This window comes from Leptodactylus fuscus, chromosome 6 (assembly GCF_031893055.1).
Source record: "Leptodactylus fuscus isolate aLepFus1 chromosome 6, aLepFus1.hap2, whole genome shotgun sequence".
In the NCBI taxonomy this organism is placed as follows: domain Eukaryota; kingdom Metazoa; phylum Chordata; class Amphibia; order Anura; family Leptodactylidae; genus Leptodactylus; species Leptodactylus fuscus.
Window position 1 is genome coordinate 130510576 of NC_134270.1, and position 257933 is coordinate 130768508.

The 257933-nt window shown below is 42.5% G+C and overlaps 5 protein-coding genes and 1 pseudogene across 7 annotated transcripts; 4 read left to right on the forward strand and 2 right to left on the reverse strand.

Annotated features, from left to right (window-relative positions):
- Positions 1-34039: 34039 nt before the first annotated feature.
- On the forward strand, positions 34040-158386 carry ZNF385C (zinc finger protein 385C). Of its 2 annotated transcripts, XM_075278304.1 has the most exons (9): positions 34040-34087; positions 42607-42858; positions 122267-122409; positions 127605-127715; positions 148218-148371; positions 153405-153728; positions 155175-155362; positions 156286-156384; positions 157223-158386. In XM_075278304.1, the coding sequence occupies exons 2-9, from the start codon at positions 42609-42611 to the stop codon at positions 157445-157447; spliced, it is 1494 nt and encodes a 497-aa protein (XP_075134405.1). In that variant the 5' UTR covers positions 34040-34087; positions 42607-42608; the 3' UTR covers positions 157448-158386. The 2 variants fall into 2 exon arrangements, with proteins under 2 accessions (XP_075134405.1, XP_075134406.1); XM_075278305.1 differs by lacking the exons at positions 34040-34087; positions 42607-42858 and adding an exon at positions 71927-72243.
- C6H17orf113 (chromosome 6 C17orf113 homolog) lies at positions 93439-103383 on the forward strand. Its single transcript, XM_075278280.1, has 3 exons — positions 93439-93620; positions 97389-97988; positions 101654-103383. Exons 2-3 carry the CDS (start codon positions 97419-97421, stop codon positions 103196-103198), a joined length of 2115 nt encoding a protein of 704 aa, XP_075134381.1. The 5' UTR covers positions 93439-93620; positions 97389-97418; the 3' UTR covers positions 103199-103383.
- Positions 158387-169969: 11583 nt separating the features above from the next.
- NKIRAS2 (NFKB inhibitor interacting Ras like 2) lies at positions 169970-179959 on the reverse strand. Its single transcript, XM_075278393.1, has 4 exons — positions 179898-179959; positions 174201-174298; positions 173794-174035; positions 169970-172623 (listed from the first exon to the last, which is right to left on the reverse strand). Exons 2-4 carry the CDS (start codon positions 174292-174294, stop codon positions 172384-172386), a joined length of 576 nt encoding a protein of 191 aa, XP_075134494.1. The 5' UTR covers positions 174295-174298; positions 179898-179959; the 3' UTR covers positions 169970-172383.
- Positions 179960-199200: 19241 nt separating this feature from the next.
- On the forward strand, positions 199201-231214 carry DNAJC7 (DnaJ heat shock protein family (Hsp40) member C7). The gene is made up of 14 exons (XM_075278308.1): positions 199201-199319; positions 207749-207837; positions 214065-214189; positions 214334-214447; positions 214597-214671; positions 217800-217918; positions 221945-222098; positions 223225-223389; positions 225378-225469; positions 226012-226085; positions 227291-227437; positions 227682-227834; positions 228359-228421; positions 230052-231214. Exons 1-14 carry the CDS (start codon positions 199246-199248, stop codon positions 230087-230089), a joined length of 1482 nt encoding a protein of 493 aa, XP_075134409.1. The 5' UTR covers positions 199201-199245; the 3' UTR covers positions 230090-231214.
- A 3741-nt stretch (positions 231215-234955) lies between these two features.
- Positions 234956-235076, forward strand: LOC142210927 (U2 spliceosomal RNA; annotated as a pseudogene).
- A 6474-nt stretch (positions 235077-241550) lies between these two features.
- Positions 241551-250741, reverse strand: CNP (2'',3''-cyclic nucleotide 3'' phosphodiesterase). Of its 2 annotated transcripts, none has more exons than XM_075278321.1 (4): positions 250515-250519; positions 248041-248716; positions 246590-246720; positions 241551-243989 (listed from the first exon to the last, which is right to left on the reverse strand). In XM_075278321.1, the coding sequence occupies exons 2-4, from the start codon at positions 248657-248659 to the stop codon at positions 243531-243533; spliced, it is 1209 nt and encodes a 402-aa protein (XP_075134422.1). In that variant the 5' UTR covers positions 248660-248716; positions 250515-250519; the 3' UTR covers positions 241551-243530. The 2 variants fall into 2 exon arrangements, with proteins under 2 accessions (XP_075134422.1, XP_075134421.1); XM_075278320.1 differs by lacking the exon at positions 250515-250519 and adding an exon at positions 250626-250741 and having other exon boundaries at positions 241552-243989.
- Positions 250742-257933: the final 7192 nt, after the last annotated feature.

The following is a 257933-nucleotide window of genomic DNA, read 5'->3' on the forward strand; positions in this document are numbered from 1 at the left end:
TAAAGTCTTGTACAAGTGAATAGAGAGTCCCATGCATTTGTGCCCTTTCCCATTACTGCGCCTTTCAATGGGACTCAGGAACCACTGTTCCTAAATTAATTGCAAGTAACTGGCATTTATAGCCTATCCTGTAGATATAGCCATAAATGCCTCTAATATTTATAAATAGATATTTTTCTTTGGATTATTATGGCTTACTTCATGGTTGGTCGCATTAAGATATTTTTCCCTTGAAGCAGTTTTGAACCACCTGCACTTGCACCTTTTTTCAGCAGTTCTTAGTTTTTGTGCATTCGGACTATATTGTAATTATAATGTTGGATAGTTTTGCTCCATGATATACCTTCTTTGAATTCTATGGCTTTATGTATCAAGATATCATACAAACATCTGGTCCATGCACGGACTTAAACTTAGGTTAATATAACCTCAGATGAACAACGCATCATAAATTACATTGTGTTAGTATTTAGGTAATGAAAACTAAGCCAAAACAAAGAAGCAGTGTGTGAAAAATATATTCCTTCCATAGTAATTAAAAGGGTGCAGCTAATCAAATCCCTCTGATTTACTGATCTTCAGCAAGTGTGACAACCTTGAGGTTTTGGCAGTTTGCTGGTTTGGAGCATTCATGCAAATATTAACACAATGCCATGGATGAAAGATATCAGCAACGATTTTAGAGAAGTTTTCCATCAATCTGGGAGAGGTTATAAGGCCATTTCCATACAATTTCAAACATGATTCTACAGCAACTAAGTTTACATTTTTACCAGCAGTGGATGTGACAGCAAATTCATCTCTAGTCATTGTGCGAAATTACAAAAACCCAAGAGCTACATCTAAGACTATACGGGCCTCAGTTAGCATGCTAAATGTTTAAAAACATGACAAAACAATTAGAAGGCTGAACAAGTATGGGTTTTTTTTGGAACAGTTGCCAGGAGAACTTGGCTATATGGCTTCAGTTTGTAAAATTGCATCAGAACTAATGAGAACAAAGTGGAGATGTTTGGCCACATGTGGCAACAACCAAGCACAGCCTATCAGCACAAACACCAAATACCAGCCATCAATCACTAAGGCGGAGGGGTGATGATCTGAGTGATCTTGTTTTGCGGCCACAGAACCCGGGCACCTTGTTGACCGTGAACTGCTCTGTAAACTAAAGTCAAGTCTGAGGCCATCTATCGTACATGAACAAATATCCACAAACCGCAATGAGTTGAAGCAACGTTATAATGTTCAAATTTTTGCTGCTAAACTTGGCTCTACAATCTACTGATTCATGGGTTTCACAAATTGCTCCATTTTGGCATATATATATATATATATATATATATATATATATATATATATATATATATATATATATATATCCCTTTCATTCATTTTCTCTTTCCTGAGAGGTTCAGGTTGCACTCAGTTTTTGCTATGAGTTTTAACTGCAGAATGTGGATGAGATTTTATAATCTCACCCTCCACACTGCTACTATAGACTGCAGCAGATCAGCTAGCTGCAAGTTCACAGGGGCTAACCCATTACAATTACTGCCTGTGTGGCCCCATCTTTAAGGGGTTTTCTGGAACGTCAAGTCACAATTGCAAAATAGCTCTTGCTTCGATTATCCACTGACAGTTTTATGTGTCACCCACTGTTGTCTATGTATGTTTTGCTCATGTGAAAGTGACCACGATGGCTAGTGCCTACATCACTATGGGATGTGACTATATTGCATATTTTTCGGCCTCTACAGTCGCATTGGAAGCGGGAGACGCGGTGGCCAGGGACTGGAGTAAAACTGGTAAAATTGAATTCTTTGTAAAGTTTCATACCTCCCAACCATCCCGATTTCCATGGGACATTCACGATTCTGGTGTCCTGTCCCACGGTCCTGGTCGGTGGGAGGTATGTCCTGATTTCAACTCAGATCTGCGTCTGGAAGACGCAGATCTGAGTTGAATACATACACGACTAAAGCAAGGAGCTGTCACAGCTCAGCTCCTTGCTTTGCCGTGGGGCTCTGGCTAGTGGATATGTAAGTGCGATGTGATGATGTCACAACACGCCTAAAACTCTGTTAGTGAAATTGCGAAGAGAGCGGCGGGGGAGCGTTGGAAGGTGAGTATAAGTGGTTTTTTTTTGTTAAACATTGAGGTGGAACATAATGAAGGGGGCCCATGAAGGTAGGGGAGGAGAATGGCAGGAAACTGTGCGGAGATGGGGGACTTGAAACTGGGGCAGAGATGGGGGGACATGAATTTGGGGGTAGAGATGGGGGGCCATGAATCTGGGGGTAGAGATGGGGGACATGAAACGGGGGACAGAGATGGAGGGGGAACATATAATTTACGGGTGACTGTAGGAGGATTGTACTGTGTGGGGGCGCATGAAAAATAAATGAGAATGGGTGGAGTCAACATAAAAGTGGGTGGAGCTAAATTTGACGACTTGTCCCTCTTTCAGTTCTTCAAAAGTTGGGAGGTATGAAGTTTGTTATTTAGCATTTTTCAGCCCATGTTCATAGATATATTTTTTTTTAAACTATTTCAAATCATATGGGGTATAATAGTGACTCTATATACCAAAAAGTGTTTCTATTTTCTACTGTTCATGCTACAAAGCCAAGCAGCAGGTAGATTTACAGCTCAGAATCACATGCAGGAAGCGGTTAAATGTTCTTTCTGACATTGTGACTTTGCAGTGTTTAAGCGGAACATCTCTAGGGTATCAGTTTCTTGAGTTTTAATTACAGTGAAATCGAGTATGCCCCCTGCCGTTCATAGGCAGGCAGGGATTTTCCGGTGAGAAGCTGTTTTGAAACCATATCAACATCTTTCCCTAGGCACACCTGCTTTATTTTTATTGCTACTTGCTGCTGAGTTTATACAATAGAAAAAATATTAAGATCAAACTTCATGTGAACAGTGGGAATTCTACGCAGCCAGTCAGCTACTTCTACCAGTTTTTGTTGTGAATGGTGATAATATCTGCAAATCTATCGTTTGATCTGAACTCATTCTAGGCCTGCATTGTCAAGTCTAATTCTAAGGCTATATATCTTAACTTAGCTTCTCACCGCTGATCTTAAGGCAGCAGAAATCAACTAATAGGTTCACTTTAATGACTTATTCCACTTAGAGGACTTGGAAAAACATAAACTTTCCATACGCCAGTTATGGACTGCTTGATTCCAATGGCGTTAGGTAAATGCCCCCAAATCAAATTTTCTTACTCATGACCTATCCACAGGAAAGACATCACTGTGTGATCTGTCAGGGACCAACACCTGGACCCCACACAGATCATCCGTTCTATCAGCCTCCAGGTACTGGATGCTATTCAAGTAATAGGAGCGGTGCTTCAGCTTACTAGAACTATTGAGGGCAAGTTCACACGGAGTATTTTGGTCAGGATTTTGAGGCCGTCTTGCTCCGGCTCCCAGAAAAAGAAGTGAGGTGCTCATTGTTCAGGCCGTATCGCCTCGTGATTCCACCTGAAGACACTCCCTCCTCCCGACTAGGCCAATTCCTTGGGCCTAATCCGGAGCGGATTGCGCGACTGGATGCTGAACTTACCCTTACTATACAATGGGCAGGGCTGCTGTGCCACTCTTATTACTTGAATAGGAACCGTGTTGAACTTGTCCCCGACTTCTGTGGGGTTTGGGTGTCAGACCCCTATAGATCACATAAGTATCCTGTGGATAGGCCATCATCATGAAAATTTGATTTGGAGCTATACAACTCCTTTAAGTACAAGAAGCTTTTCCCAATGTACTGTACGTATTGACTGGTATGTTTACCAACAGCTAGGTGTCTTCTTCCTTAACCTGACCTCACATGGACAGATTCCTCTGTACTTTTGATAAGGAAGGTCACCTCGGGTTTGCCTTCTACCTGAACAAACATGTTATAAAATGGCCTGCACACAGAATATGAACACATTTCTAACCAAAAGTTGAGTAAAAAGGCAACATCATTCCTGTTTATTTTTGCTGGTACTTCTATCAGTAAAATTTTCGTTGTTTCATTTTTTCCATTAGAGATAGTTCTGGCCAAGGTTTTCTTAGCTTTTATCGTGGCTCCTTGCCCAAATTTTCTAATTTTCACTAATAACTAATGTTTGAGGAACGCACATGCCTGGGGCCATTGTAACAGATGATACCACCAGTACCACCATTTGTATGTTTCAGAATTTTTTTTTTTTTATGGGATCAGTTCTCGGATTTTGGTACATCAATTGTATCAGATGATACTAGGATGGCTTCAGGAGGTAGGTCAAGTAATATTACCTGCAGTGTTTTTGTGTTTGGTTCCTTGCAGGGTCGGGCCTGTGCTTGGAGCAACAGATATACATCAGGTGCCTTCTTTCAGTCAACTTTTCCCTCTGGTTTTTCTGTATGTCAACAAAACCAGCATAAGTGTGGAGGTAGAGAATATGTGAACACACCCTTAAAGGAGTTGTCCCGTTATCAACACTTATCCCTATCCACAGGACAAGGACTGTAATGCACCCGCAGCTCCATAAAAGGGAATTAAAGGGGTTGTCCCATCACAAGGATCCTATCTATACTGCTGGTTAATGTGGATGTAAGACTTTTCCTAAATACATTGCTTCAGCAAACTGCTTTGTTTGTCCACTATATCACTTTATTCTTTTTTTTTTTTGACACATCCCTTGACTTATCTGGTCATAAGTCAAGTGATGTATCTGCTGCTCTGAGGGGAGAGGGAGGAGGGGCTAAGTGCACGGGAGCGAGCCTGGAGGGGGGAGGGTGGTTTACCCTTTGGGGGGAAGGGGCCGCCAATACAGACCCGGCATCCGCTGTAATAGAGAGGCGGATGCCGGGGAGTGTAGATGCCGGCACAGATGCCAGCAACATCGCTATGCTCCTGCCCTGCATGAAGCCAGCAGCGGCAGGAGCGATGCTGCTATTCCGGTGGTGGGGGGGGGGGGGGGGGGGGGTGTGGAGGAGCAGAATAACAACATTGCTTCTGCTGCTGCTGGCTTCATGCAGGGCAGGAGCATAGCGATGTTGCAGGCACCTGTGCCGGCATCTACACTCCCCGGCATCCGCCTCTCTATTACAGCGGATGCCGGGTCTGTATTCGCATTCTGAAGGCTAGACTGGTTTCACTATCTATGAGCGTGCATGCAGAGCCAGCGGCATCTCGCCGCTGGCTTTGCATATGTAACCCCGCCCACCAATGACGCAACAAAGCAGGAAGACAGAAGATTTTACAGCAACGAAGACTGGTGAGTATGCAACGTGGGAATACCCCTTTAAGCACTGGTCATGCAAGCGCACTGGACCCAGCTATCAGACATCTATCCACTGTCTTGTGGATAGGGAATAAGTGTCCATAATGGCAAGACCCCCTTAAACGTTCTTTGGAGTGTCACTTGCCAGACTTTCCATATGACCGGTCACCATTTAATAGAAGCTATTCAGATATCTTCCAAGAAAGGGCTGACTGCTGAAATCTTGAGAGCTGTGAAGTTTCAGGTTATTCCTGTTTGCTTTGCTGTAATCTGATTTTCCACTCTTAAAATGACTTTCCGCAGGCTCTTATATTTGTTATATTTATTTTCTTACCTTGGAATCTGCATCAAACAGACCAACAAACACAAACATAACCTCGCCTTCACATCTCTGCCTTCTGCAAAAATGCTGCTTAAAAAAAAAAGCGTTCTCGTTCCACCTTAGCGATGATGAATGTCCCATATGGGTGTCTGAGGTGAAGTCCTTGTTGGTATTTTGCTAGTCTTCCCTAATTTACTAGGACAAGTAATTACGGGAGGCCTGACTCTAGGCCTGTTCAGAACAGGGCGGAAAAGGTAAACTCCCCTGGGAAGCCAATGGTCTAATTGAAGGAAAATAAACACGGAATAGAGGTAAATGCTGGCAAGGAAGAAATAAAAGGGCTTTATTATGAGGAAACCTATAAGGAGCTGGGTTTACCATCCCTGAAATGAGTTTGCTGTATAAATACATCTTTATGGCTCTCTCCCAGTATAAGACAAGCTCTCTTATACACCTCTTGGCTCTGGCCTTGACAGCGTGAAAGGAAAGGTTTTTATGAAGTAGATCAGAGCGAAGGGTACAGTGGACATCTTGTTACAAATACTGACTTTTGGGTTAGCTTTTGGCTGATATTTGTCCATGTCATGATATTTCACACTGGTTTGTAACGAAACATATGTGTTTTTCCCTATCGTATTTGTCTAGTGCTTGGAGGACCAGAGCTCTAATGTGAATATTAATATCACTCTATCCATATATATTTATTAAAAATAATAGTTTCAGTTTTTAGAATTTCCTGAATATACTTGGACAGAGTAACCAGAGAGGTAAAGGATCTAAGAAATGTATATAGAAACAGTATGTGCTGAAAACATAGATCCCACAATAAACCGGCAGTCAATACATCCTTGAGTCATCCCTTTTGCAGGTTGCTCATTTTTATAATTCCAACCAAGGGAAACATTTGCATGTATTTTGTATGTTTTCTTCAACTTGGATTAAGATTGAGACTCATGTAATCTCAGTACAGTACATGAATAAATATGGATATGTAGCATAGTAGGCCAGATAGAGATGAGCGAACACTGTTCGGATCAGCCGATCCAAACAGCACGCACCCATAGAAATGAATGGAAACACCTGTGATGCCGGCCGCCAGCAAAGTCAGCATCACAGGTGTTTCCATTCATTTCTATGGGTGCGTGCTGTTCGGATCGGCTGATCCGAACAGTGTTCGCTCATCTCTATAGGCCAATCAATAGTTGACCCTTCTGCTCCCAGAACACCAGTTATACCCTACATTATCTGTTCTGATGTGTTCAAGACACCCAAATGTAATATTACTAGTTATGCAGTGAAACGTTCCCCAACTCTTTTTATGGCTGAGACTCCACATTGCGGAAAAGAAGCTTCTTTTGTTGCAGATTTTGCTGCATTTTTTTAGCCAAACCTAGGTGCGGCCTAAGCCTAAGGCTAAGGCCCCACTGGGCGGAAAAGCAGCACTAAAGCGCTGTGGGAACAACAGCGGCGTGAACACATTGTGGTTCTCCTGCAGTACTTTGAACAGAAAGTTCACAGAGTTTTCCTCTTATGGGAAAGCCGCCGGCGTTCCCGTAAATATAATTGACATTCTGCGATTTTCAAAACCGCAATGGTTTTGGAGATCGCAGCATGTCTGCGCTGCAATTTTTTCCACAAAATGGGCATGGGATTCGCATGAATCTCTTCCACTTTGCAAGTACTGTAAAATGCTGCGATTTTTCCCGCAGTATTTCCGCCACGGCCAAATCGCGGCTTTTCCGGCCTAAAGGAATTATATGTATCTGTGATTCTGAAAATTGTCTATAAGGCATGCATTTTCATTTAGCTCCTTACTGCTGGTTAGCAAAATATCATAAGTTAAAAATTATATAGATTTATTTCATGGAAAATGTGCTAAAACATTTTCCTAAAAATATGAGGGCCTGGCAGACACAGGTAGGTAAAAGCATGATGTATTTGGAATCCACCTGTTAATATAGACCAGTGTTTCTCAACGTTTTCAAATGAAGTACCCCCTAATAAAAAAAAGTCCCACCCAAGTACCCCCAAACAGTTGTTACGGCCAACACAGTGCCCCCACGTAATATAGTGTACCCCACAATGCCCCCATGTCAAATGATATCTATATTACATGCAGGTCCCCCCTACCCATGCATGCCTGTAGGCACCATCCTTACTGATACTCTAGGCACCCCCAGCCAATACTGATGGGAGTGCTCATGGCAGGTATTGGCGCCCTAGCTCTGCTCCAGGCTTCCTCTCTGCTCAAGGGCCTACTGTAACATCAGCAGAATGGTGACTGATGAATGCCGCTCACCACTTGCTCCCTGGGTGCCGCTATCTGCATTGAGCTTCTTCGTCGGTAATGATAGAAGTGCTCATTATGTTTATAAAATAAGCATGGAACCTGCAGCCGTGAGTGAGGGTTCTTCACCTGCATGGAGTATAGCATGTAATATAGACCAGTGGTTCTTAGCCACATGATCACTGCGGTGGTGCAATATTTTTAAACCAGTGGTTCTGGAGTCATATGTGGCTTCCAGGTTGTTGGCAGCTCCAGGTACTGTAATGCACCATTGGTACCAGGGAGAACAAAACTTTCTAGCATTTCTAGACATTGATACCAGGGTCACAATGATGTCACGCTATAGACATCCCTGTTAATAATTAGTTTGGGTAAACACCGCCTGTTGTGTGTGAAAGTGGCCTGCAAAACATTGGTCTTCTAGTGTAGCGAGGTCCATGGATTTAGGTGCTTTTCCTAATAGTGATAGCATTTAGAATGTACCAACTAAGCTCTAGTGTAAGATGGTACGTAAAGTAAGAGGATCCTTTATGTTAGAGTATATTGTAGGGCAGAACAATTAAGAATGATACGGGGCTTAAAAGTTGCCCCTTATATATACACCTGTTTTCTTTATGTATGAAATCCTCTATGGGGTTTTACTCGTGCTCATGTGATTCATGTGTCATGGGTTTCATAATTCATCTTGTAGGTATGTGTCTCTATACATTGTGGAACAGGCAGCACTTATTGGACAGTATTAACCATACACTCTGGTCTTTGGACAGTTGTAATGGTGGAATTGTTTGTATGAACTTCATCAACAACTAAACTGCCCAATTGGAAGGTAGATAAGTTAAAAACAAAATTTAGTGAATCTGTGTAATGTGAGCGATGATTGGCCAAAAGCAGGTGATCACGCCAAACACTCTTATTTTTGGCTGACCATTGGCCGAACATTTTCTACAAGTATTTACTGCAATGGACATGTCAGTGGAGACTGTTGCAGAAAAGTCTAATTTTTATTGCAGATTTTGCTGTAGTCAAAACTAAGTGTCCCGGTGTTCCAGTGTCCACCCCCATGTCTGGTCCTGTGGTTCCCAAGGGATTTTCCTTGCAGAAGACCTCACTGCATGTGACCGCTGAGGCCAATCAGCAGCCTAAGGAAAGGACATGTGATGTATGTGAGTGACATCCCGGATGCTTTCCACAGGTCTCTGAGACCACTGTTTGGCCTCAGCGGTCACATATATAGAGAACATCTGCAGGAACAAGGTCTGGTGCAGCACAGGAGCGGATGCTGGCCTGGGACACTGGATCTCTGGGGACTTGTGAGTATGCATTTTGTTTTGTTTTTTAAATTTTTTACTTTCTCCAAACTTCTGGAAAAACAATAGTATCTCCTGTACAACCCCTTTAAGTAAAATTGCTTTCTATTGGCTCAAACAGCTTTTCTGCATATGGCCTCAACCTAAAGCAAACCAAGTACCTGCACTGAACTCAGTGCCACAATAAATACATGTGTAAAAATCTAGGCACCCAATAGCAGAGGAACTTTGGGGTCAGTTTGTTGAGGGCCAGCCAAACCTATATTTTGCAATGATATACCATTGTGGGAAAAGATTTATAAATATGTGATCTTCATGGTATAGGCATAACAATTTCCTGCACAAGCAGAGCAAGGTTGTGTTTTGCAAATGAGGAAAGCGAGACCATCCTGTTAGTACTACCTTTTATCTGTGAATCAGGAATGGCGCTGCCGCACAGTTTACCCCTTTCCAATCTATAACAGCAGTATATGTCACTCTGCATAACAAACATTTACTCTCTTTGCTAGTTCACCAAAGAAAGGATAGATCAATTTCCAGAACACATATCACTTGCTGTCTTAAACTAATCCCACTCCAGGGAGCCTGTAGTACATAACCATACATTAGCAGCATGGATGTATACAATCAGCATGATAGTGTCCAGCACCTGCTCACATAAGTGCCCATCTCCCCCCCTCCCCATTCTAAATGACTGAACACTTCCACACTGTGGTTGATAAAAGCTCCCGGGTTAAGCCTTACTCTGAAATATTGACAGTATTGTAGTCCTATTAACAGGCTGTGCCGGATGTAAGGACAATTAACTTGGCATTTTCTTTTCGTGCTGGGTCACTGTGTGGTTTGCTCGCAGGTCTATATATATATAGCATGCTTGCAAACGCCACAAGGCAGAAGAAAGTAATAAAAAGTACATTACTGAAGTTTGTTATGTTATATCTCAATATACTTCTGATGATGTGTTATATTGTCCTTATTACAAATTGTACTATTTAGTCTACGATTCTTATGGCATATACAAGGCTGGTTCAAATCATCAGTGGGCCCGGTTTAGAGATTTTATTTAGAGTTTGTCCCCCCCCCCCATATAATTTAATGTCCCCTCAAGTGGGCCATTTAATATAGTATCCACTGAAGTAGCCCCCACATAATACCCCCTACCGCCTCAGTGATTATTCAGTAATAGAGACTGCTCAAAAAACTAAAGGGGACACTCAAATAACACATCCTAGATCTGAATGAATGAAATATTGTCATTGAATATTTTGTTCTGTACAAAGTTGAATGTGGTGACAACAAAAATCACACAAAAATCATCAATGGAAATCAAATTTATTAACCAATGGAGGGATTTGGAGTCCCCCCAAAATTAAAGTGGAAAAACTCACTACAGGCTGATCCAACTTTGATGTAATTTCCTTAAAACATGTCAAAATGAGGCTCAGTAGTGTGTGTGGCCTCCATGTGCCTGTATGACCTCCCTACAACGCCTGGGCATGCTCCTGATGAGGTTGTGGATGGTCTCCTGAGGGATCTCCTCCCAGACTTGGACTAAAGCATCTGCCAACTCCTGGACAGTCTGTGGGACAGTCTGTGGTGCAACGTGACGTTGGTGGATGGAGTGAGATATGATGTCCCAGATGTGCTCAATCGGATTCAGGTCTGTAGAACGGATGGGCCAGTCCATAGCTTCGATGCCTTCATCTTGCAGGAACTGCTGACACACTCCAGCCACATGAGGTCTGGCATTGTCCTGCATTAGGAGGAGCCCAGGGCCAACCGCACCAGCATATGGTCTCACAAGGGGTCTGAGGATCTCATTTTGGTACCTAATGGCAGTTAGGCTACCTCTGGCGAGCACATGGAGGGCTGTGCGGCCCTGCAAAGAAATGCCACCCCACACCATTACTGACCCACTGCCAAATCGGTCATGCTGAAGGATGTTGCAGGCAGCAGATCGCTCTCCATGGCGTCTCCAGACTCTGTCACGTCTGTAATGTGCTCAGTGTGAAAATGCTTTCACCTGTGAAGATCACAGGACGCCAATGACGAAGTTGCCAATCCTGGTGTTCTGTTGCAAATGTCAAGCGTCCTGCACAGTGTTGGGTTGGGAGCAGAACCCCCATCTGTGGACACCGGGCCCTCATACCATCCTCATGGAGTCGGTTTCTAACCATTTGTGCAGACACATGCACATTTGTGGCCTGCTGGAGGGCTCTGGCAGTGCTCCTCCTGTTCCAGACGTAGCAGTCCTGCTGCTGGGTTGTTGCCCTCCTACGGCCCCCTCCACATCTCCTGGTGTACTGGCCTGTCTTCTGGTAGCGCCTGGTAGTGCCTCTGACACTACGCTGACAGACACAGCAAACCTTGGCACAGCTCGCATTCATGTGCCATCCTGCATGAGCTGCACTACCTGAGCCACTTGTGTGGTTTGTAGAGTCCGTCTCATCAGGTGATTTGCCTACTCCACCATTGTATTCAACTTTATCTGCATCCTAAGGACACAAATAGAGTTCAAATCACTATCTGATACCCAGAACAGCGGGATAGCACATGTAATCCTGAATTGTTCTTATCATTTCGGGTCAGCTGAGGGTCCTCCCACTACCATAGGGCTCAGGGAATTGTTTCCCCTATGGTTAAAGCAGCCATGGGTATATCTAGTTATAAAAAAATATATTTCTAGGTATTACTATGCTTTTGTTTAAGTTGTACTTCTGTAAGAATACTAATACTTCTTAAGATTAATACTTTACTATATAGTTAATACTAATTATTAAGAATTCTAAGCGTATAAGAATATATACTCTACATACCGCAGGTACCAGCCGTATACAGGTGGCATTGTGTTGGTGCACCACTAGATGACGTGTGAATATGTTTATACATTGCCTTCTGGTGGCAGCACTAGGAAGAGCAATTCATTCCTCTGTGACATGTTGCATTCCCATTGATTTCACCGTGCTATATTAAATTGCATTGCCAGTGATAGTCAATTAACATCAGGCACCGGCTCACATGCTGATATCTTTATCGACGTAATTAAAAGATATCTTCGGGGTTGTTGTTGCTCAGGTCATCAGAAATAAGCACTGGTTCTGTTTCTTCATTCATTATACATCTATAGACTTTCTGTTCTAAAGAGCAGACACAGACCTAATTGAGAATATAGGAAAATACTGTCTTGACAGTGCTATAGACCAGTGTTCTCAAACTTCCCAGGCCAAGTACCCCCTACTCAAATAAATTACATCAGAATGTCCACAAGGCTTTGATTCTACATTATTCAGTACCCCGGGGACATAAGATACATACACACATGATGCAGGCTAAAATATAAGCTATAAATGACATAAGAATGAAGTGTATACAATTTATCTCTTGTGCCTCTTTGTATATTCACCATAGGAGACTGCTTACACATCATACTACATCATACTGTAATAATAGTGTCATATTTTGCCAGGATTAGCAACTGTCCCTGACTCTCCTTCTTTTAGGCCGGGGCCCCATGTAGCAGAAACACTGCAGCAAAAACCATGGCGTTTTACAGTACCTGCAAAGTGAATGAAATTCTGCCTAATCCCATCCACACATTGCAGAAAAATATCCATAAAGGAATTGCTGCAATTTCAAAAACCTTCATGTTTTTGTAAACCGCAGCGTGTCAATTAACCTATCGCGGTTTCCATATAGGTTTAATAGGGACAGAAAGTCCGCAGAGGAAAACTCTTTCCTTTAGCGTGTCTTGGCTGCGGCTTGCTACACGGGGCCTTAGCCTCAGACTGTTTCAAAAATGTTCCCCACTAAGTCTATTGACATATCCGTTTTTTCGATGGACAAAAGACAATCTTTGTCCGTTTTGACAGTCACACAGCCCCAATAAAGTCAATGGGTCAGTTTTTAATGGCCATTAAAACAGACTTGCATCTGAGTGATGGAAATTAAAAATGGATCAGAGGGTTGAGGAAAAAAAGACAAATGAAATCCAAGTTCGTTTAAATCGCCCAAAAAATTAAAAATGGATGACAATGAGCCATTTAAAACAGACTAACGACATGGAATGAATGTAAAATGGATATGGATGCCCAGCCTTTTAAAAACAGATTGATTCGGCCACAAAAAACGTCAGTTGTCATGTGACTATAGCCTAAGTTGTCTAGAAAAAAAAATCGTACGTATCTCTATATTGAAGATCACATTGGTAAAATAGTCTGCAGTACTTATAGTGTTGAGGTAAGGATCATAATATAGGGTGTAAAAGCCACATAGACAATCCATATGCAGGGTAGGGGCAGCACAGCAATAATAATCAATAAGATAGGAGGAAGAGGCTAGAAGACCATACCCTCTCCTACAAGTGACATGGTGAGGATGGGGAAGGGCAATAAGCAGGCTGTCCTATCCCGGCACACTGGGGTGGAATGGCATGAACCAGCAGAGTACCTTAGTTTGGTTTTTGCTGTCAGGCTCTTCCACTGATCGTTATTAGAGATGAGCGAACACTGTTTGGATCAGCCGAAGCGAACACTGTTTGGATCAGCCGATCCGAACAGCACGCTCCATAGAAATGAATGGATGCACCTGGTACTTCCGCTTTGACAGCGGCCAGCCGCTTAACCCCCCGCGTGCCGGCTACGTCCATTCATTTCTATGCGAGCGTGCTGTTCGGATCGGCTGATCCCAACAGTACTCGCTCATCTCTAATCGTTATATTTGGGGATAGAACTTCGAGATGACATCAGATATATAGTCTTGGCTTATCCATCTAATAAGCTTGTGACGATGGGAAAGACGCCATTGCCCAGGAAAGTTTTCGGACTGCCTTCTTTGATGTTTTGGACAACCAAAAACTGTCCACAATCTTCAAGGACATTTTATTTTTCGAACAAATTAACAAAGATTGCAAATATAGGTTACAGACACATGTAGCAGCACCTTCATTTAGCCAAAACCCTGCACATCCATGGTCGTCAATGACCTCACAACATTGCTAAAATGAAGGCATTACCTTAATCTTTAGGCCAGGAGAGCTACGGCCTTGTGAAGTTACTGGAACATGTGCCCATTCCCTGTGCGGGTTCCATAACAATATATTGAATGAGTTGTGAAGTACATTTTTGCAGAGTATCAGTGCTTGTCAGCATTTTCCAACGAGAGCTAATGTCTTAATGTTTTCTGTGGTTTACGGCATCTAAATGTAATTTCAGTTAATAAACCCTAATGTGTTTTCTCGTTGTGTATGTAAAACATGACTGGTAATTAGAACATCCCAGTATTGAGCATTTCCCGGCTAGCTGTTAATGTTACTGAATTATTAAGAATCCGCAGACATTTCTTCGTTTGCTTCAATGTATACAGCAGGTCCATTGTTGGTGGTGGTATAATATTGCAAGATGTTGTTCCATAAATCAATCATGTAAGGACTTGGAGATGTCTCAGAGATGGGGTCTGTTGTGTGGGCACTTACAATGTTTTCCTCAAATTTACAAAAACAAGGATTTCTGTGGGATACGTATTTTTATGCCTTCTACACCAGTGTGGCTTGACTCCATCTTCAAGTGACCCTGGAACATAAGCCATAGAGAGAGAACCTTGGTGAAAATTCCTACTGAGAAAATCTTGTAAACATGACCTGTTACAAGGGCTGGAGTTGGGAAACGCTGGTCTAGACCAGTCTCCAAGGAGTCATTTGTATATTTGGAAGAAAAATGTTTTTTGACCTGTCAAGCCATGAATTCCAGAAGACCTCTAAGGAAGATTTGTGGTTTCTAGCAGCAAGTTGTGAGGTAGGGCCTCCATGGTTCAACATTTCATTGATGTCCAGTGGGCCAAGTCACCACTTTGAACTTCTTGTCATGTTTCTCCTACCATCCCTGAACAATTTTCCAGTGTGATTGGGGACATTATTCTGGGAAACAAAGTCATTGCCATTAAGGAATATTATGAAGGGTTATACAACAATATTTAGGTGGGTGATATACAGTATGTTAAAGTGGCATCTAAAGTTTTTCAGCAGAACATTTTCCAGGTACCTGGTTATCCACATGGCATAATAGAAAATGTTATTCATCAGACTACTCAGTCTTCTTCCATTGCTCTATGGTTCAGCTCTGATGCTTACATGGCCATTGAGGTCAGCATGGGCACAACCATGGAATGGCCATACACAACAAGCTGTAATGAATTATGTATTCAGACTCCTTTCTATCATAGAAAGATTTCTGCTGTAAATGATAAATCTGTCGGGGATGACAGGCTGCAAACATATAAGGATGCTACTACATGTTGCTCTTTCTACACATGTTAACACTGATCAGAAATGCAAAACACATATTTAGCTTCATTTGATACACGTGCTAACACAAGTAAAGACGCAGAAGTGCACCCTTAGCTAAGTTGCAGATGACCGTGGACTTGTTCAGTATTTTATCTGTGTATTTCACGGATAGCACTCTGACCCATTCATTTCAATGGGCCCACACACACACTTGAATTTCACAGTCCTGTGTTGGCCGACAGTCCGGGCCGCAAAATATAGAACAGGTCCTATTCCTGTCCTATTTTGCGGCCCATGCTTCCGTGGCTCCTATTCATTTAATGAATGGCATACTTGGGACGTCCCTGTGTGCCACCCATGTCTTTAATTCACGGCAGCACGGTCGTCTACTACCGGCCTTTGACTCTAACTACACACTGGTGTGCGCTCACGTCTTGCTCCTCTGTTTCAGATTTGTGACTTTGCACTAGATTTATAAAATTGGCTATGAAATCTTCTTTTAGATCCCCACGTTGCGAGAAGGCTTATTTATTGTAGAGTTTGATACAGTTTTTTGAGCCTATAAGGGGGCAGAGCAGGAAGCAGACATTTCATATTGATGATCCAACCTTAGTTACCAGGTGTCAGACCCCATCGAACATAAGACCTTGGGAGTCACCTGTGCCAGAACTATACAGTGGGCAGAGCAGAAAGCAGACAGCTCCATCCACTGTGTAGTGTCAGTGCCAAGTTACTACAGTTCCCATTGATTTGAGGGGCAGTAATTGAGAACCATGACTATGTAGTGGACAGAGCCATCTACTTCTGATTCTGCCGACTCCCAGTTTTGGTATTGGTGGCTCCCTAGATTAACTCATCATTTTGGATGTTGGGTATCTCGGTAGAAAACCCATTTAATTTTGTGATGTTAGATTTAGTTCTGTAGCTCTCACAATAACTTACGGGATGAACACAGTGCACAACTAGTAGCTACACATCTTGTCTGGGCTATGGCCCTAAAACAAGCAAGCAAAATATCAACTTAGATCTTTTTCAGACTTGCCAGTAAATCCTGAGATCTAATCAGTGCTTTAATCCTGATCCTCTGACAATGTCAACAGATGGGCTTCTAGTTTTTCCATTCAGTCAGGTATTTTCTATGTTGCCAGCCACGTGGATATTTGGATTGGAAATATGTTGTGTTGCTTTGCAAGTGGTGGAACAAGAAGAAGCTATAGATGGACTCGGGTTGTCTTTCCAAGCAAAAAAAACCTTGTATTTCCCTTTTTTTCCAATCAAGACATGGACTGAAAACATTTCAGTCTGTATTATAAGAGTCCTTTATGTGATGGCCACGTCATTATGTGACTATCTGGCAGTTTTGTGAACCTCACAACTCAGCAGGAATTCAGTTGTTAGCTCATCTCTTTTCATAGTGATCTAATGATAGCCTAAACTGTTTATTAAAAGTCAATATGGTGCTAAGATTGTTCTGCAACTAGTTAATGATCCAGATGGCAGAATTGCTCGTCCCTATGTACATTGGGCTAGACTGGCACATGGCAATTACTGCTGATTGAGTTACAAAAGACAGAGAGGCAGCTGCTCGGGACTTGGCAAGGCGATGACTCTTGGCTCATAAACACAACTTGTCACACTCTCCGTTATGCTTACTTTATGAGAGCATCTCACAGGTGGCAGAAACTCAGTAGCAGTGCGAACGAGATGCTCAGTGTGATGTTTCTCCTCATATCAGAGCAAGTGAGGTGGGAATCCGCCTGTTTTAATAATAAGCTGCAAGCAAAGTGACACCGAGTATCAGAGTCTGCTTGCAGCCCCTTCCAGGACGGTGTCACTTTTTCCAAGCAAGCACATCTAATTGGCAGAGCTTTGCATTTTCTAATCAGCGTCTTTATTAGATCTGTATGCAGGAGGAGTCTCAAGTTTCATTGTAGGATGTTGAAAGGAACACGGATATAGCAGCTAATTTATTTGTTCAATACCTTATTGGAGGTTTGACAGCTAAACTGAACACGTACTCCCAGCTATAATATTATAAACCGCACATTGGGAGCAAATTTGTGTCATTTAGGCAGACCAGAAACTATGCTGATCAGTCTCACTGTTAGGTGAATATAATAGAAATTCATGGAGAAGAATTCCCTTGTCACTGAATCTTAGAATACTGAATATTAGGCCAGGGCTCCACGTGGTATAAACGCCATGGTTTGGCCACAGCGTTTTACAGTCCCTGTCCATATTTTAGTAAATCCCATCCACACTTTGCGGAAAAATACATGCATCAGACATGCTGTGATTTATAAAACTATTGCCGTTTTTGAAATCGTAGCATGTGAAGCATACCTACATTGTTGCTATGTTTTTTCCTGCCGCGCTTTTTTGCTGCCGCTTGCTAGATGGGGCCTTAGCCTAAAAGGTGTTTTCTAGGGCTTACATATAAATAGTTAATTGTTGGAGGTGGAACAGTGCTTGGTATTGCAAATCAGCTGCATTTACTTGAATGGAACTATGTTACTTCTCTACCATGTGGCCGATGAATGTGACATCATCAGCAAAGGGTAGAGGCTGTGGTGCTTGGGAAAGTGGCCATCTCTTCATACAGCTGATCATTGGGAGTCTTGGGTATGTCAAACCTCACTGATCACTTGTTGAGAACCTATCCTAAGGATAGGTCATCAGTATGGAAATCCAAGAAAACCCCTTTAAGGTTGACATGCACATTAGACTGAAGTGGTGTTTTTACATGGAAAGATGATCATCCATCGACTGGCAACTATAAGAAAATTCTAAACATGGTTGACTTTTTTTTCGACATGATGCCAATCAGGGGCATAACTAAAGGCTCATGGGCCCAGCATATCTTCCCCTCACACCCATCAACTGTGTCTCATCCAGCGCCGCACCTCCCATGAGGCGACCTCAAGCGAACGCTTCAGGAGGCGCTATGCCAGGGCCTCAAGGAGGGCGGCATTTTTGGTTACCTAAGCCAGTCCAGGACAAGCTGTCCTGGACTGGCTTAGCACCGAGCGGTGGTTTGGGGGAGGCCACTGGAGCAGCGCTGCTCCAGCAGCCTCCCCTCAGGCAGAGAGCAGGTCGTCTCCGTGCCTGCTCTCTGCCGGCGAACGGTGCTAAGCCCCGCCCCTATACTTCATCACACCCCCACGCTCCCTTCACTCCACCCCTCCGCTCCGCCCCCTTTCTGTAGTTCGCCTCGGGCGGCGAAAGGGGCAGGTTCTCCCCTGGTCTCATCTGTATATTTTAGCAGCATTTACATTTACTTGTCGTCCTCTCTCTGGACCCAAACTGCTATCAAGACTTCCCACCATTCCCATCATTATGGGTGGCCCCCACATAGTAAGCATGACCACAACCAGTTTTTTGCTACATCTTCCTCTACAGCAGGGGTGGGCAATTAATTTTCCCATGGGGTCGCATAAGAAATTGAAACTATGCTAGAGGGCCGTGCCACGGCAAATTTAGCTCCACCCACTTCTACGTTGACCCCGCCCATTCCCAATCATCTTTCCATGTGCCCCCACAAAGTATAATCCTCCTACAGTCACCCGTACACTATATGCCCCCACATGTTCCCTTCCAACTGCCCCACAGTATTAGCTCCCTCTCCTGGTGCCCCAGTATAAACTGGGGGAAACTAGAGGGGACACAAAACTGGAGCAGCTGGAGGGGGACATTAAACAGTGGGGGTAGTTGGAGGGGGACAATAAATTGACAGCTGGAGCGGGACATGAAACTGGGGGCAACTAGAGGGGGATATTAAAATCGGGAAGCAGACATTAAACCGTAGGGGTAGCTGGAGGGTGACATTAAACTGGGGGTAACTAGAGGCAGACAGGTCCACCTACAGCTTCCTCCACGGTTTAATGTCCCCCCCAGTCTAAGTGCCCTCTTCATCTACCCCCAGTTTCATGTCCCCCCCCCCTCCATTTCTCCCTCAGTTTCATATCCCCCTTTATTTTCCCCATTTCATGTCCCCCCCCTCCATCTCTCCCCCAGTTTCATGTCCCCCCTCCATCTGCCATCACTGCCCTAGTATAACATTCCCCTTCCATTTTTTCCCCCTAGGTTGCTGAGACACACACATACAGATAGACAGACACATATAGACAGACACACACACATATATATAGACAGACACATAGACAGACAGACAGACACACATATAGACAGACAGACACACATATAGACACACACACATACAGACATATATATAGACACACATATAGATACACACACATATACACACACTCTCTCTCTCTCTCCCCCTGCAGCTCACCTTACATCTCTCAGTACTTTATGACACGCTCCACATCTCCATCTTCGGCCGGCACTAAGACACGCCCCTAGACACGCCCCCTAGACACGCCTCCCTAGTCAAAGCTGTGCGGGCCGGACTGAATCAGTCAGAGGGCCGGATGTGGCCCAGGGGCCGGACTTTGCCCAGGTCTGCTCTACAGAATCCTTCCTTGACTATATGCTGATATTTTTTTCCATAAAATCTTCAAAATAATATATAAACTATGTTCATGTATACTGCACTCATATTCCTGCAATCCACCTTCTCCTCAGCTTTTGGCCATAGTTCATCTTGGTTTTTGTATTTCTCTTTCTTTACACTCTGCTATCAGTCCCATAATGGACCAACAAAGCAAAACACAGGTAGCACGACACTGTACTATATCTATCTGCTGGAGGAGTAAGTATCCTTCTTTGTATATTATAACTAATGCTAGGTTCCAACCCTGATTCCACTTAAAGAGGACCTTTCACCATATCTGGGCACAGGCAGTGTTATATACTGCCAGAAAGCTGACAGTGCGCTGAATTCAGCGCACTGTCGGCTTTCCCGATCCGTGCCCGGTGTAAAGCGCTATCGGTCCCGGTACCGTAGCGCTTTACAGTCAGAAGGGCGTTTCTGACCATTAGCCAGAGACGTCCTTCTGCCTCGCGGCGCCAATCGCGCTGTGCTGTGGAGCCGGGAGGAACTCCCCCCTCCTGCTCCTGATAATGCTAGTCTACGGACAAGCTGTGTGAGCAGAGGGAGGGGGCGTTCCTCCCGGCTCCACAGCACAGCGCGATTGGCGCCGCGAGGCAGAAGGACGTTCCTGGCTAATGGTCAGAAACGCCCTTCTGACCATAGAAGAGCTACGGTACCGGGCCGTAAGCTCTTCACACCGGGCACAGATCGGGAAAGCCGACAGTGCGCTGAATTCAGCGCACTGTCAGCTTTCTGGCAGTATATAGAACTGCCTGTGCCCGGATATGGTGAAAGGTCCTCTTTAACATCGGTGGAGAGAAAAGTCCTGCAAGGAGATTTCAGTATAACAAAAAGCAGAAACCTGGCAGGCCCCATAATAGTCTATGGATTTTGCTTTTTAAGCGGACAAGATGGAAACACAAATGCTAGTGTGAACCTAGCGTAATTTCCGAGAGTGTAAGTATATAGTTAGGGAGGGTGAGCTTTGAGCTCCTCCATTATAACTGTGTGACGGGAATTGTATGCTCTTCAGTAGTTAGTGACAGAAGTTTCCTTGTCACCCTGTAGACCAGGGGTGCTCACACTTTTTCAGCATGTGAGCTACTTTATAAACTGACCAAGGCAAAAGATCTACTACCCACTTCTTGTGGGCGGGGCGGGGGCAGGCCTGTGGGTGGGGCTGGGCATGTCTGTAGGCGGGGCCGGTCATGTGGGCGGGGCCGGGCGGAGTGTGAGAGCAGGAGACAGCAGCGTTCTGTGGCCGCCCAGGGATCCCCGGTGTCTGCTTGTTCACAGCGTAGGGTGAGAGTTATCTCTGGACACTGGCAGGCTGGGGCTGCCGCAGCCCCGCCTGCCAGTGTCCGGAGATGACTCTCAGCCTGCACTGTGAACAAGCAGCACCCCGGCTCCCTCCATCCCTAAGAGCGGGGAGCGTGTCATCCCCCGGAGCTGCTGCTGCCCGGCCTGCAAGTGTCCGGAGTGCTCGTTCACAGCGCAGGCTGAGAGTCGACTCTCAGCCTGTACTGTGAACAAGCACACACGGGGGATCCCTGGCTGCATCCTGCGATTGACCCGTATGTCCTTTGCGATCGACCAGTAGATCGCGATCGACGTATTGGGCACCCCTGCTGTAGAGGAACTGTGCGAAATAGTCCATCATACCGGAAGTCAGGGACTTGTAATGACCACTCAACCAGATGACCAATAGTTCAACCAACACCTCCAGCAACAAATCCGATATTGCATTGCGTCCTATATAAAGGGGTTTGCTTAAAATATGCAAACTCCTTTATCTTTATAAAAACCAGAAAACAACTAACAGCCCCCAAAAGATTCTTGTATATATCACAAACTAAACCAGGATATCAGATTTTGGGGATGACTCCCATGATATAGTAGATATAGCCATCAACAGCGAATCTTTCAGATAGCACGGAATAATAGCAGCGTCTTATGATGGAGTTAGGATAAGCCAGCTGATAAGAGAAGGTCATTTGCAGAGGACATCTTGTGATATGTCATGAAATAGAAATCAACCTTCAGTCCTCTCAGTATTCATGAATGTGTGTGATAAATTGAAATAGAAAATGGTTCAACAGTGGTGTCCAACATTTAGTCAGTGACCAATTAATTTCAGCATGAAAGAGTTAATTATGTAAAAGTCAGATTGAAGGACACATATAAATATCACATGAGCAGAGGAGGAGGCTCAAAGTAGCTTTATGACCCATGTATAACTCTTAATAGCAGGGTTTTGTTTCAAGGGGGTTCCATAATATCATATGAGTCGTAATGGGTAGCAGATAAGCTGTCTGCATCTTAAGACTTAGTTATCTTGTTACAGCAAGACTTTCTCCCCCACCCCCTTCCCCATGCAACCGTAGTCTTTGGTATTTTATAAAATGGGCCATCATTATCACATGTTTAGCTGAGTACAATTTGCCACAGTGTGCGCCAAGATATTTGGATAACAACTCTGCAACGTTAATATCATAAAATGTGTTTTATGTCTGATACGTTGCTTTTATTCTGTCAAACCTATTAGGTGACAAGGACTTGCTGGCGTCCATAAAGCAGGAGGGGTGGATGGCAGGACAGTGGCCACCACATAGACCCTGCTAAATGTTTCAAAGTTGGACTTCTACCTAGAAACAGTATGGATAAAAGTTTCCTTAACCCAAAAAGTTTCCTTAACCAAAAGTATTTCATAACAATTACTAATCTGTAAAGGAAGCCATATCTTAAAAGTGCTGATATTTTATTAATAGTACACTATAAATTATACGCATGCAAATGGAACATGTTAAAGAGGATGGCATCGAACTTTCCTATGTTCTATGAAAATATAGTAGAACGTTCTTTGTAACCTTTGTTGTTATTTTTGTACCAATTGTTTGTTATATCAGAAGGGTCTACTAGGTGTCTTGTAACTCAACCAATAACAAGGACACCCTAGAGGTCAGTGATTAGCTCCAAAAGTCAATGGGATCTTTTCCAGCTTTGTCGTATTAGGGGCCCATTATTGTGCCAAAGTCGGTCCCAGTGGAGAATCCTATTCTACTTAGAAGGACAAGTTTGACCCAGAAATACTCATTATTTCCTTCTTTCTTAGTTATAACCACTCTAGAGGGATTAGATGAAGTTTCTATTAGTGAGAGTCTGACCACTGGGACATCCATTGACCACAGAAATAGAGGGCCCATTTTTTTTGTCCCCATTTAAAAAGAGTGACAAGTCATACAGGCACTTTGCTGCTCTATTCATTTCCCATAGGACTGGCACAAATAACTCTCATGAGATGTTGTGCCGTTTTAAAAAAAAAAGGTTACAAAATTTTCTGTTGCTATATACAAAAATTACAGGATAAATGTCATAGACCGCTAGCAACATTGACAATTCTCATAGACTTGGATAAATACATAGGGGGCACAGAAAATGTGGTGCTCAGGCTGGTTTTACAGTCATTCACAATAACACTAATTGGATAAAATACGCTATAATCATGATTATAATTAACAAAATTTTGGGTTGAGCGGATATGTCAAGAAACATGCAGCCCCTATTTTGCTGCACAGAAAGGGCCACAGCAGGCTCTACCTGCTCAGGAGGTTGAGGGCTTTTGGAGTCCAGGGGTCACTTCTTGAGGTTGAGGGCCTTTTTGAACTCTGTTGTAGAATCAGCCATCTTCTTTGGCATGGCCTGCTGGGGGAGTAGCATACCAGCCAGGGACAGAACTAGACTTGACAGGCTGGTTAGAAAGGCCAGCTCTATCCTGGGGCAACCCCTGGATCCAGTACAGGTGGTGGGTGACAGAAGGATACAGTCCGTGGTGAGCTCCATGCTGGAGAACATCTCCCATCCCATATATGAGACTGTGATAGCACGGGGCAGTACTGTCAGTGACCGACCGCTTCACCCCAAGTGTGAGAAGGAGAGTTATCAGAGATCCTTCCTCTCAACAGTGGTCAGGTTGTATAATCAACACCGAGCTAAGCGGAAATCACTCCACACAGAGAACTAAATGATCCTGAAGTCTTCTTTTCTTTTTTAGTTGCTATGACTTCCAGTATCTTTTCTATCTGCTATGAGCTTGTATGTGTCTTTCTTGTAATATATTACTGTATTCTCCATGCTACTGTGACATACTGAATTTCCCCACTGACAGTGCAACATAGCTAGCACAAGTTCTCTCCCTTTTGTCTATTCCACTTGTTTTTGATATAGACCATTTATAGACCATTGAGGCACATGTATAGAAATGTTTTCTAGGAGAATTACAATGAAAAACGTAAAACATTTTAAAAACTGAATGGCGTCAAATTGTGTTAGTGTGAGCACAGAAAAGTTGTAGGTGTATTTTGGTACAATGTGAAACAATATAGGCCATGCCACTCGCCCTGTTTACACTAAGTCATGGCCCCCATGGTCCTCATTTGAGGTGGTGGGCCGCCATAATTGTTTGTTCTGCTGAGATTAGCCCATGCCAGTCCTATACTGTGTCCAATAATCTTGGTTTATATTGGTCAGCCCAGCCTAGATTGCAGAATGTTTGGTCTCTGGATGACCTTATAATGGATAGAAAATAAGCCCAATAATGTTCTTCTGAAAAATTCAGATGGTCATTAGCACAGGTGGAAAATGCTATTAGACAGAGGATGCCAACAGCTTTGCTGACAGCAATCATTTTCCTAATGCACTGACAGGCTCCACGGAAGCCAGATCTGTAGATTTTGTCTCATTTGGCTACCTATGCAGATGGGTAGGCTGAACAATAATGCCTTTGTTGGAAACTAAGCACAAGCCGTAACGTTCAAGATTTCATTGACTGGTCAAGACAAAATTGCAACATAGACAAGTGTCTTTAACAGGAATTTTTTTTAGAATTTTTCATACTAGATATATATATTTTTTATTTATTTTTGGACATATCTATATTTTTTAGGACAAGACAGACATTACAATAGAAATTAACACCTTCACAGCTTCCCATATCACCCATCTTTACATCTACTACTGATATTAGATGATGCCACAGCTTATCTACTACCCCCTTCCGTCCCCAGCCATGACTATATCACTAAAGGCAGAGGAGAAACTCAGGCAAAATGGCAGCCCAGAAGATAGCATAATAAAAATGTATAATCTGAAAATTTAAAACAACTGATATATTTTACTAAATGTCTGTTATATTTTAATAATAATTTGCAATTAAATTGTCCATTGGGGAAAGTAATAGACACAGAATTCAATCAGGCCATATTCTCATTAATGTAACAGCGGTCAAGTTGGTATTAATCAAACATTTCATTTTTTATTCAAAAAAAAAAAAATATCATACACTATAAAGTGTTTTATTAATTTAATTGGTTTCTGAGCTTTGGGCTTTAGTTCAGCTATTTGCATATATCAAGAGGCGAGTTCATTGTGTTTTGGAGTGGAAAAGGGAAAAGTCAAATATTCAACTGTGTTACAGAACAAGGTAAAACGCTGTTAGAGGAGTCTGTTATAGTAATATTACTCTATGGTCACAGCCGCTGTAATGTGGAAAGACTGGTAAGAAGGCTCACCTGTTAAATACATTTCCACTGTGATGTCTACAGGGGTGAAATCCCCCCAAAACGTGCCAGGGCTATAGGGTCTGAGACACTGGAGCTAATAGGATAGGTGCAGCTAGCAAAAGAGATTTAGCTAGAAACTGAGGCTAGCATCATATTTTGGTTTTGAAAATAGGGATTTTTTTTTATACAATACATTAACAATATAGTAAAGGATACCAGTGTTATACAGTATATCCAAATCCAGGTGACATCTCAGATTGTAGAAATTTGCTTTCCTTTTCTTCTCCAGCCGACCCAGACCGCAATGACTTCTCCAGAAAACTGCAGTTTTTACTGCTGAGACATATTCATTCCGTTGATTCTACAGTCATACCCAGGCTCTTAAAGTAAGACAAATACATTCTGAAAGTAGACCACAAATAGACCTGCTTTTGGGTGATGTACGGACCAGCCATTTCTGATCATCCCTTATACCATTGGCATCTCAGCCAATGTTTAGGGTCTTTGTGTTTCTTTTTTTATTCCTGTCCTCCAAGAACTACCGTATATACTGGAGTATAAGCCGACCCTAATATAAGCCGACCCCCCTAATTTTACCAGAAAATAACTCGGAAAACTTATTGACTCGAGTATAGGCCTAGGGGGGAAATGCAGCAGCTACTGGAAAATTTCAAAAATTTAAATGGTCAGAGTTTTTGGGTGCAGTAGATGCTGGGAGCTGGGGAAGGGGAGGGGGTATTTTGGTTGTCTGTCTGCCCCTTCCCTGAGCTTGAGGACTGGTTTTTTTTTCCCCAACTTGGAATTCAGCCTGGCTGAATTGGAATTCATCTGCAGTGCTCCTGTTCCGTCAGGAAGGGGTTAATAGGAGCACTGCAGATCCCCTATATTCAGTAGACCGGGCACTGTCAGACACAGGGATACCTAATGTGTATGTGTTTCACAGTCATTTTCTACTTTTATATGTATTCTAGGGAAAGGAGGGATTTAAAACTTCTATTTACTTTATTTTTTTTATTATATATTTTTTTAAAGCTTCTTTTTTTCACTATTGTATGGGAGATTCTATACATTACTATTGCAGCTAGTCATAGTCCTCCCCTCCCAAAAGATAAATACATTTTTTTTTTTTTTTGCTTGACTCGAGTATAAGCCGAGGGGGGCTTTTTCAGCACAAAAAATGTGCTGAAAAATTCGGCTTATACTTGAGTATATACGGTATTTGATTTTTTTGTGGTATCATTTAGTGGCGTTATATAACTAATTGAAAAACTTTAAAACACGTTCTTATGGGGTGACATAAAAAAACACAATTCCATAATTCTTTATGACTTTACTTAATTATTTTAACAATTAAAAACCTATGTATACAGCCCTAACCGTTTTACACACTATTGTATTATACACTGCAATCATTGTGCCTATGGCAGAGTGTAAAAGGAATACTAGGATGGAAGACCTGAAGACCTACACTGACACCAAAAAATCTAAACCTCATCCTGTAAAATAGTTCTCAGATCCTTTCATACCTACAATGCTTGTGAACATATTATATATAATCATATGTGCAGTCTAACAAATGGAACAGACACGGTAATTCAGGCAGTGTATATTGTAAGATCAATGGCCGACTTATACAGTCATGTCAGGTCAATAGTCTTTATCCACCCCACTGTCAAAATTGGCATAAAATGTTAGATTAGCTGTGGATACGCTAAAAATAAAAGGGACAGATGATTAAATGAGAAGCCGCATGTGCACAAAGTATGTAGGTTCCATTTTATTTTTACTTGTGACTGATGGTGAGGACTGGGTGGGATTACTTGAGGTGTTTTCGGCATTCCATGTTAATTTACTATAAGGTCAGATGTTACTATAGTTGGAGCACTGTCATGTCTCACTTCAAAGCTAATTGTTGGATTAGATATACCGTCTACATGGCCTTAGCACAGCAGTGTACAGTATACACACTTCTCCGAACGCAGTAATATGTAATGTGATGAGGCCTTCCATGGTACTAGAGGATGACCGTTCTTAGGATAGTCCAGAGGTAAGGGTAACTAAGACAACATTCTATGGGTATGGCCAATATTCCAGATTTGAAGTGCCATTTTAATGTTTGATATTGTTGGTCACAGTCCTTGTATGGATTCATGACTTGTGCACCAAACTCAGAAGCTATTTCCTCTTAAAATAGTCGGAAACAATAAAGTTGGTCAAAATGTTTACTTTGGTGGGGAAAACAAACTTGAATCACTTGAAAGAAGGATCCAGCATGTTGGATTCATGAATAAGTGTAATCTTCTCTTCCCATTCAAAAGCATGTATGCTCGGCTAAGTGTATGTGGTTTAGGTGGAATCAGGAGCAATAGACCGTGTTTAGCCAACAGTTCATCTCCAGTGTATGGCCAGCCTTAGTTCTCAAATAATAAAGCCAGTGGGGAATATTTGTCCGTCTTGTACATCAAAGGGGTTGTCAAAAGATACATGTCTGGTGGGGGATGAACTGCTGGGTCCCCAATGATTGCAAGAATGGGATTTCCATGTCCCTCCATCTGAATGGAATGGCTTCATTTGACTCTATGGGACTGACGAAAAGAAACCAAGTACAGCATTCGGCTTTCTCAGACGGTCCCATAGAGTTGTATGGAGCAGCAGCACTCATGCTTGAGTGTAGATCCATTTAAAATGTGTGACATAGTTCCCCTAATCTCATGGTCAGCAGTTGCACCCCACCAGTCACTTGCCCTGTGGAGAGGTGATGTTGTGATCTTGGGACAAACTTCACATGCAGTCTAGACCGATAAATCAAAGCAGATGTTGAACAGCCCTTTTAGACTGGTCTTACACGACCGTAGTGGTTTATGCGGTCCGCAATTTGCGGATCTGCAACACAAATTTCACTCTAAAATCTCATTCTGCAATTGTCCGTGCCCAACCGCAAAGTGCATCAGCAACATTCCATGTGTATCAGTATTATGCGGATCCGCAAAAAACAAAACACACATGTTGACATCCGCAATTGCGGATATACACTGATGTATGTTCAGTGTATATCCGCATAACTGCACGCGCCCATAGACTTGTATGGGACAGTCCGTGCCGCAAAAACACGGCCATTACGGACATGTGGTATACTGTCCGGACAACGGTTACGGCATGGCACACCACGGACAAAATGTACGGTGGTGTAAGAGGCCGCATAGAAAACAGTGGGTCCGCAAACGGTCCGCAATTTAAAACCCGCAATTGTGGACCATTTGCGGTCTTAAACTACGGTCGTGTAAGACCAGCATTACTCCAAGAACTTGCAGCTCCTCTAGTCCACTGTCTCTATGCTACCCCTCCCTGTTTTTTGGTATTTTAGTTCAGCTCTGGCATAGGTACAATATGTAGATACAAAATACTATCTGCGTGAACTTTCAGAAAACATAGCACATGGCAGAGAATGTTTTTTGGGGAAAATGCGGGAGGGGCGAAGCAGGCGTTGGATATGTTATTAAGGGAATGTGTGTAGTCATGTAAACACATTGCCCCAAATTCCCTACGATGTAGTTTTTGCCTGTGTGCTGTATGATGCACATGGGCAGTCGGGCAGATTCCTTTAACAAGTTCAGATATACGTTAGTATAGGAGCAGCGTAAAGCAGTAATGTGGTCTCTCAAATGTGCTCCAAGTTTTTCAGTGGTCACTTAGCATTACTCACAAACACATGGAACACAATTGTCCAAATCTCCTGCGACAAGTGATTCTGCAAAAACTGTAGTAATCCCTTGTGAGGGTTCAGCTCATTTTCTTCTTTTGATTCCAAACAGGACAAAGCAGTTCGGCAGGCAGTGACCCATCTATGGTGCACTCACTGAGGTAGATCAGTACAACATAGGGAGTATCAGTTTGTTGATAATGCATTGAGGCTGTACTCTGGAGGGTGGCATGGTGGTGTTGATACATAACGCTGTCAGACCCAAACTACTACTACTGGAAGTGGCTTGCAGGCATCCTTTATAGTGTCCACACCACTGCATAGACCCAGTGTAAGGTGACAACCAACACAAGATCGCACTGCTGAGGGCACTTCCATCTAACACCCAGCATTTCAAAGATTCAGTTTGGCACTCTGTATGTGGGCACCCATCTGTGGAAAAGATTATACTGTGAGGGGGCCATTTTACTGCAGGTTGTACTGTGTAGGGACCACTGTGGAATAGATTGTACTGTATGGGATCACTGTGGAGCAGATTGTACTATGTGGAGCCGCTGTGGTGCAGATTGTACTGTGTGAGAGTCACTGTGGGGCAGATGGTACTGCACAGGGGTCACTGTGGGGCAGATGGTACTGCACGGGGGTCACTGTGGAGCAGATGGTACTGTGTGGGGTCCCCTTCACTATTTATATCACACAGTATCTGTTCTATAGCAGACATGGTATTAATATAGGCTGTAATAACACTGCACGGTCACTATAAAACTGATCCTGTGCGATGTAAATACTGAACGGTAATTGTTCAAAATTATGCCAACTGCAGAGACTATTCGCTTTTAGTACAAAGTTGTTTGTATTATCGGAAGCTCTGTAAAGTCACATTTACATAACCAAATTTTGGGGATCTGTAACTGTCCCCATTTGTAGATCTGCACAGTATTAAGGTTAAGTTGCCATGTTGGCATTTTGCGATCATTTAGTGAGTTTTGGTTTGCAGTTTGGGTACTCGGTCTCTAAAAGTTTTTCCATCACTAGAACATAGCACAAACCCTTATCTATATTGTCAGAGTTTTCTATATATCCATGTTGAGGAATATTTATCAGTATTACATAAAAAATGAAGGCTTCAAGTTCTGTATGTATTTTCTTCATAGAAATGGATTGTGTTTTGGTGCCATATTTCGCCAGTCCTGGCTTTACTTTAGACACGTGGGGCTATTTATGACTGGGTGAACCTGCATTTGCAGAGACTCTGAGCCTAATCTCATTCATTAAGTAGTAGCTCATTCATTATTTACAGCTTATTAGGTAAGCTTAAAGAGAAATAAATGCTTTATAAATATGATCACAGCTATAAATACTCAGGCAAGCTTGTAAATAGTCCTGCAGCACGACATTAAGCTCTACGGAGGCAGATCGCAAGCTTTAACACATGCACGGCTGGAGATCTTCATTCATACTTTTTTGCTGTTTGGCACATGGGGAAATATGTTTTGTATAAATACGTTTTATTAGGACAGTCATTGTATCCTATGGGCTTAAGGTACTTTCCAAAAGATTATTCTGATATCAGTTTGCAACTCATCTGATAGCCATGTCTGCCCACTACCATGCCCCAAAAGTTGTCCTGAGGTCTCTGTTGATATTTTGTTACTGTAGAACAAAGAGATTTTCCAGCATAGTATAATAATCATAGTAGTAGTAGTAATAATACCTTATGATGATAATGATCTGGCAAGACAATAGATCTGTAGCTCATATGAGCTTATTACTATTACTTGTAATAAGGAGATTATTACAAATCACAAGACATAGACATGAGACATAGCGAGCTAAACTCTTCTGCACATCTTGTGTTGCATATTGAATGAAAGCTGAGCTTGTGGTTTGGAGTAGATTGCTAGTGTAAGACTGTGTATTACAGGAATTGTATTTGTCTTGTACATTACATTTCTAGGCATTATTATTATAGATAGTAAAGTCAATGGAAATTTTTTTTTATGCCCATATAAATATAATTTATCCCAAACATTGTTACATTCAAATTAAAAATGAAAAGCATAGAAAACCTTCAGAACCCAAAAAAACATGAAATTGAAAACATTTGCATATAAATATTTTAGTGGGATTTGTTTTTTTTGTTTTTTTTTAGGGGGGGGGTCATATAGTCAAAGTGCATGTTGTGTTTTATCCATGCCTATGGCTATAGCTCATGGCTCCCATGGTGAGTTACAAAGCTCGAAGTCGCAGGCCATATAGGACTCCCAAGCGACTGGTTGGGACAACTGTTGTAGAATGTTCTGTTTGGATCTTCATTGTACTCAATGTTGATGGGACCTGTGATACCATTCATTCATCCATCCATCTATGCATCCATGTGTCCATCCATCCATCCATCCATCCATCCTTCCATCCTTCCATCCATCATTCATCCATCCATCCATCTGTACATCCATCCATCATCCATCCATCCTTCCATCAATCTCTCATTCATCAATCCATCCATGCATCCACCCATCATCCATCCATCCATCATTCATCCATCCATCCATCTGTGCATCCATCCATCATCCATCCATCCTTCCATCAATCTCTCATTCATCCATCCATGCATCCACCCATCATCCATCCATCCATCCCTCATTCATTCATATATCCATCCATGCATCCACCCATCATCCATCCACCCATCATCCATCCATCCATGCTGATTGTACTGTTTCTCTTCCATTCTTACAAGTGTATATGTCATTTTCAATTCCAATGCCTTATTCTGGCCATATTATGAGAACAAATGTCATTCCCATGATGTCGGAAATAGAACAGAACCATTACACTTGAAATGAAAGGTCAGTCTTGATTTGGTTTAAGATCTGTTTTCTTTGGTTTCAATTGTTTTCTCATAAACAGCAATGCAGTATATACAGTATACAGTCAGTATTTTAGCAATTTTATTTTACTCATTTTAGAACTATGGAGTACTGAAAATCAATTAATATTATTAAATATGTTATATTCAGCAATGTAACCACCCAGTGACCTGATAACATCCTCATACACTCCTGGTATTCTGTCTAAAAATATCAAATTTGGACTCATCAGCCCAATGTCCTATCTCTATGGCCTTTGTTCCCTGACCCTTAGCCCAAGTATCTTTTTTCCTATTTCTCTTCTTTAGTGTTTATTCATGGCAGCAATTCTACTAGGAAGACCTGGGTTGTGTAGTGTCCTCCAAACAATTAAATGCCCATCTAGCTTACCATAACACAATTGCTTGGAATGTTAAATGAATGACAAATTCCACTAATTAACCAATATGTAATAATTTGTTACTTTTAGGCATATACATTTTATTCTGGGGGTTTTAATAAGGACGGACAATCCCTTTATCAGAAAGTTTCCTTGCTCCCCTTTCTTCTAATATGACTTTCACTGTCAAGATCATTGCTCTATCTGTATCAAGACAGACTGCAGGTCATATGGCTCAGATAACTCATATCTATAGATGTCTATGGAGAGGGGAGGGAGGAGGAGTAAGCAGAAAGTGCAGGAAATTTTAGAGAGGAAAAGACAGGTTAAGGCTCCATTCATATCATTTTTATTTTTTACATCTATTTAGCAGACCCTTTCAACAGGTGCAATTTACATAGAAATCAATGTAAAAACATAATATATTTGTTTCTATCAGTATATGGCAGGTAATCTTTACCTACTAGGTCAGTGAGGACTGCAGCTTATCTAAAAAGTCACCGAGACATCAGGTACTCTTTAAGGCTAAGGACATATTCCATTTTTCTTCAAGGGCAAGCCAGGCGTGGATTATAATGGGTGAGAATCTATAAAGGCCAGATGGTATTTCTTCCGTTTTTTTTTTTATACGCTCTTGGTTTTGGCTTGTGTGTCCTCACACTAACACATTCTGTACAGTATTATTCTATGATCCCACAAGGAGGAGGCCAGTAAGATGAGATACAACCATGATGTGGCCATACACCTTGCGGGCATGCGGGTCAGTGTGGTTACCCCTCTGGTAACTCATGGTGAGGATAGACATTGAGGGCAATGCTGCATCCACAACACTGCCCACCTACAGATACCAATGGCTGTACATTATTGCAGGCTTAAGGTTTTCCCTGTCCCAGGTAGACAGGGCCTCAGATGCAACAGTGAACTCATTGTTGGCCACATTGTGTGTCCTCAATCGTAACAATCAACAGCCAATTAACAGTAAGTTTTTTAACAATTGGTATGAAAACCTGCCAGTTTGCATGTTGGTGTAGTTTTCATCTCCTCAGCTTCAAGTCCATGGCATGGGATTATATCCTTACAATAAACTCCTTGCAAAGCAAACTACTGAATGTTGTCTCCGCACAGCGGTGGTAGAAGGAAATAGATTAGGCTGCAGATCAGGTTTAGATCAGGTGTATCAAATGTAGACGTGTACTCTCTCCATCAGCCCAGAAGGAGTTAAGCGCGATGTCTGTGCCTGAATACTTTAGAAACTCTAAACCCCTTTGCTGCCTGATGTCCCTTACTCAGTGGCATGACTTGGCAGGCACGTACATTATAAACAGTGCCAATTGGCACTTGTCACCCTTCTGCTATAGCAGTGGCACCTACAGCCGTCCTCGCACACACTACTTTGACATCGAAGAAAAAAAGCAGGCAAGAAAATGATAATAAAATATTGGTCCAGCATCAGAACAGCTGAATTAAATCCTCCTTCTAGCAGACCCTATATGATAGCTGAGCCCTGTGCGGCATAGCTCAGATTCCCCAGTCATTGCTTTTTATCTATCGGAGAGTAGCTGAGAACAAGGGGGAGCTCAGGAGCAAGAGACGGATGGGACCGGACCTTCTGAAGCTCAAAAGGTAGGAGCCATCATCTTAGGAACGTTATAGACATATATTATCTCCTGTATATGTGTGTATGATGAATTATGAATGGGTGATGACAAGAGATAGTTATGTCATGTTGCCAGGTTCATGATTCAGAGCAAATCATTTTTTGTTTTTTTTTCTCATGTTTTTTTAACTTATTTATCTTTATTATATTGTATTTATATCTTATTAACATATTTCCTAGTCTTAGCCTTTATTACTTGGGATAGACGAGGTCTGTACTTGCTACTTTTAGAACCATGTGACAGCGGTCCCTTAGAAACTAATTACGTCTGATTATTTGGGTGACTTAATGCAACGCTGAGCCAGGCTAAAGTTACATTCAACAACAAGTTCAGTGGGAATCACAGTGCTCCAGGTCAGAGGTAGTCACTAAAGTGCTGCGGGACTTTTACATCCACGTCAAATAAAGTTCACTATTTTCAGATAAGAAAAGTCATGTAACTGAAATTGAAAACCCATTACTATGTGACTATACACCATGCGACGGTGTTGGCCAAACACTTATTTGACAGCTATTCCATCGCACCACCCTTACACATGCATGATAGGCCAACAGTACGTGTGAATGGAAGGAGATGTTGCCAGATACCTTTGGAGACAGCTTATCTCTTGTGAGAACAAAGGATCGGGTGTGTTGAGCAACGACACCCCTATAGGAGTATTGTAATATACTGGGTCTGACACTGATCCGCATATAAATGTGTCACATTCTGGCCAGTTGTCACCTGTTCATCAGATGAGATAAATGTTAGCTGCACCTGGCTTTTATTTAGTGGGATTTGCTGCAACGTGCATTGTTGCGGTTAGTGCATTGTCATCCTGTCACGGCATCCCGCTCCTCATTAGGCCCTAATCAAGAGTGTGTCTCCATGGGAAGATAGAGCATGTCACTTCTTTTTCCCCGCTAGCTGAAAAAAATATCGCTAGCAGGAAAAAAAGCAAGGGACTCCTATTGAAATTAATGGAAGGCATCAAAATCCACCTGCAAAAAACTCTGTGTGAACATACCACCACAAACATACTGTTGCATTGCTTTCTATTTTGCAAAAGCTGGATCCCTCTGCATCCTATTTGAAAATAAGACTGTGAGGAGCCTTCATACTATTTGCGTCTATTTGCATCCTGCTTACTGGAGCTCCCAGTCTTGGAGGAATATGACACTGACATCGCGCCACCTCTGCCATGAGGCCGTTCATTACCACCTTCTAGAATAAAATGTTATTAAGTCTCTTCTGCTCCTAATGTGACAGTCGTCGTCTGGTAGGAGACAAAATCACTAAAATTCTGCCTATCAAAGAGTTGGCTGTGCTGGAAAGTGAAAGGTCTTATCTTAGTTTGGCTGTGACTCAGGTTCCTAACTAGCATTTGGAAGAGTACTTTGTGTCCAGCGCATCTTGTTGAAGGATGAAGCTGTCACCAACTAAGCAATACAGTATGGTCTCGGTGATCCATTTGTCTGGCTATAGTTCAATTGGAGGATAAGTAAAAATGTGTAACCCATGAATGACCCATACTTCCTAACATATAACCACATACCACTTATCTTGGGTCCATTCCCTATCCGCCATGTTACTTGCCAGCCTGTGATCCTGGATACAGTTCTTGTAATTTACTAGAATGGCATGTAAAATCAATTCCAACTAAAGCACACAAGTTACTTGTTGCTTTGTAGTTTTATCCCAGGGATAAAGTAGACATAGAAAAAAATTAGATGAACAGATGTATTTAGTTATAGTATATGCCTGGGTGGTATATTGTTGTAATTACAAATAAAGTACATAGAGAATACACACAAGCTAGCTAGCTAGCTAGCTAGATAGATAGATAGATAGATAGATAGATAGATAGATAGATAGATAATTTATTTTTTTAATTTATACAGCCCCTCCCTGATTGTGGATTGTAGGTCCCAGTGAATGTAACTTATATTTGGAGAAAGAGGGTGCTCCTATCCGAGAAGTACTACTGCCTGGAAACATAAGCAGGATTCCCCTTTTATTCTAGTAATGAAAGTGGGTCCTTAGTGGGGAGGGGGGATTCACTTTGTCAACTTAGAATCAATTAATAGGAAAAGAAGAATGATTGTCCAGAGAAGAAAAGTTGAGCGCCACCATAAGTCCTGAGACCATTCATCTGCCGGGTGGTTTTTCATCCAAGGGAGTGAGCTCACTCATAAAACACTGCCATGAACAAAGAATGGTATCTAAATACACCGCAAGAGCAACTTCTCCCCATGGTGATGCTTTTTTTCACATGATGGAGCACCTTGTCACAAGGCAAAAGTGATAACTAAGTAGCATGGAGAACAACACATTGAAATTTTCAATCCATGGCCAGGAAAACCCCAACATTTCATTTCCATTGAGAACCAGTGGCAATAAACTCCAAGTACTGGTTAGCTAAGAATGATCTGTCATCAACCTGGATGCAGGTCCTACTCATTTCCATTTTGTTGTCCGAACTCTTTCATTGGAAAGGAAGGGTCTGTGGAGAGTATAGTGGGCACATGGATGTCATATATGTACTGGCCATGACATTTTCTTATAGACACGTATATGCACATTCGTATACCTGTAGCCTAAAAGTTCTGAAAATACTAAAGCAGCAAACTTTGAGAATACCAACATTTGTGTCCATCTTAAAACTTTTGGCTACGACTATCCATAGCAGAACATTTAAAGGTATCCACTGTGAGGCTAAGATCCCATGTTGCGGAAAAACTGCTTTTTCTCTTGCACATTTTGCTGTGTTTTTTAGAGCCACAGCCAAGATTAAATTGAGCAGAACAGAGAAGTTTAAGTAATTTCTAGATATTTCCTATTTCAGTTGTAGCCACTTGGCTTCGGCTCAAAATTCCACAAAATCTGCAACAAAAAAAGCTGGTATTTTGCAACGTAAAGGTAGAGCCAGCAGCTGAAACGCCCTGAAAGCAGCTGATATTGCCAGGTCAACTTGAGGGTGGTCACACATCTATATCAATGTGTTACGTCCATTCAGATGTAATAGAGGCTGTCCTCATTGGCTAATAGACGTACCTACCTTGATAGCCCTATCCCCACAACACCCATATATCCTAACATGGCAAGGAACTCTCTTAATAAACACTATAGCAGTATTATGCCAGTGTACTCCACATTGCACTGCGTGTTTATTCACTTCTTTTTCTGCCCCAGTGGAACTTTTAATCTAATTTCCTTACCGCAGACACTCAGAGACTTATAAACACTGGGGCCAATGTAGTGGAAGCTAATAAACCAGGCAATGATTCGAGTAATACTGAAGGAAGTAGAGGAAAGCCATGCTGAAACCAAGAAGGTACACATGCCTTCACACATTATATCCTGGTTAGATATTAACCTGGGTCCTCATAGCTATGGTATTGCAGCTCTAATCATATGTTATTTAATCTTTTAAGGATATACTTATTATGGGTGTTAAAGAGGACCTTTCATCTCCTCCACCAGTTCATGTTCTTAGCATCTTGCAATAAGTGCCACTCCACTGATTCCAGCCCGGTTGAAATTTTCTTTTCCGGCCCCACCGTTCTTGAGCAACAGGTGCGCTAGTTTTGGTGCCAGATATGCTATTTAAGCTTTCATTCAGAGGCAGCCGGTGTCAGAGTTCACAATCACACCCCTTGTCTGCTCCTGCCTGACACTGCCCTCGTGACAGTACAGAGCCCAAATAGCATATCAGACACCAAAACTAACAACATTAATTGCTCAGGAATGGTGAGGCTAGAGAAAATCTGTGTCAGAATCAGTATCAATTAAATGATGTAGAGAGCTGGACTTGTAGTGAACGGTCTTCTTTAAGGGCAGGCACTTTTTCGTTTGTTTCATCCTCAAATCCAGGAGCAATAAAGTTTTTATTTTTTGTCAATGTAGCCACAAGAGGGATTTATTTTTGCAACACAATTGAAAAAAAATTCACCATTTTGGGGTATACAGTATATATTTTTGGGGCTATATATAATTTCCAAGGTTTTTTTACTTTATTTTTGTGTGACTGTATCCTGATTTTGGGGTACAGGAAAGCAGGTGATTGCCCCGGTAGGACCGTGAACCAGGGGGAGTAGTGGGCCCCTAGACCCCCTAACCCCTGCAAAAGTGGCAACACAGTACACTCACTGCACTGCATACAGGTAGGCAGTGTACGGCATTTCATGGAGCCTATGAGCCCATATAAAAAACTGGGTAGATTATTTAATGAACTACTCATTTTATTATTTATATATATATATATATATATATATATATATATATATATATATATATATATAGATGCATTGTGTGGCTGAGATGACAAAGAGGAAGCTCGATCATTATCCTCCTACCTTCATCCCCTTACTGTCACTGCAAGGCCCGCATCACCAATTCATAGCCCTAAGGGGGCCCTAATCTACAACAGTCTTCTATATTGCAGGGTAACTGCCTAGCAGCATGTCGGACCCTGGGCCTAACTAGCTTTCATAGCTGATGGACCTTTAGGCACCATTAGGCAATTGCAGAGAAGACAAGGGGGCTGACAGAGGGAATCCCTTATCTGTAGCTTATCTCTTAAGTGTTGCTGTATCCCTTGGCCATGACAAATTTCTGATCTGGACAGTTGTAGGAGGAGCAGAACTTTTTAATACATCCCCATTTCTGCCATTGATCTTGCTGTACCTGTAAGATAATCATTAAGAAAATGCACACCATGGAGCTATAACAAGCAGCTGCTCATCATGGTTTTTTTTTTCTCTTCTGAAATGCCTGGTTTAGTAAATAGAGTCTATCAATCACTGTTCCTGAGAAATCAGTACAGTTAGTTTTGGTGCCTGGTATGCTATTTAGACTTTGTGTTGATCAGTGTCAACTGGAGCAGGCAAGGGATATAATTCTCAGCTCTGACACTGGCTGCTTCTGATTGGAGCTCTGACTCACACCCCTTTGCGGCTGCTGCCTGACACCTCTCACCTGACAGTACAAAGACTAAATAGCATGTCAAGCACCAAAAGTAACAGCACTGATTGCTCAGTAACGGTCGGGGCAAGTGAGGAAAATATCCAACTGTACCAGAATCAGCTGAGCGGCACCTATTAACAGATGCTAAGAACTGGAGAGGGTGAAGGTGATGAAAGGTCCTCTTTAAATTGCACTTTTCTTTCATGTTAATGCAAAAATACAGTTCGGCTTCATGAGTTTTTAGGATAGCTGAGATATCCAATACGGCAGCTATTAGAGGCCTCACAGGCTTCAAAGACGATGACAAATCTCCCTAGTTATGTATCAGTACAGGAGCTGATGATATGTCACATTTACTTATCAGGACCATGGGAAAGCAGTGTGACATCTGCTGTAATATATGCACTGGAGGTTGTATTGATTTTTCATCCAGCTTACCCAGAGACAGATAACACAAGTCAGTAAGCCATGTCAAATCAAAGAGGACAACAGAAGGACTGATGCAGTATCTGCTTAGCGAAATGTAGAAATAGTGATCATTAACAACTCTTCTATATGGTGTCTAACTCAAATATTACCTAGAACCTGATCAAATGTTGGAGTTTTGCCCTTGTACTTATTGTTATCTATATATTTTTGGAATATCATGGTTTTTGTGCTTTTACTGGCCAGTACTGTGTAACCCTGAGTACACTTCTGTGTGCACAGCGCTGAGGACACTTGTAGGTTCTTTGGCACAGGACATTGTTTTTTTTAAACTATCCCTAATAAAATTAGCAATGGTGTCTCATTACCATTTTGGGTATAGCAGGCTAACCATGAAAGGTGTGGTACAGTACTGAGTTATAAGGTAGTTATGCCATCTTGTGACATATTGAAGGTATTACATGATTTGTAAGTGTTCTGCGACTAAAAAGACCAAATCTCGTATTCTGTATCTATTTAATACTAGTGAATGTAAATCAGTAATGTTAATGCCAAACATCTTACAAGTATTACATCTTACACCGAAAGTAAACATGGATGTACCCGATACTCAGGGTGCCACATACACCTCTTGTGTGTAGTCCTAGATATAGTGTCCACACTGGCATATAGTACACGCTCTGGTGGGGCCATGGCAGGGCTAAGTCCCCAAGTGACCCTGTTGGCAGATTTATATTTCGTGGGGACCTATTATTGCAGAGGGATGCTGACTGTTAAGATAACTGTTACATAGATAAGGAGCCAATAATTTGCCTGATATAGTTGATCCCAAGCTCACTGTCCCCTGTAGGCAGCTTTAGAACAAAAGATGTTTCTTAAAGAGGTTGTCTAGGCTAAAATATTATGTTTTAATTAGGCTGGGGAAGGTGAAAAAAAAATACTCACCTGTCCCTGTTGCTCCGGTGTCATCCCAGTGCGGTCCGGTGCTGCTTATTGTCTTTCTCGCCAACTGTGACCTCCCAGGTCACTTCTGCTGAGGCGAATTACCAGCTTCTATAGCCTAAGAAAGGGACCAGGGGATGGGTAGTGACATCCCATGTCCTTCGCTGAGGCTGATTTTTTAAAAAATTATTTTTCACCTCCCATGGCCTAGTTAAAAAAAAATTAGGGGTAACATGGTGGCTCAGTGGTTAGCACTGCAGCCTTGCAGCACTGGAGTCCTGAGTTCAAATCCTGCCAGGAACAACATCTGAACGGAGTTTGTATGTTCTCCCCGTGTTTGTGTGGATTTCTTCCATACTACAAAGACATACTGATAGGAAAAAAATGTACATTGTGATCCCTATATGGGGCTCACAATCTACATTAAAAAAAATTGTCTTGGCAACCTCTTTAAGTATATATAAAGGTTGTCCACTTTAAAAAAAAATAAATCCTACTTTCTAGTGGTAGTTTAGAGAATAAAAGGGTTGAACACAAATTTTACTACCTTGTTTCCCCGAAAATAAGACAGTATCTTATATTAAATTTTGGTCCTAAAGATATACTATGTCTTATTTTCAGGGGATGTCTTATTTTATTTTTGTGTGCTGCTGCCACCACTGCACTACATTTAGATGTGTCGGCTGAATGCTGTGTGCACAGGAAAGCCGACTGCTGCCGCTGCTGTACATTGTATCCACTGTTCCTGCTGCTGTACGATGAGGTGAGAGAGTGGACCCCCCCCCCCCCCCCCCCAGCTGCATACAATGTTTGGTGTATGCACAGCGGACATCTCCCAGCTCATCCTACAGCAGCACGAACAGTGGACACAACGTATCGAGCGGCATCAGCAGCCGGCATCTCTGTGCACATGGAACATTATGCACAGTGTTCAGCTGGCTGCAATGATTTTCTTTATACACTCTTTGTGCAGAAGGATTATTATTATTAGGGGGTATCTTACTTTCAGGGGGTGCCTTATATTAGGCAATTCAAAAAAACCTCTGCTATGTCTTACTTTCGGGGGATGACTTATTTTTGGGGAAACAGGGTATGTAGATCTTTGGTTAATTTTACATAGTTCTATCTGTTGCAGTCACCCATTGATAGCTATAGTGTTTTGTGTACATCAGGGCTACTCCTGTAAAGTTAATACTACATGGTTAATGTATGCATGCCTGATATAGTACAATTCTGATTGGATATAATGTCACCTAGTTTGACACTAAATAAATGGATTAATGTGTGGTTGCTCTAGAGACTTCACGCAAATGCCTTGCATAATGCGTCTGTTTTTCATTTCACTAAACTGTACCTACCCCAAGGCTAATTCTACCATAACACTAAAACGGCTCAAACAAATTGATCACCAAGTTTCCCCCCTGTATACCTCAGGTATACAGCCACATGTATCTGGCAGTAACTTATTCCCTTATTATAAGATATTTCACACATTGTTCAATTTGCCTGCAGCTCCTCCAGAGGAGAAATAAAGTATTACACTGTGCGCTTTTAAATCAATGAGATGTCTGTCTAATACAGGACCAGTCTTCTGTTATGTGCAGTAACAAGTAACATAAAACTAACAAATATGATAAATATTAGGATATTTGAGCATCTTATTTTTTGGGGACCGATTCTAACTTTATACAGTCATACAATGATGGTTCATTGCAAAGGGAAGGCTTATAAATAAGGAGGGATAAACACACATTGGTATTACTTAATGTAGATTTATAATGCTTTAGGTTTTGTTTTTTTCACTATATTCTCTGCACCTCCAGTACCTTCACAACCCTTTGTACGACCAATAATAAATGACAATTAACAGCATAATGATGGGATTAATAAGTGTATATATAGTATCTTTTGTGGTACGTGGATATTGGTGCTCCACATTGTGGTCTTAGTCTCTTTTACCTCCTTGATAAAGACTACAATAAAAGCTTCAGACATTTATATCCCTCTGTCTTAAGAAATGAATTGTAAATACCCAGCAGTTATTGTGGACAGACCCACAGACGCCTCATTTCAGGAGCCATGTTCTAGCACTATTGCTCAACAGATTGATGTTGTCATTGGAGAGTATATTTTATTAAAATTGGGTTTTTTCTTTGTATTTTTTATGTGCAGTCATGAAGCGCCCGGTGAGTCCTGCTTACTCTACAGACTCCTTGCTAACTCTTCCTATATGTGATGATGGGCATTCGGACAACCTAACAATGGACCTACAGTCCAAGCAGAAGAGATTGCCATCCTATACGCTATGTGACGTCTGCAACATTCAGCTCAACTCCGCTGCTCAAGCCCAAATACATTACAATGGCAAATCTCACCAAAAAAGACTAAAACAGATCAACAAGAGCAAGAACCCAAACATCCATGGTAAGAATGACCAAGTTTACATTTTAATTCAAGGCTAGTTGTATATTTTGTATCTTACATTGTATAGTATAATGTATTATATGTGATAAAAATCTCTGCAGACCCTTTATTAATGAAAAAGGCAGAAGCCAGCCATAGAAGGGAAATAGGATATTACATGCTGGCCATTCAGATCAATGGAAGTTAATGATTGGGTGTTGCATATACTTTCCAATAGAGGTGTATCCTGATTGGAATATTGGGGTGTTTCATGCATTGCCAAAGCACTTTCAATGGGTTATACTGAGAAAACTGATTTGGTGAAATTAGTGAGAAAATTGTTTTTTTTTTCATAAGAGTTTTACAATAGCCTATAAGTGATTCTGTTTGAAAGGACCAACTTCAACCACTATTTTTGTTGGGTAAACCAGTGTGGCCTATAAGTAAGCTATGATAATGTACCAACATATTATTACAATTTTTTCAGTGCTTCTATAGGGTTAGAATCCATAGTCTATGATCCATTGTAATTCTTCTCCTTTGCTCCATGTTAACGTTTGATCTTCTTTCCCTCCATCACTCCAAAGCACAGACCATGTAATTTTCTCAGCCACCTCACCACAGTATCTGCACAGTGGAGGTCCGGTAGGGCCCCATAAAGGCCCCATAATGAGGACTTAATAGTCCAGGCTCGGGGCCTACTGGGGGATTCCCCAGTCCCCCGGCGGGCCAGTCCAACCCTGACAGCAGTGCAAACATGGCCGTAGTTCTCCTCATCCAAAGTCCGACTTAATCCCATTGTGTGGTGCCTCCTACTTGTACCATCTGCACAGGCAAAGAGGCCTGTTTTTGGTTCTCTTCTGGTTGGGTATTATTAATTGATCGATTGATTTTGATTATATGGTTCCAACATATTCTGCAGCACTTGTTAGTCACTGTCCCATATACGGCTCACAACCTACATTCCCTATCAGTATGTCTTTGGAGTGTGGGAGGAAACCGAGTACTTGGAGCCCCTCCAGTAGGTTCTCTGCCACGTTCTCCCCTTCTTGGAAGAAAGACTCCATCGTCGGAGGAGAACTAGTGTACAGGGGAGGCTTGTCTTGTTACTTCTACTACCACTTGGTAGACAACACATTATAGTCCAAGTCCGCATAGACTGCTCGCTATAGTAGCACTGTTTTTCCTTTATGCCATTGTGTGTATTTTTATGAATGTTTTGTAGTCATTATAAAGTCCCGGAGGTGTGAACTTTAGAACCTGCTGAGTTCAGTTTTATGGCTGTACCTTAATTAACCCCTTGACATGTATCCATAGTGGAAAAAAAAAATCGCTTCCACTGTGGTTGTATAAGATGAAGTCAGCCCTTTCCGAAATCCACAGAGACGCACTCTGTTGTGAACGAGGCACTTGGGAAAAAGCCCTCTCTAGGCTGCGAGTTCCCATATGGCAGCTTACATAGACAGTTACCCCACTTCTTCAGTGCAACCAAGCATGAGAGCAGTTCATTTCTCTGGATGAGGTATTATGTAAATGTAATTATGCTAATTTGTCCTCTGTTCTGCCTGTGGTTGTACAGAAACCAAATGAGCTTTTATACTCAGTGTTTATTAATATCATTATTTGTTAGCACAAGCAATGAATAGCCAAAGTGGGATTTTACAGTTGAAAAATATTTTGGCAAATTTTTTTTTATTATTATTTTTTTTAATCTATTATTACCGTACTTTTTCAGCTGTAGTTTGTTTGTTTTTTGTTTTTTTTGTTTTTTTGGGAGGGGGTGAGATTTTTGTAAATTTTGTTACCTTTACAATATATTTAATAGTGTCAGACTGTAAAGATATTGGTATATTTTCAGATTGTAGGAGGAAATCAAAAGAGACACGAATAGAGAAATCCACTGCAGACATTGAACTGAGCCCATAACCCTGTGTGGCAATAGCCCTGTATAATACAACCTTCCACCCAATCCCCCTACTGATACAATGAGATGGGTTACACTTACTACAGAACCTGGATCTGTTTACATCTCACTTTTTGTGTTCTATAAGCTGCAGGCTGCCACACAGCCATCTGTGTACAATAGAGGAGGACTTCATGCTCCAAGACCTGGCGCCTGGAAGAGATAGGCACAGGATAGCATCCTTCCATAATCTGTATAGACATTTATGATTTTAGCAGATTTATGCAAAGACTGTTACATCATATCACTAAAATATATCATCATGGTAAACTTAATGCCAGCTTCTCTAGTGTTCTAAGTACAGAAAAGATCCTCAACAACCAGTGGTGTAACTAGGAATGGCTAGACCCAACGGCAAACATTTGACATGTGCACCCCCCTTCCCTGCAAAAACCACATTCCTGCACACACTATTATTTGCCATAGTGGTCCCTGCACACACTATTATGCCCCATAGTGGCCCCTTCACACAGTATTATGCCCCACTGTGGACCACCCATGAACAATTATTATACTCTGGGGTCTTTTCAGAACCCAGAGTATAATGATCGGAGAATCCATTAGAGGATACAAGCATAAAAAATACTCTTACTTTCCTCTCCTGGCTCCTGGCGCACTCCCTGCTACTTTTGGCCATCTTCAATGTTGCTCCAGTTGTCACATGAGCCAGGCCTATGTCATAATACATAATGATGTCCACCTGCGTGACGTCTGGGACATCACCAAACAGACCCCAGAGTATAATGATAGCATTGTATATTTGGGTTTGCGGGTCCGTGGCCTCACTTACCAATCCCCGTTCCAGATCACAGCCGACTCTGCTTCGCAGAAGGGGAAGCGCAGGCGGCTGTGACCCATTACCTGGCATTTACTGTCACTATCACCAACATTCTTAGTGTTCTTGTGTATTAAAGAGGCCAATGCTAATATGCGGTGGTTGAAGGGGTTAATATCTGTTAGCAGAGGCATAACTTGAAACTCCTGGGCCCCGATGCAAAATCTGTAATAGAGGGGCCACACGGTGGCTCAGTGGTTAGCACTGCAGCCTTGCAGCGCTGGAGTCCTGGTGTTCAAATCCCGCCAAGGGCAAAAAACCATCTGCAAGGAGTTTGTATGTTCTCCCCGTGTTTGCATGGATTTCCATCCCATCTTCCAAAAAAAGACATACTGATGTCTATGTGGGGCTCACAATCTACATTTAAAAAATAAAAAATAAAAAAATCTGTAATAGGACCGCTACCTAGTTTTTGCTATTTAGAATAGTAGTATATTTTATGGTAGAGAGAAACCTTTGGAACAACTTCCAGCATTCCCTATAGCTACAGCCCTGCCTTGTAGTTTCAGGAAGTATATGAATAAATATACAGTAGGTGTCTTGGTCATTGTGGTGTCCTTTGTGCAGAAGTCACTGCTGAGATATGATTGACTGTAGCGGTGACCTGACCTCCAGCATAGCAGGGGGAAGACAACAGTTAGGTGTTTGGTGTACTTTTGAGGAGCCGACAACTCTTGAAATGTTTTGCAACTCATCTCCAGGCTCTAGGGAGTTCTCGTCTCTTAGAGGTCATACAAATGCCGTTCTGTTCATGTGGTGGACACATTTCCCAGACTGATCACAGCCATGTGACTGTAACTTACTGCATTATAGTGAGTTATGATGCAGCGAGATCCTGAACAGCCAGACTCATGCACAGGCCAAGCTCACAGCTTTATATCAGTCTAGAAGAGAAGCGATTTCTCGGGAGCTCCTTGCAGCATATCTCACAATGACGTAGTGAGCTCTATTCACATGGACGTGATCAGTCCAGGAAATACATGCGGCACATGGACCATGTTTCACATACAGAACATGGTCGTGTGAATGGCGTCTTACAGGGACCTCAATGGGATGTGCTTTAGCAGTTCAGCATTTTGCTACATCCCTGCATTGCCTAGAGAGATCATAGCAAAGAGTTAGAAAGACTCTAGAACTGAGAACTAGGCACTAGTAATAAGAAGAGTGGTCCCTGAATAGCGGAAGACATACATCTTATAACATCAGCCTTCTGCTGTCAATAACAGGACAGGTTGCTTATTCATCAAGCAGGTGGAAATCCAATTTTACTATTACCTATGAGGTTGTCGTTCAGTAATATCTGTATTTTACAATGGACAATATGTTTCAAAGTTAAAACCAACCTCATGAACAGGTCCGAGTCAACCAGATGAAAATACAGATTTTTTTAAGCCTTAAACATGATGTCTGCATTAGAATACAGCTGTAAATTGTTTCAGCTTCCTATTATGTGTTTTATTTCTTGTAGTTCTACAGTATTGAACAAAGCAGTATGAAAAATAAGAGGAATCATTTCCAAAAGTGAAGCATGTGTGTGTCCTGTATCCGTCCCTCCAGGACATTTGATAGGTGCAGTCTCTTGAATATTGGTTCGGCCCTTCGCCGTTCTCTAAACCACTGATAGACGACATCTTACAAAGTGAGGAAAACAGATTGAAAGTACTTGGTACCATTAAGTTATTAAATCATTGCAGTAGATTTACCAGGCCGGCAGCTGGGGAGTTAGCCTGAGATTAGATAAGACATTATTTAACTAAAGGGAACGCCATCATTGATTGCAGCGCGTTCGCCCTGACGGCCCTCATTATGGAAAGTGCAAAGGCTTGAAAGAATATAATTGCTTTTTTAACATTATATTTTCTTCCCCGGACTAGATGCATATACCATCTATTTTTACTTTACTGAAGCATAGGAATGGGTTATTGCCAGTATTTCTACTCGTATACGCAAATTGTTTTCCATCAGACAATGTGAAATGATGTAGCATGGAAATAAAATGAGGCATATTATTCCCGATCCTGCAGATATATAGCATATAACTCTTCAGCTGGTTGCTAGATATGGCTAAAGATCATCTACATGCAAATAACATTCATACTTGAAAGCGGTCAGCAATTGGGTAAAAGTGTGATTGCAAAATGTAGATCAGAAAACGGTGCCGTAGATTTACCAGAATTGTGCCTAAAATGACCTTCATTCTTTGACCACATTTATTATGAGGATTAGACACTTTTTAGTAACTTTTCTAACAATGAGACAGGGCTTCGCATGTAGAGATGGGGCCTGCAGGAAAAAGGCGACTAACAAATTAGAGACTATTAGTAAATCCACCTCACTGAGCTCAACTACCATATATACCATAGGGGAACCTCTTATCCTTAGGATCCCACATGCAAACTGACCTAGGCTGAGGTGTTCACTGTTTGCGCCAATGTCATATGAATTGGTCATGAAAAATAGTTGAAATCGTACTTCACAAATTATTTGCATCTGCGCAAAACCCATTTACATAGACTCCCCATAGACTTGAGTCTATAAGTAGTCAGAAACACGACATGTTGTATTTTTTGATGGTCCATATTCCCAATCTATTAAAAACAGACTTGACATTTCGTATATTTCATTGTGTTCAAGATTGTAGTATGATTGCACCTTTGGATGGAAGATACACAATCCACCACAATACATAAAGACACAAAATCTGGCACAAATGAGAGCGCCACATGCAGAGGTGGCTCATTGGTACTAAGGTGGGCATTTACAAGGATGAGGAAAACAAATTAGACCTGTCCAACAATGATAATACATAGCACTTTGTATTGACATTGACAGGAGTTGAGATTACATAAAACCAGTTGTAAGATCATCAATAATTGGGTACATATCTCATAGGTACCATTGGTCATAATTTGGCAACAAGGACATTAAAGGGTGCCATAACTTTGAGCCTCCCATCTCTATCCCATCACCTTCCTTTTTTTCTTGGTAAGGTAGTCATCCCTTTCTCGTAGGTTTGTTATCTAGTTATTGGCATATATGAATTAATATATTTATAAAGGGCTGACAAAACATACAAATGCTATCTGGTGTTTGTATATCTTAGAAATAGAAATGTCTTCAAACACCAGATAGAATTAGTATCTTTTGTTGGCTCTTTTGGCATGCTAATAATGGGTTAAACCCAGGGCTATTCTGCCTTCAATCTCCTAAGGCCAATTCCTGGCAGCTCCCACCACAGGGCACAGCTGGCCTTCGAGACAGAACTCATAGGCTTCCTTTGCCTGGCATGGTCGAGTGACTTTATGAGGTTGATGTTCATAGACAGGGTTATAGACAGATTCTTTACCCAAGGAAATGCAATGGAAGGGAGGACTAGCAAAGAGCAGGAAGACTAGAAAAACCATGTGTACTCAATAATATAGTTCAAAACAATACAGCGCTCCCTCCATACTGTCATTGTATGTGGGGAAATAGAATAAACTTTCACTGTTTTGGATCCAGAGACGACATGATCAGACTGTGACATACAATATTAGAGGTCATTACATCAGTATAGCCTCGATATTTTATGGTTCATGGTTTCTCCAGCTTCTAGTCAGCAGGTCTTGTACATGATGGGTAATTCTAGGTAATGGTTCATTATCTACTTCCATATACCATGTCTGATGTGTTAACCCTTCATTCTCAACATTTAATAGGATCATTTGTATAAAGGAACAATGTAACCTGTAGAGACAATATAGAGTGATCAGTAAAATTACAACAACTACAACAGAGGCTTAAAGATAAATATATTAAATTTTATATACAGTATTATTAATATTGTGTGACTGTAGTATTATATGGATAGTTTGCTTCAGGTTTCATATGAATTTAGGAAAGTGTAATCATATAGATATCTGATGTTATGTTATTATTATTATACTTTATTATACATAATGAAGGAGGAGAAGTTGGAGTTGTAGTGGGAAGCTTACCAACGCCATAGCCCTGGCGTACCAATACCAAAATGGCAAATGACATCTTCTGACATTCCTGTCCGTGTGTCTTCTGCCTGGTATTGAATCCAGGGTGAGGGTATTGCAGAATTCAGTTATCCAGTGACTCCGGAACTGCATGTATATTCCTTGAAAATTTACAGTTGTTCTGGGTGCATAGAACATTCAGAGGAGAACACCTCTATTTATAGGGAGGAGTGGTGCTACACGAAAAGATATTCTAATGTAGGTTTTTTTGACTGTATGATATAACATTTAGGCGTGTATTACCAGCCATGTTGGTTGTTTTACCCCAAAATATGTTAATCTAAAGAAAGACATTATAGTGTGGGAGGAAAGTATCAGTGAGAGCAGCAGCGGACCCAGACAGTCGGAGACAGACACAAAAATTCAGGACCAAACAAGTTTTATCCTGAACGTTTATTTTGCAAAAGGCGGCAAAACAAAATAAGCCTTAACTTCAGGCAAAACAATAACAGAAATCCTGCTCGTCTGAGCTACTAACTATACAGAGAATATCAGAACTAAATCACATCAATATTTGGCATGACCGCCCTTGCCTTTGTAAGTGCATCAATTCTTCTAGATACACTTGGTCAAAGCTTGTGAAGGAATCATCATCTCCAGGACTCATTCTCCAAATGGAGGTCACACCAAATATTGATGTGGTTTACATTTCTCTTTTGTTCATTCACTTCATTTTATTAATTGACAAGAACAAACTATTACTCCCTTTATTTGAAAGTATTCTTACTTAGCTGCATTTTTCACACCTAAAACTTTTGCACAGTGAAATGTGTGTGTGTGTGTATATATATATATATATATATATATATATATACATGATCTCAATAATCATCTCTAATTTTGTTCTGCAGTATACTCACTTGATGGCGAGGATTTACTTCTTGTAAGATGCTCAGTGAAATATTTAGTATGGGTCCATCTATAAATGAAGGTGCTAATTCCCAGATCAGATAGGCAGGCTGGGTTACGGTGACATGCATGTAGGGGGCAGATAATTAATAGAAACTGTTGAACAGGGAGATGAGCAGTGTTTAATCATATTAAAGGTCAACAATTAGAACCAATCAGTAGATGCAGGATTGACAGGAGTTACATTAATGTCATACTTAGTCATCTCAATGAGGGAACCAGAGCAACATGTCCCAAGGCATAAACCTCTACAACATGATATGTAATATACAGTATTTCAGCAGAATCAATGTGATGTTTTACCAATGTTTTACAGTTTTTAATCACTTAAAATAATGATGAATATGAAGCATTAAAAGGAAATTAGGGCAGTCATTACAGTTGCAAAAATATCACATGAATGTATTCTGGTGATGTATAACCTTAGACTTGTACAGAGCCTTAAAGGGGTATTCCCATCTCAAAGATCATATTCAGACTTGACTAAGCTAACTGAAGAGTTTTACCCAAAACATTGCTTTATAGTTATTTATTCTGCTTACCTACACAGCGCCATCATATTAGGCAGCGCGTTACAGACATTGTCAATCACTGTCCCATATAGGACTCACAATCTACATTTCCTATAAGTACACACATTGACAATATTGTTGGTACCCGTCATTTATTGAAAGAAAAACCCACAATGGTCACAGAAATAACTTGAATCTGACAAAAGTAATAATAAATAAAAATTCTATGAAAATGAATAAATAAAAGTCAGACATTGCTTTTCGCTTCAACAGAATCTAAAAAAAAAAAAAAAAATGAACCTCATGAAACAGGCCTGGACAGAAATGATGGTTCCCTTAACTTAATATTTTGCTGCACAACCTTTAGAGGCAATCGCTGTAATCAGACGATTCCTGTAACTGTCAATGAGACTTCTGCACCTCTCAATGGGTATTTTGGCCCCCTCCTCATGAGCAAACTGCTCCAGTTGTCTCGGGTGTGAAGGGTGCCTTTTCCAGACAGCAGGTTTCAGCTCCTTCCAAAGATGCTCAATAGGATTTAGGTCAGGGCTCCTAGAAGGCCACTTCAGAATAGTCCAATGTTTTCCTCTTAACCATTCTTGGGTGTTTTTAGCTGCGTGTTTTGGGTCATTATCCTGTTGCAAGACCCATGACCTGCGACTGAGACCAAGCTTTCTGACACTGGGCAGCACATTTCTCTCTAGAATCCCTTGATAGTCTTGAGATTTCATTGTACCCTGCACAGATTCAAGACACCCTGTGCCAGATGCAACCCCAGAACATAAGAGCCTCCTCCATGTTTCACAGTAGGGACAGTGTTCTTTTCAAGACATGTTTCATTTTTGTCTGTGAACATAGAGCTGATGTGCCTTGCCAAAAAGTTCAATTTGTGTCTCATCTATCCATAGGACATTCTAACAGAAGCTTTGTGGCTTATCAACTTCTAGCTTGGTTATTATTAGAGATGAGCGAACACTAAAATGTTCGAGGTTCGAAATTCGATTCGAACAGCCGCTCAATGTTCGTGTGTTCGAATGGGTTTCGAACCCCATTATAGTCTATGGGGAACATAAACTCGTTAAGGGGGAAACCCAAATTCGTGTCTGGAGGGTCACCAAGTCCACTATGACACCCCAGGAAATGATACCAACACCCTGGAATGACACTGGGACAGCAGGGGAAGCATGTCTGGGGGCATAAAAGTCACTTTATTTCATGGAAATCCCTGTCAGTTTGCGATTTTCGCAAGCTAACTTTTCCCCATAGAAATGCATTGGCCAGTGCTGATTGGCCAGAGTACGGAACTCGACCAATCAGCGCTGGCTCTGCTGGAGGAGGCGGAGTCTAAGATCGCTCCACACCAGTCTCCATTCAGGTCCGACCTTAGACTCCGCCTCCTCCGGCAGAGCCAGCGCTGATTGGCCGAAGGCTGGCCAATGCATTCCTATGCGAATGCAGAGACTTAGCAGTGCTGAGTCAGTTTTGCTCAACTACACATCTGATGCACACTCGGCACTGCTACATCAGATGTAGCAATCTGATGTAGCAGAGCCGAGGGTGCACTAGAACCCCTGTGCAAACTCAGTTCACGCTAATAGAATGCATTGGCCAGCGCTGATTGGCCAATGCATTCTATTAGCCCGATGAAGTAGAGCTGAATGTGTGTGCTAAGCACACTCATTCAGCACTGCTTCATCACACCAATACAATGCATTAGCCAGTGCTGATTGGCCAGAGTACGGAATTCGGCCAATCAGCGCTGGCCAATGCATTCTATTAGCCCGAAGAAGTAGAGCTGAATGTGTGTGCTAAGCACACACATTCAGCACTGCTTCATCACGCCAATACAATGCATTAGCCAGTGCTGATTGGCCAGAGTACGGAATTCGGCCAATCAGCGCTGGCTCTGCTGGAGGAGGCGGAGTCTAAGGTCGGACCTGAATGGAGACTGGTGTGGAGCGATCTTAGACTCCGCCTCCTCCAGCAGAGCCAGCGCTGATTGGCCGAATTCCGTACTCTGGCCAATCAGCGCTGGCCAATGCATTCTATTAGCCCGATGAAGTAGAGCTGAATGTGTGTGCTAAGCACACACATTCAGCACTGCTTCATCGGGCTAATAGAATGCATTGGCCAGCGCTGATTGGCCGAATTCCGTACTCTGGCCAATCAGCGCTGGCCAATGCATTCTATTAGCCCGATGAAGTAGAGCTGAATGTGTGTGCTTAGCACACTACTTCATCAGGCTAATAGAATACATTGGCCAATCAGCGCTGGCCAATGCATTCTATTAGCTTGATGAAGCAGAGTGTGCACAAGGGTTCAAGCGCACCCTCGGCTCTGATGTAGCAGAGCTGAGGGTGCACAAGGGTTCAAGTGCACCCTCGGCTCTCCTACATCAGAGCCGAGGGTGCGCTTGAACCCTTGTGCAGCCTCGGCTCTGCTACATCAGAGCCGAGGGTGCGCTTGAACCCTTGTGCACACTCTGCTTCATCAAGCTAATAGAATGCATTGGCCAGCACTGATTGGCCAGAGTACGGAATTCGGCCAATCAGCGCTGGCCAATGCATCCCTATGGGAAAAAGTTTATCTCACAAAAATCACAATTACACACCCGATAGAGCCCCAAAAAGTTATTTTTAATAACATTCCCCCCTAAATAAAGGTTATCCCTAGCTATCCCTGCGTGTACAGCTATCCCTGTCTCATAGTCACAAAGTTCACATTCTCATATGACCCGGATTTGAAATCCACTATTCGTCTAAAATGGAGGTCACCTGATTTCGGCAGCCAATGACTTTTTCCAATTTTTTTCAATGCCCCCGGTGTCGTAGTTCCTGTCCCACCTCCCCTGCGCTGTTATTGGTGCAAAAAAGGCGCCAGGGAAGGTGGGAGGGGAATCGAATTTTGGCGCACTTTACCACGCGGTGTTCGATTCAATTCGAACATGGCGAACACCCTGATATCCGATCGAACATGTGTTCGATAGAACACTGTTCGCTCATCTCTAGTTATTATTATTTTTGTCATATTCAAGTTATTTTTTGTGACTATTATGGGTTTTTCTTTCATTAAACAAGGGGTAACAACAAATTTGTCCACGTGTGTATGTCTTTGGAGTGTGGGAAAATGTTTGACTTTTGCCTACGTTACAGACCACCTCTCTGGTCAGGCTTATGACTTAAGTCCCTGCTCCTTCTCTTCTTTTTCTCTCTCGATCTCTCTGCATATTGCTTTCAGTTGCTGAGCCATATTGAGGGCTAGACAGGTTTCTTGATCTGGTCTTCTGTTATCTGCATATATGAATCTGGAGATAATTGTGCAAATTACAATAAGCCCAAACTCACTTCTGGACTGAACTGTAAACTTGGAAGTGAAAGGGAGAGGAGTTAGGAGGGCTCCTGAGATGGGAAGACTCTTAATACAGCACTAACAGGCGTCTATAGGGTTACACTGTATTTCAGTTTCCTAACAAAATTGTTGCATGTGCTAACCAATGCTATTGTATTATTATTCTCTCTAATACACCACTGTATGCAACTGGAAAGTGAAAGGGAGAGGGGAGAGGAGGGCACCTGAAATCCTGAGATGGGAAAACTTTTTAATACAGCGCTAACAGGCATCTATAGAGTTATACTGTACCTGTTTCCTAACAAAATTGTGGCATGAACTAACCAATGCCATATTATTATTCTCTCTATTGCACCACAGTAAGTAAGCATCATACAATGGTATATAGAACTGAGTGCATACAGTTCAATAGGATGGAGCAGCAGGAATTCTGTGTATCACTGTACAGGCTCCCAGCATACAGCTTTGTCATCTGCACGAGGACTTAGGCAGTATGCTACAAATAGAAAAAATAGACGCCTAAGTCTTGTACAATTGTAGTAGCTGTACTGACATCTATAGGTTACAGCTGTTTCCATGACAGCTGCAACTTTTTGGCACCTGCCTCATAGCAAACACATCAAATGCAATCTAGTGATGGCTGGTGTTATGTTCCAATACAGAAGTCATCTGTCTGTAACCACAAATCTAATCACATAAGGAGACCACAAGATAAAAACAAGAAATTATAGTCTTTATTGACAATTTATACAAAATCCATATTGACACAGCGTATATGTAAACCGGGCTGTCGAGGATAACGCAAGTCAAATAATTTAAGCAATGGTGAATATATATTCCTTTTTAAAAAATAATGTGCGTAACAATAATCATTACATCTTCTGAAGTGCTTGTCACAGAATGCCAGTGAGAAAAACTAATATGAAAAAATACCAGGCATGATGGGTGTTGTTGTTCTACAGTAGATGGAGAATCACAGGCTCAGGATTACTAATCTGGCTGATTCACTAAACTACCAAATTGTGTTACTTTAGTATTACTTCCTGTGGTTTCCTGACAGATATATTTTTTGTTGGAAGGATTTATTCAACAGAATTTATTAAAATTTCAAAATTATATAAAAAAAACCAACCTCATAAATAAAGTGATAATTACCTATGATTCCATTCTGACACTTATGGGTCACTGAAGTGGTGTAACTAGCAAAGCCTGGGCCCATACCAAACTTTTGACTTGGGGCCCCCACACAGCATAGTGTCCATTCCTGGCCCCACATGATAAAATGCCCCCTTTATTGGCCCACACTCCCAGTAAAATGCCACACACAGAATTGTGTCCCACAGTGGTCCCTTCACCAAGTATAATGTCCCATAGTGGCCTCTTCAACAAGTACTGTATAATATCCCATAGTGGCCCCTATGGTGGTCTGAATTTTGCAAAAACGTTGGCTTCAGTGGATTTTTCAGACTTTCAGAAATATAATGAGCGGAGGCCCCGGGGACTTGATCAAAGATAAAAAAGAGTGTTATTCACCTCTTCTGGGCTCCAGCGCAGGTCTTCAGGCCTCTTCAATTACGTCACAGACTGCTGAGGCCTGTAATTGTGTGGGTTACGGAGTCGTTTTGTGTCTACAACGTCATTAAAGAGGCCCAAAGACCTGCACTGGAGCCCAGGAGAGGCGAGTAACACTGTTTTTTATGTTTACTTCTCTGGGCCTCCACTCAGTATACTCTAACCCCAGAGTATAATAATAGGGTTTTTTGGACATATTTGGTCCAAACTAAATCTAGGTAACGGCCTATATAAAATAAAAAGTCACTGGGGGTGGTAGATGGGTGAGCAGTCATTTTCTGTCTGCTACAGACTGACACAAAAAGAGGCAAAATAGCAGCAGCAGGGGATTGATAAGTTGAATGTAATTTCTTTTATTTTACACTAAATTGGACATTAAAAAAATTGACCACATAACTCCTTTAATAAAACTACTGAGCTACTGCAGCAGCTGTTATACAAGTTCTTAGCAAATAAGCTGTATAGTGCGAGTGGTTGAGATGATGCGTATGCTAACAGACTTCCATAGGAACAGATTAATCTAGTATCAGGACATTATCAATGCATACGCCGCAACTCAATGGAGGGAACTGGAGTATGAGAGTAGTAGTTGACGTGATGTCACACATAGGCCAAGGATGCCTCCTAGGCTAGACACTGATGAGGGGGGCCTGTCTGCGTGGTACTTGGTGGTGGTGGTAGTTGATCCCTATTCCAGTTGGAGAAGGATCCTCTCTTTCCCTGAGCCATGTGATGGTAAAAGCCCTGTTGGTAAGTGCAGGAACGACAGAGGAGGCAGTGGTGCAATCGAAACAAGAACAGACAACTCATGCAGATTCCTGATGGTGGTTGTAGTTTCCACTGTATTGGCTATTCACAAATTTGGGATGTAGGATGATCAAAATAAGATGGTGGTATATGGTGCCTTTCTCCACTATAAATTAATATACAATTCTCTGCCTAATATGGCTATGGGGTCTGAGTCCCAGGGTCCTAGATGATGTGTTCTGTGAACCATGATGTCCCCAATATAATAGGCATTATTTCCTCTATGAAGCTGACTGCAATTCTTCCCTGTCTCAGGGCTGTATATGTCTGCGTCAGCGCTACAGATAATGTCTTCTCCCCCAGTGGCTGCAGAGGACGCACAGTAGATCTGTCTCAGTTGATGGCACGCTACTAACTCACTAGTGGTCCCCTGGAGACTTGTAGTCTTGTAGACCTGACAATCCAGTGGCCAGTGACCTAATACAGTCACCTAATACAGACATGCACAATGGAATAAACCAAGGGGAGAAAACATAAGGGAAGCTGCAAAACAAAGGGGGGATGTATATAAATTAACATATATATATATATATATATATATATATATATATATATATATATATACAGTGGCACAGAAACACCACAAAATAAAACATTATTAAGCAGTGTCCACTATTCCACACTTACCTTTAGTATGTAAATTGCCTCAGTGGTTTCTGAATAAGTCTGTTTTTATTCATATGCTAATGAGCCTCCAGCCAGCTCAGGAAGTTCCCAGCAGCCTCCTCTCTCCTATTATCTTCTATATGTGTGAGGCAAACAGGAAGCTGAGTCATCATCATCTGCAGCAGCCTCCCATAGGAAACAACAGGAGAGGAGTGCACGATGTATCGTGCACCAGTCTAATTAGCATATGAATAAAAACGGACTTATTCAGAAACCACTGAGGCAATCTACATACTATAGGTAGGTGTGAAATAGACTTTCTAAACGCTATACAAAGGTGTGATTAGTTAAAAATGACTTTTCCTAGTGATAGAGCCCCTATACACATATAAGAGGGGAGAGGGGAGGGGACCGCCTTTAGCAATATACAGATGTAACAGAGTTGACCTGAACTTCTGCAATTACTTAAAGCACTGCAAAATGATATCTTTTCCTATTTTTATTTTCCATTAGTTTTTGATGTTTACTTTGAGACACTATCATGCCGTTTAACCAACTGCAAAAGTTCAGGTTATCTCTGCTACATCTGTATATATAATATTCTGATGTTTTCTGTAAAGAGCCCATAACAAGGAGATATTCTTTAAATCCATGCTTCATTTAATACATTGTGGAATAGGGTTACCTGCTCAGTGTTAATCTAGATTTGTGTGACTCTTTTCCCTGTCTGTATCGCCTGTGCACTGCATCTTGCTTTGTGTCCTCGTCTTCTTTGGATTAATTTTGTAAATTCCCATTTAAGCTGCTTGTTCTGGTCTCAAATGAACTGGTAGTGGCTTTTCTAGTTTTAAATAAAAGGTATTGATTTCAGATCACAGTTTCCAAGCGATTTCTTTCTCTTTTTTTTCCCTCCCTTCCCATCATTCATTTCTGTTTTCATTGTCCACAGCTGCCACAGTGTGTGTGTGTGTGTGTGTGTGTATATATATATATATATATATATATATATATATATATATATATATATATATACATATATAGTGTATATAATATGAAATAATACAAATATTACAAATACAGTATACAAACATATATTATATATATATATATATATATATATATATATATATATATATATATATATATTTTTTTTTTTCACTCACACACACACACACACACACACACAATTTGGCTTCTAAATAACATCTGATTGTGGGTTCTGTTTGAGTACCTGAAAGGACATATTCCAACATATTCCACAAAGGAATATTAATCTTTAATCTGAGCCAAATGCGGGAATGTACATACCATTAGTGCAACCTGTGCAGATGGGGCACAGTAGGTCGGGGAACCTATTCCTTTAACAGCAGCTTTCTATTGTCTATTAGATGGCAAGTAAATGCTTTAATTAATGAACTTATTGGTGGATTGTAAGGGTAAGTTCACACAGGGTTTTTTGGTCCGGAACCTGAGGCGGAGGCCACCTCAGGTTCCGGACCAAAATAGGGCTGCTGCGACTGCAGTGCATCGGCATCCAGTCGCGCACTCTGCTCCAGATTAGGCCCAAATGAATGGGCCTAGTCAGGAGGAGGGAGTGTCTCAGGTGGATGTCACGAGGTGAATCCGCCTGATAGAATGAGCACGTCGCTTCTTTTTTCTGAGAGCCAGAGCAAACGGCTCCCGGAAAAGAGAACTGACCGGCTCCCATTGATTTCAATGGGAGCCGTCTTTTTGGTCAGGATTTTGAGATGGATATGGCCTCAAAAAAAACAGACGGATCCAGACCAAAAAACCCTGTATGAACTTAGAGATGTAAGGGGCCTCAACTAATGAATGTCATGGTTAAGAATTATTGGTAGATTGTTAGAGATGAAAGGGGGTGCTTTGTGCTACAATGTTGGAAAACAAGGCGCCCATAACTATTCTTGCATATGGGTCTACAGTTGCCGGTGTCTGCCCATGGCCAAAAGGGACTTACTTTTACCGTCCGTTTTGCCTTTTTTCTATATTGAAATATAAAACAAGCAAAACGGACGGTACACCGAGGCCCTGAGCACTTCTATGGATAGAGGTCACCGCAAGGTAGACATTTTATAGAGCAGTAATTCTGTCATGTGCATGTGAACCTACCCCAATGGTTTTTATACAATTGTAGGTGTTTATGCTGTTCTCAGTTGATGGCTCACACAATATCCATTGTCCACATTGGTATTTTAGTTTCCATTGGTAACAACTATAACCTTGACAAGGTCAATATTGTTCCCTATGATGTAGCTAGGGTGGGTCATTAGGTATTTACGGCTTTAATACAGTCCATATAATATAGCGTTAGAGATCCTTGAGACTTGTAAGCTCTGGAAAGTGGATTTCTGTAAGTTTCTCTAAAAAGTGAGAAGAAATAACAGGGCAGGAAATGCAGAATAACAGAGCAAAGCATTTCTAAACAGAGCTATAAGAATCGTACTTTATAAAGAGTTTACTAGCAAATATTGATCAACTGAGTTCATTGTAAAATATCCCAAAATAGTAATTTTGGGACATCATGAAGGTATCTTCAATGAACAGTTCTGCCATTAGAGCTTATGGCACTGTTATGAGTGGGACCTATTACCATACTAGGACATGGACCCAGCGGAAGATTCTACAAATGTAAGAATATTTAAAGGGAGTCAGTCATCAGAAACCAGCATATTAACCCAGCCCTGAAGATAGATAGATAGATAGATAGATAGATAGATAGATAGATAGGAGATACATAGATAGATAGATAGATAGATAGATAGATAGATAGGAGATAGATAGATAGATAGGAGATACATAGATAGATAGATAGATAGATAGATAGATAGATAGATAGATAGGAGATAGGTATGAGAGAGATAGATAGATAGATAGATAGATAGATAGATAGGAGATACATAGATACATAGATAGATAGATAGATAGATAGATAGATAGATAGATAGATAGATAGGAGATAGGTATGAGAGAGAGAGATAGATAGATAGATAGATAGATAGATAGATAGATAGATAGATAGATAGATAGGTGAAGTTCCTGCTGTATGCCGATGACCTCCTACTCCTGGCCCCCACTGAGAAAGACCTCCAAGAAAGCCTGTCAGTGCTGGAAAAATTCAGCACCACATGGGCCCTACCCATCAACCAGAAGAAGACCAAAGTCATGGTATTTCAGAAGAAGGGCCACAATAAAGCCTCCACCACCCCACAATTCACACTGAACGGCTCCACACTGGAGAAAACCAACAGCTACACCTACCTGGGGCTGGAGCTCAGCCAATCAGGAAGCTTCAAAGCAGCAATAGAAACCCTGAAAGCAAAAGCCTGCAGAACCTTCTACGCCATCAGAAGAAAACTGTACCACCTCAAACCACCGGTGAGGGTCTGGATGAAGAAATTTGACGCTGTCATCTCCCCGATCCTTCTCTATGGCAGTGAGGTTTGGGGCCCAGCCACCTACCCAGACCAGTCAAAGTGGGATTCCAGCCCAACAGAGAACTTCCACCTGGAGTTCTGCAAATACCTGCTCCATGTCCATCGCAACACCACCAACATGGCCTGCAGGGCAGAGCTAGGCAGACTCCCCCTATGGCTCACCATACAGAAGAGGGCACTAGCTTTCCAGGCACACATCCAGGGGAGCAAGCCTGACTCCTACCACCACCAAGCATGGCTAAGCCACCTGAGCAAACCAGACACTCACCAACCAAACAACAGCCAACCACCAAACCAAAAACACCAACAGATGATAACCAAGGCCAAAATAAAGGCGACCACAGAGGCAAACAGAGAGCAGTACATTGAAGAATGGAGAAACGAAATAAATAACTCCAAGAAACTCACTGTGTACCAATCCCTACAAAGGGACTACACCATGGCCACCTACCTGGAGAGAATACGCCACCCCAAGCACAGACAGACCCTGAGCCGGTACAGACTGAGCGCCCACAACCTAGAGATAGAGACGGGGCGATACAGGCAGACGTACAAGCCACGGGAGAACAGACTGTGCCAGCACTGTGACCAGGGGGCCCTAGAAGACGAGACCCACTTCCTGCTACACTGCACCAAATACTCAGCTGTGAGGGCCGTCTACTACCAAAGACTCTCTGCCCACATCCCAGACTTCATATCTGCAGACGAGAAGAGGAAACTCTACATCCTACTGGGAGAAGAAGAGGCCACTGTGGAGATCGCTGCCCAATACGTGTCCAGCTGTCACCAAACGAGAGGAAGATGAGACTCCACGGACTGTTATATTTATCCCAAAACACCCGCCCCACCCCACCCCACCCCCACCTCCCCATATAGCAGTCACCAACGAAGAGGAAGATGAGACTCCACGGACTGTTATACCCCAAACCAACCGCCCCGCCCCACCCCACCTCCCCATATAACGGTCACCAACGAAGAGGAAGATGAGACTCCATGGACTGTTATACCCCAAACCATCCACCCCCCCACCACCACTCACCCACCCGAGTCCAACTCCCCCCCACACACACACTTTACTAGCTTTGGCAATGCCAAATATCTATTCGGACGTGCCAATAAAGCTTTTTTGATTTGATTTGATTTGATTTGATAGATAGATAGATAGATAGCTAGATAGATAGATAGGAGATACATAGATTAGATAGATAGGAGATAGGTAGGAGATAGATTAGATAGATAGATAGATAGATAGATAGATAGGAGATAGATAGATTAGATAGATAGATACATCTCTGAACTAATCTCCCGCTACCTGCCCACACGTAACCTCAGATCCTCCAATGACCTCCTACTCCGCTCTGCTCTCATCCGCTCCTCACACAACCGTCTCCAAGATTTCTCCCGTGCATCCCCCATACTCTGGAACTCCTTACCAAGACACATAAGACTGACCCCCACAATCACAGGCTTCAAGAAGGCCCTGAAGACTCACCTATTCAGGAAGGCCTACAACCTCCAATAACACTATCACCGCACTGCCATCTGTACAGTCTCCCCCTCTCCTTCTGTCTCTACCCCCCTTCCCCCATAGATTGTAAGCCCTCGCGGGCAGGGCCCTCTACCCCACTGTGCCAGTCAGTCACTGTTAGTATTATATCTACCTGTATATTCTGTGTATTGTATGTAACCCCCAAATGTAAAGCACCATGGAATTAATGGTGCTATATGAATAAATAATAATAATAATAATAATAATAGATAGATAGATAGATAGATATGAGATAGATAGATATGAGATAGATATATAGATGGATAGATAGATGTCATCTGAATCAAACAATATATGCAAGTTATAATGAAATCCTGCTATTTTGCTAAATGCATATCTCCACTACACAACAACTATTCTTCCTGGAATCTGTACCATTGTCTCAATGATATATGACTTTGTATAGATAGGCAGAAAGGTAAAGGTGTTTTATTTGGATCATAGACAGTGAATTAGTCTGGATTGGGTAGATATATCTATCCGTCTGGCAGAGAACTGTCATCTTGATTTGCTCTTGCTTAGCTAAGCTATGTTATGCACAAAGACAGTAAATCATAAGCAATATAAGCATGTCTTGTGAGACGCTGATCTGTGCTATTTATTGTGTCATGAAATGGAGAATCACTTTATCCTTGTGAATTTGTGGGTTGTAAGATCCAGTGCTTGTTTACTGATGAAGAACTCTACAAAGCCAGATCTTTCTGTAGTCCTCATGCATAACTTTGGTGGGAGTCACTTGTCAAAGTAGATCACCATTCACTAGAAGATAAACCAGGAGCTTCTTAGTAATGAATTTTCTCTATAGAGAGTGTGATATTGATTGGATTAGCAAGAGTCTTTGTTTAAGGGGTGAAACCAGAGTTGGATTCATTTACAAGTTTCACATTGCCGTACTACGACCACCTTTTATGTCCACAGTATTACATCAATAACTGTATTAGGCTCTGTGTAGGTTACTACAGAACCCTATATTTAGCTAAATTGGTTTTATCGAACCTCAGGGGCAGGCCAGTAATACACATGCCGAAATATGACTGTGACAAAGCAAAATCTGTTGTATAGTAGGGCTCAAGTACATTACCGTATTGCATCGTATGATTCGTTGGCCCCTTCTTTACTTCCATATGGGTCCAAATCCATCCTTTTTTTTATTGGTGTCCATATAAATTTGATAGAAAAAGGATTCTACTATATTGTGCATATGGCGGTATCTGTTTGATCATACAATGGAGCGGTAAGCTACATGCTACATTTAGAGAGGTGTAGGCTAGTTCTAACAAAGCCAACGCAAAACTTGGATTTGTAAGAAGCCAACCACTACCTTATACCAGGATAGAAGTATAAGGAGAAATATATCTTTGTACCTTATTAGCCAGTGGATATCAAATATAAAAATGTAGAGTCTTCAGTAGTTGATACATTTTTTGATGGCTAACCAAAATGATGACAGATTGCAAGCTTTCAAGGCTGCTTGGACCCCTTCATCAGGTATGGTTTAAACTATGCCTGACAAAGGGGCCTAAGCAGCCTCGAAAGCTAGCAATCTGTCACCATTTTAGTTAGCCATCAAAAAAATGTATCAACTACTGAAGACTCTCAATTTTTATATTTCAGGATAAAAGTATCAGGTGTGTTAGCTATCAGGGAGGACCTGCTGTCTAGTGATGCTGATGGACTAGGTCTAGGAAGCCTTTGTGACCAGTAAACACTGTAGTAGCCACAGGGACCAGACGGAGTTGAGCTGACCATTCTGATAAGGCTTGAGCCGTAAGAGATCCGCAGCCTAGGGTGCCACATATACTCTCCATCTTTGCTGGTAGAGAGGTCAGAAACTGATTTCTTTGGCTGCTTGCTGTGTTTTCTGTGTTTGTCAGATGTTAAGGAGCTACTATAACATATTGTCAAGCTGCTGGACTATTGGCAGACTGTAAACTATAATGTAAACCACACTCTGTAGTAGCACAAACATGGAGCCATATTCCTTCGTATGCCCTATTATAGAGCAATGCAGTCCATGTTCCAACATTTGCACTGCCATTGACATATAACAAATGCAGCTCCATTAAAAAATATTGCCCATCAGCTTAATGTTAATAAGGTGAATTTCTCTGTTTCACTTATCTCTAAAAGCAATAATAACCAATGTAAATGCACAAAATAATATACGAGATGTCATACAATGACTGCTTACTGAATTGTAGGATGTAAATGGCCTTCTTTTTACCTATACTGCATTACCAATTACATCTAATATGCGAACAAAATTATTCACATCAGGAAGGCTATTGTCACTATCTGTCTGGGAATCTGTTCCTTTTGGAATAGAAATACTAATTTGGCAATTAAATCCGCACCATGATAGTAGGCTTATTAACTGAGTCATGCATGATGTTACGGATGCTGTCCTCTAGAGGGCGGCGTACAGAGTGCACTGTTCTCCTAATTACATCATAGAGAATAGATTTGCATATTTTTACTCTTATAATATAGTCATTTTCAGCCCAGGTTCAAGCCTTCAGCTGGTTCCCCAGCAGGATAATTCTGGATAAAACTTGGGACATTAATCCGCACTAGCAGTGCAATGGACCTGATGAAAAGACGGGCAAATTGCACCACCAAAAAAGTTGGGATCTGGTGTAAGGGCTCATTTTAGTTTGCTTACCCTGCATATAGGTGGCTTTGTGGTGTAGGCTTCCATTATGTTACAGTATTGTACTGTATATTGGGTACAAGATTCAAGTGAAATTTCCTTTTATACCTTAGTTCAGTCAAATAGGGTCATACACCCCATCATAGTTCTCTTTGAGGGGCCGCAGCAGAGTCGTCCCACTCCTCAGCCACAGCATTTCTGACAGTTGCATTGATTTTCAGCTGGGGAGGCTTAAACAACATTAGCATTGTTTCACAGCGAGATTGCCTTGTGGCTAATTGAAAATGAAATCTGAGAAAGCACAGGGAGCAGTCAATAGATCTCTCTCGGGTAAATGAGTGTAGATAGCTCCCCTGTGGACAATCACACAGGACAGCTCCATCAACATCATAGTGCTTAGCACATGGATGCCTTTCAGAGATAACTCCGCTCATCCATCTGCAGCCACATCTTATGTGTCCAGGCCCAACCATACGAGCTTACACTTGTCTTTATTAACTATTAAAGTTTTCTCCTCTGAAATCCATCCAAGAAGGAGAACATTTCTGCATATGCAAAATAATTAGAAGTCTAATATTATTTATGTGCCCTGATGGGTCTCTTTGTAGAGTTGCTGTTATGCATCCCATTGCAGAACATGGGAGATTTGATTTTAAAATACATATTTGGAGACTGAGGATGATATAGTATGGCACTGAGAATGTTCTAGTATTTGGTGGTGTACAGACCCCACTAATAATAGCTGACATGTCTCAATGCCATGCCACAAGGCTATGATACCATCTATTTAATGCTCTGCTCCACTAAGATCTTAAAGGGGTTGTCCAGGATAACTAAGCTAAACACCATCCCCATCCGATTTCTAGATAACATAATCAAAAATATATATTTCCCCATATCATGTGCCCACCCCAGGGACATTTTCTGGTTATCTGGTGACGATTCGTTTCCCCATTTCCAGTAACAGATCGTCACTACTACTCGCCCCCCAGCCACTCCATTATGCTTACCCTCCATGCCTCTTCCTGGGGGACAGCTTCTCCTTCTTTACTGATTCTGTCTGTGCGCACTCTTCTCCATCGTTGCTGTGTGCACTGCTGCTGATAATCCATCTCCACTGCACAGCTTCCGCATGCGCAGTAGAGGTGAACCATTGCTGCAGAGAACAGAGCAGCGATGGAGAAGAGTGCGTGCTGTCTCACAGGAAGGTAAGTATACTGTAAATGGGGTCAGGGGTTGGGCTGAGTAGGTAGGGAAGGGTGGGATAGCTAGAGAGACAGGGAGGGGGTGTATGGGAGGAAGGAAGAGAGAGAGGGGAAGTGAGGAAGGAGGGGGGAATGAGGTGCGAGGGGTTAGAAAGGAAGTTACATAGCAGGAACTGAACCAAGTAAACAAATGCAGGAGCTCCCAGAGACAAAAAGAAATCACTCAGAACATGTCTAAAGGTATATGGGTGCATTTATCAACCCATTAGTTGCTCTAACAGACATTTAAAAAAAAAAAAAAAAAATGTTGCCAAGAAAACCCCTTTAAGTTTTTCTTAGCAGATAGCAGTGTTTTATACAGTAGTAGGTGACAAGCTTCTACGTCACATGTTTGGCAGCGGAGAGGAATGGCCCGCAGTCTGTGTCCAAGGGCAACCAACTTCAGTTTGAAAGCAACTAGATCGCTAGGTATTAATACAAAATCTGTGTTAATATCTTCTTTGTAAATTTGATGGAAGAAAATAACTTAGCTCTGCATGCTCTGAAATTTTTTCCCGACACTGTTGACACCATGATAGAACCAGACTAACTCATTACAAGCCACTGGGGTTCATCAGATGCCATTGGTGTCTGTCGTGTGGCAGTTCGATCTCAGCTATAATTCCATTTTCCTGCTTGTATGATAAAACAGAAGACAAAATTCACAATGCAGATGTGAACGCAGCCTAAAGCCTAAAACTATGTTTACGCTCTTGTAAAGTTTCATACATCTGCAATTGCCAGCAATAAAAATAAATAGCAAGCTTTATACTTTTTATACAGTTGTACTGAAAAGTAAATTTGGTGCTGTAAAGAGTTTTTCATTAAGTTATAAGTACTTGAATGTAGACGCTTGATTTCTACATTCTGCAGCACCATTATAGCAGGAACCTGTAGAACATTAAGAGGAAATGATAAAGACCGGCGTATTGTATGCCAGTCTTCATGTCCCCTGTGCTAGCGGAGGGTGCACTTAATTCATGATGAGGCGCATGCCTTGTCGTTATTTAAAACTCTTCCAGAAACTGTGCATCTTGGCTAAAATTTACACCAACTCCTTGCTGGCGTAGGTTTCTACCAACATTTATTCCACAAAAATGAATCTGGCATGGCCCATGGCTCCACCTACACCCCTTCCACCAGCAGTTTGCAACTTTTTTTACCCTAAAAAAAGTGATGCAGATTGTAGGTGAACGTGCCCCAATGTCTATTCTAGTGACTGGAGCTGAGCTGGGGTTGAGTTGTAATACCAAACAAAGCTGCATTGACAAGAGGGGCGCTGTGATGGTGTTAGCATTCTTTCTACTTCTTTCTGATGATTAAAGGTACACCAGGGATTAATCTCTAAGTAAAATCATTGGAAACCATGAAATATATAGTTTCCATTTGTTAGGAATTTTAGGACTTTTTTGTAAATCTTAAATCTGATTTGTGTAGTCCGTATTTGCAAGACTGTGATAACAAAATGGAGATCATGGAGTTTGTGTCTAAGATCCATTGGCATTGCTATAATTCGTCATTTAGATGATTTGTGGATGACGGCACACGTTGCGACCACCTTGCTGCACCTGCATGTGGCTGATGTCCTACTTGCTCAGGCATTAGCCACGGTATCATACGGTCAGTGGGCGGAGTTTCAATCGCATGCCGCCATAACATGCCACCGCTTTGGGTTCCTCCACCTTCACAACCCTGCACTGATGATCAAAATACGTAAGAAATTATTATACTTGCTTCCAATTTTGTCTCCACTTAAATGCAATCGATTGTTCCCTGTTATCCGCCACCTCAAGCTGGGGAAGATGTTGTGTATAGGTATCTGCAATGGATATATTACAACCAATAACATATAAGGTTAAAAGTATTGATTCCATTGTGTGAATAGAAACTAAATGAACAGCAGCTAGGTGACGAAAATGTGTTGATGCCGCTATTTTCTGTATGAATCTGTGGCTCCCATAGATTCGACTTCTCCCCAAGACATGCACTTTAATCTTATGGGTTTACCCATCAAGCTGCGAAATCCATTATAGTCCATTAATTCACTTTAATAGTATTTAATGATCTGTAATGTCCATTGTTCCATAGTGAATAGGATCCTGTGAGAACAAGTGGTGCATATAATAGGATGATCATGACGCTTTGCAAGGTGACCCCACAGTAGTCTGCTGGGACAGGGCCATGTGAATGGGGCCATTCTTATGTAAATGCCGGTAACATGCATGGGATGGAGTCAATTTAAGGGGTTTACTACATGCTGGATGCACTTGGCACCTGGGTGCATCTCACACTAGTGATGCGGAGCCTATATCTGATGGCAGGCTGGTCCATAGAAATCAGAACCAGTGATGTGATCCAGATAGAAATAGATTAGGATTCTGCATGGAATATAGAATTTTACAATGAGTAAATCAATCATCCTAAATCGACATAATACAACACGATGACCTGCAGTCCTATGTAAAGCTGCAGAATATAGCATAAATATATATATATATATATATATATATATATATATATATATATTTATATATGTTAAGAATATATATCGTCAGAATTAAAATATAGAATAATTACACTATATATATATATATATATATATATATATATATATATATATATATATATTCATAAACAATAAAGCATACAATTAATAAGATATATTCCACATCCCCAGATGATACCCATGGCTTGCCTTTCTACATGTAATACATTATTAGTTCTTATCATTAAGAAAAATCCATTATCTCACAAATTTGATGTGCATTTCCCCCTTTTCCTTAAGTTTTGTCACATGTTATTAATGACCATCATTTTAGAAAAAATGATATCGATCAGACAATGTGGAATAAAGAGTATAAGAGATGAAGGAAGGCTGGGGAACACAGAAAGAAGCCTGAATAGCCTGAATTGCCTCCCAGTCGTAGCGATGATGAGGGGTTATTACAATTAATTATTCCCAGAAAGGTTTGGACAGATGTACAGTTTGTTTTGTATTGAAAGAAAGGAACAGAATCAGGTACATTTTTCGATTTTTAACAAGAAAGAAAATTTAGATTTTAGAGAAGATCTATTAGATAACAAATGAAATATTTCTCTAGAATGCACATAATGTGGTTTAAAAATTGGAGGAATTACAAGTAAATAATAAATGAAAAAAATATAATAAATTTTTCAATTTAGTTCCTTTATTCTTCCATTGATTTAAATTGTAGAACGTGTAATATAGTGTAATGTATTTAGTAGATATATATACATTTTATATGACCTGCAGTCCTATGTAAATAATAAATAATATATATACACAAATATATATATATATATATATATATATATATATCTTAGTATATGTATATTAAATAAATATATATATATATATATATATATATATATATATATATATATATAAGCTAGATATTTATAATTTAATTCATATTATATTCCACTTGGAAAATTGGGTTTAATATAAAAAAAATCATCTCCCATTGTGACCCATGCTCCACAGATTTATAACAGGCTTATTATAACCACCAAATCATTGGGCACTTCTCACCCAGGTGCTATACAAAGCACATATTGGTCTCAGTGCTTCAGTTATGGAAAGTGCTCTTTAGCAGGGTGTATTCATTATGTACAGAAGAAATAGAAATAATCACCTTGCGTCAGGTTCCCTTAGTAATAAGTTTGTCTCTTAGTTTCCATACACACGGGGCAGTTTTTTGTCAATTTGCAATATTTTATTTATTTGCTAATTGTTCAATGCTAGAGAACGGCCACTGAATTTTTTTCTATTCTGTTGCAGGTTCTTGGACTCACAAGATGCTTTAATTTTGATATTTTTTTTGTTGCATTATTTGACTTTTGACCTTTGAATGGTTTTTAGCAAATGAAGTTTATAAAATGTTATATCATTTTTTAATATTCTTTCTGTATCAATTCCTCATGGTTTTCAAGACCTCTGCTGTCATTGAATAGGAAGCGTCATTGTTTACTTCCGGAAATAACAGTCTGCCATGGTCATGTGATGATCACAGAGGAGAACTGTACTGTAACTGTAAGGAGTCCTATACCAGTGCACCCATCATAAGGCAGAAGAATACATGCTGATGGCTTCTATTGAATGACAGCAAGCAGAGGTCTTAAAAACCATGTGAACTTGACAAAGTATATTGGAAGTGAAAATATTTGCAGCTCACTGAACTCCAAAGCTGGCCATAGATATAAGAATCTCTGCCAATACAACAAATATTAAGTTTTTTCTTTTTGTGTATTCTGGGGCATTAAAATATATATATATATATATATATATATATATATATATATATATATATATATTTATTATTATTATTATTAAATGTGTATATATATATATATATATATATATTTAATATGTTAAATTATATATATATTTTTTATTAATATATTAAAATATATAATATTTTAATATTTTATATTATAATATATATAGATATATAATATTTTTTTATTGTACATTTTTATACAAGCAAATATAAATTGCATTTACTATTTAACAAATTGTGAATAAATATATTTCAGTACAGTTGTAAACCATAATCTTTACTATCATAGACATATCAGTTATTGTCCCCAGTATTACAGTCCCTCAGGTTGTGTCTGTCAGACAGTCATTTGTTCCAAGCCGTACAATAGCACAGGACAGGGAAGCAGATCACTGTATCCACTACTACCGATGCTCTTAGGACCATGTGACACATTAGAAATATACCATATACATAAGCTGGGACTGTCCCAAATGACACGTGTCACCCACCACTCTTTCCTACACCAATATTTACCTTTACATCTTGTAAGAAATTTGCAGCATCATAAAGACATTTCCCATTCCTTATACCTATCCAGCACCGAGGGTGGAATTTTACATATTTTAATGTCAAGGAACTATTTTAGGAGAACCTTGTAATCTAAGAGGCGAGCGTCACAGTCTGCAGGGGGATTTGTTTGATCATATTTGACAGAATGAGTAGTGGATTACAGGACAGATCCCCCAGCAAAAGTGGCAGAGGCTATAATATGTAAAATATTTCAAAGCTAATCTGTACACGGTATTATCCCGGAGGATGATAATCAGATAAAACCTGAGCTTTCCCTATTGATAGCGAAAAGCTCGACTGACGGGATAATTGGATCTTATCAGACTTCAAACAGCCTTTGCCTGGAACACACTTTGTTCAGATCTCCTTCCTTTTAACTCTGTGTTTGCATAACATTTTGTAATAGATGGCTATATCCCATACAGAATACCTGGCAAAAAAAACAAATGCATAAAAGTCAAAAGCAGAGGTCTAACAGCAGCCAGTCCCTGATCCGCAGAGCTGACCATCAACGGTTAGACTGAAGTTTTCTCACCTTTGCGTCCCAGCTCCTGGAAGGACATAGAATGGCGCATGACGCAGTGGTAACCCGGCTCCTAAAGTGTGCCAGGAAAATGTGTGAAGGAGACTGGCATGCCCTCAGTGTGAGAGGAGATGAGAAGTACGTTCTGACTTCTCTCCCTCTCCCTCTATACCCCCCCCCCCCCAACAATTCCTCAGACCTCCCATCCGATTTGTATGTTAATACAGTATCTTTTGGTTTGCAGAGCTCTCAGCTGGGAGAGGCTACACTAGGTAATTTCTGCATCTGTGCTTGGTGATTGGGTTAAAGCGAGGGCCAGTGGCTGTGGAGAGAGTGCCGCTTGTTTACCTCCTACGGGCAGAGATCAGTGGAGCATTAAGCTTTTAATTGAGGTATAAGTGTATCATTTGGGAAGGTGAACAAATTGGAGGCCAGTCGCCTCTCTATCAGGGGCAGCCAGAAGGATCTTCGTGCGGATGCTGCCGCTCTGCAAAATCTGATAGCGATTTCGGAAGGGAAGACGGAACGATAAGACGTAATCAAGAATGCTGTTAGGTAAGTGAACGCAACTTTGGTGTTATACTGTCGCACTCGCCCTCTCTGCCTGTGTATATGTTCGCGATATCTCTGGTTTCTGATGCCAAGAGCCTGTTTCTGGCCAAGCGTTTATTGCCGGTGTGGAAAACTGGAATGCTGGGGAAATGGATGACGAGAACAGTAAGACACTGAAAATATTGCTGAGCCTTAACGCTTGGAGAATCGCATAGTCCTTTTTTTTTTTTATTATGGTTTTCATCTCTTATGGTCATCGCCCATCGTTTTGAAGGTTGGTGTTCAGCTTGACAATGGCTATTGATATGTGTAGATGGAGCGCTGGTGGTAGATCAGACGTGTGACCTTGGTGCATTTTTGGATAATGCACAGGGTATATGGTTTTGCAGAACGATGGGAGTGAGAGGTATATATTCAAAATGGTTGAATATAGACGCTCAGTTTTGAAGGTCTTGGAATGAGGAAAGGGGTTCATATCATTATGGATAATAGCGGATTATCAACGTGCACCCTTGAGATGTCAATCAACCAGACGTGCAGATGTTCTCCACTAAGGCGTAATGGTCATATATCCTTTATGTATATGGGTTGGAGATATAATAGCATATTTGCATCTCAGATGGGTATAGATGTTCCAAGGTGACTTGGCGTTTTTGGGTATAATAAAATGTATCTAGTATATCATGACAGAAGGGTAAAATGCATGAACTATTCTTCATATGGAAGAAATACATGATATATGATGATCTCTGGAGGCTGTACGTTTTTAGGTTGTGTGTATGAATTTTCTGTTTTGTCCTTGTGTCTTCTTGAAGGAACAAATATTTCAGCTGCCAAAAGACTATTTAAGACCAGTACCGTGTGGTTTGGGCAATGGGATTATCAATTGAGGTCACTCCTACTGTAGTTATATTGTATATACATTGATATATGAGTTAAAAGATGTCTTGTCAAGGCCGGATCATCTCCACTAGGTGCTCTAGTGCTCAAGAGCTTGCAGTCTCACTGTTCTCATCATAGTGAAGGTTAACATTTGTGAAGGACAGAGCTAAAACAATCAAATCTGGAGACATAATGATATAAACTTGTGATTTATTATCTGAAGATAAGTGATATCTGATGATGGATGCCGCAGTTATATAACCTTCTGTGGTTGGACTGACTGGCAAGGTCATCAGGTGTAGCCACATGAAAGTCGTACAGTCTCCACCTATGGTTCTATGTGGCAGTATTATTAATTATACCCCTCATTTACAATGCACACCTCCGGCAAGACACGTAGTTAGCACACTATATATGGCCTCCATTAATGAGTGCTCAAAGGAGTCCGAGAGAAAATAAATCCTATACATTTGTGTCTGAAACCATTAAACTAGAACTCCTCCCATTACCAAGTAGTTCAGGTGAGGCTGCAGCTATCCCCAGGAACTCCCAGGACAGAATAGGGTCTAGGAAGCCGAGGTATAAGACGCTGCTGACCAGAGTCCTTACCCTGCAGAGCTGAGGGGCAGCAGACATTGCATCCTATAATATAGTGGCATGAGGGGAGTGGGATATTGGGGTTATTTGCAGCCACATCCAAATTGTCAGGTGTCAAGTAGTAGAACAATACATCACATCAATTGTAATGATAGATAGATAGATAGATAGATAGATAGATAGATAGATAGATAGATTAACTATGTAATATAGATTAAATAGATAGATAAATAGGATAAATAATACAAATAGATAAAATAGATAGATAGACAGATAGATTAATAGGTTATACATGATGGACCTGTTTCTTTTTTAACCTTATTAATTATAAAATTATGTAAGATAAATTGATTTAACATAGATAGATAGATAGATAGATAGATTAGATTTAATCTAGATTGATAAACTAGATAGATAGGTAGATATGGAGAGATTAGTTTAGATTAGGTATAATGAATGACATTCTATGATTTTTAGGCTTTGCCCAGACTTTGTTACTTTTAGTATAAATGTGATTTTGTATGACATAAAGCACCGGTTATATGTACAGGTTTATAATATATATTTAATAAGTAATAGTAATCCATTCATGTACACATTGTAACAAGAAAACATTTAGGACATTACAAAGATGATGTATCCATTGTTATTAAACAAACAATAGTGTAACACATAGGTGTAACTTGAGTGTCTTTAAAAGGCCTAATATATGGCGGTACATTTTATATGACATGAGCAGAACAACGTGACTGATGTTGGTCACTGTCATTGAACTGTGTGAGAAATCTGCTTATCGGGACTGATGCAAGTGATGACTATCTCTATACAGCAATGCGGAATATGTTGGCATTATATACATGATTGGAAGGAATAAAATTAATTAGTAATGTTTCTTTATCTAATTCGTTCTATTTTTTTCATTTTCCATTTTTTGTTTATTTCTTTAGTTTTTATGTTTCATAATTGCTCAATATTCAGAACAATTCATTTGGAGGTAAAGCTAATGTTTTGGAGATGATGTTAAAAGACCTTTCTGTCAAAACTATCTCTGCATCTATTATATGCCTTACTTTTCTCCTATCTATCTATCTATCTATCTATCTATCTATCTATCTATCTATCTATCTATCTATCTATCTGTCATCTATCTGTCATCTATCTATCTATGTCCTATCTATCTATCTATCTATCTATCAATCTATCTCCTATCTATCTATCTATCATCTATCTCTATATCTTACCAAGTGACAGTTGATAAGGCTGAAAAAAGATACAGGTTTATGAATTCTAAACTATCTATCTATAATCTCTATCTATCTACAATCTATCATCTATCTATCTATAATCTATCTACTATCTATCTACAATCTATAGTATATCTACTATCTATCTATCTATCTATCTATCTATCTATCTATCTAACTATCTATCTACAATCTATCTATCTATCTATCTATCTATCTAACTATCTATCTACAATCTATCTATCTATCTATCTACAATCTATCTATCTAATCTATCTATCTATCTATCTATCTATCATCTATCTATCTATAATCTATCTATATATCTATCTACGATCTATAATCTATCTATTTATCTACGATCTATCATCTATCTATTGAAATCTACCTATCTGTCTATCATTCTTACATAGTGACATAGTTGATAAGGCTGAAAAAAGACACAGGTTTATGAAGTCTAAACTATCCATCCGTTCATCTATCTAGTTGTCTATCCATCCATCCATCTACGATCTATCATCTTTACGTTAAAATCTATGTATCTATCCACAGACACTTTGTGTTTCCCCGGCCTGTACAGATGAATATTTCATTTGCTTACTTCTCATTGTATATTTGCATTGCTCTTTGAATGACGACTGATTTGACTTTGAATGTGACATTGTGCAATAATTGAAATCCTAGATACAATAATAAAATAGATGCAATAAATAAGGATTTGGCCATGCCTGTGTTTGCATACATGTAACAACACACTGTCTTGTTCTTTTCAGCCTGGCAGATGTTGATACTTTGGTATTAGACACCATTTAAATAAATTGTAGATAATTAGAGGTTGCAGAGCCCACTCTGCGCATAGTGCCTGTCTGTGTAATAGCCGAGCTGTAGAGGTGCACTTGGCTTATACCACAAGCAATTCAAAGATGCTTTCTCCACATTGTCATCTCAAACATTTCACATTAGCAAGAAGTCATTTTAGTAGGCCGTGAGGCTTTTTAGATGTTAGGAATAGAAGAGGCAGGTGCTTAGCTGTACATGACTATGATGAACCATGCTGTCTAAAGGTAAAATACATCCCATTCATATAGGTCATGTTTATCCCCCTTCATTATCTCTAAATGGCTGTAGTTTACTGATAGAACAACACTTGCATATGCATCTCTTTAATCAGGGAATATAATGGCCTGTCCGCTGACTCTGTGGCGCCACCTATGTGGAATAAATTAATGAAAAACCTCAGTAATTCATTGAAAATAGAATATAGTATATCATATATAGAATATAGTATAAAATAGAATATGAATTTACCCTAGATGGACTATAAGTTTTTCTTTCCATTGCTCTTTTTGTGGATCTGTATCATGCCAGTGAACACAGGATTTTCATATGTTCACCATTGCTACTTCCTATAAGGCCTGTAGTAGAGTAAAGTTAAGGCCCTAAAGTTAAGGCCCTATGTAGCGGAAAAAAATCACAGCAAAAAACACTGCGCAGCGTTTTTCATTGTGTTTTTCTCTGCGTTTTTTTCTTCCCCTATTGAATACTAGCTGGTACCCGCGACTTCGTCTGCGGTGATTATAGAAGTGGGTATATACAGGCGCGGGTAAGGTTTTCGTAGTGTGTATAAGGTCTGGGATATGAAATGTAACTTTGTATCTTGTTTTTGCTGTAATTCAGAGAATACGTGAGACTTTTGTGTTGAAGTTAATTTGTATTTGAGCCGCTGACTTTGGGACAGAAGTATTTGAAGTTAACCCTTTCCCGCCGATGGCATTTTTTGCTTTTGGTTTTTTGTTTTTGACTCCCCTCCTTCTAAACCCCATAACTTTTTTATTTCTCCACTCCCAGAGTCATATGAGGTCTTAATTTTTCTGGGACAAATTTTTCTTCATGATGCCACCATTATTTATTCTATATAATGTACTGGGAAGCAGGGAAAAAATTCAGAATGGGGTGGATTTGAAGAAAAAATGCATTTCTGCAACTTTCTTACGGGCTTTGGTTTTACGGTGTTCACTGTGCAACCAAATTGACATGTCCCCTGTATTCTGTGTTTCGTTACGATTCCGGGGATACCAAATTTATATGGTTTTATTTACATTTTGACCCCTTTAAAAAATCCAAAACTATGTTAAAAAATTTTTTTTTGAAAAGTCGCCATATTCCGACAGCCGTAACTTTTTTATACGTCAGTGTACGGGGATGTATAGGGCGTCTTTTTTTGCGGGATCGGGTGTACTTTGTAGTTCTACCATTTTCAGGAAATGTCATTGCTTTGATCACTTTTTATTCAAATTTTTATCAGAATCAAAACAGTGAAAAAGCAGCGGTTTGGCACTTTTGACCATTTTTCCCGCTACAGCGTTTACCGAACAGGAAAAATATTTGTATAGCTTTGTAGAGCGGGCGATTTCGGACGTGGGGATACCTAACATGTATGTGTTTCACAGTTTTTAACTACTTTTATATGTGTTCTAGGGAAAGGGGGGTGATTTGAATTTTTAATCCTTTTTATTTGTTTTTATTTTTTTTTTACTTTTTTTTTACTTTTTTTTTTGCATTTATTAGACCACCTAGGGGTATTGACATGGGTGGGCGGTGTCGCGGATTGTCAGAGCGGTGGGGGTCGGCAAACATGGCTGCTCCGGAGCGTTAAAGAGAACCTCCTGGAGTATCGTTAAGGGGAGGGGCAAAGTGGTAAAGTATATGTATATGTGATTGTGTGGGGTTAGGGGCGAGGCTGCAGAGGGCAATAGGAATTTTGTGGCTTGCTATGGTCCAAAGTGTGTGAGATTGCAGAGATGGTGGTGTGAGTTTGGGTTTTGTGGGGTTCCTGGCACAAACGTATGTGCGCTATTGTGACGAAAAGTAGCCTATTGCGCAATCGGGTGTATTAACTATGTTTGTGGAAAATATCAGCTAAATCGGTCGAGCGGGTTTTGCGTGATTGAGGAACAAACATCCGAACATCCAAACACACACAAACTCACAAACCCACAAACTTTCACATTTATAATATTAATAGGATATAGGAAAAAAAACACTATGAAATGAACATGCTGCATTAAAAAAAAACAAAAAAACACACATTTGTTTTTGGAAACACAGCAGGTTTGTTTTCTAGCAATGTGTATTTTAGACTAAACCAAATCTCATCCACGTGGCTGGTACTGTAAAACGCAGCATTTTTTTTTTCCGCTCTATTTCAGTAGCTGTCAAAAACGTTGCATTTCCGCCTTAGCCTATGTCAGTCTACTAAGTTTAATACTCTGTAACCACAAGGATATACTATGGATATTTGCTACATTTCTTATTTCTATATTGTTTTATATCACTTCTGTATATTATCTACACGTCTGCACCCCTTCTGTCCTGTATTACATGTTTACATTTTATTTTTCTGTATTCTATAAAATGACATAACAATGTAAATGTTCTCACAATCTTTGACCATTTATGGTAATAATTGACTTTATTCCCATAATATTTCCTGTATACCCCTACACCAGAAAACTCCATCTATTTTAGCTAATGCGGCATAAAATGTAGCCCATCGCTGCCGCCATTACTCATCCGACATGACATACTATCCTTAACATGCCCTGACTGCAGCTTCCTTGTAGCAGTAAACATTTCTTGACATGTAGATTTATCCGAATGACTCTAAGAAATTGTGAGGTTGGGGTGTTTTTTTTCGGCAATGTCACTGCAGTTTTTGTTGCAGTTTCTGGAGCCAAATCCTGAAGTGGATCCAGCTGGAAGGAAAAGTCCTCTACATCCTAAAAAGACCAATATTTCCTAATCTTTTTGAATACACTTTTGCCTTTGGTTTAAAAAAAACTGCCTGAAAAACTACCCCAAAAACTTGCCATTTTCCCCGAAAAATATACAGTTGTGTGAAACAGAGTGAATAGATTATGGCGCTCGTTTTCTGCAGGCATTGGCTTTACCCATTGCCTATATTGTTTATATACATGAAAGTCAACAGTGAAGCTTTATAGAAACTGGTACAAGAAAGCAATGGAGCCTTTGCCTATTCCAATCAAACAGGTTTCATCTTAAAAAAGTACAATCTGACTGGTTACTATGAGTAGTCGCTCCATGACTCCCTTGTATCAGTTTCGATACATCACCCCCAATGTGTCTTCGCCAATAATAACCTATATTTTTCATATTTTTTTTTATATTTACAGACGCCTTATCACACTGTACAACTATGAAAGAGATATACCGATATACATGATAGATACATAAAGAGAGTGGGAAAATTTATTATACCCTATGCCTATAGTTTTATGATATACAAGGACCAGGTTTGCGCCTGAGAATTTTGCAACTTTTTCTTTTTCACGCTGCCCTTTCCAAATGGTGGCTGCAACCTATGTCAGCTATGGGCAGGTATAAATATCTTTGGAGACGCAGGTCCCTGCGGAGGGTACGTCTGATACATGGGGTGAACCCTTTCCCAGCGCAGACGATATGAACACTGGTGTTGATAATGCCAGTTACTATAAATCTCCCCTATTGTGTTCTTTTGAAGCTTGTAAAATAGCCTTCTTTACTATGTCTAGGTGTCCACTGTAACATCCAGCCATGTTTATGTGTGAACCACTGTGCCATTATTACTGTTTTCGTGCTCCGATGGGTTTCTTTTTTCAGCCGTGAAGGCAGACCCATTAATTCAGTCATTTCTCCAGAAGATTTCCCCAGGTCCTGATAGTAATTAGATTGAAATCATTGTTGTCACATTTTCCTAATTCCCATTATTAACGTTTTTTCTTGGACATTTTCTAAACTGTAAAGTCAAAGCACAAGGCACGGTAAAGCTATGGGCCTATAAATGAATATATATATATATATATATATATATATATATATATATATATATATATATATCATTAGGATCATTTAAAACAATTGTGAAGTCACATATGGTATAGTTGCTGTGTGTGTAAGCCGCAATCATCACTTTAGACAGGTCAATAAATCTATGCAATTGAGAAAATAAATTGAGTGAATTCATAGATCACCGACCTCATTCTATGACACATGACCCTTAGCGATATTTTTCTATGAAAATCTATACAGTGTAATCATGGACTATGATGGTAATTATGATATTTTTCGCTCATTGGTTTTTCCTCTATGCATATGTAATACGGCAAATAAGTCTTATTCTATATCATATAATATTATATGCATACTATCAAGGAAGACAATGCAGCTGCTAAAGAGCTTTTGGAGGGGTCCTGAAAACCTGTGCTGGACTCCTTTCTCCATAGGAATTACACTGTTAGCAAACAAATGGTAGATAAAATAGCTAAGGCTAAAGCCCCATGTAGTGAAACGCAGCATTCATCATTGTGTTGTTCCAGTTTTTTTTTTCTAACTCTATAGGCAAAATGCTCACAATGCCACAGGTAAAATTGACAAGCTGTGTTTTTCAAAAACTCAAAATACAGCTTTTTCTGCAGCATTTTTTTTCCGCAATGTGTAGATGGGATTAACCAGAATGACTTTGCCAGTACTGTAAAATGCAGCCTTGTTTCTGCAACGTGAGGCCTTAACCTAATGGTCATAGATAGAAGCAGGAAAGGGGAAACTCGTTTTAGGGCCTTTTCTCCTGTGTGGCAAATCCTATCATCATAATGGGGGCCTAGTTTTACTGTTAGTTGGAGTAGTAATGATCATATTAGATCATAATATACCATCTAGTTAGGTTAACTTCTCTCAGCCATATGTATTGTGGTTTTCCATGGGGACCTATTTTCTGTTTGAGAGCTTAGGGTTTTTTTTCTGGCATGTTTATAGTTTTTTTTTATTATAAGTAACCATCTTATCCTTGTCCCCCATCCCAACAAGTCGTCTTAGACTTTTCTATCGGTCTTCATATAATATGTCCGTCTAAGCTGTAGAAGGTGATTTAGACTCTAGAATGGGAAAATCTCTCTGATGCCCTAAGCAGAATTTTTAGAATGTAACCACTGTCGCCCTTTCTACCCCTCAGGACCGGAGAACCAGGTCCCCCTATACCTCTAAAAATATGTACATGTCAGTGTTGGGCCAGCTGGTCACCCTACTACATGACTATAACAGCCCATTTCGATTATATTTTCCAGTCTGTTTGGCAGATACATTTTTATAAACTGATAGAATCTAGTTAGAGATGAGCGAATAGTATTCTAGCAAATACCTCCCCGCCATAGGTTTACATGTAAGCGGCCCAACACCTAGGGGTTAAACGCATTGAATATTTGATGCTCTTAACCACTTGGTGTTCAGCCGATTATATGGAAACCTATGGTGGGGAGGTATTTGATCTGATATGAATACTACTCGCTCATCTCTAAATCTAATATTAACGTCACTAGTAGTGTAACAGCCCCACTTCTCGTCAAACTAAAAAGTGACAGGTGCCCCGCCCCTTTTATGACGTAGCCACACCCCTTTTATTATATGACCACGCCCCTTTTTTATATGATTATTTTGACGTCACTACGCCCCATTTATAATTAACTCCCCCCCCACCCCCCACCCCCCTATACCTTTTATTATGATGTTCCGCCCCTTTTTATATACGCTCTCCTTTTGCGCTGGCATAAATGATATTTCTTTGATAGAAAGGAATATCATTCATTTCAGCGCAAAAGTGCCCGCCCCCTTTTTATATATGCTTTCTCCTTTTGCACTGGCATGAATGATATTTCTTTAATATTAAAGGAATATCACTCATTCCATCGCAAAAAGTGTCTATAGTTTTATTTAAGATAAATAATATACCTATTTATTGTTGGTGTAAGCAGCTATGTACTTCAGCACCGCTGCGTGGCGCCATGAGTCAAGCTCATACACATCCACCCCAGAAGACGGCAAGACATATTGTGACATGGCCGTACAAAGTTCCCCTAATACAACTATGGACCGTGCTTCTGCGCAGGCGTGTAGTGCAAAAACATGTCTTGACATGTAGAGGACCTGGACGCAATGAGCGGTTGGCATTTACCCATCACACTGGAGGGTATATTTAATTCGGCCAAAAAGTTCTGGTATAAACTATGTATGTGACTAAAAATACTAACTTAAACATGTGTAACAGAGACAATAGAGCTCCTGTAAGTAAATGTTATGAGTATCCTCATTGATACATATGTGCCATTTGACACTAGAGCTAAAAAAGTTAATGACCGAGTATCCTGTGCTCTGAAATACATAAAAATAAGCTGTCCAGTTTTGGCGGCTAGAAAAACAGAAACAATAGAGTTCCTGTAAGATAATGTTATGAGTATCCGCTCATCCTAAATGTTGCATAGGTGTCATTTTGACACTAGAGCTAAAAAAGTTAATGACTGAGTATCCTGTGCTCTGAAATACATACAAATAAGTTGTCCATTTTTGTCGTTTAGAAAACCGAGACAATCGATCTAAAGCCTAACATGACCTTATGTGACATTTTACATCCTTTCCCACTAGTTCCACAGATGTCACATTTAGGCTTCAAAAGCTGATTGTTCAATCCTGTAACAGCAACTAAGTCACAAACACACAATAATTATTTTAAAAGGCTTTTTTTATTCAGAATGTCACAACACAATAATCTTAATCAAATGAACAGGCTCTACAGACTTGGTTATATACGTGCAGATTTTTTCCATGCACACACCGCAATGTTTCAGATACGAAGGTGCTGACTAAAGAATCGTTACTTTTTAAATCTGAATTAAAATGATTTAAAATGTCTCTAAATGGCAAACCCCTGCTAAGCCAAAACAGTATGTATATGCAATAATGACCGCAGTAAGCAGAGTCCACACTTTGTAGCTGACTATTCTGATAAATATAGTTGTCAGAGTTCTGTTGTAAGAAAGAAATAAAATCTTTAGGAAATACAGCGTTCGATGGAGCAATCCCATAACTGTCAAAGAATATCGCTTTTTTTCCGTCACATAGTACAATTAAGATCCAGTGGGTCCCCGGACGAGTAGAATCATCGGTATTGACAATAAATGCAGCGGGGTGTTCTTGTATTCTGTATTGTGGTAAGAAATCGCATGGATATACGCCCGAAAAAATTTTCTGTGTGTAATAATCTGAATTCAGAATATTTGTAATCTGTAAAGTATTCATCATCGGGAGCTGTTGTACAATTTTCTTCTGATAGCCGATTCTATTTTTCTTGCAAAATTCAGATTTCAGATTTTTCAGATTTATTTTATTCTTAATAATCTAATATCATGAAAATATCACTTCACGTTTATGGGAGATTTGAAGAATGTCAGAGTTCACAGCGTATACAATCATGTTTAGCGTATGAGGTGTTGGAACTGCGAATCTTATTTCAGCACGCAGGTTTCCCGTTTTAACTAGGGAAAAATGGCCACCGGGTTCTTGGTCAGGGGTTAGATCAAAAGCAAATAATGTATAACCGTGTAAGAATTCTTCACGATCTATGGATAATCCGCTGTCCGATTTCTGTTTGCCGGCGATGTGCACAAGTGCCATATACTCTCTTACAGCCTGCTCAGAGGCGAAATCGGGTTGAAACGGTCGCGAAGGTACTTGGTGTCCATCATAATAAAGTGATGCTAGTGATATATTGAAATGCTCAAAGCATAAAGGGTTCTTCGCAACGGATCCAGAAAACGCTTCATTGTCAACAAACCCCAATATTACAGTTTTGGGGATTTGTCCTAGGAATAGGTTCTCATGATTTGCAACCCGTGTGCCTTGAGGTATACTGTAGACTTTCAGAGAGGCCTTATCAATACTGTACTTGGCGGGGGTTGTTAGAAGGGCTTGACTGTGGCCTATTCTGACCGCAGGAGATACCTGAACACTTTTTGTCTCATGTCGGCTGATGCTGAACCGTACAAGATACAGATTCTCCAGGCCGCACTCTATGTCAAACGTGTTCAGGTATCTCCTGCGGTCAGAATAGGCCACAGTCAAGCCCTTCTAACAACCCCCGCCAAGTACAGTATTGATAAGGCCTCTCTGAAAGTCTACAGTATACCTCAAGGCACACGGGTTGCAAATCATGAGAACCTATTCCTAGGACAAATCCCCAAAACTGTAATATTGGGGTTTGTTGACAATGAAGCGTTTTCTGGATCCGTTGCGAAGAACCCTTTATGCTTTGAGCATTTCAATATATCACTAGCATCACTTTATTATGATGGACACCAAGTACCTTCGCGACCGTTTCAACCCGATTTCGCCTCTGAGCAGGCTGTAAGAGAGTATATGGCACTTGTGCACATCGCCGGCAAACAGAAATCGGACAGCGGATTATCCATAGATCGTGAAGAATTCTTACACGGTTATACATTATTTGCTTTTGATCTAACCCCTGACCAAGAACCCGGTGGCCATTTTTCCCTAGTTAAAACGGGAAACCTGCGTGCTGAAATAAGATTCGCAGTTCCAACACCTCATACGCTAAACATGATTGTATACGCTGTGAACTCTGACATTCTTCAAATCTCCCATAAACGTGAAGTGATATTTTCATGATATTAGATTATTAAGAATAAAATAAATCTGAAAAATCTGAAATCTGAATTTTGCAAGAAAAATAGAATCGGCTATCAGAAGAAAATTGTACAACAGCTCCCGATGATGAATACTTTACAGATTACAAATATTCTGAATTCAGATTATTACACACAGAAAATTTTTTCGGGCGTATATCCATGCGATTTCTTACCACAATACAGAATACAAGAACACCCCGCTGCATTTATTGTCAATACCGATGATTCTACTCGTCCGGGGACCCACTGGATCTTAATTGTACTATGTGACGGAAAAAAAGCGATATTCTTTGACAGTTATGGGATTGCTCCATCGAACGCTGTATTTCCTAAAGATTTTATTTCTTTCTTACAACAGAACTCTGACAACTATATTTATCAGAATAGTCAGCTACAAAGTGTGGACTCTGCTTACTGCGGTCATTATTGCATATACATACTGTTTTGGCTTAGCAGGGGTTTGCCATTTAGAGACATTTTAAATCATTTTAATTCAGATTTAAAAAGTAACGATTCTTTAGTCAGCACCTTCGTATCTGAAACATTGCGGTGTGTGCATGGAAAAAATCTGCACGTATATAACCAAGTCTGTAGAGCCTGTTCATTTGATTAAGATTATTGTGTTGTGACATTCTGAATAAAAAAAGCCTTTTAAAATAATTATTGTGTGTTTGTGACTTAGTTGCTGTTACAGGATTGAACAATCAGCTTTTGAAGCCTAAATGTGACATCTGTGGAACTAGTGGGAAAGGATGTAAAATGTCACATAAGGTCATGTTAGGCTTTAGATCGATTGTCTCGGTTTTCTAAACGACAAAAATGGACAACTTATTTGTATGTATTTCAGAGCACAGGATACTCAGTCATTAACTTTTTTAGCTCTAGTGTCAAAATGACACCTATGCAACATTTAGGATGAGCGGATACTCATAACATTATCTTACAGGAACTCTATTGTTTCTGTTTTTCTAGCCGCCAAAACTGGACAGCTTATTTTTATGTATTTCAGAGCACAGGATACTCGGTCATTAACTTTTTTAGCTCTAGTGTCAAATGGCACATATGTATCAATGAGGATACTCATAACATTTACTTACAGGAGCTCTATTGTCTCTGTTACACATGTTTAAGTTAGTATTTTTAGTCACATACATAGTTTATACCAGAACTTTTTGGCCGAATTAAATATACCCTCCAGTGTGATGGGTAAATGCCAACCGCTCATTGCGTCCAGGTCCTCTACATGTCAAGACATGTTTTTGCACTACACGCCTGCGCAGAAGCACGGTCCATAGTTGTATTAGGGGAACTTTGTACGGCCATGTCACAATATGTCTTGCCGTCTTCTGGGGTGGATGTGTATGAGCTTGACTCATGGCGCCACGCAGCGGTGCTGAAGTACATAGCTGCTTACACCAACAATAAATAGGTATATTATTTATCTTAAATAAAACTATAGACACTTTTTGCGATGGAATGAGTGATATTCCTTTAATATTAAAGAAATATCATTCATGCCAGTGCAAAAGGAGAAAGCATATATAAAAAGGGGGCGGGCACTTTTGCGCTGAAATGAATGATATTCCTTTCTATCAAAGAAATATCATTTATGCCAGCGCAAAAGGAGAGCGTATATAAAAAGGGGCGGAACATCATAATAAAAGGTATAGGGGGGGGGAGTTAATTATAAATGGGGCGTAGTGACGTCAAAATAATCATATAAAAAAGGGGCGTGGTCATATAATAAAAGGGGCGTGGCTACGTCATAAAAGGGGCGGGGCACCTGTCACTTTTTAGTTTGACGAGAAGTGGGGCTGTTACACTACTGTCACTCTTTGGCCACTGTCCATTATTTTTTGACGGACAGAAAGGCACAGACTATAAAGTTTTTGTGCCCTCGTAAAGCAAACAATATGTTTCCTCATTTTTTTTATTTTACATGATAGTCAATTTATAGCAGATGTATATGGATTGTGCATCATTTTGTATCCTTTTTTAATTAAAAAAAAAAAGTAGATCCTTTATCCACTAATTGGACTGGGATTAAGCCCCAACAGGCACCAGGACCTTACAAATATATTTCAGTATTATCAGCGGCTTGGACACAGAATATTAATATAGTCCACAAATTACATCCCCCTGCCCAATGGGGCTAGAACAGAAGGGCTGTGGAGTCAGAGTTGTTGAGTCTGGTCCAAGATGGAGACAAAGTTACCAACTCTGATTCCAACTTAAAAATAAACCATTTATTGTTAATTCAGTTATGCAATTTCTAATTTTGTATAATAAATTACTGGTAGACGTATAGTTTGTTGCATATTTACTTTCATAGGAGTCAACCACTGGCTTTTTAATGCCTGAGGATTTTTTCAGGTTCTGACTGTCAGCCATTAATGAAGGAATTGGAGCAGGAATCGGACTGTAGAAAAATAAAGGAGTCAGAGTCCTAGGCACATCCATGGATAGGAGCTCTCGTGTTTCACATATTCCTAGTTACTTCCCTGATTAGGCTTCATTTGGCCAAGGAACCATTCATGAAAATCCATGCAACTATTCCCCCAAAAAACTACAAGGGCGTAACTTGAGGGGTGCAGAGGCTGCAGTCGCACCATTCCCCAGGAGCCTTAGGGGGCCCATAAGCACTGACATCAGTATTGCGATTGCAGCTTCCATCTGACCCATAAACCAAGGAGACCCCTAGATCCCCCTAACCACACTAAGGTGGATTAAACTCCTTAGCACCTGTAACCATCACTATCAAGAATTCATTGTAGGAATGAGGTAGGGGGCCCCGGACAAAAGATTGCATTGGGGCCCACAAGACTTTAGTTACGCCACTGCATGAAAGTACAATCTACTCTTGGATTGTGTAACATATAGGTAGCCTTCAGTTTACCGTTCTTAGTAGGAGCTAGTGCAGTCGCTTAGTGTAAGGGGCTCCATTTCACAATAATGTCACTAGGTCTCATTAATTTGATAAGTGAATCATATGTGTAGTATAGACGGCCATGAACAATATGGCCGCTATATTTATAGGATATACCCTAATTAATAGGATACGGCTTAAACACATGAGTGAGGTCCTTTCATCGAGACCTGACATTACTGTGGTTTCCTCTAGCAAATGTCAAAGCTGATGTAGTATGTCAGAGATCTTCAGATAATCCATCATGAGTGCACAATGTTACCCAAACCCTTCCACACAGCCCCTCTTCTCTGCTCTCTCCGCTCTGTCACCTTGTGTTAATGCTTTCTTGTTGACCTATCACAGGATGAAGAAAGTACGTGGCCCCGAGGCTTGCGCTCCTATTCACCCTTACCAAGCCAGAAAGGTCCATGTGTTGTGGTCAGACGTACAAGTTCCTTTCTCTATAAAGATTTAGAGGTTTTGTCTTCAAAGCCAAATGTTGTGACTTGAGGAATTTTATTAAGCTAATTTCCTATTGACTATTCTTGCTCTGATAACACTCAGCAGTAGGTTATTCCAAATGTCATCTCTAGTCCCCAGGCTGTTGGAGACAAATCTTTCTCGCCATATTGAGGTCAGCTTCCAGTTTAATCAAAGCCTTGGAGCAAAATGGTTAGCTCCTACCTCATGTCACCTTGTTTGGGATGTGCGCACTGCGGGAATTTAGCTTATTAAAGGGGCCGTGTTACGTAAGTGCATTTATTGAGTTATTCAGAATGTCAAAGTAATGTCGGCACAAATAAGAATTTTATTCCATGAAGAAGTGGTTATGAAATACCGAGATTTCTATAATATTTTACTGATTTCATTCAGTGTTCACCATCTTCCATGTCTGATAGCTCGGCTTTATTAATAGTGTCTTCATTTGTGTGCCCCTTCATCTTATCATGTCCTGTCATTCACTGCAGATAAAGCATGGAAGACAGATTAAGAACCTATTGAATACCTTAAAAATAACCAAATATCTTGTCACTTTCTGGTCTTCTTTCTAAAGTAACTGAATGACAGATAAGACTGTATGGTTATGAAGGAATATTTCCCCTGCACTTTCTTTCCCAGTTTCATCTCATGTGTCTGTCATCACTGCAGTTCAGGCATTTCTTTCATGAACAATGAAGATTATGATGGGTTATATTATACTGTATATCACACCCAGATATGAGAACATTGATGTCCAGATAAATTACTCCTGGGGGTGTCCTGGGTGAGTAGTGGGGACTCCCTAGTTTAAAGCTCTAAAATATTCAAGTAAAAAGCAGCTAGAGACCGCTGGTGTTTCGGTAGGTATAAAGACATCCTGCTATTTCCAAAACTGCAACAAAAACTGCAACCAAAAAAGCAGCATTTTTGAAAATTGCAGAATGTCAGCTATACCTGCAGAAACGTTGGCGGTTTTACTATAGGTATCATAAGGGTAGAAAGTCCGTAGAGGAAAACACAATGAAATGTGATCTTTCTGCATTTTTTTTTTTTTTTTTGCTGAATTTCACTATGTGGGCCTTATCCTTAAAGGGGCGCTATCATCATATTTATGTACTATGAGCCACACATATGCCTTAATAGCCTTTAAAAAGGCTATTCAGGCCCCGCTAATCGTTTGTGAAAGACCCCCCGTTTTAAACTAAGACCCTAAAAATAAAAATTCAAATCAAACTTACCGTGCACGGTGGGCGGTTCGTGCACTGCTAGACGTCATCTTTTGGTCACGCCCTCCTCTGGTGTCTTCTTCCAGCAACGTCCTCCTGGGCTCTTTCTTCCACGCCTTCATCTTCTTTTCTTCCAGCGGGTTGTGTTGAAATCCTGCATGTGCGCAGTAGCATGCTCAGTATGCTCAGCTCCCCTTAGAACTACGCGAGTGTACTGCGCATACGCAGTACGATCGCACAATTCCATTCACAAAAATGGCGCCGGAGGGAGCGCTACTGCGCACGCGCGTGATTTGGATGAAACCAGCCAGAAGAAAGGAAGATGGAGGAGGGGAAGAAAGGGCCCAGGAGGACGTCGCAGAAAGAAGACACCAGAGGAGGGCGTGACCAAAAGATGATGTCCAGCAGTGCACGAACCGCCCACTGTGCACGGTAAGTATGATTTGAATATTCGTTTTTCGGGTCTTAGTTTAAAACGGGGAGGTCTTATACAATACGATTAGCGGGGCCTGAATAGCCTTTTTAAAGGCTATTAAGGCATATGTGTGGCTCATAGTCCATAAATATGATGATAGAGCCCAGCAAATAAAACGGCATTCCAAGCAAGGGTATAACTAAAGACTCACAGGCCCTGGTGCAATTGCTCAGCCTTGGGTTCTCCTGCATAACTTCTCACAAACTTCAACCATGTCCCATCTGTACATTGTAGCAGAATTTTCATTTCCTTCTCAGTCTCAGACAGCCTTGAAGACTTGTTCATAACTTGTTTATGCACATAAGCTTCTTATTATTCACATCCTATGTCGGTGCCCCCAACATAGGAATCATTACTCCTTTTGTGCCACAACTTCACCCACAGAATCCCTCTTTAACTATATGCTACGAACAAACTGCTATTTTTGCCATTATAGGGTTAATTCTCTCTTTTCTGACAGTGGAAGGCTGGGCATTATAAATCTTACTCCAGCGCACCAGAGGGCATGGGTAATACATTTAAAATGCACAGGCTGCCAGCCATCAAAGGAAATTAGAAAGTTGATCTAAGACATTTAGCCCTAGTGTGGTGAGGTTGACCTGCGGCCCCTTCTGGCTTCTGTGCCTAGACGCAGTTGTGACCACTGTGGCCACTATAGTTACTCCCATTGTTCCATGTTATTTTGTTTTTACTGTCTGTGGCAGAGACATCCAGAGGAGAGTCTTCAATCTGGTCCCTGGTCTCCCTGACTCTTGTCATGTATGTGATTGATGCAGCCAATTGGTGGATGAGCAGTGATGATCTGTTCAAATGGAGCCACTGAATGAATGGCTGACACACATCACTAGTGGGGACCTGAATGGAGATTCTCTGATGGATCCCTGGCCGAACAGAGAGAGGAGTATGCATATGTTTTTGTATTAAGCCTCTGGAGGGGGGATATGTTTGTGATCATAGGGGTCTGAACCCTGCGATTCCCACCAATCGCATTACTAGGGGTCCTGAGTGCCACCATCTGAACAATTTAGAACCCAATAGCCATCCCTTTACTTATTTTGTGGTTAATGATTGTATTAACAAGACGTTACTTTATATGGATCTGGTTTCACTGTGGCAGTAAAGAGTATTTTTCTATCGATCCCGATATGAAATGCAGCAGCTATGGTCTATAGCACAAAATACTTTTGTTTGTGTCTGCATCTACGCTGCTAAAATACATTTTGCTAGGACTGCCATAGGAATCAGTGATCCATGCTGAACGTACCAGAGGCAAAGGATGATATAACTGTGCTGAGCTCAGTCCCCAGTCAATGGCAATGTTCTCTTCATAAAGCAAACCTTGCATTGGTGAGCTGGGACAGCACAACCTAAATGTGTTACATAAAGAAAACACTATGTTCACGTACAGTATAAAACCAATACTGCTGAAAATATTCTCTGTAGTAACCCGGTATAGGAGCCATATTGGGCAGTTCTGTAATAGTGAGTGCATGAACATTGTCACCCAATAGGACAAATCCCACAAATCATGGCAGTCACTTCTCTCTGGACTATATAATAATATTACAAGTCCGCTTTAACCCATTTAACGACGATCATATAGTCTGTATACAAACGGAGATTATCATGCCATTGTAATAGTACATGTTTTTTCCTACAAAATCTTAGTGTCTTATTAATGTGATGGTCAATATCTTAGGCCCGGTTCACATCTGCAAGCAGCACTTTTCTCTTTTAGTCATTCTTTGCCATTATTGAGTGGCGCTAGGTTCACACTAGTGTTCAGGTTTCTGGGTCCATTTGGGGACCCCAAAAACAGAAACCCTGTCCGTTTTAAATGACTATAATGGGGACCAGTGGGCCTCCACCCAAAATCAAGATTTGGCGGGGGGAACTATTCAATGGAGAGGTGGATCACTAAAACAGTGGAGCCCGTGGACTCCATTGACTATAATGGGGTCCGTCAGGTGTCCATTATTTTTAACCTGACAGTAGTCCTCCATTCAGAGACTCCAGCACTGATGTGAATGTAACCTGATATCTTATTATAGAAGACAACCAAAATCAATGGAAAGTCATTGAAAATCCATGTTTCAAAGACTCTTCACAGTTTTTATTGTCTTGTGTGATACAATATCACGTTGCAGTAGTTTAATCAATTGCAGAAGTTCGGGTTAACTCTGCTACATCTATATATATTTTATGGACATCATTTTGACCTGTATAATAAACTTAATGAAGCACTGTAGTAAAAAATAATTTGTCGCTTCCATTTAAAAATGAGCCATTATGAAGTGTAATATTACTAAATAACTTACTGACAGTTTTAGTGTGAAGTTATGTGCTTACCTCTGGAGCGCTGACCTTCTCTCTGCTCCCCTGAGACACCCAATAGATAATACTAAGTCTACGTTAAGATAGCAGAAAATGAAGAGGAATTTGAGAGGTAGTCCTGCTCCTATGTATGTATTATATTCAGTGGGAGGCAAAATCAGGGTGGAATCTGTCATTATTTTGGAGAGGAATTCGCCTCAAAATCAGCTGCAGATTCCACTGTGTCAGTGGGCCCTAACAATGCAGGTCTACTTGACCGAGGATTTGACTCCCATAGACCAGCATTGATACTTCATCCTACTATTCTTACAGGAAACTCACTGTGTACTCCAGAGGAGCAGAGAGGAGGTCAGTACTCAGGAGAGGAGCACATAACTTCATATTAAAGATGAACTTTCATGCTCCGGGGCACAGGCAGTTCTATATACTGCTGGAAAACCGACAGTGCACTGAATTCCGCGCACTATCGGCTTTCCCGATCTGTGCCCCAGGTAAAGCGCTATCGGTCCTGGTACCGTAGCTCTTTACAGTCAGAAGGGCGTTCCTGACAGTCTGTCAAGAACGTCCTTCTCCACAGCAGCGCCTATTGCGCTGTACAGTGTGAGCGGGGAGGAACGCCCCCCTCCCCTCCTGATAATACTCGTCTATGGACGAGCACTGTGTGCAGAGGGAGGTGGCGTTCCTCCCCCCTCACACTGTACAGTGCAATAGGCGCTGCTGTGGAGAAGGACGTTCCAGACACACTGTCATAAACACCCTTCTGACCATAGAAGAGCTACAGTACCGGGACCGATAGCGCTTTACACCGGGCACAGATCGGGAAAGCCGACAGTGTGCTGAATTCAGTGCACTGTCAGCTTTCCAGAAGTATATAGAACTGCCTGTGCCCCGGACCATGAAAGGTCCTCTTTAAAGCTGTAAATAAGTTATTCTGCAATATTAAACTACACCCAGGATTTTTCTTTTTATTAAAAGAAGGGACAAATTATGTTTTACCGGGGTGCTTCTTTAATCGGTCAATGTGGCCAATAGCTGAGTACATCTTACAATGACATACAAGATGGCAAGACTAGGTACTGCAAGCTACCAATCACTTAGAAGCTTTTACTTTCTCCAAGGCCATGTGATCAATGAGAGCTGGATTCTAATTGGCTGCTGCCTGCTTCTGCACTCTTCTCTCACACTAGTGTGAGGTGTCAGTATACTTTAATAGCGGCACTCGAAGTAAAGGATGCTTAATGGGCGCTTCAGTAGGGTCCCAATCATAGTATATGGAAAAGAAGAATATTAAACTACAATTTCCACGCACAGGAATGCTCCAATTCCTCAACTCCTATCTAGGAGACGGTGACTTGGGATAAGGAGAGCTGCGCATATCTCCGGACACCAGGGGGCAGCACTGACAATGCGGCACACACTCACACATAGACCAGACACACACATCATGGCTGCTCCCATGTCCCTGGGTCTCCCTGCGGCCGCTGCCTGTAGAGCTTTGTTTCCCCCCCGGTGCTGACTGCTGTGTGCAGTGCAGTGAAGTGCCTGTGCTTGTTGAGCTGCGGCTTCGGGGCTGTCTGGGAAGAGGAGCAGCTGTGACTGGCACAACATGTCCTCTTTGTGTGTGAGCTGGAGGAGAGGGGAGTGTGCTCAGTAATCTGCTGCAGCCTGCAAACTTCCTCCAGCTGCAGCAGCATCATCAGCAGGGTAGGTATGTGCAGCAGAGACATGACGGGGTGCTGCACTCTCTGCACTGGGCTGTTCTCTGCAGGGGGGGGGGGGGGGGGGCGGTGATGTCTGCTGGCTGTAGCAGGTCAGTCCATAGTTTACATGATGTCTGTAGCACAACTGTTGCATCTCATAGGAGCACATGACAGGGCATATTGATTGATAGCAGGCACTGCCAGGCGGTATGCCAGTCTATACACTTACTGATGAATACAGGTTAGTCTGATGACCCCATACTAGTGGTAGAGGGCACTGATAAATGATGCTGCTGCTCTTTTTTTTCTTAGAGATTGGCGCAGTTTCATTGATGGATTTCCCTGATATATGCCACACACGACAACAGTCTGACCATATATTTTTTAATAGTTTCCAGTGTTACCAATCTAGCCACGGACATTGATGTGGGCATCACAGTTGGGTAGTCCTCATATGCCAGTCTTAGTAAAGGCCCAGGCTAGCGCAAGTCTCACCCAAATTATCTAGAGGCTCTGCCTTTGAATAAGTCAGACTTGTGCCTGTGAGCCAAACTGGTTGTCAGAAACGGGTGTGGGATTGTTGTATAATACATGACAGAAAACTGTGTCAGTAATAATAAATATATCAGCCGAAGCATCCCTGATCCACCCTGCTCCACCGATATTCACAAAATAGGGCGAGGGAGGTGCAGAACAGAAGATGCTGCACGTCTTTTGTGCAAGAAAGGGCCTTGTGCTTGAGATGCAACACATCTCCAGAAACTGGGGTAGATGGGTTGATAAATTCTTCCAAATTGTTTACAACTCCTTGACAGCCCTTTGTGTCAGGTTTTAGTTACGGTATAGTTTATACTACCATGTCCTTTTTGTAGTTCTGGTGTTTTTGATGCAAAAAATAATGTAGCCTGCAGAGTTAGGCTAGGATCACATCTGCGTCCGGGCTTCCATTCTGGGGTGCACACACTGCAGAGTAAATGCTCCTAAAGCCCGTTTCAACTTCTCAGTATAACTATAAGACAAAAAATTTCTGAGGAAGGGAACGGCAGTCAAATATAACACATACATATACATATATGTATATACCCTGTTTCCCCGAAAATAAGACATGTTCTTATAATTAATTATCTAACGAAATATATGACCTTTCTTATTTTCGGGGGATGTTTTATGCACCGGCTGAAGCGAGGAACAATTGGCAAACAAAGCGGGGAACAATTAGCGGAGTGCCGGCATGACTGCCGGTTGTATGTGATCGTGAAGGGGGGGGGGGGTGTCTTATTTTCGGGGAAACAGGGTAGTTAGAGACAGTCCTTAAAGGGGTACTCCCACGTCGCATACTCACCCGTCTTCGTTCCTCTAAAATCTTCTGTCTTCCGGCTTTGTTTCGTCATTGGTGGGCGGGGTCACATATGCAAAGCCAAGCGGTGAGATGCCGCCGGCCCTGCGTGCACGCTCATAGACTAGTCTAGCCTTCACAATGCAAATACAGACCCGACACCCTGCGGGTCTGTATTCGCATTGTGAAGGCTAGACTGGTGTATGAGCGCGCACGCAGGGCCGGCGGCATCTCGCCGCTTGGCTTTGCATATGTGACCCCGGAGCGGAACAGCATCGCTTCTGCCGCTGCTGTCTTCATGCAGGGCAGAAGCATAGCGATGTGCCTGTGCCGGCGTCTAACAGTCCCCAGCATCCGTCTCTCTATTACAGCGGATGCCGGGGGGTTAGACGCCGGCACAGGTGAAGCCGGCAACATCGCTATGCTTCTGCCCTGCATGAAGCAAGCAGCGGAAGAAGCGATGCTGTTATTCCGCTCCTCCGCCGCCCGCCCCGGAATAACAGCATCGCTTCTTCTGCTGCTTGCTTCATGCAGGGCAGAAGCATAGCGATGTTGCCGGCTTCACCTGTGCCGGCGTCTAACCCTGTATTGGCGGCCCCTTCCCCCAAAGGGTAAACTACCCCCCCTCCAGGCTCGCTCCCGTGCACATAGCCCCTCCTCCCTCCCCCTGAGAGCAGCAGATACATCACTTGACTCAGGAGCAGCTAGGTCAGGGCTGTGGCCACAAGAAAATGAATAAAGTGAGATAGTGGCCAAACAAAGCAGTTTTGCTGAAGCAATGTATTTAGGGAAAAGCCTTCATTCACATTAATAAGCAGTATAGATAGGATCCTTGTGACGGGACAACCCCTTTAATCCTCAGTCAGTTTTCTTAAAAGAGAATGATGATCACTGGTGCCTAATGGTACCCTGGTACCCAAAGTGACCGCTGAGTCACCAGAGCTGTTCCCACTACCAGCCTGACCAGCGCCTACACGTGATAAAACAGGGACCTGATACAAAAACAAGGGCTTGGTGGGTAGGTGATTATCTTCCCTCCTTTTATTTACACCACCTCCGGTCCAGTTCATCAATTTATTATGTCAATCAATCTTGCAGTAAGTTAGGACTAGCGAATGGTGCACAGGCCTCCGCTAGTTTTACCACTGCTATTGTTACTTGCTGCACATTTTGGGTTGCTGCACAGCCAGTAAAAAGTTGCAGCTAATAATGTTTCACCACAAGGGAAATCACTAGTGGCCCGGCTCGTGGTCAGAGCTGCTGTGCCTGGCAGCACCCTTGCAGTGCAATCTGGGATTGAGGATAGATAGGAAAAGTTGATTCCCATCTTGGACATTTATGATGTATCAACAATGAGGAGACCAGATTACTCATTTAATAGAACTGTGCATATAATGGGACAGATCTACTAAGCTAAATGTGCCAGAATTCTGGCTTAATCCGTTCCAATACAAAAACCCCAGAACTACATCCTGTGCACCATATTTATTAAGTATTTTAGACATTTATTTTTTTTTCCACCTTGTCTGACAAGGGGACACGATTTAGTGGAAAAAGGTGCGTCTTAAGATGCAACAGTGTGCACCAGAATTATCCAGTATCATCCAATGTGATGAATCTACCTCATTTTAAAGAGAACCTGCCACTAAGTTTGGGGCCCCCTAAGGACCCCAGTTCTAGTAGGTTGCGGTGTTCAACAGAAATTGAATGTTTTATTCTACCAGAGATAAGTCGGGATCTGCCATTCTTGCAGAGTGAAAAGTTCAGTTTCTGGTAAATGCTATAACAGACGGGCCTGGGGTCACCAGGTTTTGGGCCCTAAACCTTTAGCAGCATAAGGACATAGTTCCCATTAACACTGTCTAAGTCTGAGTTTGAGCTAAGTATTGGACACTGTCAAATCTGATCATACTGTGTAATGCAGGGGTCCTCAAACTGCGGCCCGAGGGCCACATGCGGCCCGCCAAGCACTTCTGTCTGGCCCCGCCGACAACGCCGGCAGGCGTGCATTTATAATGAAGCTCCTGGGGAGCTCGGGCACTTTACCTATTGGAAGGCACCGCTCCCGATGTCTGTGCGACCTGCTCTGCCTCCGGCCCACTGTTTAAAAAGTTTGAGGACCCCTGGTGTAATGTGTCATTTAGAGGAGATGATGACCTAGTACTAGACTGGTGTGGGTGCAATAAAGTCATTTGCAACAAAGTGTGGAACTGTTCTGTAGCTTCTCATAGACCATGTTGGTGTGCAGTAAGGGTAGAAAGTGTCTCTATTTCACTATATTAGGGTACAACCTGTTACTAGTATTTCCGGAGCCGAATGTTGGGCTTCCTAATGCACACCAAAGTAATTGACATCAAAATGTCCCTGAATACTTGATGGGGTACAGAGTTGTGCTTGAACTCTAATATCTTTCCCCTTATCTCTTTCGTCCACCAGTCTTGAGCTTGTTGCTCAGTGTAATGCAGCATGGACAACCTCAACCCTCCTTTAATGTTTGATTTCACCATGGGCGGTGGCGGGAACATGGTGACCCCTGGGAAAAAGCCAGCAGGGGAGACTTCAAACTCCAATAAGAAATGTAAGCGGTATTTCAACGAGCACTGGAAGGAAGAGTTCACATGGCTGGAGTTTGACTATGACCGAAAGTTGATGTTTTGTATGGAGTGTCGTCAGGCTCTTGTGAAGAACAAACATGGCAAAGCTGAAAATGCCTTCACTGTGGGGACTGACAATTTTCAGAGACATGCACTTTTGCGTCACGTAACCTCCGGTGCCCATAGGCAGGCACTCGCTTTGAATAGCGAGCAGCTAGCCATGGAAATGCAGTTCCACCAAGAGTTAAAGTCCGTCATCAAAGCCGAGATGGATCCATCTAAAATAGCTATTCTGACCACTGTCTACACCATGGCAAAGGATGGTATCTCGAGCGGGAAACTTCCATCTCTGCTGGAGCTGCAGAAATTTAATCTTTGTGAGGCTCTGTTGTCTTCTGAACAAAATGAATATTACCATCCAAGTAGTATAAGACAAATGCAGGTGTGTACATAGTAGGTGCCCTCAGGACAAGACGAGCTATGGAAAGTTATGTGTTCACAGCTAGAGCCAAATGTAGCAACATAACTAAGTTTGAATTGTCACGTAGGGCGTTAAAAGCGAAGTTTAGTTCTTAGGTCTGTGCACCTGTTACAGTCATGTCGTGTTTTTAGCTAAAATTTTAGCAAAAACAGAGACATGAATGAATGGTAGTCATTGCTTATAAGTCCCTGGTTCATGACCAGACAGCATCTCTACTCTAAAGGATGTGTCTATTGTAGTAACAATCGGTAGAAAAACAGCAACTTTATAAATAATATTGATGTATTAAAAAATATCTCCCATCGTTTTGTGCCTACAGCTCCTATACCGACCTATGAGACTGCAGGTTACAGACTGCAAACAAACCCGTGTGTAGTTGTACCTTTGAGTCTGTCTGCCCAATCTTCCACCTAATCTACAGATGATGGAAAAGGATATAACAGACCATAGGTCGTATGAAAATGAAACAGATAGCATCCATGTGCAGTCAGTGTTTTCCCTGGATCCTATGATTTGTATAGAGTCCAAGCCGCACAAACTAACAGGAATACGACCTGCTCCGTATTTTGCGACTTGGTCCTACATTTTCCACGCAAATCTGTACAAAATTAAATAAGAAAAAAAAATCCATAGAAATGAATGGGTCCGTTATTACAGATCCATAGTAACAGCACGGAAATAAAATTTGGTTGTTTGTATAGGACCTTACACCAGATTGCTGGGTTACATTGCAAGTGTTCGTAGTCTGATGCCATGGAGACATATAGGTCTGCATGGAAGCTGTAGACTTAAAAGGATATCTTAGGTTCATTGGAAACATAATAGTAGAAGGTGTAGAGCAGAGTACGGACCAAAGAAGGGTGAAAATAATGGTAATGAAAGATCATTTACACTTTGGGTACTGTCCATTACAATCATGTACAACACCTTGTGGAATAGGAGTTTTTCTGGAAATGCTTGAAGAGCGAGGCTGATATTGTGGGATTCTTACCTTACATATTGGGATGAATATAATGTAATCTTCATCAGCCATTTATCATAACTTGTAGGTTATAAATGAGCTCCCCTTGGATAGTCACATAGTGTAGCCCCATAATAAGGCAGTCTGCAGAATATATTACCAGTCAAATGTTTCTCTAAAGGACGAACCGTGAAGTTCTAACAAGGCTTTTTATGGACAGACATCCTTATAATGAATGCATTTTGTGGTGTGAGTTTATCTTGTGCCAAAAAATATTGGCGGTATAGGTCATGACAGTAATAGCTCAGTGTTTCCAGCTAAACTAGTAATATTCTCTAAGGGCCCGTTCACTCGGGCACAGAGTGGGCGGATTATGGTGCGGAATCCACGTCATACGCCGCCCCCTCGCAATGGTGGTCTATGGAGACCGCTAACTGCTAAAGCTGCTAACTGAGCTGCGGCGTCCGCCTCCCGGCAACACCCTCCGGACTAGGTCCATTCATTTTGGGCCTACTCTGGAGTGGGAAGCCGCTTCCCGCGTCAAAATCAGGACCAAAATACGCTATTACGCGCACGTGTGACTTAAGCCTAAATATGACTTTATCGGCCCAGTGGGCATAACCACAGCAGAAATGATCTCTATGGAAATAAATGGGCTATTCACTGGAGGGGTTGGGTTGGTTACTTTAGTTAGCTATTTTTTGTTATTTGCAATTTCTTGTTCCATGGAAGTGACATACGTGAGAGATCATGTACGGTATTAGTTTTAGGATTTGGCCCCATTCCTCATTTCGGTTTCTCTTGTGCTTTCCGTAGTTTTTTGACTTATTATAACAATGGTCCATCCTTATTGGATTTATTGGTAAGGTTCTGTTTCGTACGGCAGCTCATTTCTCCCCGCTTGGACATATTTTACGCAAGAGATATCTGAAAGACACAGTAATGCAATAAAAAATAAGGGCAAATTCAAAGGTCACTGGGTTTTGGATACTTGCCCTTTATATTAAAAGACAAGACAAAAAATCCCTCTTGGAATGGCCATAGCCTTTAATTAATCACTGCTCAGCTCAGTAAGCCACCTCCAGCCATGGCACGCATCATTCCCTGCAGTTTTTTTTCTTCTGTAGCAAAAGCACTTGTACCAAAATGAAATAGAATTGTACAGATGCCACGAGGCATTATCTGAGCCCAGTTAAATCTGGCAGCCAGCTGGAGATTTGCATGCCCAGTAATGGGAAAGAGAACAAGGCAAAGATCTGAGCCTCAGCGCTTCTCTGCTGTCTGGGTGACTTTAAATAGGTCAAGTACAATGTTGATTTGTTGTCAATAGTGAAAAAAGAAAAAAAATTTCAACATTTTTTTTTCCGTAAGATCTCAGAAAAAAGGAACAGAGTCTGATATATGTTCAAAGGCATTTACATGAAGTCCGCTTATTCTGTAGTGCGGGTTTCCGGAAATTATCCTTATGGTATTGATGAAAGGTTTGCTATACGAAATATTGTGTGGTCATTTACCAATTGCACAATTTTTTGCACCTTTTTGTTTTTTCATGCCCTAGCCTTCTGTGTGCCTAATTGTGTTAGAAATGAAACTTGTTATTCCAATGCTAGTCAGATATGTCAGGTTTTGTATGCTGCCCATGTACTGGAGTGCAGTTGTCCCTCTTTTGCTCCGTTCTGAAGAAGGAGCTCCAGATAAGCCACACCCACTTTTCCAAAGAGAAAGTAAAGTGCCAAACCTTGTATAAAAGGGTCTTTAAAATAGGTGCAAATGCAAGATAACTCTTGCATACATAGCATAAAACTTAAAAAGAAAGCGTAAAACTTAAAAAGAGGGGACAGAATTAGAAGAGAATTGGCACAAGAGGCTTGATAAATGCTCCCCAGTATTTATGTCTAAGCTCCCACTGATCAGACCCTTATAAGTTGCAGTCTTAAAAGAGGACCGTTCATGTATTCAGGCACATGAGGTTTTATATACCGCTAGAAAGCCGACAGTGTGATGAATTCAGCGGCTTTCTCATAATGTGCCCCAGGGAAAGAAATATCGGTGCAATTACCAATATGTCTTCACCGTCAGAAGGGCGTTCCTGACAGTCTAGCTGGGAATGCCCCTACTGACAGTACTGTGTGTAGCGCTATACTGGCAGAGGGGGCGTTCCTTACCGCCCAGCCATGACGCTGAGCTTTGAGGAACGCCCACCCAGTGCTAGTCTGTTGATGAGGGCGTCATGGCTGGGCAGTAAGGAATACCCCCTCTGACAGTATACTGTTAGGAGGGGCGTTCCAAGCTAGACTGTCAGGAACGCCCTTTTGACAGTGAAGACATAATGGTAATTGTGCCAATTGTGCACTGTTGGCTTTCTAGCAGTATATAGAACCGCATGTGAAAGGCCCTCTTTAAGAAAAGTGTTCTCATACAGTCAGCCATAGTACTGTCCGTAAAGCAGAGATATATTACACAGTGTGTTGGGTCCACCATAGTGATACATATTCTTCTATGATGTCCATATGCTAGTATAGAACTCGGTGAATAGTGTGAACTACTAAAACAACCCTGGTTATTACACAATTTCCAGTACGTGCTGTAGTGGGTAAAGTTGCTAATAATTTATCATTTAGCTCTGTGATAGATATTGACATACTGTTGTGTTTGATCAATTCAGGCAGCCATTGTTAAAGTACTGCACAATGAAGATCGAAAGAGATTGAAAGAGTCTCCATTTATTGGGCTTGTGTTTGACGAAACCATGGATATCACAGAACACCGAAGCCTTGTAGTGTTCACTACTTCCATTTCACCATGTGATGGACAACTACACATTGCATTCCTGGGCAAGTTTGACTTGTGTTCAGGGGATGCCAGTTCTGTTTTAGATAAAGTGAAAGACCTATTGAAGGATTTTCATGCCTCACCTAAGAAAGTAGCTTGGCTAAGTTCTGACGGTACATCGCTTATGTCAGATAGGCTAAATGGTGTTGGCGAAAAGTTGAAATCATTTTGTCCGCTTTTATCGGAGTTTCACAGTATATCACATAGAAGGTCTTTGCTTCCAAGTGAATGTTTTACCAGTGTTGAATATGTAAGAAAATATGAAAGTATTTTAGATGCAGTATATAGACTATATGGCAATAAAAATGGGGACAGTCAAAGCTTCCATGATTTACATAATATTCTCAGCATCTATGGCATTGACTTAAATTGTGCAAGAATGGTTCATTGGATATCCATCTTGCCAGCTGTCGAAACCATTGACTCTTCTTGGCCGACTCTTGTTCTTTTACTTGAAAGTGAATCTTCCAAGTCTCCTATAGCCAGCGGACTGTGCTTGGAGCTAAAAAAGTTCTGGTTTGTGGCTTTTACCAAGGTATTACTTGATATACTTCCTATCTTCCAAAAACTCAACCAGTTCTTCCAGATTGAAGATCTCGATATATCTATGATAAATCCAATAGTTACAGCGTCACATGCCACTCTGCAGGCTCAAAAAGCTACAAATGGACAGAACTTTCAAGAGTTCCTGAATGAACTGAATGAGCATCCCGATGAGGACAATGAGAGCAGGTTCTACTACAAAGGAGTAGAATTAGTTGACTGCTCCAAAGTCCAGTTGAAAGACTTTGAGCTCATAAAAGAAGCCTGTCTTGAAAATGTCTGCAAGAGCTTACAGGACCGATTTCCTAGTAGCGTCCTCAAGGTGGTCAGCTCTCTTTCAGTTGTCTTCAATCCAAAGAGCTATCCATCTTCCCTGGATGATATTGGTTCCTATGGTGAAATGGAGTTACGCCACCTTCTGCAGCATTTTTCTCACGTTTTGGTTCCAGACAGAGCATCAAATGACTTTGCCCTCTTCAAGCGCATCGTTTTCAGTCTCAGCCACTTGAGTTTTAGAGATCTTTGCGTGAAGCTGGTCCATTCTAGCTCTGAGATGCATGAACTTTTTCCTGACTTTACTGTTTTAGCTGCTGTTGCTTTAGCCATGCCACTTGGATCTGTACTTTTTGAGAAAATAAGTCAGGTGAAAGAGTTACAGAAGCAGAGTTGGCATCAAGAAACAATGGTTGGTGACCTTAGCGATGTTCTTAAAATTGCGGTTGATGGCCCAGTTCTTAGCGAGTTAGACTTTTCTAGAGCAGTCCACTACTTTGAAAACACAAGGGAACCGGAATCCTTTGTCTCTGAAGGCAGGTGGGAAACCCAGGATGTATGAACTAGTAGTCACATTTACTAGAAAATACAGGGTTATAAGTTTTCTCCAAGAGAATTACAAATTTTTTACCAAATAGTCACCGCAACCTGTCAATGTATTGCTTGGATCATTGGGGAGCGATTCCTGTGACTTTCAATACAGGTTACAAGTCAGGACCCCACAACTATATAAGGCCAGTGGGCCGACCTTAGAATCCAGTTCTGCTATATGGAAAACCTCCATAAAGTCTACAGTGTAATGTCCATTTCCATGCTGTTTTATAATTGTATGAGAAGACAAAGGGAGTTTGCAGAACACATGAGAATCTGATTATATGATTCCACTTACATAATAGTTTACTAGTTTTTTACGCACATATACATTCTAGTTTTGTCTTTACATGTTATATACCAATATGTTGACGTTCTTACTAGAGATGAGCGAGTACTATTCGAAAAGACCGTTTCAAATAGCACGCACCCATAGGAATGAATGGATGCAGCCGGCACGCAGGAGGTTAAGCGGCCGGCCGCCGGCAAAGTCAGTGCGCCTGCCGCTTCCATTCATTCCTATGCTTGCGTGCTATTCGAAACGGCCTTTTCAAATAGTACTCGCTCATCTCTAGTTCTTACCAAAGTGCTTTTAGTTTATAGTTCATTGTTTTTGAATGGCGCCACAATGCTGTTGCAAACCTGAAGCCTTTCCATTACTTGGCACAGTGCAATCCTCAAATGGGTCAACCCTACATTAAGCTGCAGTACCAGGTACAGCCACAACAAAGTGATCTGTGCTGTACCTGTAGAACTATGAAGAGGCCGTAGCTGACTGGTGGGGCAGCTAAAAGTCTGACCTCCTCCAATTTGGTATTGTTGAGGTTTCCAACAATGTTTGTCCTAGAAGCCCCTTTAACCAGAGTTGCAATTTGCTTAATACTCAAAAGTGGTCTTCCTCCATTAACGTGAGTCTGTTACCAGAACCCAACATATCAACCTAACATACAGGTAAATAGGATAGGGTCAGATGAATCAAACAGTCTTTCCCCTTTGTGAATTGGCGCCTCCTTTACCAAGATATCACCATTTTTGTCATTGAGGATTATGGAGCGATGAAGGTGTTGCTCCTTTCCTCTTTGGTGCAATGGCAAAACCCTCATTGCTCCCAAGATTTTATTTGCATATTGACAAAAAAGATTCACGTGGAAAAAAATCTGTTTAATTCTGACCTTGATATGCTGGATGACAGGTCTTATAATGTTTTATCGTGTTTTTGTAAGCATTACAGCTCTGTGGCTATTCACGCTGAAGTAGAATCCACAATATGTTTAACAATATACCTGTTTACCATATACAATAGAGTTATACCGGGAAAAGTAAAGCTCTCCAGTACATTCCTTATACTGGATAAGTTATATCACTAATATATAAGCAGGTCCTTGAGAACCCCGATGCTTGCTCCTCTGCCTTCAGCTCTTGGCCACATGACCGAGTACACTTTACTCTCTGGACCTGCAATAGGAGAAGAGCTGGGGAGGCAGCAGATACATCTGGATCTCCACTTTGTAAATGTAATCATTGGAGCTCCAGAGGACTTGCTTATATTTCAGGAATAAAGCTTATCCAGAGTCTGTAAGGTTGGAGCCACCGCTGTCGATTTCGCTTAAAAGTGGCGGAGAGAAAATTCCTTCAAGTAGGATTTTTCTCTCTGCTGGTTTCAGTATAAAACTAGCGGAAACCTGGCAAACCCCATTTTAGTCTGTGGGTTCCTCGGGTAACTGCTTCATAAGCCGACATGGTCTCCGTCATTCAGATCCCCTAAAGCGTAAGCTTTATTTTTCCCTGCGTACTTCTGTCTGTGTGTAGTACAGATACTTCCCTTGTGAAACCAATATTCAAAAGAATTGCGTTTATCAGTTTCCGTGAAAATACTGAAATAACAAGCTTCTTCGGGGAGGCCCATTAATATCACTATGTTCTTGGAAATTGGTTGACTACGTTCTCAAAGTCATTAGTACCAATTAGTGAAAGCAATCAGAGCACTTCAGACGTTCAACCATTATTCATGCATCTTGCCACTAGGAGCGCTGTTTCATATAACTAATGTTTAATCCAACACAATTCATACAATGCAATCCACTCCAGGTAATTCATGAATATATGCAATGTTATAAGGTTTGGTGCACTTACTGTTTACTGTAGTTTGAAAGAGGTTACCTGAATAATCCTAAAGAGCAATTTAGACCAAATTGATGATTTCATACTGTACAAGTTTAATAGAACGCAAAGCACGCACTTACCCCGCTGCAGCTGTCTGGATGCTGTTGTATATGAGAAAGGGGTTACATATTTTTCCAATATGCTGCGAATTTAACAAGTCTTTGAACAAAACAATAAAAAAGATGATAGTTATAATTGTTCTTTATTCATCAGACTTCTTCATTCAGAAGGAATATTGGGGCAGATTTATTAAGGCTGGCGCTTCATATGTCAGTCTTAAGAAAGGCTCCGACAGACGTAGGGCATGGCTGATTTATGGAAATGCTCTAGCCTCTAATAAATCCCCAGCACCGGGACTGAGATCTACACCAGTTAGGAACTGCCATAGACTTCCACAATAACTCACACCAGAGAAGTGGCATGAGTTATAGAGACCATGTCGGGCTGAGGCATCCCAAGTCTTAGGCCGAATATTTCATCACATCAACGTCTACATCGTAGGGTTAATGGGATAACAGCTCATGGATGATATCTGTGTGCTGGCTGTGCCCTCCATGGACCCATTCATGTCTTGCAGTGCGCCCAGGACGCAAAACAAACGGAAATAGGTCCAGTCCTGAGTTTTGTCACACTCATCGCCCCCTACATCTATGATAATACAAAGATGTGTGTATAGGGCCATAGAAAATAATGGGTCGATGAGTTAGCTATAAAAAGCATGGCTACCACACTGACAGAGTGCACGGTCATGTGCATAAAGAGTGTTCTCATAATGGAATATTCTAATATTTTACAACAGGCGTTTCCTGCTGCAGAAAGGTGAGACTGACACTTATTTCTGCTGAGGATGTACCACACAAGGATTATCCCAATACTCATATGTTGTGGATGATCGTTGTGTTTGTCACATAAAAGTGAGTGATATACCAGAAATCCAAAAAGAAATTTTTCATATGTTCACTTGACCAACCCTATTGCATATGATGCGAATTACATGCATGGAATACTGTATAGGAATACAGTATTCTATATAAAGTTGTGTTGTATGAACATAGCCTTACACAGTTCATTGGGCCTAATCCGGAGTGGAGCTCGCGACTGGATGCCAATGCAGTGCATTGCCATTCAGTTGCGGCTACCCGTCTTTTAGACCGGAAACTGAGGCAGCCTCAGGTTCCGGTCCAAAATACCCCATGTGAACTTACCCTTAAGGTTTTATGTTTTTAAGAGTGCGGTTTAATGACCTCTAATAGGAGGCAGAAACCCAAAGTGACCATATAGTAAAATTCCTATTATTTGGCATACAGTCCTGTAGTTCTGCACTTTCACTTTACTGCAAATTTGAGAATATTGAACTCCAAAAATAGAAGCGGAATGCACTAAAACCCAAATGTTACAATGGAGCGTATGTCTTCCTGGGGCAGCTTCACCCTTAAAAAGGGTTCTCCTTTTGTAGAATATATCCTAAATGTTTGGGTCCTCAATACACTCTTCATCAGGCCAGTTATATGATGGGAGAATAAATGGAGGTGTGTATGCAGAGAGTCGTGTACCCCACTGTATGTCAAATATGTCTAAGGTGGAAAACTCAATTGAAGGTCTTATTTCCTATGTCCAATAATCTGGAATATTGAAGTATCCAGAATCTGGTTGTGTAGAATCCAGATGAATGGAATTTAGCTATCCAAGCAGGATTTTACTTTCCCGTTTTCCTTTACTTTCACTTTCTTTTTCAGCTAAGTATAGCATTTTGCCGCAGTTCAGACATATAGTACATTTGTAGTACTGGTGAGAATTCATGCAGTACTTGTCTTATATCATAGCCCTGGACAATATGCATTAGCTGCGTAACCCTCGTCTCTACCCGTTACATATTGTAAAACAAGGTTGTTCTGTATGATCCTCCTGTACAATGTAAGGATGTAACACTATATTTATGGAGTACCAATGTCAGTGCTTCTCTGGTGAACTTAACAAAGCTTTCTTGATTTCTTCCAAAGAATACCTGCCTTTTATCACTGCATGTTCTTTTTATTGCTTTTGTAAGTAAATGAAATAAAACCGTTCTCAACATGTTCTACGCATGGACTTTCTTAACCTTTACAAATGTTATTAAAAGTGCCTGAGAGATGTCTTAGCTTTGTGATAATTATACCTAAATAATAGCTGTCGTCTTATTTTTTTTTTTTTTAAATAAATGTATGGTTCAGGTGAATATAAAATTTTTTATAATACTGTATATCTTATCTGCAGAAAATTCTTCTATCCTATTATCAGCTCCTTTCTTGCCTGCTAAACTGATCAATTCACTACCAATTTCATCTTCACTAAAGGCAGAGTGCAGTCCATAGAGCTCTATGGAGAGGGGAGGGGAAGGAAGGCAAGTGAGTAAGAAGCAGAGACACAGATGTCGTAGTACAGATAATAGTAAGATTTCTATCTCACCAGAGCTTTTAATATCTATACTTCTCAGTACTGATAAAATATACTGGAAAACCTGCTATAAAACTGCATTTGCTGTTATCTTGGCTAAGTTCACATTACCGTCCTTCTGTCAGTTGTTTTGATCTGTCATAGGATCAGAACAATGAACTGAAAAGCTGACAGAACAGAATGCAGAATGTATAAATAAATAAAAACAAGGGGCAACACGGTGGCTGAGTGGTTAGCACTTCAGCCTTGCAGCGCTGGAGTCCTGGGTTTGAATCCTGCCAAGGACAAAACATCTGCAAGGAGTTTGTATCTTCTCCCTGTGATTGTATGGATTTGCTCCCATATTCCAAAGACATACTGAGAGGGAGAAATGTAGATTGTGAGCTCTATGTGGGACTCACAATCTACATGAAAAAAAGTTTCCTTCTGTTTTGTTTTTAACATGACAGTGTCAGCTACTTTATCTGTTGTTATAATCCTATGATGGATCAGAACAACAGACAGAGATGGCAGTGTCAACATAGCCATAGGTAGCATGGCTTTGCTTGTTCCTCATTCTCTATTCTCCTTCTCCTCTCCATAGACTTCTATGTAACCTGATGTGCCTATGAACTATATGCCAGCTTCTCTAAAGATGGTCCTGAGCAGTGAATTAAGCAGTTTAGCAAATATTAGAGGAGCCAATAAGAGGAGATTGTAACCTATTCCTCTGGTTACGTATATTTCAAAGTCTTTTCATTTTATAGTTAACTAAATTATTCATTTACAACAACAGAAAATGAAACGGCACTTTAAAGTGAAGATCTTGAGATAACAAATAAGAAAGTCATTACCTACCTTCCATGAATGCCTGTTATTTATTGTCCATGATTTGTGCTTCTTGGCTGTATAGTATTTAAGCTGAGCTTCACTAGGGCAGCGCTGTGATCTTTCACTACAATGTCTAAAGCGAGTCTTTAATACTCCTCCGGCCTTAATATAGGTGATTTATCAGGTAAATGTGGCCCATATACTAGGTAATGTCTTAGCAAGGTCAGGTTGGAGGGGTGCTTTAACTAGGTGAGCGTGTGTCATTTTCCCTACTGAAGCATATTCCACTACAACTACATAAGAATAGGTCCCATCAGACCCAAAAGAAAGGTCTGTGCCCTTGCAATAAGGTGGTCAGATCAAGAATGTTATCCCAAATCCACACAAGTGATCTGGTCTGTGCCCTTGCAATAAAGTGATCAGATCAAGAATGTTATCCTGAATCCACACAAGTGATCTGTCATATCCATGTGATAAACATATCACATACACTAGCTAAGGCGACATGCACATGAATGTGTGTGGGTCCCCGGCCATGATTGAATGGCAAAGATGGCACATGGATGATATCTGTGCACTCACAGACCCACACATGGCACTGTGAAAATACATGGTCATGTGTAGGGTTGAGCCGATCTTGACTTTTCAGGATCGATTTTGAAATCCGATTTCCCATCATTTTTCATTCGAACCCGATCTCGATCCCAATGCAAGTCAATGGGATTTTTTTTTTACTAATCGGAGATCGGATTTTAAAAACGTTCCTATTCACTATACAGCATGGAATCTAACAATTGGACGCTTTAATTGTTAGAATCCACGCTGTGTAGTGATTTTTTTTAATCACTAAGTAGCCAGAGGATTTTTTTTCAATCCTCTGGCTACTTAGTCCCCCCTGGCGTCCACTTACCTGCAGAGATGGCTGGTCCGGTGCCCGGTGTTCTTGTTCTTCTTCGCCTCGCTGCCCCCGCCTCCCAGGTTAGGAGGACGTCTCCCCGCCCACACTCTCCTAAGCCACAAGCCCCGCCTTCTTCCTAGGTCTTTAACACTAACCTGGGAGGTGGGGGCAGCGAGGCGAAGAAGAACAAGAACATCGGGCACCAGACCAGCCATCTCTGCAGGTAAGTAGCTACTAGAGATGTTAGCTAGTCTCCCATGGAAAGCAATAGGTTAAAAAGCCTCCCATTGATTTCAATGGGGAGCGCACATATGCCGGCACCCAAAGAAATCAATGGGATCTGTTTTAACGTCGCTCATTCTGAACGAGATAATGTTCAGAATATGCGGAGCGTATACTCAGTGTGAAGGCTAACATTGTTAGCTTTTCCCACCATGCTTGGCCAGTAGCAAAGCATTGTGGGAAATAATCACCAATCTCGATCCCACCTAAAAAGATTGTGTTCGGAATTCTGATCGCGATTGTGAAATTTTCTCGATCGCCAATCAGAATCCGATCTTTTTCAAACACGATCGCTCAACCCTAGTCATATGTGATAGGCCATAGAAATAAATGGGTTAGTATTCTAACCGTAAAAGAAAAATATGGCTAGTGTGCATGAGGCCTAAGGGCAATACACTCTGTAATTAAAATCATCTCCTTGGTTCTCCCGCATTGTAGGTACAGTGTACTTATACCAAGTGAACATGTCTGGCATTATAGAATCCCATTTCAGCCACAATTTGGTTTATGTATAAAATAAAATAAGAAAGGAGTAAAAACAACCTTATCTTTAAAAAAAAAAAAAAAAAAAAATGTAACTTGCAAACAATGAAGTAAATCTCAACCTCTGGGAATGATTTAGTGGAATAAAAGGCCATGTAATTCATGGTTAGTTTTAGGGCTGTGGATTCAGAAGGCCAAAACTCTATTGGCAGTCAAAGGAAAGCCCTTCATCAGGCATCTGGAAATAATACATCAGCTGAATACATAATCTTACCAAACACGTACACACAAAAACCTAAATAACTGTAACTAAATCCCTCTTGATAACTGTTTGCAAAAGTAAGCGTAACGTTCACTAAACACAAGTCCATGTAACATATCCACGTAACTAAAGAAAAATATATAAAAAGTGACATATGTACAGTATAATCCAAAATCTGAAAATGCAAAACTTAATAAACATTCTAGATGAGGTGCGGTACCAGCGATTATTACATTGGTGCAAACAGATATCCTTGTATGGACTAGAGATATGGGGCCCAGCTTTCAGTTTCTTTAGTTACATGTTATAGGATTGTCCCTATACTTAGGTAGGGGTCAGGAGACATCATGCCGTGTTTAATAAACCTTACACTTACTTTTGCAAACAGTTATCTTCATAGATTTTTGTGAGTGTGTATATGTTTGGTAATATTATTTATTCAGCTGATGTATTATTTCCAGATGTCTCATGAAGGCCTTTCCTTTGGCTGAAACATCACATATGCTGGATTGCCAATAAACTGATGTTTATATGTTCATACAACTGTGACAGAATCTTTTTACCTAGTAACTTTTTTTTTTTTTTTTTTTTTACTCCACCCAATATTGGTCTTGACTTTGACTCCACAGCCCTGGTTGGCTTTAGCCCTCTAGAGCAATGGCTTGAAGTATCGGTCACAATCCCACTTTATTACATGATGTGTTACAATACTTGATATGGATATGATAGGGACAAACTCTTTACATACCTCCAAGTTGAACAGTTGTCTCAGTCTTTTATTTATTTATTTATTTTTTTGTAAGACTCCTCTTTACCCTTTTCATTAAAGGGTGATTTATCCATTGGGTTGGGGATAACTGCTAGATCAGTTTAGGTCCAATCAGTGGGACCTTACTAGTCATGAGAATAGGGATCCTGAATATTCTATGGCAATGTATGTGCCCTACCACTCCAGTATATGGACTCCCAAAGATAGCCAAGTGGTGTACTCAACTGTCTGTATCAGTCCCACAGACAAGGAATGGAACAGTAGTGCGCATGCTCAACCACCGCTCAATTGAACTTTAGAATTCAGGGGTCCCTTATCGGGTTCAAGTGGTCAGATCGTCTATCCTGTTGTTTTCATACTATCCCTTTTAATATAATTTCATGCATTTGAACCCTTTCTATCTCTACTATATATTAATCGCTATGTGACCAAAGCTGTACTCCAGTAACTTTGGCGCTGCTTATTGATCTCATGACTGTGCACATTTAAAGTTGTATTCCAAGTTCTCTGCTGTAGGAAACCGCTCCACTGCACAACTGTGCTGCCTAACAGTTTGGCTCTGCTCTCTAGTTCAGCCTATTAGCGTTTTTCTTTTACATTGTAGTAGTACATTTTAGGATTGTTGATGTTAAAAAAGATACAAGCAAACAACATAAAAAAGGTTTCCAGAATGTATCACCTGAAGTACTGTGCACATTCTCAGAACTGACACTGAACAAGCAAGGAAGTCATGTGAAACTCATTGCTATGGCCTGAGAGCTTGAAGTGACCCTCACACGTCATGTGACTTCTGACATTGAAGTAACTGTCCTGGTATGTATCCGGTGAATAGTAGTTTATTGAGGAGCAGAATCTATACAGTATTACTTCAGCTACTACTATTACATCATCTAATCATATATCTATATATATAGTATTATTACATCATCATCTCATCATGTTTGTCAGTGTATATATAGTATTATTACAGCATCATCTCGTCATCATATCCATCAGCACATATATAGTATTACTACAGCATCATCTTATCATCATATCTGGCTGTGTATATACAATGTGGGAATTTACTATTCCCTCTACATTAGAAAGTGATCATAGATGGCACATTTGTGGTACATCTTTGGTCCGTGGGCCTTTTATGGGCCAAAGATTTGCCATTTCCCTCTATATGCACTCTGCTTGACACTTCCTACAAAAGTTGGGCTGGGTATACCTCAACCCGAAAGATTTACTATAACTCATGTCAGAAAACATGAGCTGAAATAGGAAATCTATACCAGTTCCTCAGTGGCGAAGATTTCCATTCTAGCATATGGGAGTGTACACAAATAATAAAAAAGTCTGGAGACTCTTAATACTTCAAGTATGGTTATCATTGGTGGGGGTGTGCAGAATCCCAGTCTTATTATATTCCTCCGGTATTACCACATCAACATCTCATCATCTTGTCTATTAGAGTACCGTATATACTCGAGTATAAGCCGAATTTTTCAGCCCAGTTTTTGTGCTGAAAAAGCCCCCCTCGGCTTATACTCGAGTATACTCGGCCATTTGAATTTTTGAAATTTTCCAGTAGCTGCTGCATTTTCCCTCCTAGGCTTATACTCGAGTCAATAAGTTTTCCCAGTTTTTTTGTGGTAAAATTAGGGGGGTCGGCTTATATTCGGGTCGGCTTATACTCGAGTATATACGGTATATACACAGTATTACTACAGCATTATCTAGTCGTCAGATCTGTCAGTGTATATACAAAATTACTATAGTAGCATCTCACCATGTCTCACAGTGTCTACACAATTTTAACTATAGGATCATCTCATCCTCCAGTCTGTCAGTGTATATACAGTAACAATGAAATGTATCATCTAGAGCAGGGGTCAGTAACCTCTCTTACCTGAGCTATATTTCCCTGGCATGGCAGAGATTGGGCTGAGTGGAAGCAGGCAGCAGTAACACTAGCAAGGGTTAACTCCACTGTGAACAAGTGGGTCAATTATTTGAAGAGAACGTCCTGACGCTATTGCTGGCGTCAGGTCAGGGAACAAACAAACCAATTAATAAACCATCCCTGACTAGATAGTAGTACTAGCGTTAGGATGTTCTCAATGGTATTAACCCTTGCTAGTGTTACCTCTGCCTCCTTACTCCTGGCCCAATCACTGCTAGTGTTACTTCCACCCCCATATTGCATACAGTTACTGCAGACCGGTATTGGGGCCTGGAGATTTACTGATATGGACGATTGTTCTGGCTAGTGGCTACACAGGTCTACACGTGAATAGAAGAGGCATCAGCCTTGCGTAATGTATGAAGGGGCAGGCTGCAGTCCTGTGCAAGAAAAGAAGTGGGTCTTGACTCCTGGCTGAAACAACCTTGTACACCCCTTTATTCCTTATACATGTATGGCATAAAGCGGGCACAGGTCTGTGCATGCTTTTAACAGGGCAGCCAGTGATCACATGTGGACACAGCATTGGGCCAGGTTCACAAAGCTGCGATGCTTATGTATTGTACTGTACATGTCCCATTATATAACTTTTATTTAGGGGTTGAGAGTTCATTTATTGCATGGCACATCAGGCAGCTCATCTTTTTAAAAAATCAAAGATGAGTATGAAAAACCCCTACCCCTGATCTAGAGTATCAACTCATCCTCATACTTAAAGGGATCCTATCACTCAGGCATGATTTTTTCTAAGTACCACGTCGGAATAGCCTTAAGAAAAGCTATTCGTCTCCTACCTTTCGTCGTCTTCTCCGCGCCGCCATTCGCCCACAATCCTGGTCCTTGTCAGTATGTTAATGAGCTCTCTCGCAGCACTGGGGGCGGTCCCCAGCACTCAGACAGCACTGGGGGTGTCCCCAATGCTGCTAGAGAACTCTCTGCAGTGCCGCCTCCTCTTCTTCAGCAGCGTCATCTTTAGCCTCTTCTTCCGGCAGTGGCTTGTAACTTCTAAGGCCTCGGGCCTTTGGCAGAGCAGACTGTGCATGCCCACAGGCCACTAGAAAATGGCCGCTTCCAATACTGTGCAAGCGCCCATTTTCTCATGATGCGCAGTCTGCTTTTCCCAAGTCCCGAGGCCTTAGAAGTTACAAGCCACCGCCAGAAGAAGAGGCTTGCAGCATTGGGGATGCCCCCAGTGCTGTCTGAGCGCTGGGAACCGCCCCCAGTGCTGCGAGAGAGCTCATTAGCATACCGACAAGAACCGGGATTGTAGGTGAACAGCGGCGCGGAGAAGACGACGAAAGGTAGGAGACGAATAGCTTTTCTTAAGGCTATTCTGATGTGGTACTTAGAAAAAAATCATGTTTGAGTGATAGGATCCCTTTAAGGATTTGTGGAAAAGCAGCTCTTACATTCTCCCTTTGTTTTCTCTGTGCCCACCCTAATTTATTTCTAAAAAGTGCTATTAGTATCCTCAGACCCCAAAGTATAGCAAGCTGAGGCCCTCTCTTAGGCATCAAGATGTCCTGGCATCATCTTCTGGCCTCTTTCTGCCCCTGGATGACATCACACTATCCCAGGTCACCACTGAAGTCTGTGATTGGGTCTCAGCTGTCACGTGTCCTGTCAACACAACACTTTGATCTAGTGTTGTGATGTCAGTGGTGAACCAGGGATATGTGACGTCATCCAGAGGTCAGAAGAAGATGCCAGGGGACCGCTGGAAACCCATGAAAGGTGAGTATAGTTGATTATTTTTCTCTCCCCTCCCTTGGGCTTCGACTTATTATATTTTGGGATCTCTGGGATACCCCAGAGTATACATTTCCATCCGTTGTACATTGACAGGAATGTAAAAAAAAAATATGAAAAAGCATAATATGCTACGTTTTCTGTCCATTACATACAACAGATATTGATGGACTATAGGTATGCACTTTTGACATCTGTTTTATCAAGGGAAGTCTATGTTGAGCAATACATTTTAATGCATTTTTCTGTATCAAAACATGTCTGCTCAACTGAAAGAAAAAAACATGATATTAACATCCCCTTAGATGGTTGGTTCGTCTCAATAAAATCGGCAAGCTGGGTGACTTGTCTAATGTGTGTGGCCAACATTAGAGAATTTACAAAGTGAGTCTTGGAGCACCTGATATGTTCATGCATTGATTCCATTAGAAACTATATACCTCCTTTTCCCATTGATCACACTGCAGGGAACATCAATACTTACTGCCAGGTTGTCCTTTAGGTGCCAGTGGAAGGACGCCCCAATAATATCTTTTTAGGTAAAGCTGGGTTCACACTAGCGTCAGTGTCCGATGCTAATGTCTGCGGAAGATTTTAGCATCGGACACTAGCTGCGCACGTTACAATTTGCATTATCTTAAATAGGACATCATGTAGTGTCCATGGGTGTCCTTAAGTGTCCGTTTACAAAGATGTCTGATTTTTCAAGCAGACCGCTAAATCCTATATGTAGTGTCCGATGCTAAAATCTTGCGCGGACATTAGCATCGGACACTAGCTGTCGGACACCGACGCTAGTGTGAACGCCCCCTAACGCTAGGTTCACACCTGCGTTCTTCTTTCCGTTCTGTGCTTTCCGTCTTCTGCATGCCAGAAGACGGAAAGCACAGACCGGGTCCGGCCGTGAGCGGCGGTGAGCGTTTTATGCTCTCCGCCGCGAAACCGGATTTTTTTTATCCGGACACAGAGTACTGCGTGTCCGACTCTGTGTCTGGATTATAAAACCCGGTTTCGCGGCGGAGAGCGCAAAACGCTCACCGCCGCTCACGGCCGGACATCTCTCTCACCCATTCAAATGAATGGGTGAGAGAGACTCCTGCAGGTTTCCGTATCCTGCCTCTGTTTTAGGCAGGAAACGCAAACCTGCAGTACGGACACCACAACGCAGATGTGAACGAGCCCTGACTCTTTAGGTAACACTCGGAGAAATGATTTATCCATAGTGGACAACCTGATACATAGTATATGTATGTCATTTTTTTTCCCTAGCGTCAGATTTTCTTTTCATTGGTCTCGATTTTGTTAGTGTTTGGTCAGATTTCCTTAAGCATCTTGACTCTGTAGGTTTATAGGTTGATCTTGATATGGAGGGTGCCATTAAATGTGACCTAATTGGCTATTAAGACAACTCACCAGGCTGTGTCCAGCCATCTCTGCCCCTAACCCTCCATGCCCTTGAGGGATTCACCAGTCTTGATCTGTATCGTTCTCCATTTGATTTTCTTCCTTGTTATTTTTTTCTTTTTATTCTTTCTATAAATATAGATTTAATTTAGTCTTTCTTTCTATAAACGATTCCCAGATTTCCCCTCGGGGGGATTTGTGAATTAATTTGAACAATGCCACGCTTGAGAGGGCTTGCTGCATTTTCTGTGCCTGTAGTTAGAAGCAGTTTGGGGACGCTGATAAGGATTTCAATAGGGCCGTTTTACCAGAAAGAGGTCATTTTATCTCTGTCAGGCTGCTGCAGTGTGCGTCTTTATGACAGAAATGAAGCAGTTTCCCCCATCTTGATGTTGAATCATTATTTTATGTTCTACAGAACACTTAGACAATGGACGAGTATCAGGAGAAGACATGACACGGAATAGTGTTAGGCCATGGTCCAGAAAAGAATAACAAGCAGGGGGTATATGCTCCTGACATCTAGGCCTGGGAGATGGGAAGATCTTTGATAAGAGAATTGCAGTGAATTACTATTAGTACATTTATTATAGTTCTCTCTCATTTTGTGATCACTGAAGCTTTTACTGGCGCCAGCAATCATATAAAGCGGAAAGGTGGGTGATCTCAAAGATTACAGAACAGGTATATCCACATATACACTCACCGGCCACTTTATTAGGTACACCTGTCCAACTGCTCGTTAACACTTAATTTCTAATCAGCCAATCACATGGCGGCAACTCAGTGCATTTAGGCATGTAGACATGGTCAAGACAATCTCCTGCAGTTCAAACCGAGCATCAGTATGGGGAAGAAAGGTGATTTGAGTGCCTTTGAACGTGGCATGGTTGTTGGTGCCAGAAGGGCTGGTCTGAGTATTTCAGAAACTGCTGATCTACTGGGATTTTCATGCACAACCATCTCTAGGGTTTACAGAGAATGGTCCGAAAGAGAAAAAACATCCAGTGAGCGGCAGTTCTGTGGGGGGCGGAAATGCGTTCTTGATGCCAGAGGTCAGAGGAGAATGGCCAGACTGGTTCCAGCTGATAGAAAGGCAACAGTGACTCAAATAGCCACCCGTTACAACCAAGGTAGCCAGAAGAGCATCTCTGAACGCCGCACAGTACGTCCAACTTTGAGGCTACAGATGGGCTACAGCAGCAGAAGACCACACCGGGTGCCACTCCTTTCAGCTAAGAACAGGAAACTGAGGCTACAATTTACACAAGCTCATCGAAATTGGACAATTGAAGATTGGAAAAACGTTGCCTGGTCTGATGAGTCTCGATTTCTGCTGCGACATTCGGATGGTAGGGTCAGAATTTGGCGTCAACAACATGAAAGCATGGATCCATCCTGCCTTGTATCGGTAACGGTTCAGGCTGGTGGTGGTGGTGTGGGGAATATTTTCTTGGCACTCTTTGGGCCCCTTGGTACCAATTGAGCATCGTTGCAACGCCAAAGCCTACCTGAGTATTGTTGCTGACCATGTCCATCCCTTTATGACCACAATGTACCCAACATCTGATGGCTACTTTCAGCAGGATAATGCAATGCCATGTCATAAAGCTGGAATCATCTCAGACTGGTTTCTTGAACATGACAATGAGTTCACTGTACTCCAATGGCCTCCACAGTCACCAGATCTCAATCCAATAGAGGAGCATCTTTGGGATGTGGTGGAACGGGAGATTTGCATCATGGATGTGCAGCCGACAAATCTGCGACTGCAACTGTGTGATGCCATCATGTCAATATGGACCAAAATCTCTGAGGAATGCTTCCAGCACCTTGTTGTATCTATGCCACGAAGAATTGAGGCAGTTCTGAAGGCAAAAGGGGGTCCAACCCGTTACTAGAATGGTGTACCTAATAAAGTGGCCGGTGAGTGTAGTGGGTACTTGCAGATTTTTTATCCAGATTTATTGGCAGAAAATCCTCGATATGTTACAGTAACAGCAACAAAACTCCATACAATGCCAAATAAAACCCACAGAATTTGACAAGTGGTGAGAATTTTTAATGTATTGCATTTCAATCTGTAGGTGCAAATTCCACCAACGCAAGCATAGCATGAAATCTGCACTACTATGTACATGTAAGACATACAGATTATGTCACGGATTTGCATCCCATGTGGACCTACCTCTTAGGTGGAAAAAATATTCATGGCCTGATCCTGTTTAATCCGCTGATCAGCAGAAAAGCAGGCACTGTGCCTCAGTTGGCCCTTCTTTGCCTTTTTGATGGATGCAGTAGGGGACTTGGGCATTGGTCACGAATGATCACACACTGATGTCCAAGCCTAAGGATATGGCATCAATGTAATTGAATCCAGTTGATAGACCCGCTGCTGCAATCTGGCTATAGTCTTATAGTGGTAGTTTAACTATTCTTTCATCCCTTGTGGCAATGAAAATTGAGAGTCCCATATAACTAATATTGTCGGACAATGTGAAGTAGTCATCTTGACGGACCTGAACCATCCATGTGATGCATACATAGACTCTTCTAAGTAACTTTAGCAGGTTTAGAAATATGTAGCTAGAGTAAATGGCTGGTAAGTGTATCGAAAGTTGTATCTACACGCGAGAAGTATCCTAAATTATCTTTGTTCTTCCCAGATATACCTGATCTTTATCCCAACATAAAATCTATTATTTACCTGGAAAGCTGTCATAGATAGATAGATAGATAGATAGATAGATAGATAGATAGATAGGAGATAGATAGATGGATGGATGGATAGATAGATAGATAGATAGATAGATAGATAGATAGATAGATAGATAGATAGATAGGAGATAGATAGATAGATAGATAGATAGATAGATAGGAGATAGATAGATAGATAGATAGATAGATAGATAGATAGATAGGAGATAGAGAGAGAGAGAGAGAGAGAGAGAGATAGGAGATAGATAGATGCATAGATAGATAGATAGATAGATAGATAGATAGATAGATAGATAGGAGATAGATAGGGGATAGAGAGATAGATAGATAGATAGATAGATAGATAGATAGATAGATAGATAGAGACAGATAGATAGATAGATAGATAGGAGATAGATATACTATAGATAGATAGATAGATAGATAGATAGATAGATGCATAGATAGATAGATAGATAGATAGATAGATAGATAGATAGGAGATAGATAGATAGATAGATAGATAGATAGATAGATAGGAGAGAGATAGATAGATGGATAGATAGATAGATAGATAGATAGATAGATAGATAGATAGATAGATAGGAGATAGATATACTATAGATAGATAGATAGATAGATAGATAGATAGATAGATATACTATAGATAGATAGATATACTATAGATAGATAGATATACTATAGATAGATAGATAGATAGATAGATAGATAGATAGATAGATAGATAACACTAAGTTGTAAGCTTAACCTACTAAGACTGTCTTTTCTTTGGTGAATAAGTAGAGGATTCCTCATAAAAGTTGAGGGAGATCTACAAAGGTAAATGAGACAGGATTCTGTCTACATTTGTGCCATAGTATATATCCATAGAAAGAAAGGGAGTGACTCATTGGAAACACATATGTCCAACATGCACAAAAATAACCCGAAAATGTTGACTCAAAAGACACTAAAGTTGAACAAAAGTGTCTAAAATGCACCGAATTTGTCATGCAGTATGAGGCATTTTGTTAAATTTAGCACATTTGTATTGACTGTTTACACTGTAAAATATTAGGATTATTAAATGCACCCAGTATCTATATTTGCAACAATATGATGCCATAGCTGTCACTGAAGAGTTCTTCTCTTGTCACATGTGTGGGTTGGAAACTAATACAAAAATCTCTGGTGATGTTTTTCACAAAAAATATTATGGGATAAACTGAATACTAATGTATTATTAATAGTCAGGTCAAAAAATTAATGCAGAATTATAGAATATTTTATCTTATTCAATCATGAAACAAGTAGTGTAAAAATTGTGTAATGTGTGGGTTTTATTAACCACAATCGCATAGTGTGAATGAATAGGGGCCCCCACACTAGCGATCAGGTGGGATCCCAGCTGTGTGTGCCCACATCTATGTATATGTAATAAATGTATTTTGTGAGAATACTAGAGATGAGCGAACACTGTTCGGATCAGCCGATCCGAACAGCACGCTCCCATAGAAATGAATGGAAGCACCTGTGACGCTGACTTTTCTGGCGGCCGACCGGCGTCACAGGTGCTTCCATTCATTTCTATGGGAGCGTGCTGTTCGGATCGGCTGATCCGAACAGTGTTCACTCATCTCTAGAGAACACCTCTTTAAATATGTTTCCGACCCCAATGCATATTTCATACTGTTGGCCTATCCATAGAATAGACCATCAGTATGTGATCTGGGGGTACCGCACCCAAACCCCACACAGATCAGCTGTTTCAGCAGCCTTCAGTTGCCGGTAGCTGCTGCAGTGGACAGAGAGCATGTGCAGTCTGCATCACTATATAGTGGATGGGCTGTGGCGCTCCCTGAACACTGCAGCAACTTCTGACACCTATAAGTAATGTGTTCAGCTGATCAACGTTCACATACTAATAGCTTATCCTATGGATAGGTCATCAGTGTGACATATGCACTAAGTGTCCCCTTATCCCTTTGAGGCTCAATTTCAAGATAAGATAAGATAATCCTTTAATAGTCCCTCCATAGGGAAATTCAGTGTGTTACAGCAGCATGGATAATACAGTAATATATTACAAGAAAGAATACATATAAGCTCAGAATAGCAGAAGAAGAAGATATTAGGAGTCGTAGCAACTAAAAAGAAAAGAAAGACTTCAGGATCATTTAGTTCTCTGTGCGAAGTGATCTTTTCTTGGCCTGATGTAGATTATGTAGTCTGACCGCGGTTTGGAGGAAGGATCTCCGATAGCGCTCCTTCCCACATTTGGGGTGAAGCAGTCGGTCACTGACAGTACTGCCAAGTGCTATCACGGTCTCATACATGGGATGGCAGTTGTTCTCCAGTGTGGAACTCACCACGGACAGTATCCTTCTGTCACCCACCACCTGCACTGGGTCCAGGGGGCTCCCCAAGAGACAGATGGCCCTTCTAACCAGCCTGTCAAGTCTATTTCTCTCCCTGGCTGTTATGCTACTCCCTCAGCAGGCCACTCCAAAGAAGATGGCTGATGCTACCACAGAGTTGAAAAAGACCCTAAGAAGTGGCCCCTGGACTCCAAAGGCCCTCAGTCTCCTGAGCAGGTAGAGCCTGCTGTGACCCTTTCTGTACAGCGCCTCCAGGTGATCAGCACAGTCTAGCTTATTATTTTGGAGCACACCCAGGTACTTATAGGTCTTGACTGTCTCAATGCCCATCCCCTGGATGTCCACCGGATTCAGGGTACTCCTCCTCTGACTAAAGTCCACCACTATCTCCTTGGTCTTCCCAGCATTAATCCTGAGGTGGTTCCGCTGACACAATTCTACAAAATCCCGGTTTAAGTCTATGTACTCCCTGACGTCTCTGTCTGTGATGAAGCTTACTATTTTATAGGTCCTCCTTGGTGCCCATGGTCCATGCTATATTTGTATTTCTAAAAATGTCAGAGTTCACCCATCAATTTTGTCCAGCATCTTTTATCTCAATTAAATTCTATGTCATACACTTACATTTCTCAATTGTAAAAATATGGTTTAGAACAAGCCTCATAACTACATTTGGTTGTTGTAGTCTAACTATAGTGACACTGCGAAAAGTAGATGAAGAATTTATTGTGGACAAACATATAACGAACTTCTTCTGTTCTAGGTACCCCCACTCCTGGTGGTCCATTGTTGGCTTCTTTAGGAATACCCAGTCGACCAATCCAAGCACATTTGGACATCAAGCATCTTCTAACATTCAGGATCAATGGTGTCTCCCCACTTAGCCTCTTCCCAAATTTTAATGCGGTAGGTATTTTGCTTAATCTCTCTAAGAATTGTGAAATATAAGGAAGTTTAAGGCTAATTTTCTTATTATCCTAAAGGCTCCCATTTCTCTGTAAGATGTCTTGTTGGTTCCCAAAATCCATCCATCTCCTTACGAGAGCTGAACATGATTGACTCTGTACCACTAAAGTGATAAGTATAGCGCAGGACAGTGCCGTGAGTCGTAATAATGCACTGGCCCATTTTGATCACCATCTAGCCCCTCGCACTTTCTTAAAAAGTGGCAGAAAGGTTGTAGAATTCACAATGTGGTGCATTTTTGGTGCAAATGTTGGCTGTGCACCAAAGAGTCACAACATCTACACCACCTTTGTGGCATACATTAAATAGGAAATTCCCCCTATGGCTTGTTGAGATGAATAACTGCACTCACGCTGGTTATGCTGTTTATATAGATCTAGAGAAGAAGCTGTGTGGAGAGCACTGTGCATAGCAAATAAAGGAGCTGAGAAATATTAGTTTCTCCTGCTAAAGTTAAAAGATGCCTATATAGAATTACATTTGCCTCATTCACGGACCTGCTTGTATAAAATGCATTGCGGATGGCTATCATAACCCTTGTTAGATGATGGGGTAGATTTTTCATGGCCCTATGCCATTTTTATTGGGTTTTGCACCATTGGTCTGTGTCATAAATTAAGCACATCCTGCAGCAGTGCGGGTCATATCAAGACATTGAAATAAAATCTGCAGCAAGGTTGTGAGCAGCTGGAAATTACAGGCTGAGATTACACAACCTACAGGACCAAGCTAAGATAAACTGAATATTGTACCCACACTGGGAATGACAACGGGTATCACAGTCTGCTTGAGGAACGCACTAGGCAACAGTCCTAAGGAATGGACAATGATTCAAGCAGTCCCTCCAGTGTGACAGGGGAGGAGGAAAATGTGAGATAATACCCCCAAGGGTCCCACTTTTGGAGGGACTTTCCCTACTTTTGACCTTCATGGCTTCATGAACATGTGTATTGTCCATGTATTAGCCTTGTTCTTCACAGATGGCACACTGACCCTTTATATTGCAATGGCTCCGTGCACTCACTTGTGTACAATCATGGACCCTTGTATGGGACCGTGAGCCTGGAGCAAAACTCAGGATCGGTCCTATAGCTGTCCATTTTGCAGCCCAAGCTCACCATTCTTAAGCTCATCCCACGCTCATGGTAGAAAGTGAATGGAGCTGTGGAGTCATGGGCAGTACCTGGACAATTTCCATGTGCCATTCAACCATGGACCTGACACATGCACTTGGTAGCCCATACACATTTATGCTTAGTTGAGCATGTGTGTGTTTTGAGTAGGAAGCAGCTTATTCCATGGGAAGAAAGGATCGAGCATGTTGGAATCTGCATGCCAGACAACTCTCTTCTACAGCATCAGCCATTAGGGACAGTCAAAGCCTCCCATGTATGTTAAATGGTTGGCCATTACTTCCAAAATCAATGGGTTTAGCCAGTGGCCATATAATGTGTATGGCTACTTATAATACAAAAGAGAGACTTGTGGTATAAACTGCTGATCTTTGAAAGGAAAGGCTTCATAAAGATACTGTACATGAGACACTTATAGCACTGTAAGTTTTTAATATCCATTGGAGGCATGTATTATCACTTATCACATCCTCATATCATTGAAAAAAGCAGCATACTTCCCAGCCACTGTCACCGGTGCCAAAGGTAGTTTTCTTTTATTGTAGCCTAAACCATTCAGTACTATTAGCTAGTAGTTAGTCAAGTGGGCAGTCCATAACACTCCATCCACTCTTGGTGGACCGCCCCCTTGGCTACCAGCTGCATTCAGCTTCTGAGATAACAGCACCCACAACAGATAAACACTTGGTAGAAAACTACCAAGACGTCCGTGCAGCAGTATCTGTGTATGTAAGTGGTGATAGGTCCTCTGTAAGACCTTGCATAGGTAGCCATCAGATCCACTCAGTACCTTTTGGTCTTGAATCATTGTTGCAAGGAACCAAATGAGTAATAATCTTCCTGCAAGCGCAGTGTCGCTATACTTATGGGTTTTTGCACGGTCATATTTGGCACAGGTCTTGAAGCTTGTTGTTTTTGGTCCGGATAGAAGAAAAGTAAATCTTATTTTTGGGAGTCCCCAAGCAGTGTATATCTATAAGCCCCATGGACAGAAATAATTTCTGGAGATAGAGTCTTCTGTTAAAAAGTAAAAAAAAAATAGACAGAGAATCAAGTCTTTGTTAGATGACTTTTCCCAATCTATAATGCCAGCATTGTCCTCGCTCCTGGCCTGAGGCTTAGCAAGATTATCTTATCTCCAGTATGACTGTCAGGAGAGAGGCTGCGTTTTAAGGCCGATCGTATTTCTTTTCGAAACTATTTAGCCAAGGAGACAGGTGCATCTGTCTTCGAGGCACAAAGCTGGGAGGGCGAGAGGTGTTATCAGGGCCCCAAATTCCATTCAGAGAAGTGAGCGGCATGACAATGTGTGATGATTAATGGGCTGTCTGAGATCCCAACTTCACCACCACCACATCAACCAGTGCATCACGAAATGAGCCTGTCTGTGCGCAAAACGAAAGCCACACACTTCATACATGACAGCACTTAGAACAAGAAGGCAATGTACAAAGCAATGGAAGGAAGACCCAAACAAATGATCTAGGTCTATTCAATTTACAATGTAAGTGTTTGTATGCAAAAATGACTTAGAATTTTAGGGTGATATAATAAGGTGACTTTTATGGGTTTATAAGTGTTCTATGTATATTTGAACTATATATACTTGTGACCGATTAGATATTTTATTATAGTTGTTGTCTAGGTATAGCTAAAGAACCCTATTTTCCAGAAACAACCCTCCTTCGATCTGGTATCTAAGGCTTCCACAAGAGAGTGGCAAATCCCATAGTTATGGTGTTTTTTTTTCTTATCCCTTTACGTGACCCCTTGGATTGCTTTTTACCATTGTTTTCCAACTAGGCAGTTTCTCTTTAGAGAGGAGTCCTGTGCACGTTTTTGACACCTAAAGGGTACTGAACCAGCAGGATTAGACCTCTGATCTTCAATGGTCCTAGATGACCATAGCTGGCCATACACACTTGAGGTGCATCTGGCTCAGACAAATTCCTAATGTGTATAGGGAGCTTCCAAACTCTCCAATGTCAGGGACCAGTAGCGTAACTACCGCCATAGCAGCGGAGGCAGCTGCCACAGGGCCCGGGACATTAGGGGCCCGGTGACAGCCGCTACCGCTGCTATCATTATACTCGGGGGTCTTTTCGGACCCCCAAGTATAATGATTGGCGGACCGGGAGAGGTAAGAAACATAAAAAACATGTTACTTACCTCTCCACGATCCTGCCAGGCCTCCTTCCTGATGTCTCTAACGTCACATGAACCCGGCCTGCGTCCCGGGTCATGTGACGTCCGACGTCATTGAACAAGGACAGCAGCACAGAAGGCAGCGGAGAAGACCGCGTAGGAGCCGGGGGACAGGTAAGTAACAGTAGTTTTTTATGTTTTTATTCCCCCGGGTCTCCGATTATTATTATACTCTGGGGCCTGAAAAGACCCCATAACAATTATTATAATAATTGTTTATGGGTGTCCACAGTGGGACATAATACTGTGTGCAGGGGCCACTATGGAGGAAAATACTGTGTGTAGGGGCCACTATGGGGGATAATACTGTGTGCAGGGGCCACTATGGGGTATAATACTGTGTGCAGGGGCCACTATGGGGGAAAATACTGTGTGCAGGGGCCACTATGGGGGATAATACTGTGTGCAGGGGCCACTAAGGGACATAATAGTGTGTGCAGGGGCCACTATGGGACATAATACTGTGTGCAGGGGCCACTATAGGGGATAATACTGTGTGTAGGGGCCACTATGGGGGATAATACTGTGTGCAGGGGCCACTATGGGGGATAATACTGTGTGCAGGGGCCACTATGGGGGATAATACTGTGTGCCGGGGCCACTATGGGGGATAATACTGTGTGCAGGGGCCACTATGGGGGAAAATACTGTGTGCAGGGGCCACTATGGGGGATAATACTGTGTGCAGGGGCCACTAAGGGACATAATAGTGTGTGCAGGGGCCACTATGGGACATAATACTGTCTGCAGGGGCCACTATAGGGGATAATACTGTGTGTAGGGGCCACTATGGGGGATAATACTGTGTGCAGGGGCCACTATGGGGGATAATACTGTGTGCAGGGACCACTATGGGGGATAATACTGTGTGCAGGGGCCACTATGGGGGATAATACTGTGTGCAGGGGCCACTATAGGGGATAATTAGAGATGAGCGAACACTGTTCGGATCAGCCGATCCGAACAGCACGCTCCCATAGAAATGAATGGAAGCACCTGTGACGCCGGCCGGATGCCGGCAAAGTCAGCGTCACAGGTGCTTCCAATCATTTCTATGGGAGCGTGCTGTTCGGAGCGGCTGATCCGAACAGTGTTCGCTCATCTCTAATTATCCCCTATAGTGGCCCCTGCACACAGTATTATCTCATCTCTAGGGATAATAGAACGCGCAGAAATGCGTAGGGGGGGGGTTGGTCGAGGTCTTCGGTGTCGGACGGGGGGGGGCTTGTCAAAAGTTCGCCACGGGGCCCCACCATTCCTAGTTACGCCACTGTCAGGGACGATAGAGATAAGCCACTACCAAAAAGACTGGCAGTTGTTTTCTTCCTTCTTTGTGTTCCATAGACATGCACTACATGGTAAATCCATGAATCCATGTTTATAGGGGAGTTAGCTGGCTGTACGCTAGCTCTTTGGCGGGGATAAGCAGCAATGACAGAATAGTCCATGGAGAAAAGTGATAATCGTTTGTGAGTTTATATGTTTTCCTTGTGTTTGCTGCCACTTTGATTCTATGGCTTGAACGCCAAAGATGGAATTATACGGTACTTACCATATCTCCTTCCCCTTGAGCAGACATATATTAAAACCAAGACTGCATAAATAGTGTACAGTAGAAGAATTCATGACCAAGTATAAATATAATACTGAGTATCTGTAATGTTATTGAATAGATAAAGATGGGAGAATACCGTAATTCAGTAGAGATGTATGTACATAGAGCTACATATATCATATTATATCCCTGTACAGCATTGAGTGAGAGCAATGATATATAGGAATTCTTTCTCTCTGCAGATGGACCCAGTACAGAAAGCAGTCATCAATCATACATTTGGTGGACCATCTCCTCCAAAGAGAAAGCCTTTTATATCCTGCAATATTTGCCATCTCAGGTTCAACTCCTTGGTAAGAATGTATTATAGCCTTCCATAAGGCAAAGCTTTACATTTATTAATGTAACCGGTCTATCACTAACAGTATATGGTGTCTTCATGGTTAACAATAACTTCCTATATGAATTACTCTTCATTATCTCCTATATATAGGGCCAGAACTTCAGTGAAACATTCTATTCAACATATGTTTAAATGAGGGTAGAAACATATGGAATATGTATTATTGTAGTCTGCCATATGGAATATGGATACATTATTTTTTCCATAGACACATGTGCCATACGCGTATAAACTCAGAGAACAGCTTAGTCCTGATCCATGAGAAGAGTATTGTATAGTATACAGAACAATAGGTGGTCTACTATATCACTGTGAGACGGTCCCGATTATCTGATGGTTAAGCAGAGATAGGAATATGTATCTTTGGTGCTTTTATCACGTATCAAGAACATCTAGTTATCCCTGACATGAAAGCACCAATAACAATGGCAAAGAACAATAATAACCAGGGCCCCTCTATTATTCATGCCATTGTGGCACACTAGAGACTTTTTTGGACCAGTTGACCAAGACAATCTAAGAGGTGGCTTTATACACTATAATACCTTGCTGCTTGATGTAGATACACTCTACAAGATATATATAAGATTTGTATTATATATAATAGATTTCTATTTTTTGGTAGCAATATGTATCTGAAAGGTTATAATACAGCAAGTACCTTTCTATATTCTTATTCTGTCTTATTAGTCATGGTTAATGTGGCCCAGCAGCCCTCTCCTGAATGGTGCCATCATGACAAACACACATCGGACATTATAATTTTTTTCTATCCCATTATGTTGCTTGTCCACAAAAATAAATTCAGCTTATACCCTAGTAATGCTCTTGGTACTGCACTGTTGAGTAAATGCTATGGAACGTATACCTTTTAATGGACTGAACCACTACAGAATGGGTACTGAGATGGCACACCAGACAGAGAGAGCTCTGAGAAGGTACGAACACAAGGAATCTTCTCTATGGAGTAGGAGGAAGAGTGGAATATGAGGAGAGACTAGGCAGAGCCCGAGCTAGATTGGGAAGTGCCAGCTAGAGCATCTCTGTGTTGTGTCGGGGGAAAATCATAATACCCCAGAGATATGCTGTCTGTAAAGGAAAATTAATTAACAGGCCAAGATCGGCTGCCGCCATCTTTAGCCCGGAGAATCAACAGAGACACATGGTGGTCGTGTATCAAAATGGATTCTGATTTATTGTTACAGAAAGTTAGCATTTATACAAAAAAAAGCAGGTTGGACTTTGACCCGATTGGTTATACATAAGCTGTGGTACATGACTATTGGATAAGTTCTGCATCTCATTATTATACTCCAACCTGGGATGACCTTTCTCATGACATACAGAAGAATTTACAATATTTATGTGTAAACCAACATCTTACACTAATTCTAGATGTATATATCACAGCACGAGAGATAATGATCACATGCTATCTGTCCAGTCCGGTTTGTGGCTAAGGGTCAACTGGTTATAGAACCTGTTATGAGATTCTCACCACAAACAGATAAGGAGTTACAACCCAACCATCAACATTCCACACACCTTATCCCCTAAAGGGGTCTCTTAAACTCTAAACAGACATCCTTATGAAGCTTATATAAGAAAAAGCTTACAAAATGGCTGACAGAATACAAGATGGAAGATGTGATCCTAACAATTCCCCCATTTTGAGATAATTGGATACAGGAATTCATATTTAGGTACTTCAGTGACTTAACGTCTACTGCTGGACCTTTCCAGATTCCCCTCATATGTTCCTGTATTCCAAATTAATCTCAATCATAGTTCTGGCCTGTTATTTTCAGTCTGCTTTGTATTTTTCAAACACTATGTATCATTACTTCCTGTTGTGTTATGAAAACAGCTATATATAACATGACTGAGGCTAATATGGGGCTATGAGTACATATCCTACAGTCTGTCACATTCAAATCTTCATTCAAGATCATATGATGTTTAAAGAAAAAAAACTTATTGTCCCACTCATTGTCAAATGTTCTATGCAGGCTTATCGCCAGAATAATCTATAACAGTAACATCAGGAGAATCTTCATCGCTGTTTGTGTAGAGACTTCTTTGCAATGTGAAGCATGGATACAGTTACTCTGTCCTTCAAGTTTCATAGAAGTATTAGTAGTTAGCAGCACTTGGGGCGAATCATCAAATCTTGGTTCAAGAGGATTTCTCACGTGTCATCAATCTCTTGATTCAAATGAATAGGTCCTGTCCACTTAACTTAAAATCTGAGAGTGAGGAGAAAACTCAAAACTATACATTAGTCAGATGTTTTTGCCAAGACATCACATAGTCAGTCAGTACACCATAATACAACTCTAACCTAGGGGCTGACCCAAAGAAAGTTTGCTATGGGCTAAAACCAATTCTTCTGTCAGGAGGGTACCTTACAGAAAATACAAATGCAAGTGACACACTACTTCTTCAGTATCTGCAGCCCGTTTGTGATGGCTTTCTTCACCAGATATGCCCCAGGCCATCCTGAAGAGAAATCACTATACACACAAGCGCGTACTTATACCGTCTCATCTTTAGTAGTTACTAAAGTTATAGTTATAGCATATAGTTATCCTGCAATCTCTGGAACAGGTACAAGGGCTCTGGGCATGGCTCAAAGACACTTTTCATTTACGACATGCCATGCAGGCTCACATATATCTGTCAGTAGTGATACTAAATCCTGCTGCCGCCCATCCTCCGCTCACCAGGTCACACATGGCTACTTCTACTCAAACAAACTTTTCTACTTTGCCTGAACTCTGCTTAATCCGAAATACATACATTATTTTATTCATTATTTCACCTGTGAAATGTGTCCCTCTATCAGACTCTATCATCTCAGGTATCCCCAATCTACACACAAGCTCAGATATCAATTTCTTGGCAGTTACCTGTGTCATTGCTCGGCTGATCCAACCTGAGAACAAATACACAGACCAACACATTTGTACGTTCAGATTCAGGCAATTATATGTAATGGATACAGGGGTTTTGGTGTGCATGCGGTGTGTCTTAACTACCTGCCCTGGATTGTGTAGAGCACCTATGTGACATGCTTTTACGTGATTCCCTGCAGCCCTTCCAAACCCTGAGGCAAACTATAGTTTACCCACTAATGACTCCATGGCATTTCAAGAGGCATGCACCTTACCGTGGGCCAAACCAGCCATTTGGGGGTATCTATCCCCCATTTTCACATTCTGTTCACATTCTCTGGCACCAGCCTTTATCCATTTCTCAATTTCCTCCCCAGTCACCTTAGAGTACAGCCCCTTGGGGTCTGCTATTTTTCTCACCTGGTTGAGACCCTTCCATGGTGGTAGCACCGCTGCTCAATCAGCCTTATAATTTCCAATACTCTCAGGGTCTCTTCCCTTTGTGTGAGCTCTGACTTTCACAATTGCCAACTGCTTACGGAGCAATGTGGCCTCCATCAACTGACTTACTAAGTTTCCTTTCTTAATTGGTTTGCCCTGTGCCATCAGGAAGTTCCTGGACCTCCATATTGGACCATAACCATGTGCAATGCCAAACGCATACCTGGAGTCAGTGTAAATGTTTGCTGTGCTATCAGGCTTCTATAAGGCTAGCCTCTTATACTGACATGTGTGGTGGAAGGGCTTCTTATACTATGGTGTCATGTATAATGACTACAGCGTACCCTGTATTCAAATTTGCCTTTTTCTGTTAGGTACCTGGAACCGTCCACAAACATCTCATAGTCAGGATTCTCCAATGGGGCATCAGTGACATGACTGAAGCCGCCTCTTCTGAGAAGAAGTTTAAAAATATCTCATCTACTAAATATCTCATTATCTACTCCCCCCTTTTTAATCATGAACTCCTACTGGTAAAAGAGTTGCAGGATTCAAAAGTCAAATAACGCTGAAATGAGATGTTTGAGGAGGATGTAGAGCAAATTCCATGTTGCTCTATCTTGCCAAAGAAATATGACATCTGTCTATCTGTGTGAGGATTGCATAGATGTCATGTGGTTTGTATACCACCAGGGGGTGGTCTAGGACAATGTCTGAGTTTGTCTCAAGCAGGGCCTGTACGGAGAGTACAACCCTTGCACAAGAGGGCATTCCCCTTGCAACAGTATACAAATGTGTACTATAATATGCCTCAGGACTGCAGTAGCCTGTCCCTCCACCTCAGTGACATAGATTTGAAAAGGGTTTCTGATCTGTCAGGCAAGCCCTTGTCAAACAGGTTTTTACAAGCCCATTCACAGTTTATCTGATCCATGGCCAAAAAGGTATGTAACTGAGCATGGGGGGGTTGGCACCTGCAGCTCTCTCACCACGATGGTCTGTTCATTTGAAAGATGTTTGGTACTTTTGCTCAGACAATGACCTAAAAAACACCTCCTTTTTGTTTACAAAATTGCAGCTTGTCTTTACTGGCCTTACAACCGTTCTGGTAGAGGAAACACAGCAGGTTCATGTCTGTCTATCTGTGGCAAAAAGAATAAAAATTAAAATTATCAACATATCACAATAATATTCACTTAATCTCCCATAAAACATTTGTCTAATCTTTTTCATACACTGGTGGTTTTTGCTATCACTTCTTTTATCTAATTAGATTTCCAGTGTCTCACTTTTAAGCTATACAGGGCAATACAATACTCTATTTGCCCTCAGCAGATATACAATAGGACTTTTGAGACCTAATTAAGACACTAATTAAGACATTGTAGTATGAGGGTACAGCCATTGTAAGTGGTTGGCTGGCTAAAACTTGCCAAACCTGTATTCAGACTTATTTATACAATCCTAAGTAAATTCAATTCTCTACAACTTCTAATTATTCCAGAATTACAACTAATTCATTAAATGCTCAAAATATATCAGCAGAGAAGGCAAAAACTTTAAGGGATCAATCTATCTCCCCCCTCCCCCGTCATAACAAGAATTTATACACAAAAACACATTACAGAGCAGATATCCGAGTGCCTTCTGATCTACTTAGTCAGATGTCTATCACCTTGTAGCAAACAATGCCGCAGAAACACCACTTTTGTTTTGCAAAACTATGATTTATCTTTACCTGCGTGTACATATTAGATAGCTCACATGCATTGCCTACCCTTCTGGTGCCTTTTTCCCATATCAGAAGGATCATCTAAATAACAATGACTAAGTACATCTCATATTTACCAAAACACACATATATGTATTCAGCAATGGAAAGAAACTCATATCTACTTGTCACCACCCTCTGTGGGACTATCAGCATTCAATTTCTTCATCTGCTCCCTGTGGAGACTAAAAATGTAACAATACAGACATAGGCAAACAGAGCATGTACATGTAACACATATGGGCTCATTCACTTCATACATACATGCAACCTTCACACTGGAGCTCCAGACACACACACATCCATTGAATCATAAAGAACTTGTCAAGTTTTCATATATTTTGTCCAGTGATATCATCTTATTCTTCTTTTCCTACAAGTAATCACAGGGTTAGTTATAATTCCTGCACAGCTCAATATTGAAGAAAAATAAACAAAACATGTGATTTAGATGCCTTTGTTTTCTCCTCAATGTGTATATCACTGCAAAATAAACATAATGATAATTATCTAAAATTTATGACTAGAGATGAGCGAACACTAAAATGTTCGAGGTTCGAAATTCGATTCGAACAGCCGCTCACTGTTCGAGTGTTCGAATGGGTTTCGAACCCCATTATAGTCTATGGGGAACATAAACTCGTTAAGGGGGAAACCCAAATTCGTGTCTGGAGGGTCACCAAGTCCACTATGACACCCCAGGAAATGATACCAACACCCTGGAATGACACTGGGACAGCAGGGGAAGCATGTCTGGGGGCATAAAAGTCACTTTATTTCATGGAAATCCCTGTCAGTTTGCGATTTTCGCAAGCTAACTTTTCCCCATAGAAATGCATTGGCCAGTGCTGATTGGCCAGAGTACGGAATTCGGCCAATCAGCGCTGGCCAATGCATTCTATTAGCCCGATGAAGTAGAGCTGAATGTGTGTGCTAAGCACACACATTCAGCACTGCTTCATCAAGCCAATACAATGCATTAGCCAGTGCTGATTGGCCAGAGTACGGAATTCGGCCAATCAGCGCTGGCTCTGCTGGAGGAGGCGGAGTCTAAGATCGCTCCACACCAGTCTCCATTCAGGTCCGACCTTAGACTCCGCCTCCTCCGGCAGAGCCAGCGCTGATTGGCCGAAGGCTGGCCAATGCATTCCTATGCGAATGCAGACTTAGCAGTGCTGAGTCAGTTTTGCTCAACTACACATCTGATGCACACTCGGCACTGCTACATCAGATGTAGCAATCTGATGTAGCAGAGCCGAGGGTGCACTAGAACCCCTGTGCAAACTCAGTTCACGCTAATAGAATGCATTGGCCAGCGCTGATTGGCCAATGCATTCTATTAGCCCGATGAAGTAGAGCTGAATGTGTGTGCTAAGCACACACATTCAGCACTGCTTCATCAAGCCAATACAATGCATTAGCCAGTGCTGATTGGCCAGAGTACGGAATTCGGCCAATCAGCGCTGGCCAATGCATTCTATTAGCCCGATGAAGTAGAGCTGAATGTGTGTGCTAAGCACACACATTCAGCACTGCTTCATCAAGCCAATACAATGCATTAGCCAGTGCTGATTGGCCAGAGTACGGAATTTGGCCAATCAGCGCTGGCTCTGCTGGAGGAGGCGGAGTCTAAGATCGCTCCACACCAGTCTCCATTCAGGTCCGACCTTAGACTCCGCCTCCTCCGGCAGAGCCAGCGCTGATTGGCCGAAGGCTGGCCAATGCATTCCTATGCGAATGCAGACTTAGCAGTGCTGAGTCAGTTTTGCTCAACTACACATCTGATGCACACTCGGCACTGCTACATCAGATGTAGCAATCTGATGTAGCAGAGCCGAGGGTGCACTAGAACCCCTGTGCAAACTCAGTTCACGCTAATAGAATGCATTGGCCAGCGCTGATTGGCCAATGCATTCTATTAGCCCGATGAAGTAGAGCTGAATGTGTGTGCTAAGCACACACATTCAGCACTGCTTCATCAAGCCAATACAATGCATTAGCCAGTGCTGATTGGCCAGAGTACGGAATTCGGCCAATCAGCGCTGGCCAATGCATTCTATTAGCCCGATGAAGTAGAGCTGAATGTGTGTGCTAAGCACACACATTCAGCACTGCTTCATCAAGCCAATACAATGCATTAGCCAGTGCTGATTGGCCAGAGTACGGAATTCGGCCAATCAGCGCTGGCTCTGCCGGAGGAGGCGGAGTCTAAGGTCGGACCTGAATGGAGACTGGTGTGGAGCGATCTTAGACTCCGCCTCCTCCAGCAGAGCCAGCGCTGATTGGTCGAGTTCCGTACTCTGGCCAATCAGCGCTGGCCAATGCATTCTATTAGCCCGATGAAGTAGAGCTGAATGTGTGTGCTTAGCACACACATTCAGCTCTACTTCATCAGGCTAATAGAATACATTGGCCAATCAGCGCTGGCCAATGCATTCTATTAGCTTGATGAAGCAGAGTGTGCACAAGGGTTCAAGCGCACCCTCGGCTCTGATGTAGCAGAGCTGAGGGTGCACAAGGGTTCAAGTGCACCCTCGGCTCTCCTACATCAGAGCCGAGGGTGCGCTTGAACCCTTGTGCAGCCTCGGCTCTGCTACATCAGAGCCGAGGGTGCGCTTGAACCCTTGTGCACACTCTGCTTCATCAAGCTAATAGAATGCATTGGCCAGCACTGATTGGCCAGAGTACGGAATTCGGCCAATCAGCGCTGGCCAATGCATCCCTATGGGAAAAAGTTTATCTCACAAAAATCACAATTACACACCCGATAGAGCCCCAAAAAGTTATTTTTAATAACATTCCCCCCTAAATAAAGGTTATCCCTAGCTATCCCTGCCTGTACAGCTATCCCTGTCTCATAGTCACAAAGTTCACATTCTCATATGACCCGGATTTGAAATCCACTATTCGTCTAAAATGGAGGTCACCTGATTTCGGCAGCCAATGACTTTTTCCAATTTTTTTCAATGCCCCCAGTGTCGTAGTTCCTGTCCCACCTCCCCTGCGCTGTTATTGGTGCAAAAAAGGCGCCAGGGAAGGTGGGAGGGGAATCGAATTTTGGCGCACTTTACCACGTGGTGTTCGATTCGATTCGAACATGGCGAACACCCTGATATCCGATCGAACATGTGTTCGATAGAACACTGTTCGCTCATCTCTATTTATGACATTAATCCAATTCTAAAGACATTAAATATGATTTAAACAGCCAATACTGATACCAACATTACATATTAATATTTCTGTGCAGTCTTCGAATATTTCCATGGCAGACCCCACTCATCTAGTTGCTACAGATGCTCAGAAACTCTTACACTATATCTGAGATTTGCCTTGAGGGCTGACTGCAAGACTTTTTGACACTTTACTTTACAAGATTCCAATCAAAGTTTTTACCATTGTAACACATCACAATAATCTTACACAAAGTCAAATACTGGTTAGAAACAGCTTACACTATACAGTTCACTTATTATTAAACCATATATTCATAATTCTCCATACATTATACCAATGGTGTTACAATGTTACAATCTCACTTATAGCTGACAACTTAGCCACCTGCTGTCTCCCCTTCCCCCTTCTTGCTGACTCCTACCAAACCTGTATAACATGATACCTCTGCTGTGGATATACAGAGGACAATAGGAGGTGGGGGGGGGGGGGGGCTGACATTCATTGTGAATTATCCTGACCTCCATTAGAGACACACAGGAGCTTCTGATCTTTTTCTGCCATTTTTCCTTGCATAAATGCTTCAACAATCATGGTGTTTTTCAAAGCATTATAGACCTGATTTCACCCAGAATCTACTACCTTGGTGAGTGGTCTGCCACAATATACTTCAACGGACTCTCCCTATATCTTTATCTAGTCACCACTCATATATAGTGCTAACATCACAATGCAGACCACATTTAATCCTTTAGCTGGACTGTGAGTGGGGGCTCACTATACAATCCCTTATACTAAGGAAAATATACAAACACTGAATACCTTATTTCTGTAACCATTCCTTACTTAATGTTTATTTATTTATTTATTTTTTTTCCAACTATCCAACATCTTATCAGCAGTTTCTCACCTCCATTTCTAACTGCTCTTTCCTTAAACTATCTTTTGGGTTGATTTCCATACCGGCTGACTCTGCACTCCTCCCATTCTGTTCTTCAATCAGAGCTTATTCCTCTTTGTAACTTATGCTCCTGTATCTGTCCTGCATGATCTAATCTCCATTGGTTCCCAACATTTACTATCAAACAATCCTGTTCTTAGGAACCCCTGCTCTCTTAAGGATTTTTATTTATTCTTTTTTTTCTTTTTCTTTTTCTCGGGCGGCAACTTTTTCTCGCTCTCTCTCTCTATTAGTTCATATGGGGTGTACCCTTTCTCAGAGGGTCCCTTCCCCATACTAGCTGATGGCCAGTCAGCTGTGAGCTTCCCACCCCTCTAGGGCAATTAAGACAATAGAGGGTCACCCTTGACTACTCGAGGGTCATACATACTGACCTCTCTTAGTGGGATCTCCCAAACAGTCACTCTGTTTTCACTGAACTAATCTCTAATGTACAAGTTTCCGGTATCTGTGCTCAAGGCAAAACCTATTCCGAACACCCCTGAATCTTTACACGTACTTGCGCGGATTCTACTCAGTCCTTAGTGCTTAAACAAGGACTTTTCAATCACTCAGTATTACGGATGGAGACTGACTCTCCCTTCTATGCCTCCCTATACACTTTATAACAGATGTATCAATCAAATCACAGCATGGACAGTATACAAAGAATGAGGTATAACATTTCCACCCCCTTTACAGACAATATATTCTTTTAGGTTCTTTGCAAAAAGCTTGAGCTATCTATATAAGGAACATATGTGTTTACCTCACACTCGGACAGGAAAACAAAAGTTCTTAGAAACACAGATCAAACTGGTAAGATTAAAGTTCTTACCTTGCAGCGCTGACTTTGTTGGATCTGTATTTCCAAGCACTCCTGTAATCTGGTCGTCCGGGGGATCAGCAAACCGTCTCCTCATATCTCAAGCCCCACGTTGGGCGCCAATTTCTGTCGGGGGAAAATCATAATACCCCAGAGATATGCTGTCTGTAAAGGAAAATTAATTAACAGGCCAAGATCGGCTGCCGCCATCTTTAGCCCGGAGAATCAACAGAGACACATGGTGGTCGTGTATCAAAATGGATTCTGATTTATTGTTACAGAAAGTTAGCATTTATACAAAAAAAAGCAGGTTGGACTTTGACCCGATTGGTTATACATAAGCTGTGGTACATGACTATTGGATAAGTTCTGCATCTCATTATTATACTCCAACCTGGGATGACCTTTCTCATGACATACAGAAGAATTTACAATATTTATGTGTAAACCAACATCTTACACTAATTCTAGATGTATATATCACAGCACGAGAGATAATGATCACATGCTATCTGTCCAGTCCGGTTTGTGGCTAAGGGTCAACTGGTTATAGAACCTGTTATGAGATTCTCACCACAAACAGATAAGGAGTTACAACCCAACCATCAACATTCCACACACCTTATCCCCTAAAGGGGTCTCTTAAACTCTAAACAGACATCCTTATGAAGCTTATATAAGAAAAAGCTTACAAAATGGCTGACAGAATACAAGATGGAAGATGTGATCCTAACAGTTGTCACTAGTCAGGAGATGGGAATAGTCCCTGCTCAACTGGTGGACAAAGGTATGTGTTCTAGATAACACTTTGAAGATAAGACAGACATAGCAAACCTGTTTATCTACACCCCACAGTGGGAACCTGTAGAGACTGTGGACTTTATAAGAGACCAATTAAAATGAAGTCTTATCCAGCAAGGAAGACATAGCCTGTAAGAAGGGTGTGCCATCGAGAATCTCAGCCCCAGCCTCCTTAACAACGTAAAATTGTATCTCCAGGAATTGGCTGCTGTTTACCTTGTTATACAACAAAGTAAAGACTGTGAATTATTCTGTTCTTCAAACCTGCACAATAATCATGGGCACTCCAACCCCCATTGGGATCAGGGAGGCTTACAACAACTAGGATATGCCCCGGGATAAACACTACCATTATCATCAAGTACTCTACAGGCCCCCTCAGCACTGCACCAGCCTAGGAGGAGCGGTGTAAGAGTTGGATGAGTTCTAGCCACTGTGTCCATTTCAAGTACTTCTTCTACCAAACTTCTGTGCTCCCTCAACTTTTTGCTGTACCTATAGGCCCAACAGATGGCAAAAGGATTCATTTAAAATTTGCTGGGCAGGTGCACAGTATACTGTACAGGATATTGTTATTTTACAATTGTGGCTTATGGACAGTGGGGCTTTATGTTCAGTATATATTGCTTTGCCACATCACTACATGCACCCAAAAACTGAGAGGAGTCTTTTTTTTGTGGGGGAACATTAAGTAATAGTAATTTAGTAATATATTGTAAATTTCATCACAGTGAACATACATTGAACAAACCTTTAAAATGTGCAAGTAAGTAACCTATGCCATGACAGCATGCCAGTTTTTGACTCCCGTTTTCCTTTACGTCTCATTTGCACAAATCAAGCCTAAAAGTGGAGATAAAACTAATAGTGCTAGGCCGCAATTTTCTCTTAGTAGTTAACCCTCCCACTGCGATGGCAATGGGTCAGTGAGCATGTGGATATGCTGAAGCTACAGCACAGGCATTTGCTATCCAACATAATTCGTATTTGGTCTAAGATTTCCTACTGTGCCAGTTAAAAGCTATTAGTACGGCAGAAATCATTAGACTCCTGTGGAGACTTTTGGATACAAGCAGTGTCCTTATTTGTCTATTTAGCGTTAGATCTGTAGATTTTAAAAAGAATATAAAATATTCTTAGTATGCAAACAGTATCAACCTTATGATATTAGATTTTAGGTAGATAGCGTGCAAAGCACAAATCTTTTTTATTGCTGATCCCTGTTCCAGGAGTGGTTTGTGTAGGGGTCTTACTACTGAGAGATCAGGTTGCAAAAGGGGAGGCAGAATTTTCTTTGCACCACTGCCCAAGCTGATATTGTTTACATTGAGCGTCTTAATGTTGGCTGACCTTCCATTATTTGCTCTCTCTCTCTCTCTCTCTCTCTCTCTCTCTCTCTATTTTAGAAAGGTCTGTTAGTGCTAGTAATGGATTAATAAGTACACCCATATACCTTTAACAGTGTTTGGAGTGATTTCTGGGTGTCTCTGGGAGCTGCTGGCATTCTCTGCCTTTGTTTACAGGTGTTAGCTTCCTACTGTGTAGCTTCCTATGTAGCTGTTACACTAGTTCCCTCTCACTCAACCCCCCCCCCCCGTCTCACGTTACAAAACCCTCCTCGTCTCACTAGCCTAGCCCCTTCCACCCTCCCTGTCTCATTAAGCTTAGCGATCCCTCCTATTACTACCCTGTTTCCCTTCAAATAAGTCATCCCCTGAAAGTAAGACATAGCAGAGTTTTTGTTGAATTGCCTAATATAAGGCACCCTCCGAAAGTAAGACATCCCCCAATGATAATAATTTTTCTGTGTAAAGATTGTATGAAGAAAAACATTGCTGCTGACGCCGCTGCGATACATAGATGAGCTGGGAGATGCTGCTGTGCATACACTAAGCATCGTATGCGGCGGGGGAGTCCACTCTCCCAGCTCATCCCACAGCAGCCGGAACAATGGATACAACATACGATATCACAGCAGCCGGAACAATGGATACAACATACGATATCACAGCAGCCTGATTTCCTGTGCACACGTAGCACTACACATAGCGTTCAGCCGGCTGCAATGTTTTTCTTCATACAGTCTTTGCGCAGCAAGCACATCTCAGTGTAGTGCAATGGTGGCAGCAGCACACAAAAATAAAATAAGACATCCCCTGAAAATAAGACATAGCATATCTTTAGGACCAAAATTTATTATAAGACACTGTCTTATTTTCGGGGAAACACGGTAGCCCCTTCCACCCTCCCCCATCTCCCTAGCTAACCTATTCCGCCCACTACTAGTACACAGGAAGAGGGGAGGAGCCATTCCCTGGACCAGGACGGATTGTTAAGTATTGATTGGGATAGGTGAGAGGGAAGAGCAATGGTGAACATCACTGGATTATCAGAAAGTGTCCCTGGGGTGGAGACATGACCACTACAGGGATATAGGTAATTATAGATTTTTTTTAATTGAAGTAAATTAGAAGTTAGGTGGGGGGAGGGAGTTTAGTTTAAGGGTTAATTTTCAGTTTCTCCTGGACAACCCCTTTAAGTTGGCATCAAAGCTCCAGGCTGGTGCCACAGCAATAAAGTAATTTGCAGTTGCAGGATTGTCCCCTTTTTCTCTTTAGCCTCACATATAACCAGGCACTAGTTGTATGATAGTTGATGCTACAAATATATACTATTAATATGATGATGAGCACAGTAGTACAGACCAAAAAGCCTTCACTTTTGTGTTTCTTTCTAATCACCCAGACAGGATTTCAGCCTGATCCTGTCATCCTGTCATAGATTTCCATGCAGTGAAGATGCTTCTGCAGCATCAGATTATATGTATTCAGTGTTGTGTTCGCAGCCGTGGTCGGTGGCATTTTCCTTCTGTCCCAGTATGAGCCTCGGCTCCCTGTGGTCTCCAATCAACATGCTGATTTGATGTCTATCCGCAGGCTACCTCTCCCGCAGAGAGGAGCTATGTCTCTCCTTCCCTGCGGCATTTACTACCGTTCTTTAGCCTTGTTGTAACTGCAAAGAAGTGCAATCTACTTTGAGGGTTAAAAGCAACAAAGGACTGATACAACACAACGTGTCGGAGTGCTGGCCATCTAGTTTAGTGTAACGTGCTACAATGAGGCTGACATCCTATACACAAGATATAGATGAACATGAGCTATAGATGGTCTGACAATAGCAGACAATAAATGTGAGGCCTGGTTCACATCTACGTACGGGCTGTTCTGTTCCCTCTCCGCATCAAAAACGCGGCAGCACTTTTCTCTCTGCATTTTTCGTGCGGAAACCACACAAACCCATTATAGTTTAAGGGGTCCACGGGTTTCCTTAGTTAACCGCTTCTTTATGCGGATTAGGTTTCCGTTTGGGGGTCCCCAAACAGAAACCTACGTGCAAAAGTGAATCGGGCTTTAGACCACATTGGACACATCGTCGGGAACCCAAACTCATGGCTAAAACTTTAGTGACCTCCAACTCCTATATGGTTGACTTCTAATGCCAGAAAGATCACATATGAATCAATGGCACAGTGTGCATGGTACCTGCTCCAAAAAGTCTATAGAAGATAAAGAAACAGGAACCTGTCAGGTGTTTTTCTACCTGAAACTTGCCCCAGTATATGTAGTATTTATCTGATCTTTCCTATGGTGTCCCTCACTAAGATTTCTGTTACTGAAAAGTCAAGTTATAATCTTTTAAATCCTCTAGAAAATCTTATCCACACTGCAGAAAAATATGCGCAACGGAAATGCTGCAATTTCCAAAAACCATTGCGTTCTTAGAAATTGCAGCATGTCAATTATAACTATGGAAAAGCTGGCAGTTTCCCTATAGGTATAATTGAAGCAGAAATTTCATAGAAGAAAACTTCTTTCCACTGCTTTGCTTTTTCACTGTGGCCTGCTACATGGGGCCTTATCTTAAAGGAACTACTCAGCCCAAAGCTGAATTTTTGGTACTGATGACTTATCCCAAGTAAAAGTTATCAGTATGTGATCTGTTTTACACTCAAATCTATGGAACATCTCATATATGGAAATAACTGCCAAAGCCCCAGGTGACATTGATTCCCACACCTACCATAGTACTGATCCCCTCACCAACTGCACTTCAAACTGTCCATTCTCATCTTTTGAACCTGTTACAGAAGAGGAAGTCTCCCAGCTACTTTCTTCATCTCGCCCTACGACCTGCAGTAGTGACCCCTTCCCCTCACACCTTCTCCAATCTCTGTTGCCTGCTGTCGCGACTTACCTTACTAAAGTATTTAACCTCTCTCTCTCTTCTGGAATTTTCCCATCCTCCTTCAAGCATGCTGTTATAACCCCGCTATTGAAAAAACCCTCCCTGGACCCATCATGTGCTGCTATCGACCCGAACGCCTGGTCTATTCACGTTTAATCTGCTATCTCTCTGCTAACTCTCTGCTTGACCCCTTACAATCTGGCTTCCGCGCTCTGCACTCTACTGAAATGGCCCTCACAAAAGTCTCCAATGATCTCCTAATAGCTAAATCTAATGGTGACTTCTCTTTTACTATTCTTCTGGACCTCTCTGCAGCTTTTGACACTGTTGACCATCAACTCCTCCTCACTATGCTCCGCTCAGTTGGCCTCATGGACACTGCGCTCTCCTGGTTCTCTTCTTATCTCTCAGACTGCACTTTCAGTGTATCATTTGCGGGCTCTGTTTCTTCCCCTCTTTCCCTTGCTGTTGGGGTTGCTCAGGGCTCGGTCCTAGGCCCCCTGCTCTTCTCTCTAAACAGCCCCCATTGGACTAACCATCGCCAGATTTGGCTTCCGGTACCATCTTTATGCTGATGACACCCAATTATAAACATCTTCCCATAACATCACCCCTGCACTCATACAGAACACCAGCAACTGTCTCTCTGCTGTCTCTAATATCATGTCCTCGCTCTATCTGAAACTAAATCTCTCTAAGACTGAACTACTACTGTTTCCACCATCTAATAGATCTGTCCCTGATATATCCATTGCAGTCTCCGGCCTTACTATAACTCCTAGGCAGCAGACCCGCTGCCTCGGGGTCATGTTTGACGCAGACTTTTCCTTCACCCCTCATATTGAATCACTTGCACGCTCATGTCACCTCCACCTCAAAAACATCTCCAGAATCTGCCCTTTCCTCACCAGAGATACACTGAAGAAACTTATTGTCTCTCTGATTCATTCTCGCCTTGACTACGGTAACTCCTTACTAATCGTCTTCCCCTCACTAAACTCTCCCCTCTACAATCTATTCTGAATGCAGCTGCCAGGCTCATCTATCAGGCTAGACGCTACAGCGATGCCTCTGGTCTGTGCCAGTTGTTACATTGGCTGCCTATTCATTATAGAATAAAATATAAAGTTATCACTCTCATCCACAAGACTCTCCATAATTCCGCACCTCCATACATTTCCTCCCTCATCTCTGTCTACCGCCCAACCTGTACTCTCCGCTCACTCAATGACCTAACACTTATATCCTCTATTATCAGAACCTCCCACGCTCGTATATAAGACTTCTCCCGAGCTGCACCACTTCTCTGGAATGCTCTACCCCGGACAATAAGATTAACTCCCAACTTCTACAGTTTCATATGCAAACTAAAGACACATCTTTTCAGACAGGCCTATCCCAATTCCTAATGTAAACCCTTCCGTACTATAATTAGAATCCCCAAAATCTAACCCTCCTCTGTCCCCGCTCCCACATTACCCCACATGATATGATGCCATCTCAGGCTAACTTTATATGTCCAAGCTCCATCCACATGTTACAGGACACCACTAGTGATGGCTCATAAAGTCTTATGTTTGTGTAATGACAGTAACCTCTATTACAGAAGTGTCTGACCTCTGTATAAGCAATGCTGCCCCTGCTACCTCTTGTGTCACCCCCTCTACCTCATAGATTGTAAGCTCCTGTGAGCAGGGCCCTCAGTTCCATTGTGTGAAATGACTTTCTTTGTAATATATCTTTCTGTCTGTATTTGAACCCTACAAATTGTACAGCGCTGTGGAATATGTTGGCGCTATAGAAATAAAATGTATTATTATATTATAAGTGGGGTTCAAGTGTCAGACTCTTACAAATAACAAACTGATGATCATCAGTTTGAAAAATCAGTTTGTCCATAAAACCCCTTTAACTAGTTACGGAGGTCATAGCCTGTGCTAGGTGACTGACATATTCCCCACTGTCAAACCTCTGCTTTATAGGGTGTGATTTAGTGCAATGACTACATAACTGGATGAAGCTGCTCCCAGCCCCCCCCCCCCCCCCCCCCCCCCGTGACTAGATAAGGTAAATATACATAAGGATAACTTGACTTTGGCAACAGCAGAATTATGATAAAGGAGAGCAGCCGAGACCTGTGATATATAGGAGAAAGGAGACAGGACTCCTAGGAGAGACAGTGAGAGTCCTGATTACTCCGCCACATACAATGAATGACAGCTCTCCCTGTACTAGCAGTGTACACAGAAGGTTGGATCGGGTAATGAGGACTCTCACTGTCTCTCCTAGGAGTCCTGTCAGAATTTATTCTTCTTTTCGCCCAGGAATCTTGCTCCAAATCATATACATCTATAGGATTCTCTCCTTCTATCATATCAAACCATATATCACAAAGCTCAGCTGTTTTCTCTACCGTTAGCTCCTAGACAGGGCAGTTAAATCCTCCAGCCACTGCATTTGGTTGGTGGACCCCTTTATAATGCAGAAGTTGCCCATTGCCAACATTGCTACCTTGTGCCTATTTCTCTTTGTAGTACTCTTGGCCTTGCTTTGAGCTTTTTCATCTGACCCTTGCCATGGTGACCCTACAAAGATAAGTACGAAAGCAACAATTTGATAAAAATGTTATAAAAAAAGGAGTTTTACCAGCACCTTGAGGCTGAAGAATCCATTGCCACTATTACATTGTGACATGAGCAATACTCAGAATGGCATCAATAGTGACATTGCTAGTAATAGGGACTATGTAATACCAGTTCTGATGTTGCATTGCCTCTTCTGTGTTAAAGGAAACCAGAAAAATAAATAATAAAATTGCTAACTTTTCAATGTACAATAAAAGCCTTCATTTATGCAGAAAGTGTAAAGTTACAGGCGCATAGTTAGAAATAAGGCTGCACTACTGAGAGAGTCTAGTGGGACATGGGGCCTAAAAACATAGGGGATGTCTCCATGTTACATTTGCAGGACCAAGTATAGAACAACATTGGATAGGCCAGGGGTCTACGATTCTAAATGCCATCTAGATATTTTTATTGTATTTTATAGTTCTTATGATCTTTTACATTGCGAGATTTTGTAAAACAGCTTTGACCTTTGTTAATATTTGAAGGTCAGACTGCAAATTTTTAATTTATTCCAGTATAATTATTGGCTGACTGTGCATTTTAGTCATCTGTCATGGGTTAAAAAGGGGGTTAAGGAAGGCATGCTGCAGAGCCCAGGACTGCCAGGCCGGCTCCTCTCTGCTGCATTGTCAGTCTCTGCTCAGCTGCGAATTTCCCCCTCCCGTCTCTCATTGTGGCTGAGTCTTATCAGCATCTTGCAGGCTTGCCATCAGTATGCACCTCATTATCCCTACAATAATGTCCTCTGAATGCAAATAGATCGGCAGCCGGCATGGAGCCCCCCATGCAGTTGACTGGATGTACAAATTTCCATCAGGCGCTGCTCTGTGTAATTCCCCCACCTTCCTGCGGTTAGTTCTTGCTGTAGTAGATAATGTTACAGCATCTGTGTGTGTCTTTCGTGGGGCTCCCCTATCTGGGTTTGTGGAAGCACCTGCTTGTCATTCAGGACACCTAGGAGTGTGGGATCCTTACTGCTAAAACAAGAATTACTGCCTTTGTCAATATTTTTTTTAGTAAATCGTATATGATATATATGTGTTCATCACCAACGAAGACAATGGAAACGATTACATAATAATCTCCTTGGTTATACTTGAGGACACAAACTGTGACCTTGGTTTTTTGTTTGTACCGACATATACCATGTGTTAGTTTATTCCCAAAGTTTGTTTCCTGCACTTTATACCACTCCAGGATGGCGTTTGTCATATGATTTATGTTAATAGACCCTTTTTGGTTACGTCTAGACCCCATATATTATCCTATGTGACAATGTGTTCAACGGCATTTGACAGTCTATATTATAGTTCATAAAAAGCTGGTATTAAACACCAAAATGCGTATTTAATAGTCTGCAATGTCCCATTGATTTCTAATTATAAGTTGTTGTTGTTTTACACCGCTGATTAAAAAAAACAACTCATAAACCTTTAAATAAATTGAGACTGAGCCCCACCGTAGGCTACATCCATACATCTGTGTGCATGTGCCTGGTCTGTGATAAAATGCACGGATGGCACATAGATATGGCGGATATCCATGTGATACCCATGCCTCATTTCATCTAGCCTGAGCCGCAAAATGGATAAGCCAAGGTCTTGTCCTGAGTGCCCGGGCACAGGCTCAGACTGGCTCCATCGGGGTAGCAGTGAATCTCCCGAGGGCCCCGTGACTGATCTGTCAGAGAATCAAAACAATGGGCTATGAAGTTTACCTGATTCACCCACCACACAATGCATGCAAATTTGTGGGGCCCCAGAGATCAAGAGGCCCACTGTCCACAAACCAACTGGCAGGTTTTTTGTTTTGTTTTTTCATTTGCCTGGGCCTTACAGCTTACGTGACTAGTAAGTGTTGGGACCACCAAAGGGGCAATAAACTGTTTGTGAAGGACTAAGGTGGCAGCATTTAGAGGGGACAGAAATGCCAGATCTGCGAAGAATGGAATATGAGGCAGAATACAGATGAATACGATGGAAATTACAGAGGACTATATGTTTGATGTTGCAAGGACTTATATTTCAAATATGATTAAACATGGTAGGGGGAGTTCCGCAACAAAGGTCTTGGGCAACAGTGCGTCCTGCCTTCAGAAAGTTTGGGAACCGCTGAAGTAGAGGACTTTCTGGTTTCCAAATGGACCTAGAACTGCTTGATACCCATAATTGACCCTTTAAATAAATAAACAATAACCCAAAGTGCTTATTTGTTGGGTGATGCTATAATTTTTGTGTTAGATACAAAAAGCAAGACACATCACCCCGTGTTAGCAGAGCAATAAGCTGCCAAAAAATTAAAATTGTATGGGGTTGAACAATTCATTCTTCTGGTCTGCTACACATAAATGCAGCAAACAAGTAAGCACAAAATAGGGAATCCTAAGGAACATCCACTTCCGATTATTGCTGCTTTGTTGACTTGTGTAAAGGGGCCTTAATAAATGTATCTAGACGGTAACCTCGGACATAGTATATACAAATGCATAAATATGTACATGGTTTTTGACCTTGCTTCAGAAGTTAGTGCCAATATAATCTACAGTATTTCTTTATCTATAGTGTTCTATAATGTAACAGATTTTTAGAAATTCTTGAGACACCATGCTTACCCAATACTTTGCTCTACAAATGAGAACACTTTGAAATATTCTTTACTAAGCAGAAGATCTGAAGAGGATAATTCTGGCGACCGTCAATAATCACCATGTCTATCTGATCCCTTGTGTCGCAGAACCAAGCTGAAGCTCATTATAAGGGTCACAAACACGCAAGGAAGCTCAGAGCTTTAGAGAATGCACGGCACAAGCAGAAGCAGCATGGTAGTCGGGAAAGGGCAGCACTGCCCCCAGTGGACACCAAAAGGAACACAGATCCTCTCGCTGAAAGTAAGATTTTCTTTTCTGTACATCTCCGAACCTTTTTCAATTTTTAGTTATATTAAATATTCCACTGAAAGAGACTAGTATGAATGGCTTATCTCGCCATAACTAATATATTCTTTCCTTTGGTATAAAGCTACATACACTGTATTACGTGGCATCTAGACAGAGGATGTGACTTGTATCCTCATTTATCCCCCAAACCAAGTTATTGATTGGGTTTCTTAAAGTAAGCAACCATTACTTACTTGCAATTCCAATAGACCATAAGTCAAGAAACCGTGAATGTAGCACAAACCTAGTTCTCAGATTTTGTGTTTGGGGGTTTAGCAACAAACTGTATTGATAACATAGCTATGGCATCAGCAGTTTTGGGAAAAGTGCACATCGCCCCCGATTCCATCAGTAGATGTCAATTGGGTACCAGAGCACTGCTCCACCAGGTCCCTGATGGTCGGGACTTGTGGGCAGTTATTTCCGTTTCAACCATGATTTGCAGAACTATGAATAACCCTTTAGTACTACACCCCAGCTCTGATAGATTCTTTACAAATCTACCTAAGAACATTACAGCATTAAAGGGAATTTCTGGGTTTACTGTATTGATGGCCTGTTCATAGAATAAGTCATCAAGATCTGATCAGCCAGTGTGTCAAACCCTGACTGATCAGTTATTTGAAGGGGCGGTCAAGTGAACAAAGTGGGAAACAGCTGTAATACCCTGAGCAGCCACTAGTATGTCATAGCATGAAGTACTAATGAATGAGCTCAATGGCTTCAAGGAAAAAGGATGTTATTGTACCGTGTTAGCCAGTGGGTATGAAATATAAAAAAACAAAAAACTTGAGAGTCTTCAGTAGTTGATACCTTTTTTAACGGCTAACTAATAATGATGACAGATTACAAGCTTTCGAGGCTCTTTGCTTCTTCTTCAGGTATAGTTAAAACCATGTCTATGGCTTCCTCAAACATCTGATCAACAGTGATGGTGAGAGTCAGGCCCCATCGATCTGATATTGAATAGACCAATAGTGTGAACCTAGAGAATCCTTTTATTATTAAAAAAAACCCCTCCATAACACCAGACCACCGTTCTGTTGCCACAGACCCCTAAATTAATAGCTCCTAGCAGCCCCCATCCTCAAGCATAGGCTTCTAATCCAGACAACCCTTCTCTATGGAAGTCATATCAAGATGCATTCTGTTTCACTCTGTAACTGTAATAACGAAAATTCATTCCACATATCCCAAAATGCTCCATAAATGTCCACCAAACACAATAATGAAAAGCCTCAGAACACCGAAACCAATGAAGCATAGGCGTAAAGCTGGTCGTACGGTTCTAATAAAGAATTACTTCATATTTAACACTTACATTAATTCCAATCTCCAGATCTTTCTTACATAACCCGAATTATCCTTCTTGCTCATTCATCTACTCTAAAAAATATATATATATCAAGCTTTACGGTAATACAAGGAAGAGAATCCCCTTTGATGTCCGTCATGGATGTTAACACATCCCGTGTCGGAGGATGGAGATAAGCCCAGAGAAGAATTTGTTAATTGCTTTTGAACTTGGTGCTGGAGATAATTGCCTGATTGTCCCAGCAGGGATCCCGTCCCCATTGTGCCCGACACAGGAGGAAAAGCTGCTCAAAATTGCACCAGTTCTCCTTCTCAGCTCCAGCTTTTACTGGCACAACTGGTAAATGCTGCAGCTGAGGAAGGGAAAGGAAAACAAATGTAACCTTCTACATATGAGAATACCATATCTCCATTCTTCAAGGTGACATTGGTATCTACAGTATAGAACACTAATGTAGGGTATATTACAGCTATAATTCTTTTCTTAAAGGTGAACCCACACAAATTCACTATAACAGTAAGGTGTAAAAACAATGTTGAGCTATTTGAGTCCTACTAGAAGAAAAATATAAAGGCTCTTAAAGAAGACATTTCATATCCTTGGGCACATGTGGTTTTATACACTGCTAGGAAGCCAATTGCGCTTTTCCGTTATGTGCCCCAGAGATGGAGATATCACTGCCATTATAATGGCACCAATGTCTACCCACTGTCAGAAGGGCGTCCCTGACAGTCTAGCTGGGCTGTGAGGAATGCCTCTCCTGACAGTACTCGTCCATAGCCCTGTACTAGGGGGCGTTCTTCACAGCTTAACATCATTGCTGGGTGGTAGGGACACCCCCTCTGACAGTACAGGGCTATGAACAAGTCCTGTTGTGGGAAGGGTTTCCTCACAGCCCAGGTAGATTGTCAGGAACGCCTTTCTGACAGTGGGTAGACATCGGGCACATAACAGGAAAGCTGACAGTGCGCACTGTCGGCTTTCTAGTGGTATATAAAACCGCATGTGCCCAAGGACATGAAAGGTCCTCTTTAAAAGGAGTTTGTTATCATAACTCAGCATATCGACCTAATCTTGCAGATGGATAGGGTCACCTGAATAAAACAGTATTTTCTCCTCGTGAATTGGCGCCTCTATTTCTGAGACATCACTATCAATATGCAAATGAGCCCTGTGGAGCAACTGGGGTATTGCTGCTTATTTCTTTGAAGTTATAAATAAACATATATATATATATATATATATATATATATATATATATATATATATATATATATATAAATAAATTATTATTATTATATTGAAGTTACGAAGGAATTGCTGCTTATCTCTTTGAAGTTATGAGGGTACTGCCACTTATCTCTTTGGAGCTACACGGGTGTGCCATTGCTCCAAAGAGCTAGTTTCCAAATTGAAAAAAAAAATGTGAATTTCAGCAGCAGAGGGGAAAGTAGTGTTTACTTGAAGTGACTCTAACCTATCTGGATTGATGTGCTGGGATCTGGTGACTCTATTTTAAAAAAAAAAAAAATTACAGGCCAAATTCCTGAGGCTGCACTACTAAAACTGATTATGTTTCGATTTTTTTGAGTTCTGTTTGGGGCTCTGTTGCCATTAAGTCCTTGGGCAAGCTTTATCGACTAGCTGGTGCCCCATATTTATTATAAGGGTTAACACAGACCTATATTAGATACATCTTCTGCCTTCAGAGCTTCAGGATCTCAACACTGTACCAGAAAGGAGCTGTATAGACTTCAGCTATAATTTTCACCAGTTTGGAAAATCTTTTTAATCATACATTTTAATGAATACATTTTGCATCATAAATCCACCTCTCCCCATGTAAAACCACCAATCTACCAATAACTGGTCTGCGTATGTGTGGATATGGGTGTATTTGGTGATTTGAGTCCATACAAGGCTTTTATTTCAAGAGTGGACCTAACAGAGATCAGCAGGGTACATGTTGCCATCAGAAACTACACTCACCGGCCACTTTATTAGGTACACCATGCTAGTAACGGGTTGGACCCCCTTTTGCCTTCAGAACTGCCTCAATTCTTCGTGGCATAGATTCAACAAGGTGCTGGAAGCATTCCTCAGAGATTTTGGTCCATATTGACATGATGGCATCACACAGTTGCCGCAGATTTGTCGGCTGCACATCCATGATGCGAATCTCCCGTTCCACCACATCCCAAAGATGCTCTATTGGATTGAGATCTGGTGACTGTGGAGGCCATTGGAGTACAGTGAACTCATTGTCATGTTCAAGAAACCAGTCTGAGATGATTCCAGCTTTATGACATGGCGCATTATCCTGCTGAAAGTAGCCATCAGATGTTGGGTACATTGTGGTCATAAAGGGATGGACATGGTCAGCAACAATACTCAGGTAGGCTTTGGCGTTGCAACGATGCTCGATTGGTACCAAGGGGCCCAAAGAGTGCCAAGAAAATATTCCCCACACTATGACACCACCACCACCAGCCTGAACCGTTGATACAAGGCAGGATGGATCCATGCTTTCATGTTGTTGACGCCAAATTCTGACCCTACCATCCGAATGTCGCAGCAGAAATCGAGACTCATCAGACCAGGCAACGTTTTTCCAATCTTCAATTGTCCAATTTCGATGAGCTTGTGCAAATTGTAGCCTCAGTTTCCTGTTCTTAGCTGAAAGGAGTGGCACCCGGTGTGGTCTTCTGCTGCTGTAGCCCATCTGCCTCAAAGTTCGACGTACTGTGCGTTCAGAGATGCTCTTCTGGCTACCTTGGTTGTAACGGGTGGCTATTTGAGTCACTGTTGCCTTTCTATCAGCTCGAACCAGTCTGGCCATTCTCCTCTGACCTCTGGCATCAACAACGCATTTCCGCCCACAGAACTGCCGCTCACTGGATGTTTTTTCTTTTTCGGACCATTCTCTGTAAACCCTAGAGATGGTTGTGCGTGAAAATCCCAGTAGATCAGCAGTTTCTGAAATACTCAGACCAGCCCTTCTGGCACCAACAACCATGCCACGTTCAAAGGCACTCAAATCACCTTTCTTCCCCATACTGATGCTCGGTTTGAACTGCAGGAGATTGTCTTGACCATGTCTACATGCCTAAATGCACTGAGTTGCCGCCATGTGATTGGCTGATTAGAAATTAAGTGTTAACGAGCAGTTGGACAGGTGTACCTAATAAAGTGGCCGGTGAGTGTAGAAGTAGTGCAAGCTCAGGCTTTGGCCTTGCACTTCAAGCATAGAATTAATATACTTGGAAATTATTTTCACATGTTTAACACAAACACTGAACTAGTGAAAAAAATGGAAGAACTTCAGTAGCCAAGTCCTTATAACAATGTCTATGTTCAAGTACTTCTACAGCTCGGCCAAGTCACAGGGATCAATCTGATCCCCATCAATATCTGCACCCTGTTACTCAAAGTATATTCACATGGATGAAGGCGATGCAGAATTGGGAATAGAGAGGGAGTGCTGCAGTAGGGAAATGAGGTTCCCTTATCACCGGAGCCCTGTAACTTTATTCACGGATAGCTTGGCACAGGAATAACAAGGCCTTAGACAGAATTAGGGGGAGTTCTCCTTTAATTATAGTATCAAATAACTTGCATTTTGCCAGATTTTTACAAGCGATGTATCTGTATTGAGTTATCTGTTTTATAGATTTAGAAACACAGAGTGAAATTGGAAGGCTCAGTGAAGCTGAAGGTGAAGCAGAGGGCAGTCCGCGCACCCCAACTCCGGAGCCCTCCAGTGCAGACCAGGAAGAGGAGTGTAGCTCTCCAGAGACTTCCGACAGCTCTGCTGAACTACAGGACACGGGGTCCCTGGTTCCAGATGCTCCATACAGTCCTGAGAAAGGTTCAGAGGACAGCTGTACTTCAGCTCAGGACAGTGAGAAGGATCGTAAGAATAGGGAACACTTGTACTGTGCCACATGTAAAGTCACTGTGAACTCAGCGTCTCAACTAGAGGCTCATAATGCCGGTAAGTAATACCTGTGTGATATTAGAGAGAAGTAAAAATGTACTGTCCGATTGGGTCCTATCCTGTAATGGGTTGACATGAACAACAAACCTATCCTCTCCTTTTCAATCCCCTGCGGTTCCAGTGCCGCTGCTTTAGTGGTCCCCTCAGGTCTCTGCTTACTTCCTCCAGCCATTAATACCTTTCATCATTCATGTGACCCTAGTAGTGATATTAACATGTATGGACGTGATGGTGAGGAGTGATATTGGGGCCATTTTAACATCTGCTGCAAAAAATTCTCCTTATGCCTACAAGGGAGGTGAGAGCTCATACCACATGGACCAATAATGGTTTTCCTCATATCTCTTCTGCTTCCATCCCAGCCTTTCTACACTCAACTAATAAGGTGAAGGCTTTTGATCACATTTACTACAATGTGCAACAAATGATCAGTGAAGCCTTGTCTTTCCTCTTCTGTGCCAAGGCAGCTTTGTGAGGTCCCCTGTGCTGCTGATCCAGGATGTGGTCACACTCTCTATGGCCGCCAACGTTATGCCCCCAACCATTAGCACATGCTCTGGAGCACCCAGTAGGATCCCACACAAACACATGGAGAACATACAAACTTCTTACAGATGTTGCCCTTGGTCGGACACACATAAGCAGAACCTTGCTATACATACCTTAGCTGGTGCCGGAACTCATAACACATAGCTTAGCTGCTCCAGAGCCATATAATACACACCTCAGCTGGTGCTGGAGAACCTTATACTGCTAATTCTGGTATAAGAAACCTCTATTTTTCATCACCCAAGATACTCTTTTATTTTTATGGCAATGTAGTTACATGTGGGCTTTCAAAAAACTCTCTTAAAAAAAAAAAAAAAAATTGTTTGTTTTGGGTTTCCATATTCTGAGACCTATACATTTTTTTTAATTTTTCCGTCCTGGCTGTCGCAACGGGACCCCAAGTGTCAGTTCCGGCCGGACTTCCATCATGATTGCACATTCTGTGCTTCTCTACGTGGTAATTAATCACGTTTCTCACGTACTTGAAAATGAAGGAAGGAGTTAATGATCTTATGGCCAAGTAGGTAGAAATAAATAGTATAAATTCATCCCACAGTATTCCTCGTTATCATGCCCCGCACTATGAAATTCTCATATTACAACTTTTTGAGCTTATTTGTTCAAAATTTTGACATTACCCATTGCATTTTTTGGCTGGGAAAGTGGAGACGCCTGAAATGCAACTTTTTAGAAAGTAGCAAAAATTGTAGTAATCTTACTCCAGTAATGGAGGGGGCAGAAATTGGAGTAACATCTAAGGGCAGAAGAAGACTTACAGATGCGCCTAATTTTAAACATGTAATAAATTTGCTACAACTTACACTAACAAAGACTGTAGCAAAGCTGCCTTTAAAAATTCCCCTCATGATATGTTTTCCCATTGTCTTATTGAAGGTGCAAAGCACAAATCCATTCTAGAAGGACAGAGCACCCACCCGAGAAGGGGAAGAGGCAAAGCACTGAGCCGTGCTACCCGCAAACCCAAACGGATTGGCAACAAGACCAGCATTGGCATCCAGAATAAAGCCTTCCACTGTCCTGTTTGTGAGATTCACGTAAACTCCGAAACTCAGCTCAAACAGGTGAGGCCCACTATGTGTCCTATAAACAAGGAGAGAAACTAAGGCGATTTGTTATTATGGATAGCATACAGACCCATTCATTCCTATGGCCCCATGCACACAGTGGTGTTGTCATGGGTCTGTGTAAGGGCCAGCTATAGGACAAAGCAACAAATGCTAAGACAGGTCCTATTCCTGTCTGATATCCCATCTGGGCTCATCTATGGATCAGTGTGCACATAGCCTAATAAAATAATTGTTACATTATCTTCCTGTGATAAGAACATTTCAAGCTGAAAAGATTTATTAATGTATATTGATTCTGAATTTGGATAGGCCCTTTATACTTTACCCTATTCTGATTTTGCAGGGAACCTCCAGGGCCGTCACCAATGCTTTTAATACAGATGTAGCAGCGTTAGCCCGAACTTCTGCAATTGGTTAAATTGCTGCAGTGAGATCAATGAAAAATCAATGAGAAGTCTTAATACTTTTATTTAGTTTTTTTCTGTTTTCTGTGATAAGATATCACGCTGCAGCAGCTTAACCAATTGTACAGCAGAAGTTCTGGTTAACTTTGCTACATCAGTATCTCTTATTCTGTATTAGGGTCTATGCACACAACCATATGCTTTGTCAGTGTGTTAGCCATGTTTTTCACAGCTGGCAAACTTACCTGTTAGGCTCTATGCACATGCTCATGTATTGCAATGGGCCTGTATATGCAGCATTGAGCCTGGTACAAACTCAGGGCAGGTTCTATACCTGTCCATTCTGCAGCCTGGGCTCACTAGATGAAGTAATGGGTCCGTGGAGGCACGGGCGGTGGCATATGGATGTCATCCGTGTTGCGTCCGGACTGTTTTACCATGGACCAGGCACCTGCACATGGTCCTGTGTATGTAGCCTTATACTCAATCAAAGTATTTCTTATGTTTTATCAGCATATGAGCAGCAGAAGACATAAAGACAGACTGGCTGGAAAACCTCCAAAACCTAAATACAGTCCATTTAGCAAGTTGCAGAAGAATGCTGCATTGGCGGTGAGTATGGCTAACAAAGAGTTAAATTCTTCTCTGACATCATTCTCAGATCAATGATAATTAAAACTCACAGAAATAGGATGTCCCGTATCACTGGGCATTGACTATTATACCTTGGGGTCAGGTTAGCCATTATACAATCAAATAAAATCCATCTCCGGTCAGGGAACAGTCAGACTAGAGATCACTGGTAGAGGCCACTACCAAAAGGTGCTTGGATGAGGTAGATAAACAGCAGGTGAGTGTGAAAAACAAGCACTGAGAGGCCGCAGAAAATTAGGTATCGTAAGGTATGGTAGTAAAAATGATATAAGGGATCACTTTAGGGGGGAGTAGATGACGTACATATAGACTTACATCCTTCCTGGATCACTTACTACACTCAAGGTTAGTTGTTCTTGCCATCCATGTTGAAGATGCTAATCCAATGGATAGGATCTTTGAGGTCTATATCCAGTTTTCCAAATGTACTGTAGTTGAGTCGCTGTTTTAGTCAATATTCAGATGAGCTCTTTGGAACAACGTTGGAAGCGTGTTGCCACTGCTCTAAACAGATAAGCAGCAATACCTCGGTTGCTGCAAAAAGATCATTTGCATATTGACAAAAATGGCAATATCTTGGCAATGGAGGTGCTGATTCACAAGGAAAACGCTGTTTGATTCAGGTGATCCTGACTTATCGATTTACTGGGCTGGATTGGTATGCTCGGTTCTGGTGACAGACTCCACTTAGTATTAGACAGGTCATACATGGTGTAAAATGAGAACTAATCTTATAAACTAATCTTTAGTGTTGTAGTTGCCTTTTATGTATTAATATAATTTTATATTTCTACAGACCCGACTGGCTCTACATAAACAGCTGACTAAGACTTTGGCCGCTCGTTTTCTTCCAAGTCCCCTCACGCCAACAGCTGTCTGCACGCTTCCAAGCCCTCTGACTCTTCGTCCCGCAACGGCCGCTGCTCTCTTCCAGACTCCCCTGCTGGGACCAGCTCTTTTCCGAAGCCCCCCACCTGCCCTACGGCCTTCTCCTGCGCCCATTATGTTTGCTCCTTATTAGCCTGACACAACTTGCAGGACTACAAAGAGAACATTACAAAGGTGAAGCTGTAATGACCGCAAAACTGCCTCCCCCAAGAGGCGTCAAAATATATATCATTGTTGCTTCGCTCATAATCCAAAGCACATCCACCATCTTGGACATTGGAGTTAGCTATCCAAGCCATACCGCTAAGAGACTAGGATGGACAGCCATAGTTGCCCATGTCAGACTGTTTCCATGGATGGTGGTAGGGGAAGTGGTCTCCTTACCCTTCCATTGCACTGGGGCCAGTAGGCAATTAATTGGGACATATAGGCCCCAAATTCCCTGGTGGGTCAGAAGAGTGATCACATGGGGAACTAATAGCAATAACATTGTTCTGGAACAAGTGGTTAATGATGTTATCATGTAAGGCCTAGAAGGAATTGAGTATAAGCAAGGTCAAGGTGTCACAGTTCCAAAGAGCCCACACTGTGATTTCTTCACATATTCCCATATATAGGGCGCCTCATAACATTCTTACACCCAGATATGGTAGACAGATAGGTGAAGTCCAAACATTTGGTAAATCAAAGAATCTGTACTAAATACTAAGTATTTGAGAGAAGCCAGAAGTACATCATGGCAGCACAAACACGCAAATGTGCTCGATATGGGAGGTTTTCATTGTAGTTTATAGTAAACACATCTGCACTGGCTTATAGGCATCTTGGATTCCAGATATAGTCACATACAATGCGTTTGATATTAAATTGTATTTGAGATGAGCTAAGTTATCAATATAAACTTAAAGAAAGTGAATAAGCGTCAGTATTTGCTCATCGTCATACTGTATGATATAAGATAGTATATCACGATGTAGGACACAGCAGTATCAAGCTCATAGTATTGGGCACAGAAGTAATTGCATCTCATGCAGCCATTTCACAACTCGTATCATTTACAATCATGGACCCTTAGGGGGCGTTCACACTACCGTTGGTGTCCGACAGGTAGTGTCCGCTCCAAATCTGGCACGGACACTAGGAGCGGACACTAGCTGTGTCCGTGACACCTGTCATTTATTTAAATGGGCATCGGGTGCGTTCTTTTGCACTCCGTGCCCGTCCTTCCCTGTCCGCATGTAAAGATGTCCGACTTCTCAAGCGGACAGAAAAACCCGACATGCAGGGTTCTTCTGTCCGCTTGAGAAGTCGGACATCTTCACTTGCGGACAGGGAAGGAAGGGCACGGAGTGCAAAAGAACGCACCCGATGCCCATTCAAGTGAATGACAGGTGTCACGGTCACAGCTAGTGCCGCTCCTAGTGTCCGTGACAGATTTTGAGCGGACACTAGGAGCGGACACTACCTGTCGGACACTGACAGTAGTTTGAACGCCCCCTTAGAAAGAAGATTACCCCTGATATTCTGACTTACCATGATCCATCCATATTTGTGCAATTATATAAGATATGATATAAAGCCTTTGTGGAAAAAGCACAGGGTGTAAATGAAAACATCCCAGCTTCTCATATCTGATATGAACACCCGAATTAAAGTAACTATAAGGCCAGTGCAACACCCGGACCTCCGGTGGTTCTGCTAAACCAAATGTAGATGACCATAAAGCAAACCATAGAGGAAGGAAAACATTATATTCATATACAAGGGGAAGAAGGGTACAACATACAAACACGTATAGACAGAAGGGTACAATATACAAACACGTATAGCTAGAAGGGTAGATTATACAAACACTTATAGACAGAGGGATACAAGATACAAACACGTATAGACAGAGAGATTCAAAATACAAACACATAGACAGAGGTATACAAGATACAAATGCGTATAGACAGGGGGATACAATATACAAACACGTATAGACAGAAGGGTACAATATACAAACACATATAGATAGAAGGGTAGATTATACAAACACGTATAGACAAAAGGGTAGAATATACAAACACGTATAGACAGAAGGGTACAATATACAAACACGTATAGACAGAAGGGTACGGTATATAAATACGTATAGACAGAGGAATACAAGATACAAACACGTATAGACAGAGGGATACAATATACAAACACGTATAGACAGAAGGGTACGGTATATAAATACGTATAGACAGGGGGATACAGTATACAAACACGTATAGACAGAAGGGCCTAGAATTGGAAAGTTCCTGCAAGTTCTTTGATGGCATTGACAAATCTCTGCTGTCCTCGGAGACCTATCTATGGTTACGTACCTCACATTGACCTCCAGCAGGGGTTCCTTTCAGGCTGTTACCCTCTGAATTGGGATTTCCATTTTACTGTTCTGTTACAAGAACAGAAAGATTAGATGCAAGCCAGAGATGTATACGTCATGTGGCAAGACACCTAAGGCCCCCGACAGGTCTTATTATCTATTAAGGGGTCTGTTGGGTTTCCCTCATAATGTCTACAATTTTATCAATATAGCGCAGGATTGTGTTAAACATTTTGATGGAACAAAACCTTCCAACATAGATGTGAACACAGCCTTAGTTTTAGAAATTGCTTTTCTGTAGACAAATCCAGTATATGCTGCTTTACAGAAAGCCATTTGGCTCCCTCTGCACATAGAGACTATAAGATTTCTAAGATGTGCCACAGACATCAATCATTTATCCACGGTTGGGTTTGCTGCTGTTGTACAGGTTATAGTATTTATTCATTGGAATGAAGACAAACTATTCTCTATAGGTGCCACCTTCAATTCTGCAAATGTTCCAGGGCCGGAGCTGAAGACACGTGCAATATAAAATGCTGAGTTGTGTATATATATATATATATATATATATATATATATATATATATATACATATATATATATATATATACAGCAGGAAAATGGAGGATTTGCAAACATTTTAGAAGGTAGAATGAACATATATTTTATCTGTAGGCACTAAAACCTATATGGAGCACCTTGTAGTGATATACACCTGATGGTAAAATTTCTAGAAACAAGTTATATGAATTGTGGTTACATTATATGACATCATTTCATGTTCTAGTGACTGAATATTCCAAATCCATTAATATATTTCATCAATACATTCACAAAATCTGTAAAATATGGAGATCCGGACTACTAAGCACCAAGCTGGTAGTCTTACCCATGAAGCTTCATCCTCAGCCAACGAACAATAATACAATGGGTAAAGGCTTTCTTTTGGACTACCATGTTTTCATATAGCTTGATGTCGCTTTATTTCTTCCTTGAGTTTTGTAGATGGAGGAACATCGCTACTGTCTTAATGTGATGTGTCATATTTATGTGCTTCATAAATTCGTCTCCATTCTGGTCCTAGGCTGGCGCCAACAGCACATCAATCGGAACCATTTGGCTCAGAGGACTCGGGGTAAATATGGGGTCCTCTGTTGTCAAAGGTTCTTGAAACAGCTGAAGATTTACGTTTTAGTTTGACATTTTTTCACTATATATACATATTTTAGTGTGATGAAAATACGGCAATGCTCCAAAGCAACAATTGTAACCTTATTTCAGGGCAGTCTTGCATAAAGGTAAAACATATCAAGTCGTTAATAATCCTGGATCAATGATATATAGATGCTGCTGTATTGGTAGATAATGACATATAGAAGCACAGTATTCATGCTATTGAATATTCAGGACAAGCTATGCACAAACGTTAAAGATAATTCACAGAGGCGGCCATTTTGCGGTACAGACCAGTATTCAATAGCACGCAACCTATAAAGTCACATACGTGTTGACATCATTTCACATACCTATAAATTGTAATGAGTTTCAGACTGATCCAGCCCACAAATCTCCTATTTCCACTGGATTTGGAAACATACCTGAAATGGCAAATGGAAGTTTTACCAATCCAGGGAATTTAAGATAAGCAAAACCTGTAACAAAGCATGATCAATAGTTGTCCTTCCAATACTATAGGTTCCATGTCATATAACTGTATCCAATTTCTATGCATTTGCCATTAATGTTATGACTTTGAATGGGATAAAGCAAGTAATTGGTTATAATAGCATGACATCATCATCCAGGAGATAATAGAGCACCTTCTAGTATGACATCATCATCCAGGAGATAATAGAGCACCTTCACACATGACATCATCATCCAGGAGATAATAGAGCACCTTCACGCATGACATCATCATCCAGGAGATAATAGAGCACCTTCTAGTATGACATCATCATCCAGGAGATAATAGAGCACCTTCTAGTATGACATCATCATCCAGGAGATAATAGAGCACCTTCTAGTATGACATCATCATCCAGGAGATAATAGAGCACCTTCACGCATGACATCATCATCCAGGAGATTGTCCAGTCTTGTCCTTTGGTGTTGCAAAGATTGAATATATGTAAACATATTCTGCCATATGTGAAAAAAGTTCTGTATTGTAGTTGACTGGTTGAGTCATTGCCTGAAATGGCCCAGCAGTGGAATCGCTAGTTTCACTGATACCAAATAGGCTTTGTGTATATGCAATCGGCTCTGAAAGTGAAGCTGTGGACTAACATGTAAAGGTAGACCTTCCCTTGTGCTTATGTCGCACCTCAGAACCTTTCCATGAGCCAAGTGGTTGTCTGTAAACCTTGCTGGGCATTTTATGGTTTTGTGTAGTTTTGTCTGTGATCTAGATTGTTCTACGTAAGCACAATGAGTCCCTGAACTGTAAAGCCTACTATCAGTTGGGTGAATAATGCTTCCAAGATGTGCAGGTCATCTCCATCCACCAAGCCTATCACAATGTAGATCTTTTGTAAGTCAAGTATTGGCTTCCCGGTGGTTTGGGACTTGTCCAGCAGTAGGATCGGGGGAGCCATGATGTCATCATCTCTTGCTTCAGGTGGCTCTCCACAACCGTATGTTTTGAATGGAATGGTTACCTAGCTATGCTGTCTACATTATACAGCGAAGCTTTCGGCGTGACCCGTTTTTCCTCCTCTTCCTTCCAGACTTAGGCGACTGTTTATTGAATATTTTTGGATGTATCCAGATAAATGAAGATATAAATAAAATAAATATTTGATAAGAATTTTTGTGGCGGTGCATTATTTCTGTCTACATGATGCTTGAGATTTTCTTCACAGCTGATCAGTTTGCTTTCATCATTGCTAAGTGTGTCTCTTACATTTTATTACTACTTTATCGGAATGACTCAGTTTAGCCTTGGGGAAGGCTGAGCAGCCACAAGGAACAGCTGTCCCTTACATCTGTGTCTTGTAGTGGGAAGGACAGAATGAATGATAATGATGGCCGGTCTACGTCATCAAGTAACCCTATAGTGTAAGCAATGACTTTTACCACTGAGTCACAATGGGACGTTGTATTTTTACATCTGCAATGGCGTGCAGCTTATATGGTACATACAAAGCTACAACTCAAATTGTATGAAATACAGAATCTAGTTCTTCTGGCAGATATGTATTTGGGTATTTAATGATACAAGATGGATAATGTTGCTATTAACACTATAATAATGGTCTACCTTACATGGTTCACACTAACGTTCAGGTCTCTATCACTCAGGCCCGCATGGCGACTTGCGGTTACGTGTGAATCCCATAGACTATAATGGGATCTACGGGTTTTCCGCCCAGTTTTTATACTGAACCCATCCTCCTTGCAACACAGATGTGAATCCAGCCTTAGTTCACATTATAAGTTGTATATTATAAATGGAACATAAGTTCCATTATAAATATCCATTGCTCTCATCTGTCACATGATGAGAGTAATAAAATTAACTGTTAGGGTACATTCACACGATGTAACACGGTACTGATTCTTGCACGACAACTCGCGTAAAGATCAGCGCTGCAAAATAGAATTCCATTGACTGCGTTTAATGCGTGTAACACACTGAAATCAATGGGTTATAAAGCCTCCCATTGATTTCAATGTGTAGCGCGTGTAAGCCAGGACTTCCAAAATTTTTCCTTATTTCAGAACAGTAAAAAATATGATAGAACAAAATGTCCTTCATATTTTTTACTTTAGAGTGAATGCACATGGCTGCTACTTCACCTGTATCAGGTACTCCAGCAGCGCCCAATCTTTTTTTGCGCCCAGGACCAGTGTCATTGAAGACAATTTTCCCATGGCCTGTGGGGCATTGTGCAGGATTGGCGTTGCATGGCCATCCTACAAGTAATAGCACCACAACATAAGTAATTATGTTACCTGTGGGGGGCGCTATTATTGTAGTAGTACCCTCAACAGGTATTAGTTCCCTTCCCCACATATGTAATAGTGTCCACCATAGGTAATATCCCCCTTCCCCCACACATAAGTAATGCTATTACTGTAATAGAGAGCTAATAGCCCCCCCACAGGTAATTGTCCTCCTCCACCACATACTATTCAATGTTCTGTTGCTCTGTATAATTATATTATACTTAAAGAGCAGTGATGGGGTGGGCAGGGCCTCCTCTTGTACGCAGTCTGTGCGCATTGTCTACTTTCCTCCCGAATCCTTGACCCCACTGGGAAGAAAAAAGATGTGCACAGGCTGCGTGCAACGGAGGTCCCATCAACCCCATCACTGCTCTGTAACTACAACAAATGCACATTTCAGAGCAGATGGATGGGGGAGGGGAGGGTCACCTGAGTGAACCTGCAGCCCAGTACCAAGTGATCCCCCGACCGATAATTGGGACCTTTATTATTGTTAAAGTCCAATATTGGAATTAGAACAGACATGAATAACAGTAGTGTGAGCCTACACTTAGATTTTTGCTATATACAGTTAAAGGCTATGCACACTCTCAGAAACAAATTTAATATTTCCTCAATGCATATAAAATGAAAATGAAGCAGCTTTTAATTAAAAATGTCCTACTGTTTTGCATCTACATTTCCTATGCCAAAATGGAAAAAAATAAAAAAAAGGAAACGACAAAAGATTAAAGTGCAGAACCAGAAATAAATATATTAAAATGCTGCATAGCTTATAGAATATAAACAACACATCAAAAGGATGTCAATTAAAAAACAACTGAGAACCGTTAAAGGGGTTATGTGGGGAGAATAATGTTATTAGAGTGCCGTGGTTACTCGTACAGCCTGCAGAGCACTGCAGGACTGATGGAGATCTCATTCTTCAACCTCTTGCTGATGCCCCGACTCTGTCACATCACTGACTCCACTTTACTCTGGCTGCAGGTCCATGGAGTAGAGCGGAGTCAGCCATATGACTGTCAGCAGGGAATGGCTGTATCATTGGATCCACTGTGAAATAAGTGTGATGCCAAGCTATTAGCGTACCACAAATGAAGATAGGAGGGTCTGGCTAGCATACATTAGGCCAACCCGCACCGTAATCCCAACGTGAAGTCCTTTGTGCAGGCAACTCCACTGTGTTGTGCACATGGTCTCCACTTGCATCAAAGACCAAATCAAAACTGATCGCTCCATTCCATCGTCAGCAGACGCCTTGCTGTGCACCATGGTAGTCTTAGCGAGCAAGAGCATGAGGTCAGTGTTCAACCTGTAGCTGAATGTTTGGTTGATAGGCCCAATGTTATGCAGACATCTTCTGAGCTTCACATTTTGCTGCATTGTTTTTTCTCAGTTTTACTTACGCAAATGCTCACGTTTTACCTATAGATTTAAGGAAGAAAAACGCAGCAAAAGCGCAATGGAAGACACTGCAGAAAAATAGAAATACATTTCCTTTGCATTTTTTTTTAGCTGCAGTTTGCTTCATGGGGTCTTAGCCTACAAAAAAACCCTTTTTTTCCTGACTTTTATGCCCCTACCACTTTTGCTTGAAAATATGATCATTTGGAGATCTTAGGGTATAGAGTTTTTTGCAGGCTGAAAAAATCTGCTTGAGGAATTTTTGTTTTGCACTTATTTACATGGTGTTTTTTTTTTTTTTGCTCCAGCACACTTTATGGACCTGGACACTTTCCTTTAAAGGAATCCAATCATTGGAATCCCATTTTTTCTCTCGGACACGTAGGAATAGGCTTAAGAAAGGCTATTCTTCTCTGCGCCGCCGTTTCGGTAGAAATCCGGGTTTTCTTCTGCATGCAAATGAGTTATCTCGCAGCACTGGGGGCAGGCCCCAATACTGTGAGAGAAATCTCCAGCAACGCCAACGCCTCTCTCCGTGTCTTCTTCCGTCCTGGGTTTCAAACATCTAGGCATGTGCAGTTGGCTCTTCCATTGGGCCTTGGGCAGAGCCAACTGCACATGCCCACAGCCATTTTCTTGTTGCCGCTTACGAAGTAAGTGGGAGGGTTTTTTGGATCAGATTCTGACACAGCTTCCCGTGTCAAAATCAGGACCAAATAAACCCAGTGTGAACTTACCCTAAGGTAGGTCTTGTCACTTTTTTTTTCCCTCTAGCTCTATCTCCCTATATTATAAAAATGAATTTCTGTCTGTCTTTCTGTCTGTCTGTCTGTTCTCTAATGCGAACCAAACGACTGGACCGATCTTCACCAAATTTGGTACAGAGATACTTCAGGTATCCGGGAAGGTTTAAGACGAGACTCCAACTCGCTCGGACGTACCATTGCTGAGATACAGCATTCCAAACACAATGCCCCCCTTAGCCAAAACAAACCTGCAAGTCTTTCACTCATATTCCAACTGCAATACACACGGTCACTCCACATGCACAATACAACACTGATATCCAAACTGAGATACACGCATCAGAGGATTAGATACACAGATCAGCACACAGTATCACACACCAAAGGATTAGATACACGCGTCTGCACACAGTCCCACAAACCAGAGGATTAAATAAGCGCTTCTGCACACAGTTCCACATGCCGAAGGATTAGATACACGCGTCTGCACAAAGTACCACACGCCGGGGGATTGGATACATGCATCTGCACACAGTACCACATGCCAAAGGATTGAATACACGCATCTGCACACAGTTCCACACACCAGAGCATAAGATATGCACATGTGCACACAGTACCACATGCCGTAGGATTAGACACGTGCATCTACACACAGTTCCACATGCCGTAGGATTAGATACACGCCTCTTCACACAATACCACACAGGGGAGGATTAGATACGTGTGTCTGCACACAGTACCACACTTTGGAGGATTAGATACATGCCTCTGCACACAGTACCACAAGCCAGAGAATTACATACACGTCTCAGCACACAGTACCACACGGGGAGGATTAGATACGCGCATCTGCACACAGTACCACACGCCAGAGGATTAGATACACGCGTCTGCACACAGTACCACATGCCGTAGGATTAGATACACGTGTCTACACACAATTCCACACGCCGTAGGATTAGATACATGCCTCTTCACACAATACCACACAGGGGAGGATTAGATACATGTGTCTGTATACAGTACCACACTTTGGAGGATTAGATACATGCCTCTGCACACAGTACCACAAGCCAGAGAATTAGATATGCGTCTCAGCACACAGTACCACACAGGGAAGAATTAGATACGCGCATCTGCACACAGTACCACATGCCGTAGGATTAGATACGCGCATCTACACACAGTTCCACTTGCCGTAGGATTAGATACGCACCTCATCACACAATACCACACAGGGGAGGATTAGATACGCGCATCTGCACACAGTTCCACACACCAGAGGATTAGATAAGCACGTCTGCACACAGTACCACATGCCGTTGGATTAGATACGCGCGTCTGCTTACAGTTCCACATGTCAGACGATTAGATACGCACATCTTCACACAGTTGTACACGCCATAGGATTAGATACACGCGTCTGCATACAGTACCACATGCTGTAGGATTAGATACGCGCGTCTACACACAGTTCCACACGCCATAGGATTAGATACGCACCTCTTCACACAATAGCACACAGGGGAGGATTAGATGCGTGCATCTGAACACAGTACCACACTTTGGAGGATTAGATACATGCCTCTGCACACAGTACCACAAGCCAGACAATTAGATATGCGTCTCAGCACACAGTACCACACAGGGAAGAATTAGATACGCGCATCTGCACACAGTTCCACACGCCAAAGGATTAGATATGCGACTCTTCACACTATACCACACAGGGAAGGATTAGATACGTGTATCTGCATACAGTACCACACTTTGGAGGATTAGATACATGCCTCTGCACACAGTACCACAAGCCAGAGAATTAGATACGCGTCTCAACACACAGTACCACACGGGGAGGATTAGATACACGCATCTGCACAGAGTTCCACACACCAGAGGATTAGATAAGCACGTCTGCACACAGTACCACATGCCGTAGGATTAGATACGCGTGTCTGCTTACAGTTCCACATGTCAGACGATTAGATACACACATCTTCACACAGTTGTACACGCCATAGGATTAGATACTCGCGTCTGCATACAGTACCACATGCTGTAGGATTAGATACGTGCGTCTACACACAGTTCCACACGCCATAGGATTAGATACGCGCCTCTTCACACAATAGCACACAGGGGAGGATTAGCTACGTGCGTCTGAACACAGTACCACACTTTGGAGGATTAGATACATGCCTCTGCACACAGTACCACATGCCAGATAATTAGATACGCGTCTCAGCACACAGTACCACACGGGGGAGGATTAGATACGTGCATCTGCACACAGTACCTCACGCCAGAGGATTAGATACACCTGTCTGCACACAGTACCACACGCCAGAGGATTAGATACGCGCATCTGCACATAGTACCACATGCCGTAAGATTAGATATGCACGTCTGCACACAGTTTCATTTACCGGAGGATTAGATATGCGCCTCTTCACACAATGCCACACGGGGGAGGATTAGATACACACATCTGCACACAGTACTACACGCCGGAGGATTAGATATGTGCATCTGCACACAATACCACACCAACAAGGATCAGATACTTGCGTCTAAACACAGTACTACACGGGGAAGGATTAGATACAGCTTTACTCCAGGTATCCATAACAACTGGTTTTTCACTGATTCAAAATGAGATACACATAATCACATGACGCTTATGGACATACACACAAACCACATAAAAATACATCAGTGCAAAATTGGACATTTCTTATGGGGCCACTACACAAACATAAAATGTAATATACCCGTGCGAAGCCGGGTCCTCCCTCTAGTTAGATTATAAACATAGCATACGATTACTCTAGACATAATCTACTTGCTCTCTGTTACAATTGAGATGGATTTGAGAATTATTTGAACAATAACTTGTTGAGAAAGTGTATGTACCTTTTAAAAGGGCCATAACATTGCATTGTTAACCCTTTCCTGAAATCCACCATACTATTGCAGCAAATGTTGGGCCTTTAAGCACAGCAGCCACTCACCTATTGCCACTGTATTATACTGATATATACACAGATTGTGGGCCTTCATCCTACAGATGCCGCAGACATAACTGAGGAAGTTACAGATGTCAGAATATGGTGACTCCAAATAAAACACTTTTGTTTCAAAATTATGGATTTTTTTATAGGTGTTAAAACATAGAAGAAAAAAAAAAAGCATAGAAATTTGGAATCGCCATGATCACAATGACCCACAGAATCCAGGTAACATCTCATTTTTGCTGCACGGTGAAATCTGCAAAAATAAAACCCATAAGAAAGTGGCACAAATGTAGTTTTTTCTAATTCTATCCCATTCTGAATTTTTTTTTTCGGCTTCTCAGTACGTCGTATGGAATATTAAATGGTACCTTTATGAAATACAATTTGTCCTGCAAACATTTCGCTCTGTGAATGGAAACATAAATAAAAGTTATGGCTTTTGGAAGGCAAGGAATAAAATATATTAAAAAAAAATTGAGAAATGGCTGTGACTGCAAATTACAGTGAATGTGGACAAAACAATACAAAAACCTATTCTACTTTTGCCTGCAGGTGGAACATCCTTCCACCCCATATATTATTACTGTTTGGTCCACTGGTTGTGGGAGCTCAATGCATCTCTAAGGTCTAACCATCTGTGTGAAGAAATGGGCATATTAGAACTATAACATTTAGCTTTTTCTCCTTTCACTATAAGCAAGATGCAATTTTTGGGGGCAAAACATGTCCTTCAATGAAAATTGGAAAATCTCTAATTTGTCCATGTTTTTTTTTGTAAATCGCAGCATATCAATTGTACCTACGGAAATGCTGATGGTTTCCATATAGGTATAATAGGGACAGAACATTTGCAGGGGAAAACTCTGCAGACTTTCTGTAAAAAAAAAAAAAAAAAAAAAAAAACTCAGCGGAAAAAGAAGCAATGCATTTCCCTCGTGGTCTTTTCCGCAGTGTTTTTTGGCTGTGGCTCGCTACATGGGGCGTTAGCCATAGCGTGGTTTCTCTTGCAGGCATCTTCATAGTGTATAGCAGTGGTCTCCAACCTTTTCATAGAGAAAAACTTTAGTTGTGCTACAAAGATTTACAAAAGTGTAAAACCCTCTGACCTATTATAGCAAGTCATTTTTAATGTCTTAAAAAACCCAACCTCTTCAAATAAATGACAAGACAAGTCAATGTGTGGAATGGATTTTATCAATGCAAATTTCATGACAAATATTACAAAATGAAGATCAGTTATACATACACATAACACACTAAAAACTGAAAAACTGACATAGTTGGGTCTTGCATATTTCTTTTTTTTTAATGTAGATTGTGAGCCCCACATAGAGCTCACAATGTACATTTGTTCCCTATCAGTATGTCTTTTTGGAATATGGGATGGAAATCCATGCAAACACGGGGAGAACATACAGACTACTTGCAGATGGTTTTATGCCCTTGGCGGGATTTGAACACCAGGACTCCAGCGCTGCAAGGCTGCAGTGCTAACCACTGAGCCACCGTGTGGCCCCCTTGGATCTGACTATATCGGCCCCCTTGAATCTGACTATATCGGCTTACATCACCTTCACTTGTCAGGTAAGGTAAAGCAATGTTATTTTTGAAACTTTTTTTGCATAAATCGGTAATACAAAGAAAGAGGGGAGAAGAGGGAGATGTAGCTGCAGTATCTCACTTTATGTTTATTGTTATGGCAGCAAGTGGAGAAACATTGACTCACAGCACAGCTCTTACACCCACTTGGCAAGCATGAAGTGAGAAGATTTTAAACCAACAGAAACAAAATATGCAAGTTAAAAACTTGCTATTACTTCCTAATACATCTTTCAATCCAAATCTCCAGTTGCTTAAGGATTGTGATTTTCTTGAATGACATCAAAGACACAGATAAGGAACACAAAATGCAACTATTTCAGAGCACTAGCAGGAATGATATTTTTTTTTCTACATATGAATATTATAAATGGATTGAGAATTTACTGTAAATTAAAATCTACAATCCTTTGCCCTTGTTTTCAGACTTTAGTAAGGATACATGGAATAGATATAGTCTATTTTGGAATGTGGGTAAGTAGTATAAAGTGTATCTCCAGGTTGGTAGGTGCACAAGCAAATACATTAGGGAACTGCAATATATTGAGAAACGATCCAACTAGCAAATATAAACCAAAGGAAAATCAAATTCCTAGAGGTCATCTCTGTAGCCCTTGCCCAAACTATTTGTTGCAGGCTATAGTCCATGGACAGGATACAGGACTCTGAGAAATCTCTGGGGCTTCTGATTTCTTACTGTAGCTGCAGATTTCTCCTACAGGAACATATTAGGGAGGTATAAAACATCTCTCCCAGATGTCACATGCTCCCTGCAATTGACATGTTCACTTCTGAATGCCATTTTACATAAAGAATTATGTAATGTAACTTTGTAAATATATTGCATTACTGATAGAGAATAGACCACTATAGCTCACAGCAGCTTTTACAATTTTGCAGGTTTCAAAGTTGAAGACTTCCAGCATTCCTTGCATACTCAATGGACCAGATTTATTAATATAGTTAGTGCACACTTAGGCAGTCATAAAAATGCACCAGATTTATCACGCTCTCTGATTCTTGATGATAAATTTGGTGCATCTTTAACCTGTCTAGTCTATAACCGTTTATGCCACCTTATAGTTGGCTTATTCTGAGACACAATTTTGGTGCACGGTGGCACATTTATTTAAGCCATACCCACATTTCTGTCTAGCAAGATGAAATATTTCAGCCCAATCCAGATGTGCCACTTTTACGCCTGTGCCTAGTTTTAACCACAGTAGTAAATCTGGACCAATGTTTGCACAGAACATGCCCTAGTCATATACATTCTGAGAGGTGCACTGTATCTGTTACAGGAAAATGAATGGTCTCTTTGCATTTTCAGAGGTCAGCTTGATATTAATAGTTACTCAACACGTTCCCATGGCACAACAGAACTGGGATTGCAGCTCCGGGCACTATGGTACTGGGTGTTCAAATGTGCAGACAGATTTTAATCCATATTTATATTACAGACCCCTTTAAGTGTCTATTTCAGAATTAGTCTTGTCTATTGAAGATACTATATATTTCAGGGATTAGTGCCATTGAAGTTTATCTATAAAAATTAATGAGCCATGAAAGTAATAAGTGAAAAATTATAAGAAATAAAAATCATTACATATAAGAAAAATATGACTGGCATAAAATCATGGCTGTTACCCTCTTCTCCATTTCCACTTCATAAACACTTCATACCCTCTTCCAGCAAGTTATAGATAGCTCATCTATTTTTGCTACCTATAAAATTTGCTACAATTTATGTAAAAACAGCTCAGCACATTATCCTAAATACAGATAGTTAGCTGTATGAGGGTGTTCTCGATATATAATGTACACAAGTCTTTAAGGAATCTTCCCAGAACAGAGACTACGAGAAGAAATGATAGGCAACATCAGTAGTCACATGTATAATAGACATAGGGGCTGAAAGTAAAAGTATGAGGGTGCTACATTCAGTGGTGCTCATTCTCCAGTGTAACCTTCCCCTCCAGGAAGGCGCCTCCATTTAGTTGTCCAAGGAGCCGCTGCCCTTGTTCCTCCGACTTAGAGGGAAGGCAGATTTATTCTGGGGCTGTGTCATTTTACTAGCCAGAAATACAAAAGGCTCGATCAGGGTACGCCTCTCACCCACTGACACTTCCCACAGTTTCACCTTTTCAGCCTTGGCCCACTGCTGAGCTGCATCATGGTCTACGCGCCTCTGGTCCTGGAGATCACATTTGTTCCCCAAAACAACAATAGTGACCTAATAAATGAAAAGACAAATATGTCATTGCAATACAAAATAAAGTGCAGTGTTAAGCAAGGAAATGCAAGGGGTCATCAGACAATTTGTCAGAACAGGGATAGGACGGATTAAAGTGGTTATCCAGGATTAGAAAACATGACTGCCTTCTTTCACGCTGGGACTCAGCTGCAGCATGGCCCTGTGATCAGAAGTAAAAAAATGGAGGTCTTTATGAAAAAAAATCAGCTATGGTTTCTAATCCTGAACACATATATATATATATATATATATATATATATATATATATATATATATATATATATATATTACAATTAGATAATTACTCATAGATTTCCCTTTGCTCCCTTAACAGTGGTCAATCTCTGGCTACAGCGGGGACCCACCTCACCAAATGCTTGGCTGAGTGATGTTTCCTGTGTGACAAGACAGGACCAGAAGGAAGAGGCTAACAGGAACATGGAAAGCATTGGAAGGAGAGTGGTGGTGGTGGTGGGGGGGTGTGAGCGAGGCAAATGTTGTTCTTTTCTGTTTTAAAACCCATTCTGAGTATTAAAAAAAAAAAATCAGGGCTATAATGTCGGTAGACCAAATCGCTGACTCGGTCTCCTCCATATTTCCATAGAGTCAACTGACGGAGTGTTCTGGGCAGCTAAGCATTACAGCATTGCTCAGGAGGAGGCGGGGAAAGCTCCAATTATGTCAATTGTGGGAGGGGTATTAAGTTAGAGGAAGATCTCTTTGCAATGCTCAGCCATCCCAGAACACGCTCCTGATGATTCATTTGTATAGGAATAAAATGCAGATTTTGGTCGAAATTAAGAAGTCATTCTACAAACAGATTCTATCACTGTGATCACGGCTCTAAGCCCGATAAGGTACTAGGGCTGGTTTAAGAATGATTTTGGCACTGACAGACTCCCTTTAAGATCATTGCTCTCATCCGATTTAGGGTGAAAGTAACAAACCTTAAAAATGGAAATGGAACTTAGCCCAACTGTATGTGGATAGAGACAAAAAAAAAAAAAAAAAAAAGCAAACAAAAAAAAACACCTTTCTTGTCATCCCATTCAAATCCCTTTAATAAAAATAATGAACATCCAAGCAGGCAGAGCTGTGCTATATAATCATCATATCATGAAGTATCTCCTCAGAATGGGATCACTTTACCTCCTTCTTATCCTTAGACCTATCAATCTCCTTCTTCAAGGCCTCCACCCGTTTGAAGGACTCCTTGTTGTCCACACTGTACACCAGTACATATCCGTCAGTTCCTGAGAAGCAATGTTTGGGAAGTTCAGTTCCATCCCTTAGACCTCGTGTATCATAAAAGCGAACCTGTTCTCGTACACCACGGTCTGTCTCAACGGATCCTATGTATATATCCTCCTGGGTCTCCATCATGTCTGATCCTATAAGACAAAAGAGCAATCCAATAGGTAATGTGAAACACCAGTAAAAAAAAATTTATGGTGGATGGAAGAGTACGGACCAGAACAAAACTCATTCCCCAAAAACCCAACGATAATGTTGTCTCTCACACTACATTTTAAGTATCCTTTCCAAATTGAACTTACCAACCACATGGTTTCCATAGAGCAGCTGCTCCAAGATGGAGGTTTTACCTACTGCATTTTGCCCACATATTACGACCTTGCAGCTTTTCCCCATTTTCCTAGACAAAAAAGCAAAAAAACAAAGATTCACAGCAAAGAATAAAAGAGATCTAGGTTTTCGTAACATGACTGGATTATATCCGCTTTCCTACTGAATTCCAGTGCGTCCATGAACTAGATGTCATCTAGGGGTTGGGGGTGAAAAATATAGGAAATGGAAACAAAACACAACATGCAAACTGCTGAGACAGTGAGATGGGAAAACCCCTTTAAGACTGGCATAGAAGGGAACTGTCAGCTGTCTCGCATAGCCCAACAAAGGGTCCATTCACACTGAGTTTTTTGGCGAGGATTTTGGCGCTGAAAATACACGTGAAAAAAAGCTTCCCATTACGAGGCTTTTTTCTCAGCGCTGAAATTCCACACCAAATTCCTCACCATTTTCCTCAGTGTGAATGCACCCTAAATGTCCTAAAGTCAAGATCCACACAGACATAATATACGCTTATCAAAGATACAAGTTTCATGGCTGGAATGAGCTTTTCAGTTGAAAAATCCGGATGTACTAGGCTAGGTTCACATCAGCGCTGGGAGTCAGCAGCTAAATCTGCCGAAATTCAGTGGAGGGAAAAGTCCTGCACAGAGGAGGTTTCTCTCCGCTGGTTTCAGTATAAAAACGGCAGAAACCCGACACACCCCATTTTAGTCTATAGGTTTCACAACAGATCCGAGCAACAGAAAGCACAGCACAAGCATGAACCACATCTGCCAGAGCAGATCTTCTCCCAATATAGAAAGACATGTCCTATGGACAGTAATTTGCAGCGGCCACAAAAGAAGATGGTGTTCCCACAAATGTGGCCCTGCCCTGAGTGCACCAAACAGATAATATACAGAGCCTTGTGAAAGTATTCGGCCCCCTTGAACTTTTCAACCTTTTGCCACATTTCAGGCTTCAACCATAAAGATATCAAATTTTAATTTTTTTGGGGAAGAATCAACAAGTTGTGAAGTGGAACGAAATTTATTGGATATTTTAAACTTTTTTAACAACTAAAAAACTGAAAACTGGGGTGTGCAAAATTATTCGGTCCCTTTACTTTCAGCGCAGCAAACTCACTCCGTTCAGTTCATTGAGAATCTCTGAATGATCCAATGTTGTCCAAAATGACTGATGATGATGAATGCACCTGCTCTGTCTCAGGGTTCTGTTTGAAGTTCAGAGAGCATCATGAAGACCAAGGAACACACCAGGCAGGTCCGAGATACTGTTATGAAGAAGTTTAAAGCCGGATTTGGATACAAACAGATTTCCCAAGCTTTAAACATCCCAAGGAGCACTGTGCAAGCAATCATATTGAAATGGAAGGAGTATCAGACCACTGCAAATCTACCAAGACCTGGCTGTCCCTCTAAACTTTCATCTCAAACAAGGAAAAGACTGATCAGAGATTCAGCCAAGAGGCCCATGATCACTCTGGATGAACTGCAGAGAACTGCAGCTGAGGTGGGAGAGTCTGTCCATAGGACAACAATCAGTCAAACACTGCACAAATCTGGCCTTTATGGAAGAGGGGCAAGAAGAAAGCCATTTCTCAAAGATATCCATAAAAAGTCTTGCGTAAAGTTTGCCACAAGCCACCTGGGAGACACCAAACATGTGGAAGAAGGTGCTCTGGTCTGATGGAACCAAAATCAAACTTTTTGGCCACAATGCAAAACAATATGTTTGGTGTAAAAGCAACACAGCTCATCACCCTGAACACACCATCTCCACTGTCACACATGGTGGTGGCAGTATCATGGTTTGTGGCTGCTTTTCTTCAGCAGGGACAGGGAAGATGGATAAAATTGATGGGAAGATGCGCTGAGAAAAAAGCCTCGTAATGGGAAGCTTTTTTTCACGTGTATTTTCAGCGCCAAATACAGGACCATTCTGGAAGAAAACCTGTTGGAGTCTGCAAAAGACCTGAGACTGGGACGCAGATTTATCTCCCAACAAGACAATGATGCAAAACATAAAGCAAAATCTACAATGGAATGGTTCACAAATAACTGTATCCAGGTGTTAGAATGGCCAAGTCACAGTCCTGACCTGAATCCAATCGAGAATCTGTGGAAAGAGATGAAACCTGCTGTTCACAAACGCTCTCATCCAACCTCACTGAGCTCCAGCTGTTTTGTAAGGAAGACTGGGCAAGAATTTCAGTCTCACAATGTGCAAAACTGATAGAGACAAACCCCAAGCGACTTGTACCTGTAATCGCAGCAAAAGGTGACGCTACAAAGTATTACCGCAAGGGGGCCAAATAATTTTGCACGCCCCACTTTTCAGTTTTTTATTTGTAAAAAAAAGTTTAAAATATCCAATAAATTTCGTTCCATTTCACAATTGTGTCCCACTTGTTGTTGATTCTTCCTCCAAAAATTAGCTTCCTGCTGTACAGCCTCCTGTGTAGCTGCTACACTAACTCCCTCTCACTCAGTCCCCGCCAGGAAGGCTTGGTAAGTATTGATGGGATAGGGAACAGTGACGGTGACATTCCGTTTTGGAAGCAGTGAAACGGAATTTCACTGGATTATCAGAAAGTGTCCCTGGGATGGTCACATGACCGCTCCAAGAATATGGGTAATTATAGTTTGGTTTTTTTTAATTTAAGTAAATTAGAAGTTAGGTGGGGGGAGGGAGTTTAGTTATTAAAGGGGTTGTCCCATGTCGCATACTCACCAGTCTTCGTTTCTTTGAAATCTTCAGTCTTCCGGCTTTGTTTTGTCATTGGTGGGTGGGGTCACATATGCAAAGCCAAGCGGCGAGATGCCGCCGTCCCTGCGTGCACGCTCATAGACTAGTCTAGCCTTCACAATGCAAATACAGTTGGGTCTGTATTCACATTGTGAAGGCTAGAACTGGTGTATGAGCGTGCACGCAGGGCCGGCGGCATCTCGCCGCTTGGCTTTGCATATGTGACCCTGGAGCGGAATAACAGCATCGCTTCTGCCGCTGCTTGCTTCATGCAGGGCAGAAGCATAGCGATGTTGCTGGCTTTACCTGTGCCGGCGTCTAACTGTCCCCGGCATCTGCCTCTCTATTACAAAGCATGCCAGGGAGTGTTAGACGCCGGCACAGGTGAAGCCAGCAACATCGCTATGCTTCTGCCCTGCATGAAGCAAGCAGCGGCAGAAGCGATGCTGTTATTCCGCTCCTCCGCCCGCTCCGGGCAGAAGCATAGCGATGTTGCTGGCTTCACCTGTGCCGGCGTCTAACCCTGCATTGGCGGCCCCTTCCCCCAAAGGGTAAACTACTACCCCCCCCCCCTCCTGTGCACTTAGCCCCTCCTCCCGAGAGCAGCAGACACATCACTTGACTCAGAAGCAGCTAGGTCAGGGCTGTGGCCACAAAAAAAATGAATAGAGTGATATAGTGGACAAACAAAGCAGTTTTGCTGAAGCAATGTATTTAGGAAAAGTCTTACATTCACATTAACAAGCATTACAGATAGGATCCTTGTGACGGGACAACCCCTTTAATTATCAGTTTATCCTGGACAACCCCTTTAAGACTAAGCCCCCAGGAAAAACTGCAGCGACATCACCACATGGGGCCCCAGCCTTAAGGTTTTTCCAGAACCAATATATTGATGGCCTATGCTTAATATAGGCTAATAATATCAGACTGGAAAGTTACGACTTTCAGCAGCTCGGTGTTTTCCAGGAGCAGCTGTGTGAGCACTGCGGCTTTTTCAATATTTTGGACAATCTCTTTAATACCACGTTAAAGACCTTGGGTGCCAGCACTTTGCTGATGTCCACAGACTCCGATGCCTGGTGCTTCTGCCAGGTAGACTCTCTCTTATGCCTGGCTGTGCCACAGGATGTGGACATTAGGGTTCATTTCTATGAAGTTTTTAACATCTGTTTAGCAAATGCAAAAACCTAAGGCAAACAGATGGCCATCCGTTTACACAGAGAACAATGTAAGATGTTGAAACAGATCCTTCTGTCTGCATTCACTCTAATGTAAAAAACATGATAGAAGCTTCCTGTACACATCAAGAAGTCCTGCATGCATGAAAGATTCCATCATGTTGTTTTACATTGGAGTGAATGCAGACGGAGGGTCAGTCTCTGTATTACTGTACAAGTCTACTGCTCAGATCCTACGAGGGATGAGAGCACCAGACTACGACAGAACGTCTATCTGATGTCAGGCCAAGTTTGCAGTGAAATGCAGTCATGTCTTGGATTTATTCTGTTCTGATGATGCACAGATGATTATACAGCCGGTCCTATCTTGTGTCATATTATTTATTATGCTTACTTATATAGCACCGTCATATTCCGCAGCGCTTTACAGACATTGACAGTTACTGTCCCATATAGGGCTCACAATCTACATTCCCTATCAGTATGTCTTTGGTGTGTGGGAGGAAACCGGAGTACCTGGAGGAAACCCACGCAAACACGGGGAGAACATACAAACTCCTTGCAGATGTTGTCCTTGGCAGGATTTGAACCCAGGACTCTAGCACTGCAAGGCTGCAGTGTTAACCACTGAGCCACCGTGCTGCTCATAGGAAAGCAATGAATCTGAAGCCCCCATAGACGTGAATACATCATGGCATGCACTCGCTTCTTGTAGTCCCACTCGGTCACGTGCATGGGGTCTAATAATGGTCATGTGAACGTAGCATTATTTGCAACCAAGGTGGTATTAATAGTGATGTGTAGACTACTGTGGCTGCATTATTGAGGTGGGGTTGTCGCAGGGTTATTGCTCTTATGAGGACACTGGGGTTCTCTCCATTACAAGTACATTTGGTCCAGGGATTTCCGATGATGGATCCAGTGACATTGGAACTGCCGAGTCATGTGATCTGAGGTAGTGTTCGACCTCCCTATATATAAAGAGCCCCGTAACATGAACTAACTGTGAGATTGGGGAATGGGGAGCAAATACTGCCTGGCATGACACGACCCGGGGATGGTGACATCACATAGACCTCCGGGTCAATCATCAGCATCCACTGGACCAGATAAGTAAATGAAAACTTCATGGGAACCCCTTTATTGGTGTCCTTGTTATGAGGGCACTGCATCTCGCACTTTACAGGCCGCGCAGCAGATATGACTTCTTACAGGTCACCGTGGCTAGCACGTTATTGGTCGCTGGAGCGTCACTCGCACAGAGAAATTTGGCGCTGATTTTGAGGTGATGGGAGGCAGAGACGGACACAGGACACGCAAAAAAATAAGCGTCCTGCTCAATCCTGTAACATAACCCACACCCTGCGCCACTCCGATGAAAGGCCCATTCACTTGGGGCCAAGCGGAGAGTTAAAGGGGCAGTAGAAAGCCTGAAAGTGGAGACGAATCTGAGACACAAGTTCACCTCAAATTCCGCTACACAGTCTGCAATGTGAACTCGCCCTTATACTAAATGTAGCAACATTTTCGGATCATACTGTGCCCCAGCACAATCCCTGCCCCTGTTCTCCTCCAGCAGCCCCCACCCTTATACCACAGGCAGGACACTGCAGTGATACAGACTGCCATCTGCCCCGTATGTCCCACCATACAGCCAAGCATTAGGTTACCGCTCCCCACACAGCAGCCTGAGGATACCGGGGAGGGCGCCATCACTATGGCAGCGTCACGTACCTTCTCCTCGGTAACAAGCAGCTCACTAGGACAAGCTTCCGGCTTCCTGCAAAACAAAGGAAACGAGGAGAAGGACTGAACGCCGGCGCCACCTAGTGGCAGAGCCGGAGAAGACACCTCTAGTGACAATAATAAGCCCCTACTGCTAACATAGGACTGACCTACAGAATATAGTACTGAATGGGGAACCTAGAAGAATCCTGAAAGCCAGGATCCCAGTCACACTTATCCATACCTCCCAACTTATGAAGAGCAGAAAGAGGGACAAAAAGTGCCACCCACTTTTATGTTGACTCCGCCCATTCTCGTTCATTTTTCATGTGCTCAGTGCTCCCACACAGTATAATCCAACTACAGTCACCCGTAAATTATATGCCCCCCCTCCATCTCTCCCCCAGATTCATATAATCCCTTCATCCGCCCCCAGTTTCATGTCCCCTCCATCTCTGCCCCCTGATTCATGTCCCCCCTCCATCTCTGCCCCCAGATTCATGTCCCCCCTCCATCTCTGCCCCCAGATTCATGTCCCCTCCATCTCTGCCCCCAGATTCATGTCCCTCCATCTCTGCCCCCAGATTCATGTCCCCCCATCTCTGCCCCCAGATACATGTCCCCCCATCTCTGCCCACAGTTTCATGTCTTTTTCCCACCCTTCATCTGCCCACAGTTTCATGTCCCCCCATCTCTGCCCCCAGATTCATGTCCCCCCATCTCTGCACCCAGTTTCATGTCCCCCCATCTCTGCCCCCAGATTCATGTCCCCCCATCTCTGCACCCAGTTTCATGTCCCCCCATCTCTGCCCCCTGATTCATGTCCCCCCTCCATCTCTGCCCCCAGATTCATGTGACCCCATCTCTGCCCCCAGATTCATGTCCCCCCATCTCTGCCCCCGATTCAGGTCCCCCCAATTCATGTCCCCCCATCTCTGCCCCCAGATTCATGTCCCTCCATCTCTGCCCCCAGATTCATGTCCCCCCTCCATCTCTTCCCCCAGATTCATGTCCCCCCCATCTCTGCCCCCAGATTCATGTCCCCCCATCTCTGCCCCCAGATTCATGTCCCCCCATCTCTGCCCCCAGATTCATGTCCTCTCCATCTCTGCCCACAGTTTCATGTCTTTTTCCCACCCTTCATCTGCCCACAGTTTCATGTCTTTTTCCCACCCTTCATCTGCCCACAGTTTCATGTCCCCCCATCTCTGCCCCCAGATTCATGTCCCCCCATCTCTGCCCCCAGTTTCATGTCCCCCCATCTCTGCCCTCAGATTCAGGTCCCCCAAATTCATGTCCCCCCATCTCTGCCCCCAGATTCATGTCCCTCCATCTCTGCCCCCAGATTCATGTCCCCCTCCATCTCTTCCCCCAGATTCATGTCCCCTCATCTCTGCCCCCAGATTCATGTTGCCGGGCCCCTAATGTCCCGGCCCTGTGGCAGCTGTTACCACTGCTACCCCGGTAGTTACGCCCCTGCACTGGACACCTGATGATGCATTCACCCCACAGAGACGTGTTAGTATTTACACAGGGAAGATGCTGCCAGGTAGTTCAGCTTTGCTCTTCTCTACGCTGGACTGGATTGCAGAGGAGGGGGAGGGCTCATAGGTCACGAGCTCAGTCTCCTCTCCCGGCTCAACACAGAGTGAGCAGTGGGGGGGGAGGAGATGCAGCAGAGAGCCCGGGGATCGGGGAAAAGTGAGCTTTTAAAGAGAAAACACTCAGGGGCAGAGCGGGTCAAGCTCTAAGCTGTTCTGGACGGCGGGACAGGACTGCAAAAGCATGACTGTCCTGCTAAAATTGGGACGGTTGTTAGGTATGCTTATCTAGTGTCAGTCTGCCTTCTATTACATTGTGTCATACATATTACGTCTTGGATGGCTGATTGAACAATCTTACCATTAAAGTGGCTTTTCACAAAATTTTCCATAAATATCTGATAGATGTCCAGAGGTGGGACCCATATCTATGTCTATTTTGAGTACTGCTACTGCCCATTCATCTATGGTTGGGTTGTACAGAAACAGTGTATCTCTGAGCTACACTCTATCCATAATTCCCATTTCTATTGGAGTAACCGAAACACCATAGTTCAGAGTTTACACTGTTTCTGTACAGCCCAGCCATAGCTGAAAGTCTTCTCAGTGAGGTTGCGGCCAAGTAACAAACTCACACTCACCTGGCTGGGCCTGTACCATTGGTCTTGCCAACCTTTGGGAAGCCTTCCCTCGCACATTACCTTTCAGGTGCCCATCCCTGACACTCACAAGGGTGAGATGTTTTACAGGAAAGAAAGATTATGAATGATAATCTCTTTTCCCTTAGCCCAAACAGCAGCACAACTGGGGTATTCCTGCCCCTATGAGCTGTTAGGACAGGTGGAATTTTTAATTACCTAACAGCTTTGACCCCTATAAGAGGCCGGAAGACATGCTCCTCCCTTGTGTTAGTATCAAGTATAACACATAAAGAATCTGTACAACAGTACCTCCTAGGGAGGGAGCCTTGTGCTGCTGTTTGGGCTAAGGGAAAACAGATTATCATTCATAATCCTTCTTTCCCCCTACGCCCAACAGCAGCACAACTGGGGATTTAGCAAGTATTGTTTCCCCTAGGGCGGGACCTCCTGGCAGGCTGATGCCAAGACGGAGTGTCCAAATGCTGTAGCATCGGCCGTACGCCAGTCCAGTCTGTAATGTTTGGCAAAAGTCAATTGTGAGCTCCAAGAGGCTGCCGCACATATTTGCTCCAAGGAGAGGAACCGTGTCTCTGCCCAAGATGTTGCCACTGCTCGGGTGGCATGGGCTCGTAAAAATTTTGGAACAGGAAGCTCTTGGGCCTGTAGGGAACAGCTAATGGCCTCTCTGATCCATCTTGACAGGGTTGCCTTGGATGCTTTAGAGCCTCTATTGTTGCCAAACACATTGACTAGAAGATTCTCTGATCTTCGGAATGGTGCTGTACGGTCTAGGTAAATACGTAGTGCTCTTACCAGATCCAGTGTGTGTAGCTTCTCCTCCTACTCCGAAGCAGGCAAGGGAAAGAAAGCCGGCAAGGCAATTACCTGGTTGGTATTCTGAAGTGTGGGTACCTTTGGCAAGAATCCTGGGATGAACCTCAGCTGCACCCTGTCTGGAAAGAAGGTTATGAAGGGCTCAGAGGCCGCTAGGGCCTGTAGTTCACCAACTCTCTTAGCGGAGGATATTGCCAGCAGGAAAGTCACTTTGAATGACAGGTACTTCCAATCCACTTCAGATAAGGGTTCGAAGGGGGGCGCACAGAGCCCTTGTAGAACCGCGGCCAGGTCCCACCTTGGGACAGGGGGCCGTATCTGGGGGGCGGAGCCTGGAAGCCCCCCTAAGGAACTGTTTGACAAGAGGATCTTGAGATAACCGTGTCTCCAGGAGAGCAGATAGAGCTGACACTTGAACCTTGATGGTGGCAGGTGCTAGTCCTCTCTCCAGGCCGTTCTGTAAGAATTCAAGGACTGCATCTCTGTCTGGATCGCGGTGGCTGCCTGTACACCAATCTCGGAAAATCTGGGCGATCCTGTGGTAGCTCTGATTGGTTGCCTCTGCTCTTGAATGGGCTAAGGTACTTAGCACTCCCTGGGACAATCCTCTGTCTGCGCGTATGGCGCGGTTAACCTCCAGGCAGTGAGGTTGAATTTGTCTAGGCCCAGGCAAGGCCGACTGTTCAGTGACACCAGGTTCCTGACTGGTGGAAGCCTCCAGTAGTTCCCCTGACTCATAAGGATAAGGTAGGTGAACCATGCCCTTTTTTTTTTTTTTTTTTTTTTAATTCAAGAAGTTTTATTGGTTTTTTCAAAAATTTTATGGGGATACAGAAAAAAGAAAAGGGGGAAGGGGAACAGGGTGGAACATCAATAGCTAACAACACATGCAAGGCGCATATGACATACATTGTATACGGCAACATGCAAAAAGCTAAGTAAGGCAAACCTAAGATACATAACTATCAACTGTAAACCTAGGAAGATTCAGTCTAGATAGTCCTATTGTGTAAGCGCCCATGCGAAGTAAAGAGAGAGAGTAGGAGGAGGAGAGGAGGGGGAGGAGGGGGAGGGAGGTGCCGAAACAAAAGGGATCAGGTTGCGGACAAACCTAAAAGTCCAGTCATTTCAGGGTATATCAACCGCAGATGGGGTGTGTTGTTTTCCAGTAATCATGCCATGGCTTCCAAACCTTGACATATTTGTCATGTGTCCTTCGAGACCAGCTGAGCAGTTCTTCCAACCTCGAGATCTCGTTTACAGTGTTTTCCCAAAGCGACAAGGGAGGTGTCGCGGTTTGCAGCCAGTACCGTGGAATCAGGAGTTTGGCCGCAGCAAGCAGTAGTGTGACGAGCTTATCTTTTTCAGGTTTATAGGTGGGATTCGGGTGAGCCAAGAACAGTGTCGCAGGCGTAAGGTCAAAGGGTGCCTCAATGACCGTTCTAATGCGGTCAGTCACCTCCGACCAATAATCCGCGACAGCTGGGCAAGTCCACCACAAGTGTAGATACGTGCCGACCTGTTGGGAGCACCTCCAGCAATGGGGGTTATCGCTGAGTCCACGCCTAGCCATCCATTCAGGCGTTTTGTACCACCTCGAGAGGATCTTGAAATGATTTTCTTGCATACGGACGCACGTGGACGCGCCGTGTGAGAACTTCAAGATATGCGCAATTTCTTCAGGTGAAAACTTCATGTCCAAGTCCATCTCCCAGGAAGTGATGTAAGCCGGCTTGTAATTTGCTGGGGGTGAGACAAATCTGTGAAGCATGGAAGAGACCTTTCGTAACATCCTAGTTCGTGAGACTAAGACTTTCTCAAAAGCGGACAGGTGTATTCTCAGGTCCGGGGTCTCTTTCAGCTGTAGGAGAAAAAATCGGATGTGTTCCTTGTGGAGAAAAGACAATCGTGACAATTGCGGGAAGCGTGCCGGGTCAGTAATCAGCTCCTTTGCTTCGTCATCCCACAAATCCCTCAGTCGAAGATCTCGAAGGGTAGTCCATGCCGAGGCATACTGTCTTACAGGATCACCAAATAAGGCTGGGAGGAGGGTGACTGGTAGTAATGGCGAAAGGCCCGGGGCTAGTTCTGGCCCAAGGGTACGCCAAGTTTCTACAGCTCCCTTAAAAAGTGGATTAAGGGAGTCCGGGTGCGGTTTCCTCGTGTGGGGTAGCCACAGGTCTCTGAGCAGTGAAGGAGGAAGACAAGCTGTGCTAGTGGAGATCGGGAACAGCAGATGTGACCACCATCCGAGTTGGATCGCTTTATAATAAAGGCTGACATCCGGGAGGCCTATCCCGCCTTGCGTTTTAGGCTTCACCAACAACGACCATGCTATTCTAGGCGCCTTGCGACGCCAGATGAACTTAGTGATCAAGGAGCGGACTGCAGCGAAGAAGTCTTTCGGGACGTAGATGGGGAGCATGGACAGCTTGTAGACGATTTTCGGCAGAAGATAAGTCTGTATGAGTGCTTTCCTGCCAAACCAGGAGAGTGGCAGGTGCTGGTAAGAGTCTAAGTCAGCTTTGAGAGATTTAAGGAGAGGCTGGAAGTTCGCCGCAAATAAATCTTCGATGGCTGGAGTGAGACGAATGCCTAAGTATTTGATCGAAGTGGTGGTCCATTGAAATGGTGTGCTAGCTTGAAGGAGGGAAACACGGTGCTTCGGGAGCGAAACGTTTAAAATCTCAGATTTCTCTAGGTTGGCTTTGTATCCCGAGACTCTCCCATAGACCCGTAAGATCTCCATGATGCGTGGCAAGGCTTCTTCCGGATTAGAGATGACAAATAAGACATCATCTGCAAAAGCTGTTGCTGAGGTGGTGACCTCTCCAGTTCGGATACCCAAAACAGACGAGTCTTGGCGAACTCTCTGAAGGAGTGTTTCGAGGACCAGAATGAATAAGGTCGGTGAGAGTGGGCATCCCTGTCTGGTCCCGTTGCGAATCTGGAATGCTTCCGATAGTGTCCCGTTGACCTTAAGTCTGGCGTAAGGAGACTTATAGAGAGTCAAAATCGCATCAACAAAGGGCGGCGGAAACTGGAATCGGAGCAGCGTCTCTTTCATGAAGGCCCAGGAGACCCTGTCAAAGGCCTTTTCCGCATCTACGCCCAGGAGTATAAGGGGGAGGTTGTCTTTTCTGGCCTTATGTATCAGCGGAAGTAAGCGCCTCGTGTTGTCCCTGCCCTCTCTTCCTGCTACAAAACCGGACTGCTCAGGATCAACCAAGTCTGGGACTAATGGCTTCATTCTTAAGGCAAGTAGCTTGGCCCAGATTTTCAAGTCCAAGTTTAGGAGGGAAATAGGCCTATAGTTGCCACAGAGGGTGCAGTCTCTTCCTTCTTTGGGAATGAGAGTTATGTGGGCTTCTAGCGTTTGAGTTGGGAGGAAATCCCCAGAAAGCAGCGCATTACACATTTTGGCCAAGTGTGGAATCAGGGTGGACTTGAACTTTTTGTAGTATAACAGCGGCAGGCCATCAGGTCCCGGGCTCTTTCCTGCGGGGAAGCTGTTAAGAACGTCAGACAGTTCTTCGTGCGAGACCGGGTCTAAGAGTGATGACACCGCGTCTGGAGACAGTTCAGGCAGGGCCAGGGAGTCTAAGAATTCTCTGATCAGGTTCTGCTGCTCCAGCTCCGTATACGGAACTTCATGGTCTGCTAGGTTGTAAAGATTGGAATAAAACTTAACGAATTCCTTCGCTATTTCAGGCGTATCAGCGGTGGAAAGGCCCTGATCGGTCATGATGCTGGGGATGTAGGTTTTCTGTTTAGCCTTGTGGAGAAGTGATGACATGAGACGGCTGCCTTTGTTTCCGTGGGCATAGAGCAATTTTCGGAAATGGAGGTGGTGTTTGGCCGCTCTCATATTGAGTATGTTCAAGAGGGCCTCTCTGAGACTCAGCAGGTCCGAGAGCGCCGCTTCCGCCTTAGTTCTCTTATGAATGCGTTCTAGTCTTGCTATATTGGCAAGGAGAGAGTCTATTTCCGCTTGTTTCTCTCTCTTCACTCTCGCAGCTAGAGAGATAAGTACGCCTCTGATGTAGGCTTTGTGTGCCTCCCAAACTAATGGCGGGGAGACATCTGGGGTCACGTTGCTTCGAAAATATTCTCTCAGGTGTTCCTCCAAGAAATCTACATTCTTCTGAGTGTCTAGTAAGGATTCATTTAGACGCCATGTCCACTGTCCCTTAGAAATCTGTCGGAGTTGAAGCGAAAGGAGAACCGCAGAATGGTCAGTCACTGTTATCGGACCAATTCTGGCGTCTGAGGAGAGGGGAAGCAAATCTTTTGAGATAAGCAAGTAGTCTATCCTGTGGTATGTCCCCGCCGTGCTAGAGTAAAAGGTGTAATCCCGCCCAGTAGGGTGCAGCATACGCCAGGAGTCTACCAAGTTAAGCTCTTGGAGTGCCCTGTGGATCGCGCTGATAGACCTCTGCGATAGAAGCGACTTTGGAGAGGAAGTATCTAATACATGGTTCAACGCAACATTAAGGTCTCCACCTACCACCAGCTGTCCTTCTGTGAATAGGCTGAGAGAGTGCAAGGTTCGGATAAGCCAGGACGTCTGGTTTTTGTTCGGGGCATAAAGGGATGCGAAGGTGTACGGGACTGAGGCTATGCTGCCTTTAACGAACAACGCACGGCCTTCAGAGTCAGCATACTTCGCTTTGAGGATGAACGGCATGGAAGGGTCAATCAGAATGGACACTCCTTTTGACGCTGAATTCGGGTGAGTACTGTGGAAACACTGATTGAAGGATTTACCAGGAAATTTGGGGACCTTTAAACCCTTGAAATGCGTCTCCTGGAGGAAGACTACGTTTGCCTTCCATCTCTTGAGCAGATACATAATGTGGTGCCTCTTGTTTGGGGAATTAAGGCCATTGGCATTCAGAGTCACACATTGGATTTTAACAGATGCGGATGTTTGTGAGGAAAGCATTCTGCAGCGTTGTGATTGCAAGGCACCTAGGAGAGGGGAAAGAGCAGTAGGACAAGGAGAGGTGAGTATAAGTGGGGAGAGGGAGAGGAAGTGGGGTAAGCGAGGAGGAACAAGACAATAAGTGTAAGCACAACAACAGTGAGACAATAGGTTAAGAATAATACAATCTACGTAACTTAGCGAAACGTAGTCAAAAGGAAACTATCAAACTATGCCACCTAAGGTAGCTACAGCCAACTAAGCAAAATCAGGGTAACTCAGATCTATAGAGATCTCCAGAGGGAAAAGGAAACAGATAAATACCAAAATGGACGCTGGTGTGTCCACACCATGCGTATATAAGCAAAACACTACACTAGTATTGCAGTAGTATAGAAAACAGGAAAATATCAGTCATCATCGGGGTAAGATAACACAATATCAACATCACCCAGACATGAAAGGTGCATAGAAATAAATGCGTAAACCAAAGCTTAGAGGGAGTTATTCCCAGTCTGGGGTGAAACCGAAATTAGGCTATGAGGCATATACAGTTCACAAAACAAGGTAAAGGCAAACCGTGATGTACGTGGTCAATTAGAGTCCAGGCCACGCATAAGCTGCTTCCTGGACCTCGGGGACCGGAGGCGACCTGGAGTGCGCGGAGGGTCCAACAGGGGCAGAACGGAGGTCGGGTCTGGATCCCGCGGGATCGGCAACCAGGACGGAACCGGCACAGGAGGAATGTTGAGCACTTCCCAAACTTGGTCCAGGTCCCTGGGAGTAAAGACGTTGTATCTTCTACCACTTTTGGTGAACGAGAGTCCAAAAGGGAACAGCCAGGCATATGGAAGGTTATGCGCCTTCAGAACATCCAGTAGCGGGCGCATCAGGCGGCGTTTTTGCAGCGTGGCAGGAGCAAGGTCTTGGTAGATTTGTACAGGGGTGCCATCATGTGACAAGTCCTTTTTGTCTCTGGCTGCTCGGAGAATCTCAGAGGCGTGAGCGGAGGATAAAAGGCTGCATATAACATCTCTCGGCGGATCATTGCCATCCGGGCGTGGGCGAATTGCTCTATGTATTCTCTCAATTAGGATAGACTGCGCCTTCTCCTCTCCAAGCAACATTCTGAAAAGTGACCTCGCTACTTCAGATAAAGAGTCCGGCAAAAACGTTTCAGGGAGTCCCCTTATACGGACATTCTTACGTCTGTTACGGTTTTCCAAGTCCTCCAGTAACAGATACGTTTTATTAAAATGCTCCGTGTGGGAGTCAAGCGTGGCTGTCATGGCAGAAGTGGTTTTCTGAGTCTTCGCCTGTTTCGATTCCAGGGAGTCTACTCTCTTCCCCAGTGCTTTCATATCTGCTCTGAGTTCGGCTATCTCGGAAAGTACCGGGACAAGCGCATGGGAGAGAGCCTCTTTAAGGAAACCTTGGGTTATGACTGTAGAATCAGAGTCCATGTTGAAGGATTCCTCCTCAGAGTCTGGGGCCCCGGCACCTTGAGAAGAGCAATCACTGTGCTGATGTTTATGAGATGGGACCGGACGTGCAGGGTTTTGCTTCTTCAAGAACTTCTGCATGTTAGTCGGGGAAACAGGCGTTTTCTGTTGTAACTTAGGATCTGAGGGTCTATCCTTCCCGATTTTGACCATATCTGAGGGGGGGGGGGGTAGGTAGCTAAATAGGTGTGGAACAGCGTCCTAGGGCGGTGATTACAGGCTCATGAGGGGTAATGAGCAAGTGGCCAGAGACAAACTTGAAAAGATACGCAAGAGTTACTGTAAAGTAGTAGTAGGCCGCAGAAGAGACAGTCTATTGTGAAAAGTCTGAGGAGGTTGAGGAAGTCTGTGGAGGGGTAATAGGTTCAGTTGGAGGGAGAGCCAGGGAAGGGTGGTGGGGGGGGAGGGGGGGCCAGGCAGTATGAGGAGCTTCCCTGGTGGTTGTGTAAAAGCTCTGCACTCTACTGCCTGGCAGCCAGAGTCCGGTGTCTGTGGGAAATGATGGCTGGATCTGTGGGAAGGTGAGGAGGTCCCAGTATGCAGATGGTGCCAGAGGAGGAAGGGGGGGGGGGGAGGGGAGTTGAGAATGGGCGATGAGGGCAGAGAACTGCAGGGGTTAAAAAACTGCTTTACTTATCTCCCTTTTTGTGTGTGCTCCCCTCCGCTTCTTGAAGTCGGCACCGGAGTTCAGGTACAGCCAGTAGAAGGGATGCGGCAGCTTTCTATCTCCTCCGCAGCAGCCGAGAGGCGTCTGGGTGTGTGCACTGCAGGGCCGCGGGACCGGAAGTGAGCTGATGCGGCGGTGCCGTCAGGTGAGCCCGGGGCGCCTGAGAGGCAGCAGGAGAACAAGATGCGGTGTCTTCGTTCGAATGTCCGGAGGAATCGGAGGCAAGCAACGTAGGCAGGTGAGTCTCTCTGCAGGTCCGGTGCGGCGTTCGCGCTTGCAGCGGAAGTTAGAAGTAGGTGAGCGCCGGGCGGCCGGGATGCGTGGTAGGCCGCAGGCTCTCCACAGCAGATCGGAGCCGCAAGAAGAGGGAATGTCTCTAGCCAGTCACGCTGGGAGGTTGGGGGAAAGGTCCCTTGAAGAAGGTCCAGTGGATGGTGGCACTGTAGAGGCAGATGAAATCAGATTTCGTGCCGATGAATCTGGAGCTCCAGAAGCGCACGTCCTTTCGCCTCGACAGTTAGGCCACGCCCCCCAACCATGCCCTTTTTGGCCAGAACGGCATGATCACTATAGCCGAAGTCTGGTCCTGCCTGAGTTTCGCCAATACCTTCGGGATCATCGGGATGGGAGGGAACACATATGCCAGTTCGAACCTCCATGGTATTGACAGGGCATCCACAGCCAAAGGGTTGTCTTCCCGATACAGGGAGCAAAATCTTTCTACTTTGGCATTGTGTTGGGTGGCCATCAGATCCACCTCGGGGACACCCCACCTCCTGGTCAGGTAGTGGAAGATGTCCTGATTCAAGGACCATTCGCCTGCGGTCGGGCGGCCTCTGCTGAGTTGATCCACTAGGATGTTCAGGTGGCCCTGGATGTGTACCGCGGCCAGCTGGGAGAGGTTCCGTTCTGCCCAAGAGAAGATCCGGTTGGTGACTTGCAGGAGCGAGGGGGACCTGGTTCCTCCCTGCTTGTTGATATAATGGACAGCGGTCAGATTGTCCAGCCTTACCTTGACCGCTTTCTCCTGCAGAACCGGTGCAAACGACAGAAGGGCTCGATGAACTGTGGTAAGCTCGTGCCAGCTGGATGAGCGCGTCCTCTCCCGCTGATTCCACGTACCTTGTACCGGGGTCTCCCACAGATGAGCTCCCCAGCCTGTGAGGGAGGCATCTGTAGTCAACAGGGTCCAGGCGGGCTGGACCGAGGACTTCCCATTGCGCAGATGGGTCCACCGGGGCAGTGTTTGCCGGGTGCTGATGGTTAACTGGATAGGCTTCTGTAATCCTGTAGGACTGTGGTTCCAGACTCTCAAGATCTCGTTTTGTAGTGGGCGCATGTGCCATAGGGCCCAAGGAACTGCTTCTATGGTGGCGGACATCAATCCTAGGACCTTCATGGCCGTCCTGATGGTGACCCTCTGTGTAGTAGATAGGTGATGCACCGTCCGAGCAATCTTCCTTTTGCGAGAGGAGGGTAGAGAGATCGTCATGTTGAGAGAGTCTAGAATAAGTCCCAGGAACTGAACTTGAGTTGATGGCACCACCACTGACTTCTGCCAGTTTACCAGCCACCCCAACTTGTTTAGTAGAGCTACAACGGTCTGTACCTGCGTGGTAAGAACCTCCTTTGACTGAGCCTTGAGAAGCCAGTCGTCCAGCTACGGGACTATAAATATGCCTTAAAGGCGCAGGGCGGCAGCGACCGGAGCTATGACCTTTGTGAAGGTGTGGGGGGGTGGAGGATATGCCGAATGGGAGGGCTCCGAACTGAAAGTGCGCCTCTTTCCCTTCTATGTATACGGCAATCTTTAGGAACTTTCGGTGTGCCGGAAAGATGGGTACGTGGAGGTAGGCGTCCTTCAGGTCCAGAGTGACGAGGTGATCTCCAGGCTGTAGAAATGGAAGCACTGACCTGATGGTTTCCATACAGAAGCGCACTTTGCGGATGAAGTGATTCAGGTATCTGAGATCGATGATCATGCACCACTCATCTGATGACTTGGGGACCAAGAAGACAGGAGAATAGACGCCTGTGCCTTGATCTGCGCGGGGTACCACCTCCAGCACGGCCTTGTCCACGTACTCTTGAATCAATTTCTCCAGATGAAGTTGCTTGGAGCCCTGAAGAGGGCGGGTTCTTACCATCTTCTCTGGCTGCTAGGAAATAAAATTGATTTTATAACCCTCCTGAATCGTCTGGATGACCCAGGGGTCCCAAACACTCTGGCGCCAGGCATCCACATAGTGGGAAAGACGACCGCCCACCACAGGGGGGGAGAGAGGTGGGGAAATTAGAAGGAGGTTCTCTTACGCCCACGAGAGGAACCCCGACCTCTTCCTCTGGCGGACCGCCGCCGGCCCCTGGTTCCTCTTCTAGAGGCTCCCCGACCCCGAAAGGAGGAGCTCTGTCCTTCTATGGGCTGAGGAAGATTCTTGCCCTTGGAGTCGGCCAATCCCTCCATAATGCGGTCGAGCTCCTTCCCGAACAGCCGGCCGGGTTCAAAGGGGAGGCTACACAGGCTGTTCTTGGAGGTGAGGTCAGCCCTCCGGGGCTTCAGCCACAGGGGCCGGCGAGCAGCGGTAGCTAACGCCATAGATCTGGTGGCCAGACAGGTCTGGAAGTGGGTGGCCTCCGTCAGATGGTCTACCAGCAAGGTGATGTCTGACATCGCCGCTAGGAGGTCGTCCCGATCCACTCCGGCGTCAATGTCTTTGGCCAGAGACGAGAGCTCTGCCCGCAGGCCAGTGGCTACTTCATTGGCGACAATGCCAAGAGAGGCCTGGGCAGAGGAGGCCGAATACACTCGCCTCAGGGATCCTTCTACCCGTCGATCCATAGGATCTCTCAGACCTGACCCATCTTCAGTCGGGAGGACCGTGCATCTTGATAGTTTGGCCACAGCCACACCTACTTTAGGCGGAGGGCCCCACGCTTTTAGCTGGCTTTCAGAGATAGGGAATAGGGTTTTAAAACGCCTGGATGGGGCAAAGGGTTTCTCTGGACGCCTCCATTCCCCTTCCATCAGGCGGAGCATCTCTGAAGAAGGCTTGACGGCACGGGACCTGCGGCTTGAGCCTTCTCCACCCTCCCGGTCTCTAATCCTGAGTGCTCTGAACAATTTTGACATCTTCTCCATAGGGAAGATTTCCTTCTCCTCCTCAAAATCCGACAACGACTCCACATCTCTGAGGCGCAGGTTCTCCAAGGGCGGAAGGGATAATTCACACTCCAGGCGCGGTCTCTTAGCCAGGTGGGAGACGCAGGTTTCCATTCTCTTCATGGAATCCTGGACAAATCCCTTCACCCAGGATACCATCTCACGCATGGGGGTCGCCTCAGAGGAGGGAGCTCTACATCCCTTACAAAACCGGTACTGGGAGTCGTCCGGAAGAGGGATTCTGCAGGTGGCACACGCAAGGTAATAATAATAATAATACATTTTATTTATATAGCGCCAACATATTCCGCAGCGCTGTACAATTTGTAGGGTTAAAATACAGACAGATACATTACAAAGAGAATCATTTCACACAATGGGACTGAGGGCCCTGCTCGCAAGAGCTTACAATCTATGAGGTAGAGGGGGTGACACAAGAGGTAGCAGGGGCGGCATTACTTATACAGGGGTCAGACACTTCTGTAATAGAGGTGACTGTCATTACACAAACATAAAACTTTATGAGCCGTCACCAGTCGTGTCCTGTAACATGTGGATGGAGCTTGGACCTATAAAGTTATCCTGAGATGACATCATATCATGTGGGATAATGTGGGAACGGGGACAGAGGAGGGTTAAGGGTTTACGTTAGACATTGTGATAGGCTTGTCTGAAAAGATGCGTCTTTAGTTTGCGTTTGAAACTGTAGAAATTGGGAGTTAATCTGATTGTCCGGGGTAGAGCATTCCAGAGAAGTGGTGCAGCTCGGGAGAAGTCTTGTATACGAGCATGGGAGGTTCTGATAATAGAGGATGTAAGTGTTAGGTCATTGAGTGAGTGGAGAGCACGGGTTGGGCGGTAGACAGAGATGAGGGAGGAAATGTAGGGAGGTGCGGCATTATGGAGAGCCTTGTGGATGAGTGTGATAACTTTATATTTTATTCTATATTGAATAGGCAGCCAATGTAGCGACTGGCACAGACCAGAGGCATCACTGTAGCGTCTAGCCTGATAGATGAGCCTGGCCGCTGCATTCAGAATAGATTGTAGAGGGGAGAGTTTAGTAAGGGGAAGATGGATTAGTAAGGAGTTACAGTAGTCAAGGCAAGAATGAATCAGAGAGACAATAAGTGTCTTTAGTGTATCTCTGGTAAGGAAAGGGCGTATTCTGGAGATGTTTTTGAGGTGGAGGTGACATGAACGTGCAAGTGATTCAACATGAGGGGTGAAGGAAAGGTCTGCATCAAACATAACCCCAAGGCAGCGGGCCTGTTGCCTAGGAGTTATAGTAAGGCCTGAGACTGCAATGGATATATCAGGGACAGATCTATTAGATGGTGGAAACAGTAGTAGTTCAGTCTTGGAGAGATTTAGTTTCAGATAGAGAGAGGACATGATATTTGAGACAGCAGAGAGACAGTCACTGGTGTTCTGTATGAGTGCAGGGGTGATGTCACGGGAACATGTGTATAATTGGTCAAGGTGCTTTCTTTTAGAAACTGCTTTCCTCCATGGAGGAATGGCGGAGGAGGAAGAAGAAGACATTCTGAGGGAGAAGAGAGAAACAACAATACTAACAAACTTGCCCCCATGGTGGGGATACTCCCCTCCCCCGGCCACCTCCACCAAACCTCACTCGGCGTAGAAAGTTAGCTTTCCACAGGACACGAATAACTGCCAGGAGCTTCTTCGTGCTGCTTGTAACTGGAGCGACAAGCACTGAATGGTGGGTAGGAGGAGATTTTATAGGCCAGGGGGGCGGGGACTTCTGGAGGGAAACGCCCCCTCCTTTCCTCAGGGGCAAAGTTTGGATAGAGGCTAATGGAAGGGGGGCCCCCTCAAGACTTCCAGGCTGCAGAACCCTCAAGGGAGGGGAGGGGACCCCCCTGACCTCCCTCCGGCAAAAACGCTCGTTTCTAGGGGTTTCTTCGGGCCGCCGCGCGACTCGCACTACTGCACGGCGGACACCCCAGCCGGCAGACCCGGGAACCTAAAGAATGGTTCCTAGGTCCGGAGGTTCCCCCCCACACGGGGAAGCCCCGGAGCCAGCAGAGGAGACGCAAAAAGAGGAGCAAAGAACAGAAAAAATAAAGTCTTCAGCTGTCAGGTAAGAGGGGGAGAGAAGCAGACCCCTATGAGAGGTCAGAACCCCTGCTCCCCCCTGACCACCTGTCCTGTCCCACAGGACAGAAAAAAACACAAGGGAGGAGCAGGTCTTCCGGCCTCTTATAGGGGTCAAAGTTGTTAGGTAATTAAAAATTCCACCTGTCCTAACAGCTCATAGGGGCAGGAATACCCCAGTTGTGCTGCTGTTGGGCGTAGGGGGAAACCAATTTACCTTATAGTATATTTTTGGCATGTGGTGGGGAAACCCTCAAAACCTCAGGGAGAACATATAAACTCCATGCAGACGGCGTCCTTGGTCAGACTCAAACCCAGTATCTCAACACTGCAAAGTGATAGTGCTAATTAGAGATGAGCGAGTAGTATTCGATCGAATACCTCCCCTGCATAGTTATTGGTGTAAAAAAGCGCCAGGGAAGGTGGGAGGAGACTTGAATTTTCACTGCGTTCACTGGTATTCGACCGACTACACCAATAACTATGCAGGGGAGGTATTCGATCGAATACTACTCGCTCATCTCTAGTGCTAACCATTGAACCACCATGCATATCAACGCAGTACAATTTGCAATACAACATGAGTAATAATGACTCAAGGAAACCAGGCCATGTCACAGTAGACCAAGGCCCTGATATGGCCAAACCACATGCGTAGTGTAAACAGTGGCTGAATCCCTTTCCCACCTATCTATTTGTACTAGAGGGAAACAGCCAACTAGTTGCACCACCATACAGGGGCAGTGGGTACATTGTGGCTCAGATTGTTATTGTCATCAGGACCCAAACGGTTCTAGTCTCAGATTGTCTGGAGATGTCCAAATTAATTAATTACATTGAGCTCAGGAGGAATAACCACCAGGATACAATGTGTTCTCTGTGATAATTCTCTCATGTTTATTGAGACTTCACACAAGATTATAAAGGAAAATAATGGCTTTATGCCTGCTTAATCGTCACAAAATACATAATATAGAAACATGTATTATAAATGGTTAAAAAATAAAATGGGCGTTTCCACATGAAACTTCCGGTGTCCGCCATCTTGAGCACCTGACCACATTAACTCATTCTACTCATTATAGTCAGTAGACCTTGAAAATGTATCATATAACATTTTTAATAAGGCCTAGCTCTTATCACCAAGTATCCCAGATGTGGGGAGTACATACCTCCTACCTTTGAAGAACTGAAAGAGGGACAAAATGTGCGTCGCGCGCAGCATGCTTCTGCAAATTTAGCTCCACCCACTTATACATTGACTCTCCTCATTGTCATTCATTTTTCATGTGCTCCCACACAGTATAATCCTCCTACAGTCACCCGTAAATTATATGTCCTCCATCTTTGCCCGCAGTTTCATGTCCCCCCTCCATCTCTGTCCCCAGTTTCATGTCCCCCCTCCATCTCTATCCCCAGTTTCATGTCCACCCCATCTCTGCCCCCAGATTCATGTCCCCCCATTTCTGCCCACAGTTTCATGCCATTCTCCCCCCTTCATCTGCCCACAGTTTCTTGTCCCTCCATCTCTGCCCCCAGTTTCATGCCATTCTCCCCCCTTCATCTGCCCCCAGATTCATGGGCCCCCTTCATTATGTGCCACCTCAATGTTTAACACAAAAACCACTTATACTTACCTTCCAACACTCCCCCACAGCTCTCTCCGCAGCTTCACTAACAGAGTTGTAGGCGCAATGCGATGTCATCACATCGCGCCTACACATCCACTAGCCGGAGCACAGTGGCTAGTGGATGTATTCAACTCCCGTATGTATTCAACTCAGATCTGCGTCCGGAGGATGTACCTCCCGCCAACCGGGACCGTGGGACAGGACACCAAATACGTGAATGTCCCGCGGAATCTGGGACGGTTGGGAGGTATGGGAGTATGGGAGTAAAATGTACAGCCGAACCATCTTATCAGAGAACCTTGATTATAAATCATGAGAAGAACTTTCTGAACAATAATACCTTCCATAATATACTGAATATAGTCTTCTTAAAGCGATAGACACAATTATTGCTGATTATAATAATATAATATAATAATAATAATAATAATAATAATAAAATTATAATAATTATTGATTCTCAGGCCATTTTCTGATATTTTTCCAGGCAGACCCTAGGAGAGACTGGTGGGTCTTTGGGTCTGTCTGGAGAGCTGAATGTCTGGTTAGAACTGATTTTTTTTTGTTTGTTTGCTTTTTTGGCATCATGTGGCTGGTTGTAAGCTACACGTAGTTAGTTTTGTTCTGTATTAGGGCTCGGATGAGCAGGATTTTTGTTTTCCCCTTTTGCCTGAAGGTAACGCTGGGTTCACACTAGCGCCCGGAGTCCGTTCTCAGCTTTCCGTCTTCTGCATGCAGAGGACGGAAAGCTGTCAGACCGGGTCCAGTCGTGAGTGCCGGTGAGCGTTTTAAGCTCTCCGCTGCGAAACGTTTTTTTTTTTTAAATCGGACACAGAGTACTGCATGTCCGACTCTGTGTCTGGCCAGACATCTTTCAAACCCATTCAAATGAATGGGTATGAAGAAGTCCTGCAGGTTTCCGTCTCCTGCTCAGTTTTGTGCAGGAAACGGAAACCTGTATGAACGGTGACCGGGCGCAGATGTGAACGAGCCCTAAGGCTGTTTTATTTTGCTTATTTTTGTACCTGATGTAATGTTTCTTTCTTTATTTTTTTAAATAAACGTGTTTACCAGACAACTGTGTCCCTGTCTGTGACTATTTAAGTCCATATTGCTGCTACCTTCCCCACACTAGCCTTCCACAGATGCCATTCTTGCCAACTTTTGGAAATGGTTTTCAAGGAGCTATAGTCCCGAGGGCACTCATCTTACATTGGACTGCTATATTTTGCTCATGCTTTACATGTGTAAAGCATGAAAGGTTGGGTGTAAATAAACTCTAGGCTGCAAACGGCCTCTTTACAATATAGAGGTGAACAGTGCAGCAGTCCTGGGTAACTTACTGCTCTATTCCATACTTTAAAAAGGACTGCTGCAACATACTGATCTCTCTTTCCTTGCACAGGACTGCTGTATATCTCTACATACTTTATACAGGATTAAGTTACATGAAGGGATATGCAGCAGTCCTGTCTAAGGGGGCATTCACACTACCGTTGGTATCCATTCAGCAAAGTCTGTGGCTATTGTCCATACAAGATTTTAGCAACGGACACTAACTGGTCCGTTTGCAATTTCATTTCATTTCAATGGGATTTTATCTTGTGTCCGTTTGTGTCCTTTAGTGTCCGTTTACAACCATGTCCGGTTTTTCAAGCGGACAAAAAAATCCTACATGGAGGACTATTCTGTCCATTTGAAAAAACGGACAGTAAGTGTGCATTTTTGTTTTATAACATTGAAGTCTATGGGTAATGGACATATAACGGACAGTAACTGATAGCCATCAATTACCGTCCGTTATCATAAATATCCATTTTTTTTTTTTATCAGACACCTTCTGAGCAGACACCAACAGTAGTGTGAACCCTACCTAAGAGTCAGCCCAAGACAGATGATGATCATGTCAACTATGGGGTGGCAAAATGCAATAAGGCAAGTTACACCTTTGAGTCAGTGTGCTATCCCTCAAAACAATGAATAACACAGTGACCAAAGCTATGGTGGTGTGTCTGAAGCCTAAAAGTAACCACATGACTCCTGATGAAACAGATTATAACCCAGACATCAGTACAATGGCAGCAGGTTATAGAATGTATATTTATGTTCGTGCGCCTTTAAGGCGTTTCTGTCTCTATGACAACTCAACTTGACTCCTGTCAAAGAGAATCTGCGTGTGCCCTTATCTAATATGGCCGCTCGTGAACTTCCGGGGCAGTCTTGCCAGCTGTTTGCCTAGACTCTTTGGTAGTCGATGGGTCTCACTGGCACTCGTGTCGGCTTGGAGGACCCGGAAGTCGCATCTCTTTCTCCTTCCCTTGTAAGCCGGCGGTAAGATGGCGGCAACCGCAGACTGCGATGTGATGATGGCGCCTGTAGAACCGGAGAGGAGTCCAGAGGAACGGGATAGGTATGGGAGACGAGTGCGTGTGCTTCTGGGGGGAGGACGGTGGAATCGGCGTAGTGATTGGCATGTGGTGGGGTCATCCGGGAGGGGACGGCATGGCAGCCTGAGGCCTGATAGGGGCTTCCTAGCCATCAGTGTGCGTAGTCCTGGGGGTATGAGTGTACCTGATGTGTGCCCGGTCACAGGGGGGCGCATTGTTCGGCCTGACAGCTGCTTATCCCATTGATCTGCTGTCCTGAGGTGTGCTGTAATGTAGGACATGTGCTGATGTGATATCTATGTGTCATCTCATACATGTATCATCATATGTAACGTGTTTGTCCTGTTAGCCATAACTGAATGTGGTCTTTGCGCCATAACAGGAGGCCATGCGGGTGACCAGCTCACCTATCACTTGGACATATTATTTCCCATGTATAAAATGGCAGGATGATCATTGCTTTATAAAATATGGCGTAAATCATTCATGAAAAGGGAGCACGATCCTAATCTATTCAACAGTTACACATATGTGTGTAGTATTACTAGCTCAACACAAGGGCGGCGACATATTGCAACTAAGGCTCGCCATACTGTGATTGCTAAAACAGCGCTATAGTGAGAGAATGCAATATTCTCATCGGTAAGGGCAGCAGCGCAATTTCCTTTTGATATGTGATGTATGTTGTCCTTGTGAATACTGACCGTTGAGTCCTCCTGCATGGTCTGTAATGTAGAGGTTTGCAGAATTCTAGTTTTTACATGAGGATCCCAAGTACCCCTCTCCCAATGATGAACTCAGGATGCCTTAAGTGTGCATTCACACAATGCTATTTTGCATCACAGTTAAAAATTACTTAAAATGCATTATTTTTTTTTAATGCAGTTTTCCATTGTTTTGCAAAAACACATCATGTGAAGGTAGCCTAATATAAAATCTATAAAGAAAAGTGGGGTTTTGGCTTATTATCTGGCACATGGATATTTTAGCACATGCTCTAATGTGAGTCTATCTAATCAAAGATGAATAGGCCATCAATATCAGATCGGTCACGGTCTGACACCTAGGCCCCGCTTGATCAGCTATTTAACCTACCGGAAGCCGTATACTGCCATATCCAGGTCTGCTTGTTCTGGCCGTATACCTAGTATACGGTTTATTGCAGGTGAAACAGCTAACCTATGGATAGGTCATAAGTATTCAACTTTGCTAAGGCCCGATTCACTTCTGCATTTGGGCCATTCCATTCTCCTATCAGCATGAAGTAAGTCCTGCAAGCGGCACTTTTCTCTCCACATTTTTTGTGCGGAAACCACACGGGTCTCATTTTAGTCTATGGGTTCTGCGGGTTTCCCAGGTAACCACTTTTTTATGCAGATAGGTTTCCGTTTGGGGGTCCCCACTCAGATTTCCCGAAGGGAAACTCCAATGCAAATGTGAGCCGGGCCTAAGTCCTGGACAGCTCTTTATTATATTATATAACAGATTTGATACATAGCTTGTTACATATTTACTTTTCTAGGTATTCAATCTCCAGCTTTTCAATGAACTAGAGGATCTTTACTGCCTATAGGAGTCTGTTTGGCCTACCACAGCTCTGGACGCAGCACATGGGGCCGCTCGGGCATATTATACTGTTTGGCAACTGAAAGTTGCTTTTGGTTCCTAACTTTTTTATTTAGGAGCAAGTGGCTCCTAAATATTCTTTTTTCACTAAGATAAATATATATAATTATAATGTAATATATTATATATTATAATATATTATATATAATTATATATAAATATTAGTTTGGTCTGGAGAACACAATGTCCCGTGGGCCTCAGAGTACAAAGCCAACAAAAGTTTGGTCTTCTGTAAAGTGTATAATAAAAGTTCTGGTCCATTTTGATAAAACGTATTTTTCAGTGCCTCGCCTTGTTCAGGATCTCTCTGCTTCCTGTGAGTTTTCTTGTCTGTGTCCAGAGCAGGTTAATGACTGGATGTAAAGTGTGAGTGTTATAGTCACTGACAAGAAACTGACCTCGCTAAGGAATTAAAGGGGTTGCTCAGCCGTGCAAAATCTTATACAAACAGCTGTAATGGTAAAAATAACGAGAGGTATTACTTACCAGTTTCCTTCTGCGCCAGTGCCTGTGCTATCCTGATCCCCTATTTATCAATTTTCAGTGGTAAGTAGACATGAGCGAACACTGTTCGGATCAGCCGATCAGAACAGCACGCACCCATAGAAATGAATAGAAGCACCTGCCATGTACACTTTGCCGGCGGCCGGCCGGCGTCACAGGTGCTTCCATTCATTTCTATGGGTGCGTGCTGTTCTGATTGGCTGATCCGAACAGTGTTCGCTCATCTCTAGTGGTTAGCAGTGATCCCCCGCAGTGCTGCAGTCCTGAGCCACGGATAACATCAGCCCAGAGTGTTTGTATGTTCTCCCCATGTTGTGTGGGTTTCCTCCAGACACTCAAGTCACCTCCCAGGACAGGAAAGTGAGTGATGACAATATCTGTACAGTGCTGCAGAATATGTTGGCGCTATAAAAAAAATAACAAATAAATGTGTTGATGTGAGCCATGCAGCCAGCCACTGCTATAGCACTGCTGTGGCCAATGCTTTAGGGACGCTTCAAGATGTCATTGAAAACCAGGTTAGGCCCGGTACACACATGCGTTCGGGTTTCCGTTCCAAGAGTCCGCCTGGGGACCCCCCGCACAGAAACCTATTCGCATAAAAAAGCGGTTACTTAAGAAAACCTGCAGACCCCATAGACTATAATGGGGTCCGTGTGGTGTCTGCACAAAAAATGCGGAGAGAAACGTGCTGCTTGTTTCATGCAGATAGGGGAACGGAATGGCCCGAACGCAGATGTGACCTGGGCCTAAAAAGCCTGGCAGAGGACTAATGAAGCCCTGGCATGGCTCTGACATGGTTACTGGTTATTCCTCATTTATTGTATATCATTATCAGCTGTAAAATAAATGTAATGGGTTTGGGAAACACCTTTAAAACCCACTACCGGGGGCATTTCCTAAAGCTTGCGGGCTGCCAAGTAATAAGCCAGGATGTAAAGCACTTGTTGTCTGAGGAATACAGGGCAGCTGTTGGTATAGCCCACCCCCCATTGTACCAAACACTGGTATATTTTCCTAATAATATTGCACAGCCTCCTGTGGGGGGCTTTATATTCTTGCAGACTATTGAGCAGCCCTTGACTGCCGATCTCAGTGACCTCAGCTGAGCACATGGCTGTGTTTGTTTACTTGGCATCATCTGTGTATTCTGCTATCAGTGTACATAAAGAAACATATATACATAGGCACAGTTGTCCTCCAAAGCAGTTCTCATTAGATCAGTGTTTAATACTTTAGGTCCCCAATCAAACACAAACTTCCCCTTTAAGAGAGCACGAAAAATGGCAAACGATGGCCTCAATGAAGTGAGTGCGGTATTGAGATTGCATTTATCCCGTTATCCCCAGCGCTCGAGTCCTCAGCTTGATCTTTTCAGATCTATCAGAATGTTCTGCTGTAAATTACAGACTGGGTTATATATGTAGCATCTTCCCCCGCTCGGTTCTGACAGTGGCCTCGGATATGCAGGATGACATTGTATGATTGAACAATGAGATGATTCCTCCGCCGTGGATGTGTCTGTGTAATTTGCGGCTAAGTTTTCCTTCTGACATAAACAGTGCTTATTTATAGCTGCAGCTTCAGATGGCAGAGCCGCCTTCTTGCACGGTGAAGGCATCACGTTTCCTGCTGCAGAAGCTGCACAGATTTGCAGTGGATATCCGGGCTCGGTCACCTCTGCACTGCGCACTTATTGCTGGAGCAGTCGCCAGGCTCACGCCAGTGATTGAAGTGATGCTTAGCGGAGTCTTATCACAGCTGCTTCATCCTCCGAGCTCTGCTGGTTTTATATGCCACTATATCACAGCTGAATGGGCTATAAGTAAATGACAGTAGCACGTCTCAGAGTGCATATAGTAGCCAATTGCTATGGATTGGGTGCCATCATTCATTTGACAGGTATACTATAAGGATTCAGGATCCTGTGTCCTTGTAGCCCCTGTCTGGTCACAGCATGTGTTGTTGTGGTGGAAGATGATACATCTTTACCCCTGTGCTACAGTAGACATTATGGCTTCTGTCAGCACAGCGCCCGCGGACTTCAGGTGGCTGCCGATAGCACAGAAGGTAATTCAAGGTCAGAAGATAAGCAAAGGCAAGTTATACTGTAGCATTAAAGGAGTTTTCCAGAACTTAGAGGTGTTCTCCAGTTTCGGAGCAATATTAATAGACAAATGTTGTCTGTGTAATGAAGTTATACCATTTTCCAATATATTTTGTGTATATATAGTTTTCTCGATCTCTTCATTCTGCTTACTTGCAGGGAATAAAAATCAGCCCATGGTCATGTGATAGATACAAAGGTGCACAGCTCGGTACCAGGCAGATATCTGATTACTGTGCTGTGACTGTAACAAGCCGTGCACCTGTGTGTCCGTCACATGGCCGTGGGCCGCAACTATCACGTGGCCGTGGACCGATTTCTATTCACTGGGAGTAAGCCGAATGAATGAAAGCAAGCAGAGCTCTAGAAAACTGTGAGGAATTGATACAGAAAATATATTGGCAAATTGTATAACTTCATTATACAAACAATAACGTTTGTCTCTCAGTATCAGTCTGAAAGTGGACAACCCCTTTAAGTATTGATGATCTCTCCTTAGTAGTCTTGACAAGTGGGACCTCCACCAATCATTTGTTTGGAGAAGCCATGGTGCTCACATGTGCTGCAGCCTCTTCCCTGTTCTGACGCCTCATGTTCATCATGTGTAAGATACTGCACCATATGCACATCGTATCGCTTACCTGAACCCTGCAGCTTATTCAACCAAGCTGATTGGGCATCAAAATGGGCCCGTCTAATAGACATCAGCAGGTCACTTGCCCATAGCTATTTTTGGACATTCTAGTTGAGTGGAACAGTTAGTTGGTGGATACTTTCCGGCACCTTCTGCTGCTTTGCAGTGACAATTGACAATGGTGGTGACATTGGAGGTATATTCTAGGTATAGTACAGCAAGGTCTGTAATGAGACATCCGCGGTAAGGCTGGGCTCACATCTGCACTGGCATTGCTGCGGAACGAAAAACTGAAAATAAAGCCAGTGCCAGATCCGTGGTATGACTGGCACCAAGTACCCTCAACAGAAACCCCAGTTTGTGTTAATGGTTTCTTTTGGGCTTCTGTCATCATACCCATCACTAGATCAGAAAGGAATAGCTCAGCATGCTACTGGACCCTCCAACTCAAATGTGAACGTAGCCATAGTGACACTATAGCATTTATCATTATTTTAAAGGGATTGTCTGGTTAATTGAAAAACTGGTCACAGGCAAGAGAGAGGTTAAAATAAACTAGCCTGAATCCCCCCCCCCCCCCCCACTGCTGTCCAGCTCAGTCTCTACTGACCCTCACTGTGTTTGTTGTGGGATCTGCAGCAGTGACGTCACATTGGACATGGCACTTTGTCCTCAGTACACCATTAAGGCTAGAAATTAGATGTCTGTCCTGCTGCCCCACCAACAAACATTGCCTTAGAGCATAGAGATAAGATAATCCTTTAATGGTCCCACCATGGTGAAATTCAGTGTATTGGGCCTGGTTCACATTGGTGTTTGGTATTGGTATAGTCCGCTTGGGGGCTCCCCGAAGGAAAACCTATACGCATTAAAAAACGATTAGCTTTGTAACCACACATGCCCCATGGACTGCAATGGGGTCCGTGTGGTTTCTGCATGAAACATGTGGAGAGAAAATTGCTGCTTGCAGTATTTTTCTCTCCTAATGATTCATGCAGAAACCACACAGACCCCACTATAATCTATGGGGTACATGTGGTTACTTATTTAACTGCTTTTTAATGCGTTCGGTATTCTGTTTGGGGAGTACAAAAGCTCCACGGTAGAGACATTACAGTAACAGTAGGTACAGATAAAAAGGTAAATGTAAAAAATAGTAGAAGTGCTATCACAAACTTAAGGATCTTTCGGTTCTCTGTATGGGATGATCTCCGCTTAGTTCGGTGTTGGTTGTACAGCCTAATCGCAGTGGGGAGGAAAGACTTCTGATTAGAGATGAGCGAGTACTGTTGGGATCAGCCGATCCGAAGAGGCACGCATTGAAATGAATGGATGTACCTGGTACTTCCGCTTTGATGCTGGCCGCTTAACCCCTCGCGTGCCGGCTATGTTCATTCATTTCAATGTGTGCGTGCTGTTCGGATCGGCTGATCCCAACAGTACTCGCTCATCTCTACTTCTGATAGCTCCTTCTCACATTTGGGGTGAAGCAGTCAGTGGTTGATAGTAGAGACATCAGGGGATTCAGGAGGTAAGTACATCTTGGTTTGAGTTTTAATGGTCTGTGGCCAGTTTTTCATTGAAATCCAACAACTTCTTTAAATTTGCATCTATAGTGGAGAACAAGTAATGTGAGGCTAGCTTCATACTTGTGCTGGCCCCTCCGTCGTTCGTGTTTGCTGGGGGGCCTGAATGACTGAGAACCTGTCAGTCCGAATCTGAGACCCCGCAGACCGAAAATGGTGTCCATTGGGTTTCCACGGTTTTTATATTGAAAAACTGGTTGTATATTGATTCTGCTTCAGAGTCTCCTTAGGATGTGAACCCAGCCTAAGGAAACTTTTACACCTGCTTTGGAGTCTCTATTTGAAGACTTGTGCTTTCAAAATCGCTGGACGAAATAGTCCTGCAAGTTTGACATTTCCGTCCGGTGGTTTCATTTTAAAAGAGCAGACACTGGATGGATCCCATTATAGTTAATGGAGTCGGCTGGGTTGTTGTAGCTGTCCACCTTCTTACACAAGCATTGAGATCATTCTGGAGGAGCTAGGAGATGAAGGACTCTTGTTTACTTGTGTATTATCAATGCCATATGTACTCATGCACCCCCCCATTACTGAGCAGCGTCATGTATGTAAGTAGGAAAGGACCAGCACAGTCCTCCACAGAGTAGGCCGACCTCTTACTTTACTATATTTCTGTTGTATTAGGAGCCCTACAATGTCTTATTGGTTTATACTCTGGATTTATCATAATGAATTAAGACTTGTCCCAATTTTGTGTCAAGCTTTGTGTTTTGTTACGTTTAGACACAGCATGTTCCTTGCAAAGAGATCAATTCCTCCTTTGCATGTTCTGTAGGCTCCTGTTCTGGGTGAGTGGATGTGTCTGAGCTCACACTGCAAGTATTTGTCCACTTGTCCTTGCAGTATGATCGCTTCTGGGGAGGGGGGAGAGAAAGGTGACTGTGTCTATCACTATGTAGCAACTGAGAGATGTGAAATGGCGGTGGAAATTAGAATATAAGCCTTCTCCTCTTTTTAGTTTAGTTTTTTTTGTGTTTCTGGAGCATGGAGGGAAGGAGAGGAGTCTGATTTATTTAGGCCGAATGCTCTTGCCTGGAAACCGTTGGATTGGCTGATCTAGGAAGTATTTAGGTGTCAGACCCTTACAGATCAGATAGTGAAGACCTATCAGTATGAAAATCAGTTTGGTACCAGAAAACCTATTTACAGCTAAGGCCCCGCTTTGCAGAAACGCAGCTCTTTTTGTTGCAGATTTTGCTGCAGTTTTTTGAGGCAAAGCCAGTAGTGGATTGAGGAGAAGTAGGAGACTTTCCTATATATTTCCTATTCCTTTGGTATCCATACTTGGCTTTGCTTTAAAAAAACACAACAAAAATGCTGCGTTTCCCCAACATGGGGCCTAAGACTCCGTCCACATGAATTTGTGCTTTCTCCGTGAGCTAGCTGTGTTTTTCACGGCCAGCACACTGACCTATTATTTTCTCTGGCCCTTATACACGCCTGTGTATTATGGGTCCATGTATAGGGCCATTAGCAATACTCAGGATAAGTTCTACATTTGTCTGTATTTTTGTGGTCGGGGCTCACAGAAGACAATCGCTGCAGCCATCTGTACAGTTTTACCATGGTCGTAGCACTTGCACCCGTGTGTGTGTAGCCTAATTCTGTGCTTTCTGTTCAGGCTATGCATCTCTCTGACAGGATTTCTGAGGTAGTGGTGGTGGCTGCACTAGTACCAGAAGATGGAGGAGCAGCACAGTCTTCCTCCAGGCTCCAAAGCTGAATAACAGAGGCATATTTAGTAACTATAGAATCGCAGCAGGAATACCATACAGTACCTTGTAATGCTCCTTACCTACTTTCCAAATATGCCTTTGTTATTCAGTATCACTACTCCATTATTAAGAAACTGCTGATTTATTCCTTAACAATGGAGTTGCAATGCTGAATAACACATATAAGATACTGTGATTACTTTGAATACCATTTTCTTACTTACAGACTCTTTATCCATCTTTTACAAGTTGTAACTTTTTTTTTTTCTCTCTGTTGTAGGGAAGCCGAAGCCTACAAAGAAAAAGGGAATGCATTCTATGCACAGAAGGACTACAATGAAGCTTACAACTACTATACAAAGGCCATTGGTAAGTAGTGCTAGGGGCTGCATTACTAACATTGTAGTCTTCCCACCTCTCAGTGCCACTGCAAGTCCAGGGAAGCTGGGCAATGAGTATCATGGTGGATTGTAGTGTCGGCCTGTGTTTCTTCCTGTTGGCTGTCCTGCGTGTACATATATGATCCGACAAAAGCTGTAGCTCACTCCTATAAGGTTCAAGGCTTTGTTTAAGATGCGGCTGTATTAATAACTATGGTAGTCTTGCCTTGTATTGAATAAAGCCTTATTCTTCATGATGGAGTAATGCAGGTTTTCTTCTAATGTAACTTTTACTTGCCTCTAAAATGTGTGAGCCTGGAAAATGTAGCCTGATAGTTGGTGTGCAGAAGGGCCATTGTTTTTACTTGGTCATGTATTACCTTCCATTGTTAAGCTTTCACACAATCTAAGTGGTAGCGACCTTTCATGGATTTTGGCACAGGTGGTGTTATATACCGCTGGAAAGCCGACAGTACGCTGAATTCAGCGCACTGTTAGCTTTTCACCCGGAGCACAGAACGTGAAAGCCATCAGTACCGTAGCTCTTCACACTCAGAAGGGCGTTTCTGTCAGTCTGTCAGGAACATCCTTCTGCACAGCAGCGCTTATAGCGCTGTACTGTGAGACCGGGGAAGAACTCCCCCTCCTGATAATACTCGTCTATGGACGAGTACTATGAGCAGAGCAGCGTTCCTCCCCGGTCTCAGAGCACAGAGCTATAGGCGCTGCTGTGAAGAAGGACGTTCCTGACAGACTGTCAGAAATGCCCTTCTGACTGTGAAGAGCTACGGTACCGAGACCAATAGCTCTTCACCCGGGCACATATCGGGAAAGCCGATAGTGCGCTGAATGCAGCGCACTGTTGGCTTTCCAGTGGTATATAACACCACCTGTGCTAAAATCCATGAAAGGTCCTCCTTAACATTAGACCAGGCAATAAATGAAAAGTCATTTTGTGACGAATCTGATGTAACTGTGCATCTTGTCATTTTTTTTTTTTCCTACCTGAATGCCATCACTTCTCAGTTTGTGTATTGTCTGCTGGGTCATTCTGGATGTTACAACTGAACAACATTGCATGTCACTTGTAGTATTTGTGATGATGCCTTCTACCTGTAGTAGGATACAATAATACATGAAGGCACATCGGGTGCTATGAATATGTTTCATGGTATGAGTTAGTCACTTCTTTATGTATGAAAGGGACCGTTCAGCCAGCAAAAAGTCTATCAAAAAATAGAACTGATAGGGCAGGTTCACCCAAGAGCCCAGTCTCCGCTTTGTGGGTTTCTGTCTTCTTCCCGAGAAACTGGACAGAAGACAGAAACCCAGCAATCAGTGTCCACACATGAGCGTCTTATGGTCTCTGTGGCAAAACTGTTTTTTTTTAATGTTTTTTTAACCGGACACAAAGTCCTGCATGTACGACTGTGTCCGGTTAAAAAAAAAAAAAGTTTTTGCTGAGAGGCAGAAGACGCTCACGGGCGGACTCTTTGCGAATGGGTTTGAAAAATGACTGCCGATTTCACTGTTGTTCCAACACATCCAAGCTCCCCACTTTACTTACTGATCCCTCTGGACACACATGAATTGACCACGCAGCCAGTCACTGGTCACAGAGGTGACCGACTGTCGTTTCCTTTATAGTCAAGAGGGATCAGGAAGTAGATACAAGTGGGCCTCACGAAGTATTGCAACAGGAAGAAAGTGTGTGTGTGTGTGTGTGTGTGTGTATATATATATATATATATATATATATGTGTGTGTTTATGTTTGTGTACATATATCTATCTATGGGGATTTTCAAAATGTGAACAAAAAGGTATATAGAGTATAGCAGTAGCTACCACACTCACCAGCAGTCAACTAAAGTACAAAGTGCAGGCAGTAGCATAAGTCATAGTGTCAGTCAAATAGAATCCGCAAGAATGTAGCGTAGAGGTAAAGAGAAACGAAACTCTGTGATTAGAGCAATTAGAAAATTGCCTAGCACAATCCTGTGTGTGTGTGTGTGTGTGTGTGTATATATATATATATATATATATATATATATATATATATATATATATAGTATATAACCCTGACAATGGAATAACAAATGTAAATCTCACACTAAGAAGCTATTCACACAAGCATTTCCTGCCATTGTGCTGGCTGTTTGTTTTTTAACTTACAGTAGACAGACCCATGTAGGTATAGAGGAACATGCACACATGTGTTTTATTAATAGGTCAGTGTTTCAGATCCATGAAATTCAGTGCAAGTCCCAGCCTTTTGTCTCTGTTTTTTTCAGTGATCACTCATCCATTCTGTTTGAGACTGGTTTCAGACTGACCGAAACTGCGACATGAGACGGTCCGTGTGTGCGCCAGATTTCCCAGCCTGTGCTGTTGTGGGAAACGGTTATCTAGCTTTTTAGTCATTACTGTTGCTATCAGACCCTGCCTGTCTTACATGTTGCCCTGGACAGTATTTTACAAGGAGGGAGGGACACTTCACATCATAGTTGACAATAATGCAATGAATCTGTCTCTGGGCATAGTGTACATGCGGGTAAATCTGGCACACACCTGGACGGAGACTCGATTAGTGTGAAACCGACCATCAGTGGAAACTGAACTCTCCATTATTCAAGTACATAAAAACTGACAACCCCGTTTGAATAGAACCTAAGGAATAAGAATTACAGCAGAACATAGATAATTTATGGGATGTGAGAGGAGGAGACAGACCGTCCCGTCCACCTGCATTGTGTTTACACGCAGGATATATGATGGTTGCATTTCTGTAGACTTCTTCCCAGTCGCACTACAGACCTGTCCCACCTCTTTGAGCTCAAACTGGTCTGTAACATCAGCAGATGTCATTGCTTCCAGCTGCTTCCTGGCCATATGGATCATGTCTAAAAACAGCCGGGTTGACTGAGCAGCTGACGTGCCTGCTTGTTGTTGTAGTTTGGAGAGGAGCGGGGTTTATATTTTTCAGCAGAATACTTTCAATTCTATTGGGGATTCTGAAGCATTAATATATGCTAGCTTTGAGATCAGACTGATAGTAGCAGCATTTACACAAGGTACTAGAATTTATTTGTATTGTAACAGTACCCAGAAGGACCTACAGAGACACTAACTGTACACTATATAGTAGAGGTCCACAACTAGTCCTAGCTTATACATTTCCTATGTAAATAATTTTCCTGCCACCCTGTACCAAACACTAACTTTAAGATTGACTGGCCCTCTTGCAGCCACAGGTTAAAAAAGGGTGTTCCTGCTGACTTGTCCACACTCTGAATGCACCCAACTGCATAAGGTGGTTTCGTTGGCAGCAAGGTTGCACTTTGACACGCGAAAGATACTATACCGTCACTACATCACTGACAGTCCTCTACCCATATAAGGGCCTGTTCACACGGGCACAGAGGGGACTGGTTATGGTGCGTAATCCACGTCATAGTCCGCCCCCTCACATTGGTGGTCTATGAAGACCGCCAGGCTGCTTTTTTCCGTGAGTGGCAGTGAGTACATCGAAAAGTAGCATACAAAAAGAATAATAATAATACATTTTATTTATATAGCACCAACATATTCCGCAGCACTGTACAATTTGTAGGGTTCAGATACAGACAGATACAAAACAAAGAACTTCATTTCACACAATAGGGCTGAGGGCCCTGCTCGCAAGAGCTTACAATCTATGAGGTAGAGGGGGTGACACAAGAGGTAGCAGGGGCGGCATTGCTTATACAGAGGTCAGACAATGTTGTAATAGAGGTGACTGTCATTACACAAATAATACTGTATGAACCGTCACTAGTGGTGACCTTTAACATGTGGACGGAGCTTGAACAGATAAGTTAGGCTGAAAAGGCATCATATCAAGTGGGGTAGTGTGGGAGAGGGGACAGAGGAGGGTTAAAATTTAGGGATTCTAATTGTAGTACCGAAGGGTTTACATTAGGAATTGTGATAGGCCTGTCTGAAAAGATGTGTCTTTAGTTTGCGCTTGAAGCTGTAGAAATTGGGAGTTAATCTGATTGTCCGGGGTAGAGCATTCCAGAGAAGTGGTGCAGCTCGGGAGAAGTCTTGTATACGAGCGGGGGAGGTTCTGATAATAGAGGATGTAAGTGTTAGGTCATTGAGTGAGCAGAGAACACGGGTTGGGTTGGGCGGTAGACAGAGATGAGGGAAGAAATGTAGGGAGGTGCGGCATTATGGAGAGCCTTGTGGATGAGGGTGATAGCTTTATATTTTATTCTATAATGAATAGGCAGCCAATGTAGTGACTGGCACAGACCAGAGGCATCGCTGTAGTGTCTAGCCTGATAGATGAGCCTGGCCGCCGCATTCAGAATAGATTGTAGAGGAGACAAGACCGATTAGTAAGGAGTTACAGTAGTCAAGGAGAGAATGAATCAGAGAGACCATAAGAGTCTTTAGTGTATCTCTGGTAAGGAAAGGGTGTATTCTGGAGAAGTTTTTGAGGTGGAGGTGACATGAACGTGCGAGTGATTCAATATGGGGGGTGAAGGAAAGGTCTGAGTCAAACATGACCCCAAGGCAGCGGGCATGCTGCCTAGGAGTTATAGTAAGGCTGGAGACTGCAATGGATATATCAGGGACAGATCTATTAGATGGTGGAAACAGTAGTAGATCAGTCTTAGAGAGATTTAGTTTCAGATAGAGCGAGGACATGATATTAGAGACAGCAGAGAACATGGGTGAAACCAGAGAGAAAATAAAAATAGGAAAACCTAAAAATCAACCCGAGTTGGGAAAGAAAATGGAGAGAGATGCAGCGCTACAATGGGTTACAGATCCGCCTGAGGGGGGTAGGGGGAGAGCAAGGGTTCGGTCTAGCTGAATACAGTGGAAGGCCCGGGATGCTCGACCCAAGGCGCCCAGACCATATTAGGGCTAGTTCACACGTGAACTGCCCGCGCGGGTTTTGACACAGAGAGAGATGCGTCAAAACCCGCCCACCGCGACCATCGCGGTCGTGGCTTTCACCTCCGCTGTCGGCTCAAATGAATGAGCCAACATGGAGGGTGCTGCAGCCGGGCGGAAGCCGTGCGGCGCAGCCCGGGCGGAAGCCGTGCGGCGCAGCCCGCGCGGCTTCCGCCTGAAGAAAGAACATGTCGCTTCTTTTCTCCACTAGCAGCAGCCCGCCGCTAGCGGAGAAAAGAAGCCCGGCGGTCTCCATAGACCACCATTATAAGGGGAGGTTTTGGACGCGAAATCCGCTGTCAAAAACCTCCCCTTATACTCACGTGTGAACTAGCCCTTAAGTAGCGGCCGGGTATCAGATATAATGGAATTAATCTTCTCATAGAGCATATGGTATCCACCCTTCACATGACCTCAGCCACTCAGAGAAAAGATTTTCCTTTAAATATTTTTAAAGCGAACCCATCACCAGGTTTGGAGACAACCACCTGGATATCCTTATAAGCCTAGTAACATAGCATATAAGGTTTGATAGACACAAGTCTTAACATGTTATCCTACCAAGTTAATCCAGAGGACAGCAAAAAGAAAAAGGTTGTCACCAATTGCTTTAGACGTATAAGCTGTTCCCTTGTCACAGTCAGGCCGAGGTGTAAGGAGAACATTAGAAAGATCTCTGTCCAGTCCATTTATATATTTGTATGATGATGTTGCCCTTACTTTGATAGCTGGTCTTTATAGGCTTTCTGCACATTGTACTGAGGATGTGACTACATGTCACTTAAGTGCACAAACAGAGGGGCTGATGGGACTTGGGACCCTAAACCTTGTCTGGATAAGGACGTGCTTCCCTTTAATACGGTATAACAGTGCTGCTGTATAATAATTGCCTCTTCTACCACCAGCTTCTCTGTATGTGGTTTCATAAGTTGTCTAAAATTCAACCATTTTCATCCTCTTACAAGAGAAAATCGACATTAAAGATTCATAAAGGGCGGCAAATATACAATTACAGAAATCTGTTCCAGCTCTAATCTGGTCCTTTTAATATTGCAATTCTCTATAATAACCTATCTTCTGAAATCTGAAAAATAGATTTTTTTTTTTCACCCTACGTCAAATTACAGTTTCATTTTTATAGGAATATCTATTCATCTGATGGGAGGAGAGCGCCATCTATAGATATTCTGTGTAATTGCACAATCTCTGCAGTTGCTTTGAAACCTTCTTTCTCTCATGTTAATGCAGATATATATATATTTTTTGTTAGACTGCTCAAGCAAAAACGCCAGTTACTATGGAAACCGAGCAGCTACATTGATGATGCTTGGGAAATTTCGGGAAGCTCTGGAAGACGCTCAACAAGCTGTTCGGCTCGATGACACCTTTGTCAAGGTAGGTCCTACATCAAAGTGTCTGTATATATCTTGTCATGCTGGTTTTCTTGGTAGGGTTGCTGCAGCTAATTTTTTTTCCCAGACGTGGTGCAGCCTCTTGAAGCATTGCTTATAATGGCCGTCTCACCTTATACATTTCTAGGGTCATCAGCGAGAGGGAAAGTGTCACTTGACTCTGGGAAATGCTATGGCTGCTACACGTTGTTTCCAAAAGGTATTAGAGCTGGAGCCAAACAATGAACCGACACGGCAGGAGGTAAGAGGTGCTATATACAGGTTTGTTAATACACACAGGGTCAATGTGCTGGACCAGTTCTTGCTATTTCGTGTATGTTTCTCTGTATATACACGTGGAAGAGATGCTTGTTGCGTTTATGAAATTTCAGCTTTTTTTCTTCTTCTCAGTTGAAGAATGCTGCAGCTGTCTTAGAGTATGAAAGGATTGGAGAAGCCGACTTTGAAAAACGGGATTTCAGAAAGGTTAGCAAACTATTGACTATGGATATGAGGCCTTGAACAGCACCATCTCGCTATATAAGTATTGGTATCTAACATCCCACTGTAATGAATATACCTACTCAAGAAACTTGCATATAGGGGCAACACGGTGGCTCAGTGGTTAGCACTGTAGCCTTGCAGCGCTGGAGTCCTGGGTTCGAATCCCGCCAGGAAAAACATCTGCAAGGAGTTTGTATGTTCTCCCCGTGTTTGCATGGATTTCCTCCCATTCTACAAAGATATACTGATAGGGGGAAAAATGTACATTGTGATTATATATATATATATATATATATATATATATATATATATATATATATATATATATATCCCTATATGGGGCTTACAATGTACATAAAAAAGAAACTTGCATATAACCAATGGAGATTCGACATTTATCATCTGCACTTTGGTGAGACAATAGTAACCACTTGCTGCTCCATTCACTTAAATGGGACCGCCTGAAATGTCCAAGTGTTATGTTTTGGCTACACCTGTCTGTCCCATTAATATGAATGGAGCAGTCAACAATGTCGGTCCTTACCACCACTTTCAGAACTCAGGATCAGTAGGATCCCACACACCAATGAGTAAGTTGCTACCTATCCTTTGTACGTAACCCAAAATAAAATAAACTTGCACAGTAAAAGCAACAGGGCTCTTTGCTTTGGTCATCCCCTTGCAGTGGTATGTAGTGGGCGGTTAGTCATGTAATGATGTCATATTAATCTGGACAAATTTTTTTTCCCTGCAATAGACATTGCTAGTGTCAAATATTGAGCACCTGCAAGTCAGGGGTAAAGGTTTCGGGCTTTTGCCTCATTTTATATGTAATGTAATTATCACCTTAATATACAGTTTCATTATTATTTTATTTATATATAGCACATTATTTTATATAGCACATTATTATTTTATATAGCACATTAAATCTATGGCGGTTTACATACAGTACACAAAATATACAAAAACAAATTTAATACTAACAATGACTGACTGGCACAGTGGGGTAGAGGGCCCTGCCCGCGAGGGCTTACAATCTATGGGGGAAGGGGGGTAGAGACAGAAGGAGAGGGGGAGACTGTACAGATGGCAGTTCGGTGATAGTGTTATTGGAGGTTGTAGGCCTTCCTGAATAGGTGAGTCTTCAGGGCCTTCTTGAAGCCTGTGATTGTGGGGGACAGTCTTATGTGTCTTGGTAAGGAGTTCCAGAGTATGGGGGATGCACGGGAGAAATCTTGGAGACGGTTGTGTGAGGAGCGGATGAGAGCAGAGCGGAGTAGGAGGTCGTTGGAGGATCTGAGGTTTCGTGTGGGCAGGTAGTGGGAGATCTGTGGAGGGGCCAGGTTGTGGATGGCTTTGTATGTTAGTGTTAGTATTTTGAGCTCCATTCGCTGGGCAGACGGGTAGCCCATTCATCAGTCATCTTCATTGCCCTAATGAATTGTCTGGAATTTTCTCCTACTATTAGTGGGATTAGTCCTGAACAGAACCATGAATTGAATTATGGCTTCCCCTAGTTCTACAGCAGCCATTGTGCAATAAAGTGAATGTCCAGCTTTTAATACCTCTTTTAAAAAAAAAAAAAAAAAATCCTCCCTGATCAGTCTGGAAACTTCCTGCAGGCTTTACCCAATATATTGATGTGATTGACATTTCTCTTTTGTTCATTCATTTTGTTAATTGCTAAAAATACACAGTTCTATTTTAGAAAGCATTCCTTCCACTGCTGCCTAAAACTTTTGTCCAATACTATGCATTATAATATTTGTTCTCACTGGCATTCCCCAGTAACAGTCCCTAAAACAGTCTCTGGGGTTATTCAAAAATATTGCCATTCCTGCCCACACTTTGCAGCCTTGCTTGTTGAATGTTTGTGGGTATTTTGTGTTATTTTTTCCCTGTTGGTCCACCCACACTGATAGGCATGCAGAAAGGAGGGTGGTGACTGGCAGCGGGGTGACATTAGTCACAGAAGAGGAACAGGATTTGGTATTGGGCTGTTTGCATGTGTTAGACTTCCAAGCTCAAAACAGTGTTAAAAGGAGGAGGTCCTCTTAAAGGCAGCCTTCAGTCTTAAAGACTAGTCTTTGAAAAATTAGTTTGCGCTAAGGCAGCCAAAATGTAACTAAATCTGTGTCTTGTATGCTGTTTATAGTGCGGTTGCAGTTAGACTGAGTGTATACAATGCCTACGCACTTAGAGGAATGTTCATGTCAGGAAAAGTCCTTGGAATGCATTTAAAGGGGTTATACCATAAAAATATGTATTTCTTAGGGCTTGTTCACATCTGCGCCTGATCTCTGTCTGCAGACAGAAGATGGAAACCTGACAGACAGTGTCTGGCCGTGAGCGCCGGTGAGCGTTTTATGCTCTCCACAGCGAAACCGTTTTTGTTTCTTTTTAACCGGACACAAAGTCCTGCATGTCCGGTTTAAAAAAACGGTTTCGCCACAGAGCGCACAAAACGCTCCCCGACGCTCACAGCCGGACAGTTTCCAAGCCCATTCAAATGATTGACTTTGAAAACTGACTGCAGGTTTCCATCTTCTGCCCAGTTTCGGGCAGAAAACGGAAACCTGCATTACGGAAGCTGTGTCGCAGAAGTGAGCACGGTTAATTCTGTATCAGTGAGAACCAAAGCTCCTACAATTCACAAAGGATAGGGATTAAATAATTTCCTCCGCTAACAACTCTGTGAGCCCCCAATTGTCAGATGACGCCATTTTGCAGTGGCATTGTGTTTTGGTTTTCAACTGTATAGTAAGTTGCGGATCATTGTGCTTTCCTATACTGAGAGCCATCCCATAAAAAGTATACTTTGGTGACAGGTGCCACTGGGACCCTGTGGGTGATGGATATCATCCGGGACAAGCCTCCATATATCTGTAGCTTATATGCCCCACGGCAGTCTTATTGTTTACAGTGTCTGTGCCCATAATGAGAATGAACATCCAAGCTGTAGCAGTGTGTAAGATCAATTTTACTTCGGTTCAAAGCCTTCATATTCTGTTACTCTGCTCTCTTTTACTTGCGGCTTTACTAATACATTTTGGAACAAGTCACACATACTGTCATAGTGGTAATTTGCTTACTTTGCTTTATGTCAGGTTGTGTTCTGCATGGATCGAGCCTTAGAGTTGGCCCCTGCCTGCCATCGTTTCAAAATCCTCAAAGCAGAATGTCTGGCGCTTCTTGGACGCTACCCAGATGCTCAGTCTGTTGCTAGGTGTGTATATGCTTATTTAAAGCTTGTACTGCTTACGTATATGTTATTTTTAATTAATAAAGTTGAAATTGTGGCTTGAACCTGCAAGTAGTAGGATCAGCAGTAAATCTCTTTAGTCTAAAAATGCATGGACTCTGTATGTTCATCTAAGGGTATGTTCACACAGAATTTTTTGCATGCGGAATGCACCTAAAAATCTGCTTGAAAAAATGCCTCTCAGGGCTCGTTCACATCTGTGCCCAGGAGTCCGTTCTGCAGGTTTCCATTTCCTGCACAAAACAGGGCAGGAGACTGTTACCTGCCGGCATCTTTCCAAACCTATTCATTTAAATGGGTTTGAATAGTGTCCGGCCGTGTGCGCCGGTGAGCGTTTTTTTTTTTTACTCTGTCCGGTTTAAAAAAAAACTGATTCGCTGCGGAGAGCATAAAACGCTCACCGGCACTCACAGCCGGTCTCGGCATGACAGGTTTCAGTCTTCTGCATGCAGAAGACGGAAACCTGAGAACGGACTGTCGAACGCTGGTGTGAACCCAGCATCATTCAAATGGGAGTCAGTAGCGGTTTCTTTTCTCCAGCTGATTTTCATGTCACTTTTTTTTTTGTTATCTTCTGGTCGATTCTGCCTTGAAAAACCCATTGAGATCAATAGGAGGTAGAAAAGAAACATGACCCAACAAAAACTGCGGCAAAATAATCATTGTGTAATAAACCTGTGTCAAAAACTTACTAATCTTGAAGCAGATTGTTTTCAACTTGCAAACAACTATGTGAACATACCCTAAGTGTGTATAGGTAATGCTTCTATAGTGATTGATTAACCCCTTAACGCTCTGGTCAGTAATAGTACGTCCTGGCAAGTAGCATGTTCGCGCTCAGGTCAGTACTATTACTGACCAGTAATGGCGCCGGCACAGAAGCTGTGCCTGCGCCATTACACCCGGCACTCGGCTGCATTACACAGCCGAGCGCCTGGACGAGCTGTCCCAGTGAATTGCCGGTCGGAGCTCCGCTCCGATCGGCGGTATTAACCCTCCCGATGCCGCGGACGCATGTCCGCGACATCGGGAGCGTTTTCTGTGACATCACACACACCCCCCCCCCCCCCTGGCACCCCCCGCGGCGAGATCGGGGGTGCCCTGATGAATTTTATGTAGCCCGGGGTCTGGTTAGTTGACCCCGGGCTGCTAGGACCCCTGCTTACCTGCTTGTCCTGCCGTGATGCCCGGAAGTGTGTCTGTGCGTCTGCAGAGACACACTTCCTATATAGCCTGCAATACATGTGTATTGCAGGCTATAGTACTGGACCAGCAATCAGAGTATTGCTGGTTCAAGTACACTAATAGGAGAAATAAAAAATGTGAAAAAAGTGTAAAATTACCTTTTTCTATAGCAAATGAGTTATTAAAAAAAAAACACCTAAAAAATAATAAAAACAATGCATATTTGGTATCGCCGCGTCTGTAACAACCTGTACCATAAAACTAAAACATTATTTCACCATTATGGTAAATGTCAGGGAAAAAAAAACGGAAAAAAAACGCCGGAAATAATGTTTTTTTGCCATCTCACCTTAAAAAATATGCTATAAAAAGTGATCAAAAAGTTGTATGTACACCAAAATAGTACCAATGAAAAGCACAGGTTGTCTCGCAAAAAATAAGCCCTCAACCAACTTTGTCATTTGAAAAATAAAAATGTTACGCATCTCAGAAGATGGCGATGCAAAAAACATTGATTTATGTCCCCAAATGGGTTTTTGATTCGGCAAAATTACTAATGCATAAAAAAACCTATAAATGAGGTATCGCCGTAACCGTACCGACCCGCAGAATAAAGTTCACATGATACTTATGCTGTACACCATGTGGAAAAACATTTAAAAAGTAAAATGCAATGCCAGAATTGATTGATTTCTTTTTATCCAGCAAAAAAAAGTTAATAACAAATAGCCAATAAGCTATAGGCACCCAAAAATGGTGTCATTACAAAATGCATCATATCCCAGAAAAATAAAAGCACTCATATGGCCACATCAACACAAAAATAAAAAAATATAGCTTGAATAATGTGAAGACAAAAAACCCCCAAAATCGCCAAATGCGTCAGAAGGGGAATATATAAGTGGTGCAGGCGTATGTCAGGGTACAGACCAGTTTTGCAGCTTACAAGAAAAAAAACAATAGAAGAGACCCCCAAAGTGACCCCCCCCCCCCCCCCAATCATAGGAGCTACTGGGACATAATAGGGAATTTGGTGCTTCCAATGTCCTCTGCACCGCTTACATATTACCTCTTCACCATCCGCTGTGCATTCACGTCTGGGATACTAATACTCACTACACCCCCTGATAAATTCTTTGAGGGGTGCAGTTTCCAAAATGGGGTCACTTTTGGAGGTTTCCCACTATTGTGGTACTTCTAGGGCTCGTTAAATGCAACATGGTATCTAAAATGCATCCTAATGAAATTGCTGCCCGAAATCCCTAAAGGTGCTCTTTGATTTCTGAGGACACGTATTGAGTCACGTTGCACAGAAGGGCCACATATGGGATATTTCTACAAACTGCAGAATCACAGAAATAAATATTATGGTATGTTTTGCTGTTAACCCCTTCATTGTTACGGAAAAATGTGGTTTGAAATGGAAAATGTGCATAAAAAAGTGACTTTTGGAAATTTCACCTTCATTTTGAAATAATTCCTGTGGAACACCTAAAGGGTTTATAAAGTTCCTATATACAATTTTGAATAGTTTGAAGACTACCGTTTCAAAAATGGGGTCATTTATTGGACTTTTCTATTATATAGACCCCTCAAAGTCACTTCACAACTAAATAGGTCCCTAGAATACAAAATCTTGAAATTTTCTTGAAAAATCTGACAATTTGCTACTAAAGTTACAAGCCTTCTAACTTCTTAGAAAAGTAAAAAGACATTGAAGAAACAATACCAATATAAAGTAGACATATGGGAAATGTTAATTAGGAAGAATTTTGTGTGTTATGACTGTCTGTGTTTTCACGAGAATAACAGAAACTTTCAAAATTGATAATTTTATGAAATTTTCAGTACATTGTCCGTTTTTTTAACAAACAAACGCAAAGTATAATGACCAAAATTTACCACCAACATAAACTACAATGTGTCACGAAAAAACAATCTTGGAATCACCTGGATAGGTAAATGCATTATGAAGCTATCCTCACATAAAGTAAATATTTGAAAAACAGGGTCTGAGCCTTAAGGCCCAAAGTACCCTGCGTCCTTAAGGGGTTAAAGAAAAAAAAAAAAACTTTAAAGGGATTTACTAGATTAGAAAACCATGACTGCTTCAAAGAAACAATGCTTATCTATCCTGAGCTCAGTGTATTGGGCTAACTTGCAATACCACACACATTCATTGGACAATTGTAGAGCAACTTTTAAAAGATAACCATGTTTTTCTAATGTTGGACAGTCCCATCAGCTTAAAGGGATTTTCCGAGATTTATATGTTGATGACGCCTTAGGGTAGGCCCTCATTATGTAAGCAACAGGTGTCTGAAACACAACTGTGTGGCATCCTCAAGCATCTGATTAGCGGGGGTCCTGCGTATCGAAACCCCACTGATTGCATATAACCTATATATCATTAATATAGAAGTCCAGGAAAACCTCTTAGAAGGGATTTTTTTTTTTTTTGTGATATTTATGACCTATCCTTAGGATAGACCATCAGTATCAGATTAGTAGAGGTTTGACACCCGGCTTACCTATATTTAACTGATTGATAAGGCTGTGGCATTACATGTACTTGATGTTGCAGCTCAGGCCACGACAGATGAACGTGACGTCACTGACGTGGAAGGGACAGCTGATTGGCAGGGGTCAGATACACAACACCCCACACGATCTGTTTTTGATGACAATCCTAAAAATAGTCCTAGAAAAGCCCCTTTAATAACAATTCTTAATATTTCACAATAATCATTGAATACTTCAAGTAAAACTGTCATTTCTAATCTGCCCCTTTTATCTTTTTCTTAGTGACATTTTACGGATGGACTCTACAAATGCTGATGCTCTGTATGTGCGGGGTCTCTGTCTATACTATGAAGACTGTATTGAGAAGGCTGTACAGTTTTTTGTTCAGGCCTTGAAAATGTTCCCAGATCACCAGAAAGCACGACTAGCTTGCAGGGTATGTATTGTTGTATTTAAGTTGCACATATATATCTGGACCTTCAAGAGGTTTTCTCACTACGAACACTTAACCCCTATCATGCTCTCCTCTGGGACCCTCTGCAATCATGACATTGGGATTCCAGAATGCCCCATGTAAATCAGGTGGGGGTGTGGATGTATAATCATGGCTTCATTCACTTCCATGGGAGATTTTGTGATCACTGAGGGTTCCAGTAGGCAGACCCCTAGTGCTCAGACACCCCCTATCCTGTGCATAAGGATAAGTCTTAGTGGTGGAAAACATTCTTTAAATTCATCCACATTACCAGGTAGTGTGCCAAGGTGGGAGAATGTCATCTTGGTCTAGAGTTCTGTATAATGTATACTCAGTCACTGACTACACTGACTTTTGTAGCGCTACAAAAAATATCTGCAAATACATCCACAGCAGTGCTAAATATTCAATCACTATTCCCTTGTGTACATTTTGCTTTATTTTACTTACGGCTTATTGTATCACTGTTATTTACATGCAGTGACTCTATGGAAAATGTACATTTGAGCACCACATATTTGACCAGGTAATAAATCACTTCCACATCCAAGGTCAGTGGATGTGGAAGTGATTCATATATGTGGTGCTCAAATGTAGTTTGGGTGAGTTTTATTTGCTGGCTGAACTACTCACAGGGAGGGGTAGTGAGCTTGTAAACGAAACGTCACAAGCAGTGCCAAATTTAAACAGGATATATAAGATTATAGGACAATAAAATTGCGTACAACTCAATGAATGCATTTGGACTCTGTATTGAAAATTCATCAGTAGTGCTTCAAAAGATTGCAGTGAAATCCTGATCTTATTGGAAAGGGTTAACTGTATCGAGCTCTGTAATGTCCAGTAGAGCGCCAGTAAGCACTTATATGGCATAAATCTATGCTATTATCCTGTCTATTGAATTGGATGTCAGTATAAGGAAAAAAGCAGAGTATTATACCCCCCTATCTTGGCATTCAGTGCATTTTTTATGGTGAAGAGTGGGGGCGGGGGGAGCAACAATATAAGCTATAACTACGGCAGTGAGAATGAGCCCTGTACTTAGCTTTTTCTATTCATAACATAATGCTGTACCTACATGTTTCAGAATGCCAAGGCCTTAAAAGCTAAGAAGGAAGAAGGTAACCAGGCGTTTAAAGAAGGAAACTATGAACTGGCCTACAGACTTTACTCAGAAGCCCTCAGCATAGACCCCAATAATATCAAAACAAATGCCAAACTATACTGTAATCGCGGCACTGTCAACGCAAAGGTAAGTCCTAGAATGGAAGCATGCATCACTTATGGTTGGTGGCATCTGTGGTATGTAATATAGCATCGCATATCAAGAGAAGATATGAAGTACTGACAATTTAGGGGGACTATAACCCCCCCCAACCCCATACTATCAATCTGTGTTCATGTATTAAAGGGGTTGGCCACTTTCAGACCAATATTAAGAGACAAATGTTATTGATTATACAATAAAAAGATATACAATTTTCCAATATACTTTCTGTATCAATTCCTCACTGTTTTCTAGATCTCTGCTTGCTGTCATTCATTCTGTTACTTCTAGAGGATAAAACTCTGACCATGGTCATGTGATGTACGGTCCATGGTCATGTGATGAGTACACAGGTGCCGCTCATTATAGTCACAGCACAGTAATCAGTCATCTGCCTGGTAATCAGCTGTGCACCTGTGTGCTCATCACATGACCATGGACCGTAAATCACATGACCATGGACCGTACATCACATGACCATGGACCGTACATCACATGACCATGGTCAGAGTTTTATCCTCTAGAAGTAACAGAATGAATGACAAGCTGTAATCTAGAAAACCGTGAGGAATCGATACAGAAAGTATATTGGAAAATTGTATATCTTTTTATTGTATAATCAATAACATTTGTCTCTTAATATTGGTCTGAAAGTGGCCAACCCCTTTAAAGGGAACCTATCAATGAAAGTAATTTTTTTTCTGAGTACCACGTAGGAATAGCCGCCTTAAGAAAGGCTATTCGTCTCCTACTTTTCATCGTCTTCTCCGCGCCCTCCACATACTCAAGACCTACAGGAGCGTACTGTGCATGCGCACATATGCGGCCAGCCACCAAAAATTGGCTGCCCGCATGTGAAGTCAACTCTACTTGCGGCCCGCGGCAGAGACGACTTGCACATGCGTTTCACTCACCCAGCCGGAAGAAGACTGTGAAGACGGCGTTCCTGACAAAGATTGAGGCGGCGCTAGAGCGAGTTGCCTGAGCGCGGAGGACCGCCCCTAATGCTGCAAGAGAACTAATTTGCATACCTACAAGTTCGGAGATTGTAGGCGAACGGGGGCGCGGAGGAGACGACGAAAGGTAGGAGACAAATAGCCTTTCTTAAGGCTATTCCTGCGTGGTGCTCAGAAAAAAATGACTTTCAATGATAGGATCCCTTTAAACTAAATATGGGTTAAAATGCATTTTTTGCTGGTTGCCTGTTTATCTGCCAGCGTTCTGGGCACCATCACAACGCTGATGTGTCTCCTTCATGCATGACCGTAGTGGCGAATGTCCCATATCCGTGCAGCTAAGTAACTAGGGACCGATTGGGGACAAACTTTATCCCCTATACATAGTACAAAAATAGAGAAGTACGTGGTGGCACTACTAGTTCTCAGAAACAATGCTTCGCAAGGTAAAAATGACGACTGACCGATGTATGGATCTTCTAGAGTATCCTGCCTCTACATATGGTGGTGCTCAGCGTCCCACAGCAGAATGCAGTATTACTTCATGTAAGGCTTGAGAAAGCGCTTCTGTGAGCGCAAAACGGCTGTTGCCTCGATGCCTGTATGTCATTGCCCCCTCCCAGGAGTTGTTTTTAAATGTACCTAAATAAAGGACTGAGTTTTTAAGAAGAAATCTGCCCTGCGGTGCGTGCCCTCCGGTTTCTTGGCTTCTCTGTTTTCGCATTTTTCACCTATACACATTGGCTGTTATTATTTCACCGCAGACGGTAGGAGATACTTATAAGTACTGATAAAGGCTTAGAATTTAACTCTAGGTAAGACTTGGATAAAATGCCTATTTTGTAGTATTTTATATAATAGGTAACCCCTATTCATTGAGCCATGTGCATAGCTGTATACGTACTACATAGGTAAACCAAGGAAATCATGTCACTTCTCTCTGCCTTTTTCCTGTTATGTGCTGTTAAGTCCTCTTAGTAGTTACTTTACATCTATATTCTCATGTCACTTCAACAGCTTAAGAAACTGGACGAGGCCATAGAGGATTGTACAAATGCCGTAAAACTGGACGAAACCTACATCAAGGCGTATTTACGGAGAGCACAATGGTAGGGAATTATAATGTGTAATGTAATATTACTTATGTGTCTGGTTTTCATATTAATCGTTAGGTATCATATAGTAACAATACCAGGTGCTGGAATTCCTATGTGACACACTGTTTTTATCAGCCCCCTGCCAGGCAGTTTAAGAACCGAATGAATGAATGAAATGGCATGTTCTGCTGGTCTGAATCAAGGCTACATGCACCTGTGCAGTGTCTGGGTCAGTGCATGGACCACACGGATTGTTGTCTGTGTGTCATCCACAATTTTCGCTGACCGATACATCCAAATGAACTGGCCAAGCAGCAAATATGGACAGATATAGGACCAGCACCATATAACTCTTTTCTAAGACCCAGACATACATCGGTAAATGCTACGGATAAATACTGTATGGGCCATAGAAATGTAACGGTCTGTACTTTTCTTCACAATTGCAGATAAAATTTAGTTTTGCAGGGGTTTTTTTATTTTTATTTTATTTTTATTTTTTTTTTAGAACCTTCAATATAGTCACACATAATGAGTCTCGTCCTTTTCTTCAGTTACACAGACACAGAACAGTATGAAGAAGCAGTTAGAGATTATGAGAAGGTTTACCAAACAGAAAATACAAAAGGTAAGTTTGACCTCCCTGCTCAAAGCTTCTGGATATATTATATATTGTTACTATGTGCTAGATAGAACATCTGTGTTTAGTCTTGGACAACCCCTTTTAATGGGGTTTCTGGTCACAGGATTAAAATTAGGATAGGGCTTAGTGGTGGTGGGGTCGAGAGGAATCTGCACAGTGGCTCAGTAGTTAGTACTGTAGCCATGCAGTGCTGGAGCCCTTGGTTTAAATCCTACCAAGGGCAACATCTGTAAGGAGTTTGTATGTTCTCCCCGTGTTTGCAAAGGTTTCCTTTGGGTACTCTGGTTTCCTCCCACACTCCAAAGACATACTGTTGGGGAATTTAGATTGTGAGACATTGGGACAGTGTTGACAATATCTCTAAAGTGCTGTGGTATATGATGGCGCTATATAAGAAACAAAATAAATAACCACTTCATTCAGATCATAGACTTATCACCTATGCAGTAGATTTTTTTGTGTACCCCTCCCTTCAAAGGAGATTTCCATTTGGACATATTTATCACTTAACCACTGGATAGGTGATAAATGCTGGACCATTGCTGGGATCGACCCCCAAAGATCTTCAGCAGGACACATGCTCCTTTCAAACTTTCCCATCTACAGTCAGACCATCACAGATCTAACATTTTATTATACTTCAGGTTGAAAATACATCTTTAATGGACTTTTCAGGGTTTTTGAATGCTGGTCCTTTCCAGGGGATATTTCTTGAGTTTGTTTGGTGGGGGTCTTGTCCTTGGGACTCCCACTGATCAGCTGAGCGAACCTTGTTTTTCCAAGTACAGTAAACTCTATCTATACCGAGGAATAAGCCAAAATAAAGACCAGAATGGAAAAGCATTAACTGATGATGACAATGAGTTTATTTTCGCTTGCATGAGCGAGGGGTAGCTGTCAGAGACATTACACATGTTGGCATATCTTAGAATTTTTTGGGCAGTGCCATTTTAAGCGCATAGTTTTGGGAAGTTGGTGGTCCTGGCAGAAAGCCAACATTTGTGGAATACATACCCCAGTGTTTATTTATGTGTCATTATGTGTTGTGGGGGAGGGAATGGCAGATGGCGTGCCACTGTACCAAGAAGAGCCCTCGCTGGGTTCTCCACATTTGTGAGCAAACAATAGTGTATGGGGAAACAATGTAGCTTTTATTAGACATTTTTCTCCTAACACCCTTTTCTCACCAGAACACAAGCAATTCCTCAAGAACGCACAGCTGGAATTAAAGAAGAGCAAGCGGAAAGATTACTACAAGATTCTAGGGGTAGACAAGAATGCGTCAGAAGATGAGATCAAGAAGGCGTACAGAAAACGAGCGCTTATGCATCATCCAGGTAATAGGAGACCTCTGTGGTAGTTTCTTATACGGTTCATCCACCATGAGCTGTCTATGTAGAATTCACACTAATGACCTGGTTTTACATTGTCGTCTTTATTCCACATTGCACCACGTTGGGGGCCAAATGTACAATTGTATTGGCATTAGTCTGAGATTGAACCTTATTTATGCTCACCTTGTGCTTGGTATTGGCGGTTCATAGATCTGCAGCAACAGTTCCTCTGGTTTCTCTCTTTTAGACAGACACAGTGGTGCAACAACAGAAGTCCAAAAGGAGGAGGAGAAGAAATTCAAAGAAGTTGGTGAGGCCTTTACAATCTTGTCTGATCCGAAGAAGAAAGCTCGCTATGATAGTGGGCAGGACTTGGAGGAGGATGGCATGAACATGGGAGGTAAGAGTTGCTTCTCGTCTTTGGTTGAACTTTATTATCCAATCATACATTGTTATGGAGGCCTCAAGCAGACTGGACATACTACTTTGGCCTGTGGTTCACATTGTCAGATGTGACTACTAGGGAACACAATAAAGCTGAACGGGAACATATTTCACCTGTCCCACTGCTGGGACCCCTAACAATCACAAAAAAGGGTCCCGTATGTGTATGAAGCAGTAGTGGCCATGCCATGCTGTTCCTCTACATTTTATAGGACTGATGGAGCACAGCTTTATGGCTTTTGTTTACAGTGCTGAAAGTTGGTCAGTGGACGACCATCTTATTCAGGTCCCAGAGCCATGTTGGACACAGTTAATACTTACTGGTCTCTCCTACCACACTGCATCTTACTTTTCCCCTTTACATGTGAGCATGTCTGTGTCCAGATGGTGTGTAACCCTGATATAAAGGATCTTCTCACATCTACCCATTTGTTCTCACCTCAAGCAATAATAGTAAAATATATTTTGGTTTTCTTTCAGATTTCGATGCCAACAACATATTTAAGGCATTCTTCAGTAGTCCTGGAGGCTTCAGCTTTGAGGGTGAGTTTCTTGAGTATATTTCATTTTGTATGGTAGCTTACACGAATTAAGTAACACCTGCCTACATGTGTCTGCTGTGTATGGAAAGTCTATGCACAGGAGAACTATGGAAACAATCTGGTAAGGCAGGGCTATATAGGACAAGCATGCATGGTCAACAAATCCTTCGTGCAACCCAGATCCTGCCTTCCTTCTTCCCATATTGTCAGGAGCCATATCTGGAGCTCTGTTGGTGAGCCGGACTGCCTTTGAAGTAAAGCTCCAACTTTATCAAGAATAAATAGAATTAGTAACTAGAGATGAGCAAGTACTGTTCGGATCAGCCGATCCGAACAGCACGCACCATAGAAATGAATGGATGCACCTGGTACTTCCGCTTTGACGGCGGCCGCTTAACCCCCCGCATGCCGGCTAGGTCCATTCATTTCTATGCTAGCGTGCTGTTCGGATCGGCTGATCCCAACAGTACTCGCTCATCTCTATTAGTAACATTGAAGGGTTGGTGGGTAAAAAAACCTTCTCTACTTAGCAGGGGTCTGCAAGTGTCATTCACAACAGTCTATATTCTGTCCTTGTTACTGAATGCCAAACTGTACCTTGGGCAACTGCTTGAGGTGCGGTTGTCTCTTGTTATCATTAAATGGGCCAGAATTCTTTGTATCTATTAATGGCACATATACGTAGTGGCCCAAAGTGTCTTAGTACCATATGATGTCTGTCTCTAATGCAGAGCTTCCCTTTAACCCTCTTCATAACTTGCATTCAGGTTGCAAAATAACTAACCATAAAAAATGTAGTTTTGTGTTTAATTTCTAAGAGGCTCCAGTTTTACACATTTTTGTTCCATGAAGAATGAACTTTTCATGTGAATTGACAGTATTGTGCCCATTATGTAAGGAGAAGGGTATTCAGTGTACACTAATAAACCAATGCAGACACTGTACATCCATCTATGTAATGTGCAGCTGCAGCTCGAGAGACCCTTCTCTTGACACCATTATATAGACAATACACATGCTGTACTCTCCCTGTGGCATGGCCCTTGTATTCCTTGTTAATGACAGGGCTGTCGTACAGGCTCAGAGCAGGGGGGGCATCTGGTGACAAGCCGAGATAGTTAGGATTGCTTTACCTTGTTCCAAATACCACATGAAATCCATTCACTTCAGTGTATTCATTCCCTCTCAATCAGCGATACAATCATGTCCATGCTATAGGCATACAGTGAGGTACGTAGTGACTGCCATGATGCTATTAAGCATAGGGAACGTTCATGGAGTTGTTATAGTGTCGGTAAAATCTTCTGGCGCTCCCTGCATGGAGCGGCACCTTTATCTTTTCATATGCACCTTGTGCTGTTTTTATATATATGTTTTAGAAATCTTATAAATAAAGTATTAATTGCATAAAAAAAATTCCAAGTGAAGAAATATATAGCTCAGAAGCGGGATGCCGCTGTACTGCATTGGCATCCTGTCGCGGCTAGCCGTGCGGAGAATTCACACGGTGGAAAAGATTTCCGCCATGTGCACATACCCTGAAAGTATTTTCTACCTCTCATTGCGGTTTCCTGTCTGATACTTGTTAAAATTAGAAACTATTCACTAATTATTTCTTTTCTCTCTTTCAGCCTCCGGACCTGGAAACTTCTTTTTCCAGTTTGGTTAACAAGCCAATGTCCCTGGACCTCCATTCTCCCAAAGTCTTGTACCCTGCCCACCTTTCCATCCCCCCCCCCCCCATTCCCTGTCCCTTGCCTTCTCTGTGTTTTTAACCTGGAATACGGACATTATTTAATCTGACTTCTCAACGTTAGCAGCATCATTATGTCTGTTTATTAGAGAAGTGTATTTTTTTTTTTTTTTTTTTTTTTAATTAATATTATTTGACTCCATCTTGGTTTAAATACCTCTCCGTGTGCTCATGTGTGAAGGAAATTCTGAACGAGGCATGAATGATATTCTCAAATAAAACGTAAGAGCCTGATAAGACCTGAGTATAACTTTGTTGCACTGTCTGCAGGGTGTGGGGCGTGGGAGGAGGGCGCGATCCATTTTTTTTTTTTCCACTCCCCTCTTTAAGACTTCAAAGCTCCAACATGGAAGGTTGTGTAATTCTCCAGGATGACCTGTATAACCGTACATTTGGATTCCTTTATCGTGCTTCAGAACCACACATGGACTCTGGTTATCGACTCTGGAAGAGCATGGCTCTAGTTCACACAAATCTGGAAGTTGCATAGTGTTTTATTGTAGCAGAACTGGATCTAGTAACTATTGCAGCTGCTGATCTGAGCAGATCAGAACGGGATAGCTGGAAATCTACTTGCATTTTGACACAAGACTTTTGGAATTGTTCAGAATATCTTAAACCTAGTCCCCATTAAACCTTCCCCATGCAACCGCATTGTTTTCCAGCTGGAACACATTGGGACAAGATAGGAAAGCGATAAGTAAAACCATCCTGGACTCTTTCAATGTTTTATCTGGCTTAGATCTTGTTTTTTTATGTGTTTAAAGTATGAGTTAAACATTATAACCACACGGGCTGCAAATAGAAAAAAAAAAAAACCTTAAAAACAACTGCACGTTTCTTTATACCTTGAAGTGCCATCACTTGGGATAGTGTTTCAGTAGATAAATGTCCAAATATGGAAAAATAAATAATGTTGGCTAAAAGTTATTGTTCCACCTAATAAATAAACTTATAATGTCTGTCCATTCAAAGCTCCATTCACTGCAAAGTTACCATTGTAAATATGAAGGATTTCAATAAAAACCATTTTAAACCATAGCATTGCTTTACATGTACTACATAAAATGGCATTACAGGGAGTCATTATGTAGCCCAATGATGGTGAAACCAAAGGTGACACTCCAAGAAATGATGGGTGATAAACATTGTTGTGTGTCCCCTTCCATCAGGCGACCAGACGTGATAGCCTCATGGGATAAACTGCGTGTCAGCATTTTTAAAAAATTTTTAAATCTGCAGTTACTTATTGTCTTATTGCAATAAGCAGCTGCTGATCATTTTGACTCGCCTCCTCTAGGCAGCGCTACACTTGCATGCTGAAGAATGCGCATCCTGGTGTGCATTGCCTACTGTTAACCCTGAAGGCAGGTGAAGTGACAACTTTTACTCACGGGGGGGTAAAAAAAGGGGAGTCATACACTGTGGTTGGGCTTTAAAGAGGACTTTTCATGTCCTCGGGCACATGCGGTGTAATACACTGCTAGAAAGCCGACAGTACGCTGAAATCATCACACTATCGGCCTTCCCGCTCTGTGCCCCCCTGCTTGAGATATCGGTGCCGGTACCATAGCTCTTCAGTGTCAGATGGGCATTTGACAATCAGGAACGCCCATCCTCACAGCAGCGCCTATTGCGTCTAACTCCCTTCTGACACTGAAGCGCTACGGTACCGGCACAGAACAGGAAAGCCGATAGTGCGATGAATTCAGCGCACTGTCAGCTTTCTAGCGGTGTATTACGCCGCATGTGCCAGAAGACATGAAAAGGCCCCTTTAAAAAAAAAAAAAAAAAAGTCATAAACGGTATGGGGGCCATAAATAGGGAGATCATATGCAGTGGGGAAGAAGGTTAAAAAAAATGGTGGGCGTATACGTGGAAGGCAAAAAAAAATAAATCTTTTTTAAAACAAAGATTTGGCAACTTAAAATGAATCCTGGCCAACCTTATGTTTGCCCTACAATGATGGCTGAACATCCAATACACATTATAAGGTTGGCCAGTCTCTCAATGTCCATATGAAACGTCTGTTTGTTTTGGGGTCTTTTGTGTTGTCCATCCAAACCGGCCGTATGAATTAACTCATTCAAATCAATGTGTTCTCTAAATGACTGTCACACGGCTGTTTTTCACTGTCATGTGAATAAGACCTTAATGTGTATTGTCAATTTTAGATTTTATAATATTTATAGAAAATGTGACAAATGACTATTACTAAAAGGACTTCCTTACAGGGGATGTCCACTTCTATATCAGAAATAAACAGCTGCTAGTTGCTGACATGCTTTATTGCTTTCCTCCCCTGCTGGAACATCTGCGGCTCTGTTTTTATCTTTACTTCAGTTTCGTTTCCTTAAGTTTCATGAAGGTGGCAAAGAACTGTGTGGGCGTGTGACACGTAGAATCGAGTGTACATTTCTCTTCTGCCAAGTTCTCATCTTATTGGGCTCTGTAGATGCCTTTTCAAAGTTATTGTCAAATCTTGGGAAAAGTTCACTGACTTGGAGGTATTATTCCTTGAAATATTGATTGTATGACCTATACTGTAAGACTAAGACTCTGGGGAAGATTTATGTCTTCTGTCTACAAGGAATACTGTCAGAGCTCGGCTTTTTTATTTCGCGTTTTGCTCTTGAAAAATGGAAGATTCGGTCTATAGGGACTAAAGATACTTTGTTTTTCTTATTGGTTTCATAACTTTCCCACATAGGTGCAGTTACACGTATCTAGTATACTGACCTACTCTTCTCTATGGTCTTGTACATACCACCATTTATTATCACAGCCCATGTAGAGGACCGTAAGGCCAAAGGCAACTCACAACGGGTTGTATTCATGTCCCCTTTTCGGCCCAAGCTTATTAATTAAATGTATGGGTCTGTTTGAGGGCAAAGACAGTATATGGATATTATGTGCTCTCTGTTCCGCTTTCTCACAGGCATGCACATAGCACAATATAAATGTATCCAATACCAATGTATAGTGATAAAGGGCCACATTAAAAAAAAAAAAAAAAGCAAAATGTGAGACTTTCTGAAACTAGAAAACTGCAAATAGTTTCCTGACAATACCATATACATCAGGGGTGCCCAATATGTCGATCGCAAAGGACGTATGGGTCGATCGCGGGATGCAGCCAGGGATTCCCGGTGTCTGCTTGTTCACAGTGCAGGCTGAGAGTCAACTCTCAGCCTGCGCTGTGAACAAGACTTCGGACACTTGCAGGCCGGGCAGCAGCTCTGGGGGATGACTCGCTCCCCGCTTTTAGGGATGGAGGGATCCCCGGTGTCTGCTTGTTCACAGCGCAGGCTGAGAGTCCTCTCAGGACACTGGCAAGCGGGGCTGCCCCAGCCTGCCAGTGTCCAGAGATGACTCTCAGCCTGCGCTGTGAACAAGCAGACACTGGGGATCCCTGGGCGGCCACAGAACGACGCTGTGTCCTGCTTTCACACTCTGCCCGACCCCGCCCACAGACACGCCCTGCCCATGGGCCTGCCCACAAGAAGTGGGTAGTAGATCTTTTGCCTTGGTCAGTTTATAAAGTAGCTCACATGCTGAAAAAGTGTGAGCACCCCTGATATACATGGATAGAACACAGTAAAGGGAGTCTATCACTTCCCCCAAGCTTATTCAACTCACCTCATTGCATTACACTGATAACATACCATGACGTCTTATATAGATAAGGCACTCGGTGCACTAGAGGCAGGACTATTTTGACCAAGGAGCACAGCTCTTGCTATTAAAATGGGATGGATGAAGTTGTTGCAGTGGGAACATCATCTTGCTTCCCAGGCTGTTGCAGACAGGAGATAGCGAGATTCTGAATAATGAGAACAATGCTGCAAGGAGCTGAAGACCCGCCCCCAGTGCACCATCTGGCTTATTTGCATAAGATTTCAAAGTTGTTCATAATAAATGTATATGGTTTATCATTGTAACATGGTGGAAACAGTAGAATGTGTTTGAGCAATATTGCTTATAGATAAATCAATAATTGTCTATGTAGAGGGATCCCTGCTATAGTTGCCATCTCTATCTGAAGCTACACAGTCTTCTCTGTTTGTCATTGAAGATGGAGACTGCTTATCACACCAGGAATATCTAGCATCTCCTCAAGAGCAGAGAGGACAATGCGTGTCCATGTTGGTATATTTAGGTGGACATAGAAATGCTTTTCATAGAAGAAGCAGGTGGTGCTCTACTAACATTATACCAGAAATAGTGGGGCATGTTATAAAACGTTGATATCCATGGGCTGCATTTGACCATAAACATTTTTTTTATTTTTTTTTTGGGGGGGGGATAATTGCTTTCAAGGTGTACTAGATAAGAAAACATGGCTGCCTTCTTCCAATAACAGCGCCCATTCATTACGAGACAGAACTCATGGCCAGGTGGGGCGGTCTTCAGAATTGGTTGCCATGATTTTCTAATTAAAATGAAGCTCCAGAAAAAACTAACAAAAGAAAGCTTTACATTCTAACCTAGAATCACCATGTCGAAAACCTATGTTGCTTCATATCTAAGATGTTCCTAACGGCTTGCCTAGACAGTCATATAGAAAGAAAATGTCTCAGTCTCCCTTTTGCAGAAGTTTTTGGCCACTTTCTGCGCCTGTGGCTTCCCATGGCTGAAAGCCTAAATAGAAATTTAGTTACCGGTACTTGCCGTGGCCTTCACCCATGTATTTGGCTCAGATGACTGGACCTAATCATCGGGGTGTCTCACATCCCAAATTCTGCAGCTCAATCAGCAAGATCAAGCGTAACACTTGTTTTTTCAGCATTCTCGGCCTTATGGCTAAGATCAAGTGTAGTATCTGTTCTTATCAGAAGCAGGAAGCACGTGAAACTGCTGGGGTGGACTGGAAATGTCCTGGCAGGAGTAGACCGAAACCTGTGGAGATGAGAATGGAGAAACCACTTTGGGCATGTTGCTGGGGGATGCAGTCAGTAATCAGTTCCGCCAGTGGTTTTGGCTCCGGTCACTGTAGGGGACTGACAGAACGCTGCTGACGCTGGCAACACGACCACCTGGCGCTTCGGTGCCAGTGGATCATGGCTGGGGGCCGGGGAGCACTCGAAGGCCTCTTGTGTTGTGCCCTGGGGCAGAGTGGACCCCGGGGTGCCTCAGACCACTGGGTGTGGGAAACCCACTGGTTTTCGGCACATTGCGTGGCACAAGTTCACACCTTTTTGAGCACCCCACTCCTTAGGCCTGGTTTACCAGAGCGGGAGAATTTTTATAGATCCGGCGGTAAACTGGGCTCTTGATGGGCACTTTACCACTTATTTAACTGTTTTTCACTTCTTTTGTCCACTTGTCTCTCTTTTTTTTGTGTGTTCGACGAAGGGATGCTGTACCCTTTTGGGACGCCCCCGACGGTCGTCAGGAAGGTGAAGTCTGTAATGGGCTTCCCTTCTGTCTCTTTCTTGGTGATCCGCCCTGGGTCGACTGGGGCGGACGCAGGTATTCGGTCTGAGTCCAGGAGTATCCTAGGTGGTGGCAGCCCAAGGAGAAACTGGACGAGGGTCAATCCTTAGTACCCTAGGTGGTGGCAGCCCAAGGGGAAAAGGATGTTTGAGGGCTTTCGGCTTCAGCTGTTAGCCCACTGGTACTCGACTCAGCTTGGCACCTTTTGGGCCTTGTGGGGAAGGGTAAACATCGGGAACCCCCTCCCCTTATGGGGAAGGGTACGTTTTTGACAGCATCCAGGGCATGGTTTTTTTTGTGGCACTCCCACTTTTTTCGTGCACTGGGTGTTTACGTTGGCACTGTGTGAGGCCTTCGATATAAAAAAAAACCAAAAAAACCCCAAAACTTGTATTTTCAGCATCCAACTTTGCAAATTGGCAAATTCAGGACAAAATTTTGTTGTGATTTTAAGCACAATCCTGCTTCAATGTATTTCTGGGATGCCTTGTGTGCACATTCCATGCCACAACATGAGATCAAGACTTGGCTACTCCAAAAACCATATATCTTCTTTCTCAACCATTCTTTGATTTACTTCTGTGGTTTGGATCCTTGTCTTTATGCATCAGTTTTGCATTCACCCAGGCCCTGAGGCAGCAAAGTAGCCCCAAAACACAGTGCCCCCTCCACCGTGCTTCACAGGGCATTAGTGGTATTGGACCATGTCCTTTCTCCTCAATACAGATCCAAGATACTAGGGAAATCTGAACCTTCTTAATTTCAATTGTCTGAAGCAAACACTGCCCCACCCCCACAATAGTGTATGACTATATGAATAAATTATCTATCAATTATGTGAAGATTTACTAATGTAGGGTGGAACTTTAATAAACAGTAAAATGTATGGTACACCAGTATAGCTAGCATGTTATTCAAGTCATACTAGTTTTATTTCCGGTATTAGTACCCCTCTCCTATGTACTCTGTGTGTTAACCTTAAACTAAGACTCTGGACAAAGGCCATTGCTTAAAGAGATTATTCAGGTATCCTTTGAATCCCTGTGTCTTATCCCATCCCCTCCAGACTCTGCAATAACCATACAGTAACATAGCGCATCACTTTTACCCAGTCTTTCCTCTGTCAATTGTATTTTTTATACATTAGGACATAATATACTTCACATTTTCTGTATTAAGCCTCCCATGGACAAGGACACAATTTCCACCGTTTCACTATTTAACGTAATTGAAACCAAAATGGAAAAGCCATGTATGGCCCCATTCACATCTGCGCAGAGGTTTTCGTTCAGGAGTCCACTTGTGGACCCCCCCCCCCTCACGAATGTGGAAACCTAATCTGCATTTAAAAAACCGGTTACCCTAGGAAACCCACAGACCCCATAGACGATAATGGGGTTTGTGTGGGTTCTGCACAAAAAATGTGGAGGGAAAAGTGCTCTGGAGAGGGGACCGGAATGACCCGAAAGCAGATGTGAACAGGGCCTATGAAAAACGTAATCCATTCTATGAATCAGCAGCTCGTAGAACCACCTTGAGCAGTGACCGGAAGTAATGGTTTTCCGTATGACTATCAGTCTCTCAGTCCTGGAGGAATTTTGGGACAGTCTTCTTTACATTATTTCTTTAGTTCATGTATCTCTGTTCATTTATCCATGGCTTTCTTAAAGGTCCCACCAGTTGTTTTCTTTTTAAATAACTTAGGTTGAGGTCTAGTCTATGACTGGGCCATTGTTACACCTTGATTGTCTTCTTTTTCCAGCCATTGTGTGGTAGATTTGTTGGAGTGCTTTGTTTGGATCATTGACCTGTTAAGTGACTCAGTTTTGGCCAAGCATTATATGTTGAATAGGTGTCTGACATTTGACTTGAGGAGTTCATGTCTGACTCAGTAACGACAAGGTGCCCATAGTAGTAGAGGGATGCAAAGATGGAGATGATGAATAGGTGTGATCGTAGGGTCCCAACCCAAAATTTCAGCAAAGATGGAACGTCACACGTCTGACGTTCCATCTTTGCTGACAAGGTGCCCAGGTACCTTCACTACAAATCAAGCCCAAATCATCCCCCATCCACCACCATCATAGCTGGAATGAACGGTTTGTGATGATAAATGATATGCTGAGTTGTGTTGATATGTCTGTCCATTATGGCCACCTCCTCATTGGTCTTATGTGCCCAAATAACATTGTTCCGGAAAACTTGTGGTTTATTCAGATGCATCTTTTACTGTTTTTATAAATCCAATGAATGTAAAAAAACAACTTAAGGTATATTACATATTAGAGGAAATGTTTCCTTTTCCCACATATTAGGCTCCTTTCCCTTATCCCTCCTGAACTTTTTAATTCAATACTGGAAAAGCATTGTACATGTATGACCTTTGTGGATGATAGACGAAGAACAATGGGGTGAGGGTACCCCTGCTAGTGATCGGTGGGACATATACCAATCTAACATTATTATCTACCCAGTGGATAAGTTATGAATATTTTTCTTTGTATTTTGTGGGTCTTGACCTCTATTACCCATCTACTAATCAGCAGCTTTATTCTGCCTTAGTGTGGGGGGCAGTGCGGTTGTGTATAAAAATGACATATTAGTGACCTGACAGTTTCACTTATGAGTCTTATGAAAGTGTATTTAGTCCTTTTTTTTTTTTTTAGCATGGTGATAACATACTTGTGTAGGTGGCTGTAAAATCAGCCACAGTTTCTGCTGGCCCCTATGGTTGGACAGACTTTTCCATTGACTATAAATCTTGTTTCCTATATTTATATCTATATAATGTTCCATTCTGTCTAATCATTAATTGATTGTTCAGAAATAAGTGCAAATAGTTTTACTTCTGCCAGAAAAGAAATACAGATGGCAAATGATCTGTTCAAGTTGGTTTTTTTTCCCATCTTAAATTGTATACTTGGTAACCCCCTTTAAGATATACACACGTGGACAAAATTGTTGTTACCCCTCGTTTAATGAAAGAAAAACCCACAATGGTCACAAAAATAGCTTGAATCTGACAAATGGGAATTTGCCAAACTACAAGTTGACGAGCCACAAAGCTTCTGGGAGAATGTCCTATGGACAGATGAGACAAAAATCAAACTTTTTGGCAAGGCACATCAGCTCTATGTTCACAGACAGAAAAATGAAGCCTATCTTGAAAAGAACACTGTCCCTACTGTGAAACATGGAGGAGGTCCTGTTATGTTCTGGGGCTACTTTGCTGCATCTGGCACAGGGTGTCTTGAATCTGTGCAGGGGGCAATGAAATCTCAAGACTATCAAGGGAATCTAGAGAGAAATATGCTGCCCAGTGTCAGAAAGCTTGGACTCAATTGCAGATCATGGGTCTTGCAACAGGATAATGACCCAAAATACACAGCTAAAAACACCCAAGAATGGCTAAGAGGAAAACATTGGACTATTGTGAAGTGGCCTTCTATGAGCCCCGACCTAAATCCTATTGAGCATCTTTGGAAGGAGCTGAAACCTGCCGTCTGGAAAAGTCACCCTCAAACCTGAGACAACTGGGGCAGTTTGCTCATGAGGAGGGGCCAAAATACCTGCTGAGAGGTGCAGAAGTCTCATTGACAGTTACAGGAATCGTCTGATTGCAGCGATTGCCTCTAAAGGTTGTGCAACAAAATATTAAGTTACGGGAACCATCATTTCTGTCCAGGCCTGTTTCATGTGGTTTATTTTTTTTAAAAAAAAAAAAATTCTGTTGAAGCGAAAAGCAATATCTGACTTTTATTTGCTCATTTTCATAGAATTTTTGTTTATTATTACTTTTGTCAGATTCAAGTTATTTCTGTGACTATTGTGGGGTTTTTCTTTCATTAAACGAGGGGACCAACAATTCTGTCCACATGTGTATGTATATACACACTTTTGTCATGGAGAAATATTAACATTAAGTAATATTAACCACTCTGGAAATGAAACTTAACGAAGCACAATTACTTAAATTGTTGTAGTTACACTATGATGCTGGATGATTTCTACATTTGTTCTATGCCTGCTTGTGGAACTATAAGTTCAGAGTTCAAGGGCTGTTGACTGTGGATTTGCTCTTTTTTCCCACTCCCTCCACTTAATCCTCTAGCTCTGTGGTGCCAGCTCTCCCACTGTTTCTTTACCCAGCCCCTCCAGTGATAAAGTTGTGTGTCCTTGTATACTGTTTATACCACTAGATAAAGCAATAAAGAGAATTTCTTCACACATCATAAACATTTCTATTTTTTTTATTAAACAATATGGTAAAACGTATAAGACATGTTTAATTATTTTACATATTTTGTTTGTCAAATACATTAGTATTAACAGTTATTTAACAGTCTTAAGCCATGAACTAAACAATAAGTGTAACTTTTTCTGAGAATCAATAGCACATAAAAATATAAAACTCTGTAATATAGTATCCGAGAAAAAACTTCACTATCCACTTATGAAGTTCCTTTGCTCCCTCCCCTTGAAATTCCTTAGTACACTACAGACAGGTCAAAAAATAGAAGCCTATGGACAGGGAGGAGGAAGAGGAGGAGCCATGTGACAGAGAAACAAATACGGATATCCTGTTGCAGCTAACAGTAACTTTTAAGGTTTGTAGCAGGTTTTTAAGCAGTCCTGAACAGTATCAATGTGAATAAAACACTGATGCAACACCAAATATATATCTGTCTGTCTCTGCTTCTCTCATTTGGCTCCTCCACCTTCCCTATCCATAGTCTTTTATGAAATGAAGCAGTTTAAAAGGCCAGGTAAAGAAAAAAGGAACCTGATAAGTGGAGAAAGAAGCATTTTTCTGTAATAAGATATATTACAAAGTTTCTAATATTCACCAATATTGATTTATGGAAAAAAAAATTAAGTGATATTTGCAAAAGGGAACTTGTCACGATGAACATGATGTCTGATCTGTGGGCAGAATTATAAAAGGCAATATATAATATAATTTTTTTAAGTATAACTTGTATTTTACTCATTTATATCTCTACTCTTTATACTTGGGGTCCAGTGGTCGGCCTTATGCAGTGATTCACAGCCTTCCCTGTGTGACTGCATACAGAGACAAGCTGTATCCTGTAATATATATATATATATATATATATATATATATATATATATATATATATATATATATACACACTCAGCTCATCCTGCTCTATACAAGTCTGCCCGACAGATAGGACTACATATACAGTGCCCAGCTCCCTTTAGACTCCATACACAGGACCAAGTGTGCATCTAAGTTGGGGTTGAGTTTGCAGCAGGATGTAGTTGGAAGGCTCTCGGAGTGACATCTTACTGTCATCCAACTGCATTCAGTTGTGTACTTACCCCTATAAGGCTTCCAATCTGTTCTGATTAAATGGAGCAGAATAGGACCTGCTCTATTTTCATTGGAACGGAACAGACCATCGGACGCACCCTTGGACGTGTACCTGGAGCCTTACAACAATAGTACAAAAAGCCCATAAGAAGACTACTAAGTCTGTTAGTCATAGAAAATGACAACAATGTGTATTTGTGTATAAGAAAAATAGTTTCATTCAATGTATAGCTGCACCTTACACCCTGTGGGTAAATACCAGTTTTGGAATGACATCGATGCCAGTTAAGGTGACTATAAATATTAAATAACCATCATCCTTTTATTGAATAAGGCACCAAGACATTAGTGAGCAATGCTTGTCTCACGTCTGAATTGGCTTTATCGTTTGCTCTAAAAGGTTGCATTTGTATTCACTCTAGACCTGCCAGCAAAATGGTTGCTCGACAGTGTGTATGAAATTTCTACATGATAAATATAGCCATATCAAAGTTAATTTCCACGGTTATGGTAAGTACGACTTGAAGTCTAGCTCTGCAATACGCAGCAAATACTTTATCCAATGTATTTACATAGCTCACATCCATCCGCTCTGCAAAAGAATGGATGATGTAATCTAGGTAAATACGTTTTATATTGCTGCGTTCCTAAGGCATGAAAACGAAGAGATGGCAGTAGTCAAAACGGCTTACAAAGGTGTACAAAACTTATAATAAAACAGAAGCAAGGCACAATGCACATAGTACAGAATGTACGCAAAAATAGCTTTTTCTTGGCTGGTGTGGAAACCAGTTTTGCCTATAGGGGGCAATGCAAAACTTGAAAGCTCCATGTACTTACAGCCAGGATAGCTTCATCAGATGTAAGAAGGTATAAAGAAAATTATTAATAAGACCTCATTTATGAGGTCTAAATTGGCAAATGCATCTGAGGAGCGTTACGACCTAACAAAGTATACTGTCCACACATAGGGCCTTGCTTGGTTCTGGGCATGTCTAATGTGACCTTTGTTGACCTCACATTAAGGATGTTTTTTTTTTTTTTTAGGTATTAATACAATTTATGAAATCTTCCAAGTATTTAACTTTTGGTCAGAAATTAGCATCTAGTTACAGAATACAGAAAAAGGTGCAGGAACAAGACAAGACTACAAAACTTGTTCAGTGTGAGATCTACATCTCACCCAGAATCCTGAAAACACTTCCAGATAGGCAGAGGCATAAGATGAATCTCCTAGGCCCCAATGTAAAATCTGTCACGAGGCCCCACTTTTGTGCTTTTTATAATACTGATGCATTCTTATGTTGTTGAGAGGCCTCTGGGCCCCCCTCGGGTTGCAGGGCCCAGTAAAGATGGCTACCTCTGCTTCGCATATAGCTACATCACTGCAGATAGTGTAACACATAATAATCAATAATAATAAATGTGAAGATGGTGAAGACATTAAATTGACAAACAAGCAAAGCCTGTCATGTACATCACACTGAGTATCACTTTAGTCATTTACACAACAGAAATAAACCTTTTTATGATCTTTTTTATGTGCTTTGTAACTTTCCAATATATTATCTTTATTCAATACAATAATTTACTCCCTGGAGTATTTAAGGGTTGTACAGGTCTTACTGTACCGAGAAGGTGTGCTACTCTAAGCAACCAGCCTAGCTTACTAAGATTTGGTCCCAGATTGCACTGGCTTGGCTTGGACAGTGCAATGTTTAAGGCTGACCGTACAGTGTAAATAGCCTGAATCTCCGTACAGATTGGGAGACTTTTATATTCCCATAGTGTTACTCGATGACATGCTCAAAGAAACACAAACAAGCAAGCTAGTTCTGATGGCGTAACCACCATCCCTGGCGAAAAAAAACGAAGAAGGACATATGCTGGACTGACCAAAAAAATTGTGTGATCTTTGTATATATTGTCCAACTTCTGAGAGATCTACACCAACCTCCAGCACCCAATACAAAAGTACTTGGAAAACACATAAATAAGATAAGAATGAAATAAAACCTATGTAACTAGTTCCTAGTACTACTAACTCTATGCCGCTATGTCAGACTCTAAAGAGGTGAAGCCCATTTCCATTTGCTACAATATTCCTCTTCCAAACCTTCCCCTTGCAGAAAGCTAGCACACGGCTTACAATTTTTCCTCTTCCTACACATCTCAGCCTTGACCATCCTATAGCTACTTTGTGCTGTATTGTTCTGCTCTGATTTGGATGAAGACGATGGGCATTGGGTATCATGGTGAACTTCCCCGACTACATGTAATGAAATCGGTGGTCACCTAGACAGGAATTGATGTGGCTACTAGATCATCTAAGCTACCACCCTGCCAAAGAAGGGAAATAAATATATAGAACACTACATAACATATGTGTAAGCAATGGAGTTAGGCTTTGAGTACTATATAAAAAAAGCAAATAGTAAAACACGCATCGTGCCATCGTTTCATTCTCACAGGATGCAGGATTTAGATGCATGTTAGAAAAATAAGTGCCACTTTGGAAAGTTAAAAAAAGGAAAAAGTTTGGTATTTGTCAAAACTCAGGGCCAACAATTTTGTTGTCACCGCTCACATAATTTGGCATTGATTTAGGAGACCCTTTTTGCCCCGTAAAGGGACTTGGACGCCAGGTTTCCCATAGTAACCTGAAAAGATGGACCTGACTTCAATCTTTCTAGACAGATTCAGCAACCACATACCATTATCATAGTAAGAGACTTTACCAGCGACCGTTCCGGTCAGCTCTCCCAAACTTTCCCCTTCTCTCCCTGATTGCTGTAATTTTACAAACTCCAGAAGGTCAATACCAGTTTGGACATCCTGCACATCGGTTGCAGTGCCCAAAGTGATATGGGCACGACTTCCCCTGGGTAAGATATCCTTGGGCATCACTTCTTTCTCAGCATCTGGAGGCCATATTAACAGCTGGTCCGCCGTCAGTTCTACTTGTGCTCCGACTGTTCTTGGGGTGGCGAATAAAGCAGAGATGTGGAGAGTGTAACCCCTGGAGTAAGCCTTCTTCACAGCCTTTAAAATGAATATGAACAGACAACAGACTTATTAGACTCCAGCAATAAAGACACCTGTATAGGGTCACACTACTTTGAGGACAGATATATATAGATATATATTAGCATTTAGCATCAGCCACCTCTGGTGCTCAGCACAGTATACCTTGCTTCACTGTACATGCACAATGAAATGAAGAATAGAGTTATTGGCTTCAACAGCGGTCTGTGCATGCGCCACAATCTGCTGGAGAGGAGCCTGCTATTCATTTCTGGCATGTAAAACGTTGCTAAAGTTGTCAGGACACTACAGCATGCACAATAAGACAAGGTGTCCTATCCTGGGCGTCAGTGGTGAAGTTAAAGGATACTAAACCTAAGAAAAATAAAAAAAAAACACTGGTGGTCATGGAGCCCCAAATCTGGTGACAGGTTTCCATAAAAGGTTTTTTAGGAGTTAAATATTGATGATCAATATCTGATTGGAGAAGATTGACACATATTAGCTGCTTGAAGCGTTGGTGGCAATTGGGTGAACACCACTTCCGCCTCACAGGTCAGTGATGTCATATTCATTTATCATGTTCTGTCCCATTTAAGTGAATACAGCTGAGCCGCAATAACAAGCACAGCTCAACATACACAATGTAAGACCTCACCAATCAGTTACTGATGTCCAATCCTAAGGGTAGGTGATCAATATTACAATCTCCCTAAAAAACCTTTAATTTGCTCATACATATGGGATAGCAAATGGCCAAGTGTTTGTTTAGCTAGCAGTTATCTCCACAGACCACCCCATAAACACACAGGCATTCAGATTTTTTTCAATGGAAAGCGAAAAATAAACCACTGATAAATACACATGGCGACTAAAATCCTGCAGGCCCAAATCATCTTCTCTCCTCCAACATCTGCTTTCAGAGAATTGTTAGGGGACACCCTTATACATTAGATGGGCACACTAGCTTAGACATGCAGGCTTAGCCAACACTGCTGACAATCTATATACTGTATAAAGCTCACTGAAAGCCTGAAAGGGTGGGTTCACACCTGCGCCCGATCTCCGCTTTTGGGTTTCCGTCTTCTGCCGAGAGAAACTGGACAGGAGATGGAAACCCGGCAGTCAGTTTTCAAACCCATTCACTTGAATGGGTTTGCAAAGTGACCTACCGTGAGCGTCTTGTGCCTGTCTGTGGGGAAAGCGTTTTTTTTATTTTTAACAAAGTCGGATGTGCAGAACTTTGTGTCCGGTTTAAAAAAAACAGTTTCGCCGCGGAGAGGCAGAAGACGCTCATAGGCGGTCACTTTGCAAAACCATTCAAATGAATGGGTTTGAAAACTGACTGCCGGGTTTCCGTCTTCTGTCCAGTTTCTCTCGGCAGAAGACGGAAACCCAAAAGCGGAGATCGGGCGCAGGTGTGAACCCACCCTCAGCCATCAAAAATTTGCCCTGGCTTTTAGATTGGGTTTGCCATATTCCCGCTTTTATTGCAAACTTCTGTTTCTTTTATTGTTGAATTTTTCAACTATAAAGTGTAACCATTTGTTGATAAAAAAAATCTATATTTTATTTGGAATATTTCTAAGGGGGCGTTCAAACTACCATTGGTGACCGTCAGTAGTGTCCGTTGCTATTGTCCATTACAAAATTGTAGCAATGGACACTAGCTGAATCGTTACAAATCCGTTAACATTTCCATTGATTTCAATGGAATTTTATCTCGAGTCTGTTACAAAAAACGGATTCATGACGGCCATCAGGTGTCTGTTATTTTTTTTTTTTTATTAACAGTGAAGTCTATTGGTAATCGACTTATAACAGACAGTAACTGATAGCCATCGGTTACTGTTCATTATTTTGTGTCCATTTTTTTTCTGCACATGCTCAGAAAGCAGAAAAAAAAACCGGATGGTATAAAAATGGACACTAACTGATTTGAATGTGCCCTTTTTTTTTTGACTGATCCATTAAATGGATCATTTATAAGAAATGGACACATTAACATCAGTGTCAGTTATGATAGGTGTCCATTTTTTTTTAACGGATGCCTTCAGAACGGAATCCAACGGTAGTGTGAACCCTGCCTTGGTCTATAGGTGATTTATTTACACAGCAAGACACATCTGATCATTTGGGTTATATTTGCTCATGTCTTAAACGAGTTGACATTTGTTTTTTTTAACGGTGACCTATCCTAATAGATGAAAGATCAATGGGGGTCCGACAGCAGGGACTCCTAGTGATCAGCGCTTTGAAGCCATGCACCGTGACCCCTTTACTGCCTACAACACATGACTTTTGTTTCATAACAGCAAATCAATATAATTATAACCTTGTCCCATTGACTTCTATGGGATGAGACTGTAATTACACTGCACAGCCAGTATGAAACAAACTGTGTGGGATGTAAACAATGAAGAAGTCATGGTGCTCACAAGAAAGCTATGGGTCCCTCAAAAAGCTGATTATCCAGGGTCCCAGGTATCAGACCCTTGCTGATCTTTTATTGGTGACCTATCATGAGGATAGGTCATCAACAACAAAAAACGTGGACAACCCCTTGAAACTATTTAAGATTATAATCATTTATTTGTGGCTACCTATACAATACTTACCTCTTGTTGTGCATATTCTTCAGACCCCAGAACCTTCCCATAATCACAGAATTTGGCAGTGCAATGAAGAATGTTAGGGGATTTGCCAAAATACTTCAGAAGATCCAATTTTTGCTTGTCTTCACAGCCATCTAAGAAAAGTGTAAAAAATAAAGGAATTATAGACCAGAAAGAGCCAAATCTCTTCTACATTTCCAAGTACTTCCCTCCACCAACTGGACTACAATAGAAACATCTTATTTAGTTACAACTGTAGAAGCCGCCATATACAGAAATGATTGAATTGTAAAGTATAACAAAGCTAAGATATTACCATTCAGTGTAAGAGCAAAGAGATATTTCTAGCTTCCATTCCTCAATGTATGTATGGCCACGGGTGAACGCTAACAACTGACTTGGATATTACTTTATACATTCCCTTTAGGGCTCATTCACAGACCCATCAGAATCAAAAAGGAGTCATTCACACATCCTGTTTTTTTTTCCACAGACCTACGGCCCATGGGGATAACGTTGTCACATGCTCTACTTGTTTTTCATTTGCGTCCTCATCACAGCCATGCAAATCTATGGGGTCAAGAAAAAAAATATACAGACTGAACGTCATCTTTGTGCTGTTGGTGTTTCATCTGGTTTTAACAGATTCAATGCAAGGTGAGGCTGGAAAATAAAACTGATGACACACGAATGACATACTGGTCAAAGACTAAAATACACTGGGACATACGTAATTTTTTTTTTATAGCCCTCAAAATCAAAGAAACCAAACTTAGGTCATCAGTTCATTATGTATCAATAAGCATGAAGAATCGTATTCATTACTATGAGTATCAAAGTAATGCTGAAGTGATTCAACCTTCATTGGTTTAGTTTAAGGTCAATAGATGGAAGACTGAGTTGGCATCATTTGTCAATACCTGTTCCATTCACAGAAGATTAGGTATGTTTAGGGCACACCACGCAGACACACTCCATAAAGGGATGATCATATAATTTTAGATAGAGATGCCACATTGAGTTGGAATCACATGGACATATGGTCTTCTTCTAAGTGGAAAGATGAGTTTACTTCACTACTATGGGTTGAGGAAGGTGAAAAAACCTCCCCAACGCATTTCCATCTAAGTAGTGCTATCACTTCTAGAGGTCCATTCTCTACAGAATATTAGCTCCAGAATTTAATGTTCTCCTGATTCCCAATGAATTTGATTTTCACTGTAATATATTGATGGACTTTTGTCTGTCTAGTTCTTCGTCAATGAGGACAATATTATTCCAGTTGTCTATTTTTAAAGGATGAATTGGGTCACCACTCCATCCAAACACCAGTTCATACACAATGGATGAAATGTAGACAACTGTATAATGACAGTCCAAGTAATGACACAACTACTACATCCCACTAAACTCAGAAGACCACCAACAACATACAGTACAAAAGTAATACGTACATGCTTGTAGTCGCTTCTTAAAGGCCTTGAGGTTTCCCAGCTGCTCTAAGAATTCATGGCTGGTCTTTCTCAGACAATCCTCATCCCGCTTAGCGAGGAACCAACCAAAGTAGAGAGGAAGGAAATCTTTCTCTAATGTGGGCCTCAGGTTCTTCAGCTCCTCCAAAGAGAGCTTCCAATGGTTCCTGTCTTTCAACTGGGCACAATCCAGTCTCCACGGTGTCTTAGGTTCCAGGATAACTACAGAAAAATGATACGCGTTGGCCATATCAAATAGCTTATCAAGTCGTTCCCGGTCATGGTGCGTGTCATCCAGGATGACCAAATTAGCTTCACGTTTCTCAAAGCAAGTTGATAACTCATCATCCAGTTTAGCGTATTCTCCTCCACTCGCGCCTCTTGCCACCGGTTTGATATCATGTACGTCAGCAGAGATCAGTCGGCAGGAGTCCTTGTATTTTTTTTCAATATCTTTTGCCAGGGTGGTTTTACCACTCCCAGGAAGACCTCTCATAAGAACTAATATTCTGGAATCTCTAACTGTAGCCACAGTGTGATCATCTACTAAAAGTGGTGGCTTTTGGCCTTCTGGATGATCTTTTGAGGCTTGTGATGACATCCTGCCGTGGAAAACCTTGGTTGTTCCTGGAGTAAACCTATTCAAAATGGATCCGACCTACGAAGAACAATATAAGATTTGTTACGGTATTATGGTACATATATACTATATGTCATACTTAGACACTTGAGCAAGCAATATGTTTAGCCTCTGGATGTTATATTAATATTAAGTGGTCTTCTTTTTATAGAGACAGAGGAATGTTATCAGTCCTGCTTAGTAAAGTGTCCATTGTTCAGCCTGGTGACCCAACCACAGCTCCCCCTATAAACAAAACATAAGTGTAGTTTGTAAGGCCAGGACACAATAGTCAATACCATTCACTGCTACCCACTGACATCTCCACTCAGACCAACAGGGCGCCCATTGTCAGGAGAATTAACACTTTATCTTCCTGCTGAGATGATGGGGACCCAAGTCTATCTATAAAATTACGACCGAAGAAGATCTGGACTATCCCGTACAATAAATGTCCTACAAGTTTGTGCAATAAATGCATAATAAAAGAAATCCAAATCCAGTATATACAAGGGACACTTCAATGGAACGCCAACATAATCCATTACTAGGATGTTTATTATCCATCTATACAGCGAAACCTCTTTAGACTACAACCACAAATGTCATTTTAAGGTGGTCTTCTGGGACTTATTCTTCTCAAAGAAGATGGCCAGCGATCATATAACATGATGGAAGTGAACATTTTCTACAAGAAGTCTGGTGTGGATAAGGAGGTGGCCACCTCACAAAGTCTTTTGGAGAGGTTTCGCTGTATGTGTGTAATAGATTAGAAATTAGAGAACTGCCCTGGGGTCGGCGACTTATATGACCGATAACATCATCTACAGTATATTATGGGATCTTGTAGATTTTGCCATTAAGCAACATTTCTAAATGTGCATGTGCTATAAGATGGCTAAAAGCTTATAATATTCCTGGCACCTTCTCAATACACAGATAAAAGGAAAAATTCACATCCACTCCTTCCTTCCAATACAAAAGGCATCAGGACAATGTAGCCCTCCTCTCTTATAATACCAATACTCCTCCTACACAGACATCAGGACCATGGACCTCTCCTCTTAATAGGTATGAAGTCCTAATACACAGACATCCTACATGTGCCAGTCTCACTGTGCTGACTGTATATAAGATGCACCAGTCTGTACATGTGTCAATTCTCTCTCACACAGGCATCTCTGTATATGCCACTCTGCCCCTATAGTAGACACCAGGGCATGTGCCAGTTTTCTAATATACAAATGTTGCAGCTCCTGCCAGTGTTCTAATATACAAACACCGTGACATGAACCCAAGGTGCCAGTCTTTACTGAATACACACCAGGGCATGTGCCAGCATTCACCTAATACACACCAGGTTATGTGCCAACCTTAACCTAATACACACCAGAGTATTTGCCAGCTTTCACCTAATACACACCAGGTTATGTGCCAACCTTAACCTAATACACACCAGAGTATTTGCCAGCTTTCACCTAATACACACCAGGTTATGTGCCAACCTTCACCTAATATACACCAGGGTATGTGCCAACCTTCACCTAATATACACCAGGGTATGTGCCAGCCTTCAGCTAATATACACCAGGGTATGTTGCAGCCTTCACCTAATATACACCAGGGTATGTTGCAGCCTTCATCTATTATATACACCAGGGTATGTGCCAGCCTTCACCTAATACACAGCAGAGTATGTGCCAATCTTACACTCCACAGACCCCAGTGCATGTGCCAGTCTTCTCCTATAACACCACATGTGCCATCTGTGCCCGCTTCCCATAACACAGCCTCCCGCTGCCCGTCCCCTGCCGTGTGGCTGCTGATCAGCCATTACCCTGACGCCTCTTCCTCACAGAGATGACGCGGCCACTTCCTATCTCTGGAGGGAAAGTTGTCGGCTGCACAGCCCGAGGACGCGGCGCTACACGGGGCAGAAGCCTCCTACCTTCCCGCAGGAGCCTCTAGAGAACTGCCTCAGAGTGCTGGGAAGTCCAAATGCTGTCCCCAGCCAGTGTGTGCCGGAGAAGAGCTGCAGCAGGGAGGCGGCCATTGTCTGCTCCTCCCTCCAGTACAGACACTCCTCTCCTAACACTATGCACACCCCCTCCATAGCGGCAGACACTGGCTATTGTACTGGGCGCACAATGTGCCCCTTATTACTGGCATAGCTGAGGCCTGAGCTATGGACATACAACTATTACCACTAGCAACATGTTACATAACACAGATACATATTATATAGATAGCTATAGATATGCATTACACGAAAACACATACCTTACATAGATATTAGATGTACATGAAATAAACTATTAGATAGCTATTTATTCTATGCATATGTAATGATATATATGAGCTATTAGATAGAGATGGTGGGGTCCTGCAACTTTCTACAGGTAAATGTTTAAGGCTCATTCACACCTGCGCCCGGGGTCTCCGTTCTGCAGGTTTCCATTTCCTGCACAAAACTGAGCAAGAGACGCAAACCTGCAGTCATGTATCAAACCCATTCATTTGGCCGTGAGCACCGGTGAGCGTTTTATGCTCTCCGCGGCGAAAACGTTTTTTTTTTAACTGGACACAAAGTCAGACATGCAGGACCTTGTGTCCGGTTTAAAAAAAACGGTTTTGCCGCGGAGAGCATAAAACACTCACCGGTGCTCACGGCTGGATACAGTCTGACAGGTTTCTGTCTTCTTCCGGCAGAAGACGGAAACCTGATAACGGAGACCCGATCACTGGTGTGAACCCAGCACAAGTTAATGAACGTCATCACTAATGATAGCTGGTCAGTGGCGTAACTAGGAAAAGAATGGCAGGGACCAGTCGCGATCTTTTGACATGGGCTCCCCCCTGACTGCCTCACCCCCCCCCTCCCCGCATTCCTGCACATACTATTATACCCCATAGTGGCCCCTGTACACAGCATTATACCCCATAGTGGCCCCTGCACACAATATTATGTCCCATATTGGCCCCTGCACACAGTATTATACCCCATAGTGGCCCCTGCACACAGTATTATGCCCCATAGTGGCCCCTGCACACAGTATTATACCCCATAGTGGCCCCTGTACACAGCATTATACCCCATAGTGGCCCCTGCACACAGTTTTATGCCCCATAGTGGCCCCTGCACACAGTATTATACCCCATAGTGGCCCCTACACACAGTATTATGCCCCATAGTGGCCCCTGCACACAGTATTGTGCCCCATAGTGGCCCCTGTACACAGCATTATACCCCATAGTGGCCCCTGCACACAGTATTATACCCCATAGTGGCCCCTGCACACAGTATTATGCCCCATAGTGGCCCCTGCACACAGTATTGTGCCCCATAGTGGCCCCTGCACACAGTATTATGCCACATAGTGGCCCCTGCACACAGTATTATGCCCCATAGTGACCCCTGCACACAGTATTATGCCCCATAGTGCCCCCTCCACACAGTACTATGCCCCATAGTGGCCCCTGCACACAGTATTATGCCCCATAGTGGCCCCTGCACACAGTACTATGCCCCATAGTGGCCCCTGCACACAGTATTATGCCCCATAGTGGCCCCTGCACACAGTATTATGCCCCATAGTGGCCCCTGCACACAGTATTAAGCTCCATTGTGGACCACCCATGAACAATTATTATACTCTGGGGTCTTTTATAATAATCAGAGACTTAGGGGAGGATACAAACATAAAAAACACTGTTGCTTACCTCTCCTGGCCTCCCACGCACTCCTTGCTGAAGTCTGCCATCTTCAATGATGGAAAGACGTCACTTGAGTCAGGGCTTGCATCACAACACATAAGGATGCAAGCCTGGCCCACGTGACGTCTGGGACATCACACATGTAAGCATGAAGCCTTCCGAAGCCAAGAGAGGTAAGTAACAGTGAAACTGAAAAGACCCCCGAGTATAATGATAGTGTTTGTGGGTTTTGTGGGCCTGCAACCTCACTTACCGATCCCGGGGAAGCGCTGGCAGCGGTGAGCAGGAGCCAGGATTGGTAAGTAGGGCCTGTTACCTGCTGGAGTAACTCCAGCAGGTAAAGACATATTAAAATAAATAAACAAGTAGAGGTAGCGGCTGCCCGTGCAACAGAGTCCTACCAAAGGGATGTGAGTCTACCCTTCGCTTATATAAAAAAAAATTCCATTTGGGCTGTTTCTTCCCTTCCCTCATTCCCTACATTTTGTATTTTTACAAACAAAAGTAGGCTACATTCACTCTACCGTTACTAATGTCCATGGTTGTCATCCATCGTAGATGTCCCCTCTGTCTGTCTGTTTCTATTGACTCTAATGTAAAAAAAAAAAATCATGAAAGAAGTTTTCTGAATGCAAACAGGCATAGGGGACTCTGAATGCAAAGCAGGGGACTCCTCCTGCATCTGTCAGTTAATGTTTGTTGCTCTCACTCTGTGACAGATAAGAACAACAGACATTAAATAACAGTAGTCGGAACCTACACTTAGTTGTACTGTGCTTTATGTAGGATATTCCATAACAATCCCTCTGGGACTCACACACATCAATAGTAGGAATAAATGTAAAGCTGGCCATGCGTCTGCACCACTTCTCCCATTCACTTCTATCGCAGTTGGCAGAAACAGTGAACATAGAAGGACCCCGTTATTCTCCACATAGGACACATTAGTGGGGTGCTCATCTATGAGAAATTTGAAGTACAAGTTTGGAATACCTTTTTAAAAAAGAGGTTGTTCAGGATTAGATAAATGGGTCTGTTTTTAGGCCTCTTGCAGATGGCAGTGGGTTGGCTACTGACCGTGATTGAACAACTTAGGGCTTGTTCACACGGAGTAAACGCGGCACGCAATGTGCAATGTGTACGGGACGTTTGCGCCGCGATTTTGACGGCGCATGTTTGCAGTCGCGTCAGCGCCGCGTAAATGCGCGCTAACGCGACCGCAAACATGCACCATCAAAATCGCGGCGCAAACGTCTCGTACACGCGGCACATTGCGTGCCGCGTTTACTCCGTGTGAACAAGCCCTTAGATGGCACACGGATGTCATCCGTGTTTTGTGTTTCCGCTGCCCCATTCAATGAATAGGACCCGTGGAAGCACAGCCGCAAAACTGGACAGGAATAGGACCTGGATGATACACTGAACTTGCCCACAGCCGCAGCAAAGGCCGTTGTAGAGAGGAGGGGACAGGTTGTGGATGGCTTTGTATGTCAACGATAGTAACTTGAACTCTATTCGTTGGGTAACGGGTAACCAGTGAAGAGATTGGCAGAGGGGAGCAGCCGATGAAAAACAGGGGGAGAGGTGTATTAATTAAATAGCACAGTGTAAGATAAGATAAGATAATCCTTTAATAGTCCCACATTGGGGAAATTTCAGCATGTTACAGCAGCATAGTAATACAGATACAGGATAATACACAGTAATATGTTACAGACGTAGGCACACATATGCTGAGAAGAGAAGATATACTAGGAGTCCATAGCAGCTAAGGAAAAACGGAAGAGAAAGAGGAAGACCTCATGGTCATCGTCATAATCATTAGTTCTCTGTGCGGAGTGATCTTCGCTTGGTCTGATGTAGATTATACAGCCTGGTCACGGTTGGAAGGAAGGACTTGTGATAGCGCTCCTTCTCACACTTGGGGTGAAGCAGACGGTCACTTACAGTGCTGCCAAGTCCCATCAAGGTCCCATACATGGGGTGGGATTTGTTCTCCCGCATGGAGGTCACCACAGACAGTATCCTTCTGTCACCCACCACCTGTACTGGGTCCAAGGGGCTCCCCAGGACAGAGCTGGCCCTCCTGATCAGCCTGTGTAAGGTGGTTTGGAGGGGGGAGAGAGTAATCGCTGGGAGTCCATGGAGAAGGGTGTTACAGTAATCTAAGAGGGAGATTACGAGGGCATATTCTAGCATCTTTGCAGTTTCTGGGGTAGGGAAGGAGCAGATTCGATGGATGTTCTTGAATTGGAGGTGGCAGGATGTGTTGAGGGTTTGAACATGAAACTTGAAGGACAGGTCAGAAGCAAAAAGAAACAGCATTCTATTGCGCACACATGGCGTCTGCTGGCGTTCTATTGTGCAGACGCCAGTTCCCAGGTGAACAGGATGAAGAGGGGACAGCGACACCGGAAGTCATCTCCAGAACAACAAGACAGGTAAGTATGATGGGGTGGGGAGGGGGTTGGGGGATTGAGTTAGTTAGCTAGGCAGGTAGATAGGGCTTGTAGTCAGCGGGCAAGGTGGGGAAACAGGAGGGGGGCTGTTAGGGAGGAAGTGAGAGGGGGATCTGAATGAACTGCAATGCATCATGGTAGTTGTAGGCTAAGACAGCAGGAAGCTCCCCATGTAAATAATTGCAGAGGACACCAGAGAAAGACAGAAATCTCTCAAAACACTGCAAAAGGTATTTGGGCGCACTTAGTGCTATCAATGGGTTAATAACAGACCTTTATTTAAAAAAAAATATTTTTTTTTTTTTTGCCTGGAAAACCCCTTTAAGTTATATACACAAACATGCCTCAAATAAATTACATTATTACATTATTATTCTGTAATTCTGTGCACATTATAAGGTGGCCTGCAAAGGCAGAGACATAATATAACTTCTCACCCCATCTATTTAGCATTAACCTCAAAACAGCTGTTTGCAGATGGGTTTTGCTTTCTTTTGGAAGAGATGTTCTGGTTTGGGAAAGACTGCTAAGGGGCATTACTATTCATTGTATTATTGCTGCTAATCCTGTATTACTAATACAGTTTCTGAATAATTATAACAACATTTGCATTACTACAATGTCATCTATATTTCCTTCCCAGAATCCTTCCTCCTATTCTTGCACTGCTACTCCTTCCGCATTGCTAAGCATGAATTATAACTTTATTATATATATTCCTCCCTATTACTAATCCCGTTTCACTACTTCTTTCTTACCGTTCCTGTCTTACTACTGTGATTACACAATGTACCAACATACCAATATTATTTATTAGGGAGCGTTCACACTAGCGTCGGTGTCCGACAGCTGGTGTCTGCTACTAGTGTCCGTTCAAAATCTTGTGCAGACATTAGCAGCGGACACTAGCTGTGTCCGTGACATTTTGCATTTATTTAAATGAACATCGGGTGCGTTCTTTTACACTCCGTGTCTGTCCTTAACTGTCCGTTCCAAAAGATGTCTGACTTTTCAAGCGGACAGCAAAACCCGACACGTAGGTTTTTGCTGAGCGCTTGAAAAGTCGGACATCTTTGGGAATGGATAGTTAAGGACACCCACGGATAGTAAAAGAACGCACCCGATCTCCATTTAAATGAATGCAAAATGTCACGGACACAGCTAGTGTCCGCTGCTATTGTCCGCACAAGATTTTGAACAGACACTAGCAGCAGACACCAGCTGTCGGACATCGACGGTAGTGTGAACGCCCCCTTAGCTTGTGTATGTATATAATAGATGAGGTTTTGTTTATGGCTGTGCACATTGATATTATTTAAAGGGGTTATCTGCTTTCTAATATTGATGTCCTATCATTAGGGTAGGACATCAATATTAAATCGTCGAGGGTCCAAAACTTGGACCCCCAATGATCATCTATTCCAAGACAGTGCGGCTCCTGGTAATGTTTATATGTCAAGTGCTGCATTGGTCACTTTGTGAACAAGCTTTTGCAGTGAGTGAGTAATGCCTTACTTTACCTGGAGCTGCACTATTCCAGAGCAGCTGATCTGTGGGGGTTCCGATTGTCAGTCATTCGCAGATAACCTAAGGATAGGTCATCAATATTAGAAAGTGTTTAACCCCTTCAAATACATTCAAAATTAAAGGGGTTTTCTCATCTCTGGATTTCAGCTGCCCTCCTGTCTCCTCTCATCAGCAATTTTGGCATGGCGGTGATATTTTTTGTAAATTACACAGATATCTCTGAATTTACATGCACAGATAACAGAAACACTGCTGCAGAGACTGAGGGCTAGTTCACACGGAGACATGGAGGCAGATTTTGACAGCGGAATCCACGTCATAATCCGCCTCCATACAATGATAGTCTATGTAGAGGGCTAGCTTTTTTCTTTCTTGCTAGCGTTTTTTTTTTACGCTAGGCGAAAAAAGAAGCGTCATGACCTTTCTTCAGGCATTTTCCGCAGTGCATCGGCATCCAGTCGTGGCATTCCGTTCCGTATTAGGCCCAAATGAATGGGCCTAGTTGGGAAGGAGTGCGGCGCCGTGGATTCATCCGCGGGCTCCGTGGTAAGATAGGGCAGCTCTCTTCTTCTTTCCGCAAGCGGGAACAAACCTCTCACGGAAAAAAGAAGTGAATGGCTCCCATTGAAGTCAATGGGAGGTGTTTTTTGGAGCTGGATTCTGAGGCGGATTCCGTGTCAAAATCTGGTCCAAAAAACCCTGTGCAAACTTACCCTCACAAATACTCTCCATGTCCACTTTAAATTTCCTTATAGGAGTAGGAGTCTAGGAGTATTAAGAAGCCATATATCAAAACTGCATCTGATAGACCACATGTGGTTTTCTATGAGGTTGCAGTTTTTCTACGAGAAACACTGAGGGTAAGTTCACACAGGTTTTTTTGGACTGGAACCTGAGGCAGCCTTCCAGTCCAAAATACGGGTAGCCGCGACTGAATGCCGGTGCACTGCATCGGCATCCAGTCACGCACTCCGCTTCGGTTTAGGCCAAATGAATGGGCCTACTTGGGAAGAGGGAGTGTCTTCAGGCCAAATCGCAAGACAAATCAGCCTGAAAAATGAGCATCTCGCTTCTTTTTCCAGGAGCCGGAAAAAATCCAACCACATTGAAACCTGCAGCAAAATTTGCAGCATATTATAGCACCAGCAAAGCGAGATGTTACCAGATCTATTATACATGCTGCAGAAGAAAATCCATGCGGAATCAATGAGGAAACGGCCCCATGGTGCAGATCCTGAATTTGCACCATGACAATTTATCCTGTAGATTTTTATTGGCAGATTTCAGTCTTTGCAATTCTGTAAATTCATATCTATACAGTAGAGATTGTTCCGCACACGTTGTTCCGCGCACATAATACATGCTACAAAGTATGAAATACACAAGCAATATACTTCAGAAAACAATACCATCTGTGTTTTATATTCATATTAAAATTCTATGTATAAAATAGAAACCCAGCTCCATACTAATACCATAGCCCTCTACATAGGCCATGCAGGCAAACATGCCTCAAATAAGTTACAGAATGATAGAACTTGTATAGTAGAATACTA

Bases quoted from the DNA above. Each gene is read 5' to 3' on its own strand.
- CNP (XM_075278320.1), bottom strand. From the start codon at position 250,730: ATGGCCGCCTCCCTGCTGCAGCTCTTCTCCGGCACACACTGGCTGGGG. The intron at 248,717-250,625 runs GTAGGAGGCTTC...TGTTCTTCGTAG, and splicing joins CTAGAGGCTCCTGCGGGAAG to GTCGGATCCATTTTGAATAG. The intron at 246,721-248,040 runs GTACGTATTACT...CACTTTTCTTAG, and splicing joins TAAGAAGCGACTACAAGCAT to ATGGCTGTGAAGACAAGCAA.
- ZNF385C (XM_075278304.1), top strand. From the start codon at position 42,609: ATGAAGCGCCCGGTGAGTCCTGCTTACTCTACAGACTCCTTGCTAACT. The intron at 122,410-127,604 runs GTAGGTATTTTG...TTCTCTCTGCAG, and splicing joins TCTTCCCAAATTTTAATGCG to ATGGACCCAGTACAGAAAGC. The intron at 155,363-156,285 runs GTGAGGCCCACT...ATGTTTTATCAG, and splicing joins CCGAAACTCAGCTCAAACAG to CATATGAGCAGCAGAAGACA.
- NKIRAS2 (XM_075278393.1), bottom strand. From the start codon at position 174,294: ATGGGGAAAAGCTGCAAGGTCGTAATATGTGGGCAAAATGCAGTAGGT. The intron at 174,036-174,200 runs GTAAGTTCAATT...TTTGTCTTATAG, and splicing joins CTATGGAAACCATGTGGTTG to GATCAGACATGATGGAGACC. The intron at 172,624-173,793 runs GTAAAGTGATCC...TTCATTTATTAG, and splicing joins GGTCTAAGGATAAGAAGGAG to GTCACTATTGTTGTTTTGGG.
- C6H17orf113 (XM_075278280.1), top strand. From the start codon at position 97,419: ATGGACAACCTCAACCCTCCTTTAATGTTTGATTTCACCATGGGCGGT. The intron at 97,989-101,653 runs GTGTGTACATAG...TGATCAATTCAG, and splicing joins GTAGTATAAGACAAATGCAG to GCAGCCATTGTTAAAGTACT.
- DNAJC7 (XM_075278308.1), top strand. From the start codon at position 199,246: ATGGCGGCAACCGCAGACTGCGATGTGATGATGGCGCCTGTAGAACCG. The intron at 217,919-221,944 runs GTGTGTATATGC...TCTTTTTCTTAG, and splicing joins GATGCTCAGTCTGTTGCTAG to TGACATTTTACGGATGGACT. The intron at 228,422-230,051 runs GTGAGTTTCTTG...TCTCTCTTTCAG, and splicing joins TGGAGGCTTCAGCTTTGAGG to CCTCCGGACCTGGAAACTTC.